The sequence below is a fragment of the Pseudophryne corroboree genome, chromosome 11, assembly GCF_028390025.1.
Source record: "Pseudophryne corroboree isolate aPseCor3 chromosome 11, aPseCor3.hap2, whole genome shotgun sequence".
Taxonomy (NCBI): domain Eukaryota; kingdom Metazoa; phylum Chordata; class Amphibia; order Anura; family Myobatrachidae; genus Pseudophryne; species Pseudophryne corroboree.
The window spans coordinates 340524738-340813095 of NC_086454.1; the positions used below are offsets into that span (position 1 = coordinate 340524738).

At 48.6% G+C, this 288358-nt stretch overlaps 3 protein-coding genes across 7 annotated transcripts in view; all 3 read right to left on the reverse strand.

The window, feature by feature from the left end:
• Window positions 1–53428: 53428 nt before the first annotated feature.
• RFWD3 (ring finger and WD repeat domain 3) lies at window positions 53429–120159 on the reverse strand. 2 transcript variants are annotated; one of them, XM_063945889.1, is made up of 13 exons: window positions 120139–120159; window positions 77763–78153; window positions 77487–77677; window positions 77249–77364; window positions 76380–76568; window positions 75587–75678; window positions 74202–74316; window positions 67106–67334; window positions 65944–66094; window positions 65653–65829; window positions 65367–65578; window positions 65074–65291; window positions 53429–53812 (listed from the first exon to the last, which is right to left on the reverse strand). In XM_063945889.1, exons 2-13 carry the CDS (start codon window positions 78143–78145, stop codon window positions 53669–53671), a joined length of 2217 nt encoding a protein of 738 aa, XP_063801959.1. In that variant the 5' UTR covers window positions 78146–78153; window positions 120139–120159; the 3' UTR covers window positions 53429–53668. The 2 variants fall into 2 exon arrangements, with proteins under 2 accessions (XP_063801959.1, XP_063801958.1); XM_063945888.1 differs by lacking the exon at window positions 120139–120159 and adding an exon at window positions 84151–84318.
• A 538-nt stretch (window positions 120160–120697) lies between these two features.
• On the reverse strand, window positions 120698–174552 carry LOC134969741 (mixed lineage kinase domain-like protein). 2 transcript variants are annotated; one of them, XM_063945890.1, is made up of 11 exons: window positions 174212–174552; window positions 155135–155600; window positions 154231–154299; window positions 141448–141625; window positions 141245–141342; window positions 138970–139102; window positions 138420–138504; window positions 136750–136895; window positions 133728–133777; window positions 132584–132736; window positions 120698–122057 (listed from the first exon to the last, which is right to left on the reverse strand). In XM_063945890.1, exons 1-11 carry the CDS (start codon window positions 174443–174445, stop codon window positions 121987–121989), a joined length of 1683 nt encoding a protein of 560 aa, XP_063801960.1. In that variant the 5' UTR covers window positions 174446–174552; the 3' UTR covers window positions 120698–121986. The 2 variants fall into 2 exon arrangements, with proteins under 2 accessions (XP_063801960.1, XP_063801961.1); XM_063945891.1 differs by having other exon boundaries at window positions 155135–155626; window positions 174212–174297.
• Window positions 174553–286947: 112395 nt separating this feature from the next.
• The window catches only part of LOC134969742 (uncharacterized), a 21283-nt gene continuing 19872 nt past the window's right edge, over window positions 286948–288358 (reverse strand). For 2 of the 3 annotated variants that reach the window (XM_063945892.1, XM_063945893.1), the window contains exon 4: window positions 288300–288358. This exon is cut by the window's right edge and continues 447 nt beyond it. The gene's annotated coding sequence lies outside the window, so the exon portion shown is untranslated. Of the gene's footprint in view, window positions 288093–288299 lie in introns of those variants that run through there. The other variant, XM_063945894.1, reaches the window with a different exon arrangement.

Genomic DNA, 288358 nt, shown 5'->3' on the forward strand with positions numbered 1-288358 from the left:
CCTTACAGCTGGATACCAGACACCACCTTATAACCTTAGTCTGTCCCCTCCTATCATGCAAAGGTGAATCCCTTAGTCCTGGAATCATTTAAACTGTTGATACTTGCTGATGTGGTGCAGGGGGGCTATGTGTACAATGTGCACTATTTGGATTAAATATGTAATGTTTTGATAGCCCTCCATGCGTTCACAGACTCCGCCGTAAATACCCACACCACGCGCAGGACCACGGGAGCGACCATACGCAAATTGCGGATATGTGCACGCACGGCGGAACAAGTGCACGCGCAGCGGGCATGTGTGTGTTGTTAGTACGTGATGTGTGTACTGGAATATTTTTCGACTTTGACAGTCCACCCTTTGGCAGTCAACAATAACTGCCACTATCTAAACAGTAAACAGAAAAAATAAGATTTTACTCACCGGTAAATCTATTTCTCGTAGTCCGTAGTGGATGCTGGGAACTCCGAAAGGACCATGGGGAATAGCGGCTCCGCAGGAGACTGGGCACAACTAAAGAAAGCTTTTAGGTCACCTGGTGTGCACTGGCTCCTCCCACTATGACCCTCCTCCAAGCCTCAGTTAGGACACTGTGCCCGGACGAGCTGACATAATAAGGAAGGATTTTGAATCCCGGGTAAGTCTCTTACCAGCCACACCAATCACACCGTATAATTCGTGATACTATACCCAGTTTTACAGTATGAAAACAACTGAGCCTCTCAACAGATGGCTCAACAATAACCCTTTAGTTAACAATAACTATGTACAAGTATTGCAGACAATCCGCACTTGGGACGGGCGCCCAGCATTCACTACGGACTACGAGAAATAGATTTACCGGTGAGTAAAATCTTATTTTCTCTGACGTCCTAGTGGATGCTGGGAACTCCGAAAGGACCATGGGGATTATACCAAAGCTCCCAAACGGGAGAGTGCGGATGACTCTGCAGCACCGAATGAGAGAACTCAAGGTCCTCCTCAGCCAGGGTATCAAATTTGTAGAATTTTGCAAACGTGTTTGCCCCTGACCAAGTAGCAGCTCGGCAAAGTTGTAAAGCCGAGACCCCTCGGGCAGCCGCCCAAGATGAGCCCACCTTCCTTGTGGAATGGGCTTTTACTGATTTAGGATGCGGCAGTCCAGCCGCAGAATGCGCCAGCTGAATTGTGCTACAAATCCAGCGAGCAATAGTCTGCTTAGAAGCAGGAGCACCCAGCTTGTTGGGTGCATACAGGATAAATAGCGAGTCAGTTTTCCTGACTCTAGCCGTCCTGGAAACATAAATTTTCAAGGCCCTGACTACGTCCAGTAACTTGGAATCCTCCAAGTCGCTAGTAGCCGCAGGCACAATAGGTTGGTTCAATTGAAAAGCTTAGGGAGAAACTGGGGACGAGTCCTCAATTCCGCCCTATCCATATGGAAAATTAGATAAGGGCTTTTACATGACAAAGCTGCCAATTCTGACACACGCCTGGCTGAAGCCAAGGCCAGTAACATGACCGCTTTCCACGTGAGATATTTTAGATTCACGGTTTTAAGTGGCTCAAACCAATGTGATTTTAAGAAACTCAACACCACGTTGAGATCCCAAGGTGCCACTGGAGGCACAAACGGGGGCTGAATATGCAGCACTCCTTTCACAAACGTCTGAACTTCAGGTAGTGAAGCTAGTTCTTTCTGGAAGAAAATCGACAGAGCCGAGATCTGTACCTTAATGGAGCCTAATTTCAGGCCCATAGTCACTCCTGCTTGTAGGAAATGCAGAAACCGACCTAGTTGAAATTCCTCTGTTGGGGCCTTTTTGGCCTCACACCAAGCAACATATTTCCGCCATATGTGGTGATAATGCTTTACAGTCACATCTTTCCTGGCTTTAATCAGCGTAGGAATGACTTCCTCCGGAATGCCCTTTTCCTTCAGGATCCGGCGTTCAACCGCCATGCCGTCAAACGCAGCCGCGGTAAGTCTTGGAACAGACAGGGCCCCTGCTGCAGCAGGTCCTGTCTGAGCGGCAGAGGCCATGGGTCCTCTGAGATCATCTCTTGAAGTTCCGGGTACCACGCTCGTCTTGGCCAATCCGGAACCACGAGTATTGTTCTTACTCCTCGTTTTCTTATTATTCTCAGTACCCTTGGTATGAGAGGCAGAGGAGGGAACACATAAACTGACTGGTACACCCACGGTGTCACTAGAGCGTCCACAGCTATCGCCTGAGGGTCCCTTGACCTGGCGCAATACCGCTCTAGTTTTTTGTTTAGGCGGGACGCCATCATGTCCACCTGTGGCCGTTCCCATCGATTTACAATCAGCGTGAAGACTTCTGGATATGAAGTCCCCACTCTCCCGGGTGGAGGTCGTGCCTGCTGAGAAAGTCTGCTTCCCAGTTGTCCACTCCCGGAATGAACACTGCTGACAGTGCTAGTACGTGATTTTCCGCCCATCGGAGAATCCTTGTGGCTTCTGCCATTGCCATCCTGCTTCTCGTGCCGCCCTGTCGATTTACATGGGCGACTGCCGTGATGTTGTCTGACTAGATCAGTACCGGCTGGTGTAGAAGCAGGGATTTTGCCTAACTTAGGGCATTGTAAATGGCCCTTAGTTCCAGAATATTTATGTGTAGGGAAGTCTCCTGACTCGACCATAGTCCTTGGAAGTTTCTTCCCTGTGTGACTGCCCCCCAGCCTCGAAGGCTGGCATCCGTGGTCACCAGGACCCAGTCCTGTATGCCGAATCTGCGGCCCTCTAGAAGATGAGCACTCTGCAGCCACCACAGCAGAGACACCCTGGTTCTTGGAGACAGGGTTATTAGGCGATGCATCTGAAGATGCGATCCGGACCATTGGTCCAACAGGTCCCACTGAAAGATTCTGGCATGGAACCTGCCCAAAGGAATTGCTTCGTAAGAAGCCACCATCTTTCCCAGGACCCGCGTGCAGTGATGCACCGATACCTGTTTCGGTTTCAGGAGGTCTCTGACTAGAGATGACAGCTCCTTGGCTTTCTCCTCCGGGAGAAACACTTTTTTCTGGACTGTATCCAGAATCATACCCAGGAACAGTAGACGTGTCGTCTGAACCAGCTGTGATTTTGGAATATTCAGAATCCAACCGTGCGGTGTAGCACCTCCTGAGATAGTGCTACTCCCACCAACAACTGCTCCTTGGACCTCGCCTTTATTAGGAGATCGTTCAAGTACGGGATAATTAAAACTCCCTTTCTTCGAAGGAGTATCATCATTTCCGCCATTACCTTGGTAAACACCCTCGGTGCCGTGGAGAGTCCAAACGGCAGCGTCTGGAATTGGTAATGGCAATCCTGTACCACAAATCTGAGGTACTCCTGGCGAGGATAGTAAATGGGGACATGCTGGTAAGCATCCTTGATGTCCAGGGATACCATGTAATCCCCCTCGTCCAGGCTTGCAATAACCGCCCTGAGCGATTCCATCTTGAACTTGAATTTTTTTATGTATGTGTTCAAGGATTTCAAATTTAAAATGGGTCTCACCGAACCGTCCGGTTTCGGTACCACAAACAGTGTGGAATAGTAACCCCGTCCTTGTTGAAGTAGGGGCACCTTGACTATCACCTGCTGGGAATACAGCTTGTGAATCGCCTCTAGCACAGCCTCCCTGCCTGAGGGAGTTGTCGGCAAGGCAGATTTTAGGAACCGGTGGGGTGGAGACGCCTCGAATTCCAGTTTGTACCCTTGAGATACTATTTGCAGGATCCAGGGATCCACCTGTGAGCGAGCCCACTGATCGCTGAAATTTTTGAGGCGGCCCCCCACCGTACCTGGCTCCGCCTGTGGAGCCCCACCGTCATGCGGCGGACTTGGAAGAAGCGGGGGAGGACTTTTGCTCCTGGGAACCTGCTGTTTGTTGCAGCCTTTTTCCCCTACCTCTGCCTCTGGACAGAAAGGACCCGCCTTTTCCACGCCTGTTTTTCTGAGTCCGAAAGGACTATACCTGATAAAACTGCGCCTTTTTAGGCTGTGAGGGAACATGGAGTAAAAATGCTGACTTCCCAGCAGTTGCTGTGGAAACTAGGTCCGAGAGACCATCCCCGAATAACTCCTCACCCTTATAAGGCAAAACTTCCATGTGCCTTTTTGAATCTGCATCCCCTGTCCACTGGCGAGTCCATAAGCCTCTCCTAGCAGAAATGGACAATGCACTTATTTTAGATGCCAGCCGGCAGATCTCCCTCTGTGCATCTCTCATGTATAAGACCGAGTCTTTTATATGCTCTATGGTTAGCAGAATAGTGTCCCTGTCTAGGGTGTCAATATTTTCTGACAGGGAATCTGACCACGCAGCGGCAGCACTGCACATCCATGCTGACACAATAGCTGGTCTAAGTATAATGCCTGAGTGTGTATATACAGACTTCAGGATCGCCTCCTGCTTTCTATCAGCAGGTTCCTTGAGGGCGGCCGTATCCGGAGACGGTAGTGCCACCTTTTTAGACAAACGTGTGAGCGCTTTATCCACCCTAGGGGGTGTCTCCCAACGTGACCTATCCTCTGGCGGGAAAGGGAACGCCATTAGTAACTTCTTAGAGATTACCAATCTTTTATCAGGGAAAGCCCACGCTTCTTCACACACTTCATTTAATTCTTCTGATGGGGGAAAAACTACGGGTAGTTTTTTCTCCCCAAACATAATACCCTTTTTAGTGGTACCTGGGTTTATATCAGAAATTTGTAACACCTCTTTCATTGCTTCAATCATGCAACGAATGGCCTTAGTGGACATTAGACTAGACTCATCGTCGTCGACACTGGTGTCAGTATCCGTGTCGACATCTGCGTCTGCCATCTGAGGTAGCGGGCGTTTTAGAGCCCCGGATGGCCTTTGAGACGCCTGGACAGGCACGAGCTGAGAAGCCGGCTGTCCCGCATTTGGCATGTCGTCAATTTTTTTGTGTAAGGAGTCGACACGTGCACGCAATTCCTTCCATAAGTCCATCCACTCAGGTGTCTGCCCCGCAGGGGGTGACATCCCTTCTATAGGCATCTGCTCCGCCTCCACATCATTATCCTCATCAAACATGTCGACACAGCCGTACCGACACACCGCACACACACACAGGGAATGCTCTAACAGAGGACAGGACCCACCAAAGCCCTTTGGGGAGACAGAGTGAGAGTATGCCAGCACACACCAGAGCGCTATATAATGCAGGGACTAACTGAATTATGTCCCCTATAGCTGCTGTTATATATACTGCGCCTAAATTTAGTGCCCCCCCTCTCTTTTTTACATTTTCTGTAGTGTAGACTGCAGGGGAGAGCCAGGGAGCTTCCTTCCAGCGGAGCTGTGAGGGAGAAATGGCGCCAGTGTGCTGAAGGAGATAGCTCCGCCCCTTTTTCGCGGACTATTCTCCCGCTTTTTTATGGATTCTGGCAGGGGTAATTATCACATATATAGCCTCTAGGGCTATATATTGTGGTATTTTTGCCAGCCAAGGTGTTTTTATTGCTTCTCAGGGCGCCCCCCCCTAGCGCCCTGCACCCTCAGTGACCGGAGTGTGAAGTGTGTATGAGGAGCAATGGCGCACAGTTGCAGTGCTGTGCGCTACCTTGGTGAAGACTGATGTCTTCTGCCGCCGATTTTTCGGACCTCTTCTTGCTTCTGGCTCTGTAAGGGGGACGGCGGCGCGGCTCCGGGACCGAACACCAAGGCCAGTTCCATGCGGTCGATCCCTCTGGAGCTAATGGTGTCCAGTAGCCTAAGAAGCCCAAGCTAGCTGGAAGCAGGTAGGTTCGCTTCTTCTCCCCTTAGTCCCTCGCTGCAGTGAGCCTGTTGCCAGCAGGTCTCACTGTAAAATAAAAAACCTAATTATATACTTTCTTTTTAGAAGCTCAGAAGAGCCCCTAGTTTGCATCCAACCTCGGCCGGGCACAAAATCTAACTGAGGCTTGGAGGAGGGTCATAGTGGGAGGAGCCAGTGCACACCAGGTGACCTAAAAGCTTTCTTTAGTTGTGCCCAGTCTCCTGCGGAGCCGCTATTCCCCATGGTCCTTTCGGAGTTCCCAGCATCCACTAGGACGTCAGAGAAATATATAATACAACATCTACAGATGATTGGATGGTAGGAGGAGAGGTGTAGGCGGGAAATGTATGACCTAGTGGGATAGTAAAAGCATGTATGTATGAATCCATGTCTGAGGGGCATGTATCATCGTGCCGTATATGTTCTAGATAAGCTTCGAGGTATTGCGAAGTATACATTAAATCCGTCTTATCCCATATTAAGGGTCTGTAAGTGGGCCAACAAACACTACCGAGCTCTTTTCGGCTTCTTGTTCCAACAAATGGGGTGCACATTTAGTTGATGATACATGGAGGGGGAACATATGTGAGTGCTAATATATGTGGATATCACCTGTCGACTATGTGTGTCACTAACTGAAGGTTGTAGAGATGAAGATAAGACACATATCTAAAATACATTCACATAACATTTTCATAAGCATTCTTGGGTAGGGTCGATGTCTTTTCCGGATCGGTGTATCTGGGCAAAGGGGGAGACAAAGGAAAAACGGGTGAAAGAAACAGGCCATGGAATTCATTTGCAATCCTTATCACAACACTGTCTCTATGGATGGGTCATAAATTAAATCTGCTGCTGTAACAATGCCCCGCTCCTTAGACTCATCAATTTTGTGCCGTGCTTGCGCCGCGTTAGAATTCGAACACACCTAAATACCAAACCAATAATTATGACAACTCCCAGGATACAAAGGAGAAACTTCCCTACACTCATAACATTTTGAGCCCACTCTCCTAATCCTGAGAACCAATTTCGTGGGTTCAACCATGAGACCCAGCCGGTCAGTTCATTACTCACAGCAGTCAGGGTAAGGTTGTGTCTCCTCCGGAACTCCCACTTCAACTGCAATATATCGTCCATCTTTTGATCGATGATCTCGGTTGGGTCATCAGTGCTGTTTGTAATATATGTGCAGCACTTCACACCATATTGAGTTGCCAAAGTGACACAGTACCCACCCGTCACGGCTGTGATATAATTGAGGACCATCCTATGCTGGATCAGTTCCGTCTTGTAAGCTTGTAACTCCCTTCCTGTATACCTGAAGGTATCGTCATACATCTCAGTGATATTATCTATCAAGTTCGCTAGCGCATGGATATACCTATAATTTATAATTCCTCTGGCAGTACGGGTGATGTCTAATGCGAGAAGGAATTGAATCCCGGTGGATTCGTGGATCAATTCAGAGGCTACGTGCTCTGTCCTATCTATGAGGTGTCTCTTGACGATGTGTTCATAGTGAGTATAAGGAGCCTGAGCACTGCGGTGAACATCTTTCATCTTATCATGGGTTATGGTCATGACCTCTGGCAACACTCTTCCAATATAACACAATCCCTCTGAGTTCGGGGCAAGCCACCTATACGCCTTCCTCCCACATATGAAATAGGCAGCATCGGGGAGAACATATGGGACAGAATATGACATTACCATATTAAAAACTTTCCAAGTGAAAAATCCAATCCCTAGTTCTCCCATCTGCTCAGTACAAGTATCAGGCTGGATGATATGAGCACAGTACCCTGGTGATACTTCTCCAACCCACATGGTCTTACTTCCTCGAGTATACCTATACCGGAAATACCTTCCACTGTTGGCTATTTGGCGTACAAGTTCAGAGTCTATGGGTATCTTATCAGCTCTATGCGAAAAGGCCATGGTCTGGTTATTCCATGTCACCTCCCAATTTCCTGGTTTTCGGTAATTGGAAATGTTGAAGCATAATAAGGATCTATCTACATGATACTGGTGGAGCTTCAAACTAGGGGGCCTAGAAATATTAAATTTCTTGTCCACCGGTCTCCCACCCCGTAATTCGAGTACCTCATCTATTGCTAAAGGGTACGGTACTAATCCTGACTTGCTCTGACCTTGAGGTACTTGTGAGCACACCCATCATTCTGTTTGGTTTAAAACCTTACCCACTAATGAGTGGTAATCACTCAATGGATGACGGTCCATGTTGATATTAAGGCTGGACTGACATCTCTGGATGCACCCATCCTCAACTATGTTCTCACAATTCCTACAAATGCAATTTTCCTCAGCCAATAACCCTTCACAGTGCCTCCGAGCTCCCTGACTACCAGATCGTTTTCGGATACTCGCCTTTGCTCGAGTGATGTGTTGCTCTTGGAATTCTACAAATCCGTCCTCGCCATCAGAACCCATTCCAGATCCTTTCTCGACCTCTCTGGGACTCTCACCGAAACAGACTGTTCTGGTCAACAACAGGGTTAACAGGAAAACCCGGAACGCAGTCTCTTGGGGTAAGTCCATCTTGTTAAAGGAAGAGAAAGGAAACAAGAAGCGGGAGGAAAAGGGAAGGAGAGAAGGAGGGTAGTGGGAGATGGAGAAAATAATAAAAAAGAAAAACTGGTGCGACAACCGCCTCTGGTCTTGTTGTTCTCTGCGCTCAGGTGCCGTCTCAACAGTACTGCCTCTCAACCTTCCCGGAACAGACACTCCAGTGATACAATGTTCTCTACACTCTGCTCTTTGTCACGGGTTCTCTCTGGGTCAGCGACCTTCTTACAGTGGGACGAGTGGACCCAAGTCTCTCTTTCGGCAACCTTTACTGCTATCGTGCTGGTTAGTAAGACTTGATACGGTCCTTCCCACCTGTCAATGAGGCAACCTGAGCGTAGAAGATTTCTAATCATTACATAATCCCCAGGTTCAATGTCATGACAATTACTGTTCGGTAGGTCAGGAATCACCAGCTTTAGATTTCTATTTTGATCCCTCAACTGCTGGCTCATCCTAACCAAATATTTTACAGTCACTTCGTTATTGCATTTCAAATCATCCTGGGGGTCTATCATTACATGGGGTTGTCGGCCAAAAAGAATCTCAAAGGGTGATAGGTTAAGGGGGGACCTGGGAGTGGTTCTGATGCTGTACAATACTAGTGGCAAAGCTTCTGGCCACAACAATCCAGTTTCAGCCATCACTTTGCTCAGCTTGTTCTTAATAGTGCCGTTTACTCTCTCCACCTTCGCACTCGCCTGTGGGCGGTACGGAGTGTGCAGCTTACTATTAATTCCCATCAGTTTGCACATAACCTGAAAGACTTCACCTGTAAAATGGGTACCCCTATCGCTTTCAATTATTCTAGGGATACCATATCTGCACACAAATTCCTGCACAATTTTCTTTGCAGTGAACGTAGCAGTATTTGTGGCAGCAGGGAACGCTTCTACCCAATTGGAAAACACATCAATACAGACTAACACATATTTTAAATTCCTACAGGGTGGTAACTGTATGAAATCAATTTGTATTACCTGAAAAGGGCCGTCTGTCGGCGGGATATGGCATGGTTCTGTTGGTACTGACTTTCCAATATTCTTCCTCAAGCAAGTACGACATGTCATTGCTCTCTTACCCGCATGAGAAGAGAATCCTGGCGCACACCAGTAGGCTCTCACCAGCTTACACATACCCTCTTTACCCAGATGAGTCAGACCATGTGCCGCCTCAGCTAAGCTTGGAAGATATGCTCTGGGGGCCACTGGCTTACCCTGTCCAGAGTCCTGAGGACTCCTGGCCATACCCCTTTGACTTCCAGACCGCCTTTTCCTGTGGAGAACACAAATTTTGCATTTCAATTAATTTTTGTGTGTTGAATGTCATCAGTGATGTGATATTTGTTTGTATGGGGGTGCTGGCTGCTGATTTAGCAGCTTCGTCTGCCCGGCTGTTACCGAGTGAGATTGGATCTTGGTTGTAAGTATGTGCTTTACACTTGATAACAGCCACTTTGTCTGGTTCTTGTATCGCTGTTAGAAGCCTTTTTATGTGGGATGCATTCGCTACAGGTGTGCCAGCTGCCGTCATGAAATTTCTGAGGCGCCATAGGGCCCCGAAATCATGCACTACTCCAAAGGCATACCTAGAATCTGTGTATATATTGGCTGACTTACCCTTGGCCAATTCACACGCTCTGGTTAGGGCGACCAGCTCAGCAACTTGTGCTGAGTGCGGTGGGCCCAGGGGTTCAGCTTCTATGATACCTCTGTCATCTACGACTGCGTATCCGGTACACAGGTCTCCCGAGTCAGTCTGTGGCAACTACCGTCCGTGTAAAAAGTAAAATCTACGCCTTCCAGTGGGTTGTCACTAATGTCAGGTCTCGCAGTTAAAGTCTGAATCAGATATTCCATACAATCATGCATATCAGTGTCTGCACTAAATCCTCCTTCACCATCATTCTCATCCTCCACCCTTTGTGCCTGTCCAGGCACACCTGGCCGATAAGTTGCAGGATTTAGTGCGCTGCATCTCTTTATGGTGATGTTTACAGGGGCCATTAGTGCTAATTCCCACCTTGTAAACCGTGCTGATGAGACATGTCTGGTTTGGGCGGAGTTTAGTAAGGCTGACACTGCATGAGGTGTATGGACTGTCAGGTTGTGTCCTAACACTACGTCTTCGCTTTTACTAACTAGCAAAGCTATCGCTGCATGACTTCGCAAGCATGTGGGAAGAGACCGTGCTACGGTGTCCAACTGTGCACTGTAGTAAGCTACCGGCCTGCTGGCATCACCATGTCTCTGGGTTAGGACACCTGCCGCACACCCAGCACTTTCCGTACCGTACAATTCAAAGGGTTTCCCATAATCTGGCATGCCTAATGCAGGTGCCTGTGATAGGCACTGTTTGAGTCTCTCAAATGCCAGCTCAGACTCATCTGTGTGCGAGATCCGATCTGGTTTGTTTGAAGAGACCATTTCTTGCAAAGGCAAGGCCAGTATGGAGAACCCTGGGATCCAGTTTCGGCAGTACCCACACATTCCAAGAAAAGTGCGGATCTGTTGCTGGGTTTGTGGGAGAGTCATGTCGCGAATCGCCTGTATTCTATCAGCGGTAAGGTGTCTAAGGCCTTGCGTCAAGCAATGTCCCAAATATTTTACCCTGGTCTGGCACAACTGCAACTTATCCTTTGAAACCTTGTGTCCCGTATGGGAAAGATGAAACAGAAGCTGTTTTGTGTCTTTCAAGGACGATTCGAGTGAATCAGAACACAGCAGTAAGTCATCTACATACTGTATTAATACTGATCCGCTCTCAGGTTGAAAGGATTGTAAACAGTCATGCAGTGCCTGGGAGAAAATACTTGGGCTGTCAATGAAACCTTGGGGTAGGCGAGTCCAGGTGTACTCTACTCCCCTGTATGTAAATGCAAACAGGTATTGGCTGTCAGGGTGCAGAGGGACAGAAAAGCAAGCAGAACAGATGTCAATAACAAGTGAAAAATTTAGCAGTAGGGGGAATTTGCATGAGGATGACAGCTGGATTTGGCACTACTGGGAATTGGCTCTCAACTATCTTGTTTATCCCTCTTAGATCCTGCACTAGCCTGTAACCCATCCCCCCACTCTTTTTCACAGGGAAGATCAGAGCCGGCCCTAGCCAATTTGATGCCCTAGGCAAAATTTTGTCTGGTGCCCCCTAGCTCCGCCGCTAGTTCTGCATCTGTACCTGCAACGCTCAGGTAGTGGGGCCCACCGGGGGGTTATCCTGTGGGCCAGTTCAACTCTGCACAATGCCACACAGTAATGACCATAATACATATAATTCCACACAGTAAAGGAACCTTACACATATGCCCCACATCAGTAATGCCCATAATACACATAATGCCACACAGTAATGCACCTTACACATATGCCCCACATTAGTAATGCCCATAATACACATATACTGCCACAGATACTGCCACACTTGCTGGTTATACAAAAATATCAGTATCAAACATGTAGAAACTGTCCATTCTCTTCACTATTCAGTGTGTTTGCTGGTGTCTGTTACTGCATGCCCTTTACTTTATACTGTGGGAGTGAAATGCTCTGCCCTCCAGTCTGATGTGTCCGAAAGTCATGCTGCACTGATGTTTCATATAGAAAAGCACAACGCAACTTACTGACCACGTTACAGTGCTAGATGGCAGGGGAATTTTACAGCATGGGCTGACTAGGAAATAAAGTGTGGGGAGAACATTGCCCATCATACCTCCCAACTTTTCCCTTCTGTAAAGAGGGACACACGCGCAACTTTGCCGCGCGCGCTCCCGAAAAGGGGGCGTGACCTAAGAAAAGGGGTCGTGGCTTCACGGGAGGACCCGTGCCCGCGAGCCACGCCCCGTTTTCGTCACTGAAGGGGCATGCCCAGCGCTCTGAGAGCGCTGGCATGCCCCCTCTCCCTCCAATGAATAGACGCTGTGCGCATGCGCACAGCGTCTATTCACCGCTGCTCTGCTAAGCAGGGCAGCGAGAGACAGAGCCTCCCAACTGCCCCCCCCCCCCCCCACCGCGGGACACTGCGGCCCGCGGGTGGGACAGCGGGACAGTCCCCAAAAAACGGGACTGTCCCGCAAAAATCGGGACAGTTGGGAGGTATGGCCCATGTTATGTCCCTGCAGACACCTGGGAATTGCACAGGGTTAAGGGACACACACAGGATGGCAGGGTCCCCCTCCCCCATGTGCACAAGCAGTATAGGTGATGTCAGGTTTCTGTGAAGCAGTCTTCCAAAATACACGTGTGTTATAGAAGCCATCCAGTAATAACCTTATATAGTCAGTGAAAATGTCACAGGTCCAGGAATTGCATTTACTGGGCTTCTGCTGTCTGTCTGAGGTCTCACAAGTCAGGGGCATTCAAGCATGTCAGAGGAAGTTTAAGGCACAGTGTGCATTTTTTTTTACAAATGTAAACAGCAGTGTATACAAGTACTGATTGAATACATTTGGAAAGTAACAGTTAGTTTGCGGACTGTCCCTCCCAGCATGAGATACTGCAGGGACATGCTTGGATGCCCCTAGACATGCTTGGATGCCCTAGGCAAATGCCTAGCCTGCCTATAGCTAAGGCCGGCTCTGGGGAAGATGGAACTATTGGCAGTGCTGGACGTCCTGACTAGGATGCCCTGTTGTAGCAAGCGTTCTATGACTGGGTACACTCCTAATTCCACCTCTGGCTTCAGAGGATACTGAGGGATTTTTGGAGCTATCCTACCATCTTTTATTTGCACTACTACGGGAGCTACATTCGCCATCAATCCAGTGTCTTGTCCATCTTTGGTCCAGAGGAATCCCGGTATTTGTGAGATCATTTCCTCTACCTTGGATGGACACCTGTCTATACCAGCAGAGTGTGACATTAGCCTTTGTGGGGTGTCTAACATATCCTGCACTTCCTGAACGTGATTCTCGGGTATATCCAAGAAGACACCCTCATGAGTACAATATATGACACACCCCATTTTACACAATAGATCTCTCCCAAGTAGATTAGTCGGAGCTGATGCAGCTAACAAAAAGGAATGCTTGGTCTGCAAAGGCCCTATCGTAATCTCCGCAGGTCTACTCAAAGGGTAGTGTTGTACTACTCCTGTTACTCCCATTGCCGAAATTGTTTTACCCGTGGTTTTCATACCTACCGTTGAATTTAACACCCACCTGGCCGCCCCTGTATCTACAAGAAAAGGTAGTGATCTACCAGCTACATCAATTGTGACCACAGGTTCACTACCAAGGCTAGCAATCAACTTCACTGGCTGCAGACTACAGGTGTGGCCCAACCCCTATTGTATATTGTGACCCTCCCGCAGCACGCTGGCAGCTACACTATGTGAGGGGGGTAGCTGAGAATTTTCAGAGGTCTGCCAGTCCCTCCTTGGTGGGTACCTCCTTGTTTCCCCTGCGTGTGGCTCGTAACTTCTCCTATGCGATCCCTGATCCCTATCATGTGTATTATAATGTGGTTCATATCCTGGTCTAGGGGGTCGATATACCTTATGTGTGCCTTTATAACTGCAGTTCCGTGCAAAATGTCCTTCCTTCCGACAGTTATAGCATACTATTAAATGTGACTTACCATCAGGGGTCTGGGGTTTTGGCTGATGCGGTTTGGTTGTAAGGGCATTTATACTTACCGTCATCAGCTTATCCCCCTGTGACTCCGTGCTTAATGACGTTCCGATCATGCTCGGTAGCGGACACTCTTAATGCAGCCACCGAGATAGCTCTCCAGTTAGGTAGAGAGGTTTGTACCCTTGTTCTTAAGGTCTCTTTTAACCCGTCCATTAATACTGACACAGCTACCTCCCTGTGATGTATATTGTCCTTAATGTCCTCGATCCCAGTGTATCTAGCCATTTCCAGGAGTGCTCGGTGGAAATATTCAGATGCCGTTTCACCTTCTTTTTGTCTTATGGAAAAGATTTTATTCCATTTGACAACAGTAGGGAAATATATTCCTAATTGCAGATTGATCGGTCGTACATTTTCCTGATTGTATTCATCTGTGAGAGGTACTTCTGCTTCTAATTTACAATCAGTAATGAATTTTGCGGGGTCAATATGGGAGGGCAAACATGCCCGTAGCACTGTCCGCCAATCTTTGTTTGTGGGTTCGGTGGCGTTACCTAATTCTTTAATAAACCTCTGGCATGCGACTAGATCCTTTCTGGGATCGGGAAATTCAGACATAATTGTCCTCAATTCTGTCCGGGACCAGGGACAATGCATAGCAATGTTTCTGATGGGAGTGACTCCCTGAGCGTCAGTCCTCCCATTAGGGACCGCGATCACCCTGACAGGATTTAGTTCAATTACGTCATTCTGAGTTGATTCTACAATGTGAGGTGCAATTGTCTCTGCATAATGTATGGTACCGTACTTACCTGTGGACACGACCTCACTTACCCCTCCGCTAGGGGGCCTTACAACTGATCTTACTGGTTGGCCGTGCCCACCTGAGTGTCTTGTATGGTGGCTGCTAGAGAGAGTGCCGACATCGTGCTGGGCTCATCTTCTTGCTCGCAGTCCTGAGGAAAGTTTAAAATGGGATACAACTTGCACGGGTTAGCATTAGTACATTTATCAACTATACTCTTATCAGATACCAATATGCCATTGTCTGTAGCCACTTTCTCCCCTACAATATACGGTGGTGGTGGTGCGGTTGCCATCATTTTCCTGCTAGGTTTGGAACCAGCTGCGTGAGCTAATTCTCTTTGCATATCGCCCTCTTGCTGCCATAAATTTAAACAGTTTGTGTGTCTGACCCTTTGCTTTCGGGATTTTATCAGACATATCCTAATCCTTAAATTCTGCAATACCTCTGGTTCAAAACAGCCTACCTTAGGGAATGGTTCCCTATCTTCCGCAGTTATACGTTCCCATTCATTGCAAAAAACTTCAGTGTGTGGTCCATGCTTCTCACACATTATGTACCTCGCGGACCCCCTGGGCCGCGGAATGCCAACCTGAACCCTGGTTGAACGTCCCTTACTTGAGCAACTGGCCCCCATATTTTGCAGGTATAGTCCTTTTGGCTAATCCCACAAAAATAACCAAAATACTCAATATAAGGCAACGGTGAAAGTTCTGAGTGCTTTCACCCACTCACGCCCACGTTGACCAATACTACCATACACTGTCGATAGCGAAGGCAATGTACCCAACCTAGGGCCCTATGTAACCTCTATTTACTGGAAATTTCTGGGAGTGACTTACCCTTTCCAGTAAATATTGGTCGTTGGAGAGTTCCTGAGACCAGCGAAAACTCCCTAAACCTTTATTATACACAAATCACGCTTGCGTATGCTATATTCAGCGCTAATGATCCCGCAATTTTACGCAAAGCTCGTAAAAAGAGTATCACGTTGCGCTAACTATTGCACCCACTCACGCGCGTTCCAATCGCACAGCGTATAGGTACTTGTTACTTATCCGCCGTACGACCAATGGAATCGATTTTTCAGGCTGCGAAGCCTCAGTCGGAGCGTATCAAAAACAAGCCTATATGGGTAAACCTCGCTAACCCCCTGGGCTGCGGTACTCTAAACCTCGCTGACTTCTTGGGCCGCGGTACTCTGCTACCTTGCTCCTTTGTACTTCAATCTATATTAACGTGAGTCAGCTATTCTCACGCCACCAAGTCCCACTCACTTTGGTGTACCACTCGACGGGATCCGAATTCCCAGGGTCCACAAAACCTTTATTATGTTTGCTCACTCACGTTCGTTCACTCAAATACACTTTGGTTTTTCTGTACAGAAAATTAACTTTCATTCAGATAAACAGCCTTAGTACCAGAGGTAATACAGTAAAAAAGGTTTTATTTAAACTAAATTTTGGAAATCGAGCAATTTGTGCTATTGTAGCGTGGCTACTGTTCCGCCCCTAAACTAAACAATGCTATTGTGTAATTTGTACTTAGCGGTCGTACCCTTATGCACGTTGCGTAAACACGCGACAGTGCGTATGTCTTTACGTTGCGTACGCACTCCCGTACTTTGTCCGAGACACGTGTACAAAAACCGTACGTCCGCAATAGTACAAATCCCACACTTCTATAAATGTAAGCGATAATAAGAATTTACTCACCGGTAATTCTATTTCTCGTAGTCCGTAGTGGATGCTGGGAACTCCGTAAGGACCATGGGGAATAGCGGGCTGCGAAGGAGGCTGGGCACTCTAGAAAGATTTATGACTACCTGGTGTGCACTGGCTCCTCCCACTATGACCCTCCTCCAAGCCTCAGTTAGGACACTGTGCCCGGACGAGCAGACATAATAAGGAAGGATTTAGAATCCCGGGTAAGACTCATACCAGCCACACCAATCACACCGTACAACTCGTGATACTATATCCAGTTTGACAGTATGAAAACAACTGAGCCTCTCAACAGATGGCTCAACAATAACCCTTTAGTTAACAATAACTATTTACAAGTATTGCAGACAATCCGCACTTGGGATGGGCGCCCAGCATCCACTACGGACTACGAGAAATAGAATTACCGGTGAGTAAATTCTTATTTTCTCTAACGTCCTAGTGGATGCTGGGAACTCCGTAAGGACCATGGGGATTATACCAAAGCTCCCAAACGGGCGGGAGAGTGCGGATGACTCTGTAGCACCGAATGAGAGAACTCCAGGTCCTCCTCAGCCAGGGTATCAAATTTGTAGAATTTTGCAAACGTGTTTGCCCCTGACCAAGTAGCTGCTCGGCAAAGTTGTAAAGCCGAGACCCCTCGGGCAGCCGCCCAAGATGAGCCCACCTTCCTTGTGGAATGGGCATTTACAGATTTTGGCTGTGGTATGCCTGCCACAGAATGTGCAAGCTGAATTGTACTACAAATCCAGCGAGCAATAGACTGCTTAGAAGCAGGAGCACCCAGCTTGTTGGGTGCATACAGGATAAACAGCGAGTCAGATTTTCTGACTCCAGCCGTCCTGGAAACATATATTTTCAGGGCCCTGACAACGTCTAGCAACTTGGAGTCCTCCAATTCACTAGTAGCCGCCGGCACCACAATAGGCTGGTTCAGGTGAAACGCTGACACCACCTTAGGGAGAAATTGGGGACGAGTCCTCAACTCTGCCCTATCCATATGGAAAATCAGATAAGGGCTTTTACATGATAAAGCCGCCAATTCTGACACTCGCCTGGCTGAAGCCAAGGCTAATAACATGACCACTTTCCACGTGAGATATTTCAGATCCACGGTTTTAAGTGGCTCAAACCAATGTGATTTTAAGAAACTCAACATCACGTTGAGATCCCAAGGTGCCACTGGAGGCACAAACGGGGGCTGAATATGCAGCACTCCCTTTACAAAAGTCTGAACTTCAGGTACTGAAGCTAGTTCTTTTTGAAAGAAAATCGACAGAGCCGAGATCTGTACTTTAATGGAGCCTAGTTTTAGGCCCATATCCACTCCTGCTTGCAGGAAATGCAGAAATCGACCTAGTTGAAATTCCTCTGTTGGGGCCTTATTGGCCTCGCACCATGCAACATATTTTCGCCATATGCGGTGATAATGCGTTGCCGTAACATCTTTCCTGGCCTTAATAAGCGTAGGAATGACTTCTTCCGGAATACCCTTTTCCTTTAGGATCCGGTGTTCAACCGCCATGCCGTCAAACGCAGCCGCGGTAAGTCTTGGAACAGACAGGGCCCCTGCTGTATCAGGTCCTGTCTGAGCGGTAGAGGCCACGGGTCCTCTGAGAGCATCTCTTGAAGTTCCGGGTACCACGCTCGTCTTGGCCAATCCGGAACCACGAGAATTGTGTTTACTCCTCGCTTTCTTATTATTCTCAATACCTTTGGAATGAGAGGCAGAGGAGGGAACACATAAACCGACTGGTACACCCACGGTGTCACTAGAGCGTCCACAGCTATCGCCTGAGGGTCCCTTAACCTGGCGCAATATCTTTTTAACTTTTTGTTGAGACGGGACGCCATAATGTCCACCTGTGGTTTTTCCCAACGGTTTTCCAGCATCTGGAAGACTTCTGGGTGAAGTCCCCACTCCCCCGGGTGGAGGTCGTGTCTGCTGAGGAAGTCTGCTTCCCAGTTGTCCACTCCCGGAATGAACACTGCTGACAGTGCTAGTACATGATTCTCCGCCCATCAGAGAATTTTTGTGGCTTCTGCCATTGCCATCCTGCTTCTTGTGCCGCCCTGTCGATTTACATGGGCGACTGCCGTGATGTTGTCTGACTGGATCAGCACCGGCTGGTGTAGGAGCAGGGCTTTTGCTCGACTTAGGGCATTGTAGATGGCCCTTAGTTCCAGAATATTTATGTGAAGGGAAGTCTCCTGACTCGACCATAGTCCTTGGAAGTTTCTTCCCTGTATGACTGCCCCCCAGCCTCGAAGGCTGGCATCCGTGGTCACCAGGACCCAGTCCTGTATTCCGAACCTGCGGCCCTCTAGAAGATGGGCACTCTGCAGCCACCACAGTAGAGACACCCTGGTTCTTGGAGACAGGGTTATTAAGCGATGCATCTGAAGATGCGATCCGGACCACTGGTCCAACAGGTCCCACTGAAAGATTCTGGCATGGAACCTGCCGAAGGGAATTGCTTCGTAAGAAGCTACCATCTTTCCCAGGACCCGAGTGCAGCGATGCACTGATACCTGTTTTGGTTTCAGGAGGTCTCTGACTAGAGATGACAACTCCCTGGCTTTCTCCTCCGGGAGAAACTTTCTTCTGGACTGTATCCAGAATCATACCCAGGAACAGTAGCCGTGTCGTCGGAACCAGCTGTGACTTTGGGATATTCAGAATCCAGCCGTGCTGGTGCAGCACCTCCTGAGATAGTGCTACTCCCACCAACAACTGTTCCTTGGACCTCGCTTTTATTAGGAGATCGTCCAAGTACGGGATAATTAAAACTCCCTTTCTTCGAAGGAGTATCATCATTTCCGCCATAACCTTGGTAAATACCCTCGGTGCCGTGGACAGTCCAAACGGCAGCGTCTGGAATTGGTAATGGCAATCCTGTACCACAAATCTGAGGTACTCCTGGTGAGGATGGTAAATGGGGACATGCAAGTAAGCATCCTTGATGTCCAGGGATACCATGTAATCCCCCTCGTCCAGGCTTGCAATAACCGCCCTGAGCGATTCCATCTTGAACTTGAATTTCTTTATGTACGTGTTCAAGGATTTCAAATTTAGAATGTGTCTCACCGAACCGTCCGGTTTCGGTACCACAAATAGTGTGGAATAATAACCCCGGCCTTGTTGAAGTAGGGGTACCTTGATTATCACCTGCTGGGAATACAGCTTGTGAATTGCCGCTAGCACCGCCTCCCTGTCTGAGGGAGCAATCGGCAAGGCAGATTTTAGGAACCGGTGGGGTGGGGACGCCTCGAATTCCAGCTTGTACCCCTGAGATACTATTTGCAGGATCCAGGGATCCACCTGTGAGCGAACCCACTGATCGCTGAAATTTTTGAGGCGACCCCCCACCGTACCTGGCTCCGCCTGTGGAGCCCCACCGTCATGCGGTGGACTTGGAAGAAGAAGCGGGGGAGGACTTTTGCTCCTGGGAACCTGCTGTTTGTTGCAGCCTTTTTCCCCTACCTCTGCCTCTGGACAGAAAGGACCCGCCTTTTCCACGCCTGTTTTTCTGGGTCCGAAAGGACTGAACCTGATAAAACGGCGCCTTCTTAGGCTGTGAGGGGACATGGGGTAAAAATGCTGACTTCCCAGACGTTGCTGTGGAAACTAGGTCCGAGAGACCATCCCCAAATAATTCCTCACCCTTATATGGTAACACTTCCATGTGCTTTTTTGAATCTGCATCTCCTGTCCACTGGCGAGTCCATAAGCCTCTCCTAGCAGAAATGGACAATGCACTTACTTTAGATGCCAGTCGGCAGATTTCCCTCTGTGCATCTCTCATATATAAGACTGAGTCTTTTATATGGTCTATGGTTAACAGGATCGTGTCTCTGTCTAATGTGTCAATATTTTCTGACAGTTTATCTGACCACGCAGCGGCAGCACTGCACATCCAAGCTAACGCAATAGCTGGCCTAAGTATAATGCCTGTGTGTGTATACACAGACTTCAGGATCGCCTCCTGCTTTCTATCAGCAGGTTCCTTGAGGGCGGCCGTATCCGGAGACGGTAGTGCCACCTTTTTAGACAAACGTGTGAGCGCTTTATCCACCCTAGGAGGTGTTTCCCAACGTGACCTATCCTCTGGCGGGAAAGGGAACGCCATTAGTACCTTCTTAGGAATTACCAATTTTTTATCAGGGAAAGCCCACGCTTCTTCACACACTTCATTTAATTCATCTGATGGGGGAAAAACTACGGGTAGTTTTTTCTCCCCAAACATAATACCCTTTTTAGTGGTACCTGTATTTATATCAGAAATGTGTAACACCTCTTTCATTGCCTCAATCATGCAGTGAATGGCCTTAGTGGGCATCAGGTTAGACTCATCGTCGTCGACACTGGTGTCCGTATCAGTGTCGACATCTGGGTCTGCTTGAGGTAGCGGGCGTTTTAGAGCCCCTGACGACCCATGCGACGCCTGGGCAGGCACGAGCTGAGAAGTCGGCTGTCCCACATTTGGCATGTCGTCGATTTTCTTATATAAGGAGTCTATACGTGCACTCATTACTTTCCATAAGCCCATCCACTCAGGTGTCTGCCCCGCAGGGGGTGACATCCCTTCTAAAGGCATCTGCTCCGCCTCCACATCATTATCCTCATCAAACATGTCGACACAGCCGTACCGACACACCGCACACACACAAGGAATGCTCCGAATGAGGACAGGACCCACAAAAGCCCTTTGGGGGGACAGAGTGAGAGTATGCCAGCACACACCAGAGCGCTATATAATGCAGGGACTAACTGAGTTATGTCCCCTATAGCTGCTTTTTATAATATATATTATATATATTTATATATATATATATATATATATATATATATATATATATATATATATATATATATATATATATATATATATATATATATATAGCGCCTAAATTTAGTGCCCCCCCTCTCTGTTTTTACCCTGTTCTGTAGTGTAGACTGCAGGGGAGAGCCAGGGAGCTTCCTTCCAGCGGATCTGTGAAGGAGAAATGGCGCCAGTGTGTCTGAGGGAGATGGCTCCGCCCCTTTTCCGCGGCCTATTCTCCCGCTTTTTTCTGGATTCTGGCAGGGGTATTTACCACATATATAGCCTCTGGGGCTATATATTGTGGTATTTTTGCCAGCCAAGGTGTTTTTATTGCTGCTCAGGGCGCCTCCCCCAAGCGCCCTGCACCCTCAGTGACCGGAGTGTGAAGTGTGCATGAGGAGCAATGGCGCACAGCTGCAGTGCTGTGCGCTACCTTGGTGAAGACTGATGTCTTCTGCCGCCGTTTTTCCAGACCTCTTCTTGCTTCTGGCTCTGTAAGGGGGACGGCGGCGCGGCTCCGGGACCGAACACCAAGGACTGGGCCTGCGGTCGATCCCTCTGGAGCTAATGGTGTCCAGTAGCCTAAGAAGCCCAATCCGGCTGCAAGCAGGTGAGTTCGCTTCTTCTCCCTTTAGTCCCTCGCTGCAGTGAGCCTGTTGCCAGCAGGTCTCACTGAAAATAAAAAACCTAAACTATACTTTCTTTCTAAGGGCTCAGGAGAGCCCCTAGTGTGCATCCAACCTCGGCCGGGCACGAAATCTAACGGAGGCTTGGAGGAGGGTCATAGTGGGAGGAGCCAGTGCACACCAGGTAGTCATAAATCTTTCTAGAGTGCCCAGCCTCCTTCGGAGCCCGCTATTCCCCATGGTCCTTACGGAGTTCCCAGCATCCACTAGGACGTTAGAGAAATTACCTATAATCGTTTTCTTAACACCACACAGTTGTCTTTCTGTATAAACCTTTTTAACTAGGCCAGACTGTATTTGTGTTTTACGTTTACTTCCTTAATATTTTTTATATGTTTTAACTAAATAGCAACAAATTTCTCAGTCTTTTACACAGGTCTAAATGAATCTAGTAATCAGTACTTAAGGCAACAATGTGAGCAGGTATACAAATACAAAGTACAGGTGTATGCTTGTGTTGTGTGCGCATTTGGCGCCAAACAGAAATTCACAGACCTTTAAAAAAATAGCTTTGCGTATTTACTTTACGAGTCCCACCAGCATCCCTACAAACCATGCAGAGCAGACGCCATCTAATCAGCAATACAAAGCAGGGTTTCCAGTGTATCCACCAACCAGGAGAAGGCTTACGTGGGATACCTGTCTGCCCTTTGCTGATAGATAAAGTCTGCTTTAACCCGATAGGCTGCGGGTATGAGGAAAAACCGGACGATGCCTCCAATTGATAATGTCGATATTATCTTAAACCATAAAGCTATACCTTATAACACACTTTTACCATGAAGCCGCTAAACTTAATATTCACTCTACGTACTTTGTACGCTATTTGCGTACAGAGTCCCGTACCTTGTACGGACTTCGCGTACAAACGCCGCGCTGGGGGTACAAAGCACACACAGCGCGCACACACCCAGAGTTATACTTTAAACCTTATTAGTAATGCAATGCAATGATATTATTACACTTTAAACCTTATGCAGCAAAGCACTGCAAATTATGTTACACTTTAAACCTTATGCAGCGCTGACGGTACAAAGTACCCGCAGCGCGTACATACCTTATCAATACACTTTTAAACCTTATACAGTTAGGTAATGTAATACGCTTTAAACCCTAGCAGGGAAAAGAGGACACAACACCGATTTGTAGTTAAACACTGGGCTCAGACACCAGAGTAATATATCTGAAAGGGGGTTAACAATACAATTCATATACTACAATACAACAGAGTAAATGGCTACAGTCAATGTACATACGTGAGAATATTTGCATGCGCTTCCTAGTCCAGTCCTCCGCTATTCAGGTAGATAGCGTTAAGAGTCTTCTGACCGGCCGGCCTGCAGCAGGCTTTATTTATACAAGTCTTCCAAAAGCAATACAATGGATACTGTAATCCCTTTGTCCATTGGACACAGGGATGCATCTTTACAGTACAGGAGAGGTCATAGGTTGATTTGAAAAGGTGGGCGATGTCTTTCTCAAATGCTCTTGTGGGTGGTCTTCCCTGGATTCCCGCCGCATACATAATATACAGTAAATACAGTTTATATCTATATTCTGCTTCTGCACATAACTATCCACAGGAACATGCGATCTTCCGCAAACCAACACCGGAATGTTACCCTTAAAATACCTTACAGCTGGATACCAGACACCACCTTATAACCTTAGTCTGTCCCCTCCTATCATGCAAAGGTGAATCCCTTAGTCCTGGAATCATTTAAACCAGAGGTTCTCAAACTTGGTCCTCGTGGGCCCACACAGTGCATGTTTTGCTGGTATCCTCACAGAATCACAAGTGAAATAATTAGCTCCACCTGTGGACCTTTTAAAATGTGTCAGTGAGTAATTAATACACCTGTGCACCTGCTGGGTTACCTGCAAAACATGCACTGTGTGGGCCCACGAGGACCAAGTTTGAGAACATCTGATTTAAACTGTTGATATTTGCTGATGTGGTGCAGGGGGGCTATGTGTACAATGTGCACTATTTGGATTAAATATGTAATGTTTTGGTAGCCCTCCATGCGTTCACAAACTCCGCCGTAAATACCCACACCACGCGCAGGACCACGGGAGCGACCATACGCAAATTGCGGATATGTGCACGCACAGCGGGCATGTGTGTGTTGTTAGTACGTGATGTGTGTACTGGAATATTTTTCGACTTTGACAACACATAGGGGCTGCGGAGTCAGTGGATGTGTTCATCCCCCGCCATTAATTGGGAATTTGAGCGGGACCGAAGCCCGCCACTAGAGGGGGCGGAGCTTGGTCGCACAGCACTAACCAGCGCCATTTTCTTCACAGTGTACTGAAGAGAAGCTGGCTCCCCGGACTCTCCCCTGCTGAACACGGTGATACAGGGCTGAAAAAGATGGGGGGGGCACATTTTGGCGCAGTGAGTGTATTACACGATTGATTGAAAATATATTATATTATATATATATATATATATATATATATATAGCGATATAGATGGGAATTCTTTCCAGGTTCAGTTGGCGCTGCGTGTCTGCTGGCATACTCTCTCTCTCTGTCTCTCCAAAGGGCCTTCCCTGAGTGACTGCCCCCCAGCCCCAAAGGCTGGCATCCGTGGGTCACCAGGACCCAGTCCTGTATGCCGAATCTGCGGCCCTCTCTGGGATGAGCACTCTGCAGCCACCACAGCAGAGACACCCTGGTCCTCGGAGACAGGGTTATCAACCGATGCATTTGAAGATGCGATCCGGACCATTGGTCCAACAGGTCCCACTGAAAAGTTCTGGCATGGAACCTGCCGAATGGAATCGCTTCGTAGGAAGCTACCATCTTTCCCAGGACTCGCGTGCAATGATGCACCGACACCTGTTTTGGTTTCAGGAGGCCTCTCACTAGAGACGACAGCTCCTCGGCTTTCTCCTCTGGGAGAAACACTTTTTTCTGGACCGTGTCCAGAATTATCCCTAGGAACAGTATACGTGTCGCCGGAACCAGCTGAGACTTTGGAATATTCAGAATCCAACCGTGCTGGTTAGCATCTCCTGAGATAATGCTACGCCAACCAACAACTGCTCTCTGGACCTCGCCCTTATCAGGAGATCGTCCAAGTATGGGACAATTAAAACTCCCTTTTTCCGAAGGAGTATCATCATTTCGGCCATTACCTTGGTAAATACCCTCGGTGCCGTGGACAGGCCGAACGGCAACGTCTGGAATTGGTAATGACAATCCTGTACCACAAATCTGAGGTACTCCTGGTGAGGATGGTAAATGGGGACATGCAGGTAAGCATCCTTGATGTCCAGAGATACCATGTAATCTCCCTCTTCCAGGCTTGCAATAACCGCCCTGAGCGATTCCATCTTGAACTTGAATTTTTTCAAATATGTGTTCAAGGATTTCAAATTTAAAATGGGTCTCACCGAACCATCCGGTTTCGGTACTACAAACATTGTGGAATAGTGACCCCGTCCTTGTTGAAGTAGGGGCACCTTGACTATCACCTGCTGGGAATACAGCTTGTGAATTGCCTCTAACACAGCCTCCCTTTCTGAAGGAGTCGTTGGTAAGGCAGATTTGAGGAAACGGCTGGGGGGGGGGAATGTCTCGAATTCCAGCCTGTACCCGAGATACCACTTGAAGGATCCAGGGATCTACCTGTGAGCGAGCCCACTGATTGCTGAAGTTTTTGAGACGGCCCCCCACCGTACCTGGCTCCGCCTGCTGAGCCCCAGCGTCATGCGGCGGATTTAGCAGAAGAAGCGGGGGGAGGCCTTTTGTTCCTGGGAAGTGGCTGTATGCTGTAGCTTTTTTCCCCTACCTCTGCCTCTGGGCAGAAAGGACGCGCCTCTACCCCGTCTGCTCTTTTGGGGGCGAAAGGACTGCACCTGATAATACGGTGCTCTCTTTGGTTGTGAGGGGACATGTGGCAAAAATGCCGACTTCCCAGCTGTTGCTGTGGAAACTAAGTCTGAAAGACCATCCCCGAACAACTCCTCACCCTTATAAGGCAAAACTTCCATGTGCCTTTTGGAATCTGCATCCCCTGTCCACTGCCAGGTTCACAACCCTCTCCTGGCACAAATGGACAGTGCACTTATTTTTGATGCCAGCCGGCAAATATCCCTCTGTGCATCTCTTATGTAAAAGACAGCGTCTTTAATATGCTCTACGTTTAGCAATATAGTGTCCCTGTCTCGGGTGTCAATGTTCTCTGACAGGGAGTCAGACCATGCAGCTGCCGCACTGCACATCCATGCTGAGGCAATAGCTGGTCTCAGTATAATACCAGTGTGTGTATATATAGCTTTTTGGAGAGCCTCCTGCTTTCTGTCAGCAGGTTCCTTTATCATTTAATTCTTCAGAAGGGGGAAAAACTACTGGTAGTTTTTTCTCCCCAAACATAATACCCTTTTTTGTGGTACCTGGGGTCACCTCAGAAATGTGTAAAACATTTTTCATTGCCTCAATCATATAACGAGTGGCCCTATTGGACATTACATTAGTCTCTTCGTCGTCGACACTGGTATCAGTATCCGTGTCGACATCTGTGTCCGTCACCTGAGGTAGCGGGCGTTTTAGAGCCCCTGATGACTTTTGAGACGTCTGGGCAGGCACGGGCTGAGAAGCCGGCTGCCCCACATTTGGCATGTCGTCAAATTTTTTATGTAAGGAGTCGACACTTTCGCGTAATTCCTTCCACAAGTCCATCCACTCCGGTGTCTGCCCCGCAGGGGGTGACAACACATTTATAGGCACCTGCTCCTCCTCCACATAAGTCTCCTCATCAAACATGTCGACACAGCCGTACCGACACACCGCACACACACAGGGAATGCTCTGACAGAAGACAGGACCCCACAAAGCCCTTTGGGGAGACAGAGTATGCCAGCACACACCAGAGCGCTATATAATACAGGGATTAACTAAATTATATCCCCTATAGCTGCTATATATGTATTTTGCGCCTAAATTTAGTGCCCCCTCTCTCTTTTTTACCCTTTTCTGTAGTGTAGACTGCAGGGGAGAGTCAGGGAGCTTCCTTCCAGCGGAACTGTGAGGGAAAAATGGCGCCAGTGTGCAGAGGGAGATAGCTCCGCCCCTTTTTCGCGGACTTTTCTCCCGCTTTTTTATGGATTCTGGCAGGGGTATTTATCACATATATAGCCTCTGGGGCTATATATTGTGATATATATGCCAGCCAAGGTGTATTTATTGCTTCTCAGGACGCCCCCCCCCCCCCAGCGCCCTGCACCCTCAGTGACCGGAGTGTGAAGTGCGTATGAGGAGCAATGGCGCACAGCTGCAGTGCTGTGCGCTACCTTGGTGAAGACTGATGTCTTCTGCCGCCGATTTTCCAGATTCTTCTTGCTTCTGGCTCTGTAAGGGGGCCGGCGGCGCGGCTCCGGGACCGATCATCAATGGCCGGTTCCATGCGGTCGATCCATCTGGAGCTAATGGTGTCCAGTAGCCTAAGAAGCCCAAGCTACCACCAGTTAGGTAGGTTCGCTTCTTCTCCCCTTAGTCCCTCGCTGCAGTGAGTCTGTTGCCAGCAGATCTCACTGTAAAATAAAAAACCTAAATATACTTTCTCTCTAGGAGCTCAGGAGAGCCCCTAGTGTGCATCCAGCTCAGCCGGGCACAGGATTCTAACTGAAGTCTGGAGGAGGGGCATAGAGGGAGGAGCCAGTGCACACCAGGTAGTACCTAATCTTTCTTAGCTGTGCCCAGTCTCCTGCGGAGCCGCTATTCCCCATGGTCCTTATGGAGTCCCCAGCATCCACTAGGACGTTAGAGAAAAGGGAGTGCTGCACATCCAGCCTCCTTTTGTGCCCCCAGTGGCACCATGGGACCTTAACGTGGTGTTACAGTTCCTTAAATCTCACTGGTTTGAACCTCTTCATACGGTGGAATTAAAATTTCTCACCTGGAAGGTGGTTATGTTATTAGCCTTGGCATCTGCACGGCGGGTGTCAGGGGCCCTACTCACTGGCCGAGCTGGCCGACGAGCGACCCGGCGGCGGGGGGGGGGGCAGTGAAGTTTCTTCACTCCCCCCGTCACGCGGCTGCATTGAAGTGCAGGCAAATATAGACGAGATCCTCCATATTGGCCTGCATGCACAGCCGACGGGAGACCAGCGATGAACGAGCGCGGGGACGCGCATCGTTCATCGCTGGAGTCTCCACTGAAAGATCTGAACGAGTTCTCGTTCATTTATGAACGAGATCGTTCATATCTTTCTGAAAATCGGCCAGTGTGTAGGGCCTATCAGAGTTGGCGGCCTTGTCTCACAAGAGCCCCTACTTGATTTTTCATGTGGATAGAGCAGAGCTGAGGACTCGTCCTCAATTTCTGCCTAAGGTGGTCTCCTCTTTTCATATGAACCAACCTATTGTGGTGCCTGTGGCTACGGGTGACTTGGAGGACTCCAAGTTCCTGGATGTAGTCAGGGCCTTAAAAATTTACTTAGTTAGGACGGCTAGAATTAGGAAAACAGAGGCTCTGTTTGTCCTGTATGCAGCCAACAAGGTTGGCGCGCCTGCTTCTAAGCAGACTATTGCTCGCTGGATCTGTAACACGATTTAGCAGGCTCATTCTACGGCTGGATTGCCGTTACCAAATTCAGTAAAGGCCCATTCCTCTAGGAAGGTGGGCTCCTCTTGGGCGGCTGCCCGAGGCGTCTCGGCATTGCAGTTGTGCCGAGCAGCTACTTGGTCGGGTTCAAACACTTTTGTAAAATTCTACAAGTTTGATACCCTGGCTGAGGAGGACCTCGCATTTGCTCAATCGGTGCTACAGAGTCATCCGCACTCTCCCGCCCGGTTTGGAGCTTTGGTATAAACCCCATGGTCCTTACGGAGTCCCCAGCATCCTCTAGGACGTAAGAGAAAATAAGATTTTACTCACCGGTAAATCTATTTCTCGTAGTCCGTAGTGGATGCTGGGGACTCCGTAAGGACCATGGGGATTAGCGGCTCCGCAGGAGACTGGGCACAACTAAAGAAAGCTTTAGGACTACCTGGTGTGCATTGGCTCCTCCCACTAAGACCCTCCTCCAGACCTCAGTTAGGATACTGTGCCCGGAAGAGCTGACACAAATAGGAAGGATTTTGAATCCCGGGTAAGACTCATACCAGCCACACCAATCACACCGTATAACTCGTGATACAATACCCAGTTAACAGTATGATAACAACTGAGCCTCTCAACAGATGGCTCAACAATAACCCTTTAGTTAGGCAATAACTATATACAAGTATTGCAGACAATCCGCACTTGGGATGGGCGCCCAGCATCCACTACGGACTACGAGAAATAGATTTACCGGTGAGTAAAATCTTATTTTCTCTAACGTCCTAAGTGGATGCTGGGGACTCCGTAAGGACCATGGGGATTATACCAAAGCTCCCAAACGGGCGGGAGAGTGCGGATGACTCTGCAGCACCGAATGAGCAAACTCTAGGTCCTCCTCAGCCAGGGTATCAAACTTGTAGACTCTTGCAAGAGTGTTTGACCCCGACCAAGTAACAGCTCGGCAAATTTGTAAAGCCGAGACCCCTCGGGCAGCCGCCCAAGAAGAGCCCACTTTCCTCGTGGAATGGGCTTTTACAGATTTAGGGTGCGGCAGTCCAGCCGCAGAATGTGCAAGTTGAATCGTGCTACAGATCCAGCGAGCAATAGTCTGCTTAGAAGCAGGAGCACCCAGCTTGTTGGGTGCATACAGGATAAATAGCGAGTCAGTCTTTCTGACTCCAGCCGTCCTGGAAATCAGGATTTTGGTACTTACCGATAAATCCCTTTCTCCGATTCCACAGGGGCCACTGGAGCGTAGTTACAATGGGGAAATAGTAGGCAGTAATTGGGAGCTGGCACTTTAAAATTCTCACACTGTGGCTAGCTCCTCCCCTACTATCTCCCCTCCAAGCCAGTCTACGTAAAACTGTGCCCGAGGAGAGCTGGAATAAACAAACCGTAAGGTAGAGGAGGTTAATGAAGCCCTGTAAACCAGGATAACAGACTAAACCTGGAACAGAACCTAACAAACAACCGGCTAGCCCGAACTCAACAAGCAGTCATATGGTGATCTGCAAACCGTTAAGCAAAAAACAAGGAGGAACAGCGCTGGGCGGGCGTCCAGTGGCCCCTGTGGAATCGGAGAAAGGGATTTATCGGTAAGTACCAAAATCCTGATTTCTCCTTCATCCACTAGGGGCCACTGGAGCGTAGTTACAATGGGGACGTCCCAGAGCTCCCAAAACGGGTGGGAGAGCGCTGAGAGTCCTGTAAAACCGCTCGGCCAAACTGTGATGCAGAGGCCGCAAAAGTGTCAAACTTGTAGAATTTGACAAAACGGATGGCGGTCTGACCAAGTAGCCGCCCGACATAAAGTATTAATGGAGACCCCACGGGCAGCTGCCCACGAAGGTCCCACAACGCGCGTAAAGTGCGCTGAAATGGAAAACGGAGGCTCCTGAGCAACCGCCAAGAAGACTGTCTGATGGTCAGATGTATCCAACAGCCCAGCATATGCTGGGACCTCGGCTATTTAGTACGGGAGCATCGTACAGAACAAAGAAGAAAAGCCCTTCGTCGAATAGCCTAAGACCGCTGTAGAGAGAGTCGGCGAGCCCTGACAACAGTCAAAGAGGACCAAAAAACACTAGTGTCAGATTTATATGAAAAACGGACATCCCCTTTGGAAGAAAACGACCGCTGAGGCCGAAGCTCAACCGGGGGAGTTGCCAATAGAGAACTCCCTGAAAGAGCCCGAACTTACGGCCGCCAGGCTAATCTCTTTTGGAAGAAAACCGAAAAAAGGCAGAGACCTAAAATTCAGGTCAATGTGGTTTGAAGCGCAGCGGAGCAAAACCTCCCAGAGAAACCAAAGATGACGGCTGAATGGTAACTGAAAGAAGGGGAAAACCCCTTTTATCCTTAGTATGTCCCATACAGTTTTCCAAAAGTGGCAAAAGCGAGAAGAAGTAACAGACTTCTGAAATCGGGGCCCAGTAGGCCTAACCGAACTAGGGAACTCGTCCCTTCTGAGGTCTCGTGAACAGTCACAAGGTTAAATGAAACCAGTGTAAGATTGAATAAAGAAAAGGGGCCCTGTTGAAGTAGACAGGCCAGTCGAGGTAGGAGCCAAGGCTCCTCTACTGACAACAGGTGTAGCTGTATCTTCAAGTCATGCGTGGCCCAACCGGAGCCACCGAGAGGACTAGCACGCATATTTCCCTCCTGTGTTACCGAAAGAGAGGTAGAAATAGAAAAGGAGGCAGGATAGAATAACCAGAAAACTCCCAGGAGCCCTGAGGGCATCCTCGGCTACTGCCGCCAGAGCTCACGTCCGAGAGTAGTAAAGTGTTAAAGAGTCAGTCAGAACGCCCTGAGGTCGATCTGAAATCTCCGCCAACAGCGGACCAGTTGACAAAACTCCGTGGAATGTCCCCTCACCCGGGAGTCTGACCTGGCGGCTTGACCTGGAAAGAAGATTGTTGTCCCCCGCTCAGAGGGGAATGTAGGCGACCACTCATTGCGTCGCAGCTTGACTGAAGAAATAGAGTACCTGGTGCCGAGGAAGGAAAAATCCTCCGACGGACCGTGTTGAGAAACGTCTACGAGGAGCATAATTTTGGATCCGTGTCGAACTAGAAGCTCCTGGATCCTCCGGATATTCAGAAGTCACCTAATGTACAAAGTGGGATAGTAGCAGTAGATTGTCCCATTAGGGAACCAACGTACTTTCTGCCCTTGGGAAAGATTTATTCTGTGATCTTCCTGAACCCTGTGTGAGCGGAAGAGAGACCGAATGGAAGTGGACTGACAGTGAAAATGAGTATCCTGTAATGCGAATCCGAGAAAAGCCCGATGAGGAAACCCAACGGAAATCAGTAAACAGGCCTCCCTGCAGACAAGGGACACGTAAAACTCCCTATCTTGTCCAAAACTAGCAATCACAGACTGAAAGGATTCTAAGGCTAGAATAGGGCTGGCCGAGCCAACAGGCTTCGGAGCGTGAAGAGAAAACAAAGGCCTGAGAACTATCCCGATTCAAATGATACCTGAAAAACAGGGATCAACATCCTTTGCGGTTAGAAGCATATGGAGCGCCGCCTGTAGTATGACTCTCTTGACTCCTGAGACGGTTGTACTCCAAAATTTAGTCTGTAACCGCCCAAGCCTTCTCAGTACTCTCCGTAGGACCCCGACATGCGCCTACCCTGGGACCCTCCAGGTGGTAGGAAGGTTTGACCTGTAGTAGGTGTATAGGATGACTTAAAGTCAGACTGGACCGAGGATGCTGAACCTCTGCTTCAGCTTTTTGCCCTGAGATCCCCTGGCGACGGAGATATCGCCCGTGTGGAGTCGAAAGCTTGAAAGGGCACGGAAAAATCTAAAGGAAAGACCGGTAAAGGTCTGTCTTGGAGCTGGGGCAGTAGTAGGAGAAAGCAAAGTGGACTTACCTCCAATGGTTCGAGAAATCCTGCAGAAAGTTCCTTCCCCTGAACCATCTGCCCCGTAGGATCTCATGTTCACCTGTCACTGTCGCAGCCCCAGAGGTCGTCGGGTTAAGACAGCCCAAGCGAAAATGCAGGTTCCAAGTCTGCAGACGTGAAGACCTCCAAAGAACATAAAGCAGAATCGTGATTCTGACCCGTACCAAAGTATCAATTGATCCTGATGCGAAACATCCTGTAACCTAGAGGACAATTGTTCCACAACCTACCTGATCCGGACAAGGTAGAACCCCGCTGTCGTATATGTGCGTTCGATGGATCCCTGAGCAAGGTTGCCTCAGGAAAAAACGGCAGCTTGTTGGACCGGCGATACATCGAGGGGTATACCCTGGAGAGGTACTGATACCATTTCCTGTCGTCTGCGGGGAAAGGATAGGAAAACAAACATTGTTTGATACCTGAAATTGTGTATTCGGGTGTCTGCCGGCCGTCTACCGGAGCCTGCCCAGCTCATCCGATACTGGACCAGTCGCTGTCATTTCGTCATCGGCGTTGTACCCTGATGGACTTGACGTGTCCGCCTCCTTTACCTGCAGTATCAGACGAACTGCTGTATAATGCACCTGGATATTCTGAGACACTGGTTCAGACTCCACAGAAAACAGACATCATCAGTATTGTAACATGGAAGGTTAGCAAGGTTCCTTTAGAAACCTGGAGAGGTGAAATGACGTACAAGGTCTCTGGTTAAGAGTGACATTACCTGTATAATCGGAGCTGTTCAAACAGGAGTGTCCTGCAGGTGCGTGGAGGGTTAAGCAGATGGCTCCACCGCATACTTTACACCTAAGAGGGAATTCTTTGACTATCCCAGGTGAGACAAACGAAAGGAGAAAAGGTGGGTTAAATAAACACAGCCCTATGTAAGGTCTGCACTATAACGTGTAGTGACCGACACGATTCAAATAAACTTTCTGGAGCAGCGGAGACTTGAACCAGTAGCGCTGCGCTGTGGGATAGGAGTCTTAGCCCTAGGCTATAGGAGCTCCCCTTAAAGTTGTTTTTTTTTTTTTTTTAAACCTCTGTTCAGATACCCGCTACTAGCGTACTGAGCCACAGCGCTATTTGTCTGATGCCTTACACACATTCCCAAATTACAAATAGCATTAGTAACTAGTGACACCAAGGAATCATAAAGGGAAGGCAACACCCCGCCCTGCGTTGAGGACTGAAGAGATGGCTGCCCCGCACAATCCCCACCTAACAGGTATTTCTCGGACTGTCCAGGTGATATGAACGAAAGGAGAAAAGGTGGGTTAAAGATGCGTAGCCCTATGTAATGTCTGCAGTATAACCTGCAGTGACAGAATAGGAGCTTTAAAGTAGGTTTTTGTTGGGATCACAACCCTGGTCCCTGTGTTCAGATGTCCCCGCTACTATCTGATGCCACACACATTCCCCAAAGTACCAGTGACATAAAGGAATAATAAAGGGAAGGAGAACCCGGATGGTCACCCCAAATGGCGGTTAGCCAGTGATAAAAGCTGGGGAGAATTGTTATGTGGCAAGGCGGAGCTATGTTAACTCTTATTCCATTATACATGGGGCTTTACTTCTATTTGTCTCTGAGTATGCAAGATTAGCCCACTAGGCTATAGGAGACACTGCAAATATGAAGCCAGGTCTGTACCTGGATGTGGCAGAGGTTTCCCCTGCAGGGAGGAAATGGCCGTCAGAGTGAAACTCCTCTGGGCTATGAGATAAAATCTATATAGTGGATGACTGGATTAGTGCTGAGCCTATTACATTCTCCCCAGCACCATGTGCATTAAACTCACATAAATCGCCCTTACACTATAACAGTGGCCGGGGAGCGGAGAGCGCTGAGCCCGCTGTACAGAGCGGGAGTTAGCTCCGCCCCCCGGTTATGGCGCCTTATTTGAAAAACTATATCTACCTAAGCGGGAAGCGCCCTGTACCCTCCGCTGGACCTGCGAGTCACCGCCGGGGAGCGTTGAGCCCGCTATACAGAGCTAGCAGAGCCCTGTATCTACGAGCCGCCGCCGGGGAGTGTTGCGCTATACAGAGCGCGAGTCGCCGCCGGGAAGCAGGGAGCGCTGAGCCCGCTCTACAGAGCGGGACTTAGCTCCGCCCCCTCCGTACAAGGCGCCAGATTTAAAAATTGCTTTGCGCTCCAGCGGGATCCCTGTGTCGGCTCTGTGAGTCGCGCTGAGCGGGGATCCGTGCGGGAGGAGCGGGGAGCTGGGGGAGCGGAGGGGGGGTCGCACCAATTTACAGTCCCATTATGATCATGGTATCAGAATGACACACACCCCGTTGTCAGTCAGGGTTGTGCAGGGGATCTGTATAATCTCATACTCAGCCTCCCCCATTCATCATGTCTGTTTCTCCATAAGGAGGAACAGGTAGGATACAATGCAGCACTCAGTACATTACAGCCCCAGAGAGCCCTTCTGGAGTGGGTTGTACAACAATAAACAGTGCATTGCTCTAAAAAACATAAATCCACCACAAATAAAGTACAGCTCACTCACCACTGCTGCTGTTCTTGGTGGATTGGCCCAGACACGCGCCGCACGCAGCGGTGTCCGGCCCCTGATACTCACCGCTGCCTTGCTGCCGGAATCTTCTGCTGGATGGAGCGGCCCCGACACGCGCCGCACGCAGCGGTGTCCGGCCAACTCAGGAGAGCTCAATGTCTCCCTCAGCCGGGGCCCATCCCGAGCCGCACGCAGCTGCGATGGGACCCCGCCGGCAGCTCCCGCGGTGCAGACTGGCAGTGGCAGAGCTGCCAGTCTGTGTGTGTAAGTAAGAAAAAATAAAATAAAGAAAAAAGAAAAATTCTTCAGCTAAACCCAAGTGAACCAGCTCACCTCGGGCACAAAGTAAGACTGGCTTGGAGGGGAGATAGTAGGGGAGGAGCTAGCCACAGTGTGAGAATTTTAAAGTGCCAGCTCCCAATTACTGCCTACTATTTCCCCATTGTAACTACGCTCCAGTGGCCCCTAGTGGATGAAGGAGAAACATATTTTTCAGGGCCCTGACTACGTCCAGAAAACTTGGAATCCTCCAAGTCCCAAGTAGCCGCAGGCACCACAATAGGTTGGTTCACATGAAAAACTGATACCACCTTAGGAATGAATTGGGAACGAGTCCTCAATTCCGCCTTATCCATATAAAATACAGATAAGGGCTTTTGCATTACAAAACCGCCAATTCTGATACACGCCTGGCCGACGCCAAGGCCCACAGCATGACCACTTTCCACGTGAGGTATTGTAGCTCCACGGATTTAAGTGGCTCAACTCAATGCGACTTCAGGAAATCCAACACTACGTTGAGATCCCACGGTGCCACTGGAGGCACAAACGGGGGCTGACTATGCAGCACTCCTATAACAAAAGTCCGAACTTCAGGCAGTGAAGCCAGTTCTATTTTGGGAGAAAATCGATAGAGCCTAAATCTGGACCTTCATGGAACCCAATTTTAGGCCCATAGTCACCTCTGACTGTAGGAAGTGCAGAAATCGACCTAGCTGACATTTCTCGTTTGGGGCCTTCCTGGCCTAACAGCACGCAACATATTTCCACCATATGCGGTGATAATGGTTTGCGTTCACTTCTTTCCTAGCTTTAAATAGCGTAGGGATAACTTCCTCCGGAATGCCATTTTCCTTCAGGATCCGGCGTTCAACCGCCATGCCGTCAAACGCAGCCGCGGTACGTCTTGGAACTGACAGGCCCCCTGCTGCAGCAGGTCCTGTCTGAGCGGCAGAGGCCATGGGTCCTCTGAGATCATTTCTTGGAGTTCTGGTTACCAAGCTCTTCTTGGCCAACCCGGAACAATGAGTATAGTTCTTACTCCTCTACTTCTTATTATTCTCATTACCCTGGGTAAGAGAGGCAGAGAAGGGAACACATACACCGACTGGTACACCCACGGTGTTACCAGAGCGTCCACAGCTATCGCCTGAGGGTCCCTTGACCTGGCGCAATATCTTTGTAGCTTTTTGTTGAGGCGGGACGCCATCATGTCCACCTGTGGCCTTTCCCAATGGTGTACCATCATTTGGAAAACTTCTGGATGAAGTCCCCACTCTGCCGGGTGGAGGTCGTGTCTTCTGAGAAAGTCTGCTTCTCAGTTGTCCACTCCGGGAATGAACACTGCTGACAGTGCTAACACATGATTTTCCGCCCATCTGAGAATCCTTGTGGCTTCTGCCATCGCCATCCTGCTTCTTGTGCCGCCCTGTCGGTTTACATGAGCGACCGCCGTGATGTTGTCTGACTGGATCAGCACCGGCCGGTGTTGAAGCAGGGGTCTAGCCTGACTTAGGGCATTGTAAATGGCCCTTAGCTCCAGAATATTTATGTGTAGGGAAGTCTCCTGACTTTTCCATAGCCTTGGAAGTTTCTTCCCTGTGTGACTGCCCCCCAGCCTTGAAGGCTGGCATCCGTGGTCACAAGGACCCAGTCCTGTATGCCGAATCTGCGGCCCCCTAGAAGATGAGCACTCTGCAGCCACCACAACAGCGACACCCTGGCCCTTGGAGACAGGGTTATCCGCCGATGCATCTGAAGATGCGACCCGGACCACTTGTCCAACAGATCCCACTGGAAAATCCTTGCATGGGACTTGGCGAATGGAATTTCTTCGTAAGAAGCTACCATCCTTCCCAGGGCTCGCGTGCATTGATGCACCGACACCTGTATACGTATTAGGAGGTCTCTGTCTAGAGACGACAACTCCTTGGACTTCTCCTCCAGGAGAAACCCTTTTTATCCTGTTCTGTGTCCAGAACCATACCCAGGAACAGTAGACGCGTCGTAGGAACCAGCTGCGACTTTGGAATATTCAGAATCCAGCCGTGCTGTTGTAGCACTTCCCGAGATAGTGCTACTCCGCCGAACAACTGCTCCCTGGACCTCGCCTTTATAAGGAGATCGTCCAAGTACGGGATAATTATTTCGGCCATTACCTTGGTAAATACCTCTGTGCCGGGGACCGACCAACGGCAACGTCTGGAATTGGTAATGACAATCCTGTACCACAATTTTGAGGTACTCCTGGTGAAGAGGGTAAATAGGGACATGCAGGTAAGCATCCTTGATGTCCAGTGATACCATGAAATTCTCCAGGCTTGCAATAAATCGCCCTGAGCGATTCCATTTTGAACTTGAGCTGTGGTATATAAGTGTTCAAGGCATTCAATTTTAGAATGGGTCTCACCGACCGTCTGGTTTCAGTACCACAACATTTTGAAATAGTAACCCCGGCCTTGTTGAAGGAGGGGTACCTTGATTTCACCTGCTGGAAGTACAGCTTGTGAATTGCCGCCAGTACTACCTTTCTCCGAGGGCAGCAGGCAAGGCTGATGGGGGAGTCGCCTCGAACTCCAGCCTGTATCCCTGTGATACTATTTGCAGAACCTAGGGATCCACCTGTGGGCTAGCCCACTGGTCCCTGAAGTTCCCGAGACGCGCCCCTACCGCACCTGTCTCCACCTGTGGAGCCCCATCGTCATGCGGTGGACTCAGAGGAAGCGGGGGAAGATTTTTTAATCCTGGGAACTGGCTGCTGGTGCAGCTTTTTCCTTCTTCCCTTGTCTCTGTGCAGAAAGGAAGCGCCTTTGACCCGCTTGCTTTTCTGAAGCCGAAAGGACTGTACCTGAAAATACAGTGCTTTCTTTAGGCTGTGAGGAAACCTGAGGTAAAAATAAGAATTTACTTACCGATAATTCTATTTCTCGGAGTCCGTAGTGGATGCTGGGGTTCCTGAAAGGACCATGGGGAATAGCGGCTCCGCAGGAGACAGGGCACAAAAGTAAAGCTTTCCGATCAGGTGGTGTGCACTGGCTCCTCCCCCTATGACCCTCCTCCAAGCCAGTTAGGTACTGTGCCCGGACGAGCGTACACAATAAGGGAGGAATTTTGAATCCCGGGTAAGACTCATACCAGCCACACCAATCACACCGTACAACTTGTGATCTAAACCCAGTTAACAGTATGATAACAGCGGAGCCTCTGAAAAGATGGCTCACAACAATAATAACCCGATTTTTGTAACTATGTACAAGTATTGCAGATAATCCGCACTTGGGATGGGCGCCCAGCATCCACTACGGACTCCGAGAAATAGAATTATCGGTAAGTAAATTCTTATTTTCTCTATCGTCCTAGTGGATGCTGGGGTTCCTAAAAGGACCATGGGGATTATACCAAAGCTCCCAAACGGGCGGGAGAGTGCGGATGACTCTGCAGCACCGAATGAGAGAACTCCAGGTCCTCCTTAGCCAGGGTATCAAATTTGTAGAATTTAGCAAACGTGTTTGCCCCTGACCAAGTAGCTGCTCGGCAAAGTTGTAAAGCCGAGACCCCTCGGGCAGCCGCCCAAGATGAGCCCACCTTCCTTGTGGAATGGGCATTTACATATTTTGGCTGTGGCAGGCCTGCCACAGAATGTGCAAGCTGAATTGTATTACACATCCAACTAGCAATAGTCTGCTTAGAAGCAAGAGCACCCAGTTTGTTGGGTGCATACAGGATAACAGCAAGTCAGTTTTCCTGACTCCAGCCGTCCTGGAACATATTTTAAGGGCCCTGACAACATCTAGCAACTTGGAGTCCTCCAAGTCCCTAGTAGGTGCAAGGCACCACAATAAGCTGGTTCAGGTGAAACACTGACACCACCTTAGGGAGAGAACTGGGGACGAGTCCGCAGCTCTGCCCTGTCCGAATGGACAAACAGATATGGGCTTTTTTGAGAAAAAACCACCAATTTGACACTCGCCTGGTCCAGGCCAGGGCCAAGAGCATGGTCACTTTTCATGCGAGATGCTTCAAATCCACAGATTTGACTGGTTTTAAACCAATGTGATTTGAGGAATCCCAGAACTACGTTGAGATCCCACAGTGCCACTGGAGGCACAAAAGGGGGTTGTATATGCAATACTCCCTTGACAAACTTCTGGACTTCAGGAACTGAAGCCAATTCTTTCTGGAAGAAAATCGACAGGGCCGAAATTTGAACCTTAATGGACCCCAATTTGAGGCCCATAGACACTCCTGTTTGCAGGAAATGCAGGAAACGACCGAGTTGAAATTTCTTTGTGGGGCCTTCCTGGCCTCACACCCCGCAACATATTTTCGCCACATGTGGTGATAATGTTGTGCGGTCACCTCCTTTCTGGCTTTGACCAGGGTAGGAATGACCTCTTCCGGAATGCCTTTTTCCCTTAGGATCCGGCTTTCCACCGCCATGCCGACAAACGCAGCTGCGGTAAGTCTTGGAACAGACATGGTACTTGCTGAAGCAAGTCCCTTCTTAGCGGCAGAGGCCATAAGACCTCTGTAAGCATCTCTTGAAGTTCCGGGTACCAAGTCCTTCTTGGCCAATCCGGAGCCATGAGTATAGTTCTTACTCCTCTACGTCTTATAATTCTCAGCACCTTAGGTATGAGAAGCAGAGGAGGGAACACATACACCGACTGGTACACCCACGGTGTTACCAGAACGTCCACAGCTATTGCCTGAGGGTCTCTTGACCTGGCGCAATACCTGTCCCGTTTTTTGTTCAGACGGGACGCCATCATGTCCACCTTTGGTATTTCCCAACGGTTTACAATCATGTGGAAAAAACTTCCCGATGAAGTTTCCACTCTCCCGGGTGGAGGTCGTGCCTGCTGAGGAAGTCTGCTTCCCAGTTTCCATTCCCGGGATGAAACACTGCTGACAGTGCTATCACATGAATTTCCGCCCAGCGAAAAGTCCTTGCAGTTTTTGCCATTGCCCTCCTGCTTCTTGTGTCGCCCTGTCTGTTTACGTGGGCGACTGCCGTGATGTTTTTCCCACTGGATCAATACCGGCTGACCTTGAAGCAGAGGTCTTGCTAAGCTTAGAGCATTATAAATTTACCCTTAGCTCCAGTATATTTATGTGGAGAAAAGTCTCTAGACTTGATCACACTCACTGGAAATTTTTTCCTTGTGTGACTGCTCCCCAGCCTCTCGGGCTGGGCTCCGTGGTCACCAGCATCCAATCCTGAATGCCGAATCTGCGGCCCTCTAGAAGATGAGCACTCTATAACCACCACAGGAGAGACACCTTTGTCCTTGGATATAGGGTTATCCGCTGATGCATCTGAAGATGCGATCCGGACCATTTGTCCAGCAGATCCCACTGAAAAGTTCTTGCGTGAAATCTGCCGAATGGAATTGCTTCGTAGGAAGCCACCATTTTTACCAGGACCCTTGTGCAATGATGCACTGTTTTTAGGAGGTTCCTGACTAGCTCGGATAACTCCCTGGCTTTCTCTTCCGGGAGAAACACCTTTTTCTGGACTGTGTCCAGAATCATCCCTAGGCACAGCAGACGTGTCGTCGGGATCAGCTGCGATTTTGGAATATTTAGAATCCACCCGTGCTGTTGTAGCAGTATCCTAGATAGTGCTACTCCGACCTCTAACTGTTCTCTGGACCTTGCCCTTATCAGGAGATCGTCCAAGTAAGGGATAATTTAGACGCCTTTTCTTCGAAGAAGAACCATCATTTCGGCCATTACCTTGGTAAAGACCCGGGGTGCCGTGGACAATCCAAACGGCAGCGTCTGAAACTGATAGTGACAGTTCTGCACCACGAACCTGAGGTACCCTTAGTGAGAAGGGCAAATTTGGGACATAGAGGTAAGGATCCCTGATGTCCCGGGACACTATATAGTCCCCTTCTTCCTGGTTCGTTATCACTGCTCTGAGCGACTCCATCTTGATTTGAACCTTTGTAAGTGTTCAAAAATTTTTTTTAGAATAAGTCTCACCTAGCCTTCTGGCTTCAGTACCACAATATAGTGTGGAATAATACCCCTTTTCTTGTAGTAGGAGGGGTAATTTAATTATCACCTGCTGGGAATACAGCTTGTGAATTTTTTCCCATACTGCCTCCTTGTCGGAGGGAGACCTTGGTAAAGCAGACTTCAGGAGCCTGCGAAGGGGAAACTTCTCGACATTCCAATCTGTACCCCTGGGATACTACTTGTAGGATCCAGGGGTCCTGTACGGTCTCAGCGCCATGCTGAGAACTTGTCAGAAGCGGTGGAACGCTTCTGTTCCTGGGAATGGGCTGCCTGCTGCAGTCTTCTTCCCTTTCCTCTATCCCTGGGCAGATATGATCTTATAGGGACGAAAGGACTGAGGCTGAAAAGACGGTGTCTTTTTCTGCAGAGATGTGACTTAGGGTAAAAACGGTGGATTTTCCAGCAGTTGCCGTGGCCACCAGGTCCGATGGACCGACCCCAAATAACTCCTCTTCCTTTATACGGCAATACACCTTTGTGCCGTTTGGAATCTGCATCACCTGACCACTGTCGTGTCCATGACATCTTCTGGCAGTTATGGACATCGCATTTACTCTTGATGCCAGAGTGCAAATATCCCTCTGTGCATCTCGCATATATAGAAATGCATCCTTTAAATGCTCTATAGTCAATAAAATACTGTCCCTGTCAAGGGTATCAATATTTTTAGTCAGGGAATCCGACCAAGCCACCCCAGCTCTGCACATCCAGGCTGAGGCGATCGCTGGTCGCAGTATAACACCAGTATGTGTGTATATACTTTTTATGATATTTTCCAACCTCCTGTCAGCTGGACCTTGAGGACGGCCCTATCTATAGACGGTACTGCCACTTGTTTTGATAAGCGTGTGAGCGCCTTATCCACCCTAAGGGGTGTTTCCCAACGCGCCCTAACTTCTGGCGGGAAAGGGTATACCGCCCATAATTTTCTATCGGGGGGAACCCACGCATCATCACACACTTTATTTAATTTATCTGATTCAGGAAAAACTATGGTAGTTTTTTCACATCCCACATAATACCCTCTTTTGTGGTACTTGTAGTATCAGAAATATGTAACACCTCCTTCATTGCCTTTAACGTGTGGCCCTAATAAGGAATACGTTTGTTTATTCACCGTCGACACTGGATTCAGTGTCCCTGTCTGTGTCTGTGTCGACCGACTAAAGTAAACGGGCGTTTTAAAACCCCTGACGGTGTTTTTGAGACGTCTGGACCGGTACTAATTGTTTGTCGGCCGTCTCATGTCGTCAACCGACCTTGCAGCGTGTTGACATTATCACGTAATTCCCTAAATAAGCCATCCATTCCGGTGTCGACTCCCTAGAGAGTGACATCACCATTACAGGCAATTGCTCCGCCTCCTCACCAACATCGTCCTCCTACATGTCGACACACACGTACCGACACACAGCACACACACAGGGAATGCTCTGATAGAGGACAGGACCCACTAGCCCTTTGGAGAGACAGAGGGAGAGTTTGCCAGCACACACCAAAAACGCTATAATTATATAGGGACAACCTTATATAAGTGTTTTCCCTTATAGCATCTTTTTTATATTTCTCTATCGTCCTAAGTGGATGCTGGGGTTCCTGAAAGGACCATGGGGAATAGCGGCTCCGCAGGAGACAGGGCACAAAAAAGTAAAGCTTTACTAGGTCAGGTGGTGTGCACTGGCTCCTCCCCCTATGACCCTCCTCCAGACTCCAGTTAGATTTTGTGCCCGAACGAGAAGGGTGCAATCTAGGTGGCTCTCCTAAAGAGCTGCTTAGAGAAAGTTTAGTTTAGGTTTTTTTTCTTTACAGTGAGTCCTGCTGGCAACAGGATCACTGCAACGTGGGACTTAGGGGGAAAGTAGTAAACTCACCTGCATGCAGAGTGGATTTGCTGCTTGGCTACTGGACACCATTAGCTCCAGAGGGATCGAACACAGGCCCAGCCGTGGAGTCCGGTCCCGGAGCCGCGCCGCCGACCCCCTTGCAGATGCTGAAGCGTGAAGAGGTCCGGAAACCGGCGGCTGAAGACTCCTCAGTCTTCATAAGGTAGCGCACAGCACTGCAGCTGTGCGCCATTTTCCTCTCAGCACACTTCACTGGGCAGTCACTGAGGGTGCAGAGCGCTGGGGGGGGGCGCTCTGAGAGGCAAATATAAACCTTATACAAGGCTAAAAATACCTCACATATAGCCCATAGGGGCTATATGGAGATATTTAACCCCTGCCTGACTGGAAAAATAGCGGGAGAAGAACCCGCCGAAAAAGGGGCGGGGCCTATCTCCTCAGCACACGGCGCCATTTTCTGTCACAGCTCCGCTGGTCAGAACGGCTCCCAGGTCTCTCCCCTGCACTGCACTACAGAAACAGGGTAAAACAGAGAGGGGGGGCACATTAATGGCTATATATATATATATTAAAGCAGCTATAAGGGAGCACTTAATATAAGGATATCCCTTGTATATATAGCGCTTTGTGGTGTGTGCTGGCAGACTCTCCCTCTGTCTCCCCAAAAGGGCTAGTGGGTCCTGTCTTCATTAGAGCATTCCCTGTGAGTTTGCGGTGTGTGTCGGTACGTGGTGTCGACATGTATGAGGACGATATTGGTGTGGAGGCGGAGCAATTGCCAAATATGCAGATGTCACCCCCCAGGGGGTCGACACCAGAATGGATGCCTTTATTTGTGGAATTACGTGATGGTTTATCTTCCCTTAAACAGTCAGTTGAGGACATGAGGCGGCCGGACAATCAATTAATGCCTGTCCAGGCGCCTCAAACACCGTCAGGGGCTGTAAAACGCCCTTTGCCTCAGTCGGTCGACACAGACCCAGACACGGGCACTGATTCCAGTGACGACGGTAGAAATTCAAACGTATTTTCCAGTAGGGCCACACGTTATATGATTTTGGCAATGAAGGAGACGTTACATTTAGCTGATACTACAGATACCGTAAAACAGGGTATTATGTATGGTGTGAAAAAACTACAAACAGTTTTTCCTGAATCAGAAGAATTAAATGACGTGTGTGATGAAGCGTGGGTTGCTCCTGATAAAAAGTTGATAATTTCAAAAAAGTTATTGGCATTATACCCTTTCCCGCCAGAGGTTAGGGCGCGCTGGGAAACACCCCCTAAGGTGGACAAGGCGCTCACACGCTTATCCAAACAAGTGGCGTTATCCTCTCCTGAGACGGCCGCACTTAAGGATCCATCAGATAGAAAGATGGAAGTTATTCAAAAGAATATATACACACATGCAGGTGTTATACTACGACCAGCTATAGCAACTGCCTGGATGTGCAGTGCTGGAGTAGTTTGGTCAGAATCCCTGATTGAAAATATTGATACCCTAGATAGGGACAATGTTTTACTGTCGTTAGAACAAATAAAGGATGCATTTATCTATATGCGTGATGCACAGAGGGATATTTGCACACTGGCATCTCGGGTGAGTGCTATGTCCATTTCAGCCAGAAGAGCCTTATGGACACGACAGTGGACAGGCGATGCGGATTCAAAACGTCACATGGAGGTTTTGCCGTATAAAGGGGAGGAGTTATTTGGAGTTGGTCTATCAGACTTGGTGGCCACGGCTACTGCCGGGAAATCCACTTTTTTACCTCAAGTCACTCCCCAACAGAGAAAGGCACCGACCTTTCAACCGCAGCCTTTTCGCTCCTACAAAAATAAGAGAGCAAAGGGCTTGTCGTACCTGCCACGAGGCAGAGGAAGAGGGAAGAGACACCAACAGGCAGCTCCTTCCCAGGAACAGAAGCCCTCCCCGGCTCCTGCAAAAACCTCAGCATGACGCTGGGGCCTCTCAAGCGGACTCGGGGACAGTGGGGGGCCGTCTCAAAAATTACAGCGCGCAGTGGGCTCACTCGCAGGTAGACCCCTGGATCCTGCAGATAATATCTCAGGGGTACAGGTTGGAATTAGAGACGGATCCTCCTCATCGTTTCCTGAAGTCTGCCTTACCAACCGTCTCTTCCGAAAGGGAGAGGGTGTTGGAAGCCATTCACAAGCTGTACGCTCAGCAGGTGATAGTCAAAGTACCCCTATTACAACAAGGAAAGGGGTATTATTCCACTCTATTTGTGGTACCGAAGCCGGATGGCTCGGTAAGGCCTATTCTAAATCTGAAGTCCTTGAACCTCTACATAAAAAAGTTCAAGTTCAAGATGGAGTCACTCAGAGCAGTGATAGCGAACCTGGAAGAAGGGGACTTTATGGTATCCTTGGACATCAAGGATGCGTATCTACACGTTCCGATTTACCCCGCACACCAGGGGTACCTCAGGTTCATTGTTCAAAACTGTCACTATCAGTTTCAGACGCTGCCGTTCGGATTGTCCACGGCGCCTCGGGTCTTTACCAAGGTAATGGCCGAGATGATGATTCTTCTTCGAAGAAAAGGCGTATTAGTTATCCCATACTTGGACGATCTCCTAATAAGGGCAAGGTCCAGAGAACAGCTGGAGACAGCTTTAGCACTATCTCAAGAGGTGCTAAGACAACACGGGTGGATTCTGAATATTCCAAAATCCCATTTAATCCCGACAACTCGTCTGCTGTTCCTAGGAATGATTCTGGACACGGTTCAGAAAAAGGTTTTCCTTCCAGAGGAAAAAGCCAAGGAGTTATCCGATCTGGTCAGGAACCTCCTAAAACCAGGAAAAGTGTCAGTACATCAATGCACAAGAGTCCTGGGAAAAATGGTGGCTTCTTACGAAGCAATTCCATTCGGCAGATTCCATGCACAAATGGTCAGGGTCGCATCTGCAGATGCACCTGCGAATAACCCTGTCACCAAAGACAAGGGTGTCACTTCTGTGGTGGTTGCAGAAGGCTCACCTATTAGAAGGCCGCAGATTCGGCATTCAGGATTGGATCCTGGTGACCACGGACGCCAGCCTGAGAGGCTGGGGAGCAGTCACACAAGGAAGAAACTTCCAGGGAGTATGGACGAGTCTGGAAAAGTCTCTTCACATAAACATTCTGGAACTAAGAGCAATCTACAATGCTCTAAGCCAGGCGGAACTTCTCCTGCAAGGAAAGCCGGTGTTGATTCAGTCGGACAACATCACGGCGGTCGCCCATGTAAACAGGCAGGGCGGCACAAGAAGCAGGAGTGCAATGGCAGAAGCTGCCAAGATTCTTCGCTGGGCGGAGAATCACGTGATAGCACTGTCAGCAGTGTTCATCCCGGGCGTGGACAACTGGGAAGCAGACTTCCTCAGCAGACACGATCTTCATCCGGGAGAGTGGGGTCTACATCCAGAAGTCTTCAACATGTTAATAGACCGTTGGGAAAGACAAATTGTAGACATGATGGCGTCTCGCCTCAACAAGAAACTGGACAAATATTGCGCCAGGTCAAGAGATCCACAGGCAATAGCTGTGGACGCACTGGTAACTCCTTGGGTGTACCAGTCAGTGTATGTGTTTCCTCCTCTGCCGCTCATACCAAAGGTATTGAAGATCATACGGCAAAGAAGAGTAAGAACAATACTAGTGGTTCCGGATTGGCCGAGAAGGACTTGGTATCCGGAACTTCAAGAGATGCTCACGGACGAACCGTGGCCTCTACCTCTGAGAAGGGACCTGCTACAGCAGGGTCCCTGTCTTTTTCAAGACTTACCGCGGCTGCGTTTGACGGCATGGCGGTTGAACGCCAGATCCTAAAAGGGAAAGGCATTCCAGAAGAAGTCATTCCTACCTTGATTAAGGCACGGAAGGAAGTCACCGTGAAACATTATCACCGCATTTGGCGAAAATATGTAGCGTGGTGCGAGGATCGGAGGGTTCCGACGGAGGAATTCCAACTGGGTCGTTTCCTACATTTCCTGCAATCAGGATTATCTATGGGTCTCAAATTGGGATCCATCAAGGTTCAAATTTCGGCCCTGTCAATATTCTTCCAAAAAGAATTGGCCTCTGTCCCTGAGGTCCAGACTTTTGTCAAGGGAGTACTGCATATACAGCCTCCTGTGGTGCCTCCGGTGGCACCGTGGGATCTAAATGTAGTTTTAGATTTCCTCAAATCCCATTGGTTTGAACCATTGAAAAAGGTGGATTTGAAATATCTCACATTGAAAGTGACTATGTTACTAGCCCTGGCCTCTGCCAGGAGAGTATCTGAATTGGCGGCTTTATCTTATAAAAGTCCTTATCTAATCTTCCATTCGGATAGGGCAGAACTGCGGACTCGTCCGCATTTTCTCCCTAAAGTGGTATCAGCATTTCATCTGAACCAACCTATTGTGGTGCCTGCGGCCACTAGCGACTTGGAGGACTCCAAGTTGTTGGACGTTGTCAGAGCCTTAAAAATATACATTGCAAGGACGGCTGGAGTCAGAAAATCTGACTCGCTGTTTATATTGTATGCACCCAACAAGTTGGGCGCACCTGCTTCAAAGCAGTCGATTGCTCGTTGGATTTGTAACACAATTCAACTTGCACATTCTGTGGCAGGCCTGCCACAGCCTAAAACTGTAAAAGCCCACTCCACAAGGAAGGTGGGCTCATCTTGGGCGGCTGCCCGAGGGGTCTCGGCATTACAACTCTGCCGAGCAGCTACGTGGTCGGGGGAGAACACGTTTGTAAAATTTTACAAATTTGATACCCTGGCAAAGGAGGACCTGGAGTTCTCTCATTCGGTGCTGCAGAGTCATCCGCACTCTCCCGCCCGTTTGGGAGCTTTGGTATAATCCCCATGGTCCTTTCAGGAACCCCAGCATCCACTTAGGACGATAGAGAAAATAAGAATTTACTTACCGATAATTCTATTTCTCGGAGTCCGTAGTGGATGCTGGGCGCCCATCCCAAGTGCGGATTATCTGCAATACTTGTACATAGTTATTGTTAACTAATTCGGGTTATTGTTAAGGAGCCATCTTTAAGAGGCCCTTTCTGTTGTCATACTGTTAACTGGGTTTAGATCACAAGTTGTACGGTGTGATTGGTGTGGCTGGTAGGAGTCTTACCCGGGATTCAAAATGCCTCCCTTATTGTGTATGCTCGTCCGGGCACAGTACCTAACTGGAGTCTGGAGGAGGGTCATAGGGGGAGGAGCCAGTGCACACCACCTGACCTAGTAAAGCTTTACTTTTTTGTGCCCTGTCTCCTGCGGAGCCGCTATTCCCCATGGTCCTTTCAGGAACCCCAGCATCCACTACGGACTCCGAGAAATAGAATTATCGGTAAGTAAATTCTTATTATTTCTAACGCCAAATTAGTGCCCCCCCTCTCTGTTTTAACCCTGTTTCTGTAGTGCAGTGCAGGGGAGAGCCTGGGAGCCTTCCCTCCAGCCTTTCTGTGAGGGAAAATGGCGCTGTGTGCTGAGGAGATAGGCCCCGCCCCTTTTTCGGCGGCCTCGTCTCCCGCTCTTAACGGATTCTGGCAGGGGTTAAATATCTCCATATAGCCTCCGGAGGCTATATGCGAGGTATTTTTAGCCAAAATAGGTATTCATTTGCCTCCCAGGGCGCCCCCCTCCCAGCGCCCTGCACCCTCAGTGACTGCCGTGTGAAGTGTGCTGAGAGGAAAATGGCGCACAGCTGCAGTGCTGTGCGCTACCTTTAGAAGACTGAGGAGTCTTCTGCCGCCGATTCTGGACCTCTTCTTACTTCAGCATCTGCAAGGGGGCCGGCGGCAAGGCTCCGGTGACCATCCAGGCTGTACCTGTGATCGTCCCTCTGGAGCTGATGTCCAGTAGCCAAGAAGCCAATCCATCCTGCACGCAGGTGAGTTCACTTCTTCTCCCCTAAGTCCCTCGTTGCAGTGATCCTGTTGCCAGCAGGACTCACTGTAAAATAAAAAACCTAAGCTAAACTTTTCTAAGCAGCTCTTTAGGAGAGCCACCTAGATTGCACCCTTCTCGGCCGGGCACAAAAATCTAACTGGCTTGGAGGAGGGTCATAGGGGGAGGAGCCAGTGCACACCACCTGATCGGAAAGCTTTACTTTTGTGCCCTGTCTCCTGCGGAGCCGCTATTCCCCATGGTCCTTTCAGGAACCCCAGCATCCACTAGGACGATAGAGAAAAAAAAATTTCTTCCCAGCTGTTGCTGTGGATACGAGGTCCCAGAGACCATCCCCAAACCATTCCTCCCCCTTATAAGGCAGAATCTCCATGTGCCTTTTATAGGCAGCATCACCTGTCCACTGCCGGGTTTCTAACACCCTCCTGGCAGAATGGACATTGCATTAATTCTGGATGCCAGCCGGCAAATATCCCTCTGTGCATCCTTTATATCTAAGACGACGTCTTTAATATGCTCTATGTTAGCAAACTATTATCCCTGTCTTAGAGTTTTAATATTATCTGACTGGGTATCAGACCACGCTGCAGCAGCACTATTTATGCTGAGGCAATTGCAGGTCTCAGTATATAACCTTAGTGTGTATTTACAGACTTCAGGATAGCCTCCTGCTTTTTATCAGCAGGCTCCTTCAAGGTGGCCGTATCCTAAGACGGCAGTGCCACCTTTTTTGACAAACGTGTGAGCGCCTTATCCACCCTAAGGGATATCTCCCAACGTGAGCTATCCTCTGGCGGGAAAGGGTACGCCATCAGTAACTTTTTTGAAATTACCAGTTTCTTATTGGGGGAACCCACGCTACTTTACACACTTCATTCATTCATCTGATGGCGGAACAAAACACTGGCTGCTTTTTCTCCCCAAAAATAAAACCCCTTTTATGTGGTACTTGGGTTCATGTCAGAAATGCGTAACACATTTTTCATTGCCGAGATCATGTAACGGATGTTCCTAGTGGATTGTGTATATGTCTCAACCTCGTCGACACTGGAGTCAGACTCCGTGTCGACATCTGTGTCTGCCATCTGAGGTAACGGGCGCTTTTTTGAGCCCCTGATGGCCTTTGAGACGCCTGGGCAGGCGCGGGCTGAGAAGCCGGCTGTCCCACCGCTGTTTTACGTCATCCAGCCTTCTATGTAAGGAGTTGACATTGTCGGTTAATACCTTCCACCTATCCATCCACTCTGGTGTCGGCCCCACAGGGGGCGACCTCCCATTTATCGGCCTCTGCTCCACCTCCGCGTAACCTTCCTCATCCCACATGTCGACACAGCCGTACCGACACACAGCACACATGGAATGCTCTGACTGAGGACAGGACCCCACAAAGTCCTTTGGGGAGACAGAGAGAGAGTATGCCAGCACACACCAGAGCGCTATATAATGCAGGGATTAACACTATAACTGAGTGATTTTTTCCCCCCAATAGCTGCTTGTATAAACAATATTGCGCCTAAATTTAGTGCCCCCCCCTCTCTTTTTAACCCTATGAGCCTGAAAACTACAGGGGAGAGCCTGGGGAGCTGTCTTCCAGCTGCACTGTGAAGAGAAAATGGCGCCAGTGTGCTGAGGGAGATAGCTCCGCCCCTTTTTCGCAGACTTTTCTCCCGCTTTTTTATGGATTCTGGCAGGGGTATTTATCATATATAGCCTCTGGGGCTATATATTGTGATATATTTGCCAGCCAAGGTGTTTTTATTGCTGCTCAGGGCACCCCCCCCCAGCGCCCTGCACCCTCAGTGACCGGAGTGTGAAGTGTGTATGAGGAGCAATGGCGCACAGCTGCAGTGCTGTGCGCTACCTTGGTGAAGACTGATGTCTTCTGCCGCCGATTTTCCGGACTCTTCTTGCTTCTGGCTCTGTAAGGGGGCCGGCGGCGCGGCTCCGGGACCGATCATCAATGGCCGGTTCCATGCGGTCGATCCCTCTGGAGCTAGCAGATCTCACTGTAAAATAAAAAACCTAAAATATACTTTCTTTCTAGGAGCTCAGGAGAGCCCCTAGTGTGCATCCAGCTCAGCCGGGCACAAGAATCTAACTGAGGTCTGGAGGAGGGTCTTAGTGGGAGGAGCCAGTGCACATCAGGTAGTCCTAAAGCTTTCTTTAGTTGTGCCCAGTCTCCTGCGGAGCCGCTAATCCCCATGGTCCTTACGGAGTCCCCAGCATCCACTTAGGACGTTAGAGAAAATAAGATTTTAAACCTACCGGTAAATCTTTTTCTCCTAGTCCGTAGAGGATGCTGGGCGCCCGTCCCAGTGCGGACTAAATCTGCAAGACTTGTATATAGTTGTTGCTTACATAAGGGTTATGTTACAGTTGGAATCGGTCTTTGACTGATACTGTTTTTTCGTTCATAATGTTAACTGGTTGCGTATGTTCTAAGTTATATGGTATGATTGGTGTGGGCTGGTATGAATCTTGCCCTTAGATTTACAAAATCCTTTCCTCATAGTGTCCATCTCCTCTGGGCACAGTTTCTCTAACTGAGGTCTGGAGGAGGGGCATAGAGGGAGGAGCCAGTGCACACCCATACTAAAAGTTCTTTAGAGTGCCCATATCTCCTGCGGAGCCCGTCTATACCCCATGGTACTTACGGAGTCCCCAGCATCCTCTACGGACTAGGAGAAAAAGATTTACCGGTAGGTTTAAAATCTTATTTTCCTCTTCACGTAGATTAGGATGGTATGGGAACAAGCACTGAATGACACAGGAGTAATGCGTGTGTAATCCAGCACATGGCACGGCCAGTGAGCTACAGCTGTGGGTGGTCATTCAGAGTTGTTCGCTCGCTAGCAGTTTTTAGCAGCCGTGCAAACGCTATGCCATCTCCCAGTGGGAGTGTATTTTACCTTAGCAGAAGTGCGAACGAAAGGATCGCAGAGCGGCGACAAAGTTTTTTTGTGCAGTTTTAGAGTAGCTCAAAACCTACTCAGCGCTGGCGATCACTTCAGAATGTTCAGTTCCTGTTTTGACGTCACGAACACGCCCTGCGTTCGCCCAGCCACACCTGCGTTTTTCCTGGCACGCCTGCGTTTTTCGAACACTCCCTGAAAACAGTCAGTTGACACCCAGAAACGCCCACTTCATGTCAATCACTCTGCGGCCAGCAGTGCGTCTGAAAAGCTTCGCTAGACCCTGTGTGAAAGTACATCGTTCGTTGTAATAGTACATTGCGCCGCATACGCATGCACAGAAGTGCCGATTTTTTTGCCTCATTGCTGCACAGCGAACGAATGCAGCTAGCGATCAACTCTGAATGACCCCCATGGATCAGAGCGGTTCCTCCGAGGCCCCCGGCTGTATCAGTCACCTCTGATACAGGATTCTTCCGTAGATGTCAGTACAGCAATGCCAGCTAAGCATCATCTATTATCCATACACAGGTAGTGTTCAGAGGAAACCACTCTCATGCCTGTCACTGTGTTACATCATCTTTCATACAATAGAGACTGTATATAGGGAATGACCAGACAGCTTATCCGTACAGTACCTATCTCTTCCAGGACAAGGTTACTAGGAGGAGATCATGCTTCTTTATGAATGCAATGACGACCCAAGTAATCCCATACAATAAGCCCCAGGTTATACTGCCACTGGCATCACCTCAGAGACCGGATCACCGTTGTATGGGGTGCACACACCTGCTGGTTCCAGACCATAGAGGATTTAGCAGCTTCTCAGGGCTCATGTTGGACAAAGGACTAAACTCGCCCCCAGAGCTGACAGTTATGCCAGGCAATCCATTTCCTCCAGTGGAAACCCAATGATGGCTGAAACCAAGGGCCAGTAATACAGGGAACAGATCGAGGGCTCACTATAATTCAGACCGGATCACAAAAGCAAAATCTCTCTCTAAATGGGCAAAACCATGTGCAGTGCAGGTGGGGCAGATGTAACATGTGCAGAGAGAGTTAGATTTGGGTGGGTTCTATTGTTTCTGTGCAGAGTAAATACTGGCTGCTTTATTTTTACACTGCAATTTAGATTTCAGTTTGAACACCCCCCACCCACATCTAACTCTCTCTGCACGTGTTACATCTGCCCCACCTGCAGTGCAGCATAGTTTTGCCCATTAGAGAAAAAGTTTGCTGCTGCGATCAGATCCGAATTACGGCCTACAGGCCACTGAGCAATTATATACAAAAGGAGACTATAAACGGAGTTATCTACAGTACACTGCTGCTGGGAGAGGGATAGTCATATGAGAAGAGTCTGGGCCACCATCCGCAAACACTTGTCTGTAGGTGATCCAGGCGCGGGGGTCATATGACTGAACCAGCTGTGACCACCACTAACCATCCCGAATAGAACGCACTACAGGCAGAGTTCATTAAAATTAATAAACTTTTATTCAGACAGAAAAGGAAAAGAAAACAAATAAACAGAGGTGGAAAGTCTTTACATTACAGGGAATATGTACAATATGCAGAGAGGAAGCAATGATTAATATCTTGGATCCCGGTAGAAGAGGTGCGGCCAGGCAGTGTATACCGGTTGCACCAGTGACTGACTTACGCCAGGTATGTGGTCACATAGCAGCACAGGGGTCTGGGACAGTCGTCCGGGTCACTCCCATTTGTAGATTTTCACCATCTTTTCTGTCAGAGTGGCCAGCATGTGGCTCTGGTTCACCTCTATGGGGCAGATGTCCAGGACGGGCTGGTCCGCCTGCAGCTTCTGGAGGAGAGAGCCGCTGCCTGAGTGCCAGACCTGACGGGAGACAGGAGAAGGTGGTGAGCGGTGTGTAAGGAAATAAGGGAGGCGCTAGTGTGGCAGGGGGGGGGACCACAGCTACAGGAACAACCAACGTTTCACTCGTTTACAGCCTTCTTAGACAGCATACGAGAATAGGAACAGCAACCAATACAGCCGTGCTGTACCATCGTAAGGAGACGGCAATGAACACCTAGTCAGCTCACAACTGAGCGGACTGCTTTAGGCACTAGGCTCAGAGAACGGTCTCTGTCAGGATTGTCGCAGCTTTAGCCGGTAACGCGGCTCTTAGCAGTATCCCCTCACCGCTAAATGTTCAGAGATTGTGAAGCCGTATAAAGCTGAAAAGACTCCTTCTAGCGAAGGATCTCCAAACAGATTCACTAATCAATACTAACCAGACCTCCAGCGAGACGGAACACTCCTGACGCCCTATTCTCTGCAGGGATAGGCTGAATTCTCTAAGGAGAACCTAAAGTATTGGGGGGTAGTGAAAGTTTGAACCAGCTAAAGGGGTGATACAGATCTGATTGTAAAACAGCAGAATTTAGCACATCTACGATTAGTTACTCTGACATGCGGGGGAACGTCCAGCACAGGGATAGTCCGCCCCGCACCTCAGGCCCTAACCCCGCACAGGTGCAAAAGCGTCGCACGGCGGCGATGCTTCTGCACATGGCAAGTAGCTCCCTGCCAGCGCAACTGCTGGCCGCTACTCGCCATGTCCCGGGTCACAGCGGCTGCGTGTGACGTCACGCAGCTGCCACGGCTCGTCCCCGCAACGGTCCAGACATGCCCCCGCTGTCCGGAACATGTCCCGCCAACGTTGTTCTAACGCCGCTGGCACGCTCCCTCCCGCCCCGCAACTGCCTCTACCTGTCAATCAGGCAGAGGCGATCGCAGCCCAAAGATGCTTTTAGCATCTCACTGGGCTCCCGGGGTGCGCACTCCACATAGGGATTCAGACTGCATTAGCCCCTAAGTGGCGTTCAGATACATTTGCTAAATAGCGGACGTAGGGGTCTATTTACTAAGCCTTGGAGACAAATTAAGTGGACAGATATAAAAAGTAACAGCCAATCAGCGTCTGCCATGTTACAGCTGTGTTTGAAAAATGACAGCTAGGAGCTGATTGGCTGGTACTTTATCTCCAAAGGCTTTAGTACATAGACCCCTTAGACACAAAGGGGATGATGCATCATGCAGTGAAATCGGCTTTGAGGAAGCATTTATCAAGTATACCCCATAAAATGATAGGTAGGCGCTGAATGGTTGCTATGGGAAATGTCTGCACTGATCTTCTCCACCCCTAAAATTTCTCTTTTTTAGTCCCCGTGACGCGAGAGAAAATTACAGCCTTACCCATTGGAGTCTGCTACTTAAATCACTTCTTGAAATGTTAAATCTCCTATATAATAGCCCAGATCTGTGACTTTGTGCCTCATTTGCTAACGCTGGGCGGAGTCAACACTGGGCGGAGTTAGTCAAATGAGTCACAGATCTGGGCAAATCTATAGGAGACTAGGAGCAGAAGCAGATAGTAAGGGCATGGCACAGGCAGGGGTGCATACCTCCCAGCTTTCTTCAGGCAGACAGGGGTGCATACCTCCCAGCTTTCTTCAGGCAGACGGGTGCATACCTCCCAGCTTTCTTCAGGCAGAAAAAGGAACAGATGCGCAGCGAAAAGGGGGCGTGACCAATTAAAATAAGAATTTACTTACCGATAATTCTATTTCTCGGAGTCCGTAGTGGATGCTGGGGTTCCTGAAAGGACCATGGGGGGATAGCGGCTCCGCAGGAGACAGGGCACAAAAAGTAAAGCTTTAGGATCAGGTGGTGTGCACTGGCTCCTCCCCCTATGACCCTCCTCCAAGCCTCAGTTAGGATACTGTGCCCGGACGAGCGTACACAATAAGGAAGGATTTATGAATCCCGGGTAAGACTCATACCAGCCACACCAATCACACTGTACAACCTGTGATCTGAACCCAGTTAACAGTATGATAACAGCGGAGCCTCTGAAAGATGGCTCACAACAATAATAACCCGATTTTTGTAACTATGTACAAGTATTGCAGATAATCCGCACTTGGGATGGGCGCCCAGCATCCACTACGGACTCCGAGAAATAGAATTATCGGTAAGTAAATTCTTATTTTCTCTATCGTCCTAGTGGATGCTGGGGTTCCTGAAAGGACCATGGGGATTATACCAAAGCTCCCAAACGGGCGGGAGAGTGCGGATGACTCTGCAGCACCGAATGAGAGAACTCCAGGTCCTCCTTAGCCAGGTTATCAAATTTGTAGGATTTTACAAACGTGTTTGCCCCTGACTAAATAGCCGCTCGGCAAAGTTGTAAAGCCGAGACCCCTCGGGCAGCCGCCCAAGATGAGCCCACCTTCCTTGTGGAATGGGCATTTACATATTTTGGCTGTGGCAGGCCTGCCACAGAATGTGCAAGCTGAATTGTACTACACATCCAACTAGCAATAGTCTGCTTAGAAGCAAGAGCACCCAGTTTGTTGGGTGCATACAGGATAACAGCAAGTCAGTTTTCCCGACTCCAGCCGTCCTGGAACCTATATTTTCAGGGCCCTGACCACATCTAGCAACTTGGAGTCCTCCAAGTCCCTAGTAGGCGCAAGACACCACAATAAGCTGGTTCAGGTGAAACACTGACACCACCTTAGGGAGAGAACTGGGGACGAGTCCGCAGCTCTGCCCTGTCCGAATGGACAAACAGATATGGGCTTTTTTGAGAAAAAAACCACCAATTTGACACTCGCCTGGTCCAGGCCAGGTCCAAGAGCATGTTCACTTTTCATGTGAGATGCTTCAAATCCACAGATTTGACTGGTTTTAAACCAATGTGTTTTGAGGAATCCCAGAACTACGTTGAGATCCCACAGTGCCACTGGAGGCACAAAAGGGGGTTGTATATGCAATACTCCCTTGACAAACTTCTGGACTTCAGGAACTGAAGCCAATTCTTTCTGGAAGAAAAATCGACAGGGCCGAAATTTGAACCTTAATGGACCCCAATTTGAGGCCCATAGACACTCCTGTTTGCAGGAATCGACCGAGTTGAAATTTCTTCGTGGGGCCTTCCTGGCCTCACACCACGCAACATATTTTCGCCACATGTGGTGATAATGTTGTGCGGTCACCTCCTTTCTGGCTTTGACCAGGGTAGGAATGACCTCTTCCTGAATGCCTTTTCCCTTAGGATCCGGCGTTCCACCGCCATGCCGTCAAACGCAGCTGCGGTAAGTCTTGGAACAGACATGGTACTTGCTGAAACAAGTCCCTTCTTAGCGGCAGAGGCCATAAGTCCTCTGTGAGCATCTCTTGAAGTTCCGGGTACCAAGTCCTTCTTGGCCAATCCGGAGCCATGAGTATAGTTCTTACTCCTCTACGTCTTATAATTCTCAGTACCTTAGGTATGAAAAGCAGAGGATGGAACACATACACCGACTGGTACACCCACGGTGTTACCAGAACGTCCACAGCTATTGCCTGAGGGTCTCTTAACCTGGCGCAATACCTGTCCCGTTTTTTGTTCAGACGGGACGCCATCATGTCCACCTTTGGTAATTCCCAACGGTTTACAATCATGTGGAAAACTTCCCCATGAAGTTCCCACTCTGCCGGGTGGAGGTCGTGCCTACTGAGGAAGTCTGCTTCCCAGTTTCCATTCCCGGAATGAAACACTGCTGACAGTGCTATCACATGATTTTCCGCCCAGCGAAAAGTCCTTGCAGTTTTTGCCACTGCCCTCCTGCTTCTTGTGCCGCCCTGTCTATTTACGTGGGCGACTGCCGTGATGTTTTATCCCACTGGATCAATACCGGCTGACCTTGAAGCAGAGGTCTTGCTAAGCTTAGAGCATTATAAATTTACCCTTAGCTATATTTATGTGGAGAAAAGTCTCCAGACTTGATCACACTCTCTGGAAATTTTTTCCTTGTGTGACTGCTCCCCAGCCTCTCGGGCTGGCCTCCGTGGTCACCAACATCCAAAACTGAATGCCGAATCTGCGGCCCTCTAGAAGATGAGCACTCTGTAACCACCACAGGAGAGACACCCTTGTCCTTGGATATAGGGTTATCCGCTGATGCATCTGAAGATGCGATCCGGACCATTTGTCCAGCAGATCCCACTGAAAAGTTCTTGCATGAAATCTGCCGACTGGAATTGCTTCGAAGGAAATCACCATTTTTTTACCATGGCCCTTGTGCAATGATGCACTGATTTTAGGAGGTTCCTGACTAGCTCGGATAACTCCCTGGCTTTCTCTTCCGGGAGAAACACCTTTTTCTGGACTGTGTCCAGAATCATCCCTAAGCACAGGAGACTTGTTGTCGGGATCAGCTGCGATTTTGGAATATTTAGAATCCACCCCTGCTGTTGTAACAGTATCCGAGATAGTGCTACTCCGACCTCCAACTGTTCCCTGGACTTTGCCCTTATCAGGAGATCGTCCAAGTAAGGGATAATTAAGACGCCTTTTCTTCGAAGAAGAACCATCATTTCGGCCATTACCTTGGTAAAGACCCGGGGTGCCGTGGACAATCCAAACGGCAGCGTCTGAAACTGATAGTGACAGTTCTGTACCACGAACCTGAGGTACCCTTAGTGATAAGGGCAAATTTGGGACATGGAGGTAAGCATCCCCGATGTCTCGGGACACCATATAGTCCCCTTCTTCCCGGTTCGTTATCACTGCTCTGAGTGACTCCATCTTGATTTGAACCTTTGTAAGTGTTCAAATTTTTTTAGATTTAGAATAGGTCTCACCTAGCCTTCTGGCTTCAGTACCACAATATAGTGTGGAATAATACCCCTTTTCTTGTTGTAGGAGGGGTAATTTAATTATCACCTGCTGGGAATACAGCTCGTGAATTGTTTCCCATACTGCCTCCTTGTCGGAGGGAGACCTTGGTAAAGCAGACTTCAGGAGCCTGCGCAGGGGAAACGTCTCGACATTCCAATCTGTACCCCTGGGATACTACTTGTAGGATCCAGGGGTCCTGTACGGTCTCAGCGTCATGCCGAGAGCTTGTCAGAAGCGGTGGAACGCTTCTGTTCCTGGGAATGGGCTGCCTGCTGCAGTCTTCTTCCCTTTCCTCTATCCCTGGGCAGATATGACTCTTATAGGGACGAAAGGACTGAAGCTGAAAAGACGGTGTCTTTTTCTGCAGAGATGTGACTTAGGGTAAAAAACGGTGGATTTTCCAGCAGTTGCCGTGGCCACCAGGTCCGATGGACCGACCCCAAATAACTCCTCTTCCTTTATACGGCAATACACCTTTGTGCCGTTTGGAATCTGCATCACCTGACCACTGTCGTGTCCATAAACATCTTCTGGCAGATATGGACATCGCACTTACTCTTGATGCCAGAGTGCAAATATCCCTCTGTGCATCTCGCATATATAGAAATGCATCCTTTAAATGCTCTATAGTCAATAAAATACTGTCCCTGTCAAGGGTATCAATATTTTTAGTCAGGGAATCCGACCAAGCCACCCCAGCTCTGCACATCCAGGCTGAGGCGATCGCTGGTCGCAGTATAACACCAGTATGTGTGTATATACTTTTTATGATATTTTTCCAGCCTCCTGTCAGCTGGCTCCTTGAGGACGGCCCTATCTATAGACGGTACCGCCACTTGTTCTGATAAGCGTGTGAGCGCCTTATCCACCCTAAGGGGTGTTTCCCAACGCGCCCTAACTTCTGGCGGGAAAGGGTATACCGCCCATATTTTCTATCGGGGGGAACCCACGCATCATCACACACTTCATTTAATTTATCTGATTCAGGAAAAACTACGGTAGTTTTTTCACATCCCACATAATACCCTCTTTTGTGGTACTTGTAGTATCAGAAATATGTAACACCTCCTTCATTGCCCTTAACGTGTGGCCCTAATAAGGAATACGTTTGTTTATTCACCGTCGACACTGGATTCAGTGTCCCTGTCTGTGTCGACCGACTAAAGTAAACGGGCGTTTTAAAACCCCTGACGGTGTTTTTGAGACGTCTGGACCGGTACTAATTGTTTGTCGGCCGTCTCATGTCGTCAACCAACCTTGCCGCGTGTTGACATTATCACGTAATTCCCTAAATAAGCCATCCATTCCGGTGTCGACTCCCTAGAGAGTGACATCACCATTACAGGCAATTGCTCCGCCTCCTCACCAACATCGTCCTCATACATGTCGACACACACGTACCGACACACAGCACACACACAGGGAATGCTCTGATAGAGGACAGGACCTACTAGCCCTTTGGAGAGACAGAGGGAGAGTTTGCCAGCACACACCAAAAACGCTATAATTATATAGGGACAACCTTATATAAGTGTTTTCCCTTATAGCATCTTTTTTATATATTTCTAACGCCAAATTAGTGCCCCCCCTCTCTGTTTTAACCCTGTTTCTGTAGTGCAGTGCAGGGGAGAGCCTGGGAGCCTTCCCTCCAGCCTTTCTGTGAGGGAAAATGGCGCTGTGTGCTGAGGAGATAGGCCCCGCCCCTTTTTCGGCGGCCTCGTCTCCCGCTCTTAACGGATTCTGGCAGGGGTTAAATATCTCCATATAGCCCCCGGAGGCTATATGTGAGGTATTTTTAGCCAAAAATAGGTTTTCATTGCCTCCCAGGGCGCCCCCCTTCCAGCGCCCTGCACCCTCAGTGACTGCCGTGTGAAGTGTGCTGAGAGGAAATGGCGCACAGCTGCAGTGCTGTGCGCTACCTTAAGAAGACTGAGGAGTCTTCATGCCGCCGATTCTGGACCTTCTTCTTGTTTCAGCATCTGCAAGGGGGCCGGCGGCGAGGCTCCGGTGACCATCCAGGCTGTACCTGTGATCGTCCCTCTGGAGCTAATGTCCAGTAGCCAAAGAAGCCAATCCATCCTGCACGCAGGTGAGTTCACTTCTTCTCCCCTAAGTCCCTCGTTGCAGTGATCCTGTTGCCAGCAGGACTCACTGTAAAATAAAAAACCTAAGCTAAACTTTTCTAAGCAGCTCTTTAGGAGAGCCACCTAGATTGCACCCTTCTCGGCCGGGCACAAAAATCTAACTGAGGCTTGGAGGAGGGTCATAGGGGGAGGAGCCAGTGCACACCACCTGATCCTAAAGCTTTACTTTTTGTGCCCTGTCTCCTGCGGAGCCGCTATCCCCCCAAGGTCCTTTCAGGAACCCCAGCATCCACTAGGACGATAGAGAAAAGGGGGTGTGGCTTCACGGGAGGCCCCGCGATCGCGAGCCACGCCCTGTTTTCGTCAGTGAGGGGGCATGCCCAGCGCTCTGTGAGCTGCTGGCATGCCCCCAGGGGTGGATTATGAGTCCGGGGGGCCCGGGACACTTGAGACAGGGGGGCCCTATCTCATTGCTGTGCCTGCTGTGGGTTTGAGGGCGTGGCCTAATCGCGCCCCACGTGGACACGCCCCCTTATGCAAATTACAGGATTTTTATTTTTAATTTTTTTTTATGGGATTTTGGCCCCTCAGTCTGGGGTAAATCCAGAGGGGGTGGTCGCTCCCCCCTACACACCAGCACAGGCAGAAGAAAGCTGCAACACCACAGACCTGCCAACACGCAGCAGCGTGTGCTGACTGTAGCACAATGCTGCTGCTGTTACTGGCAGGACGGGGGAGCTTCAGAGCTACTCCAGCCCCCAAAAACTGTGGGGCCCGCGGTACGTACCCCCTGGGCTCCCCCCTTAATCCGGCTCTGCTGCCGGAACCCCCCCCCCCCCCCCCTTAATCCGTACCTTTTGATGCCCCCTCTCCCTCCACTAAATATATTCACCGCTGCTCTGCTAAGCAGAACAGCGAGTACAGGAGCTTCCCAACTAACCCCCCCACCCCCGCGGGACACTGCGGCCCGCGGGATAGACCTAAGAAAAATGGGGCTGACACGTAAAAATCAGGACAGTTGGGAGGGTGTGAGGGGGTATGCGGTACAGACAGACGGGCACCGGCTCACTGTGTGCTTGACCCCCCACATCAGCAAACTCAGCATGGGCTCTCTGGCGCGGAGAAGCATCACTTTCTGGCACACTCCATGCTTCTTAGCTGCAGTTTTGTGGGGCACCTGCCGCTGTGCAAGTTCCGTACTGTCTGTTATCTGCAGCCCCGGCAACCCCACCGCTAGCTGCAGCGCTGTCGCCCGCAGTGAGGTGCGCCCAGCTCCTTCACACACTTTAGCCGGCGGGTAGCGCTGCTTGCAGGCTCCTACCCCCTCCTCCCTCCAGCCGCAGCATCTCCTGGGGGCTAACCAGTCACTCCCAGTCTCCCCTTACCACAGTGCCCGGCAGCCGCGAGGTCCACGTCGCGTGCATGCTATGACCCCCTCCTCCCTCCAGCGTCTCCTGGGGGCTAACCAGTCACTCCCAGTCTCCCCTTACCACAGTGCCCGGCAGCCTGCATGCTATGACCCCCTCCTCTCTCCAGCCGCAGCATCTCCTGGGGGCTAACCAGTCACTCCCAGTCTCCCCATACCACAGTGCCCGGCAGCCGTGCGAGGTCCGCGGTGTGTGACCGAGGAGGGGGGGGGGGGGGGGGGGGAAGGATGCGGACGGGCAGAGGAAGCAGGACTCCAGCCTGAGAGAGTCAGCCATGCCAAGTCTCCACCAGCAGCAGATCCCAACAGGTTGGAGTGGAACAGCAGCAGCCAGCATCAGTGACTCCGGTAAGACACATCTGTCTGTCACCACTGTTCTGTCCCTAATACCAATCTTTCCTGTGCCCTGTGTTCTGTCATGTCCCTGTCACCTCTGGCCTTGTCCTGTCACCCTTATCCTGGCCCTTTCACCCTTATCCTGGCTCTGATACCCCTATCCTGGATCTGTCAACCCTATCCTTGCCCTGTCACCCCTGTCCTGGCCCCGTACCGCATACCCTCCAACTACCTTTTTGGCAGGTACAGTACCCGCAGCGCCTCCAGACCCCTCCCCAATGCACCGCACCTCCCCCTCCACCACATGCGGCACTTCACCCCTCCCCCACATGCTGTGCCTCCAGACCCCCTACACCACTCCCACTCCCCTCCACCACCCACAGCAACCCTCCACCATCCACCCCCCATATATGTCTCCCCCCCACACCTGCCCCCCCCCTCCACCCGCAGCATCTGCAGACACCCTCCTCCATCCGCGGTCCCCCCCTCCCCCACGGCACCCCCGCACCTGCCCCTCCACCACCTGCAGCGCCTCCGGACCCCCTTCCCCATCACCACCTGCGGCGCCTCCGGACCCCCTACCCCAACCCCTTCCCATCGCACCTCTGGAACCCTTCACCCATCCGCAACATCCCCGCACCTGCCCCTCCCCCACCCGTGGCACCCCTGCCCCTCCCCCACCTGCAGTGCCTCTGGACCCCTCCCATATCTGCAGCCCCCACTCCTCTGCCCCCCCCTCCCCCGCAGCATCTACAGACACCCTACCCCAACCGCAGTCCCCCCCGCACCCGCTACATTCTGTACATCGTGCCCTGCAGGTGCTGTTCACGCCGTCGCAAGGGGCTGCGCCTCCATCATCGCACGCTCTTTCATTGTGCAATATTTAACCACTAACAAAGGAATGCAGGTAATACTCCATATAATACAAATACTGAACCCCAGATAGGCATGCAAGGGTTAAGGGGGCGTAGCCCCTTGCGACGGTGTGAAGAGCGCCCGTAGGGCGCGATGAAGCACGTAGTGTAATATTATATACTGAATTGTTTTAATGAAGTGAACTTTTTTTCTTTTCTTTTTTTTTTATAGTCGTCATGCGCAAAAGCCCTTATTTTTATCACTGTTTCCTCTGCTGGGGCGTAGAATGCGCCATTCTATGGGGGGTATTCAACTGTTTGAAAAGTCAGTTGGGTGTCTGTTTTTTCCTATCTATAAGACAGGGGGAAAAAAAAACAGACTCCCAACCGACTTTTCAAACAATGTGACTAGGATGCACCAGGAGACTGCGCTGAGTAATGTGACATATGACACCTGTATACTGTGTGTGACCGAGGCTGTATACGGAGCACAAAAAGACTAGGTCGCACCAGGAAACTGCACTGGGGAATGTGATATATGACCTGTATACTGTGTGTGACTGGGGCTGTATATGGAGTACAATGTGACTACAACGCACCAGGAGACTATGCCGAGTAATGTGATATATGACACCTGTATACTGTGTGTGACTGAGGCTGTATACAGAGCACAATATGACTAGAACGCACCAGTAGACTGCGCTGAGTAATGTGATATATGACACCTGTATACTGTGTGTGACTGAGCCTGTATATGGAGCACAATGTGACTAGGACGCACCAGGAGACTGCACAGAGTAATGTGATGTGACACCTGTATACTGTGTGTGACTGAGGCTGTATACGGAGCACAATGTGACTAGGGCGCACCAGGAGACTGTGCTGAGTAATGTGATATGTGACACCTGTATACTGTGTGTGACTGAGGCTGTATAAGAAGCACAATGTGACTAGGACGCACCAGAAGACTGCACTGAGTAATGTGATATGACACCTGTATACTGTGTGTGACGGAGGCTGTATACAGAGCACAATGCGACTATGACGCACCACGAGACTGCACTGGGGAATGTGATACATGACACCTGTATACTGTGTGTGACTGGGGCTGTATATGGAGTACAATGTGACTACAACGCACCAGAAGATTGCATTGAGTAATGTGATATATGACACCTGTATACTGTGTGTAACTGAGGCTGTATACAGAGCACAATGTGATTAGGACGCACCAGGAGACTGCGCTGAGTAATGTGATATGCGACACTTGTATATTGTGCATGACTTATTCTGGAGAGGACGCACACTAGAACTTGTATTGGAAAAGTCACAGCTGCCACATTGTAGCACTTCACATGCAGATTCAGTGACTCGTCACACACAGTATACAGATATCATATATAAAATTAATCAGCGCAGTCTCCTGGTGCGTCCTAGCCATATTGCGACTGAGGGGCTGAGACTGCCGCACAATGTATGAGGACACACACTTGTGTATACCAGGGTTCACATACCAGGCTTACAAACTATGAAATGGTATCTGTTCTGTAATCCGTATCAACCAATCCAAGGTCGGCTTTTACTGCAATTACAAGTGCTAAAGCCGCCAGCCGATTGGTTGTTACATAACCGCTGTGTGTTCCATGTTACTACATAATTCCCAATCTTGGAGCCAGACACAGTAACACGAATAACACTGTAGAATCAGTACTAGGTGTCCTCACCCGGGCAGAGTTGGAGGACTCGTCTCCCGCACACACCAGGATGCTGCCGTCCCGCTCCGGGCTCTGGAATATGGCGTTCTTGGTGAGGAGTTTACACGTGGGTCCCGCGTTGAAGGTCTGGACCGGGAAACATGAGCAGCTGTACTCGTCCGCTGCGTCACTCAGCCGGCTGCTGGTAAGTTCCATCATCACGCAGCGCAGGTAGCTGTGCGTCTTACCTGCCAATACAAGCATCGCTGTGGGTGGCTGCATACACAACACACACATTACCGGGGTCAGTGTCACACACTTACCAGGGCGGTAGGTCACAAGGCAGTGGCGCGTATTGCTCTCTGTCTGGATGTCCGTGCACCCTCCGGGCTCCACAGGGAGAAGGTGGGGCTTGTACTGAGCATCTTTCATCTCCCAAAAACAAGCTCCCTCCAGGGTCCCGGCCAGCACCCCTCCACATGGGAAGACCTCAGAGGCGGCTCGGGGCACGTACGAGAGGGAGACCACAGGACAGCTAGAGGGAAATGGCAGGACGTGAGGCACAGTATTCGCTCTCCAGCTGTACGGCGTTACAGGACAGGCACCTACCGAGAGCCCAGCGGCACCAGCTCCTTCACGCACTGGCTGGTGTCCCTCAGGTCGTACACCATCACAGTGCCATTGACGAGACCGGCATAAACATAATTGGTATCGTCCGAGCACCAGCTGCAGCTCCACACTGGCCGGCCAGTGTTATACGTCTGGACCACAGTGTTCGTCAGCAGGCTGCGGGGAGAAGAAGAGGACAAAACGGCTTAATTCCAACAGCATTGCCCTGCGCAAAAGGGCAGGTGTAACGCCAGTGTTCCCGGGAATCGGGTGCACCGGCGGGGTCCTCACCTGGTGAGCTTCACAGTGTTATCCAAAGCAGCAGAGAGCAGCAGCCCGTCAGAGCGGTCGTTGAAGGCCAGGCCTCGGATCTGTTTGGAATGGATGGGAACGTACTGGCTGCTTTTCATGTTGGCTGCGCTCAGCTTCTTGACGCCACAACCTGTGAAGAGCAGAGACGGGGAGTGAATGTGCTTTCCTGGGATCAACCACCTCGCGGATCGCGAAAAACCGTCGCAGAGCTGCAGGTAATGCTGATGGGTCACAGAGCTGAGCGACCTTCTGCTACTGCGTATGCACGAAAAGCCCTAAAACTCCTACAGCGCACGTGTTACAGGAAGTACGCACAATGGCGCTGGTGTGATTGGGACGCACGGTTAGAAAGGGCTTGGGTGGTAACTAATCAGGCGCACGGAGCTGGTCCGTCTTATGGGCCCGCTATGGCAGTATGGCAGGCATGCTCAATCTTTTACTATGTACTCTGACGGAGAATCTGCACTTGCCAATGGTGCGACTGATGGTGGAGTCTAGACACTGCGTGGCGTCTCAGCCCTGGCACAGTCACACACGGACGTACAGTGTCTGCTGTAGAACACGCCTGGTATCCAGTGGGTGGTCTATGGTGACTACAGGATAGAACACATAAGACAAGAACTGGAATGACCACAACATGGTCAGCAAGAGAAAATAGCAGTTTCCTGTGTAGGGAGGAGCCAATAGCAATGGTAACGCCTCAGTCGCTAAACGTTCCTGTGATTTTCACGTTATAAGATCAGCAACGAGAGGTTAATAGGAAGATAAAACGTAACACCCTGCCCAGCCGCTAGGCGATCCAGGCTGCCCCTTACTAGCGCAAGGTCACGGCGCCTTACAGACATGAAACATGGAGAACTCACAAAGGTTTCAGACACTGCCTGAGTGATGGAAGCCTCTGCTCTCTACCGTATCCATCCACACGTGTCCGGACATCATCACCCAGCAAAGCTGCCCCTACTCCTAAGTTACCCTGGCACCATGTCCGATTACACCGTGCAGTGGATTTCCCTCCGGCTATTCTGACGCAATAAGAGGATCGTGCAGAACGCGTCTCTGTGCTTGTACTGTAAGAGCTAAACAACAGATGACAATTTCCCTAAACACATATAAAGGTCCGCAAGAGTCAGCAGCGTCTTACCAGGGACCAGCGTGCTGTGAGATGACGGCTGCGATACCACAAGACAGCTCAGGCGCTCACAGTACGACATGACGCGACAGTTCCCCCCTTGAGAGATCAGGATGGCTTTCTCAAAGTTGTACTTGCGTTGGCCTTGGCTGGAGGACAACGAGCCGGAGCCCCCGGCCCGGGAATGTGAGGGCTGCTGGGAAGAGCTGGTTCCATGCTGGGCCATTAGTGTCTTCAACTCCTGCCGGGAATAACCAAGCTGGCGATCAGCGAGCACAAGTCTGAAAACTACACCCCCCTCCCCTGTACGTATAGCGGCTCCCCGAATTTACATGCAGAAATACCAGAAGCTCCACCGCCGAATGTACCCACATAAGATTTTACTCACCGGTAAATCTATTTCTCGTAGTCTGTAGTGGATGCTGGGAACTCCGTAAGGACCATGGGGAATAGCGGCTCCGCAGGAGACTGGGCACAACTAAAGAAAGCTTTAGGACTACCTGGTGTGCACTGGCTCCTCCCTCTATGACCCTCCTCCAGACCTCAGTTAGGATACTGTGCCCGGACGAGCGTACACAATAAGGAAGGATTTTGAATCCCGGGTAAGACTCATACCAGCCACACCAATCACACCGTATAACTCGCGATACTATACCCAGTTAACAGTATGAAATATAACTGAGCCTCTCAACAGATGGCTCAACAATAACCCTTTAGTTAACCAATAACTATATACAAGTATTGCAGACAATCCGCACTTGGGACGGGCGCCCAGCATCCACTACGGACTACGAGAAATAGATTTACCGGTGAGTAAAATCTTATTTTCTCTAACGTCCTAAGTGGATGCTGGGAACTCCGGAAGGACCATGGGGATTATACCAAATCTCCCAAACGGGCGGGAGAGTGCGGATGACTCTGCAGCACCGAATGAGCGAACTCTAGGTCCTCCTCAGCCAGGGTATCAAACTTGTAGAATTTAGCAAATGTGTTTGACCCCGACCAAGTAGCTGCTCGGCAAAGTTGTAAAGCCGAGACCCCTCGGGCAGCCGCCCAAGGAGAGCCCACCTTCCTCGTGGAATGGGCTTTTACAGATTTAGGATGCGGCAGTCCAGCCACAGAATGTGCAAGTTGAATCGTGCTACAGATCCAGCGAGCAATAGTCTGCTTAGAAGCACCCAGCTTGTTGGGTGCATGCAGGATAAATAGCGAGTCAGTCTTTCCGACTCCAGCTGTCCTGGAAACATAGATTTTTAGGGCCCGGACTACGTCCAGCAACTTGGAATCCTCCAAGTCACGAGTAGCCGCAGGCACCACAATAAGGCTGGTTCAAATGAAAAGCTGAAACCACCTTTGGGAGAAATTGGGGACGAGTCCTCAATTCCGCCCTATCCATATGGAAAATCAGATAAGGGCTTTTACATGATAAAGCCGCCAATTCTGACACACGCCTGGCCGAAGCCAAGGCCAACAGCATGACCACTTTCCACGTGAGATATTTTAAATCCACGGTTTTAAGTGGTTCAAACCAATGTGACTTTAGGAAATTCAACACCACGTTGAGATCCCAAGGTGCCACTGGGGGCACAAAAGGGGGCTGAATATGCAGTACTCCCTTAACAAATGTCTGAACTTCAGGTAGTGAAGCCAGTTCTTTCTGGAAGAAAATCGATAGAGCCGAAATCTGGACCTTAATGGAACCCAATTTTTGGCCCATAGTCACCCCTGACTGTAGGAAGTGCAGAAAACGGCCCAGCTGAAATTCCTCCGTTGGGGCCTTCCTTTCCTCACACCACGCAACATATTTTCGCCATATGCGGTGATAATGATTTGCGGTCACTTCTTTCCTAGCTTTAATCAGCGTAGGGATGACTTCCTCCGGAATGCCCTTTTCCTTCAGGATCCGGCGTTCAACCGCCATGCCGTCAAACGCAGCCGCGGTAAGTCTTGGAACAGACAGGGCCCCTGCTGCAGCAGGTCCTGTCTGAGCGGCATAGGCCATGGGTCCTCTGAGATCATTTCTTGAAGTTCTGGGTACCAAGCTCTTCTTGGCCAATCCGGAACAATGAGTATAGTTCTTACTCCTCTTCGTCTTATTATCCTCAGTACCTTTGGTATGAGAGGAAGAGGAGGGAACACATAAACCGACTGGTACACCCACGGTGTCACTAGAGCGTCCACAGCTATTGCCTGAGGGTCTCTCGACCTGGCGCAATATCTTTCTAGCTTTTTGTTGAGGCCGGACGCCATCATGTCCACCTGTGGCCGTTCCCAGCGATTTACAATCAGCTGAAATACTTCTGGATGAAGTCCCCACTCTCCCGGGTGGAGGTCGTGCCTGCTGAGGAAGTCTGCTTCCCAGTTGTCCACTCCCGGAATGAACACTGCTGACCGTGCTAACACGTGATTTTCCGCCCATCGGAGAATCCTTGTGGCTTCTGCCATCGCCGTCCTGCTTCTCGTGCCGCCCTGTCTGTTTACATGGGCGACCGCCGTGATGTTGTCTGACTGGATCAGTACCGGCTGGTTTTAAAGCAGGGGTCTTGCCTGACTTAGGGCATTGTAGATGGCCCTTAGTTCCAAAATATTTATGTGTAGGGAAATCTCCTGGCTTGACCATAGCCCTTGGAAGTTTCTTCCCTTTGTGACTGCCCCCCAGCCTCGAAGGCTGGCATCCGTGGTCACCAGGACCCAGTCCTGTATGCCGAATCTGCGGCCCTCTAGAAGATGAGCACTCTGCAGCCACCACAGCAGAGACACCCTGGTCCTTGGAGACAGGGTTATCAGCCGATGCATCTGAAGATGGGATCCGGACCACTTGTCCAACAGATCCCACTGAAAGATTCTTGCATGGAACCTGCCGAATGGAATTGCTTCGTAGGAAGCTACCATTTTTCCCAGGACTCGCATGCAGTGATGCACCGAGACCTGTTTTGGTTTCAGGAGATCCGACTAGAGACGACAACTCCTTGGCTTTCTCCTCCGGGAGAAACACCCTTTTCTGGTCTGTGTCCAGAACCATCCCCAGAAACAGCAGACGTGTCGTAGGAACCAGCTGTGACTTTGGAATATTCAGAATCCAACCGTGCTGTTGTAGCACCTCCCGAGATAGTGCTACCCCGACCAACAACTGCTCCCTGGACCTCGCCTTTATAAGGAGATCGTCCAAGTATGGGATAATTAAAACTCACTTTTTTCGAAGGAGTATCATCATTTCGGCCATTACCTTGGTAAATACCCTCGGTGCCGTGGACAGACCAAACGGCAACGTCTGGAATTGGTAATGACAGTCCTGTACCACAAATCTGAGGTACTCCTGGTGAGGAAGGTAAATGGGGACATGCAGGTAAGCATCCTTGATGTCCAGTGATACCACGCAATCCCCTTCCTCCAGGCTTGAAATAACCGCCCTGAGCGATTCCATCTTGAACTTGAACCTTTTTATATAGGTGTTCAAGGATTTAAAATTTAAAATGGGTCTCACCGAACCGTCCGGTTTCGGTACCACAAACATTGTGGAATAGTAACCCCTTCCTTGTTGAAGGAGGGGCACCTTGACTATCACCTGCTGAGAATACAGCTTGTGAATTGCCTCCAGCACTGCCTCCCTGTCCGGGGGAGCTGTTGGCAAGGCAGATTTGAGGAACGGCGAGGGGGAGACGTCTCGAATTCCAACTTGTACCCCTGAGATACTACTTGTAGAATCCAGGGATCCACCCGTGAGCGAGCCCACTGGTCGCTGAAGTTCTTGAGACGGGCCCCCACCGTACCTGGCTCCGCCTGTGGAGCCCCAGCGTCATGCGGTGGACTTAGAGGAAGCGGGGGAGGGCTTTTGTTCTTGGGAACTGGCTGTATGCTGCAGCTTTTTTCCTCTACCTCTGCCTCTGGGCAGAAAGGACGCGCCTTTAACCCGCTTGCCTTTCTGGGGCCGAAAGGACTGTACCTGATAATACGGTGCTTTCTTTGGCTGTGAGGGAACATGGGGTAAAAATGCTGACTTCCCAGCTGTCGCTGTGGAAACGAGGTCAGAGAGACCATCCCCAAACAACTCCTCACCCTTGTAAGGCAAAACTTCCATGTGCCTTTTAGAATCTGCATCCCCTGTCCACTGCCGAGTCCATAAACCCCTCCTGGCAGAAATGGACATTACACTTATTTTAGATGCCAGCCGACAAATATCCCTCTGTGCATCTCTCATGTATAAGACTGCGTCTTTAATATGCTCTATGGTTAGCAATATAGTGTCTCTGTCTAAGGTATCAATATTTTCTGACCGGGAATCTGACCACGCAGCTGCAGCACTGCACATCCATGCTGAAGCAATAGCTGGTCTCAGTATAATACCCGAGTGTGTATAAACAGACTTCAGGATAGCCTCCTGCTTCCTATCAGCAGGCTCCTTTAGGGTGGCCGTGTCCGGAGACGGTAGTGCCACCTTCTTTGACAGGCGTGTGAGCGCTTTATCTACCCTAGGGGATGTCTCCCAACGTGACCTATCCTCTGGCGGGAAAGGGTACGCCATTAGTAACTTTTTAGAAATTACTAGTTTCTTATCGGGGGAAGCCCACGCTTCTTCACACACTTCATTTAATTCATCAGAAGGGGGAAAAACCACTAGTAGTTTCTCCCCAAACATAATACCCTTTTTTGTGGTACCTGGGGTAATATCAGAAATGTGCAACACATTTTTCATTGCCGTAATCATGTAACGTGTGGCTCTATTGGAATGTACACTAGTCTCATCATCGTCGACACTGAAGTCAGTATCTGTGTCGACATCTGTGTCTGCCATCTGAGGTAGCGGGCGTTTTAGAGCCCCTGATGGCTTTTGAGACGTCTGAGCAGGCACGGGCTGAGAAGCCGGCTGTCCCACATCTGATATGTCGTCAAACCTTTTATGTAAGGAGTTGACACTGTCGCGTAATTCCTTCCACATATCCATCCACTCAGGTGTCGACCCCGCAGGGGGTGACATCACATTTATCGGCACCTGCTCCGCCTCCACATAAGCCTCCTCATCAAACATGTCGACACAGCCGTACCGACACACCGCACACACACAGGGAATGCTCTGACTGAGGACAGGACCCCACAAAGCCCTTTGGGGAGACAGAGAGAGAGTATGCCAGCACACACCAGAGCGCTATATAAAACAGGGATACACACTACACAGTGATTTTACCCCTTATAGCTGCTTATATATCAAAGATTGCGCCTAAATTTAGTGCCCCTCCCCTCTCTTTTTTTACCCTATGTAGTCTGGAACTGCAGGGGAGAGCCTGGGGAGCGATCCTTCCAGCGGAGCTGTGAGGGAAAATGGCGCCAGTGTGCTGAGGGAGATAGCCCCACCCCTTTTCCGGCGGGCTTCTCCCGCTTTTTTTATACAGTTATGGCAGGGGATTTTACACATATATAAAGGTATATTCAATTAGCAGTGATAACGGACTTTTCACGTGAAACGCAATTACAGCCTATTCAATTATCCTGGGAAATTTATCGGTGATCATTTTTTCACTAATTTCACTTCACAGAGAAGCAGGTGAAAAGTTGGGAAAAGTCACTATTTTAAGGTAAAAATGTTTGGATATGGTACAGAACTCCTGGGACACCCCCCTTAATGACTAATTAGGCACGTTGAAGTTTTTAATTATTTTTAATTGGCCAATAATGACGTCATTTTTGGGGTGAAAAAGTAAAAAGTGATGGAAATTGGGGTTCAAGGTATGGGACAGGTATATTGGGGTGCTTTATGAGTGGGACAGGTGTTTTTTAGGCTTGCAGATGGGAGTAATCGGTCTGTTTCCACTTTTTTTTTTTTAAAGTACCCTAAAATGACCCAAATATATACTTAAACCCATTTTCATGTACCCCAAATTTAATGAGAGCATTTATTTTGCTCAAAAAAACTTGCGTTCTATAATTTTTTTGCATTTAAAAAAAAATGCATATAACAGCCATTTCACACAATTTAAGTCCCCAAAAACTCTCTAATGTGATCTCTAATACACTTCTCTTCTGATTTCCTATGTTAGTTTAGCATTTTTTGGGGTACAGGCTGATTTCCCCATTTTCACCTGCACTTTTCACTGCAAGAATTTTCACGTGAAACCCGGTCGGAATTGAATAGGTCGAAAAACGGAGCGTTTTCGCGGCAATTTTCGGGCGAAAAATTGCCGCGAATTTGCGAATAATTGAATACCCTAGATAGTCTTAAAGGCTATATTATGTGTTAATTTGCCAAGTAAGGTACTTATATTGCAGCCCAGGGCGCCCCCCCCCCCCCCAAGCGTCCTGCACCCATCAGTGACCGGAGTATGTGGTGTGCCTGGGGAGCAATGGCGCACAGCTGCAGTGCTGTGCGCTACCTTAATGAAGACCGAAGGTCTTCTGCCGCCGATTTCCAGGAACGTCTTCTTGCTTCTGGCTCTGCTAGGGGGACGGCGGCGCGGCTCCGGGACCGGATGACCGAGGCTGGGCCTGTGTTCGATCCCTCTGGAGCTAATGGTGTCCAGAAGCTCAAGCTAGCTGCAAGCAGGTAGGTTCGCTTCTCTCCCCTAGGTCCCTCGTAGCAGTGAGTCTGTTGCCAGCAGATCTCACTGAAAATAAAAAACCTAAATATTACTTTCTTTCTAAGAGCTCAGGAGAGCCCCTAGTGTGCATCCAGCTCGGCCGGGCACAAAATTCTAACTGAGGTCTGGAGGAGGATCATAGAGGGAGGAGCCAGTGCACACCAGGTAGTCCTAAAGCTTTCTTTAGTTGTGCCCAGTCTCCTGCGGAGCCGCTATTCCCCATGGTCCTTACGGAGTTCCCAGCATCCACTTAGGACGTTAGAGAAAATCAGTGCGCACTTTCATTTATCAGAACCCTAGTACGACCCCATCACAATATAAACCAACATGGCCAATTATAAAGGACATGACTGTAAAGCAATGTGTTTAATAACGGTTTCAAGAAAATTAGGATTGATGCAAGCCAATAACGTCATCAGTGTCATTACCCGGGTGTAACTAGTGAGGGATAAAGGTCTCTTTATGCTAGAATCTGCCGCTGGCTGCCCTTTGTACCACTGCCCTCACCTAGACCATGTGTTTAGTACCTGGCTGCTCACCTGGATCTGATTGCGGAGTTTACCACATTCATCTGTCAATACCTGGACCTGGAGGCGACACTGTGCAGACTCAAGTTCCGCTTTCCGCCGCAACGTCTGCTCCTTATCCAGGGAACTGCAAGGACATTATAGAGAGTGTATGTATCAATGATGATGGAATTACACGCAAGTTCAGATATATAGGGACAAACCCACAGTAGTTTTCTTATATCCTTTTCCACCAAACATTTAACCAAGGTTATTGCTGGGGCAACCTGGGTCAAGGTTTGGTGTGAAGGGTCAGATAAAAATTACCCCGATAGAAACGTAGTCCCTAAAAGCAGACGCGGCCTATATAAGGTCAGAAACGCAGTCCCTAAAAGCAGACGCGGCCTATAGAAGGTCAGAAACGTAGTCCCTAAAAGCAGACGCGGCCTATAGAAGGTCAGAAACGTAGTCCCTAAAAGCAGACGCGGCCTATAAAAGGTCAGAAACTTAGTCCCTAAAAGCAGACGTGGCCTATATAAGACGAGAAACATAGTCCCTAAAAGCAGACGTGGCCTATATAAGATGAGAAACATAGTCCCTAAAAGCAGACGTGGCCTATATAAGATGAGAAACATAGTCCCTAAAAGCAGACGTGGCCTATATAAGATGAGAAACATAGTCCCTAAAAGCAGACGGCCTATAAAAGATGAGAAACATAGTCCCTAAGAGCAGACGGCCTATATAAGGTCAGAAACGTAGTCCCTAAAAGCAGACGTGGCCTATAAAAGGTCAGAAACGTAGTCCCTAAAAGCAGACGTGGCCTATATAAGATGGGAAACATAGTCCCTAAAAGCAGACGTGGCCTATATAAGATGAGAAACACAGTCCCTAAAAGCAGACGTGGCCTATATAAGACGAGAAACAGTCCCTAAAAGCAGACGTGGCCTATATAAGACGAGAAACATAGTCCCTAAGAGCAGACGGCCTATATAAGGTCAGAAAGTAGTCCCTAAAAGCAGACGCGGCCTATATAATGCGTGTTAGTAGTTTCCTTACATATTCTTTATTTACACCTGGAAATAACAGGCGTAACTCCTTTTGGTAGTAGTGCATCTCTCACCATTATTCTGCGGTTATTATTAGGTTTTAAAGCCTCAAACTAACCAGATTTTACGTGAAACCTGCTAATTTACTAAAATGATTCCTTTTTGACTAGAAGAAAGAATTATACATTTTGTCATCAATCACCAGAAATCCACAAAACAAAAGGAAGTAACTCAGAGTGTGACATGTTAGTATTTGTAAGAAGTTTCTACGTTCCATATGGTGTAACTGCAGGAGGAGGCAGACTCGTCACCTGTATGACTGCCTCTAACAGCGGCACACTCACAGTCTGACAACATATATCCCAGGATTACCTCTTCATACGCTCCTGCTCGCTGGTGTCCAGAGCCTTCAGGGTGCGGGCATACAGGACCACGATGTCGGATCGCTTGGCTTTCTTATTGCACTGGGGAGTCAGAGAGAGAGATGGCAGCTAATGAAACACGGGGACTGAACCCACTTCCCAGAACTCAGCAGACTCATCTCTCAGCACAGATCAGGGGTCAGGCTCTCACCGCTGCTGCCTAGCACGTACTCCTACATACACACGGCCATTCAGTCTTCTAGAAAACAAATCTTTATAAGAAGGGACAATTTCTCATGTGCACCAGCCTACATTTCATTATACTGTAGTGTCATCAGAGAACTGTGACCTACCTGTTACTGCACAGATGCCGCAACCTCCTGGAACGGCGTGGGATACGAGCAAAGGCATTGCTAACTTGTTAGATCAGGTCCAGCCAACCTGCGGCTCTCCAGCTGTAGTGGAACTACAGGTCTCAGCTTTGCCAATAGGGTATGCTAAAACAGGGACAGGGCGTGCTGGAACTTGTAGTGTCACAGCAGCTGATGAGTTGCAGGTTGGCCAGGCCGGGTTAGATAATCTGTCACTGCCACCTTGGGCAAGAATACCCAAAATATGGCAAACCCCCCCAGCAAAAAAATAAAAATTAAAAAAAAAAAAAAAGGAAGAAAATCCCCGCACACGGCAACATGAACAGAGGAAAAGACAAAATTCTGAAACTCTCTGGAACATTGGCGGTGGCTGAACAGAAGTTATTACAGCCTGTCCGATGCAGAAGTATACATGGCAGCGTCGGCACATACCTGTGGACACTTGGCGGCGCCTCCTCTCAGCCAGCGATCAATGCAGGTAAAGCCAAAGAGATGGCCGCAGCGAAGGGCGGAGAGCCTGTGCTGTCCTGCGTTGGTCCAGGACTCCAGGCATATGGCACAGGTGTCCCCTTCTTCCTCTTCTGCCGTAAGTGGGGCCGCCGCCGTCTTTACAGGTGTCCGCTGTGGAGAAGTAAAGAGGTCTCACAATGGACATTAATAGCAGAAAAGGAAGAGACCCTAATGGGCCAGTGCGGTCACCTGTAGCAACCAGATATGGACTGTCACAAACACACTGTGGTCACCTGTAGCAACCAGACATGGGCTGTCACGTACACACTGCAGTTACTTGTATCAGACAGGGGCTCTCACTTACACAATGTGGTCACCTGTAGCAACCAGACACTGGATTTCCTGTACACACTGCGGTCACCTGTAGTAACCAGACACGGGATTTCCCGTACATACTGCGGTCACCTGTAGCAACCAGACCCGGGATCCGTGTACCCACACTGCGGTCACCTGAAGCAACCAGACCCGGGATCCGTGTACCCACACTGCGGTCACCTGAAGCAACCAGACCCGGGATCCGTGTACCCACACTGCGGTCACCTGAAGCAACCAGACCCGGGATTTCCTGTACACACTGCAGTCACCTGTAGCAACCAGACACGGGATTTCCTGTACACACTGCAGTCACCTGTAGCAACCAGACACAGGATTTCCCGTACACACTGCAGTCACCTGTAGCAACCAGACACGGGATTTCCTGTACACACTGCAGTCACCTGTAGCAACCAGACATGGGCTCTCCCGTACCCACTGCAGTCACCTGTAGCAACCAGACATGGGCTCTCGCACACCTTTTTCATCTTGGCTGGAGATGCAGACGATACGCTCTCAGCTACAACCACCGGTCCAGAGCCTTCAGCGACCTCTGACCCAGCTTCTACAAGGTTTATGCGGAGTTCTTCAGGAGCTAAAGATTCAAGAGAGAAGCCTTAGCAATAGCCCACATACAAGAGCCCTTTTCTCTAACACAATGGAGGCAGCCATGACCTATCCAAACGGTATACCAGGGAGCGATATAGTCAGACGCACCTGGCTCGGCCGGTTGAGCAGGACTGGCATTATTTTCCCATTCATTCACATCCGCGGCGCTTCCACCTTCATCATCACTACTCAGCTCTACGGTCTCATCAGAGCTGTCGCCCCCATTCCCTGCCGATGGTGCGGACCCCTGGCTTCTCTGCACTTGAAGGAAGTTGAAGGCAGGAAGTCCCGTACGAGAGCTGGAGACACAATACATCAGAGCCTGAAGCGGTCGCCTGGCGTAGAGCAAGCACGGTGAGGTGGGAGACATACAACGATGCTTACCTTGTACCTGTCGTACGCTGGAAACCGCTCGTCAGCTGCCGGAGGTTTCTCAACCGCGTTATTGTTTGCGTGTGATGCGATCTTGAGCGATGCTCGGCTGCCTGGCGCAGCTGTTCTAGTGCGCCCTGGAGCATCTGTAGCGCGTTGGATGTGTGAGACTGCACTGGTGACGGTACGTGGAGAGGCAGGTCTTCTCCGGAATCCGGCACGACCACTTCATTATTAGGCTCTGGTCCTGAGATCTCTTCTCTCATGACGTCAGCCAAAGTTACTGAAGGGGGCACAAGAAAGATGGAATGTCTGGAAGGTGACTGTCGCGACAGAGCGCGCTCCCCTGGGAGGGCCGCACCGGAGAGGTCCACGTCCATTTCTTCCTGCGCCATTCTTAGACCTGGAACACAGCAATCATGTGATCAGTGGATTATACAGTGTGTTCATGTTTCTCCTTCATCCACTAGGGGCCACTGGAGTGCAGATACAATGGGGATATAGTAGGCAGTAACTGGGAGCTGGCACTTTAAATTTATAACCATGTGACTAGCTCCTCCCCTACTATGTCACCCCTCCAAGCCAGTCTTTATTTTGTGCCCAAGGGAGCTGGTCACTCTTGGGTTTTCACACCTGCTAGGTAAGTATTCTAGCCCTCTTCCCCTAACCCTCCACACCTGCAGACTAACCCTAATCCTACCTTTTTACTACCTAACACTAAAGGTCCATACACACTGTGCAATACGACCCATGAGCGGTATCGCACAGTGTCTCCCCTTTGGGCCGCCGTCAGTGGGCATACACACCGTGCGATATCATTAGTGATGTTGCACAGCGACGTCATGCCGCGGCCGAACTGTACACGCAGTTTTGGACGATAAGTCCAAATTGAGCTGCATGTCCAGACAAGGGAGGGGGGACGATAACGATGGGGCCGCACATCGTTCATCGTCCGCAGCATACACACTGGGCGATATGGTCAACGATAATCGCTCAGGAGGCTAAAAAATGAGCGATATCTTTTACTATATCACCTAGTGTGTACAGGCCTTTACCCTCCTCCCCGCAGCCTAACCCTAACCAGCCCCGGCATACTTACGCTCAGGATGCAGACAGTCGGGATTCCGGCGTCACCATTGTGAGTGGTGTCGGAGTTCCGGCGCCGGTCTTCTGGACCAGTGTCAGGATTCTGACTGGCGGCATTCTCCTATTTTAGCAGCTCTTGCATATAAAGTAACGATCGCTGCTCCCTACGTTTTTACACTCATTTCCGATAATAAATAGGTTTAGTTCTAAATGGAATCTTACAGCATTGTACGAAGGTGCCTTAAACCACCAGTCACAGGCAAGACACGATGAAACAATAAAACAGAAAGGAACGGATGCCTAAAATCAGAATCGCCGAGTGCTAGTTCCCATCGATATCCTCAGTGTCGCCGATTCAGTCCGCCAGCAGCGCTGTATAATTTATTAAGAGTCAATGACCGGCGTGCGAACACCTTACTGCGCACACTCCTTATCTCCAACCTGTCTGTAATCCGTTTATTACCAAATATGGGACGAGTTCACAGCAGCACATGGTATTTCAGCAGATCAGCGTACTCATCTATTCAGGTGTCACAGTGTAACAGAGGACAGGGCAGCGGGCGAGGGGCGGAGTCACTGCTGGAAATATACTAATTCCTATTTATAATTACATGAAGGGACACATGTTATACTGTACTTTAATAACGTCTCTCTAAACGTCTAAGTAAGGAAAATTTGAAAGCCTTGGCAAGAATGGGAAGGCAAACGGTCGACAGTTAATAGGTCCACCATTGACGGTCGACACACAGTAGGTAGAAATGGTTAAAAGGTAGACATGGAAAAGATCGACGTGGCTTTGAATTTTTTTTTTTTTTTACTTTTTCATACCCCGTGGACTACAATTGGGAATAGTAAAGTGCCCAAGGGAATTCAAGGCACCAACTGGGGTTCCTTGTCACTTTACAGAGTAAAACACGACAATCCCCCCCCCAAAGAATCATGTCAACCTTTTCCCATGTCGACCTTTTTGATGCGTCAACCTAGTGCCTGTCGACCTTTTACTGGTTGACCCAATGAGCCCTTTCTGAATGGGAAAGCCCGATTACACTAAGCAATTGACCACCATCAGTGATTGTTCGGTACATTCATTCATTGGTATGTTAGATGCAGTTCTACTGCCATCTACTGTCTTAAATCCTAACTTGTCGGACATTATAATATTAAATATGAACGTTGCGACTAAGGGAAAGTATTCTGTCACCTAAAGAGCCACGGGTGAATCACTGACCCAGAGTTTAGCCCAAGTCCTGCTTTGGGCGCCCAAGCTACTGTTGGACGCCCAAAGTACAGAGTTAGCATGTTTTCTCTCGCATCTTAGGAGGCCGCGAGAGAAAAAAATAAAAAAAAATTAAAAAAAAAGTGACCTCCGTGGCTAATGGGTACCTAAACAGCAGAACAACTGAAATGTTCCAACCGGGCGCTATCCAGTTGCGGCCGCAATAAAAACAATTGAATTCCCCCCCATTGTTTCTATACTGTATTATGTTCAGTAGGGAAGTCAGGCTCCTGTCATACTGACACAGGAAGCCAAAGACAGTTAAATAGTGGTAGGAGCAGGGTCCCCAGCAGCACAGAGTAGGGATGTCAGGCCCCTGTCACACTGATACAGGAAGCCACAGGCTGAGAGTTATATAGTGGTAGGAGCAGGGTCCCCAGCAGCACAGAGTAGGGATGTCAGGCCCCTGTCACACTGATACAGGAAGCCACAGGCTGAGAGTTATATAGTGGTAGGAGCAGGGTCCCCAGCAGCACAGAGTAGGGATGTCAGGCTGCTGTCACACTGATACAGGAAGCCACAGACTGAGAGTTATATAGTGGTAGGAGCATGGTCCTCAGCAGCACAGAGTAGGGATGTCAGGCTGCTGTCACACTGATACAGGAAGCCACAGGCTGACAGTTATATAGTGGTAGGAGCAGGGTCCCCAGCAGCACAGAGTAGTGATGTCAGGCTGCTGTCACACTGATACAGGAAGCCACAGGCTGACAGTTATATAGTGGTAGGAGCAGGGTCCCCAGCAGCACAGAGTAGGGATGTCAGGCTGCTGTCACACTGATACAGGAAGCCACAGGCTGAGAGTTATATAGTGGTAGGAGCAGGGACTCCAGCAGCACAGAGTAGTGATGTCAGGCTGCTGTCACACTGATACAGGAAGCCACAGGCTGACAGTTATATAGTGGTAGGAGCAGGGTCCCCAGCAGCACAGAGTAGGGATGTCAGGCTGCTGTCACACTGATACAGGAAGCCACAGGCTGAGAGTTATATAGTGGTAGGAGCAGGGTCCCCAGCAGCACAGAGTAGGGATGTCAGGCTGCTGTCACACTGATACAGGAAGCCACAGGCTGAGAGTTATATAGTGGTAGGAGCAGGGTCCCCAGCAGCACAGAGTAGGGATGTCAGGCCCCTGTCACACTGATACAGGAAGCCACAGACTAAAAAACATACCATGATAACATGGCAGCTGAGGTCAGCTAATCACACACATATCCTTAAAAACACCCCACTAATCGCTGCATAGTATGTTCCATACACATCCGGTCAACTATTCACCCACAACAATTTCTAAGTGACCCTTTTCCATCCTCAGTACATGTATAAATCAGTGACCACTCTGTTTCTTCAGTAAAACCAGCTTACACCGAACTTTAGGTCCGTACACAGTGGGCGATATTGTAAGCATTATCACTCACTTTTACCCTCCTGAGCGATCTCTCTTCCAGTATCGCCCAGTGTGTATTCCGCGGACGTCCAATGCGCGGTCCTGGGGGTCATTAACGACCCCCTCCTTCGTCTGTACACGCAGCATGTTCGGGACAGCCGCGGTATGATATTGCATGGTGGTTATGCCCACTGCATATGAATTGCTACGTTACAGTGTTTTCGGCAAATAAAGGAGGCCTGACGTTAGCGTTGTACGGGAACCACCGGCTCACACACGCCGGGTATCTCGTGGTGCGCGGCATATTGAGGTTAGATGAGGACACATCTGTATGTACCTCCCACACACTGACAGTGACACCCCACAAAGTACGAATATCCCAAATAGTTTGTTCTGAGCATTTTTCAGTCATTAAAAAAAGTGATAAAAGGTCATTAATGTGAGAGGCAGACATTTCCTAGTACAATGGTCTCTGTCCAAGGCTCTGCCACCTCCCAGTCCTGAGATATTTGCAAGGACGCCTGGCGGTATGGCTCCCATTTATAAGCGGAGGCCAGTTATTGGCATATAGGGGTGATTATTGGCAAAAAAAATGTAAATGGTCAAGAAACCCAAATATTCAAAACTGGATGATTTGAGATGGATTGGCCAACATACATAGTTACACTGAGAAGAACAATGCACAGAAGGCAGGTTTACTAGTACTGAGATCGCTATTACAGATAGAACCATCCAATAAGCAACTAAGGCTTCAGGGGGGTACACACGGGGAGATGTGTGCTGAGCGATCTATTAAGGGGGGTACTCACGGGAGAGATGTGTGCTGAGCGATCTTAACACAGACCGCTCAGCACACATCTCTCACCCCGCTCAGCACTCAGCGCAATGTATGGTGAGCAAGGGGGGTGGGGGCGCTCACTTCACACAGCGGTGAAATGAGCAACCTGACTAGATTGGCCAGTCTAGTGTCAGCGATAGCGACGCACGCGGGGAGGGGGGGGGGGGGGGGATTAGGCATAGCCATCACCCCCAAAGGATTACCCAAAGGGTTAGCCATAACCGCCAGCCCAAAAAGGTTAGGAACGGGCGGGAGGGGTACAATACTTACCCTGTCAGGTGTCGGGATCGTCAGTGTCAAGATGCCGCTGTAGATTATGTGACCGCGGGTATCCCGACCGCCGGTATAAAATACCCAACCCGTACACAGAACACATCACTTTCTGACCCATTGGAGCTTACAGTCTAAACCCCAAAACACGCACTAGTGCTCATTTTGTCAGCAGCCGATAAAACTACCAGTATGTGCTTGTAGTGTGGGAGGAAACATGTAAACGTGTAGAGAATGTACAAACTCCACATTTATCAGCCATGATCGGGAATTTGAACTTTTGACAGTACTGAAGCAGTAATGCTAGCTACAACGCCACTGTGCTGCCCTCATGTTTATAATTAGGTCTCTTGCAGATACAGGGAGAACCTGTCCTTCGTGCAATTAGCATCAAAGATGCAGATTCTAATGGCCCAGGGTGTCAGCATCAATAGCGCCGCAAGAGCCCCAGAATACATCGATGGTTACACGGCTGTGGACGCCAGCGTTCCATCACCACTGATGCAGCGAGTGCAGGCGTCCTTACACTGCCCCCACTCACTGCTGCTGGGACCCCCTTCTTGATCCATTTGAATTCTCCTCTAGGGATGGACATTGCAAGCGGACAGATAGCAACCATCGATGTTCTTGGGTCAATGGAAAGTCTTTTCACTCAGCGCCACGATTGCCAACATCGCCAACCTTCTTCTATTGGCCATATTGCCTATACGCAGCGGTGACTGCCCAGAAGCAGGCGTCTGCAGCCACCATCAGTTGCCTTGCACGGGCGGCATCCCCGCTACCAATCTATGGCCATGTTCCAATGCCCGTCCCTAATCTCCTCAGGCCAACGTGGCAGGTATGCTCATATAACACAGCCCATAGGGATGGCCACTGTCCATCAATGGTTAAACGCGAATGGTTTTGCCATAGATGGCAGCGATCCAATGATTCTCCACCATCAATGGTGCAGAATCCCAGATTGTGTTTTCTCTCGCTCCCTGGCGCCGGGACACAGCGCCTAGCACCGCCCCACAATGCAACACCCCAACTCTGATTGGCCCATTGCATCACAGCGCAGATGACCATTGGTGGGCGAAACCAAAGAAGGTTCCCTATCAATGGTATTTTCCATGAAGGTAAGGCCACCGACGGCCATCGCTGGTCCACCACAGACTGGACACGGCGCCCTCTGACCACTTTTACAGCCTGCTCCCAGTTTTGTTTTATTACTGTGTCTGTTCCCAATTGCAGAGCTTGCTGGCGCCATATACAGGACCCAGGCCCTCACCACAGTAACACAGGCCTACAGCAGGGCACTGACATCTCCTATACAGGTTCACCCTGCTGCCACCCCTACACTACACACATGGTACAGCCCGCGGCCGCCTCCTGTCACTGGCGGTAAGGACCATCACACCAGCCACGGGTGGTGACGTCCTGTCCCCCTCTCCTCAGCAGATGGAACAGTCCAGGCCAGTGTTACTGACTGCCAGAGACAGACCACTGCAGCCACATACGGGGGTAACGGGTCCTCGCCCATCGCTCCCAGCACAGCCACACCACTAACCTCACGGAGGCCCGTGCACAGGGAATCCGCGTCCCGGTGAGACCAGCGCCAAACCGCCAGTCACATCAGATCATTCTCCCCGCCAACAGCCCCCGGTGCTCCGCCCGCTAATCTCGCTCAGCCGCTATTGGACAGTGATAACGCCAATCCTGGGCGGGCCTGCGCGGTCGCCGCGGCAACGACAACTTCCGGGAAGGTTTTTTTTAAGATCTGCCCATTGGATGAGAAGAGCTGTCACTCGCGTCAGTGGTCACGTGCTCGTATTTAGGCGGGCGATACATCAGGCGGCCCTTTGGCCACGGTAGAGACTAGATCCTCTTTAGTTTCAGTAACTGAAGAGGAACTAGAGTATTTATTATAAGCCCTCTATTTCCCCTTTTGTTTATGTACGTTTTTACGGAAGGGGAACTAGACACTATTAAAGTAGGGACTAGCGCCCCTTCTGTTTCAGTAACTGAAGAGGAATTAGATTATTTATTATAAACCCTGTATTTCCCCTTCTGTTTATGTACGTTTTTGCCCCCTGCTGTTCAGATGCAGAATTAGAAGTGGATCTAGCTCATTGTCTATAAAAACAATAATTCCACTTCAGTTAATGTTACAGCTACATTTACTGTACGGGAAATAACATACGCCGCCTACATGTCAGGAATGGAATTAGAAGTGGTTCTAGCTCATTGTTTATAAAAGCAATAATTCCACTTCAGTTAATGTTACAGCTACATTTACTGTACGGGAAAAAACATACGCCGTCTACAGGTCAGGAACGGAATTAGAAGTGGATCTTTCTCATTACATGATATTTGGTACACTTATAAAGGAGTATCCCCTCTATCATTGTACCAAATATGGGGTGAATCGGTCCGGTAGAACCGGAGATATGCAGGGCTAAACATGGCAAATTTTTGGCCCACTTAGGGAACTGGAGGGACTGCAAGCTTCAGCCGGTGTCTTGAGAACTTGTACTGAAACAGAAATCTCTACGTGGAAAAAAGCACCTCAACTTCTTCCGACCAGTGCATTAGATGTTTTTGAATCCGGGGAACGACCCGGTCCCGGTTGGCTTAATAGTCCGCATATCCCATTGCGGTGCTGTTCAGCTGAGGCCAACCTAGGGAACCAGAGTATTTGTGCCCTTGAGCCGGTGTCCTGGGAACTTGTGCTGAAACAAAACTCTGTACTTAGAAAAAAGCACCTCAACAACTTCCGACCGGTGCATGGGTGTGTTTGAACCCTGGGGGGTCGCAGTCCCGGAGGGCTTAATAGGCCAGAAATTAGGGGGTGGGGGGGAGGACCAGTTCCTTCCAGTGTACCGATTTCCCCCAAACCTCGCCCATTTCTAGATAGACATCCTGGGCATGTCTGGCAATTTTGGGGTGATTCTGATTTATGGAACATGGTCAACCAACCGGAGAACCGCAAGGACTTTACCCCGTCAGAGCCCGGGTAAGTCAATGGCAAAGTACCGGTGCCTGGATGTCCTAGATCTCCGGTTCTGGAGGAGTTATTTACATGAAATTTAGACAGGTAGATGAGTATCCCCTCTATCAGTGTACCAAATCTGGGCTGATTTGGTCCATCAGAACCGGATATAGACCAGCAAAGTGACGTTTCTCTACCCGGGAGAGGACAGGTTAAGCCCTGCCCAAGTACTGGTGACTGGAAGTCATGTATCTCTGGTTCTAGATAAGCTAAATACTTTCAGAACCGAAAAATATAGACCGGCAAAGTCACCAATCTCTACCCAGGCACTGCCTGGGTAAAGTCAATGGGAAAGTACCAATACCTGGAAGTCCTGTAACTCCGATTCTGAAGGAGCTTATTACATGAAATTTGTTAGACATCTAAATCCCCTCTACTAGCGTGCCAAATCTGTGGTGATTCGGTCCAGCAGAACCGGCGATATAGACCAGCAAAGTGACCTCTCTCTACCCGGGAGAGGACGGGTTTAGTTCTGACCAAGTACCGGTGACTGGAAGTCCTGGATTTCCGGTTCTGGAGGAGGTAAATTTGGTACACTAATAGCCAAGTATCCCCTCTTCTAGTGTGCCAAATTTGGGATAAATCGACCTGGTAGAACCAGAGATATAGACCATTAAAGTTACCGCCACTCACTTTTCCACAGAAATGCATTGGATGAAAGATAGGCCCCAACCGCATCCTGCCTCGATTTTGCTCATTCCCTGGGATATATTGGTTTCGGTGTAATTTGAAAGCTGAATATTTCTGCTTTCATGGGAAACCGGAACCAAGTTTCTATGTGCCCGGAATTAAAGGTTATGACCCGTTAAGTAAGCAAAAAAAGCTTTGCTATTGTAAGTCAATGGGACCGAATGGACCGGATTTAAGCCCGAAATATATCCGGTTCAAAGAAAGTTATTAGAAAATGGAGAGATACGTTTTGAAGAGGGGGAGCTCAGCTTTCAAACCCCATATTTGTAAACCTTCAGGAACCAGAGCTACACAATTTGAAAACCCAAGTTAATTTTGAACTGCGGTTCTGCAACTTTGAGCTTGAATATCTCCGGTTCTGGATGGGCTAGGTTTCAATGGTTCCTGAATCCCCAGGGTCCCCTCTTTCCAACGAGCCCCTTCTCATAATTTTAGGGTGCACGAGGGCGGAACACGGTCAAACCGCCACTCGCTAGTCCGGTTTCCAAAGTGAGGACTTGGTCATTTTTTAAACTTTTAGCCAGGGGGTCAACTTTGAATGGTTGGATCTCTGGTTCCCGAGTACGTAGAGACATGTGTTCAGTGTCCCCTGATAGCTTAGAGTCCCCTTTAATTTTAGAGTCTACAACTGAATATATAACCTTAAAGTTGGAAGAGATATCAGAGTTCAACCACAAATTAAAGTCTATGGGGATTTCGGTCAAGTTTGAACAGTTGTATCTCCGGTTCCTGTGGTCTTTAAAAAATCCAAGATATGTTTTGTAGCGCTGGATCTCTTTTCTCAGCATACCAATCTGCTTGTATATAGGGGGTCATTCCGAGTTGATCGCACGCTGCATCTTTTTGCAGCCCGTGTGATCAACTACACGCCGCCTATGGGGGGTAATTCCAAGTTGATCGCAGCAGGAATTCTGTTAGCAACTGGGCAAAACCATGTGCACTGCAGGGGAGGCAGATATAACATGTGCAGAGAGAGAGAGAGATTTGTGTGTGGTGGGTTCAATCTGCAATCTAATTTGCAGTGTAAAAATAAAGCAGCCAGTATTACCCTGCACAGAAATAAAATAACCCACCCAAATCTAACTCTCTCTGCAAATGTTATATCTGCCCCCCCTGCAGTGCACATGGTTTTGCCCAACTGCTAAAAAATTTCCTGCTGCGATCAACTTGGAATTACCCCCATGGTTTTCTTGCATAGGAAGGCTGCGATCACTTGTGCAGCCCTGCTGTGCAAATAAAGTTTTGTGCAGAAAAAGACCAGGATATGAGTTACTTACCCTGTGCGATGAATCCAGCGTTGATGGTCCTGGAATTGACATCAGACATCCGCCCTCCAAACGCCTGCGTTCGCCGCCCCACTCCCAGAAAACGGTCAGTTGACGCTCCGGAATGCCTTCCTCCTGTCAATCTTCTTGCGGTCGTAACTACGACCGCTTTCTTCATTAGCGACGTCATTGCCTGGCGACGCCGGGCAATGACGCGCCTGCCCAATGCAGCCGCAGCGCATGCGCAGTTCCGACCCGATCGCACAGCTGCGATGAAGCACAGCGTATGATCGGGTCGGAATGACCCCTATAGACTCCAAAGAACCTTCTAAAGTGATTACATGTTTTGTAGCCCTGGACCTCTTCTCTCAGCATACCAATCTGCTTGTATATAGACCCCCAAGGAACCGGAGCTACACCGGTTGGAAGCCGGTGACCATAACAGTGAACTGCTCCATTATAGTCTATAGTAAGTCTACGTTTTGTAGACCTAGATCTCTTCTCTCAGCTAACCGTGAACCGTGTTGCATCTCCGGTTCCAGGGGGTCCCTAAAAAAAATAGGATTTTAATACCTACCGGTAAATCCTTTTCTCTTAGTCCGTAGAGGATGCTGGGGACTCCAAAAGGACCATGGGGTATAGATGGGATCCGCAGGAGACATGGGCACACTATAAGACTATAGAATGGGTGTGCACTGGCTCCTCCCTCTATGCCCTTCCTCCAGACCTCAGTTATAGGAACTGTGCCCAGAGGAGACGAACATTTCGAGGAAAAGGATTTTGTTAAACTAAGGGTGAGATACATACCAGCTCACACCATACTGTTGTAAACGTCGATTTACATATAGGACTAAAAGCAACACTTTAAAAACACATTAAATACACTTTAAAATGGAGCCGCTGCGGCCGCTTGTGATCAAACCTTAGCCTACGTACTTTTTACACAGTTAGCGTACAAAGCCCCGTACCGTGTACGTACTTTGCGTACAAACACTGCGCTGGCCGTACAAAGTACACGCAGTGAGTACACACCCAAAGACACGCCGTGAGCGCTCTGCAGCTACACGTGTGACTGAAATACACTTATAACCTTAGCAGGGAAAAGAGACACGACACCAGATTGTATTTAAGATGCTGGGTTCCGACACACCAACATATAATTGCTGAAAGGGGGTTACAATAACAACAATACAATACAATAGAATAATGGCTACAGTCAATGGTACATACGTTTTGGTTTCGCCTGCGCTTCCCGGCCCGGTCCTCAGTCATCAAGGTAGATGACCTTCAGAGACTGTGTGTGACCAGGCATGCAGCTGGCTTTATACAATAGTCCAAAACCTAACACAATGGAAACTGTAATCTCTTTGTCCATTGGACACAGGGATGGTCATTTACAGTACAGGAGAGGTCATAGGTCGGTTTGAATTGGTGGGCGATGTCTGTTCCAGATGCACTTGCAGATGGTCTCCTCTGGGTTCCCGCCGCATACCAAGTGTACAGTAAATACAGTTAATATTTATATTCTGCTCCTGCGCATAACTATACGCAGGAGCGTGCGATCTTCTGCAAACCAACACCAGAATATTGCTCTTAAAATACCCTACTGCTGGATACCAAACACCACCTTATAACCTTATTCTGTCCCCTCCTATCCTGTAAAGGTGAATCCCTTTGTTCTGATACCATTTAAACTAGTGTAATTTGCTGGTGTGGTGCAGGGAGACTGTGTGTACATTGTGCACTATTTGGATTAAATATGGAATGTGTTTTTATGGCTTTTCCATGCGATTACAAACACTACCGTAATTACTCATACCACGCGCTAGTACACAGGACCGCGGGTGCGACCATACGTAAATTGCGAATATGTGCACGCACGGCAGAACAAGTACGCGCACGGAGGCCATCTGTGTGTAGTTTGTACGTGATGTGTGTACTGCAATTTTTTTCGACTTCGACACCGTACAACATGGCATTTAATTAAACCCAGTTAACAGTGTGAACAAAAACAGATCAGCAACAGCCTGACCCCTACCAAACACAACCTTTGTGTAACTTAAGCAATAACTATATACAAGTACTGCAGATAGAGTCCGCACTGGGACGGGGGCGCCCAGCATCCTCTACAGACTAAGAGAAAAGGATTTACCGGTAGGTATTAAAATCCTATTTTCTCCTTCGTCCTAGAGGATGCTGGGGACTCCAAAAGGACAATGGGGTTTATACCAAAGCTCCAAACCGGGCGGGAGAGTGCGGATGACTCTGCAGCACCGATTGAGCAAACATGAGGTCCTCATCAGCCAGGGTATCAAACTTGTAGAACTTTGCAAAAGTGTTTGACCCCGACCAAGTAGCTGCTCGGCAAAGCTGTAATACCGAGACGCCTCGGGCAGCCGCCCAAGATGAGCCCACCTTCCTAGTGGAATGGGCTTTCACTGATTTTGGTAACGGCAATCCAGCCGTAGAATGAGCCTGCTGAATCGTATTACAGATCCAGCGCGCAATAGTCTGCTTAGAAGCAGGAGCACCAACCTTGTTGGCCGCATATAGGACAAACAGCGCCTCTGATTTTCTCACCCGACCCGTTCTGACTACATAAATTTTCAAAGCTCTGACAACATCAAGAGACTTTGAATCAGCCAAGGCTTCAGTAGCCACAGGCACCACAATAGGTTGGTTCATATGAAACGAAGAAACCACCTTCGGTAGAAAATGTTGACGAGTTCTCAACTCCGCTCTATCCTCATGGAAGATCAGATAAGGGCTTTTGTAAGACAAAGCCGCCAATTCGGAACACCCGCCTTGCGGACGCCAAGGCCAATAGCATGACCACTTTCCAAGTGAGAAATTTCAACTCAACCGTTTGTAAAGGTTCAAACCAATGTGACGTAAGGAACTATAACACCAAGTTAAGCTCCCATGGAGCCACTGGGGGCACAAATGGAGGTTGTATGTGTAGTAGTGATGTGCACCGGAAATTTTTCGGGTTTTGTGGTTTGGTTTTGGATTCGGTTCCGCAGCCGTGTTTTGGATTCGGACGCGTTTTGGCAAAACCTCCCTGAAAATTTTTTGTCGGATTCGGGTGTGTTTTGGATTCGGGTGTTTTTTTACAAAAAAACCCTCAAAAACAGCTTAAATCATAGCATTTTGGGGTCATTTTGATCCCATAGTATTATTAACCTCAATAACCATAATTTACACTAATTTCCAGTCTATTCTGAACACCTCACAATATTATTTTTAGTCCTAAAATTTGCACCGAGGTCGCTGGATGACTAAGCTAAGCGACCCAAGTGGCCGACACAAACACCTGGCCCATCTAGGAGTGGCACTGCAGTGTCAGACAGGATGGCACGTCAAAAAAATAGTCCCCAAACAGCACATGATGCAAAGAAAAAAAAGAGGTGCACCAAGGTCGCTGGATGGCTAAGCTAAGCGACCCAAGTGGCCGACACAAACACCTGGCCCATCTAGGAGTGGCACTGCAGTGTCAGACAGGATGGCAGATTTAAAAAATAGGCCCCAAACAGCACATGATGCAAAGAAAAAAAGAGGTGCACCAAGGTCGCTGGATGGCTAAGCTAAGCGACCCAAGTGGCCGACACAAACACCTGGCCCATCTAGGAGTGGCACTGCAGTGTCAGACAGGATGGCAGATTTAAAAAATAGGCCCCAAACAGCACATGATGCAAAGAAAAAAAGAGGTGCACCAAGGTCGCTGGATGGCTAAGCTAAGCGACCCAAGTGGCCGACACAAACACCTGGCCCATCTAGGAGTGGCACTGCAGTTTCAGACAGGATGGCAGATTTAAAAAATAGGCCCCAACACGCACATGATGCAAAGAAAAAAAGAGGTGCACCAAGGTCGCTGGATGGCTAAGCTAAGCGACCCAAGCGGCTGACACAAACAACTGGCCCATCTAGGAGTGGCACTGCAGTGTCAGACAGGATGGCACTTCAAAAAATAGGCCCCAAACAGCACATGATGCAAAGAAAAAAAGAGGTGCACCAAGGTCGCTGGATGGCTAAGCTAAGCGACCCAAGTGGCCGACACAAACACCTGGCCCATCTAGGAGTGGCACTGCAGTTTTCTAGCGAGAGGATGAGTGCTTCCATCCTCATGTGAATCTGAACCACTAGCCATGAACATAGGCCAGGGCCTCAGCCGTTCCTTGCCACTCCGTGTCGTAAATGGCATATTGGCAAGTTTACGCTTCTCATCAGACACTTTTCATTTTGATTTTTGGGTCATTTTACTGAACTTTTGTAGTATACTTAACGACACAGAGGTAGAGCAATGGACTACTGTACCGTACTGCTATATATATATATACTGGTGGTCAGCAAAATTCTGCACTGTCCTCCTGCTATATACTGCGCACAACTAAAATGCAGCACAGGTATGGATGCATAGTATACTTGACGACACAGAGGTAGAGCAGTGGACTACTGTACCGTAATGCTATATATATACTGGTGGTCAGCAAAATTCTGCACTGTCCTCCTACTATACTGTATACTGCACACAACTAAAATGCAGCACAGGTAAGGATGCATAGCATACTTGACGACACAGAGGTAGAGCAGTGGACTACGGTACCGTACTGCTATATATATACTGGTGGTCAGCAAAATTCTGCACTGTCCTCCTACTATATACTGCGCACAACTAAAATGCAGCACAGGTATGGATGCATAGTATACTTGACGACACAGAGGTAGAGCAGTGGACTACTGTACCGTACTGCTATATAGTATATACTGGTGGTCAGCAAAATTATGCACTGTCCTCCTACTATATATATATATATACTGTGCAAAACTTAAATGCACCACAGGAATGGATGGATAGTATACTTGACGACACAGAGGTAGGTAGAGCAGTGGCCTACTGTACCGTACTGCTATATATTATATACTGGTGGTCAGCAAAATTATGCACTGTCCTCCTACTATATATATACTGCGCACAACTGAAATGCACCACAGGTATGGATGGATAGTATACTTGACGACACAGAGGTAGGTAGAGCAGTGGCCTACTGTACCGTACTGCTATATATTATATACTGGTGGTCAGCAAAATTATGCACTGTCCTCCTACTATATATATACTGTGCAAAACTTAAATGCACCACAGGTATGGATGGGATAGTATACTTGACGACACAGAGGTAGAGCAGTGGACTACTGTACCGTACTGCTATATATATACTGGTGGTCAGCAAAATTCTGCACTGTCCTCCTACTATATACTACAATGCAGCACGGATATGGAGCGTTTTTCAGGCAGAGAACGTATACTGGTGGTCACCGGTCAGCAAAACTCTGCCCTGTCCTCCTACTATATAATACTGCTGGTTCCCAGCCCCCACAATAAAGCAATTAGCACACTGAGCACAGATATTTACAGCACACTGAGCACAGATATGGAGCGTTTTTCAGGCAGAGAACGTAGATATTTGCAGCACACTGAACACAGATATTTGCAGCACACTGAGCACAGATATTTGCAGCACACTGAACATAGAAACTGAGAGGACGCCAGCCATGTCCTCTCACGATCATCTCCAATGCACGAGTGAAAAATGGCGGCGACACGCGGCTCCTTATATAGAATACGAATCTCGCGAGAATCCGACCGCGAGATGACGACGTTCGGGCGCGCTCGGGTTAACCGAGCAAGGCGGGAGAATCAAAAAAGCAAAAAGGGTGAAGTTCGGGGGGTTCGGATTCCGAGGAACCGAACCCGCTCATCACTAATGTGTAGTACGCCTTTCACGAACGTCTGAACTTCAGGAAGCGAGGCCAATTTCCTTTGAAAGAAAATTGATAAAGCCGAAACCTGTACTTTAATGGAGCCTAACTTCAGGCCCGCAACCACACCTGCTTGCAAAAAGTGGAGAAACCGCCCCAGGTGAAACTCTTCCGTAGGAGCCTTCTTGGATTCACACCAAGACACATATTTTCTCCAGATACGGTGATGATGCTTCGCCGTCACCTCCTTTCTAGCCTTAAGTAGGGTGGGGATTATTTCCCCGGGAACACCCTTCCTAGCTAGGATTTGGCGTTCAACCGCCATGCTGTCAACGCAACTGCGGTAAGTCCTGGAACACGCACGGTCCTTGCTGTAACAGATCCTCTTTTAGAGGAAAATGCCAAGGATCTCCTGTGAGTAATTCCTGAAGATCCGGATACCAGGCCCTCCGAGGCCAATCTGGAACAACGAGTATCGCCTGAACCCCTGTTCTTCTCACGATCCTTATCACCTTTGGGATGAGTGGAAGTGGAGGGAACACATAGACCGACTGAAACACCCACGGTGTCACCAGAGCATCCACTGCTACTGCTTGAGGGTCCCTTGACCTGGAACAATATCTCTGAAGCTTCTTGTTGAGACAAGATGCCATCATGTCTACTTGAGGAACTCCCCAACGACTTGTCACCTCTGCGAAGACTTCTTGGTGGAGGCCCCACTCTCCTGGATGGAGATCGTGTCTGCTGAGGAAGTCTGCTTCCCAGTTGTCCACGCCTGGAATGAAGACCGCTGACAGGGCGCTTGCATGTTTTTCTGCCCAGCGAAGGATCTTGGTGGCCACCGCCATCGCCGCTCTGCTCTTTGTTCCGCCCTGGCGGTTTATGTGCGCCACGGCTGTTATGTTGTCCGAATGAATCAGGACGGGCAGGTCGCGAAGAAGATGTTCCGCTTGTAGCAGGCCGTTGTAGATGGCCCTTAATTCCAGAATGTTTATGTGCAGACAAGCTTCCTGGCTTGACCATCTTCCCTGGAAATTTTTTCCCTGTGTGACTGCTCCCCATCCTCGGAGACTTGCGTCCGTGGTCACCAGAATCCAGTCTTGGATGCCGAACCTGCAACCCTCTAGAAGGTGAGAACCCCTGGTCCTGGGGGACAGAGTTATTTTCCAATGCATCTGCAGATTGGACCCTTACCACTTGTCCAGTAGGTCCCACTGAAACGTTCTTGCACGGAACCTGCCAAATGGAATGGCCTCGTAGGCCGCCACCATTTTCCCCAGCACTCGAGTGCATTGATGAATCGACACTCTTGGCGGTTTCAGAAGCTCCCTGACCATGTTCTGGATTTCCTGAGCTTTTTCCAACGGAAGAAAAATCCTCTGCAGTTCTGTGTCCAGAATCATGCCCAAAAACGACAACCGAGTTGTCGGAATCAACTGCGACTGTGGCAAATTCAGGAGCCAGCCATGCTGTTGCAGCACCTGCAGTGAGAGCGCAACGTTTTTTAGTAACAGCTCCTGTGATCTCGCCTTTATCAGGAGATCATCCAAGTATGGGATAATTGTGACCCCTTGCTTGCGCAGGAACACCATCATTTCCGTTATTACCTTTGTGAAAATCCTCGGGGCCGTGGAAAGACCAACGGCAACGTCTGAAATTGGTAGTGACAATCCTGAACAGCGAACCTCAGGTATGCCTGATGAGATCGTCCAAGTACGGGACAATTGTGACACCCTGATTGCGCAGGAGAACCATAATTCCCGCCATAACCTTGGTGAAAATTCTCCGAGCCGTGGACAGACCAAACGACAACGTCTGAAATCGGTAATGACAATCCAGAACAGCAAACCTCAGGTAAGCCTGATGTGGAGGATATATGGGGACGTGTAAGTAGGCATCCTTTATGTCGACCGACATCATAAAATCCCCCTCCTCCAAACTGGAGATCACTGCTCGGAGAGATTCCATCTTGAATTTTAATTTTTTTAGATAGAAATTGAGGGATTTTAGGTTCAGTATCGGTCTGACTGAGCCATCCGGCTTCGGGACCACGAACAGGCTCGAATAAAAGCCTTCCCCCTGTTGTGACGGGGGTACCGTGACAATGACTTGATTTTGACACAGCTTTAGTATTGCAGCGCATACTACCTCCCTTTCTGGAAGAGAAGCTGGCCAGGACGATTTGAAAAATCGGTGAGGGGGCACGTCTTGAAACCCTTGGGTTACTATTTCTAATATCCAAGGATCCAGGGCTGAGTGAGCCCAGACCTGACTGAAGAGTTTGAGACGTGCCCCCACCGGTGCGGACTCCCGCAGAGGAGCCCCAGCGTCATGCAGTGGATTTGGTAGTCGGAGAGGACTTCTGTTCTTGGGAACTTGCCACAGCCTGTGACCTTTTTCCCCTCCCTCTCGTAGCAAGGAAAGAGGACCCTTGTCCTTTTTTGTATTTATTGGGCCGAAAGGACTGCATCTGATAGTGGGGCGTTTTATTTTGTTGTGCAGGAACATAAGGTAAAAATTATGACTTACCCGCGGTGGCCGTAGATACCAGGTCAGTGAGGCCGTCACCAAACAAGACACAACTATTAAATGGCAGAGACTCCATAGTCTTCTTAGAGTCAGCATCAGCATTCCATTGATGAATCCACAATGCCCTCCTAGCCAAGACTGTCATGGCATTGGCCCTTGATCCCAAAAGGCCAATATCCCTCGCAGCTTCTTTTAAATATGCTGCAGCGTCCCTGATATGACCCAGAGTCAAAAGCACGTTATCCCTGTCCAGGGTATCTATTCAGATGACAAGTTATCTGCCCACTTTTCAATAGCGCTACTCACCCATGCCGAAGCAACGGCAGGCCTGAGTAGCGAACCTGTAGTGACATAAATGGATTTTAGTGTATTTTCCTGCTTACGATCCACAGGATCCTTTAGGGCTGCCATGTCAGGAGACGGAAGCGCCACCTTTTTGGACAGACGCGAGAGAGCTTTGTCCACCGTGGGGGTGGACTCTCACTTTTCCCTGTCCCCAGAGGGGAACGGATATGCCACCGGAATTCTTTTAGGAACCTGCACCTTCTTGTCAGGATTTTTCCAAGCCTTTTCAAAAAGCGTGTTCAGTTCATGAGAGGGAGGAAACGTTACCTCAGGTTTCTTTCCTTTATACCTACAGACCCTAGTATCAGGAACAGCAGGGTCCTCCGTGATATGTAATACGTCTTTTATCGCCACAATCATGTACCGAATGCTCTTAGCAAGTTTAGGATTTAATCTGGCATTACTATAGTCGACACTGGAATCAGAGTCCGTGTCGGTATCTGTATCTGCTATCTGGGCAAATGCACGTTTCTGTGACCCCGAAGGGGTCTGAGTTTGCGACAATGCATCCTCCATGGATTTCCTCCATGTCTGGCTTTTAGACTCAGATTTATCTAATCTCTTCGTCAACCGAGCCACATTAGCATTCAATACACTCAACATATTTACCCAATCAGCCGTCGGCGGTGCAGACACAGTCACTCCCACAGCCTTTTCTGTCCCCACTCTCGCCTCCTCCTGGGAAGAGCACTCAGCCTCAGACATGTCAACACACACACGTACCGACACCCACAACCACACTGGGGCTATAGGAGACAGACCCACAGCAAAGCACATTAGAGAAACACAGAGGGAGTTCTGCCATCTCACAACCCAGCGTCTATCCCGGTACTGAAGCGTGTAAAATACTGCCCAGACCTGTTAGCGCTTTTATAGTTAATAAAATAGCACCAAATCTCTTCCCCCCCCCCCTCCCGTTTTGCACCCTGTTACTTGTACAGTAGTGTGGGAGGCCAGGCTCAGCGTCTCTGCAGCTGTGAAGAGAAAATGGCGCTGGTCAGAGCAGTGAGGGCTAAGCAACGCCCCTTAATGGCGCACTTCAGTCCCGCTTAATGTTATATATTTATACTGGCGGGGGTCTGTATTTAGTGCCCATGCACTGTATACACTTGTGCCAGTAGCAAATGAGGTTTTATGCTGCCCAGGGCGCCCCCCTGCCGTTTTGTATGTGGGAGCATGGCGCGCAGCGCGGTACCTCAAAAGCCGTCTTCTGCCGTCACTGAAGTCTTCTGGTCTTCTTCTACTCACCCGGCTTCTGACTTCTGGCTCTGCAAGGGGGGTGACGACGCGGCTTCGGGAGCGGGCATCTAGGCGTACCTAGCAATCAGACCCTCTGGTGCTAATGGTGTCCAGTAGTCTAAGAAGCAGAGCCTTGAAACTCACAGAAGTAGGTCTGCTTCTCTCCCCTCAGTCCCACGATGCAGGGAGCCTGTAGCCAGCAGCGCTCCCTGAAAATAATAAACCTAACATAAGTCTATTTCTGAGAAACTCTGGAGAGCCTCTCAGTGTGCATCCAGTCTCACTGGGCACAGAATCTAACTGGAGTCTGGAGGAGGGGCATAGAGGGAGGAGCCAGTTCACACCCCTTTTAAAGTCTTAAAGTGCCCATGTCTCCTGCGGATCCCGTCTACACCGCATGGTTCTTGAAGCATCCCCAGCATCCTCTAGGACGTATGAGAAATAAATAAAAAAAAAACTCCTAGGAGCTCCCCTAGCTGTGACCAGCTCCTCCGGGCACATTTTCTAAACTGGGCCTGGTGGGAGGGGCATAGAGGGAGGGGTCAGCCCACACTATTAAACTCTCAGAATGCCAGTGGCTTCTAGTGGACCCCATCGTACTAAAGGGAACCCCAGCATCCTCTAGGACATAAGAGAAATGTTTAAAAAAAAAAAGACGAACCCGCACACCCCAGATAAATGAAAAGTACCTGGGCCTCAGAGTACCGGCGTCCGGCCATCACACGGTCCCGCCGCTGCGGTGCCCCCCCAGCGGCCGCTTGAGGATAGTTTAAAAAATAAATAAAGGAACAAAAAATAAGTAAATGACTAGTACCCTGGCTGCTGGTTCCTCACCTGAAGTAAAGGGGAGGGGAATACATTTAAAAAGGGAAAAAAATATTACCATAAAAACAATTATATCAATATAAAACAGGGAGAAACTTCCCGGCCTCTTGGTTGCAGGCCGCGCGGAGTGTTTTTCCCCCAATCCCCGCTGCGGCGCCCCCCGCTGGCCGTCTGAAACAGAGAGGATTAAAAAAAAAAAAAAAAAAAAAAAAAAAAGGACAGTATAAAAATCTGTATCAATAAAAAACAGGGAGAAACTACCCAGCCTGTAGATTGCAGGCCGCGTGGAGTGTTTCATCCCTCGGTCCCCACAGCAGCGCCCCCCGCTGGCCGCCTGGTGGCACGGCAGGCGTTTTCGAAAAAGACGAGTCCTTCAATAAATGGAAAGGGAGATCAGTAAAGACAAAAATAGAATTGAAATGATAAAAAAAAAAAATCTGCCTATATCTACTACATACATACAGTACATACATACGTACTCACGTCCGTACAGATAGAAAATGAAAATAATGAACGGATGGATGGAAGAGAAGAACAACCCGGGCTCTCACAGGCCACGGGGTAGTCCTTCGCTGGAAAGGAAGCCCGGCGAGGGAGCTGCCGCGGGGCATGGACGGACTGTGGTCTAAGTCGGCCCCCGGGCAGACCAGGGAAAAACTCCCCCTCCCGCGCTCCGCCGTACTCTGAGGCGCCGAGCGGATGGAGCGCCTCTGGCCAAGTCCCCGGCCTGGACTTAGCTCACTGGTGAGAGAGAGAGGGAGGGCCTCTCCCCCCGCCCATCGAATCAGAGCACCCGGTCCAAGACCCCCGCTGGTGCAGAGCAGACGTCGGGTACCTGCGGTTGCTGATGGATGGAGCAGACCATGCCACATGGGGTCGGTTGTGGGAACGCCCGGCTCTGGCTCGGAGCGTTCGGGCGGACGCCTGGGGTCCAGACGCACTCGCCGGAGGAGGGGTTCTGGCCACGCATAGGTTAGAGGGAGGGTTGGGTTCGCCTGGAGCCGGACAAGACCCCTGGGTTACGGCTAAGTGATCGTCCCTCCCTGCCGGGGCGCCACATCGATTGGCTTGCGAAAAAAAAGAGAAGAGGGGCCCTTCTCTTGCGTTACTCGCCCTCAGTTTTCTCTTTTCCGGCTTGACTCTGTTCGCCGCCTGTGATTCTTTCTGGGGGGTTCTCTCGGGTGTAGCAAGACGGGGCGGCGCGCCCTCCAATGTTTCCACGGGCTCACGGAGGCGCCCGTCCGCACTCATCAGCAGGACTTTCGCAAATCACAGTACCCAATTCAGTCCGCCGGGGGGCGACCTCGCTGGGGGAGAGAGAGACAGGCCAGGTGGCAGGCTCTGCCGGACGCCCGTCGCGGCCCTATCTCGGCCTCGGAGGGGGAGGGGGGAAATGGGGAGGCTGGAAGTCCCGGAGACAGCGCTGCGTCTGCGGTTCCACCGACCACCGGGGGGGCACCGTGCGCCCGGTCGGGACTCCCGGGCTCCCCGGCAGGGATCTCCCTCCCCGACCCTCTCCCCGGTTCGGAAGTCCGACAGCATCCGCTCTCCGCAGCTAAGGCAGGCGGATGGGGTGAGCTGGTCCAGGGCTCCTGGAGCCCTGCCTGGGCAGCCTCAGAACGGGAGAAGGCCGCGGCCCTGCCACTCTCCGAGCTCCGTGCCTCCTCTGCCATGGGTCCTTCCGCAGGAGCTCCAGAGAACCGGGCTTTTCGGACCCGGACAGAGCCACAAGCCCTCCGCTCGCCTCGCCCGTCCCTACAGATTCGCTGGAGGTGTGCTCCGGTGGGTAGCGACACGAGAGGCCGAGGGCGCGCTCGACCCAGGCTTCCTCCTCTCCTCCCCAAACCCCTGGAAGGGCCGCAGGCACCCCGGTACGCACTCATCTGCGACACTTCTGCGCGGGAGGAGGATACTCCTCAAGAGCTCCGTGCCCCCCGCAGCCTTCTCCCCAAGACCTCCGTTCCCCCCCGCAGCCTGCTCCCCAAGAGCTCCGTTCCCCCCCGCAGCCTGCTCCCCAAGAGTTCCGTGCCCCCCACAGCCTGCTCCCCAAGTGCTCCGTGCACCCCAGCAGCCTGCTCCCCAAGTGCTCCGTGCCACCCTGCAGCCTGCTCCCCAAGAGTTCCGTGCCCCACCTGCAGCCTGCTCCCCTAGTGCTCCGTGCCCCCCCCGCAGCCTGCTCCCCAAGAGCTCCGTTCCCCCCCGCAGCCTGCTCCCCAAGAGTTCCGTGCCCCCCGCAGCCTGCTCCCCAAGTGCTCCGTGCACCCCAGCAGCCTGCTCCCCAAGTGCTCCGTGCCACCCTGCAGCCTGCTCCCCAAGAGTTCCGTGCCCCACCTGCAGCCTGCTCCCCTAGTGCTCCGTGCCCCCCCTGCAGCCTGCTTCCCTAGTGCTCCGTGCCCCCCTGCTCCCCAAGAGCTCCGTGCCCCCCTCCCCTGCTCCCCAGGTGCTCCGTGCCCCTCTGCAGCCTATTCCCTTAATGCTCCGTGCCCCCCTACAGCCATGATTGGGATCCTGACGTCGGTATTTCAAACGTCTGGATCCCGTGCGCCGACCACGTGCGTCTCCTTATATTTGTGGAGTCAGGAAGGCTAAAAAAATGTTGATACTCTAGCGCACCGTGATTCAAAAAAGTTTGAGAACCTTTGGATTACAGTATAGGTGGAGCTGCCTTTTTAGTTTGATCGTGGACCTGAGAGATACAACTGTCCTGATTAAGGACCCCAGAGACTCCTGCAATAATCCACTAGCTCACCCAGTGGTGGATCCAGGAAGGGGGGCACTCGGGCCCGTGCCCCCCCCCTGTCATTTGTGGCCTCTGTCCCCCGTCCTCTCCCGGCGCCGCACAGGGAGATGACGGGCGCCCGCTGAGATTGTGTTACCAGCGGGCGCCCGTCTCCCTGCACAGCGGCAGCTGGAGGCAGGAGCTCAGTACCGAGCTCCGGCATCCGGCGCTGTCACTGTGCGGCGTGCGCTATGGGAGAGACGTCAGTCATTACGTCTCTCTCATAGTGCTGAGGAGCGGATGCCAAGAGGAGGACTGCAGCGGTCTGGAAGCGGGAACGGGGCTCGGTAAGTATGATGGTTTTTTCTTCCTTAGTGCACTGGGGGCAAACTACAGGGGGATATTACTACTGGGGGGGCATCAACAAGGGGCATTACTACTGGGGGGGGGGGCATTACTACTGGGGGCATTATTACTGGGGGGCATCTACTGGGGGCATTACTACTGGGGGGTCATCTATTGGGGGCATTACTACTGGGGGCAGCTACTGGGGGACATTTTTACTGGGGGGCCATCTACTGGGGCATTATTACTAGGGGGCATCTACTGGGGGCATTACTACTGGGGGGTCATCTATTGGGGGCAAACTCCTAGGGGGCATTACTACTGGGGGCAAACTACTGGAGGACATTATTACTGGGGGGCATCTACTGGGGGCAAACTACTGGGGGACATTATTACTGGGGGGCAAACTACTGGGGGACATTATTACTGGGGGCATCTACTGGGGGCAAACTACTCGGGGACATTATTACTGGGGACCAACTACAAAGGGGCTAACTACTGGGGGCATACTACAGGAGGGCATTACTACTGGCGGCGTAACTACAGGGGCATTACTACTGGCGGCGTAACTACAGGGGCATTACTACTGGCGGCGTAACTACAGGGGCATTACTACTGGCGGCTTAACTACAGGGGCATTACTACTTGGGGACTAAACTACAGGGGGGCCAAACTACTGGGGGGCATAACTACAGGGGCCAAACTACTGGGGGCATTACTACTGGGGGCTAAACTACAAGGAGGGCATAACTACAGGGGCTAAACTACAATGGGGCAAACTACAGGGGGGCATTACTACTGGTGGCTAAACTACAAGCAGGCAAACTACTGGGGGCATTACCACTGGGAGGCTAAACTAAAGGGGGCGGGGGTAAACTACTGGGGTCATAACTGCAGGGGCATTACCACTGGGGGCATAACAACTAGGGCGCTAAATGACTGGGGGCATTACTACAGGCAACATTACTACTGGGGGCAATACAGGCATTGCATAAGGACAACCACTACTATGGGGTCTATATAAGGGGCACTACCAGTACAGTGGACATTGCATAATGAGCGCTACAACTGTGGACATTGTATTAGAAGCGCCACCTCACATGCACCGAAGCCGCACGCAAATGTACTTGCCCCTTCCTTGGTGCCCCCCCTATAATTTTCTTCTGGATCCGCCCCTGAGCTCACTTATGGATCCAGACCACCCCAGCTTTCCTTAACTCGGCCCTCCAGTTAAGAAACTGATCCACTTGAGAAACTTTTCACCTTATACCTCAAAATGATGCAGTAATGCCCAGTGCCTTAATAAATACCCAACTTCTAGGAATTGAAGCTACTTACAAAATGAGCCATTCTCTGCTCTATGGCAAGATATGAGCTAGTGCTTCTTCCATGTTCCTCGTGACTGCCTCTCTAACATTACTGTTCTTATTACTTGCTGCAAGTGCGCTTACCTGACTTACCTTGTAACCTTCGTTTTGCAGGTCCTGGCCATCCAAACTCAGCTTGGTTTGCTCCCTGTATTTTCACTTAATAGAGAAGTCTTCCTAAATGCTAAAGCATGTAACTGTCCAAATATTGTTATGTGCTGCCTGGCTCAGGGGAGTGAGCAGCCATGCCACCTCACTGTAAGGTAAGCAATATGTAGAGTACATCACACTTGTTCTTCAGGTAACTCTCAGTCTTTCTGTTTTACTTACATTTGTTTATTGTGACCTTAAATCTGTTAGAGGGGCTACCTGCATTATATGCACAATACATGGTGCACAGGCTGCCCCCTATGTTACTCTCATCACCAAGCTAATTTACTCTTCGCACCCTAATGTTCAAATGCAGCCATACATAGTCTCCTTTACTACACCAATGTATAGTGCCCGTCATCATCCTCTGGCAGTCAGGAGGATCTCAGGGTCAATGATAGCTGATCGACTATGTGACCGGACGGTTCTGTACGAGAGCCCTCACCGCTTCGCGTCCCGTCCCCAGTCACAGAATGGAGATTTAGGTCACACGGGACCTGGCCACATAGGGAATTCCCGCTTAGCGTCAGTAACCGCGTCAGTAACCGCCCGTTACTGACTCCACCCACTGCGCAGTGGGCAGGTACTACGCTGCCACCACCAGACTCCTATACGCCGTGGCGCCTGGAGCCACGGTTCTGCTCTGTATGCGTCGACACGCTCTTACCACCCCTGTGTGGTGTTGACGAATCCCACAATCGTCGCTTGCCTAAGCACAGCACGGTAGCAGGCGGAAGGCGGAGCTTGGAGACGCTGGGTGCACCCTGGACAGACGGGAACGGAGCTAGGTTTCGCCTAGCCCTGCAGGTCACAAGATGAAGCGGTCCTTTTGAGGCAGATGATGTTTATTTGCAATAGTTCTAAAGAGAACTCTTCCCTATTGCTAGGGTAAACAGCATACAGCAAGATGTTCACAGCAGAATGAGAATCGTATAATACACTTTTTGAGGCTCGCAGGCCTCCTTTTTATACAGTAAAACCACACTGCATCTCAGGGGGTAGTTCTCCCCCCCCTCCCCGAGTCATTTCCATCCCATCAGGATAACATACAAAATATAAATAAATAAATTACATTTTAAAAGGATATAAGTGCATGAAGCAATTTCTTCCTTCCTGTCACACACAAAGTTTGGTGTCATTTAAACTCCATTCTTTTCCACCTGGGAGTTTACACTTCACTTTTGATACATTTATCACATACTGTAGCTTCAAAATACGGTTTGTATTTGATTTCTCAAACAAATGTTCCTTATCCTTTTCCTGCATTTACCATTCAATATTCGTATATATCAATCAAACCAGCTACATAAATAAATACAGGTTCCAAACCCATACCAATCCATACCACTTTACATATTCACACTCACAGCATTTACCTGCCGGGCACTGTCCAACATCAAAAAGGTTTTGTCATTCACCCGATCTGCTAGGAGAGAGCAATTAGCATCCCCATTTCCTAGTCACTGAAGGTAGGGGAGTCTTATTCAGTCCTATATAGTAAGTGCATTTCTCTTACGTCCTAGAGGATGCTGGGGTCCATATTAGTACCATGGGGTATAGACGGGTCCACTAGGAGCCATTGGCACTTTTAGCGTTTGAGACTGTGGGCTGGCTCCTCCCTCTATGCCCACCTTACCAGACTCAGTTTAGAAAATGTGCCCGGAGGAGCTGGTCACAGCTAGGGGAGCTCTATAGGAGTTTTTCTACTTTTATTAGAGTTAGGCACAGGGAGGCTGCTGGCAACAGCCTCCCTGCTTCGTGGGAGTAGTGTCCAACCTTGAGAGGTTAATGGCCACTATCTCTGCTGACAGGACACTGAGCTCCTGAGGGTGATGATGGTTAGCCGCCCCAGGCTACCGGTCACTCCCGCAGCATGGGGGACCCAGCGGCGTTCAGCGCCATTTTTCCTCCCTGCAGTTCCAGTGACAGAGACGCTGACAGGGGAGTGCTGTCCCTCCACACGGCTCCAGCGACCATGTGCGGTACCTGGGGGTTGTAGAAGGGGGGGGGGGGAGGCTGTGTATATTACTGTGTAGTCGATTAGGTACACAGTCAGTGCCAGGTATTTCTGTTATAATTACCTAAGTGAAGCACTGTGGGTGTGCTGGCTCCAAGCTCTATGTTTCTCTGAAGGTACTTGGTGGGAAAACTGTCTGACATTTTCCTGTGTGTGTGGGTGTATGTTTTTTCACATAGCCATGTCCAGGGATTCTGTGTCTTATACTGCGGAGGACATTTCTTCTCCTGAGGAATCCATTCCATGTACCCAAGATTGTAATGTCTTGTCCCAGATCCCTGTTAATGAGCCAGAATGGCTGGCTTCTATTAAGGGAATAATCTTTCAGATATCTGCTAGGGTAGCTCATACTGAGACTGAAACTCAGGTTTTAAAGAGTTCTATGGCCATTTGGTCAGGTTCTGCTCCTATTTCTTCTAAATCCTCTAACATATACCCAGAGAAACAAGGACTTGCCAAGATTATGCAAGTTGACACGGATACCGACTCTGACACGGTAGACGGTGATGGGGATGTGCTGAGGGGGGCGGCATCTCTGGCAAAGGGGGTGCAGCTCATGATTGAGGCCATGAGAGATGTGTTAAACATTGCTGACACACCACCCGAGCAGGTTGAGGAGGCTTTCTTCACAGACAATAAGAAAGCCTCGCTAACTTTCCCTGCATCAAAAGAATTAAACGCTTTATTTGAAAAATCCTGGGAAACCCCGGAGAAAAAATTCCAGATCCCCAAAAGGGGTTCACTACGGCTGGCCGGCGGTCGGGCTCCCGGCGACCAGCATCCCGGCGCCGGGAGCCCGACCGCCGGCTTACCGACAGCGTGGCGAGCGCAAATGAGCCCCTTGCGGGCTCGCTGCGCTCGCCACGCTACGGGCACGGTGGTGCGCTACGCGCGCCACACTATTTTATTCTCCCTCTATGGGGGTCGTGGACCCCCACGAGGGAAAATAAGTGTCGGTATGCCGGCTGTCGGGCTCCCGGCGCCGGTATACTGAGCGCCGGGAGCCCGACCGCCGGCATACAGAAGACCACCACCCCAAAAGGGTTCTGGTTGCTTTTCCCTTCCCTGAGGAGGATAGGAAAAAATGGGAAAACCCACCCATAGTTGACGCATCTGTTTCCAAACTGTCAAAAAAGGTGGTTTTACCTGTCTTTGGATCACCACGTTAAAAGAACAGCTGATCGTAAAATTGACACTACACTCAAATCCATATACACTGCTTCAGGGGTGGCATTAAGGCCTACTATTGCCTGTGCATGGATTTCTAAAGCTATAGTAAAGTGGTCAGGCACGTTACTAGAGGACTTAGATACAATGGACAGAAGTGACATTGAACTGTTTTTACGTAACATACAGGATTCTGCGGGGTTCATGGTGGAATCCATGAAGGACCTGGGTACGTTGAATGCACGGATTTCTTCCATGTCGGTCTCAGCTTGCAGGGGACTCTGGCTACGCCAATGATCTGCAGACGCGGAATCCAGGAGAAGTGTGGAGAACCTACCCTACACAGGTCAGGCTCTATTTGGGGAAGCGTTGGATGTGTGGATCTCCACCGCAACCGTGGGTAAGTCACCCTTTCTTCCCTCAGCTACGCCTTCTATTAAGAAACCTTTTTCTTCATCTGCATCGCAGTCCTTTCGGACCACTAAAACAAAGAAGTCCAAGCCCCCTACCACCTTTTTTAGAGGTGGGCGTGCAAAATAAAAAAAAACTGCACCTGCTGGCACCCAGGACCAGAAGCCTGTGTCTGGTACCTCAAACCTGTTCATGGTACTGAAACCGGATGGTTCGGTCAGACCGATTTTGAACTTGAAATCGTTAAATCCTTACCTGAGGGAGTTCAAATTCAAAATGGAATCTCTGAGAGCGGTGATCTCAGGGCTGGATGAGGGAGAGTTTCTGGTGTCCTTGGACATCAAGGATGCGTACCTCCACATTCCGATTTGGTCTTCACATCAGGCTTATCACAGATGCGCACTGTTAGACAGTCACTATCAATTCCAGGCACTGCCATTCGGTCTCTCCACGGCACCGAGGGTGTTCACCAAGGTGATGGCAGAGATGATGGTTCTCCTCCGCAGACAGGGAGTGAACATAATTCCATATCTGGACGATCTGCTGATAAAGGCATCGTCCAGGCAGAAGTTGTTGCAGTCCACTGCTCTCACGACTCACCTACTCAGGGAACATGGTTGGATCCTGAACCTTCCAAAGTCACATTTGGAGCCAACAAGGAGATTGTCTTTCCTGGGGATGATCCTCGACACGGAAGTGCAGAGGGTATTTCTACCGGTGGAGAAAGCGTTGGTGATACAAACAATGGTCTGGGATGTCCTGAAGCTGGCCCGGGTATCGGTTCATCAGTGCATTTGCCTTCTGGGGAAGATGGTTGCCGCCTACGAGGCTCTTCAGTATGGAAGATTTCATGCACGGTCCTTTCAACTGGATCTCCTAGACAAGTGGTCGGGATCTCACCTACACATGCACCAGAGGATACGTCTGTCGCCGAAAGCAAGGATTTCACTCCTGTGGTGGCTGCAAATGCCTCACCTTCTGGAGGGCCGCAGGTTCGTTATTCAGGACTCGATCCTTCTAACCACGGATGCAAGCCTCAGGGGTTGGGGTGCAGTCACTCAGGAGGAAACCTTCCAAGGAAGGTGGTCAAGTCTGGAATCCATTCTTCCAATAAACATTCTGGAACTACGAGCCGTTTACAACGGTCTCCTTCAAGCGGCGCACCTTCTGCGACATCAGGCCATTCAAGTACAGTCGAACAATGTAACGACGGTGGCCTACATAGACCGACAGGGAGGGACAAAGAGCAGAGCTGCTATGTCAGAGGTAACAAGAATCCTTCTCTGGACAGAAAAGCATGCAGTGGCGTTGTCAGCAATATTCCTTCCTCAGCAGGCATGATCTCCATCCAGGAATGGGGCATCCATACGGAGGTGTTCACAGACATGACCAGTCGCTGGGGCGTGCCTCAAATAGACATGATGGCCTCACGTCTCAGCAAGAAACTTTGGAGGTACTGTTCCAGGTCGAGAGACCCACAAGCAGTGGCTGTGGATGCCCTGGTAACTCCGTGGGTGTTCAGGTCAGTGTATGTGTTCCCTCCACTTCCACTTATTCCAAGAATTCTAAAACTTATAAAGAGAACAAGGGTTCAGGCAATTCTGATTGCTCCGGACTGACTAAGGCGAGCTTGGTACGCGGATCTTCTGGATTTACTGTTGGAGGATCCAAGGCCCCTTCCTCTTTGCGAGGATCTTCTGCAACAGGGGCCGTTCGCTTATCAAGACTTACCGCGGCTACGTTTGACGGCATGGAGGTTGAACGCCAGATCTTAGCCCGGAAGGGTATTCCGAGCAAGGTTATTCCTACCCTGATACAGGCTAGGAAAGGAGTAACGTCTAAACATTATCATCGCATTTGGAAAAAATATGTGTCTTGGTGTGAATCCAAGAAGTTTCCTACGGTGGAGTTTCAACTTGGGCGGTTTCTCCTCTTCCTGCAAACAGGTGTGGATATGGGCCTGCGGTTGGGATCCCTTAAGGTCCAGATTTCGGCTTTATCCATTTTCCTCCAGAAACAGTTGGCTACCCTCCCTGAGGTTCAGACTTTTCTGAAAGGGGTTCTGCACATCCAACCTCCATTTGTGGCGCAGACGGCACCCTGGGATCTTAACGTGGTGTTGCATTTCCTGCAATCGGATTGGTTTGAGCCTCCTCAGGAGGCTGAGGTCAAGTTTCTCACGTGGAAGGCTGTCACTTTGTTGGCCTTAGCTTCTGTTCGACGGGTGTCGGAAGTGGGGGCTTTGTCCTGAAAAAAGCCCCTACTTAATCTTCCACGAGGATAGAGCTGAGCTCAGGACGCGTCAGCAGTTCCTTCCAAAGGTTGTATCGGCTTTTCATATCAACCAACCTATTGTGGTGCCAGTAGCTACTGACTCCTCAATTGCAGCAAAGTCCTTGGATGTTGTGAGGGCTTTGAAGGTCTATGTGAAGAGGACTGCTCGTCACAGTTAATCGGACTCTCTGTTTGTCCTGTATGATACCAAAAGACTTGGGTGTCCTGCTTCTAAGCAGACGACGATCTCTCACTGGATCAGGTTCACTATCCAGCATGCGTATTCTACGGCAGGATTGTCGCGTATTCTACGGCAGGATTGTCGTGTCCAACATCTGTTAAGGCCCATTCTACTCGTAAGGTGGGTTCTTCCTGGGCGACTGCCCGGGGTGTCTCGACTTTGCAGCTTTGCCGTGGGGCTACTTGGTCTGGGTCGAACACGTTTGTTAAGTTTTACAAGTTTGATACTTTGGCCTTTGAGGACCTGAAGTTTGGTCAATCAGTCCACGCTTTCCCTCCCGTTCTGGGAGCTTTGGTACATCCCCATGGTACTAATGTGCACCCCAGCATCCTCTAGGACGTAGTTACCTACCGGTAAATCCTTTTCTCGTAGTCCATAGAGGATGCTGGGCGCCCGCCCAGCTCTTCGTGATCCTGCAGTGGTTACTTAGTTCAGTACTGCTTAGTTTTTGGTTAAGTACTGTTTTGTTACTTGGTTAAGTAATCTTGTTCAGCCGTTGCTGAGTTTTCAAGCTAGTTAGCTTGGTTTGCCTTGTATGTGTGAGCTGGTGTGAATCTCGCCACTATCTGTGTAAAATCCTTCTCTCGAAGTTGTCCATCTTCTCGGGCACAGTTTCTAGACTGAGTCTGGTAGGAGGGGCATAGAGGGAGGAGCCAGCCACACTCTCAAACTCTTAAAGTGCCAATGGCTCCTAGTGGACCCGTCTATACCCCATGGTACTAATGTGGACCCCAGCATCCTCTATGGACTACGAGAAAAGGATTTACCGGTAGGTAATTAAAATCCAATTTTTTCCCTTTAAAATACATGTGACCACATCTTAAATATAAATACATTTAAACATGCTATCCTGCACAGAGCACTACATCTGACATGTTAAAACACGTCATTAAACATATTTTTAAACAGTCCGCGCTGTAAGTACATTTAACAGTGGCGCCATGCGCCTATTGTCCTCAAAATGGCACCGGGCACTTAAGGGTTAACAGCTTACGTGCCGTGGCCGCCTTTAACCATGTGGCAAATGTGTCCTCCGGCCACAGACTATAATAATTTTATAAATTTCATAAACTTTCCTATCCAGTTACCTCCCCACTGTACAGTCCACACATATCCTCACATAATTTCTATTTCTTCACTTTTCCATCCTCCTGACCCCAGGCCAACATCACTGTGTGACCATATCATACAGCCCACCAAGAGCCTTTGCAATCTAGTGGACCTTTATGCAATAGATAGCACCTAGCCATGTGTATCAATGCCTGCTTCCCCTATAGGTTGTAAGCTTGCAATGTCTGTCTGTTCTATGTCTGTCTGTTATTACCCAGTTTTGTTTTATATATATTATCTACAAACCCCAAACCTGTTTCCATGACATGATCGTGCACTTCGACAAGTTGGTGATGAATTTCTGCTGATGTGACCTGTAGACACAGAAATTTGATCACGCTACGCAATGTTAGACCATGTGTCTGCCAGCCCCGCCATCTTACTCGTGATGTTGGGACAGTATGACCGATATGAGGCGCAGTCTAATGATAGCTCTGGTAGGGCAGGAAATTAGAATACAATAGAGAACTTTACACAAGTGAGAAGGCTTGTTATCTTACTCATTGAACTACCCTCTTATAAACTACCTAAAAAAATCTTTAAACAGGAGTTATAGTGTCGTCTCATAAGCGGTCATGTAGATGTTTGCACAGGATGGTGCTCCTGCAGTCGCGGTGCGGCATCCGCCCCTTAGAGCTGCGGTGCGAAGCTGGCCCCCTGCGACACCACCAGAAAAGGCCCCCGTGGCATGGGACAATGACCGGCGGGTGCTCCGCAACCACACTCCCAGCAGTGGAGCAACGACAACCCAGGCTGGCATGCTGGCCCACCCAGGATGGACTGGGCACGCCCCAACAGCTGCGGCTGGAACAGTGGACAAGGTTCCCGAGTGGGACCCCCAGCGGACTGAAGGGCGGAATGGAGGTCACAAAAGGCACGGGACCCGCAAGAGGGGCTGCGGTGCTGGGGCCCTACTCAAGTGGAGACGCAGATGCCACCAATCTGCTCTTCCAGCAATCCTACTCTCAAACACTCGATCCCTCGCGAACAAGATGGATGGACTATCCCTGCTCATGAGCATCTCAAGGTCGGGCACCGCTTCACTGAGACGTGGCTGGCCGACCTAATTGCCGACTCCACACTGTCACTGCCAGGCTACAGCCTCTTCAGAGCCGACCGCGATAAGGACCTCACCGGAAAAACCAGAGGCGGTGGCATCTGCTTTTACATTGAACAAAGGGTTATCATCCTAAGTAAATCAAGCAGCCCGCAATTGGAGACGCTTATCATTAACTGCAACCCGTTCTACTCCCACCGGGAATTTGCCTCAGCAGTACTGGTGGGGTGTATTTATTATCCTTTATTTATATGGCGCCACAAGGGTTCCGCAGCGCCCAATTACAGAGTACATAAACAAATAATCAAAACAGGAAAACAGCAACTTACAGTTGACAATATAGGACAAGTACAAGGTATATAAACATAGCTACATCAGCAGATGACACTGGAATAAGTATCAGGTGGCAGAAGACTGCTGGATTTGGTGCAATTGAAGATTATTAAAGTAAGAAAAAGGATAAGCACATGAGGGAAGAGGGCCCTGCTCGTGAGAGCTTACATTCCAAAGTATGTTTATATCTCTCCCCCCCCCCCCCCCCCCCCAAGCAAGCACAAATGATGCAACTGCTATACCTCCATCAAGACATCTTACCGGTCCATGCCCCGCACCGCCCTAAGTCTCTCCGACCACTGCATAGTTCATCTGCTCCCCACATACATTCAAAAGCTGAGGACGGAAAAGCCCATGGTCAGGTCCGTCAAACGCTGGACAAGCAAAGCAAATCTGAAGCCTCAGGCCTGTTTTGACTGCACAGATTAGAGGGCTTTTGAAACTTCTGCTACCGACCTGGACGACCTGGCTGATGTAGTGACATCCTATATCAGCTTCTGCGAGGACACGTGTGTGCCAACAAAAACAGTCCGCACCTTCAATAACAACAAGCCTTGGTTCAACTCCCAGCTCAGGAAGCTTTGTTGGACCAAGGAGGAGGCATACAGCAGTAGGGACAGGGCCCTGTACAAACAGGCCAGGAACTCCCTGACACGTAAAATCAGGCTGGCTAAATACCAATTCTCCAACAAGCTGACTAACAGTCTTTCTGCCAACGACCCCGCATCAGTTTGGAGAGGTAGGCAAGCTATAACCTACTACAAGAAAACCCGAAAACCCACTCTCATGCACCAGGAACTGGCGGACAAGCTGAACAACTTATACTACAGATTTGAGAAGGAGGCCCCCTGTCCGAGTCCTACCCCTGTCCCGGGCAAAGCTGACCACCCACTCCTAGGCACTGCGGGTGGATCAGAAAGAGGTAGAAGGAATGTTCAGAAGGGTCAAACCTAGGAAAGCCACAGGCCCGGACGGAGTATTGCCATCTGCCCTAAAGAACTGTGCTGTTCACCTCGCCCCCATCTTCTCCATGATCTTCAACACCTCACTGGAGACGTGCAGGGTTCCCTCCTGCTTTAAATATTCTACAATCATCTTGCTTCCAAAGAGCGCAGCTGCAAAAGACCTTAATGACTACAGGCCAATCGCACTAACATCTGTGGCAATAAAAGTGTTTGAACGGCTGGTGCTGAACCACCTGAGAGAAGCAACTAACACCCACCTAGACCCGTTGCAGTTTGCATACCGAGCGAACAGGAGTGTCAAGGACGCAGTTAACTTGGGGCTGCACTACATCCTAAAGCACCTAGACCGACCGGGCTCTTATGCGAGGGTTCTATTTGTCGACTTCAGTTCGTCATTCAACACAATGATCCCCAATATTCTGCAAGCCAAACTCCTCTCCTTAGGGATCCCAGAATCAACATGCTTCTGGATCGTCGACTTCCTGACAGCAAGGAAACAGGTGGTGAAAGCCGGGTCATTCACATTTAGTTGGCACACGATCAGCACGGGAGACCCTCAATGACGTGTCCTCTCCCCCCTGCTCTTCTCTCTATATACCAACGACTGCATCTCGGCCAAGCAATCAGTAAAAATTATAAAATTTGCAGACGACACCACCATCATCGGCTTAATCAAGGACAAAGACAAATCTGCATACAGACACGAAGTGGAATGGCTAACGCAGTGGTGCGGCAGGAACAACCTTGACCTAAATCCCCTCAAAACAGTTGAGATGGTGGTGCACTTCAGAAGGAAACCCAATGCAATGCAACCACTCGTAATAGCCGACAGCGTGGTTTCATGGGTTGACTCCTTCAAATTCCTGGGGTCAAACATTTCCAGAGACCTCAAATGGGGACCCAACATAAGCACTGTCGTAAAGAAGAAGGCCCAGCAGTGGATGTTCTATCTGAGGCAACTCAGGAAATTCAAAATCCTGCAGAAGCTGCTGCTCATCTTCTACACAGCGACCGTAGAAACTGTTCTATGTTCCTCGATCACAGTCTAGTATGGAGCTGCCAATGAGAGTGACAGACGGAGGCTGCAAAGGGTGGTGAGGACAGCTGAAAAGATTGCTGGGGCTGACCTTCCTCCCATCCAGGAATTACACCAGTCTAGGGTTAGGAAGCGAGCGGAGAAAATCGTGACAGATAGGCAGCACCCAGGTCACAAACTGTTTGAACCGCTTCCATCAGGCAGACGCTACAGGTCCATTCCCACGAAGTCGACCAGATCCATTAAAAGCTTCTTCCCACTAGCTGTCCACCAGCTGAACAATATATAAAAAGTCTAACATGTATAATGTGTCTAATATGTTGAGTCTATCGTACAGTTGCAATGTGCAGTATGATCTCATATGTGTAATGTATGCTACGTTTTCCCCCTTCTTATGCTATGTATTCCCCCTTCATGTTGCTGCTTGGCGATGCACTGTACCACAAAAAATTCCTAGTGTACGTGAGTACACCTGGCCAATAAAGCTGATTCTGATTCTGATCCTGTTGTGGTTCTAGACCGCTGCATATAGTAGATATCCTTGTATAGAAAATGGTTATTTCTCAATACTAGCTCAGCTAATTAAACTATAAATTCAACAGGCGGACCACAAATTTTTGCAGAAACTAGCGCAGTTCTCGGGGTGTCCAGTCCGTCATCATGCAGAATAATAGTGTATAGACAGTAAACAAAATAATTCAATTAAAAAAACATGCAAGTGGATCCAATATAAAATATGATGCCGATGGTTCAGAATAAAAGCAATGTATTAGAAGCAATATATGTATATAATCAAAGCACTGATAGCATAACGCTAATAGATAAAATGCGCCTGGAGGTAGATTTATTTTATTTATAGAGAGCAGACATCTTGTACAGCCAATAATATTCCATCCAGCAACCCATCTATATTTATCAGTTGGGTCAGGGAGTCTCCTGTGTCTTTGATAAAGGTGGAACTCCCTAAGACTAAAGGCTGTAGGAAACTGTCTACAAAAATGACTGATGGTTGGAGCAGCGACCCCTTAGCCAAAATTATGGGTCAGTCTGGAGGTTTTGCCAGTGATTTGTGGATTTTGGGCAAAGTATAGACAATTGAGCATATCGGTTTGTCAACAGAAAAGCATACATTTTATCATCCAACCATCTATGTGGCACTCCCCTATTCATTGAACAATCAACTTTAGCTCTCTTATCTCCAATAGGGTGGTAGTCAAGCTTAATATAGGTCAGACTATCTGGCAATTGCCTCGGTACTTCCTCATCATAGTCCATCCATTTCTGGATGACGACTGCTTCACCCTTTTCCGCTCTTCTAATCACAATATGATTGTTGGAGCGCAGTGCCCACCGGGCTTCCTTGTCCTCAAAAGGCAAATAATCATACATACGTGGCAGGATAGTAGTGGCCACTTCTTGTGCAGTCACAAATAAGTTTTCACGCTCGCATTATGCGATGCTGGACCTAATTGTGATTTAGAAACAAATTTTGATGTAGCCAGTTTTGTATGTTCACCAAAGAATTCACGCAGATGAATTGTGAGTCCAAATATATAGTGATCAACCTCCCAGCCAAATCTGCCTTGTCTATGTGAACAAAAAATAAGCCTTTAGATAATAACCTCCTCTCAGCCTTGTTCAATACATGATCCAACAGATTAAAGACTAGGTCTAAACCCTCATCCTGCCTCCGCTTCTCCTTGTGGCCCTATCTGTGCGGGTGTGGCCTGGGTGGCTCACGTCTCTGGTGTCTAGAAGTTCCTGTGAAGAATCTATGCTGGTACATTAAAAAAGCCACTAGGTGATCTCGTCTCTGTATCTGAGGTAGAGAAAGAAGAACCAGACTTAAGCTGGAAAGATAGAACACCTCTCTCTCTGCGTTGCCTCAGTGTTCTCTGTTGGTTGCTGAATCTCCCAGAAGCCACCTATACACCCTGTGATTTTTTTTTTCTTTTAAAGGCAGTGAGTTATTTCTTGTAGGAGTCAACCTGGCCCTGCAATCCATCAAGACAATTGTTGCTTTTATATTCTAGTAGTGTGGGTATGATGGTGATATTATAGTTTTCTTCACCTCAGATCCCACTTCCCCCACTACAAGCAAGATCAAATCAGGGAACACTTGTTCAGTACACTGTTACATCAGTGGCTACAAAAAGACAGGATTATTCCTGCCTATAACCGGCGACCCCCTCCCCCGAGATAATCTGCTTATTGCAATAATACTCAGAGAGAAATTGTCCATGCAACGTTATATTAGTTTCTCAATGCCTGAGTTTAAGTAACTGATAGTATACATCAGCAGAGGTCTCCGCAGATAAGGCAATAAAGTCCACCTGATCAAACAGCACTTTATCAATGTCTTCGTCAGTCATTGACACCGCCCCTTGTTCAGCCTGGGACAATAAGTTATCATCTAAGTAGCCAATATTACCTTGTGCCATTCTATATGTATTAAATGATAAATACAAAAAAACTGCTCACTCTCCAAACAGTATCAGACAAAAGGCCAGTGTATCTTATCATTGTAGTAATACCTCTTAAAGTAAATTTAGTACATACACTGCCAGTAAGTCTCAATTGCAAAGTTCCGGGATGGGTGTCTGTGACGGAGATGTGACAGTTACACGCCGTCAGCAATATTAGAAGTGTTTCTTATGTAAGGGCATGAATAGACCCTTGGGTGGAACAACATGGATGCTAAGCTGTGTCCTGTAGTTGACCTGACTTTATCCAGGGAAATGGGAGGAGAAAGTTATGTTCAGGGAACAGATAATGACCTCTTATCTTGTACCAGTCACAAATGTTTGGGGGGGGGGGGGGGGGTTTAGAAAACTGCATCATTCATCCTCAACCAGACCTGGTCATGCTAGGCCAGGAATAATAAATGAAAGTAGAATTTCACCTCTTCAGAAGAATGGAATGTCTGTGTCCCATCTATGCCAAATCCCCCCCACCCCCCTGTCTACTGAGTTACAGACTTGGGAGGCCATGATCCCATACGTGTTCAGCAGTGAGCTAGTTAAAATATACAAAAGGTGGGAGGGAGGAGTGGGGCTACAAAAAAAGTATAATTCCACCTCTCCCTAAAAGCTCAGTGTTAATTTTCTTTGTGGTTGCAGCCAAGAGCACTAGGAATGAATCAACCTAACCTGTGAAGCCCCCTCATATCGGAAGTTCTTTTGAGCAAGTGTTAAGCTTCTGAAAAATTATCTCCTGTATTATTTTTCCTGAGATTTATATGTACTGTATTTCCTTTCCATTTGTAATCTTTTTATATTCATACCTTGGATTATTTTGTTTGAATTAAAAGATAATTAATTCTAGTGTATTCTCAATGTCTCTTGGTGAATCTGCAAGACTATGAAACCAAAGCTACTACCAAAGTGTAAGTGAGCGGGCAATTAATAATTCTGGATTCAGATATCTGCAATGGACTGGCTGGCATTGACACAGTTTCATCTTCCTTTGATGGTGGCAGTTACCGTGTTTTCATAAACCACACGCGTTGAGGTAACTATAAGCCACTGGAGGCAATTCTCAGATTGACCTATCCAGAGAATCGTCCGGCCGGTCATGACAGTGAGACAACTACACCAGGAGCTAAACAACGCCTCAGAGATATCATATTCTACATTCACATCCACATAAGTTGGTCCACACAGATAGCTAAGGGTAGTTGGTTTGAACCACAACATTACTGGGTGACCCGGGGATTGTCAAGGTTTTTATGAATTTTTGGAATGGTGTAAATACTTGGACTCACCGGGTGGTCCAGTTTTAGAAACTGTACAACCTTCTGGTCAATCCATTCAGCATCACCACCCATCTATTGGGGAATCGACTCATTTTTATAAATGGAACCAATAAGAAGTTATATTTGTCCCAATCTTGTATGGTATCCGGATGGTAGGTTGACAGTACTTAGGTCGAAAGTCAATAGGTCAACCACTATTGGTCGACATGGGAAAAAGGTCAACATGTTAAAATAGTCGACACGGGAAAGGTTGACACATGAAAAGGTCTACGTGACTTTTTAACATTTTTTTTTACTTTTTCATACTTAATGGACTATGATTGGGAATAGTAACCTGTGCTGAGCATAGCGGAGCGAGGCACCTTACCCGCATGCAAGGGGACGTGGTGCACTAATTGGGGTTTCTGGTCATGTTACGCAAAAAAAACGACACCAAAAACAGACAAAATGTAATGTCAACCTATTCATGTGTCGACCTGTTCAGTGTTGACCATTTTACTTTTTTACCATGTCGATCTATTGACTGTCGACCTTAACTAGTGACGTCACAGAGCCACTGCGGCCAGCCTCCCTTTTGGTCCGGCCACGCCTGCGTTGGCCGGACCGCTCCCACGAAACGGCGGCCAAACGCCGCCATTCCGCCCCCTCCCGCCCAGCGACCGCCTCTGCCTGTCAAACAGGCAGAGGAGATCGCAGCCTTGCTACGGCCTTCAGCCGTCTGGCATGCGCCGGCGCACTGCGGCACCGGCGCAGTAGAGACCCGTTCGCTCGGCTGTGACAAAAAGCAGCGAGCGAACGGGTCAGAATGACCAACTAGGCTTGCACGGGGTAGCTGGTGCCATCTCAAATTTTGTTAATCCTAAAATCATTTGAATACTGCCGAACACAGGTCAAACGTGCTGTGTTTGGAATAAATAGAATCAGATCTAGAAAGTTTAATAGGGTCAGGAAAAATTATTTTAGCTTGAGTTATAGGGGGTAATTCAGACCTGATCGCTAGGGTGCGTTTTTTGCATCCCTGCGATCAGGTAGTTGCCGCCTACAGGGGGAGTGTATGGAGTGTGCGCAGACGTGAGATCACATGTGTAGCAGAACTGCACAAACATCAGTTTGTGCAGTTTCTGCTCAGCCCAGGACTTACTCAGCCACTGCGGTGGTTTCCTGGTGATCGGGGCCGGAGTTGATGTCAGACACCCTCCCTCCAATCGCCTGGTCCCTCCTGCGTTTTCCCGGACACTCCTACAAAACGGTCAGTTGCCACCCACAGATGGCCTCTTCCTGTCATTCACCTTGCGATCGCCCGTGTGATCGCTTTTTTCTCACCATCCCGTCATTATACACCGATGCTCGGTGCAGTCGTCCATACGCATGCGCAGTTCAGATCTGATCGCAGGCTGTGGGAAAACGCACAGCAGCGATCAGGTCTGAATTACCGCCATAGTTTTCAACTAGCCAGTCAAAGCCAATTTCTACAGCCATGTCTATAGATTGTAAGCTTGCGAGGAATGCCTTTCTACCTCTATGGGGGTCATTCAGACCCGAACGCACGCTGCCTTTTTTTGCAGCCGTGCGATCGGGTCTGAACAGCGCATGCGTGTGGACCGTTATGCGCAGGCGCGTCGCTGCCCCGCGACAGGGGTCGCCCAGCGACGGATTCTACGAAAAAAACAGCGACGATCGCAAGTAGATTGACAGGAAGAAGGCGTTCGTGGGCGGCAACTCACCATTTTCAGGGAGTGTCCAGGAAAACGCAGGCGTGCCCGGCCGTTTCCTGGGAGGGTTCCTGACGTCAGCTCCATCCAGGATCATTGCAGCGGCTGAGTAAGTCCTGAGCTGTGCAGAGACTGTGCACAAGCGTTTGTACCTCTGCACAGCGATTACCCCCTCCCCCTGTAGGCGGCGACTACCTGGTCGCTGCAGTGCAAAAAAAAGCCTGCATGCGCTCAGGTCTGAATTAGGCCCTATGTCTGACTGTTTTTACCCAGTTTTGTTCTATTACTGTTGTTCTAATATCTAAAGCGCAACGGAATATGCTGCGCTATATAATAAACTGTTAATAAATAAATAATATGTCAAACAGACTTTTTGGATACTGGATACCATCAGATGCCTGGCTGGCCACAATGGGTGTCCAGTCTCTTAATACAGTAATTTCACTTAATCATGGTTTACAGACCCTTACAGACACTTTATCTAGTAGACCCCATGAGGGTCACCTACTGAGTTTATCACTGTGCTAGTGCAACTTGTGTTAAAATATAATTACTTACAGTATGGTAAGAAATATTATGTCCAAATAGCGGGTGTCGCAACCAGGTCACATTTTTGTGCACAGTACAGACCCTGCTAATGTGCAGATCTCCAGTCATCAGAGCTGTACGCAAAGCACCGGGTATGCTTACATCTGTGAATCTGGCCCAGGGTCATGCAAATAATAATGTAGTGTCTGTTATGATTCCTGATAGATATAAACCATACGGATTACATTTTGTGTCATTTTGTCATTACAAAATAACAATTTCTGATTCACTAGAGCTGGCGCACCAGTTGCTGGGAAACTATACATCCCAGCATGCCCTGCCACAGTTTTACAATGCTATATCAGCAAAACTGTGCCAGGACATACTGGGACACATAGTTCCACATCAGCTGGAGTGCTGCATGCTGCATAACCTTGCACCAGAACATAATAAAATAACCTCTAGATCAGGCATTTCCAACCACGGTCCTCAAGGCACACCAACAGTGCAGGTTTTAGTGATATCCAGGCTTCAGCACAGATGTTAAATCAAAATAACTGAGGTACTAATTAAGTCACCTGTGTTCAAGCCTGGAGATCACTAAAACCAGGACTGTTAGTGTGCCTTGAGGACCGCGGTTGGGAAACACTGCTCTAGATACACTTACATCTAGATGCACTTTCAGTTCCCCTCGATGTGTATCCTCCCTAATGCTGGTGGCATTTCCGTAGGGTGCTGCTGACAGATTTATCAGGACTCTGGTGCCATTTATAGGTCAGAACCCAAAGTGGGGTCCCAGAATTTGTTCACCTTTTAATAGAAAGTGACTTCTTCTTGGGTCCAAGAAAATACCATGGATCAGATAAGGTGAAGAAACACTAGCGCTACTCTAGTTTTGGAAAAGGTTCACTGTAACTTGGAATACTGGGGCAGATGTATTAACCTGGAGAAGGCATAAGGAAGTGATAAACCAGTGATATGTGCAAGGCGATAAAGGCACCAGCCAATCAGATCCTAACTGTTAATTTACATATTGGAGCTGATTGGCTGGTGCGTGTATCACCTTGCACATATCACTGGTTTATCACTTCCTTATGCCTTCTGCAGGTTAATACATCTATCCCACTGGGCTTAATCAAGATCTACTTGGTATTGTGCAGCCACAAGGGCAGTAGAACGGCTGCTCTATTGTCTATTTTAACCATAGTGTAAGGTCTGACACAACAAAATGTGACCTGAATGGTTTATTAACGTGACATGAGCATAATAGAAGGATAAAACCTGGGGACACATGCAAAGAATAAGTGAGAGTTGGCCAATACTTGCTTGTATAATGCTGGAGCACACAGGACTTGAAAGTCCAAACACTACTACATGAAGCTTATCTGAATCAGAACAAAAGTATCTAGGCCGAGGAAAAATAAAGAACACGAGACCAGGCTGAAGCACTCTGCAGAATGAACACAATGACTTAGCAGGGAGTGTAGGCTCAGCAAGACCACATAGTCTGTGATTGTGGAACCTGTTGCAACGACATTTGAGGAACTTGAATTCCAGACTTGTGGAAAGCAGGCAATGGTAGATGCGGCAGGAAGGCTCGAAGGATCCCGACACTTGGGACTTGCTGGTTGTACTGAACCATGACTTATTTTTTTATATTTACTGTAAATGCAAATGTGTTACAATACAGACTAATTCCTAAGGAAATCCGGCACTTGGATTTAAAGCCAATTGAAAATGTTTAAAAAAAAGATGTTTAAAAAAGTTAAAAGTGCAATAGACAGTCGGCTGAATCTATTATAAAATCCAGGAGGGATCCCGGAGTCCTTGAGCAATGTGACGGTATCAGTGATTCCACCTCTGTAAATACTTGGACTCACCGGGTGGTCCAGTTTTAGAAACTGTACAACCTTCTGGTCAATCCATTCAGCATCACCACCCATCTATTGGGGAATCGACTCATTTTTATAAATGGAACCAATAAGAAGTTATATTTGTCCCAATCTTGTATGGTATCCGGATGGTAGGTTGACAGTACTTAGGTCGAAAGTCAATAGGTCAACCACTATTGGTCGACATGGGAAAAAGGTCAACATGTTAAAATAGTCGACACGGGAAAGGTTGACACATGAAAAGGTCTACGTGACTTTTTAACATTTTTTTTAACTTTTTCATACTTAATGGACTATGATTGGGAATAGTAACCTGTGCTGAGCATAGCGGAGCGAGGCACCTTACCCGCATGCAAGGGGACGTGGTGCACTAATTGGGGTTTCTGGTCACGTTACGCAAAAAAAACGACACCAAAAACAGACAAAATGTAATGTCAACCTATTCATGTGTCGACCTGTTCAGTGTTGACCATTTTACTTTTTTACCATGTCGATCTATTGACTGTCGACCTTAACTAGTGACGTCACAGAGCCACTGCGGAACTGTTGGCGGTCTGCTGTCTGTGTCCATGTCCTTGTGGTGTGCTACCATTGGAGAACCCGTGCCTGTCTCCTCTCAGAGGTCACTGCATCTGGTCGGCTGCTTCCTGGGCTTCTGTCTGGCTCAGGTGGGCAATCAGTACATCAGCAATTTCTGCAAACAATAGAAAACGGTATAAGAGAAAAGACTAAAGGGGGGTACTCACGGAGCGATATTCTAAGCAATCTGACTAGATTGCTTAGAATATCGGCATGATCGCTCCGTGTGTAGCCCCCTCGGCGATAGCGATGCGCGGCCCCGCACATCGCTATCGCTGCTGCTAGATTGGCCTGCATGCAAACCAATCTAGCGGGTCGCTCACTTCAGCCGCTGGGGGAAACGAGCGGCCCCCCCGTCCTCCCCCCGCACGCTCAGCACAGATCGCGCTGTGCTGAGCGGCAGGAGAGATGTGTGCTGAGCGGTTCGCTCAGCACGCATCTCTCCCGCATCGGCCCGTGGGTACTGAGCTTTACAACAGGAGAAGGAATCTTGTGGTAGGATTATACGGAGAAACACTACAGAGGCTAAACCAAGAGGGAGGCCATCTAGCAGTCTATTGTGTCGTGGCAAGATAGGATTACATACAGACCTTTCCGTGCTGGATTTAGAAAACAGATGGAAATTATTTGGCCTTGATAATTACAGACTGACCCAAAAGCCCCTTGAAGGTCTGATCATATATAACAGTAAAATGAAAACAGCGCTAAATATATATAATTAAAAACAATTTAATACACATTTATAATGAATGCATCTCAGGACTTATCCACCAATATATGCACTTCTTTGGAAAGCAAATGTCCAATGTTTATGTGGTAATTACTCACATATGGCCATGTTTTACCAGCAGTAGGATATTCCAGCTGTAAGATGTTTCCAAACTGTGTTCCAAATAGGGGAGTCCAAATGATTAAGCTCGTTCGGCGACGGCAGTGTTGGATCCTGGTTCACAGAGTGCTTTCGCTGGTATTGCTGTTTAGCTGGAAGTTCCCAAATCAAATGGATAGTGCTAGGTGGAGCAGTCCAGTGCCTGGTGTTTGAAGAACTGACGCGTTTCGCCGCTCTTGGCGGATTTTTCAAAGGTGTTTTGGTCCCTCCAACTGACTGTCATCAATCAGGGACCAAATTAGCTAATTAGCATGTATACGAATCCTAATTAATTAAAATATCCAATAAAATACATAAACAGTAGCATAAGTGATACAAAAAAGAAATATGTTAGGTAATCTTTATTATTCCACATAACTGGAAAATGTAATGAAGCTGGAGACAAAGAATCTATATTGATTGTTTACATAAATCTGATCATATGATCGGAGTAAGGATCACATGGGCCTATCACAGTGTGGCCCCATTGTGACTACTTCCTGTCATGTGATCGGACTCTACATACCTAACGCGTTTTGCCGCTCTTGGCGTTACTTCTAATTTCCTTAATGTGATTGGAAGTTTGTATGCAGCCATCTATTATTCTAAGAGTCACATCCAAAAAAGTAATCTCCGAGGAATTGTAGGTGTGTTAAATTAAAAGTATTAGTGTTGAGAAAAGAAACAAAATTTAAAGCTGTGTCTACTGCCCCATCCCAAATAAAAAATAGATCATCACTGCAACGGCCATAGAGGGCCAGATGGTCGCCGAACCCTCCCCCCCCCCACGCAAGCTGGTCTTCGACCACGCCCATGTAGAGTCCGATCACAGAAGTAGTCACAATGGGGCCACACTGTGATAGGCCCATGTGATCATTACTCCGATCATATGATCAGATTTATGTAAACAATCAATATAGATTCTTTGTCTCCAGCTTCATTACATTTTCCAGTTATGTGGAATAATAAAGATTACCTAACATATTTCTTTTTTGTATCACTTATGCTACTGTTTATGTATTTCATTGGATATTTTAATTAATTGGGATTCGTATATATATGCTAATTAGCTAATTTGGTCCCTGATTGATGACAGTCAGTTGGAGGGACCAAAACACCTTTGAAAAATCCGCCAAGAGCGGCGAAACGCATCAGGTCTTCAAACACCAGGCACTGTACTGCTCCACCTAGCACTATCCATTTGATTTGGGAACTTCCAGCTAAACAGCAATACCAGCGAAAGCACTCTGTGAACCAGGATCCAACACTGCCGTCGCCGAACGAGCTTAATTATTTGGACTCCCCTATTTGGAACACAGTTTGGAAACATCTTACAGCTGGAATATCCTACTGCTGGTAAAACATGGCCATGTGTGAGTAATTACCACATAAACATTGGACATTTGCTTTCCAAAGAAGTGCATATATTGGTGGATAAGTCCTGAGATCCATTCATTACCTGTGTGTTTTTTAACAGATACGTTTTCTAGTATTAACTGTTTATACAAATGTGGATTAAATTGTTTTTCATTATATTTAATTAGCGCTGTTTTCATTTTACTGTTATCTATTCCTTGGGGAGACTATCTCCCAATACAGCTGCTAGGAGAAACCACCCACATGTGCGCCTGTCTATATCTACTTGATATATACTCCCTTCCTGATCATATATAACCTGGATACTAATGTGAGGACTGCAAATGTATGGTGGAAGTTATGTGAATCTACAGGTTGGGGCTGCTGTGCTGTGTCGTGTATAAAATGAGGCAGTATGATGTACTGGAATACTGGGTATATTCCATGCAGATACTGTAACAGATTGGGGCTGCTGTGCCTCGTGTGTACAGTGAGGCAGTAAGATGTACTGGAATACTGTGTACATTCCATGCAGATGCTGTAATAGATTGGTGTTGCTGTGCCTCGTGTGTACTATGAGGCAGTAAGATGTACTGGAATACTGGGTATACTCCATGCAGATACTGTAACAGATTGGGGCTGCTGTGCCTCGTGTGAACTATGAGGCAGTAAGATGTACCGGAACACTGGGCATATTCCATGCAGATACGGTAACAGATTGGGGCTGCTGTGCCTCTTGTGTACAGTGAGGCAGTAAGATGAACTGGAATACTGTGTACATTCCATGCAGATGCTGTAATAGATTGGTGCTGCTGTGCCTCGTGTGTACTATGCGGCAGTAAGATGTACCGGAACACTGGGTACATTCCATGCAGATGCTGTAATAGATTGGGGCTGCTGTGCCCCGTGTGTACAGTGAGGCAGTAATATGTACCGGAACACTGGGTACATTCCATGCAGATGCTGTAATAGATTGGGGCTGCTGTGCCCCGTGTGTACAGTGAGGCAGTAATATGTACCGGAACACTGGGTACATTCCATGCAGATGCTGTAATAGATTGGGGCTGCTGTGCCTCGTGTGTACTATGCGGCAGTAATATGTACGGGAACACTGGGTACATTCCATGCAGATGCTGTAATAGATTGGGGCTGCTGTGCCTCGTGTGTACTATGCGGCAGTAATATGTACGGGAACACTGGGTACATTCCATGCAGATACTGTAACAGATTGGGGCTGCGGTACCTCGTGTGTACAGTGAGCAGTAAGATGTACCGGAACACTGGGTACATTCCATGCAGATGCTGTGATAGATTGGGGCTGCTGTGCCCCGTGTGTACAGTGAGGCAGTAATATGTACGGGAACACTGTGTACATTCCATGCAGATGCTGTAATAGATTGGGGCTGCTGTGCCCCGTGTGTACAGTGAGGCAGTAATATGTACCGGAACACTGGGTACATTCCATGCAGATGCTGTAATAGATTGGGGCTGCTGTGCCCCGTGTGTACAGTGAGGCAGTAATATGTACCGGAACACTGGGTACATTCCATGCAGATGCTGTAATAGATTGGGGCTGCTGTGCCCCGTGTGTACAGTGAGGCAGTAACATGTACCAGAACACTGGGTACATTCCATGCAGATGCTGTATTAGATTGGGGCTGCTGTGCCCCGTGTGTACAGTGAGGCAGTAATATGTACGGGAACACTGGGTACATTCCATGCAGATGCTGTAATAGATTGGGGCTGCTGTGCCCCGTGTGTACAGTGAGGCAGTAATATGTACCGGAACACTGGGTACATTCCATGCAGATGCTGTAATAGATTGGGGCTGCTGTGCCCTGTGTGTACAGTGAGGCAGTAATATGTACCGGAACACTGGGTACATTCCATGCAGATGCTGTAATAGATTGGTGCTGCTGTGCCTCGTGTGTACTATGCGGCAGTAAGATGTACAGGAACACTGGGTACATTCCATGCAGATGCTGTAATAGATTGGGGCTGCTGTGCCCCGTGTGTACAGTGAGGCAGTAATATGTACCGGAACACTGGGTACATTCCATGCAGATGCTGTAATAGATTGGGGCTGCTGTGCCCCGTGTGTACAGTGAGGCAGTAATATGTACCGGAACACTGGGTACATTCCATGCAGATGCTGTAATAGATTGGGGCTGCTGTGCCTTGTGTGTACTATGCGGCAGTAATATGTACGGGAACACTGGGTACATTCCATGCAGATGCTGTAATAGATTGGGGCTGCTGTGCCCTGTGTGTACAGTGAGGCAGTAATATGTACCGGAATACTGGGTACATTCCATGCAGATGCTGTAATAGATTGGCGCTGCTGTGCCCCGTGTGTACAGTGAGGCAGTAACATGTACCAGAACACTGGGTACATTCCATGCAGATGCTGTAATAGATTGGGGCTGCTGTGCCTCGTGTGTACAGTGAGGCAGTAAGATGTAACGGAACACTGGGTACATTCCATGCAGATGCTGTAATAGATTGGGGCTGCTGTGCCCCGTGTGTACAGTGAGGCAGTAATATGTACCGGAACACTGGGTACATTCCATGCAGATGCTGTAATAGATTGGGGCTGCTGTGCCCCGTGTGTACAGTGAGGCAGTAAGATGTACTGGAACACTGGGTACATTCCATGCAGATGCTGGAACAGATTGGGGCTGCTATGCCTCGTATGTACAGTGAGGCAGTAATATGTACCGGAACACTGGGTACATTCCATGCAGATGCTGTAATAGATTGGGGCTGCTGTGCCTCGTGTGTACAATGAGGCAGTAAGATGTACTGGAACACTGGGTACATTCCATGCAGATGCTGTAACAGATTGGGGCTGCGGTGCCTCGTGTGTACAGTGAGGCAGTAATATGTACGGGAACACTGGGTACATTCCATGCAGATGCTGTAATAGATTGGGGCTGCTGTGCCCCGTGTGTACAGTGAGGCAGTAAGATGTACCGGAACACTGGGTACATTCCATGCAGATACTGTAACAGATTGGGGCCGCGGTGCCTCGTGTGTACAGTGAGGCAGTAAGATGTACCGGAACACTGGGTACATTCCATGCAGATATGGTAACAGACTGGGGCTGCTGTGCCTCGTGTGTACAATGAGGCAGTAAGATGTACCGGAACACTGGGTACATTCCATGCAAATGCTGTAATAGATTGGGGCTGCTATGCCTCGTGTGTACAGTGAGGCAGTAATATGTACCGGAACACTGGGTACATTCCATGCAGATGCTGTAATAGATTGGGGCTGCTGTGCCCCGTGTGTACAGTGAGGCAGTAATATGTACCGGAACACTGGGTACATTCCATGCAGATGCTGTAATAGATTGGGGCTGCTGTGCCCCGTGTGTACAGTGAGGCAGTAATATGTACCGGAACACTGGGTACATTCCATGCAGATGCTGTAATAGATTGGGGCTGCTGTGCCCCGTGTGTACAGTGAGGCAGTAATATGTACCGGAACACTGGGTACATTCCATGCAGATGCTGCAATAGATTGGGGCTGCTGTGCCTCGTGTGTACAGTGAGGCAGTAAGATGTACTGGAACACTGGGTACATTCCATGCAGATGCTGGAACAGATTGGGGCTGCTATGCCTCGTGTGTACAGTGAGGCAGTAATATGTACCGGAACACTGGGTACATTCCATGCAGATGCTGTAATAGATTGGGGCTGCTGTGCCTCGTGTGTACAATGAGGCAGTAAGATGTACTGGAACACTGGGTACATTCCATGCAGATGCTGTAATAGATTGGGGCTGCTGTGCCTTGTGTGTACTATGCGGCAGTAATATGTACGGGAACACTGGGTACATTTCATGCAGATGCTGTAATAGATTGGGGCTGCTGTGCCCTGTGTGCACAGTGAGGCAGTAATATGTACCGGAATACTGGGTACATTCCATGCAGATGCTGTAATAGATTGGGGCTGCTGTGCCTTGTGTGTACTATGCGGCAGTAATATGTACGGGAACACTGGGTACATTCCATGCAGATGCTGTAATAGATTGGGGCTGCTGTGCCCCGTATGTACAGTGAGGCAGTAACATGTACCAGAACACTGGGTACATTCCATGCAGATGCTGTAATAGATTGGGGCTGCTGTGCCTCGTGTGTACAGTGAGGCAGTAAGATGTAACGGAACACTGGGTACATTCCATGCAGATGCTGTAATAGATTGGGGCTGCTGTGCCCCGTGTGTACAGTGAGGCAGTAATATGTACCGGAAAACTGGGTACATTCCATGCAGATGCTGTAATAGATTGGGGCTGCTGTGCCCCGTGTGTACAGTGAGGCAGTAAGATGTACTGGAACACTGGGTACATTCCATGCAGATGCTGGAACAGATTGGGGCTGCTATGCCTCGTGTGTACAGTGAGGCAGTAATATGTACCGGAACACTGGGTACATTCCATGCAGATGCTGTAATAGATTGGGGCTGCTGTGCCTCGTGTGTACAATGAGGCAGTAAGATGTACTGGAACACTGGGTACATTCCATGCAGATGCTGTAACAGATTGGGGCTGCGGTGCCCCGTGTGTACAGTGAGGCAGTAAGATGTACCGGAACACTGGGTACATTCCATGCAGATACTGTAACAGATTGGGGCCGCGGTGCCTCGTGTGTACAGTGAGGCAGTAAGATGTACAGGAACACTGGGTACATTCCATGCAGATGCTGTAATAGATTGGGGCTGCTGTGCCTCGTGTGTACAATGAGGCAGTAAGATGTACTGGAACACTGGGTACATTCCATGCAGATGCTGTAACAGATTGGGGCTGCGGTGCCTCGTGTGTACAGTGAGGCAGTAATATGTACGGGAACACTGGGTACATTCCATGCAGATGCTGTAATAGATTGGGGCTGCTGTGCCCCGTGTGTACAGTGAGGCAGTAAGATGTACCGGAACACTGGGTACATTCCATGCAGATACTGTAACAGATTGGGGCCGCGGTGCCTCATGTGTACAGTGAGGCAGTAAGATGTACCGGAACACTGGGTACATTCCATGCAGATATGGTAACAGACTGGGGCTGCTGTGCCTCGTGTGTACAATGAGGCAGTAAGATGTACCGGAACACTGGGTACATTCCATGCAAATGCTGTAATAGATTGGGGCTGCTATGCCTTGTGTGTACAGTGAGGCAGTAAGATGTAACGGAACACTGGGTACATTCCATGCAGATGCTGTAATAGATTGGGGCTGCTGTGCCCCGTGTGTACAGTGAGGCAGTAATATGTACGGGAACACTGGGTACATTCCATGCAGATGCTGGAACAGATTGGGGCTGCTATGCCTCGTGTGTACAGTGAGGCAGTAATATGTACCGGAACACTGGGTACATTCCATGCAGATGCTGTAATAGATTGGGGCTGCTGTGCCTCGTGTGTACAATGAGGCAGTAAGATGTACTGGAACACTGGGTACATTCCATGCAGATGCTGTAACAGATTGGGGCTGCGGTGCCTCGTGTGTACAGTGAGGCAGTAATATGTACGGGAACACTGGGTACATTCCATGCAGATGCTGTAATAGATTGGGGCTGCTGTGCCCCGTGTGTACAGTGAGGCAGTAAGATGTACCGGAACACTGGGTATATTCCATGCAGATACTGTAACAGATTGGGGCCGCGGTGCCTCATGTGTACAGTGAGGCAGTAAGATGTACCGGAACACTGGGTACATTCCATGCAGATATGGTAACAGACTGGGGCTGCTGTGCCTCGTGTGTACAATGAGGCAGTAAGATGTACCGGAACACTGGGTACATTCCATGCAGATGCTGTAATAGATTGGGGCTGCTGTGCCTTGTGTGTACAGTGAGGCAGTAATATGTACGGGAACACTGGGTACATTCCATGCAGATGCTGTAATAGATTGGGGCTGCTGTGCCCCGTGTGTACAGTGAGGCAGTAATATGTACCGGAACACTGGGTACATTCCATGCAGATGCTGTAATAGATTGGGGCTGCTGTGCCCCGTGTGTACAGTGAGGCAGTAACATGTACCAGAACACTGGGTACATTCCATGCAGATGCTGTATTAGATTGGGGCTGCTGTGCCCCGTGTGTACAGTGAGGCAGTAATATGTACGGGAACACTGGGTACATTCCATGCAGATGCTGTAATAGATTGGGGCTGCTGTGCCCCGTGTGTACAGTGAGGCAGTAATATGTACCGGAACACTGGGTACATTCCATGCAGATGCTGTAATAGATTGGGGCTGCTGTGCCCTGTGTGTACAGTGAGGCAGTAATATGTACCGGAACACTGGGTACATTCCATGCAGATGCTGTAATAGATTGGTGCTGCTGTGCCTCGTGTGTACTATGCGGCAGTAAGATGTACAGGAACACTGGGTACATTCCATGCAGATGCTGTAATAGATTGGGGCTGCTGTGCCCCGTGTGTACAGTGAGGCAGTAATATGTACCGGAACACTGGGTACATTCCATGCAGATGCTGTAATAGATTGGGGCTGCTGTGCCCCGTGTGTACAGTGAGGCAGTAATATGTACCGGAACACTGGGTACATTCCATGCAGATGCTGTAATAGATTGGGGCTGCTGTGCCTTGTGTGTACTATGCGGCAGTAATATGTACGGGAACACTGGGTACATTCCATGCAGATGCTGTAATAGATTGGGGCTGCTGTGCCCTGTGTGTACAGTGAGGCAGTAATATGTACCGGAATACTGGGTACATTCCATGCAGATGCTGTAATAGATTGGCGCTGCTGTGCCCCGTGTGTACAGTGAGGCAGTAACATGTTCCAGAACACTGGGTACATTCCATGCAGATGCTGTAATAGATTGGGGCTGCTGTGCCTCGTGTGTACAGTGAGGCAGTAAGATGTAACGGAACACTGGGTACATTCCATGCAGATGCTGTAATAGATTGGGGCTGCTGTGCCCCGTGTGTACAGTGAGGCAGTAATATGTACCGGAACACTGGGTACATTCCATGCAGATGCTTTAATAGATTGGGGCTGCTGTGCCCCGTGTGTACAGTGAGGCAGTAAGATGTACTGGAACACTGGGTACATTCCATGCAGATGCTGGAACAGATTGGGGCTGCTATGCCTCGTATGTACAGTGAGGCAGTAATATGTACCGGAACACTGGGTACATTCCATGCAGATGCTGTAATAGATTGGGGCTGCTGTGCCTCGTGTGTACAATGAGGCAGTAAGATGTACTGGAACACTGGGTACATTCCATGCAGATGCTGTAACAGATTGGGGCTGCGGTGCCTCGTGTGTACAGTGAGGCAGTAATATGTACGGGAACACTGGGTACATTCCATGCAGATGCTGTAATAGATTGGGGCTGCTGTGCCCCGTGTGTACAGTGAGGCAGTAAGATGTACCGGAACACTGGGTATATTCCATGCAGATACTGTAACAGATTGGGGCCGCGGTGCCTCATGTGTACAGTGAGGCAGTAAGATGTACCGGAACACTGGGTACATTCCATGCAGATATGGTAACAGACTGGGGCTGCTGTGCCTCGTGTGTACAATGAGGCAGTAAGATGTACCGGAACACTGGGTACATTCCATGCAGATGCTGTAATAGATTGGGGCTGCTGTGCCTTGTGTGTACAGTGAGGCAGTAATATGTACGGGAACACTGGGTACATTCCATGCAGATGCTGTAATAGATTGGGGCTGCGGTGCCTCGTGTGTACAGTGAGGCAGTAATATGTACAGGAACACAGGGTACATTCCATGCAGATGCTGTAATAGATTGGGGCTGCGGTGCCTCGTGTGTACAGTGAGGCAGTAATATGTACGGGAACACTGTGTACATTCCATGCAGATGCTGTAATAGATTGGGGCTGCTGTGCCTCGTGTGTACAGTGAGGCAGTAATATGTACCGGAACACTGTGTACATTCCATGCAGATACTGTAACAGATTGGGGCTGCGGTACCTCGTGTGTACAGTGAGCAGTAAGATGTACCGGAACACTGGGTACATTCCATGCAGATACTGTGATAGATTGGGGCTGCGGTACCTCGTGTGTACAGTGAGGCAGTAATATGTACCGGAACACTGTGTACAGTCCATGCAGATACTGTAACAGATTGGGGCTGCGGTACCTCGTGTGTACAGTGAGCAGTAAGATGTACCGGAACACTGGGTACATTCCATGCAGATGCTGTGATAGATTGGGGCTGCTGTGCCCCGTGTGTACAGTGAGGCAGTAAGATGTACCGGAACACTGGGTACATTCCATGCAGATATGGGAACAGACTGGGGCTGCGGTGCCTCGTGTGTATAGTGAGCAGTAAGATGTACCGGAACACTTGGTACATTCCAGGTGCTGTGACAGAATGATGGGTGTTACCTATTGATACCATTAGACATTGGCTTCCCAGCAGTCTACATACCTCCTGCAGAGGGGCGATCACTTGGATTCCTAGCCAGGGTCCTTGTGATGGTGTCACGTAGAGCAAGAGGACATGTGGCAGGGAGGCTGTCATGGACCTTCGCACACAGCCTCTGATATAGCTCCTGCACATTTCCATTAGAGATAGAAAGGCCTAGGATGAAACAGAAACAAAGCACACTTACTGTATATGTAAAGTATACAGAGATCTGCTGCCTAAAAGATGGATAGGGCACGCAGAGCCGGAGAGAAGACAGGTGATAGCCTCACAACGCACCATGGGACCCCTGTCAGCTGCTAGGTGGAACATCATACCTTACCAGAACAATCAGATTCTTATTATTGGGAAGAATAGTGTTTACTCAGAGGATCAGTATTCGTTCTATTATAATTGTGCATGCCGCACACCTCTCCTGTGCACAACACAGTTACACCTATTCCAGTCCAGTTACTATCACCTTTCCCACTTCCCAACCATTGCACTCCCAGGGTCCTGAGGACTCCAGCTACCCTCCTGCAAAGCCATGAGCTCTCTCCATGTTCCCCACATACTATTCCCACTCCAGTGATGGTAGCCTATATTGTATCACTTATACATAATCAAGGAGAAAATGCTCAGCTCCATACTTCAGAGCTACTCTAGGTCCTTGGGTCATATTGAGGTGGACCCAGTACCCAGCCATTAAACATCCCAGCCATAGCCTCCCTATCAAACATCCGAGCCTCCCCAGCTGGCTGCTCTAGCTCAGTTGTCTCAATTCCAGCTCTCGGGTATCGATGGACATTTCTTTTAAAAAATATTTCTTTCATTTAAGTTTATGTGGTTCTGTAATTCAGAGGAGCTATACAGTGCCTGGTTATATTCACTTACCTTGACAGGGTACCCAGAGTTATTATTCCCCTTAATATGGCGCCACAAAGGGTCTGCAGCGCCTTACAGAGTACACAGAGTTGCTGCTTGCCAGATATGCAAATGTGGTTTAATACATTCTAGATTAGATTATAACGGATGGATAGCCCAGCAGGGGTATACATAGGTACCGGGCTCCCTAATGCTAAATTACTTTCCTGATTCCATACAGAGGACGGATTTGTAACAAGGGAGAGCTAACGCCAGCCCAAGCGCTGCAGAATGTAGGACTTACCTTGTAAAGGGAGTTCACCAGTAGCAATCTCATACAGCACAATACCAAGGCTGAAAGAGAAGATGTAGATTAGTTATACATTACACCAGTGTTACAGTGTACGTAGCAATATAGACAGGACCGGAAATATAGCGCTGACAGATACAGCAATGCGGGGTGACTCCAAGAATGGAGGGGACGCCTGCGGGGTGACTCCAAGAATGGAGGGGACGCCTGCTGGGTGAATCCAAGAATGGAGGGGACGCCTGCGGGGTGACTCCAAGAATGGAGGGGACGCCTGCTGGGTGAATCCAAGAATGGAGGGGATGCCTGCGGGGTGACTCCAAGAATGGAGGGGACGCCTGCGGGGTGACTCCAAGAATGGAGGGGACGCTAGCAGGGTGACTCAGAGTGTGGAGGGGACGTCTGCGGGGTGACTCCAAGAATGGAGGGGATGCCTGCTGGGTGACTCCAAGAATGGAGGGGATGCCAGCGGGGTGACTCCAAGAATGGAGGGGATGCTAGCAGGGTGACTCAGAGTGTGGAGGGGACGCCTGCGGGGTGACTCCAAGAATGGAGGGGATGCTAGCAGGGTGACTCAGAGTGTGGGGGGGGCCGCCTGCGGGGTGACTCCAAGAATGGAGGAGATGTCTGCGAGGTGACTCCAAGAATGGAGGGGATGCCTGCAGGGTGACTCCAAGAATGGAGGGGATGCCTGCAGGGTGACTCCAAGAATGGAGGGGACGCCTGCAGGGTGACTCCAAGAATGGAGGGGACGCTAGCAGGGTGACTCAGAGTGTGGAGGGGACGCCTGCGGGGTGACTCCAAGAATGGAGGCAACGCCTGCGGAGTGACTCCCAGAATGGAGGGGACGCTAGCAGGGTGACTCAGTGTGTGGAGGGGACGCCTGCGTTGTGACTCCAAGAATGGAGGGGACGCCTGCGGGGTGACTCCAAGAATGGAGGGGATGCCTGCGGGGTGACTCAGAGTGCGGAGGGTATGCCTGCGGGGTAACTCTGAGTACGGAGATGAGCCCTGCAGGGTAACTGCTTTTTCTATCATTACTCCCTTTGGTGAAGAGGTGCAATAAACAGGAAAATGGAGGTCATTCAGGCCTGATCGCTCGCTAGCTATTTTTTGCAGCGCTGCGAACAGATAGTCGCCGCCCACCAGGGAGTGTATTTTAGCTGTGCAAGTGTGCGATCACATGTGCAGCCGAGCGGTACAAAAAAACTTTGTGCAGTCTCTGCGCAGCCCAGGACTTACTCAGCCGCTGCGATCACTTCAGCCTGTTCTTGTCCGGAATTGACGTCAGACACTCGCCCTGCAAACGCTTGGACACGCCTGCATTTTTCCAACCACTCCCAGAAAACGGTCAGTTGCCACCCACAAACGCCTTCGTCCTGTCAATCTCCTTACGATCGACTGTGTGAATGGATTCTTCGTAAAACCCAGCGCACAGCAACAATCCGCTTTGTACCCGTGCAACACGCCTGCGCATTGCGGTGCATACGCATGCGCAGTTCTCACCCGATCATAGCGCTGCAAAAAACGTTAGCGAGCGTTCAGGTCTGAATTACCCCCAATAGTCTTACATAGAAATACCTGTTATCCCAATATAAAACCACACTGTTGTCCTAGTACTAGAGATAAGGCAACTCTTAAGGGCCCTACACACTGGCAGATAACATGCACGATATAAACGTTCTCGTTCATTAATGAACGAGAACTCGTTCATATCGTGCAGTGTGTAGGCACCAACGATTAACGATGCGCGGCCCCGCGCTCGTTAATCGTTAGTGCCCAGTCGCTTATACATGCAGGCCAATATGGACGAGATTGCATTGCTAATATGGGCAGTACGGATGGTGTAGTGGTTAGCATTATTGCCTCACAGCACTGAGGTCATGGGTTCGATTCCCACCATGGCCCTAACTGTGTGGAGTTTGTATATTCTTCCCGTACTTGTGTGGGTTTCCTCCGGGTACTCTGGTTTCCTCCCACAATCCAAAAATATACTGGTAGGTTAATTGGCTTCCAACAAAATTAACCCTAGTGTGTATGTGTGGTAGGGAATATAGATTGCAAGCTCCACTGGGGCAGGGACTGATGTGAATGGGCAAATATTCTCTGTAAAGTGCTGCAGAATATGTGTGCGCTATATAAATAACTAGTAATAATAAAATACTATGGAGCCGGGTGAAGAAACTTCACTCCCCCCCCCCCCCCACCCCCCCCCCCCCCCCCCGCCGTCGGTTGTGGGCGGATTTGCCAGTGTGTGGGGCCCATAAGACCTACACCTCACATTACACAGCAATTATGTGCTGAACTAATATACCTACAATGTTTCCTTTACACAACTTACCTTCCCACTCCCTCCCCCCATCCCGACAACCGTGGTAAGTCTCACCCTTTTCAATCAGTGGCTCAGTCTGACAGAACAAGACTGAATGCCAGAAATTGGGACTGTGCCATAGGTCAGACCTGTAGGGGGGGGGGGGGTAGGTGTCCCTCTCCTGCCATTATCAGAGCTGTGAGGTCCGCATGCCGGGGCCCCGGCTCTGGAGAACACCCCATCCGCACTGCTGCAATAGCTTCATGGCTGTGTGTTGGTGACTGGGAGCAGTGTGTAGTGCACAGTCAGTAGGGGACCTGTCCAATGATAAAGTGTTTTGCAGGGTGTTTAGGGAGGTTGTGACGTACGCTGGATTCTAGATTAGTGACCAATGTATAGTACTTTCACATATGGGCCTCTTACCCTTACAGCACTACAGCGGATTATACCGGCATATGCCGTTCTTATACAGGTTGTATGTATAGATATTTCTGATTCTACGTTGACATAGTAAGCGTGCAGCTGTAGCTATAAAACAATTGTGTTCATAATCTGATCCCTTCTGAATACTGATTTAACACATTGACACATGTTAGTTCAAAGAGCAACGGACTCAGATTCTGTCTGACTACAATCACATTCATTTCTCGGCATTATATTGCTGTAACGTGAATCTGCAACAACGAGACAATGTGATGTGTTACTGACCTGTAAATCTCGCTGCGTTTGTCGTATGCGTTGATGTCCTGCAGGGTTTCCGGAGCCAAGTAGGCCAGATCGCTGCTCTCTGACCTTCTGGGTACGGGATTTCTTCTCATAGACGATTCAGTCTTTGAGAACTCGAAACCCGATAACTGTGCAGAGAATATGGGGCCGGCATATTATATATATATGTTATACTTCATTCCCTGTTGTTTGCTTTTGAGATAGGAGTCTATTTATGTAGACCCTGCGCTAACTAGAAATCTGCAATGCGGTTTCACAGATTTAAGCTGGCTCTCTGGAGCAATCCGCTGGTGAAAACGATGCTGCTATAGGAAGGCTTCCTCCTAAACGCTGCGTAACGTAGCCGGCTATGTGTTAATGCAGTCTGATAACGTAAACAGACAAACAACAGATTTGAGTTTCTCTATCCTTACCCTGGTCAGTCATACCCCTTTCACACCGCACAGAAATCCAGTATCGACCCGGCATATTGCTGGGTCGACACGGGTCAGCGTGCGGTGTGAAAGCGCCATAGCTGAAATCCCGGGTCACCTGACCTGTCAATCCATCCCGGGAACAAAGCAGTGTTATTCCCGGGTTGAATACCGGGTCAATGCCAGCGTAAACAGGCTCGGCCCGTTCACTACAACTGGGAGAGGCGGCGCTGAGATGAGCTCATCTCCCAGTGCCGCCTCTGCCCCCGCTGCCGGCTCCACCCCCCGCCACTATGGCAACCCGCCTGATATATTGCCGAGACAGGGAAGCCAGCGGTAGCGTCCAATGCCGGACCAGATTCCAATTCCCGAGTGGAATTCGGCATTGGCAGTGTGAAAGGGGTATTAGTCAGAGACACCCTCTTATAGTCCTTAACAGCTGAAATACCCGTCTCATATATTCCTTATAGGAAGCGGATGAATCAGAGCATTCCATCTATAATTAGAGATGAGCGGATTCGGATTTACTCGGTTCTTAACGCCAGAATTATCGCAAGTTCTTTTTTTCTGGATTTTTCTTATTGGCTAACCAAAACACGTGACGTGCATGAGCCAATAAGGAGATTCGGGTAAATCCGAACCCGCTCATCTCTACCTATAATACGTTTGTGAAGCCCTCTGTATACATTTGTAACCAAATATGGATGTTCCAAATGCTACTTAAACCTTAATATGTCATAGCAGAGCCATCACCTTCTTTCTCTCACTCCCCGCAGTTCTCCCTCGCTGTCACAGCTTCTCTCCTTCATTGTAGTCTTTCTCACAGTCCTATAGCCTCCGCTACCTACATAGTGCTAGGATGGAGCCGTACCAAACATGCAACTAAAATTCTTATCCATTCTCTCTACATCACTTTACTCCACTCCTGCAGCTTCCTCCTGCCATGCGGAAAATGTCTGCTTCAGTTTGTCCTAAATATTGCTGTAACACTCACCTTCCTCTCTCACGTCTCCACATCTGCAAATCCCTACATTTGTTCCCTGTATCCTCTATAATTCATTATTATATGCATTTGCCAAGCTCTCAGCAGCACTCCCTTCATACATCTGACTCTTCATAGATCTACCTCAGGCCTGTTCCTCGCCACCTCACACTAAGGACTATGCTACATTACCGCACAATGGTCTGCATGGGCAGAAAGAAGTAACTGTTCCGAGAAGATATTTATTTTGAGGGTACCTTCAGACAGTACGTCCCATCCACCAGGAACTTAGCGCTGCTTAGACTCCCATGCAGAATGGCTTTTCTCTCCGTCTGATGTAACCTGTATATCAAGAACATGTTTAGCGATAGCTTGAATAGAACCCTTTCATCTATAGGATATTTGCCAATCATCTACAACTTAGGGTTGGACATAGGAAGCAGATGGTTAGCAACCACTGATGTTCCTGATCCAAGTGAACTACTTTTTCCATCCGATATGGTCGCCAGTCACCGGGTGCTACTTTCTGATGTTCATCCGTTGACGAGCTGTTCATTTCAGTGTATGTGCGAAGCTGACTGCTTATGCACATGCGCACATCGTAACCATCGATGGTTCTACAATTGAATGGTTTGAGGTAATGTCTAGTAGCCATCGTATTGCTTGTTTTTAGATTTTAAGCCCGTCAGCCATTCAATGCCGGGCTTCCGATGTCAGCGCCTGCACCGGCTCAGCCCCCCATATTAGACTTTCTACATTAAATAGATATTATGAATGTGACATTCAGATAACAGATGACATACAGACCTGTACAGAGCTCTGGCAGCATCCAGAGCCATCAGGACTCTCTGCTCCCATGATAGGCCCGGCTCTCTTTTCAGCAGTTCTCTCAGGGTCCCTTTCTGGCAGTACTCTATTATCAGAGAATATGGTTCTGTGCCTGAAACAGAGGACGAGTGAAAATTAGAACAGGATAATGGAACTAGGACAGAGGGTAACAGGGTTCTGCACCTGACACATAGGAGAGAAGGGAGAATGAGGACGGGAACCAGAGACAGGAGACTAGGACAGGGAGTAACAGGGTTCTGCACCTGACACAGAGGAGAGAAGGGAGAATGAGGACGGGAACCAGAGACAGGAGACTAGGACAGGGAGTAACAGGGTTCTGCACCTGACACAGAGGAGAGAAGGGAGAATGAGGACGGGAATCAGAGACAGGAGACTAGGACAGAGAGTAACAGGGTTCTGCACTTGACACTGAGGAGAGAAGGGAGAATGAGGACGGGAACCAGAGACAGGAGACTAGGACAGAGAGTAACAGGGTTCTGCACCTGACACTGAGGAGAGAAGGGAGAATGGGGACGGGAACCAGAGACAGGAGACTAGGACAGAGGGTAACAGGGTTCTGCACTTGACACAGAGGAGAGAAGGGAAGGGAGAATGAGGACGGGAACCAGAGACAGGAGGCTAGGACAGGGAGTAACAGGGTTCTGCACCTGACACAGAGGAGAGAAGGGAGAATGAGGACGGGAACCAGAGAAAGGAGACTAGGACAGAGAGTAACAGGGTTCTGCACCTGACACAGAGGAGAGAAGGGAGAATGAGGATGGGAACCAGAGACAGGAGACTAGTACAGGGAGTAACAGGGTTCTGCACCTGACACAGAGGAGAGAGGGGAGAATGAGGACGGGAACCAGAGACAGGAGATTAGTACAGGGAGTAACAGGGTTCTGCACCTGACACAGAGGAGAGAAGGGAGAATGAGGACGGGAATCAGAGACAGGAGACTAGGACAGAGAGTAACAGGGTTCTGCACCTGACACTGAGGAGAGAAGGGAGAATGAGGACGGGAACCAGATACAGGAGACTAGGACAGAGGGTAACAGGGTTCTGCACCTGACACAGAGGAGAGAAGGGAGAATGAGGACGGGAACCAGAGACAGGAGACTAGTACAGGGAGTAACAGGGTTCTGCACCTGACACAGAGGAGAGAAGGGAGAATGAGGACGGGAACCAGAGACAGGAGACTAGGACAGAGAGTAACAGGGTTCTGCACCTGACACTGAGGAGAGAAAGGAGAATGAGGACGGGAACCAGAGACAGGAGACTAGGACAGAGAGTAACAGGGTTCTGCACCTGACACAGAGGAGAGAAGGGAGAATGAGGACGGGAACCAGAGACAGGAGACTAGGACAGAGGGTAACAGGGTTCTGCACCTGACACAGAGGAGAGAAGGGAGAATGAGGACGGGAACCAGAGACAGGAGACTAGTACAGGGAGTAACAGGGTTCTGCACCTGACACAGAGGAGAGAAGGGAGAATGAGGACGGGAACCAGAGACAGGAGACTAGGACAGAGAGTAACAGGGTTCTGCACCTGACACTGAGGAGAGAAGGGAGAATGAGGACGGGAACCAGAGACAGGAGACTAGTACAGAGAGTAACAGGGTTCTGCACCTGACACAGAGGAGAGAAGGGAGAATGAGGACAGGAACCAGAGACAGGAGACTAGTACAGAGAGTAACAGGGTTCTGCACCTGACACAGAGGAGAGAGGTGAGAATGAGGACGGGAGCCATAGGCAGAAGACGAGGGGCCTAATTCAGACTTGATCGCTGCCGCAGTCTGAAGCCCTATGCGGCTGCGCGTGCGCACCCCGGGAGCCCAGTGAGATACTAAAAGCATTACTGGGCTGCGATCGCCTCTGCCTAATTGACAGGCAGAGGTGGTCACGTGGCGTGGTAATGGCATTAGAACGCCGTTGTTGGTGGTGCGCAGTCCGGACAACGCTGGCATACCCGGACCATTGCAGGGGCGGGCCGCGTGCTTTTGCACCCTTGCGGGGGGGGGAGGGCAGAGCCAGACATGCGGGGCAGACTATCGCTGTGCTGGGCGTCCCCCCGCATGTCTGAGAAACTGATGGTAGAGGTGTTAAATTTAGCACATCTACGATCAGATCTGAATTAGGTCCAGGGACAGAAAGTAGCAGCGTTCTCTACCTAACGCAGACAAGGGTAAGAATCAATCATTCGACACAGGATAACACACACATAGACACATATAGATGGTCAAGGCTCCTCTTACTTGAATTATCAATGCAGATGCCGTAAAGACGTAAAATGTTTGGACTTTCATATTTCTTCATGGTCTCGCTCTCGGAACGAAATGTCTTCCTTATATAGCTGTGAAGTGACAGGCATATGAATGACATTGCTTTACATAGAGGGTATATGTCAGGCGGTACAACGTGTTTCTCGTGCGGCGTGGAAAGACGCAGGGTGACTCACTCATCATTTCTGCTCAACTGGCCCTTTAATACTTTAATCACCACTGGACACTTGTGGTACTCTCCTAAGTACAGACTATGGCTGTCATTCAGGCCTGGCTCCTGCAGTAACTCTCCACGTTTCAGATCTGTAGCTCGTATTTCTGTAATATCCCACGGTCCGGTAATTCCTGCAGATACTATGGAACCAGAAAACACAATCATTACACAATGGGAGAGATCCACCCTGGTATATTTCCCAGAACTGCTGAGGCATGTATGATGTGTGCATAGAGCATCATTACTCATATTAGGTAACATTACCGTCCTGCACCCGAGTGTTCTGCTGATCGCGGCCTGGTCTGTTCTCAGTGTTACTGGGGGTATAGGTAACATTACCGTCCTGCACCCGAGTGTTCTGCTGATCGTGGCCTGGTCTGTTCTCAGTGTTACTGGGGGTATAGGTAACATTACCGTCCTGCACCCGAGTGTTCTGCTGATCGCGGCCTGGTCTGTTCTCAGTGTTACTGGGGGTATAGGTAACATTACCGTCCTGTACCCGAGTGTTCTGCTGATCACGGCCTGGTCTGTTCTCAGTGTTACTGGGGGTATAGGTAACATTACCGTCCTGCACCCGAGTGTTCTGCTGATCGCGGCCTGGTCTGTTCTCAGTGTTACTGGGGATATAGGTAACATTACCGTCCTGCACCCGAGTGTTATGCTGATTGCGGCCTGGTCTGTTCTCAGTGTTACTGGGGGTATAGGTAACATTACCGTCCTGCACCCGAGTGTTCTGCTGATTGCGGCCTGGTCTGTTCTCAGTGTTACTGGGCATAGCCGGCCCTAACCAATATGATGCCCTAGGCAAGATTTTGGCTGGTGCCCCCTAGCACCACCGCTAGTTCTGCCGGAGATGCCTGGCATGAGTCAGCTGGTAGCTCTGCTAACGTCGGGCGCCTTTTGTTTATGAAAATGCATCATATTATTTGCATTACTATGTGTCAAGGATGCACAAGCAGCTTCTGCTGATTAAAATGATATGCAGCATGCCTATATTCTGTGTGCGACTGCAGCTGTATCTGCATACATTACAGTGATTTCCAGGAATACACTGTAACGTAGCATTTCGTATGCAGATACAGACGCAGTCACACACAGAATATAGGCATGCCGCATATCATTTTAATCAGCAGAAGCTGCTGGTGCCCCTAAGCATACCAAATGCCCTAGGCATTTGCCTAGTTTGCCTATGCCTAAGGCCGGCTCTGTTACTGGGGGTATAGGTAACATTACCGTCCTGTACCCGAGTGTTCTGCTGATCGCGGCCTGTTCTGTTCTCAGTGTTACTGGGGGTATAGGTAACATTACCGTCCTGCACCCGAGTGTTCTGCTGATCGCGGCCTGGTCTGTTCTCAGTGTTACTGGGGGTATAGGTAACATTACCGTCCTGCACCCGAGTGTTCTGCTGATCGCGGCCTGGTCTGTTCTCAGTGTTACTGGGGATATAGGTAACATTACCGTCCTGCACCCGAGTGTTCTGCTGATCGCGGCCTGGTCTGTTCTCAGTGTTACTGGTGGTATAGGTAACATTACCGTCCTGCATCCGAGTGTTCTGCTGATCGCGGCCTGGTCTGTTCTCAGTGTTACTGGGGATATAGGCAGTGGTGCAAGTAGAAAAAATGTCTTACGGGTACTGTGTGCGCGCGCCGAAGGCGCGCGCGCAAAAAAATGGGTGTGGCCAAATGCCACATGGGGCGTGGCCAATGAAAATGGGGGCGTGATACACATATGGGGGAGGGGCAGATACACGTATGACCCCAATAGTGTCAGATACACGTTGCACCACAGTGCTAGATATACATTGCCCCACAGTGCCAGATACATATAACCCCACAGTGCCAGATACACATTGCCCCACAGTGCCAGATACACAAATGTCCCCAGAGTGCCAGATACACAAATGTCCCCAGAGTGTCAGATACACATTGCCTCAGTGCCAGATACACATTGCCCCACAGTGCCAGATGCACATTGCCCCACAGTGCCAGATACACAAATGTCCCCAGAGTGCCAGATACACATTGCCCCACAGTGCCAGATACACATTGCCCCACAGTGCCAGATACACAAATGTCCCCAGAGTGCCAGATACACATTGCCCCACAGTGCCAGATGCACATTGCCCCACAGTGCCAGATGCACATTGCCCCACAGTGCCAGATACACATTGCCCCACAGTGCCAGATACAGAAATGCCCCCAGAGTGCCATACATTGCCTCACAGTGTCAGATACACATTGCCCCACAGTGCTAGATACACAAATGCCCCCTCTGTGTCAGATATACATTGCCCCCCGTGCCAGATACAGAAATGCCCCTACAGTGCCAGATATGCCCCCAGTGCCAGATATCCTCCAGTGCCAGGTATACATGCCCCCCTGTGCCAGATATCCCCCAGTGCCAGGTATATATGCCCCCCTGTGCTAGATATGCCCCCAGTGCCAGATATCCCCCAGTGCCAGGTATACATGCCCCCCCAGTGCCAGATATCCCCCAGTGCCAGGTATACATGCCCCCCCAGTGCCAGATATCCCCCAGTGCCAGGTATACATGCCCCCCCAGTGCCAGATATCCCCCAGTGCCAGGTATAACATGCCCCCCCAGTGCCAGATATCCCCCAGTGCCAGGTATAACATGCCCCCCCAGTGCCAGATATCCCCCAGTGCCAGGTATACATGCCCCCCCAGTGCCAGATATCCCCCAGTGCCAGGTATATATGCCTCCCTGTGCCAGATATGCCCCCAGTGCCAGGTATACATGCCCCCCTGTGCCAGATATCCCCCAGTGCCATGTATATATGCCCCCCTGTGCCAGATATGCCCCCAGTGCCAGGTATATATGCCCCCCTGTGCCAGATATGCCCCCAGTGCCAGGTATACATGCCCCCCTGTGCCAGATATCCCCCAGTGCCAGGTATATATGCCCCCCTGTGCCAGATATGCCCCCAGTGCCAGGTATATATGCCCCCCTGTGCCAGATATGCCCCCAGTGCCAGGTATACATGCCCCCCCAGTGCCAGGTATAACATGCCCCCCTCCCCTACTCACCGCTGCCGTCGCTGTCCTCCTGTCTGTCATGTGAGGGAAGGAGAGTGCAGCCTGCGCCTCTCGTTCCCCTCAGTCTTCGGCGGGTGTCTCAGTTTAATTCAGCGCCGATCCGTGAGCCAATCAGAGCTCGCGGGTGCGAGCTCTGATTGGCTCACGGATCGGCGCTGAAGTAAACTGAAACACCCACCGGAGACTGAGGGGAACGAGAGGCGCAGGCTGCACTCTCCTGCCCTCACATCAGAGGCGTGTGCGGCGGTGCGGCGTGGGGGAGGGAGGGAAGGAAGAGGAGCGGCGGCCCGTCGGTGTGGGTACGGCGTACCCACGGCTAAATTCTTACGGGTACGCCGTACCCACCCGTACCCGCCCACTTGCACCACTGGATAGGTAACATTACCGTCCTGTACCCGAGTGTTCTGCTGATCGCGGCCTGGTATGTTCTCAGTGTTACTGGTATATAGGTAACATTACCGTCCTGCACCCGAGTGTTCTGCTGATCGCGGCCTGGTCTGTTCTCAGTGTTACTGGGGGTATAGGTAACATTACCATCCTGCACCCGAGTGTTCTGCTGATCGCGGTCTGGTCTGTTCTCAGTGTTACTGGGGGTATAGGTAACATTACCGTCCTGCACCCGAGTGTTCTCCTGATCACGGCCTGATCTGTTCTCAGTGTTACTGGGGGTATAGGTAACATTACCGTCCTGCACCCGAGTGTTCTGCTGATCACGGTCTGGTCTGTTCTCAGTGTTACTGGGGGTATAGGTAACATTACCGTCCTGCACCCGAGTGTTCTGCTGATCGCGGCCTGGTCTGTTCTCAGTGTTACTGGGGGTATAGGTAACATTACCGTCCTGTACCCGAGTGTTCTCCTGATCGCGGCCTGGTCTGCTCTCAGTGTCACGGGGGGTAATGGTAACATTACCGTCCTGCACCCGAGTGTTCTGCTGATCGCGGCCTGGTCTGTTCTCAGTGTTACTGGGGGTATAGGTAACATTACCGTCCTGTACCCGAGTGTTCTGCTGATCACGGCCTAGTCTGTTCTCAGTGTCACTGGGGGTATAGCTAACATTACCGCCCTGCACCCGAGTGTTCTGCTGATCGCGGCCTGGTCTGTTCTCAGTGTTACTGGGGATATAGGTAACATTACCGTCCTGCACCCGAGTGTTCTGCTGATCGCGGCCCGGTCTGTTCTCAGCGTTACTGGGGGTATAGGTAACATTACCGTCCTGTACCCGAGTGTTCTGCTGGTCGCGGCCTGGTCTGTTCTCAGCGTTACTGGGGATATAGGTAACATTACCGTCCTGTACCCGAGTGTTCTGCTGGTCGCGGCCTGGTCTGTTCTCAGCGTTACTGGGGATATAGGTAACATTACCGTCCTGCACCCGAGTGTTCTTCTGATCGCGGCCTGGTCTGTTCTCAGTGTTACTGGGGGTATAGGTAACATTACCGTCCTGTACCCGAGTGTTCTGCTGATCGCGGCCTGGTCTGTTCTCAGTGTTACTGGGGGTATAGGTAACATTACCGTCCTGCACCCGAGTGTTCTCCTGATCACGGCCTGGTCTGTTCTCAGTGTTACTGGGGGTATAGGTAACATTACCGTCCTGCACCCGAGTGTTCTGCTGATCGCGGCCTGGTCTGTTATCAGTGTTACTGGGGGTTTAGGTAACATTACCGTCCTGTACCCGAGTGTTCTGCTGATCGCGGCCTGGTCTGTTCTCAGTGTTACTGGGGATATAGGTAACATTACCGTCCTGTACCCGAGTGTTCTCCAGATCGCGGCCTGGTCTGCTCTCAGTGTCACGGGGGGTAATGGTAACATTACCGTCCTGCACCCGAGTGTTCTGCTGATCGCGGCCTGGTCTGTTCTCAGTGTTACTGGGGGTATAGGTAACATTACCGTCCTGTACCCGAGTGTTCTGCTGATCACGGCCTAGTCTGTTCTCAGTGTCACTGGGGGTATAGCTAACATTACCGTCCTGCACCCGAGTGTTCTGCTGATCGCGGCCTGGTCTGTTCTCAGTGTTACTGGGGATATAGGTAACATTACCGTCCTGCACCCGAGTGTTCTGCTGATCGCGGCCCGGTCTGTTCTCAGCGTTACTGGGGATATAGGTAACATTACCGTCCTGTACCCGAGTGTTCTGCTGGTCGCGGCCTGGTCTGTTCTCAGCGTTACTGGGGATATAGGTAACATTACCGTCCTGCACCCGAGTGTTCTTCTGATCGCGGCCTGGTCTGTTCTCAGTGTTACTGGGGGTATAGGTAACATTACCGTCCTGTACCCGAGTGTTCTGCTGATCGCGGCACGGTCTGTTCTCAGCGTTACTGGGGATATAGGTAACATTACCGTCCTGTACCCGAGTGTTCTGCTGGTCGCGGCCTGGTCTGTTCTCAGTGCTACTGGGGATATAGGTAACATTACCGTCCTGCACCCGAGTGTTCTGCTGATCGCGGCCTGGTCTGTTCTCAGTGTTACTGGGGTATAGGTAACATTACCGTCCTGCACCCGAGTGTTCTGCTGATCGCAGCCTGGTCTGTTCTCAGTGTTACTGGGGGTATAGGTAACATTACAGTCCTGTACCCGAGTGTTCTGCTGATCGTGGCCTGGTCTGTTCTCAGTGTTACTGGGGGTATAGGTAGCATTACCATCCTGTACCCGAGTGTTCTGCTGATCGCGGCCTGGTCTGTTCTCAGTGTTACTGGGGATATAGGTAACATTACCGTTCTGTACCCGAGTGTTCTGCTGATCGCGGCCTGGTCTGTTCTCAGTGTTACTGGGGGTATAGGTAACATTACCGTCCTGTACCCGAGTGTTCTGCTGATCGCGGCCTGGTCTGTTCTCAGTGTTACTGGGGGTATAGGTAACATTACCGTCCTGCACCCGAGTGTTCTGCTGATCGCGGCCTGGTCTGTTCTCAGTGTTACTGGGGGTATAGGTAACATTACCGTCCTGCATCCGAGTGTTCTGCTGATCGCGGCCTGGTCTGTTCTCAGTGTTACTGGGGGTATAGGTAACATTACAGTCCTGCACCCGAGTGTTCTGCTGATCGCGGCCTGGTCTGTTCTCAGTGTTACTGGGGGTATAGGTAACATTACCGTCCTGCATCCGAGTGTTCTGCTGATCGGGCCTGGTCTGTTCTCAGTGTTACTGGGGATATAGGTAACATTACCGTCCTGTACCCGAGTGTTCTGCTGATCGCGGCCTGGTCTGTTCTCAGTGTTACTGGTATATAGGTAACATTACCGTCCTGCACCCGAGTGTTCTGCTGATCGCGGCCTGGTCTGTTCTCAGTGTTACTGGGGGTATAGGTAACATTACCGTCCTGCACCCGAGTGTTCTCCTGATCACGGCCTGGTCTGTTCTCAGTGTTACTGGGGGTATAGGTAACATTACCATCCTGCACCCGAGTGTTCTGCTGATCGCGGCCTGGTCTGTTATCAGTGTTACTGGGGGTTTAGGTAACATTACCGTCCTGTACTCGAGTGTTCTGCTGATCGCGGCCTGGTCTGTTATCAGTGTTACTGGGGGTATAGGTAACATTACCATCCTGTACTCGAGTGTTCTGCTGATCGCGGCCTGGTCTGTTCTCAGTGTTACTGGGGATATAGGTAACATTACCGTCCTGTACCCGAGTGTTCTCCTGATCGCGGCCTGGTCTGCTCTCAGTGTCACGGGGGGTAATGGTAACATTACCGTCCTGCACCCGAGTGTTCTGCTGATCGCGGCCTGGTCTGTTCTCAGTGTTACTGGGGGTATAGGTAACATTACCGTCCTGTACCCGAGTGTTCTGCTGATCACGGCCTAGTCTGTTCTCAGTGTTACTGGGGGTATAGGTAACATTACAGTCCTGCACCCGAGTGTTCTTCTGATCGCGGCCTGGTCTGTTCTCAGTGTTACTGGGGGTATAGGTAACATTACCGTCCTGTACCCGAGTGTTCTGCTGATCGCGGCCCGGTCTGTTCTCAGCGTTACTGGGGATATAGGTAACATTACCGTCCTGTACCCGAGTGTTCTGCTGGTCGCGGCCTGGTCTGTTCTCAGTGCTACTGGGGATATAGGTAACATTACCGTCCTGCACCCGAGTGTTCTGCTGATCGCGGCCTGGTCTGTTCTCAGTGTTACTGGGGTATAGGTAACATTACCGTCCTGCACCCGAGTGTTCTGCTGATCGCAGCCTGGTCTGTTCTCAGTGTTACTGGGGGTATAGGTAGCATTACCGTCCTGTACCCGAGTGTTCTGCTGATCGCGGCCTGGTCTGTTCTCAGTGTTACTGGGGATATAGGTAACATTACCGTCCTGTACCCGAGTGTTCTGCTGATCGCGGCCTGGTCTGTTCTCAGTGCTACTGGGGGTATAGGTAACATTACCGTTCTGTACCCGAGTGTTCTGCTGATCGCGGCCTGGTCTGTTCTCAGTGTTACTGGGGGTATAGGTAACATTACCGTCCTGTACCCGAGTGTTCTGCTGATCGCGGCCTGGTCTTTTCTCAGTGTTACTGGGGGTATAGGTAACATTATCATCCTGTACCCGAGTGTTCTGCTGATCGCGGTCTGGTCTGTTCTCAGTGTTACTGGGGGTATAGGTAACATTACCGTCCTGTACCCGAGTGTTCTGCTGATCGCGGCCTGGTCTGTTCTCAGTGTTACTGGGGGTATAGGTAACATTACCGTCCTGTACCCGAGTGTTCTGCTGATCGCGGCCTGGTCTGTTCTCAGTGTTACTGTGGTATAGGTAACATTACCGTCCTGCACCCGAGTGTTCTGCTGATCGCGGTCTGGTCTGTTCTCAGTGTTACTGGGGGTATAGGTAACATTACCGTCCTGTACTCGAGTGTTCTGCTGATCGCGGCCTGGTCTGTTCTCAGTGTTACTGGGGGTATAGGTAACATTACCGTCCTGTACCCGAGTGTTCTGCTGATCGCGGCCTGGTCTGTTCTCAATGTTACTGGGGGTATAGGTAACATTACCGTCCTGTACTCGAGTGTTCTGCTGATCGCGGCCTGGTCTGTTCTCAGTGTTACTGGGGATATAGGTAACATTACCGTCCTGTACCCGAGTGTTCTGCTGATCGCGGCCTGGTCTGTTCTCAGTGTTACTGTGGTATAGGTAACATTACCGGTCTGTACCCGAGTGTTCTGCTGATCGTGGCCCGGTCTGTTCTCAGCGTTACTGGGGATAGAGGTAACATTACCGTCCTGTACCCGAGTGTTCTGTTGATCGCGGCCTGGTCTGTTCTCAGTGTTACTGTGGGTATAGGTAACATTACCGTCCTGTACCCGAGTGTTCTGCTGATCGCGGCCTGGTCTGTTCTCAGTGTTACTGGGGGTATAGGTAACATTACCGTCCTGCACCCGAGTGTTCTGCTGATCGCGGCCTGGTCTGTTCTCAGTGTTACTGGGGAAATAGGTAACATTACCGTCCTGCACCCGATTGTGCTCCTGATCGCGGCCTGGTCTGTTCTCAGCGTTACTGGGGGAATAGGTAACATTACCGTCCTGCACCCGAGTGTGCTTCTGATCGCGGCCTGGTCTGTTCTCAGTGTTACTGGGGGTATAGGTAGCATTACTGCCCTGTACCCGAGTGTTCTGCTGATCGCAGGCTGGTCTGTTCTCAGTGTTACTGGGGGTATAGGTAACATTACCGTCCTGTACCCGAGTGTTCTGCTGATCACGGCCTGGTCTGTTCTCAGTGTTACTGGGGATATAGGTAACATTACCGTCCTGTACCCGAGTGTTCTCCTGATCGCGGCCTGGTCTGTTCTCAGTGTTACTGGGGGTATAGGTAACATTACCGTCCTGTACCCGAGTGTTCTGCTGATCGCGGCCTGGTCTGTTCTCAGTGTTACTGGGGGTATAGGTAACATTACCGTCCTGCACCCGAGTGTTCTGCTGATCGCGGCCTGGTCTGTTCTCAGTGTTACTGGGGATATAGGTAACATTACCGTCCTGCACCCGAGTGTTCTGTTGATCGCGGCCTGGTCTGTTCTCAGTGTTACTGGGGATATAGGTAACATTACCGTCCTGCACCCGAGTGTTATGCTGATCGCGGCCTGATCTGTTCTCAGTGTTACTGGGGATATAGGTAACATTACCATCCTGCACCTGAGGGTTCTGCTGATCACGGCCTGGTCTATTCTCAGCGTTACTGGGGATATAGGTAACATTACCGCCCTGCACCCGAGTGTTCTTCTGATCGCGGCCCGGTCTGTTCTCAGTGTTACTGGGGGTTTAGGTAACATTACCGTCCTGTACCCGAGTGTTCTGCTGATCGTGGCCTGGTCTGTTCTCAGTGTTACTGTGGGTATAGGTAACATTACCGTCCTGTACCCGAGTGTTCTGCTGATCGCGGCCTGGTCTGTTCTCAGTGTTACTGGGGATATAGGTAACATTACCGTCCTGCACCCGAGTGTTCTGCTGATCGCGGCCTGGTCTGTTCTCAGTGTTACTGGGGGTATAGGTAACATTACCGTCCTGCACCCGAGTGTGCTCCTGATCGCGGCCTCGTCTGTTCTCAGTGTTACTGGGGGTATAGGTAGCATTACTGCCCTGTACCCGAGTTTTCTGCTGATCGCGGCCTGGTCTGTTCTCAGTGTTACTGGGGGTATAAGTAACATTACCGTCCTGTACCCGAGTGTTCTGCTGATCACGGCCTGGTCTGTTCTCAGTGTTACTGGGGATATAGGTAACATTACCATCCTGTACCCGAGTGTTCTGCTGATCGCGGCCTGGTCTGTTCTCAATGTTACTGGGGGTATAGGTAACATTACCGTCCTGTACCCGAGTGTTCTGCTGATCACGGCCTGGTCTGTTCTCAGTGTTACTGGGGGTATAGGTAACATTACCGTCCTGCACCCGAGTGTTCTGCTGATCGCGGCCTGGTCTGTTCTCAGTGTTACTGGGGATATAGGTAACATTACCGTCCTGCACCCGAGTGTTATGCTGATTGCGGCCTGGTCTGTTCTCAGTGTTACTGGGGTATAGGTAACATTACCGTCCTGCACCCGAGTGTTCTGCTGATCGCGGCCTGGTCTGTTCTCAGCGTTACTGGGGATATAGGTAACATTACCATCCTGCACCCAAGTGTTCTGCTGATCACGGCCTGGTCTGTTCTCAGTGTTACTGGGGGTATAGGTAACATTACCGTCCTGCACCCGAGTGTTCTGCTGATCACGGCCTGGTCTGTTCTCAGTGTTACTGGTATATAGGTAACATTACCGTCCTGCACCCGAGTGTTCTGCTGATCGCGGCCTGGTCTGTTCTCAGTGTTACTGGGGGTATAGGTAACATTACCATCCTGCACCCGATTGTTCTGTTGATCGCGGCCTGGTCTGTTCTCAGCGTTACTGGGGGTATAGGTAACATTACCATCCTGCACCCGAGTGTTCTTCTGATCGCGGCCTGGTCTGTTCTCAGTGTTACTGGGGATATAGGTAATATTACTGCCCTGCAACAGAGTGTTCTGCTGATCGCGGCCTGGTCTGTTCTCAGTGTTACTGGGGATATAGGTAACATTACCGTCCTGTACCCGAGTGTTCTGCTGATCGTGGCCTGGTCTGTTCTCAGTGTTACTGGGGATATAGGTAACATTACCGTCCTGCACCCGAGTGTTCTGCTGATCACGGTCTGGTCTGTTCTCAGTGTTACTGGGGATATAGGTAACATTACCGTCCTGCACCCGAGTGTTCTGCTGATCGCAGCCTGGTCTGTTCTCAGTGTTACTGGTATATAGGTAACGTTACCGTCCTGTACCCGAGTGTTCTGCTGATCGCGGCCTGGTCTGTTCTCAGTGTTACTGGGGATATAGGTAACATTACCGTCCTGTACCCGAGTGTTCTGCTGATCGCGGCCTGGTCTGTTCTCAGTGTTACTGGGGATATAGGTAACATTACCGTCCTGCACCCGAGTTTTCTGCTGATCGCGGCCTGATCTGTTCTCAGTGTTACTGGGGGTATAGGTAACATTACCGTCCTGCACCCGAGTGTTCTGCTGATCGCGGTCTGGTCTGTTCTCAGTGTTACTGGTATATAGGTAACGTTACCGTCCTGTACCCGAGTGTTCTGCTGATCGCGGCCTGGTCTGTTCACAGCGTTACTGGGGATATAGGTAACATTACCGTCCTGTACCCGAGTGTTCTGCTGATCGCGGCCTGATCTGTTCTCAGTGTTACTGGGGATATAGGTAACATTACCGTCCTGCACCCGAGTGTTCTGCTAATCGCGGCCTGGTCTGTTCTCAGTGTTACTGGGGATTTAGGTAACATTACCACTCTGAACCCGAGTTTTCTGCTGATCGCGGCCTGGTCTGTTCTCAGCGTTACTGGGGGTATAGGTAACATTACCGTCCTGTACCTGAGTGTTCTGCTGACTGCGGCCTGGTCTGTTATCAGTGTTACTGGGGGTATAGGTAACATTACCGTCCTGCACCCGAGTGTTCTGCTGATTGCGGCCTGGTCTGTTCTCAGTGTTACTGGGGGTATAGGTAACATTACCGCCCTGTACCCGAGTGTTCTGCTGATCACGGCCTGGTCTGTTCTCAGTTTTACTGGGGGTATAGGTAACATTACCATCTTGCACCTGAATGTTCTGCTGATTGCGGCCTGGTCTGTTCTCAACGTTACTGGGGGTATAGGTAACATTACCGTCCTGCACCCGAGTGTTCTGCTGATTGCGGCCTGGTCTGTTCTCAACGTTACTGGGGGTATAGGTAACATTACCGTCCTGCACCCGAGTGTTCTGCTGATCACGGCCTGGTCTGTTCTCAGTGTTACTGTGGGTTTAGGTAACATTACCGTCCTGCACCCGAGTGTTCTGCTGATTGCGGCCTGGTCTGTTCTCAGTGTTACTGGGGGTATAGGTAACATTACCGCCCTGTACCCGAGTGTTCTGCTGATCACGGCCTGGTCTGTTCTCAGTTTTACTGGGGGTATAGGTAACATTACCGTCCTGCACCCGAGTGTTCTGCTGATTGCGGCCTGGTCTGTTCTCAACGTTACTGGGGGTATAGGTAACATTACCGTCCTGCACCCGAGTGTTCTGCTAATCGCGGCCTGGTCTGTTCTCAGTGTTACTGGGGGTATAGGTAACATTACCACTGTGAACCCGAGTTTTCTGCTGATCGCGGCCTGGTCTGTTCTCAGCGTTACTGGGGGTATAGGTAACATTACCATCCTGCACCCGAGTGTTCTGCTGATCGCGGCCTGGTCTGTTCTCAGTGTTACTGGGGATATAGGTAACATTACCGTCCTGTACACGAGTGTTCTGCTGATCGCGGCCTGGTCTGTTCTCAGTGTTACTGGGGATATAGGTAACATTACCGTCCTGTACACGAGTGTTCTGCTGATCGCGGCCTGGTCTGTTCTCAGTGTTACTGGGGATATAGGTAACATTACCGTCCTGCACCCGAGTGTTCTGCTGATCGCGGCCTGGTCTGTTCTCAGCGTTACTGGGGGTATAGGTAACATTACCGTCCTGCACCCCGAGTGTTCTGCTGATCGCGGCCTGGTCTGTTCTCAGTGTTACTGGGGGTATAGGTAACATTACCACTCTGAACCCGAGTGTTCTCCTGATCGCGGCCTGGTCTGTTCTCAGTGTTACTGGGGGTATAGGTAACATTACCGTCCTGTACCTGAGTGTTCTGCTGATCGCGGCCTGGTCTGTTCTCAGTGTTACATTACAGGAATAATACCGTAGTCAGTGATACTTACACATTTCTTTGATCTTCCGTACATCAGCAGCTACGGAATCCATGCTGTCACTTACAGACTTCATATCACCTGCGTATGATAACTGGTCAGTTTTTTGTATGGACTTCAGCTTATAACAATATAATATCCTCACCCATGACAGTCTGTAGGTAATATTAGAAAAGTCAGTGGAATTTGAGGCAAGATGAAGATTAATATTGCGCACTTATTAAATGCATCTTCTACAGGCAGGTACTGCCATTTCTGTGTCATATATCAATATTGAATAACAGTCTATAAAGGTGTCAAATATTTTTCCACTGCGAAGGATCTTATATGTTATCCAAACGCTTCCTAAAGGCGCAGACACTAACGTGACATCAGCGCGAGAATACTGCAGTCCGCTGGGAAGGAAACTGAGGTCGAGCTACGCAGTCACAAATAGAAACATTTAGTAATAAAATAATTTGCTAAGTTACATTATATTTTAAAATTATAATTAAATTAATTTAATGAGTTTATGAGCTGCGAACAGTGAAGGCAGCACGATTGTGGGCTCTACTAATTCCCATTAGAGCGTAGCCTATTGCTACACTAGGAATTAGTGACATCACTATGATATGAGGCACTGCCTTCCTCATGCCTCATTGAGGTTACAGATTTTTAGAGATAGGCAGAACAGCGAATCATCCCACAGAATGGCTACAACCATTGGGCCATTGGTTATGCGTGTGCCTTTTGGCAGGTGCATATAAACAGCTTTGCAGCGGCCCCAGGGAGGCGTTAGGAGAAGTGTTCTTGGCGCAGCGCAGACAGGAGAGTAGGGGCCACAAGGCGCTTCACAAGAGAAATATACCGTGTGCACAGGACAGATCCATGGATACAGATATAGATAGAAATGTTTTTGAGCCGTTTACTGACTTACTTTCTATTAATGGCATCATCTTTTTCAAGTCCTCCTCAAAATCTTTTCGATTCTTTCGCTTCAAGCTTTCATCGCTGAAGAGTTTGAGGAACTCTGCTCTGAGCTCCACGTTGAGCAGGATCTGTAACGCCTGCGCTGTATCGTTCAGCCGCTCATTGATGTGATCAAACTTTCCCTGTATGCTGCTGGCCTGCAGAAGCCGTCTCCACCACCCTCGCCTGGAGTACTTGTTCACCCAGCGTTCCGCGTTCTGCAGATTAAGCAGCAGGTCTGACAAGGAAGCTTCCAGTTCTCGGGATTGTTCTGGGTCATTGCTCAGCTTCTCCGCAGGGGCCAAGAGCAGTTCTATCCTCATCTTCAGGCGGGAGCAGCGCTTCTTGTTGGTCTCGGCTTTGTCACACTGATTGTAGATTAATACTGCCGTGGTAAAGATGCTTTTCAACACCTCCATGCTCCTAGGGGTTATCTGAGAGAAACACCGGGCAACATCAGCTACAGGGGCAGATGGGAAATGTGTCTGGTTACTGCACTGCTGCCCCAAATTTCCCCTTTGTTTTATTGGCTTTAACATGGCCCTGCAAATATTTCCCTGTTGTGTGTGTGTGTGTGTGTGTGGGGGGGGTTGGGGTGGGGGGGGGGGGGGGGGTAATAATGAGATAACGAGATGCCAGTTTACTCTCACATAGAAAGTAAATACACAGTGATGGCTTGTTGGATGTGTCTGCCAGAAGGCAACTGTCAGTAATAGTCCTCGTAGCTCGTGATCAGTGCACACCGCACCGCATGACGGCCTACGCAGGATTCTGCACACACTGGGCCGTGCTCGGTTACTGGAGAGAAGGTCCCAGGTGCTACAATGACATACCTCCCAACTTTGGGGGTAATTCCAAGTTGATCGCAGCAGGATTTTTGATAGCAATTGGGCAAAACCATGTGCACTGCAGGGGAGGCAGATATAACATGTGTAGAGAGGGTAAGATTTGGGTGGGTTATTTTGTTTCTGTGCAGGGTAAATACTGGCTGCTTTATTTTTACACTGCAAATTAGATTGCAGATTGAACACACCCCACCCAAATGTAACTCTCTCTGCACGTTATATCTGCCTCCCCTGCATTTCACATGGTTTTGCCCAATTGCTAACAAAAATCCTGCTGCGATCAACTTGGAATTACCCCCTTTGTCCTGGCCCAAGGAGGGACACATGAGTGGCGAAGCCGCGCACGGTCCCAAAAAGGGGCGTGGTCTGTGTAAAAGGGGCGTGGCTTCGCGGAGGACCCACGATCGCAAGCCACGCCCCGTTTTCGTCACTGAGGGGGCATGCCCAGCGCTCTGTGAGCCGCTGGCATGCCCCCTCTCCTCCTGTCTCCACTGAATAGACGCTTCGTCTATTCACCGCTGCTCTGCTAAGTAGGGCAGCGAGAGACAGAGCCTCCCAACTGCCCCCCCCCCACACCGCGAGACACTGCGACCTGCAGGTGGGACAGTCCCCAAAAAACGGGACTGTCCCGCGAAAATCGGGGGTCAGGTGGGAGGTATGTAATGATTACCACCAGTGTTGGACTGGGGCATTTAGGGCCCCCCGGGGGAATGCAGTGGTAGGGGCCTGTGTTAGGGGTGTGGCCAGTCTGCAGAGGGGGTGGGGTCTGCCACCTCATTGGTTTGAGTAACCATTAGAGAGTGCAACGTCTGGGCCCATTCAGATGCAGTAAATTCAGCTGCTGCATGCATGATAATGTATCAGATTAATAACAGCAATGCACTGTAGAAAATACACCATAGTCCAGTATAAGGTAACATATGTATAATGTATAATTCAAGTGCACAGTCTGGAACCTGGTCCTTAGAGCAGGAGGTGGGGCCCCAGGCAGTAGGGCTCACCGGTGGTTTCCCCTGTACCCCTGCGGGCCAATCCAAGCCTGATTACCACCCCCAGTGCTGTTGTGCTGGAATTCATCCATTGTACAATAAGTATAACACTTGGTATGAGGGGGGTTTAGGGTTGATCACCACCTCATGGCAGATTATAAACCTCTTAGGTACCAATATATGGTGTTTCCCACCTTCATCTGATCAATGTATTGCCTTGCTAATGCTTTTCCAGCGTCTGTGTTTTTCCTCCGATTATATGACATAGAAATCATTATTTATACCCCTTTCAGACATAAACCCCCTGCTTTAACTCGGCTTGGACCCTAGACACTGAGCACAGGTGGAAGCCGGGGTTTCTGTACTTACCCTCCTTCAGACATGGATGACGGACCCGGGTTATTCCCGGATTGTATCCAGTGACAGATCTTCCGGATTACAGTGGACAATTGGAGATGATATCATCTGCAAGCGCTACTGTGCCCTCCAATCAGATCCTTTTAGGCGTGAACCAGATCATTGTTACCTGAGTAATGAGGCGACCCGGGAATAACCCTGGTACAGAGCAGGGTCTGTTCACACATAGCGGAGACCCAGGTGGAGCTACAAGACCCAGCTAAGGCTCTGAGCCAAAAGCTATGTGTAAAGGGGTGGTCTTCAGGTTGCCGGCGGCCAACATCCCGGCGACCACCATACCGGCGCCGGAATCCCGACCGCCGGCATACCGACATTTTTTCTCCCTCTTGGGGGTCCACGACCCCCCTGGAGGGAGATTAGATAGCGTGGCGCACGTAGCGCACCACCGTGCCCGCAGCGTGGCAAGCACAGCGAGCCCGCAAGACTCTCATTTGCGCTCGCCCAGCTGTCGGTATGCCGGCGGACGGGATTCCGGCGCTGCTATGTTGGTTGCCGGGAGCAAGACCGCCGGCAAACCATACTACACCCGTGTAAAGGGGTGATGTTGTGCACCTGCAGTATTCTACAAAGGGATTGTAAGAGGGGTATTTATGGTGGATGGTGGGTAGGGGATTAGCTAATTGCTGCATACTCTCTTTCCTCACGCATACTGCCTCCATGATTTAGGTGCTATGGCTGTGCCGACAGCTGAAAGTTACCCATACAGCCAGTGGGACATCGATGACACCTACTAGGTGACGTCAGTGCAGGAAAGTGCATTTGCATGTGCAGAAATCAAAATGTAATACAAGTGTTTGAGAACACATGGGGGGTCATTCCGACCTGATCGGACAGGGGGCAAAGGCTGGGGAACTTGCTGTATCTTGCCGGGCCACGGGGAGGGAAGACAGTTCAGAAGACAAGTACCCTGCTGACAAGGACACAAGGGGGGTCATTCCAAGTTGATCGCTCGCGGCCGATTTTCACAGCGATCAGGTGAAAAAACGGCATTTCTGCACATGCGTATGCCCCGCAATGCGCACGCGCGACGTACGGGTACAAAGCTCTTTGTGGTTGTGCTCAGGTTCTAGCAAAGTTTTCCTTCGCACTGGCAGCCGCAAGAAGATTGACAGGAAGGGGGCGTTTCTGGGTGTCAACTGACTGTTTTGAGGGGTGTGGTATTGAAAGTCGACAGTAACTAGGTCGACAATGTCTAGGTCGACCACTATTGGTCGACAGTAACTAGGTCGACAGGGTCAAAAGGTCGACAGGGTCAAAAGGTCGACATGTTCTAGGTCGACAGGTCAAAAGGTCGACATGAGTTTTTAATGTTATTTTGGTGTCGTTTTCTTCGTAGAGTGACCGGGAACCCCAATTAGTGCACCGCGTCCCCTCGCATGGCTCGCTTCGCTCGCCATGCTTCGGGCATGGTGCCTTCGCTCCGCTGGCGCTTCGCTCGGCACAGATTACCGTTCCAATCGTAGTCCACGTGGATCGTTAAGTATGAAAAGGTTCAAAAAAAGAAAAAAATTGTGAAAAACTCATGTCGACCTTTTGGCCTGTCGACCTAGAACATGTCGACCTTTTGACCCTGTCGACCTTTTGACCCTGTCGACCTAGTTACTGTCGACCAATAGTGGTCGACCTAGACATTGTCGACCTAGTTACTGTCGACTTTCAATCCGGATCCCGTTTTCAGAGAGTGTTTGCAAAAACGCAGGCGTGTCTGAAAAAAACGCAGGCGTGGCTGGGTGTTCGCTGGGCTGGTGTATGACGTCAAATCCCGACACGAATAGGCTGAAGTGATCGCAAGCGATGAGTAGGTTCAGAGCTAATCAGAATCTGCACAGACTGTTTTTGCAGAGCTCGGCTGCACATGTGTTCGCACTTCTGCTAAGCTAAAATACACTCCCCAGTGGGCGGCGGCATAGCGTTTGCACGGCTGCTAAAACTAGCCAGCCAGCGATCAACTCGGAATGACCCCCAAGTTATAAGCAGAGCTGGACAGAACTAAGGATAAATCTGAGAATGGAGGACCCTGCCTGGGAAGGTTTACATACTAAGCGGATGAATTTGAGGGTGAACTGGGGAGGTGCGTAGGAGAAGGAAGGAGAGAAGAGTGAATGTTTAGGAGGGATGGTGAATAAGTGCTTTGTAAGTGACGGTCAGGAGTCTGACCTAGATGTACACATAAAGGCCCTCATTCCGAGTTGATCGGTCGCAAGGCGAATTTAGCAGAGTTACACACGCTAAGCCGCCGCCTACTGGGAGTGAATCTTAGCTTCTTAAAATTGCGACCGATGTATTCGCAATATTGCGATTACTAACTACTTAGCAGTTTCAGAGTAGCTTCAGACTTACTCTGCCTGTGCGATCAGTTCAGTGCTTGTCGTTCCTGGTTGACGTCACAAACACACCCAGCGTTCGCCCAGGCACTCCCACCGTTTCTCCGGCCACTCCTGCGTTTTTTCCGGAAACGGTAGCGTTTTCAGCCACACGCCCCTGAAACGCCGTGTTTCCGCCCAGTAACACCCATTTCCTGTCAATCACATTACGATCGCCGGAGCGATGAAAAAGCCGTGAGTAAAATTACTTTCTACATAGCAAAGTTACTTGGCGCAGTCGCAGTGCGAACATTGCGCATGCGTACTAAGCGGATTTTCATTGCGATGCGATGAAAAATACCGAGCGAACAACTCGGAATGAGGGCCAATGTATTTATCCTGGACTAGACCGCCTGGCTGCTTGTGGTTAGTGTTAGGCTCTGTAGTGCAGGATGTGTATATTACAGCGTTACCTACTCTCCCGGGCTGTCCCAGAGATTGCAGACAGTTCTTCCTGGCTCTGTGACAGCAGGGACCCTCCCTCGGGTAGTGGGCTGGGGACTGATGACAGTTCGCTGCGTTACCATGCCCCCTACATTTGTGGTTCACAACAAAAGTCAGTAAATGTGCATCTCCTATATATTTGCCCAAGTCTGTGACTCTGTGCTGGCCGTAACGCTGGGCGGAGTCACAGGCACAGGCACAGATCTGGCCAGGAACAGTCCCCTCCCTCTCTCCGCCCAGTCCCCTGTCTCCCTTCTCCCCGTACTGCCCCTGGTGAGTGGTGACACCGCAGCCGCTGACTGTGAGCGGAACTCACATTACCCGCCTCACAGTCTTGCGGCTGCCACTTAGTCAGGGAGACATGCTGAACAGTGACTCGTCCGCCCGCCCGCGGCAACCACACGCATCTGCCCCCCTCCCGCGGCACTCCCGTCCCCTCCCCCTCCCGCAGCACCAACATCCGCAGCACTCCCGCCCAGAGTCTTCACTTTTCTAACACCCGCTGCGGTAGCGGACGAAAAGGGGGCGTGGCTTCGCGGAAGGGGGCGTGGCTTCGCGTCCCGACCCCCCTTTTTCGGCACGTTGTGGTTCGGGGGACACTGCTGAATCTGCAGTGCTGGCTTCTGCGCTGTGACAGGAGCCGGCACTTTGGTGTCACCCCTCAGAGGGTAACACCCGGGTGCGGGCCGCACTCCCCGCACCCACGTTGTGGCGCCACTGCTCCTGCCCCCTCCCCCACCCGTAGCACAAACACCCACCGTCTCCACCCGCGGCACTCCCGTCCCCTCCCCCACGCAGAGCACAAACACCCACGCAACCCACCCGCGGAACTCCCGTCCCCTCCCCCACCCGTAGCACCAACACCCGCGGTAACCAACCGCATTCACCCCCCACCCGCTGCACTCCCACCCTCTCCCCCACCTGCAGCACCAACACCCGCGCCACCTACCCGCAGCACCCACCGCATCCACCCACCACCCGTGGCACTCCACCCCCTCCCCCACCCGCAGCACCAACACCCGCTGCACCCACCGCATCCACCCACCACCCGTGGCACTCCCCCCCCTCCCCCACCCGCTGCACCACCCGCGGCACTCCCGTCCCCTCCCCCACCCAGAGCACACACAACCGCGCCACCCACCCGCGGAACTCCCGCCCCCTCCCCCAACCCGTAGCACCAACACCCGCGGCAATCAACCGCATTCGCACCGCACCCGCGGCACTCCCACCCTCTCCCCCACCCGCAGCACCAACACCCGCGGCGCCCACCGCATCCACCCACCACCCGTGGCACTCCCCCCCCTCCCCCACCCGCAGCACCAACACCCGTGGCACCCACCGTATCCACCCACCACCCGTGGCACTCCCCCCCCTCCCCCACCCGCTGCACCAACACCCACACCACCCGCGGCACTCCCGTCCCCTCCCCCACCCAGAGCACAAACACCCGCGCCACCCACCCGCAGAACTCCCGCCCCCTCCCCCACCCGTAGCACCAACACCCGCGGTAACCAACCGCATTCGCACCCCACCCGCTGCACTCCCACCCTCTCCCCCACCCGCATCACCAACACCCGCGCCACCTACCCGCAGCACCCACCGCATCCACCCACCACCCGTGGCACTCCACCCCCTCACCCACCCGCAGCACCAACACCCGCGGCACCCACCGCATCCACCCACCACCCGTGGCACTCCCCCCCTCCCCCACCCGCTGCACCAACACGCGCACCACCCGCGGCACTCCCGTCCCCTCCCCCACCCAGAGCACAAACACCCGCGCCACCCACCCGCAGAACTCCCGCCCACTCCCCCAACCCGTAGCACCAACACCCGCGGCAACCAACCGCATTCGCCCCCCACCCGCGGCACTCAAACCCTCTCCCCCACCCGCAGCACCAACACCCGCGGCACCCACCGCATCCACCCACAACCCGTGGCACTCCCCCCCTCCCCCACCCGCAGCACCAACACCCGCGGCATCCACCCACCACCCGTGGCACTCCCCCCCTCCCCCACCCGCTGCACCAACACCCGCACCACCCGCGGCACTCCCGTCCCCACCCAGAGCACAAACACCCGCGCCACCCACCCGCAGAACTCCCGCCCCCTCCCCCAACCCGTAGCACCAACACCCGCAGCAACCAACCGCATTCGCCCCCCACCCGCGGCACTCCCACCCTCTCCCCCACCCGCAGCACCAACACCCGCGGCACCCACCGCATCCACCCACCACCCGTGGCACTCCCCCCCCCTCCCCCACCCGCAGCACCAACACCCGCACCACCCGCGGCACTCCCGTCCCCTCCCCCACCCAGAGCACAAACACCCGCGCCACCCACCCACCCACGGAACTCCCGCCCCCTCCCCCAACCCGTAGCACCAACACCCGCGGCAACCAACCGCATTCGCCCCCCACCCGCGGCACTCCCACCCTCTCCCCCACCCGCAGCACCAACACCCGCTGCACCCACCACCTGTGGCACTCCCCCTCCCCCACCCACAGCACCAACACCCGTGGCACTCTGCCCCCTCCCCCACCCACAGCACCAACACCCACTGCCCCCCCCCCCTGCGGCACCCACCGCATCCCCCACATCCGCTCCCACCCGCGGCACTCCCACCCGTAGCTCCCACACCTGCAGCACCCCTTGCCCCTCCCCCACCCGCTGCAACCCTGCCCCTCCCCCATACCCACCCTCTCCCCCACCCGCAGCACCAACACCCGCGGAACCCACCGCATCCACCCACCACCCGTGGAACTCCACCCCCTCCCCCACACGCAGCACCAACACCCGCACCACCCCTGGCACTCTGCCCCCTCCCCCACCCACAGCACCAACACCCGCTGCCACCCCCTGCGGCACCCAACGCATCCCCCACATCCGCTCCCACCCGCGGCACTCCCGCCCCCACCCATAGCTCCCACACCTGCAGCACCCCTCCCCCATACCCACCTCTCCCCCCAGCTGCACCCTTCACCCAACCCGCACCACCACCGCATCTGCCCCTCCTGCACCCCCCCCCCCCCCCCAACCCACGGAACCCCAGCAGCTGCCTCCCACGACCCAACTGTACCACCACTGCTCCAGCCCCCACCCATGGCACCACGCCCCCACCCCCAGCACCCCCTCTCCCCCATCCACGGCACTCCCACACCAGCTTCTCCCACACCCACATCACCCCTGCTCCCAACCCCCCACCCATGGCACCCCCGCCCCTCTCCTACGCACAGCACCCCTGCTCCCGCACCCCCACCCCTCCCCGGGTGGTCTTCTGTTTGCCGGCGGTCGGGCTCCCGGCGCTCAGTATACCGGCGCCGGGAGCCCGACAGCCGGAATACCGACAATTATTTTCCCTCGTGGGGGTCCACGACCCCCATAGAGGGAGAATAAAATAGTGTGGCGCGCGTAGCGCGCCACCGTGCCCGTAGCGTGGCGAGCGCAGCGAGCCCGCAAGGGGCTCATTTGCGCTCGCCAAGCTGTCGGTAAGCCGGCGGTCGGGCTCCCGGCGTCGGGATGCTGGTCGCCGGGAGCCCGACCGCCGGCCAGCCGTAGTGAACCCCCCCTCCCCTACCTGTAGCACCCGCCCCTGCAACCGTGGCACCCTCAAACCCACCACACCAGCAAACCGCCCCCTCCCCCACCCGTGGCACCCCCCTACTCCACCCCCATACCCACCTCTCCCCCCGCTACACCCCTGCATCCTCCACTCCACCCGCACCACCACCGCATCTGCCCCTCCTGCACCCACCCCTCTCCCATCCGCCACACCCCTGCTCCTGCACCCCCTCCCCCACCCACGCCACACCCCCAACCCTCAGAACCCCCGCAGCCACCTTCCACCCCCCATCCGCACCACCACTGCCCCCCCACACCTGTCCCCCACCCATGGCACAACGCCCCCACGCCCAGAACCCCCCCCCCCCCTCCCCTACCCACGGCACTCCCACACCAGCTTCTCCCACAGCCCTCCCAAACCCACGTCCCCCCTGCTCCCAACACCCATGGCACCCTGACCCTCCACTACGCACAGCACCCCTGCTCCCGCACCCCCACTTCTCCCCTACCTGCAGCACCACCCCCACCCGCCCCTGCAACCATAGCACCCTCACACCCACCCACCCCCAACCGCACCACCCCGGCTAACTGCCCCCTCCCCCACCCGCGGCAAAGCCGTGCAGAGGTTAACGGGGCGAAGCCCCTAACGACGGCGTGAAGAGCGCCCGTAGGGCGCGATGAATCGCCTAGTTATAATATAAATTGTATCACTATAAAGGAAAAGCCTGAGGTTTTTCTCTTATATTAACACAATTTATATTATTGATTACATTTAACAAGGAAAACCGGTTATATTTTCTCCATTCTTACATTTAATAAGGTAATTGGCTGGATTACTGGTGTATCAGGGAAAGGCATTGTAATTCACCATCACTATGCTCACTAATTTATCAATTGCCACACACTGAAAAATATACGATAGTGAGTTATATTTCTCTTACGTCCTAGGGGATACTGGGAATCCATTTAGTACCATGGGGTATAGACGGGTCCACTAGGAGCCTTGGGCACTTTAAGAATTTGAGAGTGTGCGCTGGCTCCTTCCACTATGCCCCTCCTACCGGAGGAGTCGGTCACGTCTCTGGAAGCTCCTGAAGAGTTTTCTGCATTTATTTTATATGTTTGTTATTTTCAGGCAGGACTGGATGGCAGCAGCCTGCCTGCTTCGTGGGATTTAGGGGGAAGAATGGCCCAACCTCTTGAAGGGTTAATGGTCCCGTTCTCCGCTGAGAGGACACTAGCTCCTGAGGGAACTATTCGCAAGCCCCACCATGGCGAGCGTACATTCCCGCAGCACGCCGCCACCCCTAACAGAGCCAGAAGAAAGAAGAGTGGTAAGTACTAAGCCGGTGTCCCGGTTAGCGGGTCGCCGGCCATTATGGCGGCATCAGGGTACGGAGACGCACGTTTTCTACATGGGGCGGCTGGGTCTCCAGACTCAGTACACAGTGCAGACACACAGCTTCTGAGGGGGCGAACTGAGTCTCAGTACACTATATGTGCACACAGTACCCAGACTGGCATTACAGACTTAAAAGGAGGCTGACTCCATTTTAGGCACAAAATTACCTCAGCCAGTATAAAAAAGCGGGAAGACCACGCGCCATTGAAGGGGCGGGGCTTCACTATGAGCGGATCAGAAGCTCACCAGCGCCATTTTCCCTCTGCAGCTGATACAGACACTGACTGACAGGAACGCGCAGCTCCTCCGGAGAGATTCCAGATTACCTCAGAAGTACCAGGGGGTCATAGCAAGGGGGGAAGCGGTTATTAGTGTACTAAGTCCCCAATCTGGGTACTTAGTCTGCGACCCAGCTAAGCTTGGCATTAGCGGTAAGGGCGCTGTGTGCTGACTTCATACTTTCTCTTACGTCCTAGAGGATGCTGGGGTCCACATTAGTACCATGGGGTATAGATGGGTCCCTTGGGAGCCATGGGCACTTTAAGAGTTTAATAGTGTGGGCTGGCTCCTCCCTCTATGCCCCTCCTACCAGATTCAGTTTAGAAAATGTGCCCGGTGGAGCCGGTCACAGCTAGGGGAGCTCTTTTGGTTTTATTGTTTTTTTTAAAGAGTTAGGTACAGGGAGGCTGCTGGTAACAGCCTGCCTGCTTCGTGGGACTTAGGGTGGGAGTAGGATCCAACCCCAGAGGTTAATTGCTACTATCTCTGCTGACAGGACACTGAGCTCCTGAGGGTGTTGATTGCAAGCCCCCGAGGCGACCGCTCGCTCCCGTAGCACTGCCGCCACCCCAACAGCCAGAAGATGCGGTGGTGAGTATGACGCCGGTGCCCCGGTAAGCGAGGCACCGGCGGGAATGGCTGCATAAGGGTGGGAGCGCAGCACTGAGAAGCTGCGCTCCGGAGGGCTCAGAGGTACATGTGATGCGGCGCTAAGAGGGGCAGCCTGGGCCAGCGCAATACCCTAACACTGGTCACATATGCTAACAGGGGCTAATTCGACTGTTAGCAGCAAGAAAACTTCAGGCCAGTATAATTTAATAAGTGCGGGAAGATGCGCCATTACAGGGGGCGGGGCTTCTCCTCAGAGCGGATCCAGCACTCACCAGTGCCATTTCCCCCCTGCAGATCACAATATAGAGACGCTGACAGGGAGCGCTACTTAACTCCAGTTATCCTCTGCGGTACCAGGGTGTTGTAGAAAGGGGGGGAGAGTGTTATTAACTGTTTAGTCTATTAAGGTTACTCAGTCAGCGCCAGGCATTTATCATAATAACTGCCTACTGGGGCGCTGTGTGTGCTGGCTCCTTATACTCTGTGTCTCTCTGAAGGTACTTTGTGGGAAACTGTGTCTGACATTTTCGTGTGTGTGTGTGTGTGTGTGTGTGTGTATGTGTATGTGTATGTGTGTCTTCTCCAGAGGAGTCTATTCCATGCACTCAGGAATGCAATATACTGTCTCAGCCTTCTGAATCCGAACCTCCATAGTTGGCTTCTATTAAGGGGATGATATCCCAGATTTAATCTAGGATAGCTCATAATGAGACTGAAACACAGGTTTTGAAAAGATCTGTAGAGGTTTTGTCATATTCTGCTCCCACTACCTCATCCAAGACCCCTGGTATATACCCTAAAAAGTGTGCTCTTGCCCAAATAATGCAAGCCGACACGGATACCGACTCTGATACGGGAGACGGTAAAGGGGATATACTGGGGGGAGAGGCATCCCTTGCTAAGGGGGTGCAACTCATGATTGAGGCCATTAAGGACATTTTACATACTTCTGAGAAGGTACCTGAGCAGGTGGAGGAGGCTTACTTTACTGACAGTAAGAAGTCCCCCCCTTACCTTCCCTGCGTCCAAGGAACTAAACGCATTGTTTGAAAAATCCTGGAAAAACCCAGAGAAAAAGTTCCAGATCCCTAAAAGGGTTCTCATTGCTTTTCCTTTCCCTGAGGAGGATAGGAAAAAGTGGGAAAACCCGCCGGTGGTAGACGTTTCTGTATCTAGGTTGTCTAAGAAAGTGATTTTACCTATCCCTGGGTCCACCGCTTTAAAAGAGCCGGCCGACCGCAAGATTGAGACTACCCTCAAATCATTATACACAGCAAATGGCGTAGCTTTAAGACCCACTAATTCTTGTGTATGGATTTCTAAAGCCACAGTAAAGTGGTCAACACCACCAACTAGGAAATCATATCCTACGTCTGCAATGTAGTCCTTTCGGACCGCTAAAGTTAAAAAGTCCAAATCTCCCTCCACTTTCTTTAGAGGTGGTCGGGGGAAATCCCGAAAACCTGCACCCACAGGTTCCCAGGAACAGAAACCTGGTTCTGCTTCCTCAAAATCCTCGGTATGACGGTGGACCTCCCAGCCTGGAAATCGGGCAGGTGGGAGCAAGACTAAGAAGTCTAGTACTTGGAAAAGGCAATGGTAATCCAGTCGATGGTTCGGGCTGTCCTGAAGCCAACCCGGATTTCGGTGCATTTGTGCATTCGCCTTCTGGGTAAAATGGTGGCCTGTTACGAGGCGCTTCAGTATGGAAGGTTTCATGCGAGGCCCTTCCAACTAGATCTATTGGACAAATGGTCCAGATCACATCTTCACATGCACCAGAGGATCCATCTGTCACGAAGAGCCAGGATCTCCCTTCTGTGGGGGCTACAGACTTCTCACCTCGTTGAGGGTCGGAGGTTGGGATTCAGAATTGGATTCTGCTAACCACAGATGCAAGCCTCAGAGGTTGGGGTGCAGTTTCAGGGAAGATGGTCAAGTCAGGAAGTCGTCCTTCCAATAAACATTCTGGAGCTCAGGGCTATCTACAACGCCTTTCTGCAGGCCTCATCTCTACTTCGGAATCAGGCCATTCAAGTCCAGTCGGACAATGTGACGGCGGTAACGTACATAAACCCATAGGGAAGAACGAAAAGCACAGCAGCAATGTCAGAGGTGTCAAGAATTCTCCTCTGGGCGGAAAAACACGCTGTGGCGTTGTCGGTGGTCTTCACTCCGGGAGTAGACAACTGGGAAGCGGACTTCCTCAGCAGACACGACCTACACCTGGGGGAGTGGGGCCTTCACCCGGAGGTGTTCTGGTGGTTGACACATCGGTGGGGGTATCCACAAATCGACATGATGGCCTCTCGACTCAACAAGAAGCTCAAGCGGTATTGTTCCAGGTCGAGGGACCCACAAGCAGTGGCGGTAGATGCTCTTACAACTCTGTGGGTCTACCAGCTGTTGTACGTGTTTCCTCCACTTCCTCTGATCCCAAGAATTCTAAAAAGAATAAAAAGGGAAAAGGTTCAAGCAATCCTCATTGCTCTGGACTGGCCACGAAGGGCCTGGTATGCGGCTGGCCATGAAGGGCCTGGTATGCGGATCTTCTCGAGATGCTGCTCGAAGATCCGTGGCCTCTACCTCTTCTCGAGGATCTTCTGCAAAAGGGGCCTGTTCGTCTATCAATATTTACCATGGCTACGTTTAACGGTATGGAAGTTGAACGGCTGATTCTAGCCAGGAGTGGGATCCCTAAAAAGGTCATCCCGACTATGATCCAAGCCAGGAAGGGGGTAACGTCTAAATATTATCACCGTATCTGGAAGAAATATGTCACTTGAAGAAATATGTCTCTTGGTGTGAGAGCAAACAATATTCTGCAGTGGAATTTCATCTGGGACGTCTCCTGCTTTTTCTGCAGTCGGGAGTGGATGTGGGCCTACATCTAGGCTCCATAAAAGTCCAGATTTCGGCCTTGTCGATTTTCTTTCAGAAACAATCGGCTTCTCTCCCTGAGGTCCAGACGTTCTTGAAAGGTGTTCTGTACATCCAACCTCCTTTTGTGCCTCCCACGGCACCTTGGGATCTTAGTTTGGTGCTGCAGTTCCTCCAATCGGACTGGTTTGAACCATTACAGGAGGTGGATGTAAAATACCTTACATGGAAGACCGTTGGCCTTGGCTTCAGCAAGACGTGTGTTGGAGCTAGGGGCATTGTTTCACAAGAGCCCTTACTTAATTTTCCATGAGGACAGAGCTGTACTCAGAACTCGTCAGAAATTTCTTCCTCTGGTGGTGTCCGCTTTTCACATCAACCAACCTATTGTGATTCTGGTTGTTACAGACACCTCTGCTACTTCAAAGTCTTTGGATGTTGTGAGGGCTTTGAAGGTGTATGTGAAGAGAACAGCTCATCACAGGAAATCCGACTCGCTGTTTGTTCTCTATGATGCCAATAAAATTGGGTGTCCTGCTTCAAAGCAGTCCATTGTACGCTGGATCAGGCTCACTATCTGGTATGCTTATTCCACGGCAGGCTTTCCGGTTCCAAAATCTGTACAGGCCCACTCTACTAGGTTGGTGGGTACTTCTTGGGCGGCTGCCCGGGGTGTCTCGGCTTTACAGCTCTGATGAGCAGCTACTTGGTCAGGTTTGAACACGTTTGCTAAGTTTTACAAGTTCGATACTTTGGCCTCTGAGGACCTTCAGTTTGGTCAATCAGTTCTGCAGGAACCTCCGCACTCTCCCACCCGGTTTGGGAGCCTTGGTACTTCCCCATGGTACTAAATGGAACCCCAGTATCCCCTCGGACGTAAGAGAAAATAGGATTTTAATTACCTACCGGTAAATCCTTTTCTCGTGGTCCATAGAGGATACTGGGCGCCCGCCCAGTGCTTCGTTCTTCCTGCACTGTTACTTGGTTAAGTATTGTTGGTTCAGCCGTTGCTGTTCCTGTTTAAGTTTGGTTAGCACGGCTTTCCTCTTGTTGTGTGTGCTGGTTCGGAATCTCACCCCTATCCTTATCTATCCTTCTCTCAAAGTATGTCCTTCTCCTCGGGCACAGTTTCCTAGACTGAGTCTGGTAGGAGGGGCATAGAGGGAGGAGCCAGCCCACACTATCAAATTCTTAAAGTGCCCATAGCTCCTAGTGGACCCGTCTATACCCCATGGTACTAAATGGATTCCCAGTATCCTCTACGGACTACGAGAAAAGGATTTACCGGTAGGTAATTAAAATCCTATTTTTTGCCTTTTTAAGTGTATAATAATAAAACTTACACTTTAATAATGTATTTAAAGTGTGCCCCAGAAAGGACATATAGGGGATAATTCTGAGTTGATCGCAGCAGCAAGTTTGTTAGCAATTGGGCAAAACCATGGCCCTCATTCCGAGTTGTTCGCTCGTTATTTTTTTTCCGCAACGGAGCGATTAGTCGCTAATGCGCATGCGCAATGTTCGCAGTGCGTTTGCGCCAAGTAAATTTGCTAATAAGTTTGGTATTTTAACTCACGGCTTTATGAAGAAATTTCTTTGTTCTGGTGATCGGAGTGTGATTGACAGGAAGTGGGTGTTTCTGGGCGGAAACTGGCCGTTTTATGGGTGTGTGCGAAAAAACGCTGCCGTTTCTGTGAAAAACGCGGGAGTGGCTGGAGAAACGGGGGAGTGTCTGGGCGAACGCTGGGTGTGTTTGAGACGTCAAACCAGGAACGAAACTGACTGAACTGATTGCAGTGGCAGAGTAAGTCTCGAGCTACTCAGAAACTGCAAAGAAGTTTCTTTTCGCAATTCTGCGAATCTTTAGTTCGCAATTCTACTATGCTAAGATTCACTCCCAGTAGGCGGCGGCTTAGCGTGTGCAAAGCTGCTAAAAGCAGCTAGCGAGCGAACAACTCGGAATGAGGGCCCATGTGCACTGCAGGGGGGGCAGATATAACATGTGCAGAGAGAGTTAGATTTGGGTGGGGTGTGTTCAAACTGAAATCTAAATTGCAGTGTAAAAATAAAGCAGCCAGTATTTACCCTGCACAGCGTGAAAAATTATATGTACATACAGCTCAGAGCCGGCCCTAGGTATAGGCAAACTAGGCAATTGCCTAGGGCATCTGGTATGCCTAGGGGCATCAGCAGCTTCTGCTGATTAAAATGATATGCGGCATGCCTATATTCTGTGTGTAGCATTTCGTATGCAGATACAGCCACAGTCGCACACAGTATATAGGCATGCCATATATCATTTTAATCAGCAGAAGCTGCTTGTGTATCCTAGCCACATAGCAATGCAAATAAGATGCATTTTCATTAAAAAATAGGCACCCGACGTTAGCAGAGCTGCCAGTTGACTCACGCTGGGAACTACATGTGTCATTATGTGTATAAGGGCATTAATAATGTGTAACATATGTGTAAGGGGCACTATGTGTGTCATTATGTGTATAAGGGCATTAATAATGTGTAACATATGTGTAAGGGGCACTATGTGTGTCATTATGTGTATAAGGGCACTAATAATGTGCGGCATATGTGTAAGGCCAAATGTGCACACTGTTCTTATTTAAATTACAGGAGGTAGGAAAACAAAAAAAAGGACTGCTATGGGTGGGGGGTGATGGTGCTGGGAAAGTGGTGCAGGGTCAGAGGCGGAACTAGCGGTGGTGCTAGGGGGCACCAACCAAAATCTTGCCTAGGGCATCATATTGGTTAGGGCCGGCTCTGATACAGCTAGAGATAAATCTCAAACTGTATATATATCTGGCGCTGAAATGCAATGTATGGTAATGATTTACCAGATGGTGATCAGTAAAAATCGTGACCTTTAGGGCTGCTGAGCAAAACAGCTGGTTAGGCTGAACAACTAATTGAAGTGCAAAGAAGGAAGAAATGCTCTGCGCACCAAAAATCACTTGGAATTAATTAATTGATTAATTAATTAAGTGCAGTCTAGCAGGGAGAATGATTGACTCAATGAAGCTTGACCTTTTTTATAAAGAAAAATATTTTATAAAACAGTTAATGACACAGAACAAAGTATATGAGACAAACAGTACATATATATATATATATATATATATATATATATATATATATAGCAGTATAAAAACCGGAGGTTTTCACCTCTTGCAAGTGTAAACAGAAACACTGTATCTAACTTTTATGAACGTGCTGTTTAAACAGCATACCCTGCACAGAAACAAAAATACCCACCCAAATCTAACTCTCTGTGGAAAAGTTATATCTACCACACCTACAGTGCACATGGTTTTGCCCAATTGCTAACAAACTTGCTGCTGCGATCAACTCAGAATTACCCCCATAGTCTGCTTTCTGCCTTTAGCAAAAATAGTTTGTAATCAAGTTTTCTGAACTATTATTCGGGAGGGGTCACCTGGGATAATTGGGCACATTAGGGGTCACCTGGGATAATTGGGCACATTAGGGAGGGCTATCTGGGATAACTGGGCAAATTAGGGAGAGCTACCTGAGGTAATTGGGCACTTTAGGTGTTACCTGGGGTAATTGAGCACATTAGGGAGGGTTACCTGGGATAATTGGGAACATTAGGGGTTACCTGGTGTAATTGAGTACATTAGGGGTCACCTGGGATAATTGAGCATATTAGGCAGGGCTACCTGGGATAATTGAACACATTAGGGAGGGCTACCTGGGATAATTGAACACATCAGGGAGGGCTACCTGGGATAATTGGGCAAATTAGGGAGAGCTACCTGGGGTAATTGAGCACATTAGGGTTTACCTGGGGTAATTGAGCACATTAGGGAAGGCTATCTGGGATAATTGGGCAAATAAGGGAGAGCTACCTGGGGTAATTGAGCACATTAGGGGTTACCTGGTGGAATTGAGCACATTAGGGGTTACCTGGGATAATTGGGCACATTAGGGGTTACCTGGAGTAATTGAGCACATTAGGGGTCACCTGGGATAATTGAGCGCATTAGGGAGGGTTACCTGGGATAATTGGGCACATTAGGGGTCACTTTGGATAATTGGGTACATTAGGGGTCACCTGGGATAATTGGGCACATTAGAGGTCACCTGGGATAATTGGGCACATTAGGGGTCACCTGGGATAATTGAGCACATTAGGTGTTACCAGGGATAATTGGTCACATTAGGGGTCACCTGGGATAATTGGGCACATTAGGGAGGGTTACCTGGGGTAATTGAGCACATTAGGGGTCACCTGGGGTAATTGAGCACATTAGGGGTCACCTGGGATAATTGAGCACATTAGGGGTTACCTGGGGTAATTGAGCACATTCGGGGTCACCTGGGATAATTGAGCACATTAGGGGTTACCTGGGATAATTGGGCACATTAGGGGTCACCTGGGATAATTGGGCACATTAGGGGTCACCTGGGATAATTGGGCACATTAGGGAGGGTTTCCTGGGATAATTGAGCACATTAGGGAGGGTCACCTGGGATAATTGGGCACATTAGGGGTCACCTGGGATAATTGGGCACATTAGGGGTCACCTGGGATAATTGGGCAGGCACCGCACATTGGGGGTCATTCTGAGTTGATCGCTAGCTGAATTTGTTTGCAGCGCAGTGATCAGGCAAAAAAAGTCAGTTCTGCGCATGTGTATGCGGCGCAATGCGCACGCGCGACGTACGGGCACAACGAACGATGTAGTTTTGCACAGGGTCTAGCGATGCGTTTTAGTCGCTCTGGTTGCCGCAGAGTGATTGACATGAAGTGGGCGTTTCTGGGTGGCAACTGACCGTTTTCAGGGAGTGTGCGGAAAAACGCAGGCGTGCCAGGAAAAACGCAGGCGTGGCTGGGCGAACGCTGGGCGGGTTTGTGACGTCAAATCCGGAGCTGAACAGTCTGAAGTGATCGCAAGCGCTGAGTAGGTTTTGAGCTACTCTGAAACTACACAAAAACTTTTTGCAGGCGCTCTGCGATACAACCGTTCGCACTTCTGCTAAGCTAAAATACACTACCAGTGGGAGGCGGCATAGCATTTGCACGGCTGCTAAAACTAGCTAGCGAGCGATCAATTCGGAATGACCCCCATTAGGGGAGAATTCAGGCTCAGCATTTAGGTGGCTCTGTCTGTAGCTTACCCTTGCAGGCTAGTCTCTAGGGATGTTACCTGGATAACAGCCGTGTGTATACATCACTGGATATCACCCTACATCAGTGAAGAGTATGTGGTGAACTCACCTTACTGCAGATTGTCACTTTGTTGCGGAATATAAACCACTTCTCTCGTGAATTCAGATATTTCCAAGTGTGACTCCTGTTCTCTTCTTCCTCTCTGCCTCCAGCAGCACATGGAGCTCCCTCCCTGCTTCCTACCAGGAACTTCCACCCATAACTGAGCCTAAACTTACTGTACTTGTGTGACAGCTGTGTGTGATCTGCATGGCCCCTCCCCCTACTGTGTGTGATCTGCATGGCCCCTCCCCCTACTGTGTGTGTGTGTGTGTGTGTGTGTGTGTGTGTGTGTGTGTGTGTGTGTGTGTGTGTGTGTGTGTGTGTGTGTGTGTGTGTGTGATCTACAGGGCTTTCTCCCTTACTGTGTGACTGCATATGTGTCAGGGAAGGAGGCGCTTTCGCTTTATGTTTACGCTACACAGAAGCAGAGGACATGTAATTAGCTTCCAGTCACAGACAGATACATACAGGGTTGGGGAGAGGGGAATTTGTGCTGCATGGAATTCAGGGGGTTTCCTCATACGTCAGAGGCTCTGCCTTGGGTTATATCCTTTGTAGTCATTGCAGTATTGCAGCTGCAGATCAGGTGGTGAGACTGCATTCCCAGGTCTGACCTGAGATGGGAGAGCCATACTTCCACCGTGGCGCTTATCCGGGTTATTTCGTATAGGCGCTGTTCACACTACACCCGGGTGCAGTGCCGGCACTTGTAAATTATTATTATTATTATTACATTTTATTTATAAGGCACCACAAGTGTTTTGCAGCGTTGTACAAAGGACAGTACAGGGAGACAGAACTTAGCATTACAGTAAATAAATAACAGAAATAGAGTACAGGTAACAAAGAGCACCACACGTTCTCAAGACGTTGGGGGTCATTCCGAGTTGATCGTAGCTATGCTAAATTTTAGATAACAAGATTTTCAGGTCATAGGATAAGGGGTATGAGCAGTGGCGTAAGTTCGCCCCAGTCGCCCGGAGGCATGATAAATGTTGGTGCCCCCCCCTACATACTGTATACACACACACCCTTCATATGTAGCTATCCGGCACTCATGTTGAACAGTAGTAGCGTGCTCAGGTGCCTTTCCAAGTAGCAATATAGATACACATACAAAGTGGACGGCACTCAAGTCAGTCATCACAATAAAATAGACACCAGCATACCTTTATAGCACACCTACAGTACTCCCTCACCCAACAGCGTGTCACAATGTAGATGCTTTGGCGCAGTGGTGTGCCGATATATGTCACGATCCGGGTATCTGGACGCCATTTCTTACCTATCAGATGCCTCCTAAGGCTGGCTCAGCGCTCCAGGACCGGATCCCATCTGTTATCCTGATGTGCACATTCCCGCATCCTCTCCTGTCTCTCTGGACGCAGTCACAGTAACGCCTTATACATCTGGCATGGCGTCTCCCGCGGCCTCCGCCGCCGTCCCTGAGCTTCTGCATTCAGAGTGGCGATTACGTCAGCCGCGGCCTCCGCTGTGTCCGCGTGGTCGGATGTGCATCTGTCAGCCTGGCGTCTCCTGTCTCCGGTGGCCGGCGCCGCCATTACTGTTTTCCAGACCACATGGATTACAATCCAAACTTCCCTCCAAGTGTCTGCATGGGCGCAGCCATCTTGGATTCTGTCAGCTGATCATTCCTACCAATCCGTTGTCAGTTTTATTAATTTGCATAATTGTCTAGCCAATGCCTTCCTTGCTGCAGGTATAAATAGGTTGTGCCTGAGCAAGGAAGGCGTCAGTGCTTTGGTTGTCAAACCTAGTTCCAGTTTGTCTCTCTTCTGTGAATGTCTTCCAGGTTCCAGCTCCTGTCTCCAGACTTCTGCTATAGAGACCCGCACCAGCATTCCATCTGCGGTGTAGCCTGACTCTCCGATCCATTCTGGACTCACCTGTTTCCAGCTACAACATCACCTGCTTCCAGCTCAGCTTCCAGCAGTGTACAGCTTCTCTTAAAGGGCCGGTGTCCTTTCTGCAGTTTACCACTCTCCACCGGTATTATTATTTCTCCGCTCTCAAATTCTACATTTCATCTACATTGCATCGCTCTCAAGCTTTATTTATTATTTAACTGGTTCCAGCCAGTATCCACTCCGTGCCTACACCTGTCTGGTTCTAACCAGTACCCACAGCAGCATTTTACCTACAGCAGTCCAGCTTTCCCTGGAACACCAGCTGGTACGACCCTGGGCTTTCCTCATTGCTACAGTTGAGCCTGGTAAGGACTTTCCAACTTGCAGATAATAAGAACTGTCTCATACCACCAGAGCTCTGTGGCCCCTGCCACCCTGTAGCACCCAGGAACTGTATTATTATTTCTCTGCTGATTTTTATGTTACTTTTTACTGCTACTGTGATGCATGGAGTTTGTCATAAATAAATATCATTGACTTTTACTCAAGTTGTCGTGGTCACGCCTTCGGGCGGTTTCTCTTCATGTTACTTACATGTCCAGGGGTCTGATACAACCTCCCAGGTTCTGGTACATCTCAGCCCCTACAACTGAGGCTGCCTTCCGTCAGCTCAGGCCCTCAGTTGTGACAGTAAGCACTGACCAAATGAATCCAGCCGGAGACCAGGATCAAGCGGCCAGGCCGATGCAAGAACTGGCAGCCCGACTTGAACATCAGGAGGCTGCACAGGGCCACATCATCCGCTGTCTCCAGGATCTCTCTACTCGGCTGGATGGGATTCAGACAACTCTCCGTGGATCAGGCGCATCTGGGGCGTCAACCACAGTGACTCCAACTATAACCCCACCCACCTTACCCGTTTCTGCTCCACGTCTTCATCTTCCAACGCCAGCAAAATTTGACGGATCTCCAAGATTCTGCAGGGGATTTCTCAACCAGTGTGAGATTCAGTTTGAGCTACAACCTGGCAATTTTCCCAGTGACCGTACAAAAATTGCCTACATCATCTCACTTCTCAGTGGCTCAGCCCTTGACTGGGCATCACCGTTATGGGAGAGGTCCGACACCCTGCTATCTTCTTACACTGCATTCGTGTCAACATTCAGGCGCATCTTCGACGAGCCAGGCCGGGTAACTTCAGCTTCGTCTGAGATTCTCCGTTTACGCCAGGGATCACATACTGTAGGACAATATCTTATACAGTTCCAGATCCTGGCATCTGAACTGGCATGGAACGACGAGGCCCTGTATGCTGCATTCTGGCATGGTTTATCCGAGCGTATTAAAGATGAGTTAGCTACCAGAGACTTACCCTCCAAGTTAGATGAGCTAATCTCACTTTGTACAAAAGTTGACTTACGTTTCAGAGAGAGAGCAACTGAGCGTGGAAGATCATCTGCTCCAAAATCTTCTGCTCCTCCTCCTCGCCAACTGTCACCAACTAAAGATGAACCCATGCAAATTGGCCGTTCCCGTTTAACTCCTGCTGAGCGCCGAAGACGTCTCTCTGAGTCTCTCTGTCTGTATTGTGCAGCTCCGTCTCACACTATTAATGCCTGTCCCAAACGTCCGGGAAAACTCCAAATCCTAGCTCGCCAAGGAGAGGGCCGGCTAGGAGTAATGATCTCCTCTCCATCTCCTCAAGATTGTAATCTCCCAGTCTCGCTTCAAGTTGCTCAACGTTATCAGAACGTCATTGCCCTCCTGGATTCCGGAGCAGCTGGGAACTTTATTACCGAAGCCTATGTTAAACGGTGGTCCCTACCCACCGAGAGACTTCCTTCCTCCTTTTCCTTAACTGCCGTGGATGGCAGTAAAATTTTTGATACAGTTATTGCTCTAAGGACTCTACCAGTTCGTCTGAGAGTGGGAGTTCTTCATTCCGAACTTATTTCACTTTTAGTGATTCCAAGAGCCACACATCCTGTGGTCCTGGGCCTTCCATGGCTCCGTCTTCACAATCCTACAATTGATTGGACGACTACGCAAATCCTGGCATGGGGTCCCTCCTGTGCTGAGACATGTTTGTTTAAAGTGTTGCCTGTCTGTTCTTCCTCCCCCAGGTCGTCTGATGTTCCACCTCCTCATATCAAGATTTCACGGATGTGTTCAGTAAAGCTTCTGCTGATATCCTTCCTCCTCATAGAGAATGGGACTGCCCGATTGATCTCGTTCCAGGGAAGGTTCCACCTCGAGGCCGAACTTATCCGTTGTCTCTGCCCGAGACGCATTCTATGGAGGAATACATTAAAGAGAACCTAGCAAAGGGGTTCATTCGACCTTCCTCTTCTCCAGCCGGCGCAGGCTTCTTTTTTGTAAAAAAGAAAGATGGTGGTCTGCGGCCGTGCATCGACTACAGAGGTTTGAACGACATTACCATCAAGAACCGCTATCCTTTACCCCTGATTACTGAGCTCTTTGACAGAGTTAGCGGAGCTACCATCTTTACAAAACTGGACTTGAGAGGTGCATACAATCTCATCCGGATCCGTGAGGGTGACGAGTGGAAGACCGCATTTAACACCCGTGACGGACATTATGAGTACCTCGTCATGCCCTTCGGATTGAGCAATGCTCCAGCTGTCTTCCAGCATTTCGTCAATGAGATCTTCAGAGACATTCTATATCGTCATGTCGTGGTCTATCTAGATGATATCCTCATTTTTGCCAACAATTTAGAGGAACATCGTTTTTGGGTAAAGGAGGTTCTGTCCCGTCTCCGTGTCAATCATCTCTATTGCAAATTAGAGAAATGCGTCTTTGAAGTCAAGTCCATTCCGTTTCTGGGGTACATTGTGTCCGGTTCCGGACTAGAGATGGATCCTGAGAAACTACAAGCAATCCAGAATTGGCCGGTACCCTTAACCCTCAAAGGGGTCCAGAGGTTCTTAGGGTTCGCCAATTATTACCGAAAATTTATACGAGACTTTTCCACCATTGTGGCGCCTATTACTGCTTTCACCAAGAAGGGTGCTAACCCGTCCAAGTGGTCTGAAGAAGCCATGCAAGTGTCAAAGTCAAAAATATTACATAGAGAGACCATATAAACTGCACACATATAAGTCGCTATACTTGCAAATATGCGCAGCGAGCACAGCAAAATATGGAAACACACGCATTTGCTCGGACATGGCACAGAGATGGATTCGGCACTTGTTTCATACAGTACATGGTTATAATAATGAACAGCACCAGACATCATGGAGATTTAGAATTGGCTAATGAATTAATGTCATGGATGTGTATCATTCGAACCGAACCAGATAAACACATCATGTTTGGTATTGAAGCAAGCAGAATCAGGTGTGGGTTAGTTTGAGGCCTGTTGTGTTGTTGTGGGACATTGCAGCGGATAGATATGATTATATGTATAAAAGCTAAGATCATATTGTTAGAACAAAATGATGCTCAAGACAACCTTTTACTAAGTTTTCAGGGCTGAACCTGATTAGCATATACAAAGAGAATGGTGACTCAATACAAAGGAGAAAGAAAGACCCCTCCCCCAGGTACTGGTCAAACAGGAAGGTAGTGGTCAGGTGTGGCCTCAGAGAACAGATGTAATGTAGCTACACTCACAGACACACACACAGCTACCTGGCACCAAGCAGCATGGCGGCTGAATCCCCAGGACATCTTCCAAACTAAAGGCTAAGTATTGAACTTCACATGGCTAGATAAGGAAACAGACAGATTGCTTTCTGGTTTAAATAGGATATTGTAACTTGGTTGTGTGATTGTTGGGTGTTTGTGGATACTCTGTGAAGTCTGTGATAAATTGGAACAGTATACAATCTGTAGCATAATATTTGTGGTATTTGTTTGCCAATGGAGATTTAAAATAGATTGTGCTGGTTAGTTATAATATATATCCTGTTAATCATAAATACCACCATGCAGTTACGTTTGTGTTAATTACATTGTGATCTGGTCTTGTGATGAATATGCTCTGGTTATTGAGATACTGAAGTTGTTTGGGATGTGAAATTATGAGATGGTTCTAGGAAGTTGGATTACATTGTGAAAGGTGTTTTAGATGGTTTGGAATTGTAAAATCAGAACATATGCATTGTTTTGAGGCTTGGACATTTTGGAAGAAAATGGAGTCTTGTGTTTTCTGCTATGTGATTGTGGTTTAGTATAGAGTGCCATGTGTTTGGACCTGCAAATCTAAAATGGCTGCTGCTGGATGTCTTCCCCTCCCCCTTTCAGCCATGTGGTGTGGTCTTTGGAATCAAGTGGAGGTTTCTCAAAATGGAGTCTAGCTTCCATCCCATGCTGTATTCAGCATTGACTAACTGCGCAGCGATTGTCTCTCGCATGTGTAGTTTTATCTGCAACCATGTTGTCTCTTATTTAATGTTATCATGAGCCATTTCTCTCTATCTCTCTCTTCTTCTCTTCCCCTTCCATTTTCCCATAAATAGTAATTGTATTGTATTGTATTGCATTTAGGTCAGTGTAGTATTGTCTTTTTGTATTTATTGTTTAGTTCTGTGGTTAGGAAGTCTTTGTTATATTGTAGTGTATCATTTGTACTGTTATCCCCTTTTACAAGTATATTAGATATAATACAGTTAATAGGCCTTGGAACCTAAACCAGCATCTGTGTATTTTCTATAGTGATAAGTGTTCACTTGAGCGTCGGTGACGCTCAAGCAGCTTTGTAGATAGTCAGGTTACACAAGGTTGCACTTACACCCTGTACTCACATTAAGGTATTCAGTGTATTTCATTGGTATAAGGTTTTATCATAAAGGTATAGTGTTGTAAGCGTCTGCATCGCTGGTGACCTCCTCGTGGTCTCGAGCGTATGCTACGCTACAGCGAATCATTCCCCTAGACATAGCCAATAACGTGTCCTGTGATCACTGGGCCGTGAGCGAACGTGACGCTTGAGCGTCTCGCCTACGGCTGAGCGATCGCTACGCCAATAGCGTACCATTACGGTACTTCTTGAGCAAACAGCGTACAGTGTTCTTAGCTTCATAAAGGGTTGTTTATACGACAAGGAATTTAGCATTGTCACAAGCTTTTCATCTTTTAAAACAGAGGTTCATCTCTGCGCCTGTCCTGAAACAGCCTGACATCGACTCTCCTTTCATCCTAGAGGTGGATGCCTCCTCCGTTGGAGTAGGAGCGGTGTTATCTCAGAGGGCTAAAGATGGCCATTTACATCCTTGCAGTTTCTTCTCACGGAAGTTCTCCCCAGCGGAGCGCAACTATGCCATTGGCGACCAGGAGTTGCTAGCCATCAAGCTCGCTCTAGAGGAGTGGAGATATCTGTTGGAGGGAGCTTCTCATTCAATCACCATCCTTACAGACCACAAGAACCTTCTATATCTGAAAGGCGCACAATGTCTCAACCCTCGTCAGGCCAGATGGGCACTTTTCTTTTCCAGGTTCGACTTTAAACTCCAGTTCTGTCCGGGCTCTCAGAATCGCAAGGCCGATGCCCTTTCCCGCTCATGGGAGCAAGAAAATGAGTCAGAGTCTTCAGACAAGCATCCTATTATAAATCCGTTGGCATTCTCCACGGTAGGGATGGACTCTACGCCCCCATCAGGGAAAAGTTTTGTGAAACCGACACTAAGGAAGAAGCTCATGCATTGGGCCCATGCTTCCCGCTTTGCCGGACATACAGGTATCCAAAAAACCCTGGAGTTTATCTCTAGGTCCTATTGGTGGCCAACTCTGAAAAAGGACGTTTTGGAGTTTATTGCATCTTGCCCAAAGTGTGCTCAACATAAAGTATCCCGCCAGTCGCCTGCGGGGCAACTGGTTCCACTATCTGTTCCCCGTCGACCATGGACCCATTTGTCGATGGATTTTATTACAGATTTGCCCATGTGCAACAAGTTTAATACCATCTGGGTGGTAGTTGACCGGTTCACCAAGATGGCACACTTCATTCCTCTCACCGGTCTTCCGTCAGCTTCCAAGTTGGCTCAAGTATTCATACAAGAGATCTTTCGACTCCACGGTCTTCCAGAAGAAATTATCTCAGATCGAGGAGTTCAATTCACAGCCAAATTCTGGCGAAGTTTATGTCAAGCCCTCCAAGTCAAGCTAAAGTTTTCCACGGCTTACCATCCTCAGACCAATGGTCAAACTGAGAGGGTGAATCAGGACTTGGAGTCCTTCCTCCGCATCTATGTGTCCTCCTCTCAAGATGACTGGGTTCAATTACTTCCCTGGGCCGAGTTCTGTCATAACAACCAGTATCATTCTTCATCTTCTTCAACACCATTCTTCACCAACTTTGGATTCCACCCTAAAGTCCCTGAGTTCCAACCGCTTCCAGCAACTTCTGTTCCCGCAGTGGATATCACCTTGCATCAGTTTGCCAATATCTGGAAGAGCGTACGATCAGCTCTGCTCAAGGCATCGTTCAGGTACAAGAAGTTTGCGGATAAGAAGCGTCGAGCAGTTCCTGCTCTCAAGGTGGGTGATCGGGTATGGTTATCCACGAAGAATTTGAGGTTAAGAGTTCCCAGTATGAAGTTTGCACCTCGCTACATCGGTCCTTTTAAAATTGATCAAGTCATCAATCCTGTTGCTTACAGACTCCAGTTGCCTCCCTTCTTAAAGATACCCAGGACATTCCATGTTTCCCTGTTGAAACCGCTAATCTTGAATCGGTTTCATTCCTCACTTCCTCCAACTCCGAAAGTCCAAACTCAACGAGGCGTTGAGTATGAAGTAGCCAAGATCCTGGACTCACGTCACCGTTACGGTCAACTTCAGTATCTTATTGACTGGAAGGGTTATGGCCCTGAGGAACGTTCATGGACCAATGCTTCTGATGTCCATGCTCCTGCCTTGGTCCGGAGATTCCATTCCAAGTTTCCTCAAAAGCCAAAGAAGTGTCCTGGGGCCACTCCTAAAGGGGGGGGTGCTGTCACGATCCGGGTATCTGGACGCCATTTCTTACCTATCAGATGCCTCCTAAGGCTGGCTCAGCGCTCCAGGACCGGATCCCATCTGTTATCCTGATGTGCACATTCCCGCATCCTCTCCTGTCTCTCTGGACGCAGTCACAGTAACGCCTTATACATCTGGCATGGCGTCTCCCGCGGCCTCCGCCGCCGTCCCTGAGCTTCTGCATTCAGAGTGGCGATTACGTCAGCCGCGGCCTCCGCTGTGTCCGCGTGGTCGGATGTGCATCTGTCAGCCTGGCGTCTCCTGTCTCCGGTGGCCGGCGCCGCCATTACTGTTTTCCAGACCACATGGATTACAATCCAAACTTCCCTCCAAGTGTCTGCATGGGCGCAGCCATCTTGGATTCTGTCAGCTGATCATTCCTACCAATCCGTTGTCAGTTTTATTAATTTGCATAATTGTCTAGCCAATGCCTTCCTTGCTGCAGGTATAAATAGGTTGTGCCTGAGCAAGGAAGGCGTCAGTGCTTTGGTTGTCAAACCTAGTTCCAGTTTGTCTCTCTTCTGTGAATGTCTTCCAGGTTCCAGCTCCTGTCTCCAGACTTCTGCTATAGAGACCCGCACCAGCATTCCATCTGCGGTGTAGCCTGACTCTCCGATCCATTCTGGACTCACCTGTTTCCAGCTACAACATCACCTGCTTCCAGCTCAGCTTCCAGCAGTGTACAGCTTCTCTTAAAGGGCCGGTGTCCTTTCTGCAGTTTACCACTCTCCACCGGTATTATTATTTCTCCGCTCTCAAATTCTACATTTCATCTACATTGCATCGCTCTCAAGCTTTATTTATTATTTAACTGGTTCCAGCCAGTATCCACTCCGTGCCAACACCTGTCTGGTTCTAACCAGTACCCACAGCAGCATTTTACCTACAGCAGTCCAGCTTTCCCTGGAACACCAGCTGGTACGACCCTGGGCTTTCCTCATTGCTACAGTTGAGCCTGGTAAGGACTTTCCAACTTGCAGATAATAAGAACTGTCTCATACCACCAGAGCTCTGTGGCCCCTGCCACCCTGTAGCACCCAGGAACTGTATTATTATTTCTCTGCTGATTTTTATGTTACTTTTTACTGCTACTGTGATGCATGGAGTTTGTCATAAATAAATATCATTGACTTTTACTCAAGTTGTCGTGGTCACGCCTTCGGGCGGTTTCTCTTCATGTTACTTACATGTCCAGGGGTCTGATACAACCTCCCAGGTTCCGGTACATCTCAGCCCCTACAACTGAGGCTGCCTTCCGTCAGCTCAGGCCCTCAGTTGTGACAATATACAGTATATATATGTATATATATATATATATAGAAAACACACAAACGCCTCTTTCACTTAAACACTCACACGCCTCTCACTTACACTCACACCTCTTACTTACACACGCCTCCTTAGCTTAAACACACACATGCCTCCTTCGCTTAAACACACACAATCCTCATTTACACACAAACCTCTCACTTACACACACACCTCTCACACACACGCCTCTCACTTACACAAACGCCTCTCACTTACACATGCTTCCTTCACTTAAAACTCACACACACACGCCTCCTTCATTTAAACACACACACACACACACACACACACACACACACACACACACACACACACACACACACACACACACTTCCTTCACTTAAACACACAAACATGCCTCTTTCACTTATACACACATATTCCTCTCTCACACATACACACACACACATCTCCCTTACACGCACACACACCTCTTTCACTTAAAAACACACACACACACACACTCACACAAAAACAAACACATGCCTCCTTCACTTACACACACACACACGCCTCCTTCATTTAAACTCACACACACACACACACACACACACACACACACACACACACACACACACACACACGCTTCCTTCACTTAAACACACAAACATGCCTCTTTCACTTACACACACACACATATGCCTCTCTCACACATACACACACACACACGTCTCCCTTACACGCACACACGCCTCTTTCACTTAAAAACACACAAACAAAAACAGACACACGCGCACACACACACACACACACACACACACACACACACACCTCACTTAAACATGAACACATAAAACACAGTGCTGCCAACATTTATTAAATACCCCCCAGCACCCCTCCCCTTTCCAACTACACCCCCCCCCCCCCCCCCACAGTGCAGCTAGAGGCAAGTGCTGCCAGTGCCTACCTACTGCTATCAGCCCAACGGAATAACAGAGAGCATCACTTGGCCAGCTCATCTGGAAGGGCCTGGCAGGAGCTGCGTTCTGGAGCTCCCCCTAGCTGTAGCCACAGCCAGCTCTCTGTATATACTAGGACAGGGGTGGCCAACCAGTCAGATGCAAAGAGCCAGAAAAGATCTGTAGTCAAGGGCACTCTCGCGCAAAAATGGGGGCATGGCCTAATTTTCACAAAGCCACATCCCATTTTGTGCGCACGCCTTTCGTTATGACGTTTGTAGGAGTATGACCTTGTGTCATAACTCCGTTTTTAGTCATATTATACGGTGCCAAATACATATAATGCCCAGCCCCAGTACAGTGCCACATACATATAAAAATGTAAAAAAATGGGTGCCTCCACAGTGCCAGATACATATATGCCCCCACAGTGCCACATGCACATATGTTCCCACAGTGCCACATACACATATGCCCCAAAGTGCCAGATACATATATGCCCCACAGTGCCAGATACATGTATGCCTCACAGTGCCGGATACATATATGCCTCACAGTGCCAGATACACATGACCCCCAGTGCCAGATATACATGTCCCCCCAGTGCCAGATATACATTTCCCCCCAGTGCCAGATATATATGTCCCCACAGTGCCAGCTATGCCCCTAGTGCCAGATATATATGTCCCCAAATTGCCAGCTATGCCCCCAATGCAGTGTCCCCACAGTGCCAGATATGCCCCCAGTGCCAGATATACATGTCCCCACACAGTGCCAGCTCTGCCCCCAGTGCCAGATATACATGTCCCCACACAGTGCCAGCTCTGCCCCCAGTGCCAGATATACATGTCCCCACACAGTGCCAGCTCTGCCCCCAGTGCCAGATATACATGTCCCCCCAGTGCCAGATATGCCCCTGTGCCAGATATGCCCCCAGTGCCATATATATATGCCCCCACAGTGCCAGCTATGCCCCTAGTGCCAGATATGCCCCCAGTGCCAGATATATATGTCCTCACAGTGCCAGCTATGCCCCTAGTGCCAGATATGCCCCCAGTGCCAGATATATATGTCCTCACAGTGCCAGCTATGCCCCTAGTGCCAGATATATATGTCCCCACAGTGCCAGCTATGCCTCCAATTTCAGTGTCCCCAGTGCCATATATGCCCCCAAGTGCCAGATATATATGTCCCCAAAGTGGCAGATATATATGTGGCAGATATATATAGCTCTGATTGGCTCACGGACCGGCGCTGAATTGAAGCGTGACGCCACCGGAGAGTGAGGGGCAGGGGAGGCGCACGCTGCGCTCTTCTCCCCTCACAGACAGCAGCAGCGCGGTGAGAGATCATCAGCGGGAGACTGTGGAGGAGAAGTGCCCCCTTGAGGTCAGGAGCCCGGCGGCAGCCGACTCCACTGCCTCCCAGAGTTCCGCCCCTGGGTATGAGAGACCAGGTAGAGGGAAATGAGAAGAGATAATGAGGTCAATCCAATTAGGTGTGAATTTGTTTCATGTATCTCGCAGACTTCGCATGGATGCGCACACCGGGTAATTCCCTAATCCAATTAGAAATACAAAAGTGCTGTATACACTCTAGCAGTGTCCTTATGTAGCCCCAGTGTCCTTATGTAGCCCCAGTGTCCTTATGTAGCCCCAGTGTCCTTACGTAGCTCATGTTCTTGTTTCCCCATTGCAGAAGCTTATTGACCATGGATTGCGGAGGTACAAGTATCAGGGGCCTAATCAGACCTGATCGTAGCTGTGCTAAATTTAACACATCTATGATCAGTCACACAGACATGCGGGGGAACGCCCAGCTCAGAGCTAGTCCGCCCCGCATGTCAGGCCCTACCCCGTCACACAAGTACAAAAGCATCGCACAGCGGCGATGTTTTTGTACTTGAGTAGCTCCCTGGTAGCGCAGCTCCTTCGTGCTGGCGGGGAGCTACTCGTCGCTGTGCTGGTCGCAGCGGCTGTGTGTGACATCACGCAACCACTGCGGCCTGCCCCCCCGCATGGTCCGGGCATGCCTGCGTTGCCCAGACCACGCCCCCTGAACAGCGGAGAAACGCCACTGGCCCGCCCCCTCCCGCCCAGCGAACGCCTCTGCCTGTCAATCAGGCAGAGGCGACCGCAGGGCTGAGACGGCCGTCGGCTGTCTGGCATGCGCCGGCGCACTGCGGCGCCAGTGCATGCGCAGTTCAGACCTGATCGGCTGCTGTGCGAAAATGCATAGCACTGATCAGGTCTGAATTAGGCCCCAGGTCCATAACTAGACATTTTGGTGCTCTGTGCCAGAAAGAGAATTATACCTTGTTCACACTGCAATTGCCGGGTCGGGTTGCCATCCGGGGGCGGGGACAGAGGCGGCATCGGGGACGGTTGTGGAGGCGGCACTGGAGTTAAGATCATCTCCAGTGCCGCCTCCCTATACTGTGAATGGATGACACTGCGCCTGACCCGGTAATAACCTGGGAATAACCCTTCTTTATTCCCGGGGTAAATTATACCCCTTTCAGACTGACAGAGCTGGGTCACACCCGGGAATGTGTTCCTGGACGCATCCCAGGACACAACCCGAGAATGACCCCTTTCACACTGCACTTAGACCTGGGATCGACCCTGGACGGCCCCGTTTACACTGATCCCGGGAAATCCCTGCAAATACATATGTATGTCATTAGAAATGGACATTTTTCTGGCTCACATAGATGAGGTCCCAATAGGCAAGCCAAGGGAGGGGTGGGGCCTGCTCACAGCATTGCAGCAGTCATGGCCAACAGAGCACCAGTGTGTATGCCGGAGCTCGTTATTCTTTGTGCTTTACAGCTGTTTGATGCAGCCAGTGAGAGCTGTCCAGGTCGCCATATTGCCCGTCTCCTCCGCTTCCAGGGCTTCTCCTCCGCTTTCCCAGGCTCTGGATGATGACATCATCTTTTCTGAGCCCAAGAAAGCTCCAATGAGAGGCCTTTTAACAGTCCCATGTACAGAATACCGGGTAGGGCCCATTCACACTGCACCGCATCCCGGGTCGATTCCGGATTCAACCCAGGTCGAGACCTGGGATAAAATGCCGGAACGCTCAACCCAGGATATTATTTCAGGACCCTTTCACACTGAGCAACTTTGGGGGTTAATGCGCATTCATGTGCAATAACCCGGGAGATATTTGTCAGTCTGAAAGGCGACCCGGGAATTCAGCATTGACCCGTTCACACTGCACAGCGATCCGTGTCTACCCGGAAAAATACTGTGTCGATACCAGGTTTTTTGTGCAGTATGAACGGGGTATTAGTGGTGCTCTATTGTGGTGCAATATAATTATAATAGAAATTGTATGAATATAAAGGAAAAGCCTGAGGTATTTCCTGTATAGTGATACATTTTATATGAACAAGGAAAACCGGTTATATTCTCTCCATTCTTACGTTCCATTGTTCCCTGCAATCAGGTAAATGACTTATTTGATTATTGATCTATGACCCCAGGGAAAGTCACCATTGCTATACTCACTAACTGATCAATTATTGAACAACTGCCACACACTGACAAATATATGATCGTGAGTAATATTTTATTCACGAGGTAGTGTTTTTCTTTTATATATTTTTTGCCTTTCTAATAATAATAATAATAATAATAATAAGTTACATTTTGACAATTTATTTAAAGTGTGCACTGCATATACACTGCCACAACCTGTGTGTACATGTTAATGTGATTATATAATGTATAAGCATACTCATCCACGCTGATACCTGTGTGTTGGGCCAGATGGATTACACCAATGGTCGCAGACTACATTTTGCAGTCGGGAGAGTATGGAACCCTCTCCATTTGTGTAAGTGATTAATTACAGGCGTTTGTGCTTACAGACATCATGGGGCAGTACAATGTGTCGCGATGTGACGAGAACATGTCCGCCATATTATAGAACTGGTTTCCCTGCCCACCTTTATGATTTCTGGAGTTGGCATTACTCGGCGTTATCGCTGCAGTTAACCGACGACGCTCACTTACTTGTGTCTGGCTACGGTAACAAGCAGCATTTCCCTTACTGGGCGGAAAACACTCCTGATCAGCTTCATGAGAGGTCACTACACAGCCAACGGGGCCACCTGCCAGCTGAGGTCTACAAACATCGGACCATTAATGCCACTCTAATGCCGCAGGAGGCATCAGAGGGCAGCATCTATTGGCCTCAGACGCCTCCTGCGGCATTAGAGTGTTTTCACTAAAGACGCAGCGGTGTCATTTTTTTTATACACAACTTCTGAGATCGGCCGTGCCCCTCTGCTTCCACCTCTTCTCTGGATGCTGGCGGCTCCTTCACGGCGATGTATACCCAGACGATCGGGCCGTCATATGCAGGGCCGGTGCTAGGGTGTTCGGCGCCCCCCTGCAAACTATAAATTTGCGCCCTCCCATATTCGACAAAGGGTCAATGCGCGCCTTTGGCGCACGCCAGGAAAAGGGGCATGGCCACACAATAGTAACCCCATTTAAATTTACCCCACACAGTAGCACAATCTTATTCATTATACTTAATGCCCTCCCCCCAGTAATAGCATCATTATACGTAATGCCCCCCAGTAGTAGTAGCATCCTTATACATAATGCCCCCACCAGTAGTAGTAGCATCGTTATACGTAGTGCCCCCCAAGTAATAGTAGCGTCATTATACGTAATGCCCCCCCAAGTAATAGTAGCGTCATTATACGTAATGCCCCCCCCCAGTAATAGTAGCTTCATTATACGTAATGCCCCCCCTATAGTAGTAGCGTCCTTATACGTAATGCCCCCCCCTATAGTAGTAGTAGCATCCTTATACATAATGCCCCCCCTGTAGTAGTAGCGTCCTTATACGTAATGCCCCCCCTATAGTAATAGTAGCGTCATTATACGTAATGCTCCCCCCTGTAGTAGTAGCGTCCTTATACGTAATGCCCCCCCTATAGTAATAGTACCGTCCTTATACGTAATGCCCCCCAGTAATAGTAGCGTCATTATACGTAATGCCCTCCCAGTAATAGTAGCGTCATTATACGTAATGCCCCCCCTGTAGTAGTAGCGTGTACTTAAATGTAATGGCCCCCTCAGTAGTAGTGTCGTTATACGTAATGCCCCCCCGTAGTAGTAGCGTACTTACTTGTAATGCCCCCCCGTAGTAGTAGCATACTTACATGTAATGGCCCCCCTAGTAGTAGCGTCGTTATACGTAATGCCCCCCCTCAGTAGTAGTAGCAGCATTCTTACATGTAATGGCCCCCCCAGTAGTAGCGTCCATAATGCGTGCGCACACAGTCATACCTCACACGCACAATTCACACATATATACACACATACACACACCACACACACACACACACACACACACACACACACACACACACACACACACACACACACACACACACACACACCATACACACACACACCCACCATACACACACACATACATTTCTTTCTCACCCTCCACTTACCTAAGTCTGGCTGGCTGCCACTGTAATTGCTATCCCTCTCTCAGCAGCCTGGTCCATGTAGCTCCGCACCCTTCCGTCCCGTCTAGCCATGCCCCCTTCCGTGCTGTGTAACTCCGCCCCCTCCTCTGATCCATACAGCTGCTGTCACACAGGTGAGGGGAGGGGAGTGGGATTTTCATGCTGCCAGCGGTGCTGCCTGTCATACAGTGACAGGCACAGCAGCTGGCAGCAGCAGCAGGGGGGACAGGACGGTGCAGCAGCAGGGAAGGGATGCAGAGCAGGGAGAGCGCCTCTCCGTCCCAGCGCCTCCCTGCACTGCATCCCTTAGCTGAGCGGGTAGCGCCGGGCCTGGTCATATGGGAACCTGGGTACACACTGAGCCATGTTAATGAAGGATGGAATGATCATGTTCCGCCCTTCATTAGCATACTACAAGACGTTAGTGATATCATCCGGTATGATGTGCAGCACAACAAACCTGATGACGCCGCTAGCGACCACGGACATCCGCATGTCGGGCACACACACTGCCCGATATGCGCCGTTGTAAGTGATATGTCGATCAGTATGTACCCAGCTTAAGAAGAATAGACCTGCCCCTGCTGACAGTAGTAGTGCACAATCACAAGGCAAGCCAGGTTATGTTACAGCTCTGATAGCAAAAGGGGGATGTGAGGGCTCTCTGATTGTTACATATAGTTTGGCATGTGGAGGAGAGGTCTGATGGCATATAAAGGTGCAAGTCGGGGCTCTGATGGCATATAATGGGGCATGTAGAGCAGATGGCATATACAAGGTTAACTGGCAGGGTCTGATGGCACAAAATTGTTGCAACCCTATAGTGATTTTGTCCACACCCCCTACCCATGATGCAAATGTTTCTTTGTATCTGCAATGGCCGACTTACATTCAATGTTGCATCAGCCCCTATGTGTAATTACATATGTGCTATGAGGTGTTATACAGCCTGTGAGCACCATCCAGTCATTACTGTGATTAATCCCAAACGGCGTTAAATCCCAGAAGTAAAGAAACGTAGGGGCGAGTGGATGATGGTGTTATGCAGTGGCGGCTGCTGCCGGTCACTTGCAGTGCCGACCACACATTGCATGGAGGTGGGGGGTGGGTAACACATATAAACATACATGTAATGTTATATGTAATATATGTGCTGTTTGCCTTACCCCAGGGATCGGCCTTGCGGTGCGTTTCACAGCCGCCGCTGCACGGCGTTTCGTCATTCTTTGTATATTTTATCACTTTATGACCAGACTACTCTAAATTAACAATGATATTGAGAATTCTAATAGCATTGTATGAGTCACACTAGCAGAACGCTTCAGATTAGTCACAACTACAACAAAGTCGCTTCTTTGCCCCTGTTGTTAGAGCTGATTAGGTAACTTCTCCAGAAAATCTAAAGTCACCAATTCACTGGCGTATCTTTAATGGGCACAGTGTGTGCGGTTTACACAGGGTCCAGGGGAGCTCACACTGCACACTCGACACCCATTTTGCAATACTTACGCTCTGGAGTCCCGTGTTGATATCAGCAGCACTGGGAAAATGGCATGGCGGCCATTCTCCTGGCGTTTTGTGCACGTGCAATCGGAATGATCACCGGGATAAGGCCCGCTGCACTGCTGCTACCAACACGGGACTTGACAATTCTACACATTCCGCTGATTCGACAGCATGCCTCGTTAAGTGGTGTATTACTGTTCTAACAGTCTATGTGGGTCCCGGCGGTGTTCCAGTTCAAGGCAGCAGATATGCAGCAGATCGCAAGCGTTATTGGCACTATACACATCGCAGAGGTTTTCCACGTAAACACCAGCAAAATGACCAAATCCCACAAAGATGGAGAGGAGTCTGAAGATATGGAAAGTGTGACAGAAATCAAGAACAGTCTAATCAGACAAGTAGCTAACCACCATACCCTTTAAAGAGACCATATGAATGCAGACAACTATATCCTGATAGTCAAGTGAAAAGTAAACTATTAGGAAGAACAGACAACCAAAATGTGGCAGTATTGAATGGATGTATGCAACAGGATCTAGAAGACCCGACTCAGGGGTACATTTACTAACATTCGTAATTTCCGAAAAAAGGTCAAAGTTCAATCACGAATGACATCGAAAGTGTAAAACTGCAACTTTTTGAATTTGTTACGATGGATTTACTAAGCTGTCGTATTCGGGTTTTTCTTTTCTTCCGATGTCGATGTCATTCGTGTTTTTTTTTATATTTTTACGGCAGTGATTAGCAAAACACTGCCGACTTTTTTTACAATAAATCTCGGCCGGATCTGTGTGATCCGTGCTGGGGTTATTTTTTTTTTTTTTTTAAATTAAACAATGTAAAATAAAAAAAAAAAATGCGTGGGGTCCCCCCTCCTAAGCATAACCAGCCTCGGGCTCTTTGAGCCGATCCTGGTTGCAAAAATATGGGGGAAAAAATGACAGGGGTTCCCCCATATTTAAGCAACCAGCATCGGGCTCTGCGCCTGGTCCTGGTCCCAAAAATACGGGGGTCAAAAAGAGTAGGGGTCCCCCGTATTTTTAAAACCAGCACCGGGCTCCACTAGCTGGACAGATAATGCCACAGCCGGGGGTCACTTTTATATAGTGCCCTGCGGCCGTGGCATCAAAAATCCAACTTGTCACCCCTGGCCGGGGTACCCTGGGGGAGTGAGGACCCCTTCAATCAAGGGGTCCCCCCCCCCAGCCACCCAAGGGCCAGGGGTGAAGCCCGAGGCTGTCCCCCCCCATCCAATGGGCTGCGGATGGGGGGGCTGATAGCCTTTGTTGTAAAAGAAAAGATATTGTTTTTAGTAGCAGTACTACAAGTCCCAGCAAGCCTCCCCCGCATGCTGGTACTTGGAGAACCACAAGTACCAGCATGCGGCGGAAAAACGGGCCCGCTGGTACCTGTAGTACTATTACTAAAAAAATACCCCAAAAAAGACAAGACACACACACCGTGAAAGTATAATTTTATTACATACTGTGACAAGAACACTGGGATAGTGTTTGAGGGCAGGTATATTTGTCCCAGGTTCTTGTCTTACATGTTTTAGAAAATGTTAACTTCTAGGAAAAATGCTTTTTGTTTTGTCTGAACCTTTTCAGTTTGCTGTAAAAGCTGGGTAAAGGCTCTGAGAGAGAGATAAGGCGAGTTCTAGACATTGGGCCCAGTTCGGGTCTTTGGCCTCACAGAGGGCTAATCAGGGTTTCAGCTGTGTAAGAGTGATATAGTGCTTCTAACCTGATTAGTATGGGCAGACTGCCTGGGAAGGCTGCAGGATCTGTGTGTGAGAGACACGCTTTCTGATGCAAGTAAGCTATACAGTATGTACTGAAGAACTCTGTGTTTTGTTTAGTGACAGTTAGGAACATCTTATGTTTAGTTAGTGCCGGACAGGCAAGGTATTTTTATTTTGGGGTTTGTTTTATTTTCTGTTTCAATAAAACTGGCCGGGGTCAGTTGTACCAGAAACTGGACTTGTGTTGTTCCTCAACTGCTGCGTGCTGCCATATTCCCCAGGAAAAGGCACCTTGCACCCCTACAGTGTTACAACTTGGTGGAGAATGCGAGCAGGCCGTTCTGCGCATAAGTGAAAGCAGCAGCTTTGTGAGGCCTGCAGAAAACGGTGGTTTATGCAGATACAGCCCAGTGTGAAGTTACTGAGACTCACCCCTGAGGGTTTGATATATGTCCTGGGTGAAAGCAGCTGCAAAGCCGCCTGAAAAATCTGTTGACATGGAGGATCTGCTTAAAGCCTTGCTGCAAGCTACAGCGGCTCAGCAGGAGGCCAACCGACAGCAGCAGGTGGCAATGGAGGAAAATTGGAGACTACAGCAGGAGGCCAACAGACAGCAGCAGGTGGCAATGGAGGAAAATATAAGACAGCAGCAGGTGGCAATGGAGGAAAATAAGAGACAACAGCAGGCAGTTGTTGATGAACTTTACAGGCAACAGCGTCAGGATAGAGAGGCCTTAGCAGAAGTGGTGCAGAGACTTGCAGCTCGGGTTGGAGATGTGGCCGTCAGTGCTCCAACCAGCTCTAGTTCTATACGAGCCAGTCACTTCCTGCAGAAAATGACAGAGGCTGATGATGTGGAGGCCTATCTGACCACGTTTGAAAGGACTGCCGAGCGTGAGAACTGGCCGAAAGCACAGTGGGCCAGTCTGCTGGCACCTTTCCTGTCAGGTGAGCCCCAAAAAGCTTACTTTGATTTAAGCCCTGCTGAGGCTCGGGACTATGATAAACTAAAGACTGAGATCCTGACCCGCCTGGGAGTCACGCTGTCAGTACGAGCACAACGGGTGCACCGTTGGCTGTACGCCATGGAGAAGCCTCCGCGCTCCCAGATGCACGACCTTATTCAGCTAACAAAAAAATGGCTACAGCCAGAGACATTAACTGGTCCCCAGATGGTGGAAAGAGTCGTCATGGACCGCTACTTGAGATCTTTGCCCATGGTCCTGCGCAAGTGGGTGAGCCATGGAAACCCGGGTACTGCTGACCAATTAGTGGACATGGTAGAGAGGTATTTGGCAGCAGAGGAACTACTGATGACCACCCAGCAACCCATAGATCCTCGACAGCGCCCTTCAGTAAAGACTGGTAAGACTGTTCCGTGGGAAAACGTTGCTGGGCGGTTAAGAGAACGCAAGGCTGGAGAGACTGTAAACACTGGCCCTGGAAACAGGCCAATGGGGCTAGAACGGTCTATGCTGCCCAAATGGGTTGATAATCGTGTGGTTAAATGTTTTAGGTGTGGTATGCCAGGTCATGTTATTGCCAATTGCCCAGTCACGCAAGAACCCATGCAATGTGATGCTGCCTTTGAATGTCGCAGAATGTCTTTCTTTGCTAGGTTAGCCTGTACTGTGGTACCTTCACCTGAGCTGGAAAAACAAATGTGTGATGTGTTCTTAGAAGGTAACCGGGTAGAGGCCTTGCTAGATTCAGGAAGTTTAGTTACCCTCGTGAAAGCTGGGTTAGTGAACCCCTTAAAGGTCCAGCAAATACCTATTGGGGTAACTTGCATACATGGGGATACCCAATATTATGCCACTGCTGAGGTGAATATAGAAACTTGTTGTGGGTCAGCAATGGTTAAAGTGGGACTGGTCCCTACCTTGGTGCATGAGGCCATAATAGGGAGGGATTTTCCTCATTTTTGGAAACTGTGGGAATCACGGTTATCAACAGATGTGAGAAGTAAAAAGCCAGTTGATGATAATACCGGTGATTTTATGGATGTACGTGGGTCTTCGGAACTTTCTGGCCCTTTGCCTTTTGCTAGTTTGGCTGGGGAAGTGACAGATGGGGAGTCCAGTGAGGACCCTCTTGCCGGGAACAGAGACATAGTAGTTAGAACTGAAAGCGTGCCTGACCTGGAGGTAAAGAAGGATCTGTTTGCGTCTGAACAGTTAAAGGATCCTACCTTAATAAAGGCTAGAGAGAATGTTAAGATTGTTAATGGGGAACCTGTGGTACCAGGTGACAGGGTTACGTATCCCCACATGGCCATCTGTAATGAGCTCTTGTACCACATTGTCAAAAGGGGTGAGGATGTGGTGGAACAGCTGGTAGTTCCCCAGCCTTATCGGAGAACGGTACTAGATTTAGCTCATAGTCACGTTACCGCAGGACATTTAGGGGCAGAAAAAACCACTGAAAGAGTTTTACAAAGGTTCTTTTGGCCAGGGGTTTATAAAGAAGTGTCTGAATATTGTTCTTCCTGTCCTGAATGCCAGTATCATGCCCCTAGACCCCATTTCAGGAGCCCACTAGTTCCCATGCCTATTATTGAGGTCCCGTTTGACAGAATAGCCATGGATCTCGTGGGGCCCTTGTTAAAGTCTGCTCGGGGCCATCAGTATATCCTGGTAATTATGGACTATGCCACTCGATATCCTGAGGCTGTCCCTTTACGCACTATCACAACCAAGGCGATAGCTAGGGAGCTGGTGCAGGTATTTAGTAGAGTGGGAATACCAAAAGAAATTTTGACTGACCAAGGTACTCCATTTATGTCAAGGATCATGAAAGAATTGTGCAAGTTATTTAAGGTCACTCACCTCAGGACGTCCATCTACCATCCCCAAACTGACGGGTTGGTGGAAAGGTTTAATAAAACATTAAAAAGTATGTTAAAAAAGGTTGTTGAGAGAGATGGGAAAAACTGGGATTGTTTGTTGCCCTACTTGTTAATGGCCATCAGAGAAGTTCCTCAGTCCTCTACGGGGTTTTCTCCATTTGATTTGTTGTATGGTAGACACCCCAGAGGGCTGTTGGATGTTGCCAAAGAGACGTGGGAAGGACAGCCCACTCCTTATAGAAGCGTTATTGAGCATGTAACACAAATGCAGGATAGGATTGCAGCCGTGGTACCTGTTGTCAGAGAGCACATGGAACAGGCCCAAAGTGCTCAACAGAGGGTCTATAACCGGAGTGCCAAGATACGGGAATTTGCTCCTGGAGATAGAGTTCTTGTTTTGGTACCCACTGTGGAAAGCAAATTCCTAGCTAAATGGCAGGGTCCATTTGAGATTAGGGAAAAAGTGAATGAGGTTAATTACAAAGTATACCAGCCGGGAAAGAGAAAACCCGAACAGATCTACCATGTTAACTTAATCAAACCCTGGAAAGATAGGTTGTCTCTGTCAGCGGAGCCTTGCCCTTCGGTGTCTTCACCCCGGTTGCTTCCCGCAGTGAAGGTGTCAGAGACATTATCAGCTGATCAGAACAATCAGGTTAAAGAATTTCTCATCCAAAATAGGGAGGTATTTTCAGAGCTGCCTGGCCGAACGACCATAATAAAACATGACATTGTCACAGAACCAGGGGTCAGGGTTCATTTAAAGCCATATAGGATTCCTGAAGCTCAGCGAGAAGCTATTTCTAAGGAAGTTAAAACCATGTTAGAACTTGGAGTCATAGAGGAGTCTAACAGTGAGTGGTCCAGTCCCATAGTGCTCATCCCGAAGCCCGACGGTAGCATACGCTTCTGTAATGACTTTCGTAAGTTAAATGAGGTGTCCAAGTTTGACGCATACCCCATGCCCCGTGTGGATGAGCTTGTAGAAAGGCTGGGAACAGCCAGGTTTCTCACCACATTGGACCTGACCAAAGGTTACTGGCAAATACCTTTATCTGATAGCGCCAAAGAAAAAACAGCCTTTTCGGTTCCGGAGGGGCTGTACCAGTATAAGATGTTACCCTTTGGGTTGCATGGGGCTCCAGCAACCTTTCAACGGGCGATGGATAAAATTTTGAGGCCCCATAGAAAATATGCAGCTGCCTATTTGGATGATGTGGTAATTCACAGTACAGACTGGGGGTCACATTTGGTTAAAGTACAAGCAGTACTGGACTCAATCAGAGAGGCAGGGTTAACTGCTAACCCAAAGAAGTGCTGCCTCGCAATGGAGGAGGTCAAATACTTGGGCTTCACCATAGGCAGAGGTCTGATTAGGCCCCAATTGAATAAAGTTGATGCTATTCAAAACTGGCCTCGTCCAGTGAATAAAAAACAGGTAAGGGCTTTTTTGGGAATTACTGGGTACTATAGACGGTTTATTCCTAATTTTGCGACCACAGCGGTGCCGTTGTCAGACCTTACCAAAGGGAAGCAGTCAAATGTGGTGAAATGGAACCCTGATGCAGAAAAGGCGTTCCAAGCGTTAAAAGTGGCTTTGTGTTCACAACCGGTGTTGATAACACCAGATTTTTCAAAAGAATTTGTGGTACAGACAGATGCCTCAGAGGTAGGGATAGGTGCTGTGCTGTCCCAAACCAGAGATGGGGACGAACACCCTATCATTTATTTGAGTAGGAAACTCAATGAGCATGAAAAAAGGTATGCCATTGTGGAAAAGGAGGCTTTGGCCATTAAGTGGGCACTAGATACCTTGAGATATTACCTCTTGGGTAGACAATTCAGACTAGTGACAGACCATGCCCCTTTAAAATGGATGTATGTAAATAGAGGCAAGAATGCTCGTGTAACTAGATGGTTTCTAGCGTTGCAGGACTTTAAGTTTACTGTCGAACATAGACCGGGAACACAATTGGCCAACGCAGATGCATTGTCTCGCATCTTCTGTTTGGGGGCTACAAGTGTTCCGGCCCCTAGGTCGAAACAGGGGAGGGGGATATGTGACAAGAACACTGGGATAGTGTTTGAGGGCAGGTATATTTGTCCCAGGTTCTTGTCTTACATGTTTTAGAAAATGTTAACTTCTAGGAAAAATGCTTTTTGTTTTGTCTGAACCTTTTCAGTTTGCTGTAAAAGCTGGGTAAAGGCTCTGAGAGAGAGATAAGGCGAGTTCTAGACATTGGGCCCAGTTCGGGTCTTTGGCCTCACAGAGGGCTAATCAGGGTTTCAGCTGTGTAAGAGTGATATAGTGCTTCTAACCTGATTAGTATGGGCAGACTGCCTGGGAAGGCTGCAGGATCTGTGTGTGAGAGACACGCTTTCTGATGCAAGTAAGCTATACAGTATGTACTGAAGAACTCTGTGTTTTGTTTAGTGACAGTTAGGAACATCTTATGTTTAGTTAGTGCCGGACAGGCAAGGTATTTTTATTTTGGGGTTTGTTTTATTTTCTGTTTCAATAAAACTGGCCGGGGTCAGTTGTACCAGAAACTGGACTTGTGTTGTTCCTCAACTGCTGCGTGCTGCCATATTCCCCAGGAAAAGGCACCTTGCACCCCTACAGTGTTACAATACATACACACATACATACATACATACTTACCTATGGCCCCACGCAGGTCGGTCCTCTTGTCCAGTAGAATCCAAGGGTACCTGTTGAATAAATTATACTCACGAGATCCAGGGGTCCAGGCTCCTCGGGGAATCCAGGGGTAATCCACGTACTTGAAAAAAATAACAAAACGGTGTCCCGACCACGAACTGAAAGGGGACCCATGTTTGCACATGGGTCACCTTTCCACGAATGCCAGAAACCCACTTTGACTTCTGTCTAAGTGGGTTTCTTCAGCCAATCAGGGAGCGCCACGTTGTAGCACTCTCCTGATCGGCTGTGTGCTCTTGTCCTCACTGACAGGCAGCACACGGCAGTGTTACAATGTAGCGCCTATGCGCTACATTGTAACCAATGCTGGGAACTTTCTGCCCTGCGGTGACGTCACTTTAGGTCAACCGCAGGGCAGAAAGTTCCCAGCATTGGTTACAATGTAGCGCATAGGCGCTACATTGTAACACTGCCGTGTGCTGCCTGTCAGTGAGGACAAGATCACACAGCTGATCAGGAGAGTGCTACAACGTGGCGCTCCCTGATTGGCTGAAGAAACCCACTTAGACAGAAGTCAAAGTGGGTTTCTGGCATTCGTGGAAAGGTGACCCATGTGCAAACATGGGTCCCCTTTCAGTTCGTGGTCGGGACACCGTTTTGTTATTTTTTTCAAGTACGTGGATTACCCCTGGATTCCCCGAGGAGCCTGGACCCCTGGATCTCGTGAGTATAATTTATTCAACAGGTACCCTTGGATTCTACTGGACAAGAGGACCGACCTGCGTGGGGCCATAGGTAAGTATGTATGTATGTATGTATGTGTGTATGTATGTAATAAAATTATACTTTCACGGTGTGTGTGTCTTGTCTTTTTTGGGGTATTTTTTTAGTAATAGTACTACAGGTACCAGCGGGCCCGTTTTTCCGCCGCATGCTGGTACTTGTGGTTCTCCAAGTACCAGCATGCTGGGGAGGCTTGCTGGGACTTGTAGTACTGCTACTAAAAACAATATCTTTTCTTTTACAACAAAGGCTATCAGCCCCCCCATCCGCAGCCCATTGGATGGGGGGGACAGCCTCGGGCTTCACCCCTGGCCCTTGGGTGGCTGGGGGGGGGGGGGACCCCTTGATTGAAGGGGTCCTCACTCCCCCAGGGTACCCCGGCCAGGGGTGACTAGTTGGATTTTTGATGCCACGGCCGCAGGGCACTATATAAAAGTGACCCCCGGCTGTGGCATTATCTGTCCAGCTAGTGGAGCCCGGTGCTGGTTTTAAAAATACGGGGGACCCCTACTCTTTTTGTCCCCCGTATTTTTAGAACCAGGACCAGGCGCAGAGCCCGATGCTGGTTGCTTAAATATGGGGGAACCCCTGTCAATTTTTTCCCCATATTTCTGCAACCAGGATCGGCTCAAAGAGCCCGAGGCTGGTTATGCTTAGGAGGGGGGACCCCACGCAATTTTTTTAAAAAAAATAAGCACTTTCCCACCCCTTCCAACTGATATACATGCACGGATCTCATGGATCCGTGCATGCCTATCAAATCACGAAAAAAAAAAGCAGGTCTGTTTTTTTTTAGCACTTTTTTACGAGTTGTAATTTTTCACGGCAGTGTTTTGTATTTTTTTGCTTTGCACTTCTTAGTAAATGACCGAGATTCATATCTAAACAGGCGTAATTTGACCGATGGTGTATTCATTCGTAATTTTTTACTTGGACTTGCAAAAAATTACGAATGCCCTCATCTCTGCCGTGATTAGTGTTTAGTAAATTACCGAGATGACACTTTGATGAAAAAACGGCATCTCGGTCAAAATCGGGAGCTTAGTAAATTTCCCCCTCAGTGTGGACCTAGAATGGATAACTTCGATTCCAGTACGGCCTATTCCAATCATACAAGTTTAAGTGCTGCTGAACGGGAAAGAGATGCTGAAGAAGTGATCCATGCGGCCAAGGCAGAAGGACTGGGACCCCCTAAACCCAGTTGCCCAGATTCAAGTATATCAAAATCCGAATCTAACATTCCTATGGAATCCCCTAGTGTAGTTAAAGAGGCCGTGACGTATCTTCTTCCAGAGTGGCATCGCTCAGACTACAAATATACCACGATAAGCTCTAGAGAGGTAGCCTCAATATTGCAACAGGCATTGAGAAAGTCAGGAAAGAGGAACAAAGGTGACAAATTTTGTAATCAGTCATACTACTTGTAGATAGTTCATAAGAAAAATGAAACAAACACTGTTACAGTCTAGACTTTCCTGGTAATTGTAACTAATTGTGATCTATTTTGTCATTGAAGAACATATTTAAATAAATGCTATGATACAGATGTTGAATGGATGTATTCATTAAATAGTTGGAGGCAGTAGCGGATCTTGCCACGGGCAAGCAGGACTTTTGCCCGGGGCGCGGGCGCCATCCGGAGGGCGCCGCACCATGGCAAGATCCGCTACTGTGCCCCCCGCTGTGTCCCCCACTGTGAAGGGAACTAGACGCTACGCGTCTAGTTTCCCTTTGTGCAGAGGACCTTTGCTGTGCGTGATGATGCGCACCGCACAGCATTGTGGGACTGACACAGACGCTAGGGGTCATATTTGACCTCTAGTGTCTGTGTATGCTGTGCTATGGGAGAGACGTCATGACGTTTCTCCCATAGATCCGAGGAGAGGAACGGCGCCGGCGGAGGTCTGCAGCGGTCGGGAATCAGGAGCGGGGATTGTAAGTTTTTTTTTGTGTATAAGCGGCGCTACTCTACAGGGGGCACAAATGGGGGCACAACTCTACAGGGGGCGTAACTGACCACGCCCCCTGTATGAAGCCACACCCCTATTTTCCGCCCGGGGCACCAAAACAGCTAGAACCGGCCCTGGTTGGAGGTATAAAATGCGTGAGGACACGCATAATTTTAGCAGTAAGGTATGTGGCATCCCACTAAGAGTACCATCAGTTCGTGTGTACTTATGTAAAGCAATAGTGTATAACGTGTCCTGTACTGCAAGCTTAATTTGTATTGGTGACAGTGGGCAGTATCAGCATCACATGGTCCCTAGCAGCAGTGGAGGCTCATGGGACAGAAGGAGATAAAAGGGGCTGCACTGACAGTTAGTGGCAGTTGGTCCACAGTTCAGGGGAGCAGAGCTGCGCTGCAAGGTTTCCCCGGTGACCTGCGGTGCTGGACCTGTGGTTGTTTGTGCTGAAACTGGCAGTGGGGTTTCCGGTGATACCACTGGTGTCTATCGTGTCCTAGCAGGTGTAGTCATGCCAGGTAGTGGACTGGTGTCAGGAATCTGCATTTTCCATTGCATCACTGCTGTGGAACTACAGGTCCCAGCAGTTCAGTTCTGTTCCAGTCTTCAGTCTCCTGCAGCCCACAGCTCTCCGTGCTCCACCTAACCAGTTCAGTTCTGTTCCTGTTCTAGTTTTCAGTCCTCTGCAGCCTGGAATGCTTCAGCTAACTCACAGCTGATCTGGACACCTAATCCAGCTAGTATCTCTGCCTGCAGTTTGTGTCCAATCACTTCTGGGCAGGAGGTATAACTTCCAGTTTGTGGCTCTCTCACATCGCCTTGGACAACACGTCACATCCTGTGAACAGGTGGCTCCTGTTTGCAATCCTCTGTCTACAGAGAGATCCTTGTGTAGTGGACCTGTGGAACAACAGGTCCCAGCTGTTCCAGTTCCGTTTCAGTTCCCAGCTGTTCCTGTGTTCCCGTGGAACTACAAGTTCCAGCAACCCCTCCAGCTCTCCTGCGACATTCCGTGTGCAAGTTCCTGTGTTCCTGTGGAACTACAAGTTCCAGCAACCCCTCCAGCTCTCCTGCGACAGTGTGCAAGTTCCTGTGTTCCTGTGGAACTACAAGTTCCAGCAACCACTCCAGCTCTCCTGCGACATTCAGAGTGCAAGTTCCTGTGGAACTACAAGTTCCAGCAACCACTCCAGCTCTCCTGCTGCATCCAGTGGTTCCCTGTGTTCCAGTCTCCAGATCCCCTGTGTTCCTGGTTATCCTCCTGCATCTCCGTGGAACTACAAGCATCAGCAACCCATGCATCTGTATTTGGCTCCACACCTATCTACAACCACAGTGTGCTTCAGCCTCAGCAGTAGAGACTCTCTCCAGGTGCATCCCTTCACCTCATCTGTGAAGCAGCTTGCTAGCTGCCTGTGCCTAACGAACTGCACTGTGAACATTCACCTGAGTCTCCTGCATCTGCTACCAGGTAGCTATACATTTATTACCATTCCTTCCATAGACTCTCAGCTTCCAAGCTGCACCATTTCCATTGCATACTTTTTATTGTTTATTCCTGCACGTTATTCTGCTGCCTTATTGTGTGAACTTTTATGTTAATAAATAACATTGCGCACATGCGCGGGAATCCAATCCAGTCTCCTCTCTTCCTCCATCCTACCTCCACTGACCCACTAGCGCCCCCTCCGGGGACACAAACCAGACCGAACCTGACAACTGGGAGGCGGCAGCAGCAGGCCAGCAAGAGAGCTGGGTGGTGATACAGATACCTGCTAAGAGTAGAGGCAGTACAGAGGCGGGCCTGCCCTGGAGATGGACACTTAATTAATGGCGCTCTGAGGATAAAATCATTCTCCTCAGCAAACCAGTGGTTAAATCAGCAGCCATTTGGATGCAGCCAGAGAGACTGGACATTGTGACTGGTGCCAGAGTAAAGGTCTGTGATAAAACACCTTGCACCACCCTGTATCATCACTTACACTGCGGCTGTAGCACTGATAAAGTCCCAGTTTACAGGATTTTTACGCTATACAGCCACCACAACTTGACAGCATAGTTGGGGCAGTTACAGGCAAGGAGCACACTGTCGCCTCTCTCACTGTAATTCAGAGTTGATCGCAGCAAATTTATTAGCAGTTGGGCAAAACCATGTGCCCTGCAAGGAGGGGGGGGGGGGGGGCAGATATAACATGTGCAGAGAGAGTTAGATTTGAGTGGGTTATATTGTTTCTGTGCAGAGTAAATACTGGCCGCTTTATTTTTACACTGCAATTTAGATTTCAGTTTGAATACACCTCTGACCGGACGGTCCTGTACGACAGCCCTCACCGCTTCGCGTCCCGTCCCGTCCCCAGTCACAGAATGGATGTTTAGTTCACACAGGACCTTGCCACATAGGGGATTCCCGCTTACTGTCAGTAACCGCCTGTTACTGACTCCACCCACTGCACAGTGGGCGGGTTTACGCTGCCACCACCAAACTCCTTACCTACAGTGGCATCTGGAACCACAGTTCTGCTCTGTATGTGTCGACACGCCGCCTTACCACACCTGTGTGGTGTTGACGAATCCCCACTAGTCGCTTGACTAGGCCTCTACCCGGTAGCTGGCTGGAGGCGGAGCTTGGAGACGCTGGGTACACCCTGGACAGCCGGAGAACGGAGATATGTTTCACCTAGCCCTGCAGGTCACAAGATGAAGCGGTCGTCTTGAGGCAGATGATGTCTATTTGCTCAAATAGTCCTAAAAAAGACTCTTCCCTATTGCTAGGAGCAACAGCAATACAGCAAGATGTTACAGCAGAATGAAAATGGTATAATACACTAGAGCTCACAGGCCTCCTCTTTTTATACAGTAAAGCCACACTGCATCTCTGCCTGTCAATCACACTGCGGCGCATGTGCAGTTCAGACCTGATCGGCTGCTGTGCGAAAACGCACAGCACTGATTAGGACTGAATTAGGCCCATGGTTTTGCCCAACTGCTAACAAATTTGCTGCTGCGATCAACTCTGAATTAGGCCCAGTATCTCAGAGCCTTGAGACCAGTCCTACAAGTGTCAGAGGATTGCTGCTGCATGTATAATGGGGTAAATTCATTTTGGTTTGTTATTACTCTAAATACACTTGGGGAATGTCAAAGTTCTTAGTATGTTCTTAGTATCTTAGTATGCTTACGTTTTAATAAAGGGGTACTGTCAGAAATTGGTGTTTATTACTCAGTTCGATGGGGGCGGCCTACCACCTGCAGTGTGCTCCTCTGCATTGTTGTCCTGTTCCAGATTGTCCGATCCGGCATCTGATTCAGGAGAATCTCATTTGGTGGTTGGAGCGTCCTCTGTGGGTGAGTGCGTGGCATCATCTGCATCTTGGCGGCTCGGTCAGCCACTGGCTGACGTACAGTGACGGTGGCTTGAAGGTTGACTGGGAGCTGCGTATGTGCCTCACTCTGTGACACACTGCTAGTGTCCACATGCCTCGCTACTCAGATCGTCTATTGCTGTATTCCTGTGTACCAGTATTTGCCTCCTTGCTGACTATTGTACCAGTACCTGTTTCCGGGCCTGTTTGCCTTTTACCTCGACTTTTGTCTTGTGTGAGCATTCTCTGGATTCCGGTTCTGTACTGTGTTACTCCGTCTCCTTTTCCACTGCCAGCTAGTTACATGAAGGGGCAGTTAGTGGGCTGAGTCCTGTGGTCTCCCTGCAGAGAAGTCTGTGCAAGGTATTGCTGAACGAGCTGCAGACAGTCTCAGTCAGGGTTGGACTGGCCCACAGGGGTACAGGGGAAACCACCGGTGGGCACTACTGCCTGGGGGCCCACCCCCTCCTCTAGGGATCAGGTTCCAGACTATGCTGCTACTAATCTAGTACATTATCATGCATGCACTACAGTATTTACTGTATATATTTATCTAGGGGATCAACACTTGAAAATTGGTTAGGCAAACCAATGTGGTGGCTGGGCACACAGCCTCTAGAGACTGGCCACACCCATAAACATGGACCTCTACCACTGCATCCCCCCGGTGGGCCCTAAATGCCACAGTCCTACACTGGTCTCAGTGCATCCGATGTTCCACCTCCAGGTCAATCGGGGTCTACTCCACGTGTATCTCAGATCCAGCTCCAATCCACCCAACGTGATGGCTATCCCAGAGCATGCAGGGGCTTCATCAGTCGGTATACTATACACTTTTAATTGCTCCCAGTATATTTGGCCTCAAAGGACAAGGAGACATTCATCGTTTCCCTTCTGTCTGGCCTGGTTCTCCCTATTAAGGCAGAGCAACAACACTCTGCCTTTCTGGAAGCTTTTCACCCAATCTTTTATGAGCTGGGATCAGGGACGTGCGGTGAGGTAAATGGCTCAGGAGGACCTGCTTCACCCCACTGCACGTCACTGGCTGGGATGGATGTCTTCTCAAGCTTCCAGGCTACACCCAGACTCTGGCTTGGTGGGTCAGTATGCAGCGCAATTCCAGACTCTCATCTCAGATTTAAACTTACTACTATTCAGCAGTCTGACTTGTTACCAGCAAGCGTGGTTCACGAGCCAGGCACAGGTTACACAGACCAGGGCTTGTATAGGTGAGCAGGGAACAGGCTAAACTGGCCGGAGTTCATATGTACAGACAGGGAGCATTATCTAATAAGCAGCTCTAATACATGGTACACAGTGGTTTACAGAGCAGCAGATAAAAGGGCTTAAGCAGATCACAGGCAAGGTATAGGTTCGGCTGGTACACAATAAACATGAAAGGGAGTAGGCAAAAGAGTTACCAATGGAGAAGCCCAGGTCACCAGCCGTAAAATCTTGCAGAGGTTTGCGGGGTTAGTTTTTTTTCTTGTGTCTATAAAAGAGGTGTTAAGATCACTTGTGGCCACTAGGTGGCAGTGTTTCTTCCCAATAACAAATTAAAAAACGGTTTGGAGTCCGGGGTATATTCAATTAGGGTCGGATCCATTCCGACATGCTCTTGTTGGAATGGATCCGACAACCCCAATTCAATCCGATCTTAATTCAACTTTAAAAAAAGTCGAATTGAGATGAGACCTGTGAGTGGAGGAGAGGGGAGAGACCAGCAGGGACAGCCGCAGGCAGACGGAGGAGAGCAGCACTGCAGAAAGATGTCTCACAGCCGCCAGACCTCACGGCAGTGTCCACCCGGCTCCAGCAAGCGTGACCTCACTTGCTGGAGCCGGGTGGACGCTGCCATGAGCGGCGCGGCTGTGACACATCCTCCTGCAGCGCGGTGCTGTAGCGCTGCTGTCCCCCGTCTGGCCGCGGCTCTCCCCCCTCTCCTCCTCTAAGGTCCCTCATCTCAGTCCGACATTTTTTTATGTTGGACTGAGATCGTCGGAAGCGGGGCCAAATCCTGTCGAATTTGGCCCCGTTTCCCTCAAAAGTACGTGAATCAGCAGCTATACCACTGATTCACGTACTATTCGACAAGTCGAATTCCCCGACTTGTCGAATAAAAATAGCGGGGACTGAATAGTTTGAATAACGGTTCGACCTTAAAAAGTCGAAAACTGACGTCTTTTCGACAGACGCTAGCTTTCGACCCTAATTGAATATACCCCGGAGGTTATATTTACCAAAGTGTGGGTTTTTATAGAAGTGCCCACAGCAACCAATCAGATTCTACTTATTATTTATCTATCACCATCTAGACAATAATAGCTACACTCTGGTTGCTATGGGCAACATCTCCTTTTCTATAAACCCACACTTTAGTAAATATACCCCCTAGATGGGAATTCAGTTAGCAGCCTGACTAAAGTGCCCCATACACTAACGCGACATGTGCGACCGTCATGTCGCAGGTGATCACCCCGGCATCCTCCCAGGCGGCAGGATCGGCCAAGATACATCGTATGCGTTCCTTTTGCATGTATTTTGGGCGATCCCAGCCACGCCTGCGGGGTCGGACATGATTGTTAGTGCAGCACGGTCAATCTGGAGGATCCGATCCGATGCTCACGGGAACATGCATCGGATCGGAAATACCTCCAAAATGCCCGATTTCATCCGATATATCGGCACGAAATCGGGCATTATCGTTCTAGTGTATGGGGCCCTTTACAGCGAGCTTTTAGGGGACCATTTATCATAAAAAATTTGCAGCTATTTCACAGAAAACACTAGTTTTCAGGGGTTAGCGCAAATATTTAGTATCCCCCGAATGTATGTAGGAAGGATCGCAGCAGATACCTCAGATACCTGCTGCGATCCCTCCTTTCCTGCCGGCAGCCGCATCCCCATAAGTAGGCTCACCATCATTTCTTTGGCTCAAACCGGAACATTTTGAAGGTTTTTTAAAAAAAATTAAAAATCATACATGACATATGAAGATGGTATATTTTCTTTTCTGTACCAATTTCTCAATTATAGACAACAGAATGTAAAAGAAAGTATTGGATCACTCTTTGGAGAACATTCATATTTTCACTAGTGTGAACCTTCCTCAGTTATGGTTTATTATTTTTTATTTTGTCATAATACTCACTGCAACTTAAACCAATGCTGATTTTACAGTACATCAGCCCTTTTACTGTGGATTCAAGCATCCTACCTCTTTCCTGACACCATAACACGCACGTCCCTGCACCATACATTGTTCATCAGTGAGAACCAACAGGAGCAGAAGTGTCGAGTTGACAAAACACATTCTCCCTGACGGAATACATACAATATCCTGGAGACCGAAATGCCGGCTGACACATTATCAACAGCGGCACCCTGGAGGTGAAAATCCAATAGTCCCCTAAACCCTAAACTAAGCCTGATCCACCCCCCCCCCCCCCACACACACACGCCGTAACCCACCTTTCCCGAAGCCTGTCCCTAACTCCCCCCCCCCCCCCCCCACATCCTAACCCTCTCCAGTGGGCCTAACCCCCTACCTGCAGCCTAACCCTAACCCTCCCTGGGGTGCCTAACCCCCCCTCCCCACAGCATAACCATAACCCTCCCCGGGGGTGCCTAACCCCCTTCCCCACAGCATAACCCTCCCCAGTGGTGCCTAACCCCCCTCCCCACAGCCTAACCCTACCCGGTGGTGCCTAACCCCCCCTCCCCACAGCATAACCCTCCCCAGTGGTGCCTAACCCCCCCTCCCCACATCCTAACCCTCCCCGGTGGTGCCTAACCCCCCCTTTCCACAGCATAACCCTCCCCAGTGGTGCCTATCCCCCCCTCCCCACAGCCTAACCCTCCCCGGTGGTGCCTAACCCCCCCTCCCCACAGCTTAACCCTCCCCAGTGGTGCCTAACCCCCCCTCCCCACATCCTAACCCTCCCCGGTGGTGTCTAACCCCCCTACCCGCAGCTTAACCCTCCCCAGTGGTGCCTAACCCTCCCTGCCCACAGCCTAACCCTCCCCGGTGGTGCCTAACCCCCTTCCCCACAGCATAACCCTCCCCAGTGGTGCCTAACCCCCCCTCCCCACAGCCTATCCCTCCCCGGTGGTGCCTAACCCCCCCTCCCCACAGCATAACCCTCCCCAGTGGTGCCTAACCCCCCCTCCCCACATCCTAACCCTCCCCGGTGGTGCCTAACCCCCCCTCCCCACAGCATAACCCTCCCTAGTGGTGCCTATCCCCCCCTCCCCACAGCCTAACCCTCCCCGGTGGTGCCTAACCCCCCCTCCCCACAGCTTAACCCTCCCCAGTGGTGCCTAACCCCCCCTCCCCACATCCTAACCCTCCCCGGTGGTGCCTAACCCCCCTACCCGGAGCTTAACCCTCCCCAGTGGTGCCTAACCCTCCCTCACCACAGCCTAACCCTCCTTGGTGGTGCCTAACCCTCCTCCCCACATCTTAACCCTCCCCAGTGGTGCCTAACCCCCCCTACCCGCAGCTTAACCCTCCCCAGTGGTGCCTAACCCTCCCTCCCCACAGCTTAACCCTCCCCAGTGGTGCCTAACCCCCCCTCCCCACATCCTAACCCTCCCCGGTGGTGCCTAACCCCCCTACCCGCAGCTTAACCCTCCCCAGTGGTGCCTAACCCTCCCTCCCCGCAGCCTAACCCTCCCCGGTGGTGCCTAACCCCCCCTCCCCACAGCCTAACCCTCCCCAGTGGTGCCTAACCCCCCCTCCCCACAGCATAACCCTCCCCAGTGGTGCCTAACCCCCCCCTCCCCATATCCTAACCCTCCCCGGTGGTGCCTAACCCCCCCTACCGCCAGCTTAACCCTCCCCAGTGGTGCCTATCCCCCCCTCCCCACAGCCTAACCCTCCCCGGTGGTGCCTAACCCCCCCTCCCCATAGCCTAACCCTCCTCGGGGGTGCCTAACCCACCTCCCCACATCCTAACCCTCCACAGTGGTGCCTAACCCCCCCTACCCGCAGCTTAACCCTCCCCAGTGGTGCCTAATAACCCCCCTCCCCACAGCTTAACCCTAACCCTCCCCAGTGGTGCCTAACCCCCCCTCCCCACATCCTAACCCTCCCCGGTGGTGCCTAACCCCCCCTACCCGCAGCTTAACCCTCCCCAGTGGTGCCAAACCCCCCCTCCCCACATCCTAACCCTCCCCGGTGGTGCCTAACCCTCCTCCCCACATCCTAACCCTCCCCAGTGGTGCCTAACCCCCCCCTCCCCACAGCATAACCCTCCCCAGTGGTGCCTAACCCCCCCTCCCCACAGCATAACCCTCCCCAGTGATGCCTAATCCCCCCTACCCGCAGCTTAACCCTCCCCAGTGGTGCCTAACTCTCCCACCCCACAGCTTAACCCTCCCCAGTGGTGCCTAACCCCCCCTCCCCACATCCTAACCCTCCCCGGTGGTGCCTAACCCCCCTACCCGCAGCTTAACCCTCCCCAGTGGTGCCTAACCCTCCCTCCCCACAGCCTAACCCTCCCCGGTGGTGCCTAACCCCCCTCCCCACAGCCTAACCCTCCCCAGTGGTGCCTAACCCCCCCTCCCCACAGCATAACCCTCCCCAGTGGTGCCTAACCCCCCCTCCCCACAGCTTAACCCTCCCCAGTGGTGCCTAACCCTCCGCATATCCTAACCCTCCCCGGTGGTGCCTAACCCCCCCTACCGCCAGCTTAACCCTCCCCAGTGGTGCCTATCCCCCCCTCCCCACAGCCTAACCCTCCCCGGTGGTGCCTAACCCCCCCTCCCCATAGCCTAACCCTCCCCCGGGGTGCCTAACCCCCCTCCCCACATCCTAACCCTCCACAGCGGTGCCTAACCCCCCCTACCCGCAGCTTAACCCTCCCCAGTGGTGCCTAATAACCCCTCTCCCCACAGCCTAACCCTAACCCTCCCCAGTGGTGCCTAACCCCCCCTCCCCACATCCTAACCCTCCACAGTGGTGCCTAACCCCCCCTACCCGCAGCTTAACCCTCCCCAGTGGTGCCTAATAACCCCCCTCCCCACAGCCTAACCCTAACCCTCCCCAGTTGTGCCTAACCCCCCCTCCCCACATCCTAACCCTCCCCGGTGGTGCCTAACCCCCCCTACCCGCAGCTTAACCCTCCCCAGTGGTGCCTAACCCCCCCTCCCCACATCCTAACCCTCCCCGGTGGTGCCTAACCATCCTCCCCACATCCTAACCCTCCCCAGTGGTGCCTAACCCCCCCTCCCCACAGCTTAACCCTCCCCAGTGGTGCCTAACCCTCCTCCCCATATCCTAACCCTCCCCGGTGGTGCCTAACCCTCCTCCCCATATCCTAACCCTCCCCGGTGGTGCCTAACCCCCCCTACCGCCAGCTTAACCCTCCCCAGTGGTGCCTATCCCCCCCTCCCCATAGCCTAACCCTCCCCGGGGGTGCCTATCCCCCCTCCCCACATCCTAACCCTCCACAGTGGTGCCTAACCCCCCCTCCCCACAGCATAACCCTCCCCAGTGGTGCCTAACCCCCCCTCCCCACAGCATAACCCTCCCCAGTGGTGCCTAACCCCCCCTCCCCACAGCTTAACCCTCCCCTGTGGTGCCTAACCCTCCTCCCCATATCCTAACCCTCCCCGGTGGTGCCTAACCCTCCTCCCCATATCCTAACCCTCCCCGGTGGTGCCTAACCCCCCCTACCGCCAGCTTAACCCTCCCCAGTGGTGCCAATCCCCCCTCCCCACAGCCTAACCCTCCCCGGTGGTGCCTAACCCCCCCTCCCCATAGCCTAACCCTCCCCGGGGGTGCCTAACCCCCCTCCCCACATCCTAACCCTCCACAGTGGTGCCTAACCCTCCTCCCCATATCCTAACCCTCCCCGGTGGTGCATAACCCCCCCCTACCGCCAGCTTAACCCTCCCCAGTGGTGCCTATCCCCCCTCCCCACAGCCTAACCCTCCCCGGTGGTGCCTAACCCCCCCTCCCCATAGCCTAACCCTCCCCGGGGGTGCCTAACCCCCCTACCCACATCCTAACCCTCCACAGTGGTGCCTAACCCCCCCTCCCCACAGCATAACCCTCCCCAGTGGTGCCTAACCCCCCCTCCCCACAGCATAACCCTCCCCAGTGGTGCCTAACCCCCCCTCCCCACAGCTTAACCCTCCCCAGTGGTGCCTAACCCTCCTCCCCATATCATAACCCTCCCCGGTGGTGCCTAACCCTCCTCCCCATATCCTAACCTTCCCCGGTGGTGCCTAACCCCCCCTATCGCCAGCTTAACCCTCCCCAGTGGTGCCTATCCCCCCTCCCCACAGCCTAACCCTCCCCGGTGGTGCCTAACCCCCCCTCCCCATAGCCTAACCCTCCCCGGGGGTGCCTAACCCCCCTCCCCACATCCTAACCCTCCACAGTGGTGCCTAACCCTCCTCCCCATATCCTAACCCTCCCCGGTGGTGCCTAACCCCCCCTACCGCCAGCTTAACCCTCCCCAGTGGTGCCTATTCCCCCTCCCCACAGCCTAACCCTCCCCGGTGGTGCCTAACCCCCCTCCCCATAGCCTAACCCTCCCCAGGGGTGCTTAACCCCCCTCTCCACATCCTAACCCTCCACAGTGGTGCCTAACCCCCCCTATCCGCAGCTTAACCCTCCCCAGTGGTGCCTAATAACCCCCATCCCCACAGCCTAACCCTAACCCTCCCCAGTGGTGCCTAACCCTCCCACCCCCATGGCCTAACCCTTTCCCCGCAGCCTAAACCTAAGTCACCCCATCCGCGGCTTACCAGTCGTGAATTCCGGTGCCAGCGTGATTGGGTCAATTGATATCGGGATGCCGAACGCCGGTATATTTACCGCATTCCCTCCCTGACACGGATGAGGTTAGGCAGAGAAATGTTCTGGTCGTTAAAACGATTAAACAGTTTAGCCCAGTTTTCTCCACAATTTATATTAGTTACTTTCCAATGTTCGCAGTTTGAAGAAAAAAAATTTCATGGCAAACACCTTCGTCACACGGGTCATCCATATTTATTACAGCCAAACATTGCATTCATTTTTATAGCTGGTGTTTCCATTTCAACCCGTGTTATATCAGTATTGTGTATCCAGAAAAAGTTTTCTCCTCCTCCAAAACTATCTTCCCGCAGCTCAATGTAAAACAGACATCGATCAGAAAACGTTGTAAACTTATCAATAATGAAATCCACCTCTAAGCCATTGCCGTCCTCTAATGCATTCAGCAACTTTTTGCTCCTTGCCGTATAAAGGAATTATTTATCTCTTCTTTTTTCGAGATTTGTCAATTTTTTAAATTGAACAACAATATCAGTTGCAGATGATTTTGGGGATTCATTCCGAGTTGATCGCTAGCTGAAAATGATCGCCGCGCAGTGATGATGCCAAAAAAATGGCACTTTTGCGCATGTGTATGCGGCGCAATGCACACGGGCGACGTACTTACACAACGGCCAATGTAGTTTGACACAAGGTCTAGCGAAGCTTTTCATTCGCACTGCTGGCCGCAGAGTGATTGACAGGAAGTGGGCGTTTCTGGGTGTCAACTGTCCGTTTTTTTAGGGAGTGTTCGGAAAAACGCAGGCATGCCAGGAAAAACGCAGGTGTGGCTGGGCGAACGCAGGGCGTGTTCATGACGTCAAAACAGGAACTGAACAGTTTGAAGTGATCGCAAGCGCTGAGTAGGTCTGGAGCTACTCTGAAACTGCACAAATTAACTTTGCCGCTGCTCTGCGATCCTTTCGTTTGCACTTCTGCTAAGCTAAAATACACTCCCAGTGGGCGGCCGCTTAGCATTTGCACGGCTGCTAAAAACAGCTAGCGAGCGAACAACTCGGAATGACCCCCTTTGTTTCCATAACCAAGATTACTTTATTGAACACACAGTATGTATCTGTCCATGAATGAACCATAAATACATTTAGCCACATTTATTGTCAAAACTTTTTTATAATCAGTGGGCAGTGTTCTAGAGAGTAAAAGTAATAAATGTGGAGGATTCTCTCATTAGCTGGTAGCAGAGAGAGAAATCGGGTATTTCCTTGTTGCAGAACCTTTCTGTATCCAACGTCCACAAGCTTGCAGAATTCCTTAAGCTGAATAACACGCACTGGGCCTAATTCAAGGTTGATTGCAAATTAACATTTTCCTCTAATGGGCAAATCCATGTGCACTGCAGGTGGGGCAGATGTTACGTGTGCCGAGAAATTTAGATATGGGTGGGGGGTTATTTTGTTTCTGTGCAGGGTAAATACTGGCTGCTTTATTTTGTACACTGCAATTTAGATTTCAGTTTGAACACACCCCACCCAAATCTGACTCTCTCTGCGCGTGTTACATCTGCCCCCCCCCCCCCCACCCCCCCGATTCTGCAGTGCATATGGGGGGTAATTCTGAGTTGGTCGCAGCAGCAACTTTGTTAGCAATTGGGAAAAGCCATGCGGATAATTCTGAGTTGATCGCAGCGGGAACTTTGTTAGCGGTTGGGCAAAATCATGTGTACTGCAGGGGGGGCAGATATAACATGTGCAGAGAGAGTTAGATTTGGGTGTGGTGTTTTCAATCTGCAATCTAAATTGCAGTGTAAAAATAAAGCAGCCAGTATTTACCCTGCACAGAAACAAAATAACCCACCCAAATCTAACTTTCTCTGTACGGTATATCTGCCACACCTGCAGTGCACATGGGCCCTCATTCCGAGTTGTTCGCTCGTTCTTTTTCATCGCATCGCATCGCAGCGATTTTCTGCAAACTGCGCATGCGCAATGTTCGCACTGCGACTGCGCCAAGTAAATTTGCTAAGAAGTTTGGTATTTTACTCACGGCATTACAAGGTTTTTTCTTTGTTCTGGTGATCGTTGTGTGATTGACAGGAAGTGGGTGTTTCTGGGCGGAAACAGGCCGTTTTATGGGAGTGTGTGAAAAAACGCTGCCGTTTCTGGGGAAAAACGCGGGAGTGGCTGGAGAAACGGAGGAGTGTCTGGGCGAACGCTGGGTGTGTTTGTGACGTCAACCCAGGAACGACAAGCACTGAACTGATCGCACTGGCAGAGTAAGTCTCGAGCTACTCAGAAACTGCACAGGGAAGTCTTTTCGCAATATTGCGAATCTTTCGTTCGCAATTTTGATAAGCTAAGATTCACTCCCAGTAGGCGGCGGCTTAGCGTGTGCAAAGCTGCTAAAAGCAGCTTGCGAGCGAACAACTCAGAATGACCCCCCATGTGCACTGCAGGGGAGGCAGATTTAACATGTGCAGAGAGAGTTAGAGTTGGGTGTGGTGTGTTCAATCTGCAATCTAAATTGCAGTTTAAAAATAAAGCAGCCAGTATTATTTACCCTGCACAGAAACAAAATAACCCACCCAAATCTAACTCTCTCTGTACGTTAGATCTGCCACACCTGCAGTGCACATGGTTTTGCCCAACTGTTAACAAAGTGTTAGGGTATGTTAACCTGTTCAGGTCTATAAACTCTCTGCAGTCATCAGTCAGAATTCTGTTTCTTTTGCAACCGGTTGGAGATCAGTGAATGAAAAGGTGACACAGGATCATGTGTAACCTAAGCAGTCCATAGTTGACCTGCCTTATTTTATTTTTATAGTTTAAAGACAAAGGATTCATGTTTGCCAATACATTTAGCCAATCAGAATACACCATGTATGTCTCAAAAACTGTAATACATCAATTGTCATACAAGATTATAATTAGCAATTAGAACATTCTTTTTTTTTCATCATTAAGTTTTTATTATTTTTTCAACAACAAAAAGGGTAGGGTACAAAAAGAAAGAGGGGGGGGGGGATTAATAAGCATTTATAAACAATTAGGAGGGAGGGAAACGTCTATGATAACAGATTCACTTTGCATCAAATTAGAACATGGCATCTGCATATAAATACACAAACATTTACGAGCACAGAGAGATCGGAGTATTTATGGATTAAGGCCAGGGGGATCATTCGGTTCGTTTAAAGGGAACAGGCTGGGGTTAGGACTAGAAATAGTCGGTAAGGATTGGGACCGGACTCTACTTGATTCATATTCCCGCCATAATGACCAATCTGGTAGTTTCCCAGGAGGATGAAGTGACATTGCCACAAACTGTGTTTCCATCTCACAATGGAAATCAATTTTTTGAATAACCTTCGAAATATGAGGCAATGTAGCCTGTTTCCAGTTTTGCGCCAGAGCTGCTCTTGCCGCTATAAGAATGTGACCCAATACATATTTGTGTCGGGAGGATAGGGTATTCGGCATCAAATGAAGCAACGCCATACTAGGGGAGGGGCTTAGGGACATATGAAGGACATTATTAATTAAGTCAAATACAGCCGCCCAGAAGGGGGCCAGTAAGGGACAAGTCCAAAAAATGTGAAAAATATCACCTACCTCCCCACAGTGCCGCCAACAGAATTTTGAACATGAGGGCCAAAACACATGGAGTCTATCTGGGGTGAGATAAAGTCTGTTCAGCAACTTTGTGTGCATCTCAGTGTGGTTAAGACACTTAGACATAGTGTGTGTAGATAAATAGATGGTACTCCACTGGGAATCGGACAATCCGAAGCCCAAATCCCTCTCCCACTTAATCTGCGCTTTGACTTTAGGGTTGGGCAATAGGGCCACGAGAACGTTGTACCAAAAGGATATGTCTCCCTTAGAGTCTGTCACATTCAGTCTAGCGTAAACCCGGTGAGTGTATGGATGAACATCTCTGGTAGCAATAGGAAGCGAGCTCCACCAATGACTAATTTGGTAATAGCTCAGTCGTGAGGAATCAGGTAAGGAAAATTTAGATTGCAGGACAGGGAAAGGAAGTATTACTGAACCGTCTAATAAATCACTCAGTGTAGCGATGCCACATAAATGCCATCGAGAGATATTCAAATTTGGGATTAGTTTCATCAGGGCACGGAGAGAAATAGATGTAAAGGTAGGTGGTGTAGCAGTCAGTTTCGCCACTAATTTGTCCCATGTTTGCAGTGAGGTACGAGTAGAGGGAAGTGTTGATAGAGAAGGTGGGCGAAGGCTCTTAGGGGTATGTAGGATGTCCCCCAACGGGTAAGCCGTACAAGCTTGTCTTTCCAGATTAGCCCATCCCAGGTTTAATCCAACTGCCCCAAACATCCTTACATGTGCTAATGTACACGCCTCATGGTAAAGTACAAGATCTGGCATCGCCAGTCCTCCCAAAGCCTTGGGTAGGACCATTCAAGTGCGTGCTATTTTAGGGGCCCGGGCTGCCCATATATACTTTACCATAATGGCCGTAAATTTGTCAAGGTATCGGTTGGGAAAAGAGTAAGGTATCGTTCGGAAAAGATACATCAACTTGGGAAGGAGGGACATTTTGAACGCAGCTAAGCGTCCAAGCCAAGAGATATCATAAAGCGCCCAGGATCTGGTTAAAAGTGTGAGTGAGATAAGGAGGGGTTTGAGATTTTCCTCCAGTACCGTTTCTATTTTAGGGGATATAGAAACACCTAAGTAGGTAAGGGACGAAGTTTGCCAGTTATAGGGATATTTTGATTGAAGGGTGGCAAGAGAATCAGAGAGGTTAATTGGCAGAGCATCTGTTTTTGCAGTATTGAGCTTATAATAAGAGGCTCTACTATACTCATCTAGCAAAGAATGTAAGTGGGGTAGGGATTCTATGGGATCCGTGACAAATAGCAAAACATCATCAGCGAAAAGACACAGCTTATGCGACTGGGGCCCAAGGGAAACACCAGGGAACAGGGGGCTGAGGCGGATTTTCGCTGCCAAAGGTTCTATAGCGAGCGCAAATATTAGCGGGGACAGGGGGCAGCCCTGTCTCGTGCTGTTAGTAATGGGAAATACATCTGATAAGAAGCCATTGCTAAACACCCGAGCCGAGGGGCAATGGTATAATGCAAGCATGCCGGAGAGAATACGCCCGCTGAAGACAAATTTAGATAGGACAGATTTCATATATGGCCAACCCAACCGATCAAATGCCTTCTCCGCATCCAGGGATAGCAGGAGAAGACCCCGATCAGACGGCAAAGAATCAAGAAGATTAAAGACTCTGCGGGTGTTATCCGACGCCTGCCTTCCCGGTACAAACCCCACTTGGTCCTGGTGAATCAAGGTAGGTAAGAAGAGTTTAACTCGGGTGGCAATAAGCTAGGCAAATAATTTAATGTCACCATTCAATAACGCTATGGGGCGGTAATTCTGGCATGAAGAGAGGTCCTTCCCTGGTTTAGGTAGCGTCACCACCTGTGCCTCCAGCATCTCCTTGGGGGGGGGAACCCGTCTCAGTTATGTCATTAAAAACGTTGGTCAATGTAGGTGTTAGAAGTCCCTGATACATTTTATAAAAATCGTTTATGAAACCGTCCGGTCCCGGAGCTTTACCTGAGGGCAGCGACCGTATTGCCTCCACAACTTCCTCCAAGGCCCAGGGAGCATTCAAAAGCTCTACCTGGGCCTCCGACAAAGAAGGGAGGTGCAAGGAACTTAAAAAAACTATCAATGGACGATGCTGTAGGTTGTTGGGTGGTAGGGTCCGACGAGAGATTATACAGTCGGGCATAATAATGGGCAAATTGATTTGAGATATCCAGGGGATTGGATACTTTTAAACCGGAGGGGTACATCAGGAATTTAATTTTATTCCGAGCTTGTTGGGATCGTAATCTTCGGGCCAGTAATCTGCCCGGTCTATTACCCGCTATATAAAATCTCTTGCGCAATCTATTCAAAGCTTGTTGTGTTCGGGCCATTAAGAGTTTCTGCAATTGGCCCCGTACAACGGCAAGCTCCTTTCTAACAGACAGAGACGGGGTTTGTTTGTTTTGGTCTTCCAAACATTTTAATTTAGCTTCCAAATCGCTTTGCAATTGAGCTGATTGACGCTTTAGTAATGCCCCAGCTTGGATAGCCGCTCCCGAACTACAGCTTTTAAGGCACACCAGTGATTACATGTGGACGTGTCAGAGGGGGCATTGGACAGTAAATAGCCTGATATGCTATCCTCAATCATCTTTTTAGATACATGGTTGGAGAGCAGGTGGGGGGATAGTCGCCACGGGTGGGGGGGTAGGAACTGTCTATCAAGTCCCACCGGCAAAGTATCGGGGCATGGTCTGACCAAGTTATGGGAAGGATGTCCACTGAGCAGATGTGCTGCAGAGTCCATTTGTCACAGAAAGTGATATCAATGGCTGAAGGATTCTGGACTCTCCATATGTCGTACAAATCAAATTCGTTCACTAGCGTCCTAAACCCAGTGGAAGCTGGAGAGGGGGGGGCGAGCGCAATGGAACACCTCTCGGAGATCTATCTAAGGTTGGATCTAAGACTAGGTTAAAGTCTCCCAGAACCATCAAGGAACCTTTACGAATTGCTTGAATTTTGGTGAATAATTTGCGCAAAAAGGGAAGTTGGTTGGCATTAGGGGCATATACCGATACTATCGTCACCAGTTTATCAGCTAACAGGCCTTGCACAATCAGGTATCTGCCATTTTTATCAGACGCTTGTGCTTGCAACACAAAGGGTGTCTTTGCACCGATTAGAATCGCCACCCCATTACGCTTAAACGGGCCATTTGCAAAAAAACGCTGGGGATATCTTTGGTCGCCAAAGACCGGGGGTTTCAAAGATGAGAAGTGGGTCTCTTGTACCGCAGCAATATCCACCTTCTGTTTAAAAAAGTATGTAAGGGCCAATCTCCTCTTATTAGGGGAGTTTAACCCCTTAACATTTAATGACAGAATCAGAACCATGGTTTAGATAAATTAAATGCATGTCAGCAGTCTCCACCAATCGTACAGTGAACCACTGGCCTAACACATTACCAAATAGTAGATGTTTCCCAGAAAAAGATAACTGACAGAAAAGAAACAGGGGAAGAAAGGTACATGGGTATAAACTAAAATTGGGCATAGATAAAAGGGGAATAAACCAAGAAGGCCCTGTATATCGGGCCTGCATAGCTACTGCAAGGGGAAGAACAGGTGCAGTAGAATAACAAGAGGAAGGGGGTGATGTGGCCTGACGCCACCACTCATGCCACTCATTTATATACTATTAAAATAATTCCGATTTATCACATTCGGGACAGCTAATCAACCGAGGCGCTTAGGATTTATAAGTAACATAACCTAAACAGCAATTAAACAAAACATTTAGGCAGAGAGAGAACGTAAAAACTCAAACACATAAATCACAGTGACATATCAAAAATTACTGTGTGCACGATTGAGTCGTCATATAACTCACATAGTCCCAGGGGATAGTCCCAATCGCAAGGTATAGTCCTGAACAGGAAACAACCAACAACCCGGTGTAATCAAGATATTTTAGCCAACAGAAGGGATCAAGAGATTCAATGAGCAGACCACTCGGCTCGTATTCCAGGGTGACTGCCAAGGCCCTGGGGCTGTTTAACGGAGATGTCCCAGTCCGACAGTAGCTTGATTCCGGCATCCAGAGAGGAAACGACATACGAGGATCCGTCGCTAGTGATGATCAGCTTCACCGGAAAACCCCATCTGTAGGGTATGTCGTTAGCACGGAGTGCTGTCGTTATCGGAGCCAGGTTCCTTCTTTTCGCCATTGTTACAGCTGATAAGTCTTGGAAGATTTGGAGTCCTCCCAGAACATCAGAATCTCCTACATTTCTTGCCGCTTTGAGAATCTTTTCCTTGGTAGAAAAGAAGTGGATACGTAGTAGAGTGTCTCTGGGAAGATCGTTAGAGACCGTACGCGGGCGAGGCAAGCGGTGTATACGGTCGATAAGTAAATCACGAGTGTCAGCGTCCGACAACAGCTTGCGAAAAACGGTCATGGTGTAGCCTTCCAATTCCGAGTTAGTCACCGAGTCCGGAATGCCTCTTATTTTAACGTTGTTCCGGCGGGAACGGTCCTCCATATCCGCCATTTTATCTCGTAGCGCGTCCAGATCGGCCCTCTGCTGGTCATGTGCGGTGATGAGATCGATGTGGGCCGACACAAGTTCCTCCATCTTATGCTCCAAATGATCTGTACGGTTTCCAACCTCAGTTAAGTCTGTCTTGACTTCTCTAATAGCCGCTGTAAGATCGGTAGTTAAATCAGATTTAAATGCCACCAGAATCTGACATAGAGATTTCACCGTCAGGGGCGCCTCAGAGTCCACATCTATGCCAGCAATCGACATGGTGCCCAGTGAATTACTTGATTTCAGAGGGGTCGAGGCAGTAGCTGGGCGTTCTCCCCGCGAGGAAGATGAGGTCGAAGGTGATTTCTGCTTAGGAAAAGACACTTTAGATGGCAGTGCTCCTTTTACCTTTTTAGGGGCCATGATAGAGGAGCACAGAGGTAGTTGTAAAGGACCAGGACAGGCGTAGCGGTAGGTTACTTTATTCACAGAGATGCGGGACACGGAGGACCGTCATGTGTTAGACACATTAAGCATGAGTGGTGGAGGAGGGCAAGAGAGGGTCACATCAGAGATTCACTGCAGCATCCCACCAAGCTGCCTGCAGCAGAGCCAGGGTGCAGCAGATGGTGATAAAGGTGCACTCACCCAGCCCCTGAGCCCAGGGGTGTTGAGGGTGCAGATGATAGTAAATACCAGCTCCAGGGTCAGCAGGGATTTTCCAAGATGGCCGCCACAGCCTCCAAGTGCTAAATCTGCTGCTTTAAAAGCTCGCTGTGTGGACTTATGCAAGGCAGTTATTCCAACTCTAGCTCCGTGCCCAGGGGTCCAGGCGTGTTTGCAGGCACTGCAGGCAGTCTGGGAGGCGTCCGCGGCCGTTCTCCTCCGGTGCGCGACTCGCGCGGCCTCCGGAGCTCGAATCCCGGGTGCGGCGCGCACTCGAGCCCCCGGCTTCCGGACCCGGCTAGGCCGCAACCTGCAGAGACGTGCAGAGACGTCTCCCGGCTCCGCGGCTTCTCAAGTCAGGTACAGGGGGATCCTAGGGGGGAGAATATGAAGCTGTGGTGGCTCAGTAAGGGGTTAGGGCAGGAATAAAGCCCGTAATTAATTAGCTGAGGTGGGAGCCCAGTGCAAGAGCTTCCAGTCACCTCACAGGCCACGCCCCCTCCCCGCAATTAGAACATTCTTGAATATAGTTTATTGCTTCATGATTATCAGTCTTTCGGACATAAACTCAAAACATTCTTCAATATTCTTCCCAATTAGCCTTGGATACATCTGGCGTTGCCTTGTTCTTGAACACTCATGCTTTAAAACAAGATATTCGGGGTATATAGTCAGAATATCTGTATAATATTTTTAAGGACACATGAACACATTTTTTGTGATTAACAGTAAATATCTTAATCAATGCAAAAAGCGTGAATCAATATATTTGCTATACTGCGGAAGCTCCTACACCATCATTTGCCCTCTTTTTGATTCCACTTTTTCTCCCTATTCTACCTACACTAGGCCTGAACTATTCCCTTTCAGTAAACCAGTCCTCTGGACTTATAGGCCAAACCTTGGGGATTACCCCTAACAACAACCAAAGGGTAAGCAACTTCATTATTCTGGCTGGAGAGTCACTGTCAACTTCTTCGAGTGGGATGCATGTAATCAGGTGTCACGACCTTTCACCTTAATTTGAGGTAGGCCTGGTTAGCAGCACTTGATATGGACCATCATATCTTGGTTCAAAGGTCTTTCTCACATGTCTCTTTAAATAGACCCAATCTCCTGGCTTTAGCTTATGCGTAGCTAATCCTTCTGGGTCTGGAATGGAAGAAAACACTTGACAATGGAGGTTAGTCAATGTTTTACAGACCTCCTGTACATAACCTGTTAAATCACCCTGATTATGTTGTAATTGTTGTGGATAATAACAACCTGTTCTTAGAGCTGACCCAAACAATATTTCATATGGAGTCAGTTTACTAGGTCTCATAGGTGTGGTCCTAATATTGAACAAGACTATAGGTAGGCATTCTGGCCAAGTTCTTTTGGTTTCTGTCATCATTTTCTGTAGTTTTAGCTTAAGGTCAAAGTTCAGATGTTCCCCCTCCCACTCGCCTGGGGGCGATAAGGCACGTGGAAGGCCTGCTGTACCCCCAAATCTTTCATTATATGCTGCATGACTTCTCCTGTGAAATGTGTACCTCTATCTGATTCTATAACCTCAGGTATCCCAAATCTACATACTACTTCCGCTATCAGTTTCTTTGCAGTGGTTTTTGCTGTGGCTTTGCTTACTGTATATTTTTTTGATATAATTATAATTATAACTATATAAGAGAGCGCAAGGTGCTGAATTGATAAATACAATTTATTAAAATGTTTAAAAAATATTAAATACAATCAATAAACAAGAAATTAACTGATTAAGGAGCATAAGATCGACTGACCATCCTAGTAATTAATAGGAATGTCCCATTTTTTGTGAAGCATGGAGTATCCAATTAGTATTAGTGGAACTAATACAGAGTATTAATGAAGAGACGTCTCACTTCAAGCTCTGTTTAGAATACAAAGTCCACCGTGGATTAAAATGCCTCCGTATAAGTTATACTGGAAAAGGTATGTACTATAAGGGAATTTAGACGCCACCCTTGATGAGATTGATATTGATATCTCCAAGCCAATGTACTGCTTCACTTTTCAACCCCCACACATAACACTGGAAGCTCACCACAGAAAAGATGAACAGAAGCCGTGTCCTGTAGCAGTCAGGAGGCCAGATAATGCGGGAGCAGCGGTGTGGAGACGATGGCAGGTCTCAGATATCGATAACACCGCAAGAGTGGAGACGATGGCAGGTCTCAGGTGTCTGCAGCACCGCAGGTGTAATGATGGAAACAAGCCGTATCCTGTAGCACTCTGGAGGCCAGGTAATGCGGGAGTAGCAGTGTGGAGACGATGGCAGGTCTCTAGTGTGGTAATGAGCGGACGTTGGCAGGTCCCGGGGGGGGGAAGCAGACGCGGCTGTTGGTGGCGGAGATGGTCGACAGTCAGCCCAGCAACAATTGTAGAGATGGTCAGGACCATAAAGTTGTAGCTCCAGCCCTAATTAACGCGTTTCTCCGACTTAGGGGCAGTCGGATGAAACCGACTGCCCCTAAGTCGGAGAAACGCGTTAATTAGGGCTGGAGCTACAACTTTATGGTCCTGACCATCTCTACAATTGTTGCTGGGCTGACTGTCGACCATCTCCGCCACCAACAGCCGCGTCTGCTTCCCCTTCCGGGACCTGCCAACGTCCGCTCATTACCACACTAGAGACCTGCCATTGTCTCCACACTGCTACTCCCGCATTACCTGGCCTCCAGAGTGCTACAGGATACGGCTTGTTTCCATCATTACACCTGCGGTGCTGCAGACACCTGAGACCTGCCATCGTCTCCACTCTTGCGGTGTTACCGATATCTGAGACCTGCCATCGTCTCCACACCGCTGCTCCCGCATTATCTGGCCTCCTGACTGCTACAGGACACGGCTTCTGTTCATCTTTTCTGTTGTGAGCTTCCAGTGTTATGTGTGGGGGTTGAAAAGTGAAGCAGTACGTTGGCTTGGAGATATCAATATCAATCTCATCAAGGGTGGCGTCTAAATTCCCTTATAGTACATACCTTTTCCAGTATAACTTATACGGAGGCATTTTAATCCACGGTGGACTTTGTATTCTAAACAGAGCTTGAAGTGAGACGTCTCTTCATTAATACTCTGTATTAGTTCCACTAATACTAATTGGATACTCCATGCTTCACAAAAAATGGGACATTCCTATTAATTACTAGGATGGTCAGTCGATCTTATGCTCCTTAATCAGTTAATTTCTTGTTTATTGATTGTATTTAATATTTTTTAAACATTTTAATAAATTGTATTTATCAATTCAGCACCTTGCGCTCTCTTATATAGTTATAATTATAATTATATCAAAAAAATATACTGTGTTTTTAGGTGTTACAGACACCTTATATGGGAGCTGCAGTTTATGTACTAATATATTAGTGTGAACACATTTATTTTATTTTATTATAGCGCCTGTATTGATTTTGCTTTAATAGTAACGTCAATTAGTTGTTATATTGTTGCTTTGCTTACTGGCCAGGCTTCGGCCCAGTGACTAAACATGTCCGTTGCTACTAGTACATATTCATATGGACCGCTTCGTGGCAACTGTATATAGTCGACTTGTAGTCTTTGAAATGGGTAAGAGGCTTTGGGTATAGTTCCTAGAGGTGTCTTGGTTCTTTGTCCTGGATTGCTGATTCCATAGATCCAGCATCCTGCTACAAAGTTTGTTGCAGCTTTATTGAAGCCTGGAGCTATCCAGTGCTCTTGTACTCTATTCACCATGGCTTCCTTTGAATGATGTACTGGTCCATGAGCTACTTGTAACATAGGTGGAAATAGAGCTGCTGGTAGACAGTACTTTCATTCTCTTGACTTCCAAAGTCCATGTTCATCTTCTTCTGCCCCCAATCGTGTCCATTTCTCCTTTTCTCCTTGTGATGCTTGTTGTTGAATTTTGATCAACTCCTCTTCACTGGGCATTTGCTTCACATCTTGAGCTACTAAGACTTGCTCAAGTTCTTTTGATTGTAAGGCAAATTTCTTGGCTTCTGCATCTTGCCAGATTGTTGCCTCTTGTTTCAGGAGTGTCATTTCTTGCATGTGAGAGAAAGTGCCATTTGAATATTTATAAAATCCTTCGGGGGCCATACAAAAATTATCAACTTAAAAATGACCCTGCCCCCCAGTAGTTATGCCCCTTAGTGGTATTGAGTGCGCATGCCCAAAAAATGGGTGTGGCCAATTAAAATGGGATGTGATACACATATGCCCCCAGTAGTGCAGTGCCAGATGCACATATGCCCCTACAGTGCCAGATACACAAATGCCCCCCACAGTGCCAGATACACAAATGCCCACCACAGTGCCAGATACACAAATGCTCCAACAGTGCCAGATTCACAAATGCACCACACATGCCCCACCACCCCACTGTGCTGCTTACTGCTGTCATGTACCAGGCAGGGAGGAGAGCGCAGCTATGTTGGGCGACAGTGGCAGTGTGTCGGGCCTCAAAACATCCGCTGGTTCGTGAGCCAATCAGAGCTCGTGGACCAGCAGCGGCGGCTCCTGATTGGCTGCCGGTCCGCGAGCTCTGATTCGCTCACGAACCGGTGGCTGGTTTGAGATCCTATCCGCCGCTGCCGCCGGACATAGCTGCGCTCTCCTCCCTGCCCTGACAGCTGAGACACGCCGCCTGCGGACTGAGGGGTGGTATGTCTCACTGACACGCGGGCCGGAACAGACGGCTTTGCGGGCCTTATACGGCTCGCGGGCCGGAGGTTCCCCATCCCTGCCTTAAATTAACACGTTACAAGTGTACTGTGCTCCAACCCGCAAAACATTTATTAAAGAGAAAAGGGGAAAACAGATACAGAATACAGTAACAATTGATCAAACAATAAACACAAATATGCAGAGAAATGCAGTATAGTATAATATATCAATAAGGGCTTACAGGTAACAGACCAAATACATACGCAGGAGCCCCTGGATCCAGGCAAGTCGTCAGCAGGTAACCGCGATAATTTGAGATAGATCTAATGCTTACTGTGGCTTGTCCGATATTTATACAGGACTTCCAACCCCCACCGTGCAGTGGGGGATGCACTGCTACAATTGGTCAGTAATGTACACAGTTTCAAATCTTGATAGTCCATTGGTCCCCTTCAAAGGTATTGTCTTCAGGAATGCGTCTGTTACTGCTCTCAGCATTTCACCAGACAACTAGTTTCTGTATACCTAATTACTTCATTATTATGTTCACATATCTGATACTTGCTAATTTCTCCGGCAGGGTCCACAGGTTATCCACAGGATAACAATGGGATATGATGGAGCGACAGTGGATTTGCACCAATCAGTCAAAGCTTTCCGGCCTCCCAGCATGCAACGGGCCCGTCCATATATCCCCGCTCCCTGACTCAGGCATATCAGTTTTGTGTTTGGTGCGGCAGGAGCTGGACCATGGTCAGAGGGCTGCTGTTTTTTAGCAGCCCTAAGCTTTCTTATTTTATTGTTATTGTCCTACTAGTTTTTTGAGTGACCTTTCTAAACAGCGTCTTATAGACATATTAAAAAGAGTCGCTCCAACAACTCTCCGCCGGGTCGCAACAACACTTACCCATGAATACAGTGCTGTTTCGGCGGGCGTCTGTGTTGTATATACTAGCAGGTCCATCAGACGTTACCAGGCTGTGACCGGAGCACGGGGAGAAGGTAAGGCATCGGTTCTGCTTAGCTAGATGGAATACGGACACAGCCGCACTGTTTTGGTAAGGAGACTACCAAACAGTAGCTGACGCGCCGCCACCACGGGTGCTCCAGCGCTAGGTCTTAGCGATCATCGGCTCCAGGAATAGCATGAGGCCGCGATTCCTAGGGTTGATGTCAGCAGGGGGAGTCAGACGCTCTCCTGGTTGCTCCTCCCCCCCCGGTTCATGACCAGTTCCTGCCGAGCCTCCCGCCATGAACTGTTTCCTCGCTTCCGTCTCAGACGCTACCACGAGCGGACCCAGTCGCAGCATAGGCGGCTGTGTGACCGGTGCGTCTGTGTTCACTGAGCGCTACCACGAGCGGACCCAGTCGCAGCATAGGCGGCTGTGTGACCGGTGCGTCTGTGTTCACTGAGCGCTACCACGAGGGGACCCAGTCACAGCATAGGCGGCTGTGTGACCGGAGCGTATGTGTTTACTAGGTTCAGGGAGCAGCAGTGTACACTAGTAGCGTCTGGATCCACTTAGCGTTCGCTAACTGAGTACGTGTAATACAGCACTAATTCTCTATTGAGTATAAATAGTTAGATAAGTGCATATTGCATATGATTATGTATAGCATTACTGTTGTTTCTTTCGCATTGAGTCTGAATTAGTGATGAGCGGGTTCGGATCCTCGGGATCCGAACCCGCCCGAACTTCACCTTTTTTTTCACGGGTCCGAGCGACTCGGATCCTCCCGCCTTGCTCGGTTAACCCGAGCGCGCCCGAACGTCATCATCCCGCTGTCGGATTCTCGCGAGATTCGGATTCTATATAAGGAGCCGCGCGTCGCCGCCATTTTCACACGTGCATTGATATTGATAGGGAGAGGACGTGGCTGGCATCCTCTCCGTTATAGTAGAAAAGACACAGAGTGACTTCGTTATAATTGTGGGGAGGATTGGGGACGGGGAGCAGCTGTTAGGGAGTACAGTGCAGGGTTTTGATTATACCACCAGTGAGTTTAATCCGTTGTTTCTCTGCCTGAAAAAAAGCGCTCCACCATATCTGTGCTCACTCAGTGTGCTGCACTGCTGCATACATCTGTGCTGAGTGCACTGCTCACCTAATTGTGGGGACTGGGGAGCAGTTATAGCAGGAGCACAGTGCACAGTTTTGCTGACAGTGACCACCAGTCCAGTATACGTTTGTCTGCCTGAAAAACACTCCTGTGGTGGCTTTTTTTTTCTTCATACTAGTTTAGCAGTCTGCTGACAGTGTCCACCAGGTCCGTTATTATTATACAGTATATTATTTATTAGATATATATAGCAGTACGGTAGGCCACGGCTGTACCTACCTCTGTGTCGTCAGTGCACTCGTTGTCCTTAAGTAATATAATACTATACTATCCATCCATCTACATTGTATACCTGTGGTGGCTTTTTTTTTCTTCATACTAGTTTAGCAGTCTGCTGACAGTGTCCACCAGGTCATACTTACCAACTCTCCCGGAAGCTGCGGGAGGCTCCCGTTTTTTGGGGTAGCCCCCCGCACCCCCGGAAGAATGGGCAGGTCTCCCGCATCCTGATCGCACCCTAGTGATGCGAGCAGGATGGAGAGATAACCTCCCGATTCGCGGGTCCGTCGGGTGGAGAAGGGGTTAAAATGACGCAAATCAAGTCCGGCCCCGCCCCCCGATGTCACTGCAGCGTCTCCTCTCCGGGCTTCTCCCGGAGAGGAGAATGAAAATGTCGGTAAGTATGCACCAGGTCCGTTATTATTATTATACAGTATATTATATATATAAGCAGTACGGTAGGCCACGGCTGTACCTACCTCTGTGTCGTCAGTGCACTCGTCGTCCATAAGTAATATAATACTATACTATCCATACATCTACATTGTATACCTGTGGTGGCTTTTTTTTTCTTCTTACTAGTTTAGCAGTCTGCTGACAGTGTCCACCAGGTCCGTTATTATTATTATACAGTATATTATATATATAAGCAGTACGGTAGGCCACGGCTGTACCTACCTCTGTGTCGTCAGTGCACTCGTCGTCCATAAGTAATATAATACTATACTATCCATCCATCTACATTGTATACCTGTGGTGGCTTTTTTTTTCTTCATACTAGTTTAGCAGTCTGCTGACAGTGTCCACCAGGTCCGTTATTATTATTATTAAGTATATTATATATATAAGCAGTACGGTAGGCCACGGCTGTACCTACCTCTGTGTCGTCAGTGCACTCGTCGTCCATAAGTAATATAATACTATACTATCCATCCATCTACATTGTATACATGTGGTGGCTTTTTTTTTCTTCTTACTAGTTTAGCAGTCTGCTGACAGTGTCCACCAGGTCCGTTATTATTATTATAAAGTATATTATATATATAAGCAGTACGGTAGGCCACGGCTGTACCTACCTCTGTGTCGTCAGTGCACTCGTCGTCCATAAGTAATATAATACTATACTATCCATCCATCTACATTGTATACCTGTGGTGGCTTTTTTTTTCTTCATACTAGTTTAGCAGTCTGCTGACAGTGTCCACCAGGTCCGTTATTATTATTATAAAGTATATTATATATATAAGCAGTACGGTAGGCCACGGCTGTACCTACCTCTGTGTCGTCAGTGCACTCGTCGTCCATAAGTAATATAATACTATACTATCCATCCATCTACATTGTATACCTGTGGTGGCTTTTTTTTTTCTTCTTACTAGTTTAGCAGTCTGCTGACAGTGTCCACCAGGTCCGTTATTATTATTATAAAGTATATTATATATATAAGCAGTACGGTAGGCCACGGCTGTACCTACCTCTGTGTCGTCAGTGCACTCGTCGTCCATAAGTAATATAATACTATACTATAGTATCCATCCATCTACATTGTATACCTGTGGTGGCTTTTTTTTTCTTCATACTAGTTTAGCAGTCTGCTGACAGTGTCCACCAGGTCCGTTATTATTATTATACAGTATATTATATATATAAGCAGTACGGTAGGCTACGGCTGTACCTACCTCTGTGTCGTCAGTGCACTCGTCGTCCATAAGTAATATAATACTATACTATCCATCCATCTACATTGTATACCTGTGGTGGCTTTTTTTTTCTTCATACTAGTTTAGCAGTCTGCTGACAGTGTCCACCAGGTCCGTTATTATTATTATAAAGTATATTATATATATAAGCAGTACGGTAGGCCACGGCTGTACCTACCTCTGTGTCGTCAGTGCACTCGTCGTCCATAAGTAATATAATACTATACTATAGTATCCATCCATCTACATTGAATACCTGTGGTGGCTTTTTTTTTCTTCATACTAGTTTAGCAGTCTGCTGACAGTGTCCACCAGGTTGAATTCTCTTGGTTAACTAAATTAACCATCTTGTTGCTGTTTGGGTTGTTAGGTAAAATTAATGAATTGAAAACGGATTTATAAAAATCAATTATTATTTATTCAAAGGGCCACGCCCGTATACAGGGACGAGGGACATCCTCTCGTCCTGTCTCAAATCATTTAACAACGACATACAAGTATCAACAATGAGTTTTATATAATACAAAGAAACGCCCCTTTTTGTATATCCCTCCCATATGATTTCATACTTCTGGAATACAAAATAGTATTATGCAATATTTGGACAATTGTCAAGAATACTAACAAGATACTCGTGAGCTTCTAGAAAGTGCGTAGTTGGAAACAATACTCAGCCAACAAAGTTGTTTTTCTCTCAGGGTGTGTATAAAGTTCAAGATGAATTTGCTATATCATCTAGCTACAATCAAAATGGATTCTGTTATGCTTTCATATTATACTAGTGAATATGAGAACCCTTTGCTTAGTGGATGTATACATAATATACGTACTATCCCGTAGTACACACACATAACTGTTAGGCCTTCAACAGGTTGCCTCAGTCACAGTATTCGACAGCTCCACCCTTTGATCAGGGACATTATCCATGTACCCTGTCATCTCAGGAGAATTTCTGGGAACGTATATTTCACTAATAATCATTTCATGTAGTATTGCTATTCTGCGTTTGACAGTAGCCTTCTAAATACAACATAGGCCGCACCTGTATGCGGTGAACATCAAATGAATGTCTATAATCACATCGGGGTTACCAAAGAATAAGCCTCATCACAGAATACATCATCACATACAATCACATACAATATATTTAAAAAACATTTTCCTAATCCTGAAAATTGAATACTAGGATTTAAACATTTATCTTTTCCAGTCCATATCATAATGCCTTGGTTAAAGTTCTTTTTTTATCATGGGCCTCCTTTATATACTTGGCATTACACGTATCAGGATCCGTAATGTCTTTGGTCAAATAAGCACAGCATTGAGCTTAAAGTGCTGTTTCCGGACAGCAACAATATCCTCCAATTTGTGGTATTAAAAAAATGTAGAACAATATGGTATCGTAATAGTTCATGTCCAATGTCCTGGAATCATCACAAATGTCCACAGTTCTGGAATATCCTATCATAAAGTTCAATCATGTTATCAATAATTTAATTGAAATAAAACGTCAACTTCCAGTTGATTAATCATACGACTTCATTAGCCATAGGAGAACTTATTAGCCACCTTTACCACTTCGAGGTTTTATTGATACTCTGGTGGCTGGAACATGTTTCCTGATTACTGAGTCAATTACTCTTTTTAGGAATAGTTCATCCTGCAAGAAAACTTTTCTCAAGTTAATACATGTTTTTGTATAAAATTGCTAAATCAATCTTCTTAAATAACAAACATTTTTAGAATTAATAGGTAACTAATTATATATCATATCCTAAGGACATGGTGACAACTACCATTCCCAGTTATGTATGATATCTTCTTTTAACCTTTGAATCTACTCCTGGTAAAATACACTTATTAAATCATAAACTTTAATGAACATCCTATGTAACCATTACTATTTATATACCTAACTCATTATATCTAGCACATCTAGAAACCTTAGGTTAGTATATTGTAACAATCCTTTCACATTCCCTTAAATCAACCTTTTCTATCTACATAAGATAAATTTTTTTTTTCTGTATTATTGACCTATTTTATTTCCACTAACTGAAATACACCCGATATGTGTAGCTACTATTATCACCAGTGGTTCTTTCTTGAGATACTGTTGTATCTATACACATGTACCGTGTTTCACTATTATCACGACTCTATAAAGTTTTGGTAATCGCATCAAATGTAACTTGCATAGAGAACTTTGGCCTGCTAGTGTCTATGTATATATATCTAACAATTATATTAGTCTTAAATAATGATTAGCAATACACTTTATATAGCTGCAGTACTTAAAATCTTTCCAACAATTAATGGTATTGCTGGACTGGATACTCCTCAGAATAATATCCTAAATTATTTAAATGTATCCATGCATTAATCTATACATCTGTCTTCAAGTAGAGTATAATACTCACAACCACGTTTTTCAAAGTGTGTGTTCGTTACACCAGTCATAAATCCCTCTGGATTTCCTGCTTAGAAAAGAAAAGAGGAAGGAAGGGTCTTATTGAAATAATTCCCATCCACAATAATGGATGAGTACTCATACCTACACCACACGTTTGCTCGCTCTCTCTTCAAAGAAAAATAAATAAATTAAGTCCTAATGCTGTTATAAATAACGTTGCTCCCGTATACTTTCAAAAATATTAAAAGTTCTGTAGGATATTAGCTTATAAGCACATAGTCTATTATCAATGATCATAATCATCTCTATCTTGATTGAAGGGTTCATTCAAATACAACTCTGTGGTAGTAACAGTAGTAACAGTCTCTGTATTGTATCTCCATACAATTGTTTTTATTGTTAGGTTCCTTTAAGCTCTGGTCTCTGACCTTTTCATTTCATTGCAAGCTCATGGATCTAGGTGTCCTTCTTCTGCAGCCTTTGCAACGGCTGTATCAGAGTCAGCGGTACTTGCCAAGGACCATCCTATGCGATCTGTAATGGAACCAAAACATAAGCAACTTCTCATCATAACACCGTCTTCACTCTCTTTAGTGATTGTCCTGTGCCGGACTGTGTGTTTTCGTGTTGGTTAAATATCTTTCCAAGGTTCTTGCAGCTTTTGATATTCTTGTAACTGTTTAAATAATTTGTGTGACACATTTGAATCGTCAAATCATTTTGTAGTTTTGAATCAGTCTCTGGATAATATATCTTTGCTGGATAACATATCTTTGCTGGATTCCAAAAGAATAACAAAAAAATGATATAGAAGAGAGACAAAGCAGAGGCTTAGGTGTAATTCTACCACTATTGAACCAACGATTGGACCATGCCATGATTCAAATTCTGCCTTTCCTGTCTCTTTTGTAGATTAATAATGCTTAATTCTTTAAACTTTCCTTGTCACATTATGACTTTTTATTCTCAACATTACACATATTAAACACAAAATATTCTTCAAACTCCTATAAACTCTTTCTATCAGTAAAGAAACTTTACTGTCTTTTGAAACAATAGCTCACACCTCTGGCCTTATTATTCATCTCTCAAATAACCTCTTAACACCTGTTACACATACTATAGTTCCTTTTTAGCATTACACTATGTTGTATTAAAACAATGTTGTTTTTAATCAACCCAACCATCTGCAGTAAACATGCTATAGCTTTCTTTATCACCATCACGATCCCTCTTATTATCACATAAATTATTTTGGTCCCATGCCAAAACACAATGTACACTTCTCCATTAAACTTCATCCCACTATAGAAAGCTTGTGAATCTATTTCATGACATTTCCCCTTAATGAAAATTGGCAACAACACGTTATTATTAATAATACTAATTCACTAATTCACCATCCCATTATCCCCTATGGATGCTCAAGAAATTATTCTCCTGTTAATCAGTTTTTTTTTTCAATTCCTTTAAATGCAATTTAAAATGCGATGTAATCATTATAATTGTCTTACTCATCCACATTATATTCCTTATACTCCCCACTTTTGGGGGTGAGGAAGACAAGTATGCAGCTGTATCTAAGTTGTGGTGGATCCTGTGACTCGGGAAACACTCTGAGCTGGGCATCACTGTGCCACCAGAGGAAACCCTACCAGGATAGGTTCTTGGACGGGGGAATCGGGTGATGAGGATCAGTGAAGCAAGTAAAAGGACTGATACGCTGAATACGCTGCGGTGGTGCCTAGGCTATTTTCAGCCTCGGACCCATGTTGCTTCTTTAAGCTAGCCCAACGCAATCCCATTATATGGTGAGAGATTTACATCTATCACACGGTCACTTTAACTGGTCCAGATTCACCCATGCACTTTATGTATGTAGTATGTCAGTGAGTTTATGTGTCCTAATAAACACATTTTTCACGGAACAAATCTTTTGTTACAATTTCCCTGTTGGTTCATATATCCCCTATTGAGTGAAGGGATATATCTTTAAATCTGAAATCTCTCCGTGAGCTACACTATTGCTATATTATAAATAAGTTGTATACTGTCAGAGGTAAAATGTACACATCATATACTATCTACTGCTTAACCTCAGTATTAAACCTATATACTCAGTATTAAACATATATGTTCTTGCTTATGCATAAGTGGATGGTTTGGCTCTGACTGTGTATTCATAATGTTTTATTTATGATAAAGTGTAATATTGTATTACCTTCTATAATTTCTTTGGTTATGAACTTGAATGTTTGCATATAGCATTTCCAAAAAAAAAAATTACTGTATCTAGAGATTTATCATCTGGTCATACATATCTATCTATCTATCAATAAATGTATACCAAGACTCCACCCTCTAAGGGTTTTAACTATCTTTGGCCTAGTGCCAAATAATGTCTAGGTAGTTAACTATGTCAGCACACCGTTGACTTTTGTCTTGCGCCACCTTGTGGTCTTTTCTGTAAAAAAAACACAACTGTTTAGTATCTGACACCAATACTTCAAATAATTTATAGCACAAAGGTATATCATCCACATACTGGTTACATTTCTCAACATATCATTCAGACTGGCCAGTCCACACAAACTGTACGTTTTTTTTTTTTTTTCATGCACACTCTTATTTGCTTCCAAGCAAACTTTTCTTGGACTGTGTCCATCCCATGGATGTTTTGGCACATATACATATTCACTGAAAAATCACTTACAAAACTGAACAACGCTCCTGCTCGCATTTCTATCTGTATTTTTGTATACGATTATATCCCCACACTTCCTGGCTACGGAACCTGGTTCATCACTGCATATTGTGCAGTCCACTAAGAACTTTTGCAACGTATTATATCGATGCCTATACAATGAGATGGATTTTAGCAAGCATATTTTTTTTTATCTCACGAACCCAGGGTAAGTGATATATAGATATGCTATGCATCCAACTTAATCTGTTCCTACTTTATTCTTCCTGGAATCTTTAGAAATACCCAGGGTAACTTTTACATTAGGATTCTTCCAAATAACTTTGAAGAATTGTCTAAAAGTATGTTAATACTGGAATCGTAGTGATTAATTGCTTGTCGCAATGTTTGATTTACAGCATATACATTAAAGAATGCGTATTCCTTTATCTTTCCCTATGATTTTAGTTGCTGCGTCTGCTGCTTTGAAAACCTTTTCCCCGTATAGCCCACCATAGTTAGGGCGTTGTCTTCTTGACTGTATACCAGATGCAGATCTGTCAGCGTTAACACTGTCAGCGTATCTCCAGCAATCTGTTGCTGGGATTTTTTTTTTCTTATATTTTCTGATTACAGTTATGCTGTAGAAAGAAATTGGCAGCATTTTCTACAGGTTATCTGGTAAAGATATTAGCTTTTTATATTAAAACTAGAGTAGATAGTTTGTATAACAAACATTTCTAGAGTATTGCTTATGCAGAGGTTCCCAAACTGTGTGCCGTAGCTACCTGGGGTGCCTAGGACACTTGTAGGGGTGCCCTGGGTTGATGGTCTAGTACCAATTCAAATTATTCAGTGCTGGTGGCTGCCAGTCATAAAATATGTGGCCAAACAGAAGCAAATATCCCTCACCACACAACTAACTCTAAGGATGGCATATAAACGCCATCTACTCCTTTTTTTTTTTTTTTTACATTTCTTCCTAGGGGTGTTGTGAAAAAAAATTCTGATATTCTAGGGCTACATGATTAAAAAAAAATTGGGAACCACTGACTTATGCTTGTTATGATCCATCTTGTTAGATGAAAAAATTAAAGCTCACTGAACACTTTTTTTTCTTTACTGCGTCATGGCTTACACTGCTGCTGGAAAGGTGGGGGCACGATGCTGCGCTGTTACAGCCCCCTAGCTCTCTGTGCTTCACACAGCATTGGAAACTGAAGGGGTTTTTTTTTTCTTTTTTTTTTCTTTCTGCTGGCAGACCTCCTCACAATATATTGCATTAAAGAATATTTACGTGTTAAACAATACCATATGGAAACTTCACTTCATAGTTAGATAGTAACATTAGATAAACACATAATTTTAACTACAGATTTGCCAAAAGCCATTTGAACACGGACATCAACTTTTGTTTCCTCAGTTCACAAATATATATATATATAAATATATAAACTTTATTTCAAAACTTGTAACCATGCCAATCACAGACATAAGGTTTCTATTAGACACAGATCTGAGAATATACTTAACTGAACATTATGTTCCACCCACAAAAAACCATAACACAAAAAAAATTTAAATACGGTTTGCAAACTTCAATTTCTTGCAGATTTCAACAGTTTTGCCGATTTCAAAATACGCTTAGTATTGGTTGATCAGGCCAATATTATACAGCATGATTGAAATGCAAAACATATACTGTACCTTTTGTCACAGTACTATACAAAATTTGAGCTTCTATGGAATATTTCTTCCATACATGATATGCACACTTAGAGTTAATCCTCCCTGCCCTTCCCATACGCCGGAAAAATTCGCAATCCCTGCAATTTTTCACACACGCGACACGTCTGTCAACTGGGAAACTGCAGTAGATCCTCTTATCACAGACTACTATCACAAAGCAACATGCCTAAAACAACCAGCAACTCTTAGCAGCTCAGTATTGCAATATATAGTTACACTCAATTACATATAATCCCTACAACCTCGGGTTGTTCACTCTATTTATTTCATGTATCCTTCTTACACGTATAGCTGACTAACAAGGGGAGGTGATCTATGTGCTTTTTACTTTATTTTATTTGGCTCTTGGTCCAAAGCACTTATTCACGCAATCATTCATAGAGTGAAAAACACAAGTTCTTTGCTCAAATCTTTAAATTAATTTTGGTATTCTTATTTACATGCAACAGCATCTGTCAATCATACTTTCCGAGTTACTTGGTCCTTCAACCGATTTGGACATAATTTTGGTATTAATTTTACAAACAAACAACAACAACAAACAGGTCCCTGAGTTATTTTACTAGTGTCCAATCTCTCCACTTATTCTCATATTATAAAAAATACAATCACACAGACAGCTGGCAGGTATAGAAACAGCATGTACTGGAATATAGCACATACCATGGTATTCTATACTTACCAGTGCTGTAATGACTTTGGATGTTCCTTCCATCATCAGCTGCTGGCTGGCACACCCCTTTGAGAATTTGATGAAGAGATTGAGATCTATAGTTCCAAGGACATAGCCCCCATCTTGTTGAATTCTCTTGGTTAACTAAATTAACCATCTTGTTGCTGTTTGGGTTGTTAGGTAAAATTAATGAATTGAAAACGGATTTATAAAAATCAATTATTATTTATTCAAAGGGCCACGCCCGTATACAGGGACGAGGGACATCCTCTCGTCCTGTCTCAAATCATTTAACAACGACATACAAGTATCAACAATGAGTTTTATATAATACAAAGAAACGCCCCTTTTTGTATATCCCTCCCATATGATTTCATACTTCTGGAATACAAAATAGTATTATGCAATATTTGGACAATTGTCAAGAATACTAACAAGATACTCGTGAGCTTCTAGAAAGTGCGTAGTTGGAAACAATACTCAGCCAACAAAGTTGTTTTTCTCTCAGGGTGTGTATAAAGTTCAAGATGAATTTGCTATATCATCTAGCTACAATCAAAATGGATTCTGTTATGCTTTCATATTATACTAGTGAATATGAGAACCCTTTGCTTAGTGGATGTATACATAATATACGTACTATCCCGTAGTGCACACACATAACTGTTAGGCCTTCAACAGGTTGCCTCAGTCACAGTATTCGACAGTTATTATTATTATACAGTATATTATATATATAAGCAGTACGGTAGGCCACGGCTGTACCTACCTCTGTGTCGTCAGTGCACCCGTCGTCCATAAGTAATATAATACCATACTATCCATCCATCTACATTGTATACCTGTGGTGGCTTTTTTTTTCTTCATACTAGTTTAGCAGTCTGCTGACAGTGTCCACCAGGTCCGTTATTATTATTATACAGTATATTATACATATATATATATATATATATATATATATAAATAGCAGTACGGTAGGCCACGGCTGTACCTACCTGTGTGTCGTCAGTGCACTCGTCGTCCATAAGTAATATAATACTATAGTATCCATCCATCTACATTGTATACCTGTGGTGGCTTTTAGTTGTGCGCATTAAAATATGGAGAACAAAAATGTGGAGGTTAAAAAAATAGGGATAGATCAAGATCCACTTCCACCTCGTGCTGAAGCTGCTGCCACTAGTCATGGCCGAGACGATGAAATGCCATCAACGTCGTCTGCCAAGGCCGATGCCCAATGTCATAGTACAGAGCATGTAAAATCCAAAACACAAAAGATCAGTAAAATGACCCAAAAATCAAAATTAAAAGCGTCTGAGGAGAAGCGTAAACTTGCCAATATGCCATTTATGACACGGAGTGGCAAGGAACGGCTGAGGCCCTGGCCTATGTTCATGGCTAGTGGTTCAGCTTCACATGAGGATGGAAGCACTCATCCTCTCGCTAGAAAAAAGAAAAGACTTAAGCTGACAAAAGCACAGCAAAGAACTGCGCGTTCTTCGAAATCACAAATCCCCAAGGAGAGTCCAATTGTGTCGGTTGCGATGCCTGACCTTCCCAATTTTGGACGGGAAGAGCTTGCGCCTTCCACCATTTGCACGCCCCCTGCAAGTGCGCCTCTTTTTTTCTTTGCGTCATGTGCTGTTTGGGGAGTATTTTTTTGAAGGGCCATCCTGTCTGACACTGCAGTGCCACTCCTAGATGGACCAGGTGTTTGTGTCGGCCACTTGGGTCGCTGAGCTTAGTCACACAGCTACCTCATTGCGCCTCTTTTTTTCTTTGCGTCATGTGCTGTTTGTGGAGTATTTTTTTGAAGGGCCATCCTGCGTGACACTGCAGTGCCACTCCTAGATGGGCCAGGTGTTTGTGTCGGCCACTAGGGTCGCTTAGCTTAGTCACACAGCTACCCCATTGCGCCTCTTTTTTTCTTTGCGTCATGTGCTGTTTGGGGAGTATTTTTTTGAAGGGCCATCCTGCCTGACACTGCAGTGCCACTCCTAGATGGGCCAGGTGTTTGTGTCGGCCACTTGTGTCGCTTAGCTTAGCCATCCAGCGACCTCGGTGCAAATTTTAGGACTAAAAATAATATTGTGAGGTGTGAGGTGTTCAGAATAGACTGGAAATGAGTGGAAATTATGGTTATTGAGGTTAATAATACTATGGGATCAAAATGACCCCCAAATTCTATGATTTAAGCTGTTTTTTAGGGTTTTTGTAAAAAAACACCCGAATCCAAAACACACCCGAATCCGACAAAAAAAATTCGGTGAGGTTTTGCCAAAACACGTTCGAACCCAAAACACGGCCGCGGAACCGAACCCAAAACCAAAACACAAAACCCGAAAAATTTCCGGTGCACATCACTAGTCTGAATACGTTAGATCTGTTAAACATGATTCAGTAAATGTGTTCTCCTACATACTTAGAATGTGATTGCAGTTGATGATGTACTCATATTGCTTATTATACTAATGTAAAACATGTGACTGACTGCTAATATGATGCTGACTTTACTATATGTTTGTCAGTTTGTTTTGCAGATCCTCAATGCTGGTGCATGAGTAGGGTCGGATGGATATCATTTTAAAGGAAAAAGGTTAAAGTGATTACAGTCACAAAATTGTGTAGTACACTGTGGAAGTGCTGGTTGTTTATCATGTGATAAAGTGGCAATGTTGAGGACACTCATACCATGTTTGTTTTGCTAAGCTGTATTATCCTCTTATGATCTGGTTCAGGATGGCTTGTATGCATAATGTTTTAGCTCAGCAAGGATACAAGGCGGATACAGGTACAAGTGTATCCACCTTGAGTTATCTTTGCACAAGCTTTATCCAATAAGGTAAATGGATAATCCCCCAAAATCCTGTACCAGGAATAGGGTTACACTATTAGCCATTACATGCAGCAGCAGCTTCTCAGAACCAGTGGTAAGTAAACCTTCACCCTCACAGGCTACACATTGTTTAAATTCATCAGAAGATGAAAGCCCAATTTATTCTACTTCATCATATGAAAAAGGGGTACGTCTCAGCTCTGGAATATAGCTGAGTTAATTAAAGCAATGTAGCCATCTTATCCTTAGAGGATACAGCAGAACCTGTGTTAAAAACGAAGGCACCTGTGGTTAAACATCCCAAAACCTAAGTTTCCAGGGTCAGATCAGCTGATGGAAATCATGGAAGAGGCTTGGGCCACACCCAATAAAAATTAAGAATTCCTAAGAAATGGAGTTCCAATGATCCGCTTCCAACTGGGGCTTGTTTAAAAAAGGGGAGGTGGCTCCTAAAGTAGATAAGAATAATCTACATTAGCTTTGCTTTCAACATCACGGATAGGAGAGTTGATGGGTTTAAATAAAAACAATTTTCTCCTGTCTAGGGCAGTCATGAGGCCAAGCCTTGGCTTCGGCTTGAATGGCAAAGGCAGTGGTTGCCTGGGCTGATGTAATGGAAGGAGATTTTTCAGTAGAACATGAATCTCATATGGCTCATATATAAAACTGCAATGTTCCTGGAAGCATTAGAGATGGGCAAAATATTTACTCGAGGGCATCAGCCCTAACTATACCTGCTCGTAGAACAATTTAGCTGGGTACGTGGAAGATCTACAGCCACACCACACTGGATATAACCCAATCTCACCAGATCTTGGAAGCTATGCAGTGTTGGGCCTGGTGAGTAGAATCATTGTCTTTTTCTGAAAATATTATTTTTGGTAAGAATTGACAGATATTCTGGAGTCAGAAGCAGACTCCAAAAAGGTCAGGTTCCTTCCACATACAGTTCAAACCTAAAAGTAATGCGTTTCGGCCCTTTTTTGGTATCTAACAAGTCTAAGAAAGCATTGGGCTTCCAGAAGATCTACAGTGTTAGGCCTGGTTAGTACTCGGATGGGAGACCATCGGGGAATACCAGGTGCTGTAGAAAAATTAAACCATCAGTCTGATGGTGTGGGCTCCGCCTGAGAGACCCCAGGTTGGGGGGCCGACTTCCTCAGCTCACACAGATCTGGCACGGTAACTCTAGTTATGCTTTCGTCTTCAAAACAGCCTGTCCCGGCTAGAGACGAAGGTCATGGCTTTGCAAGAAGCTGGTCATAAATTGATTTGGTCAGGAATAGTCATTCCAGTTCCTCTGGCAAACAAGGGCAAGGTTTTACTTCAACCTGTTTTAGTCGGAAGCCAAATGAGTAATTTCGGCTCATGTGCAATCCTAAAATGCTGAACAAATACATTTGGAAGTTACGTTCCTTATGTGTGGCATGGAGCCAGGGGTTTTATGGTATCCCTGGATATACAGGATGCTTACCTACATGTTCCTATACCACTGTCCATCAGTGTTATCCAAGGTTTGCTATCCTCCAAACAGCATTTTCAGTTCTAGGCCTTACCATTTGGGTTAGCCACAGCCCCCAGAGTATTTACCAGGAATATGGGGGTAATAACACCTTATCTCTGCCAGCAGGGGTTAAGGTGTTTTCCCATACCTAGATCATCACATCGGATGACTCACTTGGGGGCTGTACTGGATCAGGCTGCAGAGAGTAATTTTTTACCTTGCAACAAGATATCCAGGGTTCACTATAGGATTCAGGCCTCGCCACACAGTCAAACAGTATCCATTCACGCAGCAATATGGGGATGGGTTTAATGGTATCTGCAGACAGGAGGGAGTATGCACAATTCCACTCTAGGTCTCTGCATCGTCTGATTCTTACCAAGTAGAACCTACAGTCACACCACACTGGATATGCCCAGATTTCAATCATGGAAGAGCAGCAGTGTGGGCTTGGTTGGTACCTGGAGGGACCAGCTGGGAATACAAGGGGTTGTAAGTATTAATGGATTGCATCAGATAATAAAGACGGACTATGGCACTTACAATAAAAGTAAGAAGATCAATAGCCTGGTGGCTACAGACATCCCAGCTGGACAAAGGGAAATCCTTGTGATATCAGATTGGGAAGATTCTGACACTAGGATCAGTGTCAGGAAGATTGTGTTCCCAAAGAGCTGTCTACCGATAAAGGTTGAAACCTCGAGCCATATACAGGGCACCGGTGTAGGCATGGGACAGTCTTCAGTGAAAACCAGTTAAGTTCCACTTGGACAATGCGACGGCAGTAGTGTACCTCAACATCAGGGAGGAACTCTCAGCCAAAAAGTGATGAAGAAGTTAAGTCACATACCTAAGTGGGCAGTACTTCATCATCCAACCTTGTCTGCCGTTCTCATTCCAGGAAGCATAAATAGGGAAATGGACTTTCTCAAGGTCTACACACCATTCAGAGAAGTGAATGAGGTCTACACCAAGAGATCTTCCGCACTCTAGTAAACAAGTGGTGCTTGCTAGAGATCTATCTCATAGAATCTTGGCTGAATAACACAGTGCTCACATACGGGTTAAGAACAAACGATCCCAGGGCGATCGTTGTGTATGCCTTATCGGTGAGACACGACCTTCATCTGGCGGATGGGTTTTCCTCTAATTACCCTATTACCCAGGGTGGTGAGAAAGTTTAAACAGGAAGACCTGCAGAGAATGGCAATGGATGCTCTACTTCTGCTCCATCAACGTTCAGACCTAATAACGCAGGGTCCTGGTTATCACAGACATGTGGATCGACTGTTTTAACAGTGTGGCCATTGAAACCTCTATCCTGAGGTTAAGAGGATACTTTTAAACAGTATTTAGAGCCAGGAAATCTTCCTTAGGTCGCATTTATCACCAAATATGGCAAGCCTATATTCATTGGCGCAGTGAAAGAAAATCTACAGCCACACCACACTGGATATGCCCAATCTCACCAGATCTTGGAAACTATGCAGTGTTGGGCCTGGTGAATCTACGAATACCAGGTGCTGTAGGTGAATTGGACCCTAATTTTTTTTTTCAGTTTCCAGGGTCTTAGCTTTCCTTCAGGCAGGAATGGATGGCTTCCTTGAGAGAGCAAGGGTCGGCATCGACTGTAGAGTTACAAAAGTAAATGACCAACTTACAGGATGTGCGTTCAACCTTTGGTTGTTTCTCCTACAAGTGTCGTGGGACTTGTTTAGTCCTGAAAGCCCTTCAAGTTGCCCCATTTGAACCACTCAATAATATGGATTATAAATGGTTGACAGCTAAAGTATCTTTTCTACTGACTAGGGCATCACCTACAAGAATATTAGACTTAGGGATATTGTCATATTGTTCCCCATTTTTGATTGTTTATCTAGATAAAGTAGTTCTCAGAACTAGATCTGGGTATCTTCTTAAGGTGATGACTAAGTTCCACCTTAATAAAGAAAATGTTGTCCCGGCCTTTAGGTTCCGGGCCATTACTACAGGAGATGCATCGCTGGACGTGATCCGTGCATTAAGGATCTACGTGGATTGTACCAGTGTCATCAGAAAAGCATATTCTCTCTTCATTCTCTATTTCACAAGAGAGGATGGCCTGCTGGCAAGCAGACACTGGCAAGATGACTTCGGATGACGAAACGTATTCTCAAGCTGATCTCCCTGTTCCGGCTAATGTCTCTGTTCACTCTACTCGTAAGGTAGGTCCTTCATGGGCAGCACAATGTGGTGCTTAAACAGAACAGGTATGTAAGCCAGTCATATGGTCTTCCGTTTACACATTCATTAAGACATTATGCCTTGGATACCTTTGCCTCTCACGATGCTGAATTCGGGCGAAGGATTCTCCTGGGCATCAGGAGCGTCCCCACCACTAAACTGCTTTGGGAAATCCCATTGTTATCCTGTGGATAACCTGTGGACCCTGCTGGAGAAATATACATTATGGTAAGAATTTACAGTTGAAAACAGTATTTCTCCTAAGTCCACAGGTTCCACAGGGATCCCACCCTGACGCACCTGATTTGAGGATCCTTTTTACTCACTAACCTCTTCCTTCTTGTACGGAAGGGTGTGCACAGGGCCGGCTCTAGGCATGTTCGAATAGAGCGGCCGCGCAGGGCGCCACCCTTAATGGGCGCCGCGCGCTGGCGCCGCCATATTCGAAGTGAGCCGGCCCTGTGTGTGTGTGCAGCGCAGCGTTGTCCCCGCCGTCCGTGTGTGCGGCGTGCGCTGCGCGGCGCCGGTGTCTAACGTCAGACGCCGGTGCCGCGCATAGCGCACACAAGTGGCCGCCCTCCCACCCGCACTCGGATCCTCACTCTCCCGCCCGCCAGCACTCACGCCAGTACTCCTCCTCCCTCTCTCAGACTCAGCGCCTCAGGTATTTGGTGGGGGGGGTCAAACATTTATGGATCGCACTGTGGGGGCATTTATCTGGCACACTGGGGGCATATCTGGCACACTGGGGGCATATCTGGCTCTGTGGGGGCATTTCTGGCACTGTGGGGGGCATATCTGGCTCATTGGGGGCATATCTGGCACACTGGGGGCATATCTGGCACACTGGGGGCATATCTGGCTCTGTGGGGGCATTTATCTGGCCCTGTGTGGGGGCATATCTGGCACACTGGGGGCATATCTGGCACACTGGGGGCATATCTGGCTCTGTGGGGGCATTTATCTGGCCCTGTGTGGGGGCATATCTGGCACACTGGGGGCATATCTGGCACACTGGGGGCATATCTGGCTCTGTGGGGGCATTTATCTGGCCCTGTGTGGGGGCATATCTGGCACACTGGGGGCATATCTGGCTCTGTGGGGGCATTTATCTGGCCCTGTGTGGGGGCATATCTGGCACACTGGGGGCATATCTGGCTCTGTGGGGGCATTTATCTGGCCCTGTGTGGGGGCATTTCTGGGACTGTGGGGGCATTTCTGGCACTGTGGGGGGCATATCTGGCACTGTGGGGGCACTTATGCATCTGGCAATATGGGCATTTATGTATCTGGCACTGGGGGCATATCTGGCCCTGTGGGGGCATATCTGGCACTGTGGGGGCAATTTTATATATGGCACTATGTGGGCATTTTTATATCTGGCACTGTGTGGGCATTTTTATATCTGGCACTGTGGGGGCACTTTTGTATCTGGCACTGTGGGGGCACTTATGTATCTGGCACTGTGGGGGCATTTATGTATCTGGCACTGTGGGGGGCATATCTGCACTGTGGAGGCATTTATGTATCTGGCACTTTGGGGGCATTTATGTATCTGAACTGTGGGTGCATATCTGGCACTGTGTGGCCATTTATGTAGCTGGCACTGCTGGGGGGCATGTCACGTGTAGCTGGCACTGCTGGGGGGCATGTCACGTGTAGCTGGCACTGCTGGGGGGCATGTCACGTGTAGCTGGCACTGCTGGGGGGGGGGCATGTTGCGTGTAGCTGGCACTGCTGGGGAGCATGTTGCGTGTAGCTGGCACTGCTGGGGGGCATGTCGCGTGTAGCTGGCACTGCTGGGGGGGCATGTCACGTGTAGCTGGCACTGCTGGGGGGCATGTCACGTGTAGCTGGCACTGCTGGGGAGCATGTCATGTAGTGTTCCCGCTAGGCGTCTGTGGCTAGGCAATGTGTCTCAGTGCTCTCCCTGGTGCAATGTGTCTCAGTGCTGTGCCTGACGCAAAGTGTATAGGAGGTTCTACCTGGTGCAGTGTGTATTAGCTGCACTACTGTGTGGTGTAATGCAAATTGCCACTATTATGTGGCCACGTACCTTCCCCACGAAGTAACTCCCCTTAATTTTTCGGCGCGCACTGTCCATTCTTTGGCATATAGGTATGGGAACAACAAGCAGTATGTACATCATTTTGCCCTCCTAACTTAAAAAAGTGCCCTCCCTGTGATCAGCACCATGCCCTAAAAAGTGAACACTATCATGTGTAGCTGGCACTGCTGGGGGGCATGTCATGTGTAGCTGGCACTGCTGCGGGGCATGTCATGTGTAGCTGGCTAGCTGGCACTGCTGCGGGGCATGTCAAGTGTAGCTGGCTAGCTGGCACTGCTGCGGGGCATGTCATGTGTAGCTGGCACTGCTACGGGGCATGTCATGTCTATCTGGCACTGTACATTATGTGTATCTGGCACTATACTGGAGACATTGTGTGTAAGGAACACTACTGTGACTATGTGTAAGGCGGCTAATTGTGTGAAAATGTGTTTATAGTTTGACGCGCGCATGGGGGGGGGGCGCTTTTACATTTTCTCGCTCAGTGTGCTAGTAGGCCTGGAGCCGGCCCTGGGTGTGCATGTGTGTTCTTCTCGCCTGATTAGGGTTCTACATGATGCTCCTGCCTGGAGCTTTGGAATACAACTGATTTGCCTGAGCCAGGGGGCGGGGATATATGGATGGGCCCGTTGCATGCTGGGAGGTCAGAAAGCTTTGAATGATTGGTGCAAATCCGCTGTTGCTCCATCATATCCCATTGTTATCCTGTGAAACCTGTGGACTTAGGGGAAATACCGTTATCAATGGTAAGTTCTTACCATAACATATATATCTTGCGAATGCCACATGCTACAGTCTTTTCGCTACTACCGGATTTTAACTAATGAACTGACGATCAGTTTGATACCAGACATGGGGAGATAATATGTCCCTGTGTGTCTATAAGCATTATTGCACAATTGTCACGGTTACACATGTGTTACAATATATATATATATATATAAACGGTGTGTTGGGTAGATGGTGCCTATGTGTATATTGGCCCTCATTCCAAATTGTTCGCTCGCTAGCCACTTTTCACAGCAGTGCACACGCTAAGCCGCCGCCCTCTGGGAGTGAATCTTAGCTTAGCTGAATTGCGAACGAAGTATTCGCAATATTGCAAAAATACTTTTCTTTGCAGTTTCTGAGTAGCTCCAGACTTCCTCTTCCAGTGCGATCAGTTCAGTGCTTGTCGTTCCTGGTTTGACGTCACAAACACACCCAGCGTTCGCCCAGACACTCCCCCGTTTCTCCAGCCACTCCCGCGTTTTTCCCAGAAACGGCAGTGTTTTTTCACACACACCCATAAAACGGTCAGTTTCCGCCCAGAAACACCCACTTCCTGTCAATCACACTCCGATCTCCAGAACAAAGAAAAAACCTTGTAATGCCGTGAGTAAAATACCAAACTTCTTAGCAAATTTACTTGACGCAGCCGCAGTGCGAACATTGCGCATGCGCAGTTAGCGGAAAATCGCACTGATGCGAAGAAAAATAACGAGCGAACAACTCGGAATGAGGGCCATTATCTGTAAGTAAGAAATATTTGCTATGTGTTACAGTATGATATTTATTAACAAATGCATCTTCTACTGTAATGTGTACAGTAACTCGCCGTTACGGTCATTCGTGCCCTACCGTATTACCTATAGCATGCGTATTTGATGCATGCGTCATAGATGCGTCCATTAGTAAATGCCATAGTGTATTCTAAATATCAAAATATGCAATTTGACTTTGACATATCATACTGTGCCCCCCTTCCCCCTCATCCAAGTCACTGCCCCTCTGTTCTCTGCTTACCTTTTGTTGTTCCAATTGTCCAACACTAGGTGGCAGCGTGATATAGAATATAGGGAGATCAAATACTGTACCTCAGAAAATTCTACAGTCAATATGTCGACCACAAATGTTCGATGTGCATTAGGTAGACAGGGTCAAAAGATCGACATGAAAATGGTCGACACAAAAATCTGCAATTTTTTTTCTTTCGGGTGTTTTGTCATTTTTCTGCAACAAAAAAGCCAAATAAGTGTACCGCGTCCCCTCGCCTGGCTCGCTTCACTTGCCATGCTTTGGGCAAGGTTACTTCCAATCATAGTCCACGTGGATAGTAAAGTATGAAAAAGTTGAAAAAAAATAAAAAAAATAAATAAAAAAACTCGTGTCGTCCATATGTGTCTCGTCCATTCTCATGTTGACCTTTAGAACGGTCTACCTTATACATTTTCACCATGTTGCCCTTTTGACCCTATCTACCTATTCACCGTTGACCTTTTTAGTCGTCCCCCCCCCCGCTCCCCTGCCTTGCTAGGTAGACCACACCAGCGGCTCTGTACTGTGTCCCACATTTATACATTAGAATACAGATTTTCTATAGCTCAGAGGGGCTACACAACAACAATTGTGAGGAATTGGACTGTGAATGCTATATGTGGTGCAAATTCACAGTGAGCACGGCTCCCAGAGCCTAAACGGCACCTCATAGGACTAAGGCCCTCATTCCGAGTTGATCACTAGCTGCCATTGTTCGCTGCGTAGCGATCAGTGAAAAAAAGTCTAAATCTGCGCATGCGTATGCACCGCAACGCGCACGCACATCGTACGGGTACGAAGTCCTTTGTGGTTTTGCACTGGTTCTAGCGACGATTCCAATCGCACAGCCGAACGCAAGGAGATTGACAGGAAGTGGGAGTTTCTGGGTGTCAACTGACCATTTTCTGGGTGTGTTTGGAAAAACGCAGGCGTGGCCGGGCGATTGCTGGGCAGGTATCTGACGTCATTATCGTGTCACTCGTAGCAGCAATCATTGCACAGAATAAGTAACTACAGGGCTGGTCTTGTTCTGCACAAAAAGTGTTTGCTGCCGTGCGGCTGCACAGGCGTTCGTACTTCTGCAAAGCAAAAATAGACTACCCCGTGGGCGGCGACTATGCGTTTGCATGGCTGCTAAAAGTAGCTAGCGTGCGATCAACTCGGAATGAGGGCCAAAGCCCTAAGGGGGAAATATAATTGCCTGTGACATTCAGGCATCACAGCGTTTCCAATTTTCTCTATCGTCCTTGTGGATGCTGGGGTTCCTGAAAGGACCATGGGGAATAGCGGCTCCGCAGGAGACAGGGCACAAAAAGTAAAGCTTTCCGATCAGGTGGTGTGCACTGGCTCCTCCCCCCATGACCCTCCTCCAGACTCCAGTTAGATTTTTGTGCCCGGCCGAGAAGGGTGCAATCTAGGTGGCTCTCCTAAAGAGCTGCTTAGAGAAAGTTTAGCTTAGGTTTTTTATTTTACAGTGAGTCCTGCTGGCAACAGGATCACTGCAACGAGGGACTTAGGGGAGAAGGAGTGAACTCACCTGCGTGCAGGATGGATTGGCTTCTTGGCTACTGGACATCAGCTCCAGAGGGACGATCACAGGTACAGCCTGGATGGTCACCGGAGCCGCGCCGCCGGCCCCCTTGCAGATGCTGAAGTAAGAAGAGGTCCAGAATCGGCGGCTGAAGACTCCTGCAGTCTTCTAAAGGTAGCGCACAGCACTGCAGCTGTGCGCCATTTTCCTCTCAGCACACTTCACACGGCAGTCACTGAGGGTGCAGGGCGCTGGGAGGGGGGCGCCCTGGGAGGCAAATGAAAACCTTTTTTGGCGAAAAATACCTCACATATAGCCCCCAGAGGCTATATGGAGATATTTAACCCCTGCCAAGATTCACTAAATAGCGGGAGACGAGCCCGCCGAAAAAGGGGCGGGGCCTATCTCCTCAGCACACAGCGCCATTTTCTCTCACAGGAAGCCTGGAGAGAAGGCTCCCAGGCTCTCCCCTGCACTGCACTACAGAAACAGGGTTAAAACAGAGAGGGGGGGCACTGATTTTGGCGATATTGAGATATATATAAAGATGCTATAAGGGAAAACACTTATATAAGGTTGTCCCTATATAATTATAGCGTTTTGGTGTGTGCTGGCAAACTCTCCCTCTGTCTCCCCAAAGGGCTAGTGTGGGTCCTGTCCTCTGTCAGAGCATTCCCGGTGTGTGTGCTGTGTGTCGGTACGTGTGTGTCGACATGTATGAGGACGATGTTGGTGAGGAGGCGGAGAAATTGCCTGTAATGGTGATGTCACTCTCTAGGGAGTCGACACCGGAATGGATGGCTTATTTAGGGAATTACGTGAGAAGGTCAACACGCTGCAAGGTCGGTTGACGACGTGAGACGGCCGACAAACTATTAGTACCGGTCCAGGCGTCTCAGAAACACCGTCAGGGGCGTTAAAAACGCCCATTTACCTCAGTCGGTCGACACAGACACAGACACGGACACTGAATCCAGTGTCGACGGTGAATAAAAAACAACAAAAAAAAAAACAACGTATTTCTCATTAGGGCCACACGTTAAGGGCAATGAAGGAGGTGTTGCATATTTCTGATACTACAAGTACCACAAAAAAGGGTATTATGTGGGAGTGAAAAAACTACCTGTAGTTTTTCCTGAATCAGATAAAATAAAATGAAGTGTGTGATGATGCGTGGGGTTACCCCGATAGCAAATATTGGCGTTATACCCTTTCCCGCCAGAAATTAGGGCGCGTTGGGAAACACCCCTTAGGGTGATAAGGCGCTCACACGCTTATCAAGTGGCGTTACCGTCTCCAGATACGGCCGCCCTCAAGGAGCCAGCTGATAGGAAGCTGGAAAGATATCCTAAAAAGTATATACACACATACGGTGGTTATACTGCGACCAGCGATCGCCATCAGCCTGGAGATGCAGTGCTGGGTTGGCTTGGTCGGATTCCCTGACTGAAAATATTTTATTCATATAGAGCATTTAATAGGATGCATTCTATATATATGTACGTGAGATGCACAGAGGGATATTTGCTCTCTGGCATCAAGATAAGTACGTTGTCCATATCACCCAGAAGATGTCATGGACACGACAGTGGTCAGGTGATACAGATCCCATACGGCACATGGAAGTATTGCCGTATAAAGGGAAGGAGTTAGTTGGGGTCGGTCCATCGGACCTGGGGACCACGGCAACAGCTGGGAAATCCAACCTTTTTACCCCAAGTTACATCTCAGCTGAAAAAGACACCGTCTTTTCAGCCTCAATCCTTCCTTTCCCATGAGGGCATGCAGGCAAAAGGCCAGTCATATCTGCCCAGACATAGAGGTAAGGGAAGTAGACTGCAGCAGGCAGCCCCTTCCCAGGAAAAGAAGCCCTCCACCGCGTCTGCCAAGTCCTCAGCATGACGCTGGGGCCATGCAAGCGGACTCAAGGTGGGGGGGTAGTCTCCAGAGTCTCAGCGCGCAGTGGGATCACTCGCAGGTTGACCCCTAGATAGTACAAGTATTATCCCAGGGGTACAGATTGGAGAGTCGAGACATCTTCTCCTCGCAGGTTTCTGAAGTCTGCTTTACCAACGGCTCCCTCCGACAGGGAGGCAGCATTGGAAACAATTCACAAGCTGTATATCCAGCAGGTGATAATCAAAGTACCCCTCCTACAACAAGGAAAAGGGTATTATTTTTCCACACTATATTGTGGTACTGACGCCAGACGGCTTGGTGAGACATAGTCTAAACTGAAATCTTTGAACACTTACATAAAAGGTTCAAATCGAGATGGAGTCACTCAGAGCAGTGATAGCGAACCGGAAAAAAGGGGACTATATGGTGTCCCTGGACATCAAGGATTACCTCCATGTCCAAATTTGCCCTTCTCAACAAGGGTACCTCTGGTTCGTGGTACAGAACTGTCAATATCAGTTTCAGACGATGCCGTTTGAATTATCCACGGCACCCCGGGCCTTTTACCAAGGTAATGGCCGAAAAGATGTTTCTTCAAAGAAAAAAGGCATCTAAATTATCCCTTACTTGGACGATATCCTGAAAAGGGCAAGTTCCAGAGAACAGTTGGAGGTCGGAAGAGCACTATCTAAAGTAGTTCTACGACAGCACGACTGGATTCTAAATATTCCAAGAATCGCAGCTGTTTTCCGACGATACGTCTGCTGTTCCTAGGAATGATTCTGGGCATAGTCCAGAAAAAGGTGTTCCTCCGGGAGGAAAAAGCCAAGGAGTTATTCGACCTAGTCAGAAACCTCCTAAAACCAGGCCAAGTATCAGTGCATCAATGCACAGGAGTCCTGGGAAAAATGGTGGCTTCTTACGAAGCGATTCCATTCGGCAGATCTCAGGGGATTTGCTGGACGAATGGTCCGGATCGCATTTTCAGATGCATCAGCGGATAATCCTGTCTCCAAGGACAAGGGTGTCTCTTCTGTGGGGGCTGCAGAGTGCTCATCTTTTAGAGGGCAGCACACTCAGCATTCAGGACTGTGTTCTGGGGACCACGGATACCAGCCTGAGAGGCTGGGGAGTAGTCACACAGGGAAAAAATTTCCAAGGAAGTGTGGTCAAGTCTGGAGACTTCTCTCCACATGAATATACTGGAGCTAAGGGCAATTTACAATGCTCTGAGCCTAGAAAGACTCCTGCTTCAAAGTCAACCGGTGCTGATCCAGTAGGACATCATCATGGCGGTCGCCCACGTTATCAGACGGGGCGACAAAAGAAGCAGGAGGGCAATGACAGCAAGGATTCTTCGCTGGGCGGAAAATCATGTGATAACACTGTCAGCAGTGTTCATTCCGGGAGTGGGCAACTGGGAAGATTTCCTCAGCATAAATGAATTCCACCCGGAAAAGTGGAAACTTAATCTGGAAGTTTCCACATGATTGTAAACCGTTGGGAAAGACCAAAGGTGGTTATGATGGCGTCCCACCTGAAGCGCCAGGTCAAGAGACACTCAGGCAATAGCTGGGACGCTTTGGTAACACCGTCGGTGTACCAGTCGGTGTATGTGTTCCATCCTCTGCTTTTCATACCCAATGTATTGAAAATGATAGGAAGGAGAGGAGTAAGAACTATACTCGTGGCTCCGGTTTGGCCAAGAAGGACTTGGTCCCCGGAACTTCAAGAGTTACTAAGAAGGGTCTTGATTCGGCAAGAACCGTGTCTGTTCCGGGACTTACCGCAGCTGCGTTGACGCCAAGGCGGGTGAACGCCGGATCCTAAGGGAAAGAGGCATTCCGGAAGAGGTCATCCCTACCCTGGTCAGAGCCAGGAAGGAGGTGACCGCACAACATTATCACCACTTAGGTGAAAATATGTGCCAGGGTGTGAGTCCAGGAAGGCTCCACGGAAGAATTTCAACTAGGTTAATTTCTACATTTCCTGCAAACAGGAGTGTCTATGGGTCTCAAATTGGGTCCATTAAGGTTCAAATTTCGGCCTGTTGATTTTCTTCCAGAAAGAAATTGGCTTCAGTTCCTGAAGTCCAGAAGTTGTTAAGGGAGTACTGCATATACAGCCCCTTTGATGTCTCCAGTGGCACTGGGCGATCTCAACGTAGTTTTGGGATTCCTAAAAAATCACATTGGTTTAAACAACTCAAATCTGTGGATTTGATATATCTCACATGGAAAATGACCATGCTGTTGGTCCTGGCCTCGGCCAGGCGAGTGTCAGAATTGGCGGCTTTATCTCACAAAGCCATATCTGATTGTCCATTCGGACAGAGCAAAGCTGCGGACTCGTCCCCAGTTTCTCCTTAAGGTGGTGTCAGCGTTTCACCTGAACCAGCTTATTGTGGTACCTGCGGCTACTAGGGACTTGGAGGACTCCAAGTTGCTGGATGTTATCAGGGCCCTGAAAATATAGTTTCCAGGTTGGCTGGAGTCAGGAAATCTGACTTGCTGTTTATCCTGTATGCACCCAACAATGCTGGGTGCTTCTGCTTCTAAGCAGTCGATTGCTCGTGGGATTGGTAGCACAATTCAACTTGCACATTCTGTGGCAGGCCTGCCACAGTCTAAATCTGTTAAGGCCCATTCCACAAGGAAGGTGGGCTCATCTTGGGCGGCTGCCCGAGGGGTCTCGGCATTACAACTTTGCCGAGCAGCTACGTGGTCGGGGGAGAACACGTTTGTAAAATTCTACAAATTTGATACCCTGGCAAAAGAGGACCTGGAGTTCTCTCATTCGGTGCTGCAGAGTCATCCGCACTCTCCCGCCCGTTTGGGAGCTTTGGTATAATCCCCATGGTCCTTTCAGGAACCCCAGCATCCACAAGGACGATAGAGAAAATAAGAATTTACTTACCGATAATTCTATTTCTCGGAGTCCGTAGTGGATGCTGGGCGCCCATCCCAAGTGCGGATTATCTGCAATACTTGTACATAGTTATTGCTAACTAAATCGGGTTATTGTTGTTGTGAGCCATCTTTTCAGAGGCTCCGCTGTTATCATACTGTTAACTGGGTTCAGATCACAGGTTGTACAGTGTGATTGGTGTGGCTGGTATGAGTCTTACCCGGGATTCAAAATTCCTCCCTTATTGTGTACGCTCGTCCGGGCACAGTACCTAACTGGAGTCTGGAGGAGGGTCATGGGGGGAGGAGCCAGTGCACACCACCTGATCGGAAAGCTTTACTTTTTGTGCCCTGTCTCCTGCGGAGCCGCTATTCCCCATGGTCCTTTCAGGAACCCCAGCATCCACTACGGACTCCGAGAAATAGAATTATCGGTAAGTAAATTCTTATTTTTTAAGCAGCAAAGTGTAAAAAGCAAAAATCACCCCTGGTTTTGTCATTTAAATGACTGACACTTTAAAAAAGTTAGACAGACTTGCCAGAATCACGGCGGACGCCGGCATCTCATAGGCTATTTCCCTTTAAATATCCATGTTTAACCGGGTACACACTTGGCGATGCTGAAATGTTGGAGATGAACGTCTATATCGTTGAACTATATAGTGTTCAACGATATAGTGCGTACACACTGAACTTTAGCGTTCAGCGATAACAATCAGTGACGTCACCGCTGGTGTGGCCGGAGACCCCGTCAGCCACATGGACAATGGCAGCCATGGCACATAAGGGGTTAACCCTCCATCCCTCGGTGCATATTTAAATAGACGAATTGGCGCTTGGCGCCATGTTCTGTAAATGCATGTTTAAAAATGTGTTATATGTTATATCACTGCGCTGTGCACAGATGGAGAATTATGGACTGTACGGTTATAGAACTGCATGGACAGAGCACTTATGAGAAAAGTATAAGTTTTGTTTCTAAAAGGTTTTGACAATTGATCTTGAGACTTTTTGCATAGAAAGTCATATGTTAATTTTCCTAGCTCCAGCAGGAGATAGGTGTCAATTGGCATGCTTTTGGTGGGCAAACATTTTCTTAGATATACAAACTAAGGTTTGGAGAGAAGACAGGGGGTGATTCTGAGTTGTTCGCTCGCTAGCTGCTTTTAGCAGCATTGCACACGCTAAGCCGCCGACCTCTGGGAGTGTATCTAAGCTTAACAGAAGTGCGAACGAAAGATTAGCAGAATTGCGAATAGAAATTTCTTAGCAGTTTCTGAGTAGCTCCAGACTTACTCAGCCATTGCGACCAGCTCAGTCCTTTTCGTTCATGGTTTGACGTCACAAACACACCCAGCGTTTGCCCAACCACTCCCCCGTTTCTCCAGCCACTCCTGCGTTTTGCAACTCCAATGCCTGCGTTTTTCCGCACACTCCCATAAAACGGCCAGTTTCCACCCAGAAACACCCACTTCCTGTCAATCACACTACGATCAGCACAGCGATGAAAAAGCTTTGTTATGCCGTGAGTAAAATACCTAACTTTTGTGTAAAATAACTAAGCGCATGCGCTCTGCGAACCTTGCTCATGCGCAGTAAGCGACTAATCGCAGTATAGCGAAAATCGGCAACGAGCGAACAACTCGGAATGACCCCCACTGTTTGTGCTTTCAGCATCTTCTGTTGTGTGAAAAGCCAAAACTGGTTTTGCATTGAGATGTGAAAGACAAAAGTGGCTGCTAAATCAGATTGTGTTTGGGAAAGCACACTGGTTTGGTTCTTATAAGAAAAGGAGCAGAACATTGCTTTATTTAATTCTTACTCTTTTGAAATGTAACTTGTATTTATTTATATTTTGTGAGATAACCTGATTGGTTGAAAAAGACAGGGATGGCTTACCCCCCTGTGGTACTGTATGTTGGTTTGAGATAAAAAGAGTAGAGACCTGTGAGCTTCAGAGGTGTATTATACCATTTTTATTGTGCTGTGAACATCTTGCTGTATTGCTGTTTTCCCTAGCAATAGGGAAGAGTTCTCTTTAGAACTATTGCAAATAAACATAATTTGCCTCGAGATGACCGCTTCATATTGTGACCTGCAGGGCTAGGCCAAACATATCCCCATTCTTCTGGCTGTTTTGAGTACACCCAGCATCTCCAAGCTCTGCCTTCCGCCTGCTACCGTGTCGTGTTTGGGCAAGCAACTAGTGGGGATTCGTCAACGCCACACAGATGTGGTAAGACAGTGTGTCGTCGCATACAAACCAGAACTGTGGTTGCAGACGCCACGGCAAGGAGGAGTCTGGTGGTGGCAGCATGGAACCCGCCCACTGTGCAGTGGGTGGAGTCAGCAACAGGCAGTTACTGACGGTAAGAGGGAATCCCCTAATTGGCCAGGTCCCGTGTGACCTAAACACCATTCTGTGACGTGTCGGGACGCCAGGCGGCGAGGGCTTTCTTACAGAACCGTTCGATCAAAGCCGGCGTTCCCGGACATGCAGCTCAGCTCGACATTGACGGGTTGATCTGCATGTCAGCTCAATATTGGTGTGCGGGAGCGTGCATAGTCCATCAATATTACCCCATACACACAGAACGACATAAGCCTAAAAAGAAACGATAAACACATTTATGCTGCTATTGTTTATTTTTTAGGCTGAAATCGACTAGTGAGTACTCGGCTTAAGAGGAACTTGCTACAACTGTACAATGATGTTTCTGTTATCACTGATAAAGGATACAGTGGGTGATTCTGAGTTGTTCGCTCGCTAGCTGCTTTTAGCAGCATTGCACACACTAGGCCGCCGCCCTCTGGTAGTGTATCTTAGCTTTGCAGAATAGCGAACGAAAGATTCGCAGAATTGCGAATAGAAAATTCGTAGCAGCTTCTGAGTAGCTCCAGACCTACTCACAAATAGCAATCAGCTCAGGCCGTTTCATTCCTGGTTTGACGTCACACACACGCCCAGCGTTCGGCCAGCCACTCCCCCGTTTCTCCAGACACTCCCACGTTTTTCCCTGACACGCCTGCGTTTTTCCCACACACTCCCAGAAAACGTCCAGTTTCCGCCCAGAAACACCCACTTCCTGTCAATCACACTCCGATCACTTTAATGATGAAAATTCGTCATTCGGACGTGAGTAAATCTACTAAGTTTTGTGCTAAAATACTAACCGCATGCGCACTGCGTACCATGCGCATGCGCATTTTTGGCTTAATCGCTCCGTTGCGAAAATCGGCAACGAGCGAACAACTCGGAATGACCCCCACAGTTACCATTGACAGTGCATATTGAACATACATACAAACAGAATCTGCCACTACAGGCTAGGTTTTAAGGATATCAATGGTTAAGCACAGGTGACTAAATTAGTGCCTCAGTCAATTTTATTTAACCATCTGGACTCAAGCCTGGATAACTTGCCACCTGGACTGTAATGGCTGAGATTGTGAAACTGTGCATAAAAAGACTTTGGTTAAACAGACTCTACCAGCGGTCGGCTCCTACTCACGTTTAGTAGGGGGGCTGATGCTACCTCCATGCCGGAGTGCAGAGGTGACATCCAGCCCCTGGTCCTGGCACCTGTACAATGTATACGGCAGGTGCAGAACTGGCGCATGCGCAAATGCCACGGGTTGAATGTGCACACACAAACCCCCAGCTTTTATGGACTGAATCGGCTGCAGCCCATAGAAGTCAGATTGGGTGGCGCGAAAGGTAGGGAGTGGCTTCCTACAGGAAGCATGCTCTCTGCTAATTACAGCCTGGTCTGGCAGTCCCGGAAGGAGGAAACACCTCCCAATGGGACTGCCTGTAATGTCTGTAACTGACAGGCAGGGCTTCCAATAGGAAGTCACTGCCGGCCACAGAGAAGCCAGTGCAGTCATGGACTGTATCTATCTTCACTGACACTGATCTGGGTGGCGGGTTTTACCTGGAGGAGGGTGCACTTCTGCAGCCAATAGGTAAAACCCGCCCCTGGACCCTACCATCCATATATATTGAACCTGATAAAGATTATCAGACTGCACACACTATTAAATACAACATTTCTTTTTTTTTATAATTCTTTTTCTCTAACGTCCTAAGTGGATGCTGGGGACTCCGTCAGGACCATGGGGTTTAGCGGCTCCGCAGGAGACAGGGCACAATAATAAAAGCTTTAGGATCAGGTGGTGTGCACTGGCTCCTCCCCCTATGACCCTCCTCCAAGCCTCAGTTAGATTCTTGTGCCCGGCCGAGAAGGGTGCAATCTAGGTGGCTCTCCTGAGCTGCTTAGAATAAAAGTTTAAGTTAGGTTTTTTATTTTCAGTGAGTCCTGCTGGCAACAGGCTCACTGCTACGAGGGACTTAGGGGAGAGAAGTAAACTCACCTGCGTGCAGGATGGATTTGCTTCTTAGGCTACTGGACACCATTAGCTCCAGAGGGAGTCGGAACACAGGTCTCACCCTGGGGTTCGTCCCGGAGCCGTGCCGCCGACCCCCCTTGCAGATGCCGAAGTTGAAGAGGTCCAGAGGTCCAGAAACAGGCGGCAGAAGACTTTCAGTCTTCATAAGGTAGCGCACAGCACTGCAGCTGTGCGCCATTGTTGTCAGCACACTTCATACCAGCGGTCACTGAGGGTGCAGGGCGCTGGGGGGGGCGCCCTGGGCAGCAATGTATTATACCTTTTTTATGGCTAAAATACATCACATATAGCCCTTGAGGCTATATGGATGTATTTAACCCCTGCCAGATCTCACAAACTCCGGGAGAAGAGCCCGCCGTTTTAGGGGGCGGGGCCTATTCTCCTCAGCACACGGCGCCATTTTCCTGCTCAGCTCTGCTGTGAGGAAGGCTCCCAGGCTCTCCCCTGCACTGCACTACAGAAACAGGGTTAAAACAGAGAGGGGGGGCACTTATTTGGCGATATGATTACATATGTGAAAATGCTATAAGGGAAAACACTTGTATAAGGGGTTGTCCCTGTATAATTATAGCGTTTTTGGTGTGTGCTGGCAAACTCTCCCTCTGTCTCCCCAAAGGGCTAGTGGGGTCCTGTCCTCTATCAGAGCATTCCCTGTGTGTGTGCTGTGTGTCGGTACGTGTGTGTCGACATGTAGGAGGACGATGTTGGTGAGGAGGCGGAGCAAATTGCCTGTATTGGTGATGTCACTCTCTAGGGAGTCGACACCGGAATGGATGGCTTATTTAGGAATTACGTGATAATGTCAACACGATGCAAGGTCGGTTGACGACATGAGACGGCCGGCAAACAAATTAGTACCTGTCCAGGCGTCTCAGACACCGTCAGGGGCTTGTAAAAACGCCCATTTACCTCAGTTGGTCGACACAGACACAGACACGGACACTGACTTCAGTGTCGACGGTGAAGAAACAAACGTATTTTCCTTTAGGGCCACACGTTACATGTTAAGGGCAATGAAGGAGGTGTTACATATTTCTGATACTACAAGTACCACAAATAAGGGTATTATGTAGGGTGGGAATAATCTACTTGTAGTTTTTCCTGAATCAGATAAATTAAAGTGTGTGATGATACGTGGGTTTCCTCCGATAGAAAATTATTGGAGGTATACCCTTTCCCGCCAGAAGTGAGGGCGAGTTGGGAAACACACCTTAGGGTGGATAAGGCGCTCACACGCTTATAAAAACAAGTGGCGTTACCGTCTCCAGATACGGCCGCCCTCAAGGAGCCAGCTGATAGGAAGCTGAAAAATATCCTAAAAAGTATATATACACATACTGGTGTTATACTACGACCAGCAATCGCCTCAGCCTGGATGTGCAGCGCTGGGGGGGCTTGGTCGGATTTCCTGACTGAAAATATTGATACCCTTGACAGGAACAATATTTTATTGACTATAGAGCATTTTAAGGATGCATTTCTATATATGCGAGATGCGCAGAGGGATATTTGCATTCTGGCATCAAGAGTAGATGTGATGTCCATATCTGCCAGACGATGTTTATAGACACGACAGTGGTCAGGTGATGCAGATTCCAGACGGCACATGGAAGTATTGCCGTATAAAGGGGCGGTCCATCGGACCTGGTGGCCATGGCAACAGCTGGAAAATCCACTTTTGTTACCCCAAGTCACATCTCAGCAGAAAAGGACACAGTCTTTTCAGTCTCAGTCCTTTCCTACCCATAAAGGCAGGCGGGCAAAAGGCCAGTCATATCTGCCCAGGGTTAGAGGAAAGGGAAGAAGACTGCAGCAGGCAGCCCATTCCCAGGAACAGAAGTCCTCCACAGCTTCTGCCAAGTCCGCAGCATGACGCTGGGGCCATACAAGCGGACTCAGGTGCGGTGGGGGGTCATCTCAAGAGTTTCAGCACGCAGTGGGCTCACTCGCAAGTGGACTCCTGGATCCTACACGTAGTATCCCAGGTGTACATTGGAAATTCGAGACGTCTTCCCCTCACAAGTTCCTGAAGTCTGCTTTACCAACGTCTCCCTCCGACAGGGAGGCAGTATTGGAAAAAAATTCACAGGCTGTATTCCCAGCAGGTGATAATCAAAGTACCCCTCCTACAACAAGGGAAGGGGTATTATTCCACACTATATTGTGGTACTGAAGCCAAACGGCTCGGTGAGATCTAAAAGATTTGAACAATTACATACAAGGGTTCAAATCAAGATGGAGTCACTCAGAGCAGTGATAGCGAACCAGGACGATATGGTGTCACTGGATATCAGGGACGCTTACCTACATGTCCAAATTTTGCCCTTCTCACCAAGGGTATCTCAGGTTCGTGGTACAGAACTGTCACTATCAGTTCAGACGCTGCCGTTTGGATTGTCCACGGCACCCCGGGTCTTTACCATGGTAATGGCCGAAATGATGATTCTTCCTAAAGGAAATATGGACGCTTTCCTGATAAGGGCAAGGTCCAGAGAACAGTTGGCGGTTGGAGTAGCACTATCTCAAGTATTTCTACGACAGCACGAGTGGTTTCTAAATATTCCAAAATCGCAGCTTTTCCGACGACACGTCTAATGTTCCTAGGAATGATTCTGGACACAGTCCAGAAAAGGATGTTTTCTCCCGGAGAAGAAGGCCAGGGAGTTATCCGAGCTAGTCAGGAACCTCCTAAAACCAGGAAAAGTATCAGTGCATCATTGCACAAGGGTCCTGTGAAAAATGGTGGTTTCTTACAAAGCGATCCCATTCGGTAGATTTCACGCAAGAACCTTTCAGTGGAATCTGCTGGGAAAATGGTCCGGATCGCATCTTCAGATGCATCAGCGGATAACCCTGTCTCCAAGGACAAGGGTGTTTTCTTCTGCGGTGGCTGCAGAGTGCTCATCTATGAAAGGGCCGCAGATTCGACATTCAGGACTGGGTCCTGGTGACCACGGATGCCAGCCTGAGTGGCTGGGGAGCAGTCACACAAGGAAAAAATTTCCAGGGAGTGTGATCAAGTCTGGAGACTTCTCTCCACATAAATATACTGGAGCTAAGGGCAATTGAGATGAGCGCCTGAAATTTTTCGGGTTTTGTGTTTTGGTTTTGGGTTCGGTTCCGCGGCCGTGTTTTGGGTTCGACCGCGTTTTGGCAAAACCTCACCGAATTTTTTTTGTCGGATTCGGGTGTGTTTTGGATTCGGGTGTTTTTTTAAAAAAACACTAAAAAACAGCTTAAATCATAGAATTTGGGGGTCATTTTGATCCCATATTATTATTAACCTCAAAAACCATAATTTCCACTCATTTTCAGTCTATTCTGAATACCTCACACCTCACAATATTATTTTTAGTCCTAAAATTTGCACCAAGGTCGCTGGATGACTAAGCTAAGCGACACTAGTGGCCGACACAAACACCTGGCCCATCTAGGAGTGGCACTGCAGTGTCACGCAGGATGTCCCTTCCAAAAAACCCTCCCCAATCAGCACATGACGCAAAGAAAAAAAGAGGCGCAATGAGGTAGCTGTGTGAGTAAGATTAGCGACCCTAGTGGCCGACACAAACACCGGGCCCATCTAGGAGTGGCACTGCAGTGTCACGCAGGATGTCCCTTCCAAAAAACCCTCCCCAAACAGCACATGACGCAAAGAAAAAAAGAGGCTTTTTACTGATATTTGGTGTTTTGGATTTGACATGCTCTGTACTATGACATTGGGCATCGGCCTTGGCAGACGACGTTGCTGGCATTTCATCGTCTCGGCCATGACTAGTGGCAGCAGCTTCAGCACGAGGTGGAAGTGGATCTTGATCTTTCCCAAATTTTGGAACCTCAACATTTTTGTTCTCCATATTTTAATAGGCACAACTAAAAGGCACCTCAGGTAAACAATGGAGATGGATGGATTGGATACTAGTATACAATTATGGACGGGCTGCCGAGTGCCGACACAGAGGTAGCCACAGCCGTGAACTACCGCACTGTACTGTGTCTGCTGCTAATATATAGACTGGTTGATAAAGAGATAGTATACTCGTAACTAGTATGTATGTATAAAGAAAGAAAAAAAAACCACGGTTAGGTGGTGACAATGCTAAATTCCTTGTCGTGTAAACAACCCTTATGAAGCTAAGAACACTGTACGCTGTTTATTTAAGAAATACCGTAATGATACGCTATTTGCGTGACGATCGCTCAGCCGTAGGCGAGACGCTCAAGCGTCACGTTCGCTCACGGCCCAGTGATCACAGGACACGTTATTGGTTATGTCTAGGGGAAAGATTCGCTGTAACGTAGCGTACGCTAGAGACCACGAGGAGGTCACCAGCGATGCAGACGCTCACAACACTATACCTTTATGTTAAACCTTATACCGATGAAACACACAGAATACCTTAATGTGAGTACAGGGTGTAAATGCAACCTTGTGTAACCTGACTATCTACAAAGCTGTTTGAGCGTCACCGACGCTCAAGTGAACACTTAACACTATAGTAAATACACTGATACTGGTTTAGGGTTCCAAAGCCTATAATCTGTATTATATCTAGTATACTTGTAAAAGAGTAACACAGTACAAATGATACACTACAATATAACAAAGACTTCCTAACCAAACACCTAACTAAGGGATAAACTACAATGCTATCCTGGTCTAACACAATACAATACAATAATACTACGAAGTATTTAAGAGAAAAAGAGGAGAGGAGAGATAGAGAGAGAAAAAGAGATATTGGCTCACAGAAAGACAATGATTACGGAGAGAACTTACGCACAAAGGGTATGATCGCCAGCGCCTCGATATCCAGCTCCCGATTATCAGCAGATAACCGTTGATGAGAGAGTGAGAGCTGGATGTGGTCGGCCTGCCTATTTATGCCCCACACACAATGCAATCTCCTAGTCCCTACAATCCTACAGTTTATTGGACACAGGAATTCGGCCCTGTACTGTAACCAAAGGTCATAGGTTGATTCATACAGGTGGGCTGTGCTGATTTCCAACAGCTCAGGTGGGTGGGGAACTGGGTTTCCCGCCGCATACCTGAGTATGTGCAAATCATAGAAATGGACATAAACTTCTTATGTCCATAACTATTCGCACGAGCGATTAATACGCTCCAAACCAACACCGGAATATTGCTAATTAAATACTCTTCCGATGGGTATCAAACACTGCTGTATGACTCCTGTTAGACCCTTCGTGCAATACAAAGAGGGATTCCTCCGCTCAGGGACATTCTATCTAAACCAAACTTACAGAAACTATTGAGGGGAACATGATCTATAAACTACATTAATTGTGAACTTTTGTAACGAATGAGTCGCACGCTACGATCACATAAACTCTACCGTAAATGCGCATACTGCGCGTGCGAGTGCACGCTATTGCGGGTATGCGCTTCCACGGGAGAGCGTACGCATGCGCAGCACGGACCAGTGTGCGGTGCAAATATGGCAGTGTGCACTAAGACATTTTTCTGACTTTGACAGTCCACCCTTTGGCAGTCAATAATAACTGCCACAAAATATTTAAGGAGAAAAATGTAAGTCAGGGGTTAATTGATTTCTATGGTGGGGAAAGGAAGAAGAAAGGAGTAGGTGTGAAAAGGGTATGACCTAGTGAGAAAGTAGAAGCATGTGTGTATGAGTCCATGTTTGGAGGGTCATGTATCATCGTGCCGTACGTGTGGTAAATCAAGCTTCGAGGTATTGCGAAGTATACATTTGAATTCCTTCTTATCCTGTGGTACAGGTCTGTGGATGGGCTGTCAAACTCTACCGAGCTCATTTCGGCTGTGGTTGTAACACAATGGGGATGCACATTTTAGTTGATGATACATGAATTGGGGGGGTATGTGGTTGCTGCTATCTGTGCCTGTATTCCCTATCGACTATGTGTGTTATTACCTGAGGGTTGCAGAGATGAAGATAAAGAACACTTACGAAAAATGCAATGATATTCTATGTCAGATTAATGTACGTTCGTCGATTGAGGTCTTGATTGGTGTCGGTTGATTGGAGTCTTCTTCTTTGTGCTTTTGCTCATAAATCGTGAGTAAAGCATACAACGTCCATGGATTTACAAAAAATGTTGGGCTAGCGTGGTTTTAAAGTTCCTAGGGAAACTGGGGTACCCATGGCATTGTCCACCAAAATCTTGTTTATCAGGTCGTCTGCTCTTCTTCTTTCCATCTTTCCGTTGTCGGCCCCTTGGCTCATCAAATCCTTCGTCTACGTGGGTCTTTGTACCTCGGAGGAAAACATAGAAATGGGTGAAAGGCGGACCGTATACTCATTACATCATTACGTCATGGTTTCTAGCATTGGGTCATAAATCAAATCCAGGTTAATTACAGTTTCCTCACTCCTTAAGCTCATCACTTTCGTACTTTGCTTGCACCTCATCAAAGCCTGCCCGCATCTAAATATCAATCCAATAGATATAACGACACCCAAAATATTCAAACGAGAAACTTTCCAACATCCATTATGACTCCTTGAGCCCAGTCTCCTAAACCGGAGAACCAATTTCGCGGGTTCAACCATGACACCCAACCAGTCAGCTCATTACCTACAGCAGCAAGGGTGAGATTGTGTTTTCGACGAAATTCCCACTTTAATTGCAGAATATCGTCCATCTTTTGGTCTATGACCTCTATCGGATCCTCGGTGCTATTTGTGATATACGTGCAACACTTTATGCCGTACTGTGTTGCCAATGTAACACAATATCCGCCTGTTACTGCTGTAAGATAATTAAGAACCATCCTATGCTGAACTAGTTCTGTTTTATAAGCTTGAAGTTCTCTTCCAGTGTATCTAAACGTGTCATCATACATTTCAGTGATATTATCTAACAAATTGGCGAGTGCGGAAATGTATCTATAATTCATCACACCTCGAGCGGTGCGAGTGAAATCTAACGCTACCAGAACCTGAATCCCGGTGGATTCATGGATAAGATCAGAGGCCGGATGCTCTAACCTTTCTGACAGTTGTCTTTTAACAAGGTGCTCGTAGTGAGTGTGAGTATAAGGAGTTTGGGCACCACGGTGTATGTCCTTCATTTTGTCATGTGTAACAGTCATTACTTCAGGCAATACTTTTCCAATATAACACAATCCTTCAGAGTTTGGGGCAAGCCACTTGTACGCCTTTCTCCCGCATATGAAATATGCATCATCGGGGAGAACATAAGGGACGGAGAAGGACATGACCATGTTACAAACCTTCCAGGTGAAATCTCCTGACCCTAATTCTTCCATCTGTCTAATGCACGTATCAGTTTGTACGATATGTGCACAGTATCCTGGTGATACCTCTCCAACTTTAGTAATCCTATTTCCTAAGGTATATCGATACCGGAATGATTTTCCTCTACTGGCTATGTGGCGTACGAGCTCTGTATCTGTAGGCATTCTATCTGCTCTGTGTGAAAAGGTCATGGTTTGGTTGCTCCATGACACTTCCCAATTTCCCGGTTTTCTAGGATTGGAGATGTTAAAACATAAGAGGGACCTATCCACATGGTATTGGTGGAGCTTCAAACTAGGAGGGCTGGAGATGTTAAACCTCCGGTCCACCGGTCTCCCACCACTTAGCTCAAGTACCTCCCCTAACGTTAAAGGAAATGGTACTAGCCCTGATTTACTGTGACCCTGAGGTACTTGAGAGCATACCCAACAATCTGTTTGGTTTAACACGTTACCCACTAGAGAGTGATAGTCACTCAATGGATGCCGGTCCATATGGATATTAGAACTGGATTGGCATTACTTTGTTACAGAGCCTACAGATACAACTTTCTTTTTTGAACTAACATTCCTTCACAGTTGTTTACAAATAACATGGTTGTTAGATCGTGCCCGGTACTCGCCTTTGCTTGGTGATTGGGTTGCTATTGGAAATTTACACCTCCGTCTCAGTCATCAGGACCTTTCTGGATCCTTTCTCGACCTCACTGGTACTCTCACCGAAACAGACTGCTCTGGTCAACATCATGGTCAACAGGAAAATCCATATCACAGTCTCTTGGGGCAAGTCCATCTTACAGGAGGAGAAAAGAAGAAATTTGTAAAGGGGGTATAAGAAAATCAGTTTGAGGGGGAGAGAACTCGTTACGATAATAAGTTCTCTCGTTTTGTTGTTCTTCTTGTTCTGCTGTCCTCTCAAAAGGTGCTGTCTCTCAGTCTTCCAAACGAACATTCTGGTGATGCAATATTCCTTCCTAACCGGCGATCTTTCTGTAAGGAGAAAAAAAAAAATCTGGCATTACCATTGGTCCAACTGAGGGGTGACATACCATCTTTAAACCATGGAAACATGAGTGAGAAGAGAGAGAAAATAAAAAAAAAACAAAAGAGATAGAGAACAATTCATGTGTATATATACATTACATAACTCGACAATAACCACCAATGAGAAAAGAGAAACAAAACATTTTTAAACATTGTCAACATTAAGAAAACATTGTTAGCATTAGAAAAACATTGTCAGACTTATTAGGCTGTCGTATCTACGTGTCTACTGGTCTCCTTGAGCAGTCCCTCCCCACCAGCACCTGCATTACTCCACTGTCTGTATCTGGCCAGAAATACATTGTGGCGGAGGTCATGCTGGGGTTTGGTAGACTTCTGCAAGGACCAGGCGAATATGCAATGTTTGAATTCTTACCAATAATCATCAGAGATGGGGATAGAGAGTGAGAAAAGGGAAAAACATTTTTCACAAATACATTTACAACGTTTAACCTGGTCATTCACGTGTCTTCAGTGAATGACCTCCCACTTCATTAACCGTTACCTCAGGCTTGCCTCCATTCCTAACAATCACCTTTCCTGCCTATGTGATTCTTGATTATAATTTGGTGTGTCATATTCATGCTCATTTTCATGTCTAGGGGGTCTAACTTTATGTGGGTTATTACAGTTACTGGCATAATGCCCTTCTCTTCTACAATGATAACAAACCCTGGGCTTCCTCCAAGTGTCAGTGAAATGGGGTCTTGGCTGATTTGATGCCTCCTCAAACGCTCGGATGCTCATCATCATCAATCGTTTCCCCTGTGCTTCCCTGGTTCCTTGGTTTTTATGATTATGGTGTTGTCTTTCTCGTGATCTACAATCTCTTGCAATGTGTCCCTTTCTATGACAATGGTAACAGACTACCATATCTGGATTTCTCGCAGGGGTGTGGGGCTTTTGTTGGGGTGGTCTTGTGGTTTGGGCCTGTATTTTTGCTGCCATTAACTTATCTCTTTGTGACCCTCTGTATCTGGTGATATTCTGATCCTGATTGATGACGGCCTCTCTTAGTGCAGTCACCGAGATATCTCTCCAGTTTGGGTTGGTGGTCTGTACCCTTGTTTTTAATTCATCTTTTAAACCATTCATTAATACCTTAACCGCTATTCTTCTATGTTGTGCATTTGTCTTGATGTCCGTGATCCCAGTGTTTCCAGCCATTATTTGCAGTGCTCGATTGAAATAATTAGAAACATTTTCCCTTTCGTTTTGTCTTATGGAGAAAATTTCATTCCACTTGACAGCAGCTGGGAAATATATTCCTAACTGTCGGTTAATCTGCCTAATACATTCCTGATTGTGTTCCTCCGTACTAGGTACCTCTGTGTTTAATTTACAATCAGCAATGAACTTTTCAGGGTCAACCCTGGAGGGCAAACATGCCCTCAGCACTGTCCGCCACTCTTTGTTGGTGGGTTCTGTGGCGTTTCCTAGTTCTTTTATAAACCTTTGACATTTGGCTAGATTTTTCCTAGGATCAGGAAATTCAGACACAATTGATCTCAATTCGGTCCGGGACAAGAGACAGCGCATTGCACTGTCCTTGACGGGAATGGTTCCCTGATCATCAGTCTTCCCATTGGGGACTGTGATCACCCTGACAGGACTAAACTCAATTACATCACCTTGTTTTGGTCTTACAATATGGGGTACATTTGTTTGTGCGTGATATAAAACATTGTACGTACCTGTGGACACGACCTCACCTGACCCTCCGTTAGGGGGTTTGATTATTGCCTTTACCAATTTGGTCGTGTCCACCTGGATGTCTTGTAGGATGGCTTCTGGAAGAGGTGCCGACATCGTTCTGGGCTCACTTTCTTGTTGGTAATCCTGAGGGAAGTTTAACATGGGGTGCGACTTGCACAGGTTAACATTTGTAATTTTTACACTTTCATTTTCATAAACATTATTACATTTAACACTTTCATTCTTAATACAGTTACTAAGTGCATTTTTATTGTTCCACCCTTGTGCTTTTCTCTCCGCAATCAACTCCTCTCCCGATGCCATGTCTCTCCTCTCAAGATAAGAGTCAGAAAAGTCAATAGACTCTCTTTGTAATTCACTTTCCTGTTGCCATAACTGTAAATATTCATAATGTTTATTTTGTCTCTTCGTTAGTTCAACGAGACTTATCCTCCTCCTTAAATTTTGTAACACCTCTGGACTGAAGCTACCTATTCTTGGGAACTTGTCCCCGTCTTGTACAGTCATTCTCTCCCATTCATCACAAAAAACTTCTGTGTGACTACCGTATTTTTCACACATAATGTATCTTGCCGACCCAACTGGTCGGTCCTCCGAATCAACCTGAACCTGGGTTGATCGCCCCCTACCGGAACAAATGGCCCCCATAATCTGTAGGCGTTGCTTATTCCTCCTTGGATCTTTTATCTCAAGGTTTTCAGCGAACCCTTACAAACAAACCAAGATGTCCTTGGGCAGGCCGGCGGTGGTGGTTTATCAAGTACCCCACTTACTTCTCGCCCACGTTGGCCTGTGCCGCAATCACTGTAAACCAGAGCTGTGGTACCCAACCCAGGGCCCCTGTGAACCTTTAGTTTACTGGAACATATGAGGGTTACCCGCAGGACACTTACTCTTTCCAGTAAAGTTGGGGTTGTTAGATAGTTCCTGAGTGACCAGCGAACTTCCCTTCCAAAAATAAAAAATTACACAAATCACGTCAAAATGTACAGATAGCGTTTGTGACCACTTTACTCTAATGGTATTAGGTCAGATTACTAACTACTGCACACAATAACGTGCGGTCCAATCGTTCAGTATACGAGCACTACTTGTCATGTACTGAAAGATCAATGGAATCGATGTTTTCGGCTGCGATTCCTTCAACCAGAGCTTGTATGGCCTATATGGGTTCTGCACCAACACCCCAGGCGTTGTGCCACTGGACTTTTATAGCGGACCTTTTACCTTACGACCTCCTGGTCTTGTTCCTTATGACCTCCTGGTCTTGTTACCTTATGGTCCGCTATACTCTAATGCTCAAATATTATTTAACCAGAGATGCCTCCCTGGCCACCGTATATGTCACTTACACGTATGTTCCTTAACGAGTACCCGACTTTCCTTTTGGTTCCACCTTAAAGTTATATAAACTTTTGTATACAAAACACACTCACTCAACACATGTACACTTTTGTTTCTATATCTATTTCTGCGCAGAAATTGTCTTCAGGCCAAAAGTGTTACCAATTAGGAGCAGGATCTGTTAAACTAAATTTCAGTTTTCCCAAAAATAGATTTGCGTTATTTACCGCGTCGCGTTATCTACCGCTGTGCGTTACTTATCGCCTTTGCGCTAATTATCGCTTTGCGCTAAAATCCACTTTATCACAACTTGAGCTACGTGGGCGTAACCAGACGCTACGTTGCGTAGTGTACGCTGCGTGCGTCTGCCTTTTGGATTGCGTACGCTAGTCTTTGTTAGTGACACGTGTACGCAATGCAAAGGATCCACCGTAACACAATATATTTATTTATCAATGTAGATGATCCCTGATCATCTACCGCAATCCACACTGACTGCCTTGTTTTCTAGACAACCCGTGTGTTCTTCTATACTTTAACTATCACCTCTACTATTAAATAACAGCAAATCTCCTTTTAGCCCTTTCTATCAACTATAAAAATTTGGCAAACAGGGATAGTGATATACGAAAAATGAAACAGAAATGCAGATATATATGCGTGCGTGTATACGCAAGACAGAAGAGAAATAAAACAGTTTTAAAAAGACACAAGCGTTTTGTTCTTACTTCCGGTTACCGGGTTCCTTCAGCACTCTTTACCTAAGTGAAGCAGACGCTTATCCCGTCAGCAACTGCGAGACAACCTCCCACCCTTTGCTGGGGGATAATGTCTGCTGATCTACCTAGTGCAGATGTGAAAAGGACCGGACGAGTCCGCAATTGACAATGCTAAATTCCTTGTCGTGTAAACAACCCTTATGAAGCTAAGAACACTGTACGCTGTTTATTTAAGAAATACCGTAATGATACGCTATTTGCGTGACGATCGCTCAGCCGTAGGCGAGACGCTCAAGCGTCACGTTCGCTCACGGCCCAGTGATCACAGGACACGTTATTGGTTATGTCTAGGGGAAAGATTCGCTGTAACGTAGCGTACGCTAGAGACCACGAGGAGGTCACCAGCGATGCAGACGCTCACAACACTATACCTTTATGTTAAACCTTATACCGATGAAACACACAGAATACCTTAATGTGAGTACAGGGTGTAAATGCAACCTTGTGTAACCTGACTATCTACAAAGCTGTTTGAGCGTCACCGACGCTCAAGTGAACACTTAACACTATAGTAAATACACTGATACTGGTTTAGGGTTCCAAAGCCTATAATCTGTATTATATCTAGTATACTTGTAAAAGAGTAACACAGTACAAATGATACACTACAATATAACAAAGACTTCCTAACCAAACACCTAACTAAGGGATAAACTACAATGCTATCCTGGTCTAACACAATACAATACAATAATACTACGAAGTATTTAAGAGAAAAAGAGGAGAGGAGAGATAGAGAGAGAAAAAGAGATATTGGCTCACAGAAAGACAATGATTACGGAGAGAACTTACGCACAAAGGGTATGATCGCCAGCGCCTCGATATCCAGCTCCCGATTATCAGCAGATAACCGTTGATGAGAGAGTGAGAGCTGGATGTGGTCGGCCTGCCTATTTATGCCCCACACACAATGCAATCTCCTAGTCCCTACAATCCTACAGTTTATTGGACACAGGAATTCGGCCCTGTACTGTAACCAAAGGTCATAGGTTGATTCATACAGGTGGGCTGTGCTGATTTCCAACAGCTCAGGTGGGTGGGGAACTGGGTTTCCCGCCGCATACCTGAGTATGTGCAAATCATAGAAATGGACATAAACTTCTTATGTCCATAACTATTCGCACGAGCGATTAATACGCTCCAAACCAACACCGGAATATTGCTAATTAAATACTCTTCCGATGGGTATCAAACACTGCTGTATGACTCCTGTTAGACCCTTCGTGCAATACAAAGAGGGATTCCTCCGCTCAGGGACATTCTATCTAAACCAAACTTACAGAAACTATTGAGGGGAACATGATCTATAAACTACATTAATTGTGAACTTTTGTAACGAATGAGTCGCACGCTACGATCACATAAACTCTACCGTAAATGCGCATACTGCGCGTGCGAGTGCACGCTATTGCGGGTATGCGCTTCCACGGGAGAGCGTACGCATGCGCAGCACGGACCAGTGTGCGGTGCAAATATGGCAGTGTGCACTAAGACATTTTTCTGACTTTGACAGTGGTATATACAATTATGGACGGGCTGCCGAGTGCCGACACAGAGGTAGCCACAGCCGTGAACTACCGCACTGTACTGTGTCTGCTGCTAATATATAGACTGGTTGATAAAGAGATAGTATACTCGTAACTAGTATGTATGTATAAAGAAAGAAAAAAAAACCACGGTTAGGTGGTATATACAATTATGGACGGGCTGCCGAGTGCCGACACAGAGGTAGCCACAGCCGTGAACTACCGCACTGTACTGTGTCTGCTGCTAATATATAGACTGGTTGATAAAGAGATAGTATACTCGTAACTAGTATGTATGTATAAAGAAAGAAAAAAAAACCACGGTTAGGTGGTATATACAATTATGGACGGGCTGCCGAGTGCCGACACAGAGGTAGCCACAGCCGTGAACTACCGCACTGTACTGTGTCTGCTGCTAATATATAGACTGGTTGATAAAGAGATAGTATACTCGTAACTAGTATGTATGTATAAAGAAAGAAAAAAAAACCACGGTTAGGTGGTATATACAATTATGGACGGGCTGCCGAGTGCCGACACAGAGGTAGCCACAGCCGTGAACTACCGCACTGTACTGTGTCTGCTGCTAATATAGACTGGTTGATAAAGAGATAGTATACTACTAATATTATATACTGGTGGTCAGGTCACTGGTCACTAGTCACACTGGCAGTGGCACTCCTGCAGCAAAAGTGTGCACTGTTTAATTTTAATATAATATTATGTACTCCTGGCTCCTGCTATAACCTATAACTGGCACTGCAGTAGTGCTCCCCAGTCTCCCCCACAATTATAAGCTGTGTGAGCTGAGCAGTCAGACAGATATATAATATATATATAGATGATGCAGCACACTGGCCTGAGCCTGAGCAGTGCACACAGATATGGTATGTGACTGACTGAGTCACTGTGTGTATCGCTTTTTTCAGGCAGAGAACGGATATATTAAATAAACTGCACTGTGTGTCTGGTGGTCACTCACTATATAATATATTATGTACTCCTGGCTCCTGCTATAACCTATAACTGGCACTGCAGTAGTGCTCCCCAGTCTCCCCCACAATTATAAGCTGTGTGAGCTGAGCAGTCAGACAGATATATATAATATTATATATAGATAATAGATGATGCAGCACACTGGCCTGAGCCTGAGCAGTGCACACAGATATGGTATGTGACTGAGTCACTGTGTGCTGTGTATCGCTTTTTTCAGGCAGAGAACGGATTATAAATAAAAGTGGTGGTCACTGGTCACTATCAGCAAAACTCTGCACTGTACACTACTGAGTACTCCTAATGCTCCCCAAAATTAGTAAATCAAGTGTCTCTCTAATCTATTCTAATTCTAAACGGAGAGGACGCCAGCCACGTCCTCTCCCTATCAATCTCAATGCACGTGTGAAAATGGCGGCGACGCGGGCTCCTTATATAGAATCCGAGTCTCGCGATAGAATCCGAGCCTCGCGAGAATCCGACAGCGTCATGATGACGTTCGGGCGCGCTCGGGTTAACCGAGCAAGGCGGGAAGATCCGAGTCGCTCGGACCCGTGAAAAAAAACATGAAGTTCTGGCGGGTTCGGATTCAGAGAAACCGAACCCGCTCATCTCTAGGCAATTTACAAGGCTCTAAGCTTAGCAAGACCTCTGCTTCAAGGTCAGCCGGTATTGATCCAGTGGGACAACATCACGGCAGTCGCCCACGTAAACAGACAGGGCGGCACATGAAGCAGGAGGGAAATGGCAGAAACTGCAAGGATTCTTCGCTGGGCGAAAAATCATGTGATAACACTCTCAGCAGTGTTAATTCCGGGAGTGGAAAACTGGGAAGCAGACTTCCTCAGCAGGCATAACCTCCACCCGGGAGAGTGGGGACTTCAGCGGGAAGTCTTCCACATGATTGTAAACCGTTGGGAAAAACCAAAGGTGGACATGATGGCGTCCCGCCTGAACAAAAAACTAGACAGATATTGCGCCAGGTCAAGGGACCCTCAGACAATAGCGGTGGACGCTCTGGTAACACTGTGGGTGTACCAGTCAGGGTATGTGTTCCCTCCTATGCATCTCATACCAAAAGTACTGAGAATCATAAGAAGGAGATGAGTAAGAACGATACTCGTGGTTCCGGAGGGGTCAAGAAGGACTTGGTACCCGGAACTTCAAGAGATGCTCACGGAAGAACCGTGGCCTCTACCTTTAAGAGAGGACCTGCTCCAGCAGGGGCCTTGTCTGTTCCAAGACTTACCGCGGCTGCGTTTGACGGCATGGCAGTTGAACGCCGGATCCTGAAAGGGCATTCCAGATGAAGTCATCCCTACCCTGGTCGAAGCCAGGAAGGATGTAATCGCAAAACATTTTCACCGCATTGGGCGAAAATATGTTGCGTGGTGTGAGGCCAAGAAGGTCCCTACAGAGGAATTCCAACTAGGTCGTTTCCTACATTTCCTGAAAACAGGACTGTCTATGGGCCTAAAATTAGGGTCCATTAAGGTTCAAATTTCGACCCTGTCGAATTTCTTCCAGAAAGAACTGGCTTCAGTGCCTGAAGTTCAGACGTTTGTAAAAGGGGTACTGCATATACAGCCTCCTTTTGTGCCTCCAGTGGCACCTTGGGATCTCAATGTTGTTTTGAGTTTCCTAAAGTCACATTGGTTGGATCCACTCACCACTGTGGAATTAAAATATTTCACATGGAAGGTGAAGATTCTATTAGCCCTGGCTTCAGCCAGGCGTGTGTCAGAATGGGGGCTTTATCATATAAAAGCCCTTACTTAATTTTTTATTCTGACAGGGCAGAATTGAGGACTCGTCCTCAATTTCTCCTTAAGGTGTTTTCTGTTTTTCACATGAACCAACCTATTGTGGTACCTGCGGTTACTAGGGTCTTGGAGGACTCCAAGTTACTTGACGTTGTCAGGGCCCTGAAAATATATGTTTCCAGGACGACTGGAGTCAGAAAATCTGACTCGCTGTTTAGCCTGTATGCACCCAACAAGATGGGTGTTCCTGCTTCTAAGCAGACGATTGCTCGCTGGATTTGTAGTACAATTCAGCTTGCACATTCTGTGGCAGGCTTGCCACAGCCAAAATCAGTAAAAGCCCATTCCACAAGGAAGTGGGCTCATCTTGGGCGGCTGCCCGAGGGGTCTCGGCTTTACAACTTTGCCGAGCTGCTACTTGGTCAGGGGCACACCCTGACTGAGGAGGACCTGGAGTTCTCTCATTCGGTGCTGCAGAGTCATCCGCACTCTCCCGCCCGTTTGGGAGCTTTGGTATAATCCCCATGGTCCTGACGGAGTCCCCAGCATCCACTTAGGACGTTAGAGAAAATAAGAATTTACTTACCGATAATTCTATTTCTCGTAGTCCGTAGTGGATGCTGGGCGCCCATCCCAAGTGCGGATTGTCTGCAATACTTGTACATAGTTATTGTTACAAAAATCGGGTTATTCTTGTTGTGAGCCATCTTTTCAGAGGCTCCTTCGTTGTTATCATACTGTTAACTGGGTTCAGATCACAGGTTGTACGGTGTGATTGGTGTGGCTGGTATGAGTCTTACCCGGGATTCAATATCCTTCCTTATTATGCACGCTCGTCCGGGCACAGTATCCTAACTGAGGCTTGGAGGAGGGTCATAGGGGGAGGAGCCAGTGCACACCACCTGATCCTAAAGCTTTTATTATTGTGCCCTGTCTCCTGCGGAGCCGCTAAACCCCATGGTCCTGACGGAGTCCCCAGCATCCACTACGGACTACGAGAAATAGAATTATCGGTAAGTAAATTCTTATTATGTTGAGTTCTCACTAGAGTCAATGAGAACATTCTCCTTCACTCAGTATGTGAAACATAGGCCAAACGTGAGAAATTTTACAGGTAACATGAACATTATAAGCAAATAAAACAACAATAGCTAACATGGAATGTTACGAAACTAGAAGAAAAAGGGGGAGAAAAGCAGTGGGGCAAGGGAGGATAGTACTGATGCAAAAGGGAAAGTAACATGGTTCTGTTACTTATAAAAGGGGTCCACATGTGGTATGATGAGATGGGAAAAAGAAAGAGAAGAACAGAAGTCCAGAATAGCCAGAGGAAGACTAGTAGTAGAGAGTGAGATCATCACCACGCGCATGGGGCAACTGGAGGAGGCAGGTGTGGGAAACAAGGGTAAGGGGGTGGCCTCATGAGAGAGCCAAGGGCCCCAGACCTGAGCAAACATTTGGCCTCTATAGGTAATAAGCAATGTTCTCCATAGTGACTATGTGCCAGATTTGGGGTTCTAGGGCAGAGAAAGGCGGAGGAAGAGGATTCTTCCAGTAACAAGCTATGAGGCTATTAGCAGTAACTACACTTTGAGATGCCAATTTGACAGAATGTTTACAGAGGTCGGGAGGGGAGTAACATAAGAGAAAGATCCACAGATCCTTTGGTACTAGGGATTCCAGTAAACCATTCAGCAGTATGTGTACTGCTGCCCAAAAAGGCTCATGCATGGTTCCACAAATAAAGAGCTAGGGTACCCAGGTGGCCACAGCTTCTCCAGCAGAGGGAAACATCGGTGAGAGTCTTGCTGGGGTGTAATTTGTATGATGTTTCACATAAGGCTAGTGGAGATATGAAGCATTTGGCAGTAGCTGATGTCATGACTGCCCAAGTCTCCTCATCAGGTGGGGGGGAGGGGGGGGGGGGGGGGCGGGGCGGACCAAGGTCTGTTTCCAAGGATGTTTCATGGGGATTTTGGACAGGGAGAGCAGCAGCAAAAAGGATGCCATGAACTTGGGACATCACGTCTATGGACGTGGGACGACATTTACAGAGGAGTTTGAAAGGAGTGAGATAGCAGAGAAGTGGGATCTGGGGTAGGGGCTTAAGAAGTGCCCTATTTAAAAATATTCAAAAGAATTGAGGGTATGGGTAGAAGATGTCAGCTGGAGGGCTGAAAGGGAAAGCCATAGTCCGTGTGAACTGAAATCAGCAGAGAATTTAAGGGTTGCTATGGCCCAAGGTCTCATATGAGTAGCATGAAGTCTGAAAGGATCCCTACCTCTCTTTGATTACCTCGATGTGATGGCCACTGACGTCAGTGAGAGCAATCCTTAACGTTACAGATAATACACGACACCATGTAGTTAAGAATCACTCTGTTTATTTAATAAATTACAGCGTACTATATAGAAGAGAAACATGGGTGTATACAATATGTGCAAGCATATGATTGGATAAATAGAAGTAGCATACGACATTACATGCGGGATATTTTAGTAACACACAGAAGTAACAGTTTTGATCTAGTATGTAATTGTCCTTGAAGATAAGACACACACAAGCCTTATATTATATGAACAGACAAAGGCATCTTGTAGAGAGTGCGTACGTGTCTATTCAAACACATAACAATTCATATAGCATGTTTAACCCTTCAATCCCCTCTTAGAATCATGATTGTTATATGACATGATTCTTAAGTGAGGCTCCTTTCTTGTTCCTCCAGTTCTTGAGATATTGGGCATAATCGTCGGGTCCCTTACTATCAGAGGAGGTGACAGGACTGGGGGTTATATCATAGTACATCAGGGCCTTATCAATGCCTTTGGAGGTAAGTTTCTTTCCACAGGGAATTACACAATAAACTATAATGCCTAAAAGAATTAAAGTTACAAGTATGAATATGCTTATTTGCACAAGAGCCTGTTTCCAATTTTCAAACCACCCAAAATATTGGCTCCATGGGTTATCAATACCTGAATTTTTCTTGAGTTCTATGGATAAGGTTTCTAACTTGTTTATGGCTAAAGTAACCTTACCATTGGGACCAGTGTTGTCAGGAATATATGTACAACAGCCTTCCACCTTACTAATGTAAACACATGTACCGCCTTTTTCTGCTAGAATCATGTCAAGGGCCATTCTATTTTGAAATGTCATTTGGGAAGTGGCTTCTAGCTGTTCAGCTATACCTTTAAGAGCATCTTTGGTATCATTAACAAATCTTTGTTGATTATAATATATATAATTAATCCAGGCTACGTTTTTATTTACAGTTACTATAGGGAACAATGACTCAAAACCCGCAGCCACCTCATCTCTAGCTTTGAACTCATTTGGAACACCTCTTGGGACCCCTATAGCATCAATGTACACGTGGGGGTCAAAGCTACCTCCTGGGAGTGCTCTTTTCTTTCGATTAGCAGGAGTATTAGAGGGAGGATTGGGGTCATCGGTGATCATTAGGAGTGGCATTATGACTTTGGCCAGGGCACACTCACCATACCATGGTGTGTCTAATTTAGTTCTAAGCTTCATATCCCCACATATATAATAAATGTCGCCTAGTGATCTAGTTTGGTTGACTAAAACAGTTGTTCTTTTATTTGCACAATACCCTGGTGGGAAGGTTTTTAAATTTCTCCCTGGGGTGATGTTAGATGTATAACAGGTATAGTTTCCAGGATATATGGTTATGGTATTTCCTGGGTTGGGATTTTTTGACAATATGGGATATTCCCTTTTCCACATTTCGCACTGACTGTCATTTGTTTTGGTGTCATTAAAAAGGCTGAAAAAACAATTTTCCTGTCCTAGGGGTATATTAAGGGGCACTGTACCTAGGTGGGGCCTAGATTTGCCACAGACATAACAGTTGCTTTTATTGTGTTTGTTAGCACTATACTTCATCCATTCCAACCAAAAATTAATGTCAGAGAAACCAGTTTCAATAGCTAGGGTGTCTTCAAAGGTAGGGTTAGTAATAGCCACCATATCTTTAGAAGTGGCAATATGGGGCTTTAAAGGTTTGTTTTGGGGAGCAATTTTAGGCTGGTATTTTGGGTTTTTGTACATATCCCATAAATAAAACCTTTGTCTTGCACTATAGTACCCTGCTTGCCACCATATACCAACTACATAAGTTGCATTATCCCGGTTGCTGGGATGCACTATGTTTAGCCTGAACCGATATGAGTCTGGGCCCTCTTCCATTTTATGAATAGACAATCTTTGAAGTAGGTTCAGATGTTGACCATATCTGTTTCTGGCAGCTGATGGGCGATATCCCCAATCTGTTCCTGTATTCCACCCCACAGCTTCCCAGGAATTACAATTAGATCCATAATATCTAATGTCATAGTACCATTCGTCAGTAACACAAATATATACTGTCTCAGACATTCCTGATTTCCTCCTTTGTTGTATATAATATTTGTCATCAGCAATTTTGGGGAACATAAAATAGTCAAGGATATATGTGGCTACGTGTGTGTTAGAGGAATTGTACCACAAGGTGGGGACCCCATCTGTTTGTGTGATGCTGACTTCACATATTGTGAGGTGAATGAGGGCCAGTAGGGCTATCGAGATAGTCCCCAGGATAGAGATAGGGGGCAGGTTCTTCATCGTTTTCTGTTCTTCTGTCTTCGCTAGGTGGGAGGTCAGGGCTGTCTGCCCCGGTTCGTACCTCACTGGAATCACTTGCTTCCCTCTCTAGGTCTGGTCTAGGAACCTTTTTTACTCGGGATGCATGGATCCAGGTAGGACTTTCCTCTGTCAGGACTGCTGTTCGGGTAGCTGCTACGACCTCTGTCTCTGGACCATAGGTGAAGTCTCCTGGGCTCTTGTTCCTGGGGAGCACCTTCACCACGACTCTGTCTCCGACTTTAAAGGGGTGTGTAGGTTCCTGTGGATTCAAAGGGTTTTTACAAACAACCTCATGTTCAATTTCATTCAGTTTTATTATCAGGGACCTGACATACTCTTCTCTGATAAGTTCTAGATCTCCTTCCTGTATTACTAGTGGTTTCTTAGCCCAGGGTGTAGGAAAAGGCCTACCCATTAGTATTTCAAATGGGGAGTAACCCAGAGTCTTTTGTGGGGTCATTCTGATCTCTGCTAGGATAATAAGAAGGACCTTCTTCCATTTATGGAAGGTACCCCCTGTGGCCTTCCTAAGCTTGTCTTTGAGGGTCCTATTCATGCGTTCTACGACCCCTGAACTCTGCGGGTGATACGGGATGTGGAATTTCCATTCCACCTGCAGGGTCTTTACCAGAGCCTGTGTAATTTTTGCTGTAAAGGCGGAGCCTTTATCACTATTGATTTGCAATGGGCACCCCCATCTGGGGATGATTTCCTGAGTTAGGATCCTAGCAACTGTCTTTGCATCCTCAGATTTAGTGGGGAATACCTCTGGCCATCGAGAGAACATGTCTACAATGACCAGGGCATACTCCTGTTTACCAGTACCTGGGATATGGGTGAAGTCAATTTGCAGGTGTGTAAAGGGTGTGGTGGGGTATTCAAGATGCTGATGTTTTGCCTTGTCAGGGTTGTTGGGGTTGTTTCGCAGACAAGTGATGCATCTACTGACATACTGATCTACTAATGACTTGGCATCCGTGACATAGAAATCATTACGTAAGAGTAAGGTAGTTGTTGCCTTACTGTGGTGTCCTATGCCATGGTAGTGGGCAATAAACAAGGGTGCACTGGACTGGGGTATACAAGGTTTCCCCTCTTTGCAGATTAATCCTGTTTTAGGATTCTTCTGCAAAACTGGGTAAGTCCAGTCAGCTAGGTCGGCTTTGGAGGCTGAGGCCTGTAACTGGGTGATCAGGTAGTGGTTGTCGAGAGCTGGGGGGGTCATGATGGACATGTGGGCCTGAGTGATGGGCTGTGAGGCCGCATGTTTGGCAGCAGAGTCAGCAAGAGCATTTCCAAGGGAGACTGCATCCTTCCCCCCTGTGTGTGCCCTGCAATGGAGGATTGCAATGTCAGAGGGCAGGGTTATGGCATGCAGAAGGTCAGAGATGAGTTGGGCATGTGATATGCCTTTTCCATCAGCTCCAAGGAAACCACGGCGTCGCCAAATGACCCCATGGTCATGCACGACGCCGTACGCGTATTTGGAGTCAGTGTAGATGGTGACTGGTTTATTCTGGTAAAGGTGACAAGCCCTTGTGAGAGCAATGAGCTCTGCAGCCTGTGCTGACTGGTAAGGAATGGGCTGTGCTTCCAGAATAATGTCAGGGAGAGTGACAATAGCATAACCCGCTTGGTACGTGGTGTCATTGGGTCTGCTACAGGAACCATCTACAAAAATGACATCCGCGTCGGGGACAGGGACAGGGGACATGTCCAGTCTGGGGGATGTTTCTGACTCAATGGAAGCTGAGCAGTCATGGGGTTCAGGAGGGTGGTCTTCAGGACCTTTGAGCCCCAGTAGAGCGTTGAGAATGGGTGCAGGACCTGAAGAGTTGGTGGCATACTTAATGGTGAGGGAGGGGTTGTTTAAAAGGAGAACCTCATATCCACTGAGGCGCTGAGCTGACATGTGTTGTGTGTGTAACCCTTTTAAAATGGTTAGAACATCATGAGTGGTGTGAAGTATTGTTGTGTGGCCTAGGGTGAGTGTGGTGGCCATTTCAGTTACCATTGCACAGGCTGCAAGTGCCCTGAGGCAAGCAGGCATACCTTGCACTGTGACAGGCATTACTTTGGAAAAAAATGCCACTGGGCGCAACTTTCCTCCATGAAACTGTGTGAGCACCCCCGCCATGGTTTTACAATTGTCCCTTGCAAACAAATGAAAAGGTAGTACATAGTTGGGGAGGCCAAGTGCCGGACTTTTCATTAACATACACTTTAAGCTTTCATATGCAGTTAACATTTCTTGTGACCATTGTACAATATTAGGTTTGTCTTTCAGTGTGGCTTGTCTCAAAATGTTATCATAATAGGAACAATCAGATATCCACTGTCTGCAGTAATTTACCATACCCAGAAAAGACAGCAGTTCCCTCTGGGTAGTTGGGGTGACCAGGCCCAATACAGACTGAATGCGCTGTGGACTGACTTTCCTTTCCCCCTGAGTGAGCACAAAACCCAAGTAATCCACATGCTTCTTACACCATTGCATTTTTGTTTTGGACACCTTGTGTCCACATTCACAGAGCCAGTTTAACAGTGATATACCATCCTCCCGGCAGGCCTCCTCAGTTTGACTACAGAGCAGCAGATCATCTGCATACTGTAGCAGGACTGAACCATGGTGAGGGTGCCAGGGCCCCAATGTGGCCTGGAGTACAATGCTATACACAACAGGTGCGTCAATGAAGCCCTGGGGTAAACGACACCAGGTGAGTTGCTTGCCCTCAAAAGAAAATGCAAAAAGTAACTGTGTCTGTGCATCCACTGGAATGCTAAAAAATGCATTTTTTAAATCAATTACCGAAAAAAAATGCAGCATCTGCAGGGATAGCTGAAATGAGTGAGTTAATGTCAGGTACAATGGGTGCTATAGGCACAATGAGTTGGTTAATTGCCCTAAGGTCTTGTACAAACCTTACACTGCCATCTGACTTAGCAACTGGGTTGACTGGTGTGCAGTAAGGTGAAATTACGTGTCTGAGAATGCCTTGTTGGAGAAACTGTTGTATCATTGGTCTAAGACCTTCAATCTTCTCTTGTGACAAGGGGTATTGCTTTTGATAGACAGGTTGTGTGTCAGGTTTCAGGGTTGCTCTATATGGTGTGCAAGGAATGAGGCCAGTGTCATAGGGACCCTCCGACCATAGAGCAGGGTTTACTTTGTCAAAATCAGGTGTAATGTCTGTTACTTCCCACACCGGTAGGTGTGGGGACTCAACCTCCAGGCCACTGCCAGTGGGTGAAGGGAGAATGGAGATTTCGAGCCTGCTAAGAAGATCCCTTCCCAGAAGATTAATTGGACATTCAGGTATTACAGTGAAATTGTGTTTACCCATATATGTGCCTCCCGTGGTTCTGACACTAAGGGCATCTGTCAGGTAAGCATCTGTGGGTATCCCATTGATTCCCATTGAAGGAGCAGTCTTTACCAAATGACCATCGTACAGGTCGACACACAAAACACTAGTAGTTGCCCCGCTATCTACCAGGAAAGGGATTGCTCTCTTTCCTATAATCAAGGTTAGTAGCGGTGGGTCCTTCCAGTGTCTGGTGAGCTGGGCAAAGGCTGGGATACCCTCCTCCGGGCCCCGTCAGTGGGAGGGGTCCTGCCAGTCAACTCGGAATCGGACATGATCCTGAAAGGGGTTGTTGTGTGACTGTCGGGGATGATCCCGGGAGGGAGCCGGAGCTTGGGGCTGTCGGTGGTTTTGTGAGGGACAAGGGCAATCCCTTGCCCAGTGATCGTCCCTTCCACAGTTGAAGCAGGAGGTTTGTTTCCTGCTGGCAGAGTCAGGGGGGTGGGGTGGCCTGGCTTGTGGGTTTTGATATCGGGCTGGATTACGGGGTGGGCCAGTGGAGTGCTGCTGGCGTCTATCTCCCCGACCTCTCTGATTTTGGTAATTATGAGTTGGGGCATTCTGCAAGGGTTTTTTAACATCAAAGCATCCTGCAGCTTCCTTTTCATATAAGTGCTTTTCAAATTCCTTAATATTATCAGAGGTCCAGGAAGAAACACCTTGCTTAACTGGGACCATAACAGATGGCAACAAGTTATTTACAAAGGTAGAAATTAGTAAATGGTCTGTATCTACAAGAGTGAGACCTGCATCTTCAGACCAACACTTTTTAAACCTCTTCCAAAACTCAGTGACAGTTTCAGTGGGCTTTTGTTTACATGCTACGGCAATGGGAAGAGAAGCCCGGGTTTTAAAAATCTCTTTCATATGGGTCTCAATTTCCTTCCACATCTCCGTTACACCGTCCCCAGTATTGAGAGGGTAGCGAACGGCATCGTTAAGGGTGGTAGGAGTGTTTATGGTGGGAATCTTTTTCCAATCCCACCCGTTGTAATGGTCTATAACCCCATCTATGATCAGCTTCATATCTTCTTGAGTATAGCTGCGTCCTGTGCAAGCCTTTTTCAAGTAAGCTATGCAGCCGTCAGGTGCAACAGTGGGTTTGGGACAGTTCTTAACAATTCTGTCTAAATCCTCTATTTCAATGGGTTTCTTTAACAACTGATCCCCTACTGTCATGAAGGGCAGGTGGGTGGCGACACCGAGGAAACCAGTGCCGGATCGCGTTGTGGAGGGGGTGAGAGGGTTGTCAGTAGCAATAGTTAAGTCAGCGTTGCGGCGGGAGACGGTTTGTCTGTTAGGAGTAGGGGCACTAGGGGCGGGGGTGGTTACGTCTATGTGGAGGGTACTGTCAGGGGGGGCTATTCCTCCTGAGCCTCCTTCTCCTTCCCCTTCCCCTCCTCCCCCTCCCCTTTGCATCGGCATTCGTGACAAAGCAACTGAGCCTCCTTCTCCTTCCCCTTCCCCTCCTCCCCCTCCCCTTTGCATCGGCATTCGTGACAAAGCAACTGCAGCTAAAAGATCTGTGTCTTTTAAGGAGGGGTATAGGGGACTGTAGGGCGGAGGAGAAGAGTTTTTCAGAAACTTGTTGCTTCTAAATTCCTCAGCTTTGTGTAGTCGGGAAGTTACAGATTTTATTCTACGCTGTTTCTGCTTGATATTTTTGTCATACCAATGAGGTGCTATCGTGAGCCATTGCTCTCCTCCAGCGCGCATATATGTCATGTCCCATTGTGGGTCATGATCATACCACGGCCAGGCTTCCTTGTCTCCCAGACAAAGCCCTTTGATCATGTCCATATAAAATGGATAATTAATACCATCACGGGGGAATGGGCTGGGGCTGCCAACTTTCTCTGTCCACCCCGCTAAGTTATCTACCCAAGGGTTAACTAGATAATAATCTGTGGTGGAGTTACGGGCTACATACTCCTTACATGTCTCTCCTGGTAAAGGTGGAGGATAAATGACTGTCTTACTCTGACCCCCTCCCATAGTAAAGAATACAATCTACACCAGCTTTCTACGCAATTTCTACAACAACTTATAACAACTGTCTATGCAATATCACAACAAAAATGCAGTTTACAAAAAAAAAAACATTCTATGCAATTTCACAACAAAAATACGTTCTATGCAATTTCACAACAAAAAATGCAATTTAAAAACTTTCTATGCATGCATTAGCTAACACCAGTTAATTAGTCATTGACAATATCACAATATTATCTGTATAATGAGAACATGAAATCTTTTGACGGGTACGCTTACCATTCGTACAAGATGTCAGAAAAATACAGCGTTTTAAACAGGAAGCAAGAAAAGAGTTTTGAGTAAAGATATCTGGCAGACGAAAACTTACCAGCCGTCTGAACCAAATATAAGAACTTATCTCACTACAACATACAAGAATATATATATAGACGATCAGATCGAGGTATAATCTACGTTATGTATAGACCCCAGGTCTATATATTTTTTTAAGTATCCCAGATACTAACGTCTTTGGAGAATTGCGCTTGGACTCCTGGTCCTTTCTCAGACGTATCTTTAAGTCCCAGACATTAAAGATTCTATGGTATCCCTGATACCTGTTTTATGTTTTTACATAAAACTTCGTAATATTAAGTCCCGGACTTAAATATTACCTTGTCACGTGTTCCCGGAACACTGACACGGATTCAGCTTCAGTGTATGACCGCAATCCTGTATGGCAAAGATAGACAATAAATTCTCTATTCTTACCATTCAGGGACGATCACTGAATTCCGGACATAGAGCCCCCAGCTGAAAGGATCCCTACCTCTCTTTGATTACCTCGATGTGATGGCCACTGACGTCAGTGAGAGCAATCCTTAACGTTACAGATAATACACGACACCATGTAGTTAAGAATCACTCTGTTTATTTAATAAATTACAGCGTACTATATAGAAGAGAAACATGGGTGTATACAATATGTGCAAGCATATGATTGGATAAATAGAAGTAGCATACGACATTACATGCGGGATATTTTAGTAACACACAGAAGTAACAGTTTTGATCTAGTATGTAATTGTCCTTGAAGATAAGACACACACAAGCCTTATATTATATGAACAGACAAAGGCATCTTGTAGAGAGTGCGTACGTGTCTATTCAAACACATAACAATTCATATAGCATGTTTAACCCTTCAAAGTCCTTGCGGGAAATCGGGAATGTTCCATATAGGGATAAGTGGGTAGAGAGGAGAGGTGATAGAGCATTGATACAGAGTCTGTAACTTCTAAAAAAATGTAAGTGTCAGAGGTAGACTAGAAGAGGGGGAGGGGTAGGGCCGTCTTTACAGCAGTGTAGGCCCCTGGGCACAGCAATGCACTGGGCCCCCTACCTATCCTCCAGCTGTAGGGGTGGAGGGTGCTATCAGCGGCAGCTTTGATGTTCCGCGGGCGGTAGTGGGTGTTCTATCTTCCGCTCAGCATGTTGTACCTGGAGCAGTTATTTCTGCTATTTACTCCTTTACTGCACAGATGGGGCTAAACTGTAGAAGGGGGCTTTGGGCTGAATGAAGAAGGTACATGACTTCCAGGGTGGTAGGGGGACTATAATACGTAGGGGAGGGGTGGATAGTGGAGTGGGCTTAATATTTATAATTTTCTGGTGGGAGGACAGCTTGCTTGACTGAAGATATCTCCAGTTTCTGAAAATATATTTCTTAGCTTTGAATGGGATAAAAAACTAGAGAGTCCCACCTTTTAGAAAGTTTTGGGGACTTGGGGATCAGAGATCAGGAACCAGAGCAATTCACCAATGAAAATCTAAAACTGTATATTAGGCATGTGGGGCTGGAGCAGGGACCATCTGCTTGCAGTCTGATATCTCTGGCTCTCGGCATAGTAGAGACAAGCTGCCAGTGTCCACCAAAAGGGGAGAGTCACAGCTTTTGGATTATTCCCTCAGAAAAACTCTAAGTCAGACAGAACCCAAAATATCTGGCTAGGAAGAGCAATTAACAGGCTTGGATGGGGACCACTGCTTTCAAGTCGGATATCTCCAGTTCCCCATGGGGGGGGTCTACCATTCCTGTTAAGACAGAGGAGAGATTATTGTACTGTATTGGGGGGGGACACACACCTCCGGAAGGGTCTGAAAAAGGTAAAGCCATTCGGGGATGGTTTTATTTTCTTCACATTTCTGTTTGTTCTATGTAATACTTTGCTAAAGCTTTGACACGTTAAAGAGATAAACTAATATATTTTAAAATGGAAGATACTATATTCAGATTCAGGATTATTAATAAAAACAAGATTTATTTTTCTTTTATATTAATATTTGATGATTGTCTTGTT

Excerpts from the sequence above, each read along its gene's own strand:
- RFWD3 (XM_063945889.1), bottom strand. The coding sequence starts at position 78,145 with ATGGCGCAGGAAGAAATGGACGTGGACCTCTCCGGTGCGGCCCTCCCA. Across the intron at positions 76,569-77,248 it reads CTCCAGCCAAGATGAAAAAG|CGGACACCTGTAAAGACGGC; the intron begins GTGTGCGAGAGC and ends ACTTCTCCACAG. Across the intron at positions 65,292-65,366 it reads CCTTGTGACCTACCGCCCTG|GTAAGACGCACAGCTACCTG; the intron begins GTAAGTGTGTGA and ends TTGTATTGGCAG.
- LOC134969741 (XM_063945890.1), bottom strand. The coding sequence starts at position 174,445 with ATGCAGATCACACACAGTAGGGGGAGGGGCCATGCAGATCACACACAG. Across the intron at positions 141,343-141,447 it reads CAGTTGAGCAGAAATGATGA|CTATATAAGGAAGACATTTC; the intron begins GTGAGTCACCCT and ends GTCACTTCACAG. Across the intron at positions 133,778-136,749 it reads AAACGCAGCGAGATTTACAG|CCTTGGTATTGTGCTGTATG; the intron begins GTCAGTAACACA and ends CTTCTCTTTCAG.